Source organism: Stegostoma tigrinum, chromosome 3 (genome assembly GCF_030684315.1).
Source record: "Stegostoma tigrinum isolate sSteTig4 chromosome 3, sSteTig4.hap1, whole genome shotgun sequence".
NCBI lineage: Eukaryota > Metazoa > Chordata > Chondrichthyes > Orectolobiformes > Stegostomatidae > Stegostoma > Stegostoma tigrinum.
This window is the reverse complement of record NC_081356.1, coordinates 114683161-114971518: the sequence shown is the minus strand read 5'-3', so window position 1 is coordinate 114971518 and position 288358 is coordinate 114683161. Positions and strand designations below refer to the sequence as shown.

At 42.5% G+C, this 288358-nt stretch overlaps 3 protein-coding genes across 11 annotated transcripts in view; all 3 read left to right on the top strand.

Annotated features, from left to right (window-relative positions):
* trappc11 (trafficking protein particle complex subunit 11) overlaps positions 1 to 60920 on the top strand; it is a 61613-nt gene extending 693 nt beyond the window's left edge. The window contains exons 1-30 of one of the 6 annotated variants that reach the window (XM_048527638.2): positions 98 to 172; positions 3881 to 4108; positions 10054 to 10223; positions 10488 to 10558; positions 14969 to 15083; positions 17309 to 17408; positions 22223 to 22296; positions 23140 to 23236; positions 23995 to 24128; positions 24536 to 24683; positions 26123 to 26216; positions 28352 to 28431; positions 28550 to 28628; positions 28740 to 28794; positions 33002 to 33147; positions 35884 to 35945; positions 36022 to 36154; positions 38040 to 38170; positions 38730 to 38885; positions 39218 to 39405; positions 41731 to 41879; positions 47780 to 47901; positions 50647 to 50766; positions 53961 to 54026; positions 57647 to 57803; positions 58891 to 59002; positions 59231 to 59322; positions 59853 to 59986; positions 60133 to 60300; positions 60451 to 60920. In XM_048527638.2, coding sequence (XP_048383595.1) covers positions 3905 to 4108; positions 10054 to 10223; positions 10488 to 10558; positions 14969 to 15083; positions 17309 to 17408; positions 22223 to 22296; positions 23140 to 23236; positions 23995 to 24128; positions 24536 to 24683; positions 26123 to 26216; positions 28352 to 28431; positions 28550 to 28628; positions 28740 to 28794; positions 33002 to 33147; positions 35884 to 35945; positions 36022 to 36154; positions 38040 to 38170; positions 38730 to 38885; positions 39218 to 39405; positions 41731 to 41879; positions 47780 to 47901; positions 50647 to 50766; positions 53961 to 54026; positions 57647 to 57803; positions 58891 to 59002; positions 59231 to 59322; positions 59853 to 59986; positions 60133 to 60300; positions 60451 to 60495 — 3402 coding nt within the window. In that variant the 5' untranslated portion in view covers positions 98 to 172; positions 3881 to 3904 and the 3' untranslated portion in view covers positions 60496 to 60920. Of the gene's footprint in view, positions 1 to 97; positions 173 to 199; positions 1312 to 3263; positions 3431 to 3625; positions 3643 to 3880; positions 4109 to 10053; positions 10224 to 10487; positions 10559 to 14968; positions 15084 to 17308; positions 17409 to 22222; positions 22297 to 23139; positions 23237 to 23994; positions 24129 to 24535; positions 24684 to 26122; positions 26217 to 28351; positions 28432 to 28549; positions 28629 to 28739; positions 28795 to 33001; positions 33148 to 35883; positions 35946 to 36021; positions 36155 to 38039; positions 38171 to 38729; positions 38886 to 39217; positions 39406 to 41730; positions 41880 to 47779; positions 47902 to 50646; positions 50767 to 53960; positions 54027 to 57646; positions 57804 to 58890; positions 59003 to 59230; positions 59323 to 59852; positions 59987 to 60132; positions 60301 to 60450 lie in introns of those variants that run through there. The other 5 variants (XM_048527635.2, XM_048527637.2, XM_048527636.2 and 2 more) reach the window with 5 other exon arrangements.
* Positions 60921 to 69401: 8481 nt separating this feature from the next.
* Positions 69402 to 121882, top strand: LOC125451320 (organic cation/carnitine transporter 2-like). 2 transcript variants are annotated; one of them, XM_059644846.1, is made up of 11 exons: positions 69402 to 69909; positions 90915 to 91018; positions 95085 to 95239; positions 98323 to 98494; positions 98994 to 99135; positions 103733 to 103824; positions 106679 to 106893; positions 107202 to 107384; positions 109019 to 109154; positions 109289 to 109363; positions 120160 to 121882. In XM_059644846.1, the coding sequence occupies exons 1-11, from the start codon at positions 69526 to 69528 to the stop codon at positions 120254 to 120256; spliced, it is 1755 nt and encodes a 584-aa protein (XP_059500829.1). In that variant the 5' UTR covers positions 69402 to 69525; the 3' UTR covers positions 120257 to 121882. The 2 variants fall into 2 exon arrangements, with proteins under 2 accessions (XP_059500829.1, XP_059500831.1); XM_059644848.1 differs by lacking the exon at positions 109289 to 109363 and having other exon boundaries at positions 69408 to 69909.
* A 28411-nt stretch (positions 121883 to 150293) lies between these two features.
* Positions 150294 to 287407, top strand: LOC125450660 (organic cation/carnitine transporter 2-like). 3 transcript variants are annotated; one of them, XM_048526680.2, is made up of 11 exons: positions 150294 to 150933; positions 208557 to 208660; positions 209777 to 209931; positions 214031 to 214202; positions 224142 to 224283; positions 230723 to 230823; positions 246427 to 246641; positions 252067 to 252249; positions 255512 to 255647; positions 257804 to 257962; positions 285857 to 287407. In XM_048526680.2, exons 1-10 carry the CDS (start codon positions 150568 to 150570, stop codon positions 257934 to 257936), a joined length of 1707 nt encoding a protein of 568 aa, XP_048382637.1. In that variant the 5' UTR covers positions 150294 to 150567; the 3' UTR covers positions 257937 to 257962; positions 285857 to 287407. The 3 variants fall into 3 exon arrangements, with proteins under 3 accessions (XP_048382637.1, XP_059500827.1, XP_059500828.1); XM_059644844.1 differs by lacking the exon at positions 285857 to 287407 and adding an exon at positions 274062 to 274256; XM_059644845.1 differs by lacking the exon at positions 285857 to 287407 and having other exon boundaries at positions 255512 to 255630; positions 257804 to 257941.
* The last annotated feature ends 951 nt before the right edge of the window (positions 287408 to 288358 follow it).

Genomic DNA, 288358 nt, shown 5'->3' with positions numbered 1-288358 from the left:
TGTTGCCTTTTTTTGGGGGGGGGGGTTGGGGGTTAGGTATCCAGTAGTGGGTAAAATTTTTCCAGTCAGATATTGGGAAGACTGAAGTCGTCATCCCTGTTTTTTTTGCCAGTCCATAAATTCATGCTCTTGGACAAGATTGCTTTCAACCTTATTGTCATCATAATATTAGGTACAGATGCAGGAATAAGCTATTTGGCTCTTTGCAGCTGCTCTGTAGTTCAAAATGACCATGACTGGTCTTCTACTTCAGCTTCTGTTTCCTGTATCATAATTATTGCTGAGATGAGCTTCCAACTCAGCTAATTTTGGATTCAACGTGTCACTTTGTCTTAGATCCTGTAGGTTGTTACTTTCTGATAACCAGCTGTGTTGTTAAAGGCCATGTCCTCAAAAATTTCATTCATAGAAATAGTGAGCGAGCAGGAGTAGGCCATTTGCCCCTTCGAGCCTGCCTCAACTTTAAATATGCTCATTGCTGATAATCCAACTCAGTACTTTATTTCTATTTTCTGTCTTTATCCCTTTACCCTTTTCGTCCTAACAACTATATGTAACTCCTTGAGCCTAAACATTCAATATTTTCAATATCTGGCAGAGAATTCTGTCAGCTGTCCATTCTTGATGAAGAAATTTATCTTCATTTCAGTCCTAAATGGCCTACCCTAATCCTTAAATTACTACACCCAGTACTCCAGGTGTGATCTCGCCAATGCCCTATACTGTTGTCAAAAGGCTTGCCTGCTCCTGTACTCTCATCATCTTGCTGTGAAGGCCAACATACTGTTTGCCTCCTTAACAGTTGCTGCATCCGCATGCTTATTCCAGTGACTGGTGTTCAAAGGCATCCATGTTTTGTTACACGTCAGCTTTCCCAATTTATTGTTGTTCCGATAATTTGCCATCCTGTCTCAGTTACCAAACTGGGCAACCTCATTCATCCTCATTATACTTCATCTTCCATGCACTTGCACACTCAATCAACTTGTCCAAATGTCTGCATCCTTCTTGTGGCTCACTGTGCCATCAAGATTTGTGCTGTCTTCAATCTTGGAGATATTGTGTTTAATTCCTCCTCCGTGTCATTACTGTATAGTATGAGTAGCTGGGGTGCAGCCACTAGTCTCCGATAGCCTAATCTCTCACTGCCTGCTGCCTTTTTGGAAAAAAAAAGACCCATTTAGTTCTTTGTTTTCGATCTGCCAACAATCTCTCCATCTGCGTCAGTACGCAAGATCCAATCCCATACACTTTAATTTTACACGCTAGTCTGTTGTGTGGGACTTTATCAAAAGCCTTCTGAAAGTCCAGGTAAGGCACATGTTCAGACACTGCTTTTTCATCTCGACTAGTTACATCATGGCAAAATTCCAGTAGATTTGTCAAACTGGATTTCCCTTTCATAAATCCATGCTTACTCTGTGATCCTGTCATAATTTTCCAATTGCTGTGGTATTAAATCTTTTATAACTGACTCTAGAATTTCCCCCACAACAAATTTCAGACCAGCTGGCCCAGAATTCCCTGTTCCCATTACCACTTTTTTTTAAAAGTAGTAGGGTTACATTAGTTATCCTCTAACCCACAGGAACAATCCCAGCATCTATAGAATTTTGAAAGATGACCACCAATGTATTCGCTATTTCTATGGCCTTCCTTAAGTACTCTGGGAGGTGGATCAAGTGGGCCTAGAAATTTATTGGCCTTTAATCCTATGAATGTCCCCGACACCTTTTGCCTGCTAATACTGATTTCTTTCGGTTCCTCCTTCTCATGAGACCCTGTGTTCCCCTAAATATTTGGGACGTGAATCACATTTTATCAAATGTGACCTTTCCTTAAAAGAACATCCATGCTGATTATCCCTGACTAATTGTGTCTCTCCAAGTGCAGATATATTGTATTCTGTGGCTTGGAATTCTCTCTATCAACTAGTTTAGACTGACTAATTTTAGAAATAATAGATGTATTGGTGGTCATGCCTCAAGACTCTTCAGATACTGGAACATATAGATTGGAGGGTTGCTAATGTACACTCACCCCATTTTAAAAAGGGAGGTAGTGATAAAATGGAATTATAGCCCAGTGACTCTGATGTAAGTAGTGGAGAAGATGTTAGAGCCCATTATCAAGGAATTCAAAGCCAAGCCTTTAGAAAAGAGTCAGCATGGATTTACAAAAGAGAAGTTGTGCTTGACAAGTCTACTAGGTTCTTTGAGGATATACCTTATTGAGTTGATTGGAGGAGCCAGTGAATGTGATTTGTTTGAACTGTCAGAAGACTTTTGACTGTGTCCCACAAATAGACAGAAAATTGGTTACCAGTCTGGAAACAAACAGTAGGAATAATTGGGACTTTTTCTGAATGGCAGGCCCTACAGAGATTGGTACTGGACTCCAGATATTGACAACCTATGTCAATCATCTCGATGAGAAAACTAAATGCAACCCCTCAAAATTTGAAGATAAAATAAAGTTGGATAGAAGGCTGAGCTGTGAGGAGGGTGCAGAGATGTTGTAGTATGGTTTGGACAGGCTGTGTGATTGGGTAAATGCATGGCACATACAGTATAATGTGGATAAATGTGAGGTTATCCATTTTGGTAGCAAAAATAGGAAGGTAGATTATTATTTGTTGTAAATTGAGAAGGAGTGTCAATTAGATTTGGGTATCCTTGTGCACCAGAGACTGAAAATAAGTGTGCAGGTACAGCAGGGAATAAAGAAGGAAAACATAAAGAAAGTATGTTGGCTTTGTAGTGTGAGGATTTAAGGACAAGATTAAGGATGTCTTTCTGCCTTTATACAGGGCCTTGTGAGGCCACATCAGGAATATTGTACAGAGGTTTGGTTTCCTTATTTGAGGAAGGATATTCTTGCTAGAGAGAAACTACAGCAAAAGTTCATCAGATTGATCCTGGGATGGCAGTCCTGACGTTTGAGGAGAAAGTAAGTTGGTTAGGCCTATATGAAGGAGAATCTTGTAGAAATGTAGAAAATTCTAATTGGACTACATGGGTTAGGCATAGGAAGCATGTTCCTATCGGTGAGGAGTCCAGAGCCAGGATTCAAAGCTGAAGGATCTGGGGTAAACCTTTTAGACTGAGGTGAAAATTCTTCACCTAGAGAGTGGAGAGCCTGTGGAATTCACTACCACAAAAAGTGGTTGCGGCCATAATATTTGTATTTACATGGGGGAGGTAGATCTAGCTCTTGTGACAAAGGGGATTGAGGGATATGGGGGAGATTGGGATTAGAATATTTCTGTTCATTGGTAAACCATGATTGTAATAGATGGTAGAACAGGCTAGAGGGATTGAATGGTCTACAGCTGCTATCTTCTATGTTTCTATGATTTAGCAATGTACACATTTGTCACCGTTAAGGTGTAGATTGAAGGAGGTTCCTTCTCATTCCTGAAATCTTGCAGGTGAGCGTTGGATTTCCAGTTAAGTGTCTGCTTCAAGAATATAGTAAACAAACTTTGATTCAGACAAGTGTTGACAGGTTACAGTTTTGAGCATCTAACCAAAGCAATTTAAGCACTTTGGCTTGTCACAGCTTCTTTGGATTTTGAGTAAAGCATCTTCGTCTTTTGACCATTGCAGCTGCTAATTCAGTGCTGACTTTGAATAACATGAGGTACATTTTGTGTATGGCTTATTTGCATCCTTTCATTACCACCTAAATCATGTGCCTGAATATTACTCCTGTATATTATATAAAATGCAGTAACTACTTAAATTATCCTAATCTAGAAATTACCTCATCTGAAATCTACTTTCTTTCAAGGCTGTTTTTTTATTTTGCAGCATTGTGATCAGTGGTCTTGCTTAGCCATCATTTTGATATTAATAGTGTTACTTTGTCTTTATTTCAGCTTGAGTTGTCATTAATCTGCAAGATGAGTTCAGTGCAGTGGGATTTTCCTTTGGAGCTTTGCTGCCGGCCTATGGCCTTTGTAGCTCTCACAGGCCTTGATGTGACTTACAATGCTGTACATCGAGCTATTTGGGATGCTTTTTGTGCCAACAGACGTGCTGACAGAGTCCCTATATCATTTAAAGTGCTTCCTGGAGATCATGAATACCCGAAATGCAGACAGAAGGTAAGCAACTTTGATTGCTGGCTTATCTTGCATCGTGCAAATTAAAGACAGATAGCTTGGTTTGACGAAACTGAGCATTACAATGAAACTGAGGGTGAATCTATATGCAGTTAAACTCATAGCATATTTGGAAAAAGTGTACTTTTTCAAAAAATCCAGTTATGTGAATAAGCTTTTTATCAGGCTTTTTAAAGTAAGCAAAAATGTATTCAATTTATATATTTGGTATTTTTAAAAAAAAACCATGAACTTCTTAGTTCATTTGGCTTATCCACTGCGTAGAACCACAGTTTAATCTGCATCAACCCACCTTTACAATGGAGTTTTAATTTGGATGTGGAGAATTTTGATTTGTTATTTAGTGTCCTTGCTCAAAGTGAGCTGGTCTAAAATGCTTCTTGGATTTGGCTTTGGATCTATGTAGCTGAATAATGTTTGACAATCAACAGCAATCAACAACCTTAAAAACATAGTTCTAGCACAAAGGCTACCAGAGACAATCTATGGGCATTCCAGGATAGGTAGGAAACGGTGATCGAGGCTATAATGAATGTAAAGTAATTGAATGGTGGAGAAGATTGTGGACTATTTGACCTAATCTGATCTGAATTGAGAAAATTATGGATGAATTGAAGATGCACTTTGCAGCAGTCTTCATTATAGTGGCTACAAACAACATTCCAGAAGTAAGGCTAAATCAGAGCATGAGGGAAATGATACAAAGTGAATTGTTGGTGCATGCAGGCTGACAGATGCCCAGGTTCTGATGGACCCTATAGTAGCGTCTTAAAAGAGATGGAAAGTGAGGTGGTTGATGTGTAGGTTTTTATTTATAATTTTAATTATGAAAGATGAAATTACGACTCATTTGGATAAGCAGTAACAGAGTCAACATGGATTTACGAAGGGGAAATCGTGCTTGACTAATCCTCTGGAATCTTTTGAGGATGTATCTATGAAGACGGATAAGGGAGAACCAGTGGATGTAGTGTACCTGGACTTTCAGAAAGCCTTTGATAAAGACCCGCGTAGGAGATTGGTGAACAAAATTAGGGCACATGGTACTGGGGGCAAAATACTGACTTGGATTGAAAATTGGCTGGCTGACAGGAAGCAGAGTAGTGATAAATGGGTCCCTTCCGGAATGGCAGGCAGTGACCAGTGGAGTACCACAAGGTTTGGTGCTGGGACTGCAGCTGTTTACGATATATATTAATGATATAGACGAAGGCATTAAAAGTAATATTAGCAAATTTGCTGATGACACAAAGTTGGGTGGCAGTGTGAAATGTGAGGAGGATGGTATGAGAATACAGGGTGACTTGGACAGGCTAGGTGAGTGGACAGATGCATGACTGATGCAGTTTAATGTGGATAAATATGCGGTTATACACTTTGGCAAGAACAGGAAGGCAGATTACTATCTCAGTGGAGTCAAGTTAGGTAAAGGGGAAGCACAATAAGATCTAGGTGTTCTTGTACATCAGTCAATGAAAGCAAGCATGCAGGTACAACAGGCAGTGAAGAAAGCTAATAGCATGCTGGCCTTCATCACAAGAGGCATTGAGTATAGGAGCAAAGAGGTCCTTCTGCAGCTGTACGGGGCCCTGGTGAGACCGCACCTGGAGTATTGTGTGCAGTTTTGGTCTCCAATTTGAGGAAGGACATTCTTGCTATTGAAGGAGTGCAATGTAGGTTCACGAGGTCAATTCCCAGAATGGCGGGACTATCATGTGTTGAAAGATTGGAGCGACTGGGCTTGTATACACTTGAGTTTAGAAGGATGAGAGGGGATCTGATTGAGACGTACAAGATTATTAAGGGATCGGACACTGTGGAGGCAGGAAGCATGTTTCTGCTGATGGGTGAGTCCAGAACCAGAGGACACAGTTTAAAAATAAGTGGTAGACCATTTAGACCAGAGTTGAGGAAAAACTTCATTACCCAGAGAGTGGTGGATATATGGAATGCTCTGCCCCAGAAGGCAGTGGAGGCCAACTCTCTGGATACTTTCAAGAAAGAGATAGATAGAGCTCTTAAAGATAGTGGAATCAAGGGTTATGGGGATAAGGCAGGAACAGGATACTGATTGTGGGGTGAACGGTTGTGCTGGCTCGAAGGGCCAAATGGCCTACTCCAGCACCTATTGTCTACTTTCCAAAGCTCCTTTGATTTGTGACTGTCCTGTTAGATTGGATGATATCAATTATTTAAAGTAAGGAGTCAGAAAGCAGGAAACCACTGACACTAAAAACGCTAGGGTCTATTGCAAAGGCTGTAGTAACAGAGCATTTAGAAATGCCTAGTATAATCAGAGAGTAAGTGTGGTTTCATGACGTGGAACGCTTGCCTTACAAATTTGAGAATACGAATAGGCAGTGGGCAACTAGGGACAAATGACAAATGCTGGCCAGTCAGTGAATCCCATGTTCCATGAATGAATTTAAAAATAAAAATCAAGTCCCGGGGACTCAGGCCTTTAGCCCCGTTTAGTTTCCTGGGAACTTTCTCGTTGGTAATAGTTATTGCTTTTATTTCCTGCCCTTCCTTCCCCTTGATTATTTGGTATTCTTGGAATTCATGGTGGGAGACGCTGCAAAGTATTATTGAACACTCCTGCCATTTCCTGGTTCCTCATTATTTCCGCAGTCTTGTTCTCTGAGGCCAGGGCTCACTTTGCCTCCTCTCTTCCTTTTTATATATTTAAGGAAGCTCTTAAGCCTGCATGTAACTTTGTCATTTGCTCTGTTTATTTCCTCTCTCTTTCGTCATCTTTTTTGGTTTCTAAAATTTCCCGAATCCTCTGGCTTACCACTAAACATTGCTACATTGCAGTTTTAAAAATGTAATATTATCCTTCTCTCTCGGTTAGCCATGTTTAGTTGATCCCGTTTCTCAAATCCTTCTTTCTCACTATAATATATCTCTGTTGGAAATCATGAACTATTTTTTTAATTGTCTGCTATTTTGTCAAATGGTGTTTTTGCTAAACTTCTTTCCCAGTCCACTGTAGCCAACTCATTGCTTTACACTTAGTTAACTTTAGCAAAGTTGTTTTCGACCCAAGATTCTCACTCTCTCAAACTTATTTTACTATGGTTTGGTCAATTGTCATAAACCCTTCTTTTAATCTGAAATCAATTATTAAAATTGCCTCATTAACTATTTCCTGATCCTTGGTTGGATCCACAACATATTGTTCTAGGAAATTACCTCAATTACACAGTCTGCCTGAAGTAGCCATGAGGAAGAATTCAAATGCTCATGTGATAACGGGCCAGTTTGCAATGTCCTCATGCTGCATGTACAAATATTGACTGCATTACCATGAAATGTCGTGTAGAGAAGAAAAGCTTTGACAAATTTTCGTTCTCCGTGTTACCATGATGAGAACTCAGTGGGTCGAGAAGTCAATGAGTCAACAGTAACATTAAATCCAAAATGGATCGATGTTTGTTAGTTAGGGCATCACAAGGGTATGGAGCCACATTGAATGGATGCAGTTAGAGTATGCATCAGCCATGATAAAGTTAAATTATAGAATAGACTGAACAGCTATTTCTTCTTCTGCATTATAAACAAAGGTTGAATTTTGTAGGTTCTCAATTTAATTTTTCAAAAGGCTAAGTTCAGTATTAGATGGGTAAGTGTGTAACAGTTCTCCTCATTGCAGTGTTCTGCAATAGCAATGTTTGTGTGTCAGAACCAATTAATTAGTTATAGGAGTAAGTACACAGTAAGAGAAACAGCTGCCTTGACCTCCCTTTAGAAGTCTTTTATCAGAATATGGGATCCATCTCTGCGACTTACTTCCTAGACAGCACAATTGCTTCATTTCATTTCCAGCTGTTGTATTGCTTTCAAATGCCATCCTTAAATGATCGGTGTGTTACTCTGCAATGACGTATTTCTCGGGAAATAACATATCAATCTCTGCCTTCACCCTTGCTGTGTAGTCAGACTGCCTGTTGGACAGCAAGTTCACAATGAGCCAGATTTCTTGCAGAGAAAACTTACCCTGCTAAGCACCCCATTGTAAATTCCTTATCTTGGATCCTGATTTGTTGACCTTATTGAAGGTTGACTGCAGAACCTTACAGTTGCCTTGACTCAGCTGAGCCTCAAACTCTCAATGTTGTCCATTGCGAAGATTATCTGATTTTGTCACTGAAGTATTCCTTGTGTCCACCACTGTGGCACTGTGCTTCTGTTTCGATTCTCATCCATGTGCTCACTTCATAGCATATCTTCTCAGTGCCTTTGTTTATATCCAAAATTGCATCTTACATAATCTTTGTTTTGCATTCTTAAGACCTGGATTTTATTCTGCACAGATTCCTGCTCCTGTATCTGTTGTGTCTGTTTTCAAATTCTTTTGCTCTCACTTGTCCCTTCCTGTTTCTGCAATTCCCTCAAGCCTTTTACGCCTCGCAGCACACATGGCATACTTTTTTCTGTGTATCTGTGACATTGCTTTCAGAGAGTTAATGCCTTTGGCGTTACCGCCCCAAAATGTTTATAACACAGAATTGGAACTCTCAAGACTTGGGGTAATTATTGGCATGAATAGACTCAGTTGGTCAACTGAGTCTGGCATGCTATGTGGCAAGATTGTGGCTGATCTTTGTTCTTTGGTCTTTGTTCCACTTTCCTTTCATAGCATCATTGAGTCACACCGGATGGAAACAGAGCCTTAGTGTAACTCGTCTGCTTCCCATAACTCACGATTTCTTTTAACCATCAAAAATTTCTCTAATGCAATGACTGTCTGCGCTGCTAATGGGAATATAGAACATAGAACATTACAGCACAGTACAGGCCCTTCGGCCCTCGATGTTGTGACGACCTGTCATACCGATCTCGAGCCCACCTACACTATTGCATGTACGTCCATATGCTTATCCAATGACGACTTAAATGTACCTAAAGTTGGCGAATCTACTACCGTTGCAGGCAAAGCATTCCATTCCCTTACTACTCTCTGAGCAAAGAAACTACCTCTGACATCTGTCCTATATCTTTCACCCTTCAATTTAAAGCTATGCCCCCTCATGCACACCATCACCATCCTAGGAAAAAGGCTCTCCCTATCTAACCCTCTGCTTATTTTATATGTTTCAATTAAGTCACCTCTCAACCTTCTTCTCTCTAATGAAAACAGCCTCAAGTCCCTCAGCTGTTGTGCTAATACAGAAGAAAACTCCCTTACCTCCAGGTACTTTCATTGTAAATCCTATGAAAGGGGAAAAATGCCACCTTCCCTCCATACCAGGCAACATCCTAGTAAATCTCCTCTGCACCCTTTCCAAAGCTTCCACATCCTTCTTATAATGCGGTGACCAGAACTGTCCGCAATACTCCAAGTGCGGCCGCACCAGAGTTTTGTACAGCTGCAGCATATAGAATTTCAAGGTTTAATATTCCTCAGAAATGTTCACTCTCTCTTTCCATATTGTTCTGAAAGTATAACATTTAGTTCTGAATAACATTACGGGGGAAAGGGGTAATTGTTTGAGGGGCACCATAGGACAATAAGGAGCCATCGCAATCTCCACTACCTTGAGCTCTGATTAGTTAAGAACGCTACCATGTGAGAGCTATCCTGACCAACAGGATGGTGAGTCAGAGGAAGGGTTTTGGTCAATTTTGCACAAGGTTAATATGGTTGTCAGGGGCTGTTTATCTTTGTCACAGTCACATTGGATGTAGCATTCTGACAATGTGCTTTGTAGTTTTCGCTATAAAACATATCCTACTTGTATAAATTACTTCCTAAATCGTACCCCTAAGATTGGTTATTAACTTGTATGCAAATACATGTGATCCAAAGTTTATGTACAGTAATATCTGAGCCTGCATGTAATGTAGACCATGAAAATAAATTTGGAATATTCATGCCATTGTAAAGCTTTCAGAGTAATTACTGAATTGCTGCCTTGTTACAGAGGACTTCTTATGAGTGGTATATTCCAAAAGGAATCCTTAAAACTGGCTGGATGAACAAACATTTAAACCTTGTTCCTGCTCTGGTGGTGGTCTTCTATGAACTGGACTGGGATGACGCTCAGTGGAAAGAGAAGCAATCCGAATGTGCCACCAGAGTAGAAATTGTCAGGTATGCTGAAATAATTGTAATTAGAAATTATTATTCTTGGCGTCCTAGAGACCAACAGCATAAAGGCCTTTGGCCTACTGAGTCTGCATTGATCAAAAATGATGAATCTGTAAAATCATAAACAAAATCTACATAAAACAAAAAATAAGGTCTATAGAGGGAAAGTAGCGTCGTTTTTCTTTTGAGTGAGGATCTAATTGAGACTTGGCTCTGCTTTGCCTTCCTTCTGTGGGGTTGTGATTTCTGCTTTTTTTAAACTTCCAGGCAGAGTTTACATGGAAGAAACACAAAGGTTGCTGTTGTGCTAATACAGAAGAAGACTCCCTTACCTCCAGGTACTTTCATTGCAAATCCTATGAAAGGGGGAAAATTGCAGAAAATCAAAAACAAAATCAGAATATGTTGCAGAAATGCAACACATCAGTCAGTGTCTTTTGAGTGAACAGGAAAATTAATAACAAACAAAAACAGAAATTGCTGAAAAAGCAGATCTGGCAGCATCTGTGGAGAGAAATCAGGAATCGTTTCTGGTCTAGTAACCCTTCCTCAGAATTAACCTAATCAGTACTTTGTTCAACTTTTGCTATTAGACTTATTCTATGATTTCAAAATTTTAAATGAAACTTTATTTCTGTGATGGATACGTTACAATTAAAGTCACTGTACTTCATTGAAATATATTTAATTTTGCAATGTTTTTCATTTGGCTACTCCTAATGAAACTACCACTTCTGCTTTAGTGAAAGCAGGTCACACTTTAGTCCTATTTGTAACATAAGGTGATCTACTTTTAACCTATTCTGTTACCTTCTTTAATTGTTTTAACCAGAACTGGAAACACTAATCATTCACCCCTAACCTCGAACACTCGGAAAACCATGGCATAAAGCTTTGATTATGAAACCTAACTATGTCCTTGTTTTAATTTCAGTGATTTGTGGGAACATGACTAATGTGCACAGATTTTGGATTTTGCTTTTAATATCCCCCATCCAATAAATGTTTGGTTTTTTTGAGGTATTAGCTCTTTCTGTGCTCTAAATGCTGAATATTACAGAATTATTTTATTTTGACTGTCATTGCAACCAGATCTATGCAGAGGTAATTTGATATGTCCTTGTACGAGTTACTGGAGAGCTTTCTGAGGAAGGAGTTTTAATTGCATTCTTTAGTTATGTTATGTTGCTGTTTTTCTATTTCCATGGCTGCGATTACTATAAAGCACAAAACAAAATTGATTGCTAATTTTAATCATCTTTTTAAACATTATGCAATTAAACGTACTGAAACCAAATACTGTTGGTGATTGAGGTATCAACTAAGAAGAGAAATGCTGGAGAAACTCGGCAAGTCTGGTAGCATCTGTGAAGAGGGAAACAACTAATATTTTGAATCGAGCAATTCCGAAAAGTTCTGACGAGTTGTCATTGGACTTAATGTTAACTCTAGAAACTACATTGTTGAAAAGCCAGAGGGGAGTTACTCACCACAGAATTCGGCTTCTGGTTTCCCTTGTACCCACAATATTTATGTGGCTGAATCAGATCAGTTTTTGATCAATGCTGACTCCCCAGTATGTGACAGTGGGGAGAACTCACCAGTGAGAATGCCATTCAATATCAAGAGGTGATGGTTAGATTCTCACTTTCTGGAGATAATTGTGGTCTAGCACTTGTCTGGCATGAGTTTTACTGCCAGTTGTTAACACAGGCCTGCGTGTTGTCCAGGTTGATTTTTAACTTGGTTGTGGGATGAGGGCATTGCAGGTTGGCCAGCATTTATTGCTTGTCTCTGGTTGTCCTTCAGAAGGTGGTGGTGAACGGCCTTCTTGAACCATCGCAATCCCCCTGCTGTGGGTTGAACCACAATACCACTAGGGAGAGAATTCCAGGATTTTGATCCAATGACGACAGTGAAGGAACAGCGATATATTTCCAGGATGGTGAGTGGCTTGGCGGGGAACTTGAAGGTCTTGTTCCAATGTATCAGCTGCCCTTGTCCTTCGAGATGGAAGTGGACATGGGATTGGAAGTTGCTGTCTGAGGATCTTTGGCAAATTTCTGCCGTGCATCTTGTAGACAGCTGCAGCAGCAGCAGAAGCATTGTGTACGGAGCATCAGTGGTGGAGGGAGCACATGCTTGTGGATGTAGCACCAATCAAGCAGGCTTCTTTTGTCCTGGATGGTGTCAAACTTCTTGAGTGTCATTGGGGCTGCAGTCATCCAGGCAAACGGGGAATATTCTATCACATTCCTGACTTGGGCCTTGTAGATGACGGACAGGTTTTGTGGAGTCAGGAGATGAGTTTGCTCACCACAGTATGCCTAGCTTCTGAGCTGTTTTTGTAACCACTGTCTTTGTGGCAAGTCTGGTTGAGTACCTGATCAGTGATAATCTAGAGGATGTTGACGGGGAGGATTCAGTGATGGTAATGCCGTTGAATGTCAGGGTGTGGTTGTTTTGTCTCTCTTTGGTGATGGTTGTAGCCTGGCATTTGTGTTGTGTAAATATCACTTGCCACTTGCCAGCTGAAGCCTGGATATTGTCCAGATCTTGTTGCATTTGGACATGCTTCAGTATCTGAGTTGTTATAAATGGTGCTGAATATTGTGCAGTCATCCTTGAACCTTTGATAGAGGGAATGCCATTGAAGCGGCTGAAGGTGGTTGTACCTAAGATACTATCCTGAGGAGCTTCTGTAGAGGATGGCCCAGAGCTGAGAGACTGACCTCCAACAACCACAACCGTCTTCCTGTGTGTCGGGTGTGACTCCGACTAGTGGAGAGTTAGCCCCTTGATACCCATAGATTCCAGTTTTGCCACACTTGGTCAAATGCAGGCTTGATGTTAAGGGTTGTGACTGTTACAGAGTAGAGGTTTACCCCACCCCCACTAATAACTAAACCTGAAACATCCAGAAAGGAGCACCTCACCTTATCTGTTAAAAAGCAGTGTGAAAAGTAATGTAACCTGCTTCTCGCAACTTTTAGTGGCTAAATAAAACAAGTCTCTGACACTCCCTCGACAATCAACAAATAACAATTTATTTATCTAACTCTAAGTGAACAAATTAGCTGAACTATTAACAAAACAAATAAATCCCTTAGAATACCTGAATAAAGCCAGATTCCAATGGTATGCTGTTCCAGTAAATACACATCACTTGCATAAAATTTTAAAAAATCCACACAGATTTTAGTCTGTTGAAATTACAGCCAGATTATGTCTTCTGCAATGCTCTGTACCTTCTCCATCGAAATCTTCTGTCAAGAATATTGACTAGTTGTAACCTATGTACCTTTTGATTTAGATGGTGCTTTTTCTAAAACTTGGAGATAACTGTGAGAGCTAGCGATTCTCTCTTGAGAACTGTTAACTCTGGCAGATGTCAATTAATTCTTCTAATTTTCTAACTGCCCTCTCTCGTTTTACAGCCTTTATGACATCTCAATATCTTATGAAGGATTGATCCTATGTTGTCAAAACCATCAGATTTAAATGTAATTGGCTTTTGGTCTCTGAAGTGCCTGATTCAAATCCATTGTCTGAAATGAAAACTTTTGTTTTTGATAACAAAACAAAACTGATTAACCTGCTAACTCTAAAGTTTTTTGATACAAATGTTTCAATTCAAGGGTCACCTGTGCACCTGCAAACCAACAAGCCGCTGCCTCCAGATATCTTGTTTAAATCTCTAAGCATAGGAAAAGCACTTCATCTTTTAAAGTGACCACACTGCTTCCCACCCACCCCCAGCTAAGTCTTTGACAAACTCCAAGTTCTAACATTCTTCCTCCCAGTCCAAATACTCTACCCGACTTCACAACAGTCACTCTCGCCTCACCTCTAGTATTTAGATTTTTTTTGTCCATGTTTTAACCGAGGTTGTAGTGAGGTCAGGAGCTGAGTGCCCCTCGCTGAACCCAAACTGCGTGTCACTGAGCAGGTTATTATTGAGCTGTTGCTGCTTGATAGGTCTGTCTGTGACCTCTTTCATCACTCTACTGATGATCGAGAGTAAACTGATGTGGCCGTATTTGCCTGGTTGGATTTATCCATTTTATATGTAAGACGTACCTGGACAATTTTCCACATCCTTGGGTAGATGCCGGTGTTGTAACTGTACTGAAATAGCTTGGCTTGGGGAGCAGCAAGTTCTGGAGCACAATCCTTCAGTATTATTGCTGGAATGTTCTGGAGCCCATAGCCTTTTCAGTATCCACTATCTCCAAATATTTCTTGATATGGAATGATTTGAAATGGCTGAAGACTGGTATTTGTAATGCTGGGGATCACTGGAGGAGGTTTTGCTGCATTTAGACAAAGACTGCTTCAGTATCTGAGTGGTGCTGAACATTGAGAAATCATTAGGAATGAGCCATGTTTCTGACATTATGTTGGAGGCAAGGTAATTGAAACAGCTGAAAATGGTTGGATGTAGGACACTAGCCTGAGGAAATGCTGTGATGTCCTTGGGCTGATGATCATATTCCTCCTTGGAGAATTCTTGAAGTATTCCTATTTCTAATTATCAAGTATAATGAAATGAAAGTGAACTTCTCTGCTTTACAGTATTATTAAAATAAAATCCAATATATAATTCATTTAAAATATCTCACCCACTGTTTAAGATCTGTCTGCTGCACAGTTGATCAGTCTTTCTGTAATTTTATTATCATGCAGTTGTAGGAAGTTCATACTTCACCATCCTAAGAATTAAATATATCTTTCATTTAACACTTTAGGTGAGGACTTGATTGCTTCAGAGAGAGCTGCAGCATTGTGCAATGCCTGTGACTTGTCAGGAAAGTCGCTGTTTGTGCTACCACACACTGATCATCTCGTAGGCTATATTATCAGGTAGGTGCTTTACATGCTTGAGGAAAATGGTGGCACAGTGGGAATCTTGCTAAATTAGTAATTCAGAATCCAAGACGAATGCATTGGGAGCATGCTGACAGTAAGCTGATGGAATTCAAATTAAATGAATAAACCTAAATGTAAAGCTAGTCTCAGTAATGGTGACCATGAAATTAACAGTTATTGTATAAACTCATTTCAAAAGTATTTATTGGGAAAGGAAATCTACATCCTTACCTGGTCTAGCCACTGAGATACAGAGACACAACAGTGTGATTGACCTCTGAACTGCCCTGTGAGATAACCAGACAAGTTACCCGGTTGAAGGGCAGTTAGGGATAGACAAGACATGCTGGCATTGCCAATGATTCCCATGTCCCATAAAAGAATAAATAGGTAAGGAATCCAGATCACTGCACCTCAACTCCTTAAAACTATCAGGTTTTCTTCACCTTTTGCTGAACTAGTTTTAGTTATTTATTCTCATAAATCATGGCTTTTTTAAAAAAAATATCAGCCAGAGCTAAGACTAAGACTGAATCCAATGCTCTAGATGCATTCAAATCTTTGTTTTAACAATGCTGTAATCCACATGTGAACAGCAGCTAGTATAAGGATAGTATTTTTTTTCTATAGGGGCTACTGGTAGCTCCCTACTGAATATCAATGGACAGATGCTCAAAGCTGAAGCCATATGCAATACAGAGCAAGAGGGATCTTTGCTTGGCTCGTGTTGTGCTGCTTTATACCTTCCCTTTATGTTCCCCTGCTGCTTTGATTTGGTTGGCATTGTTACTTGTACTGAAGCTGATTTTAAAGAAAAATTCAATAGGAATTCTATATTTATATTTTCTATCCTGAGGTATGGAGTGCAGCTGAAGAAGTAATAAAGAATTTATATATTAAAATTGAAGGCTTATATTACGTTATTATGTGCAGTATGGGCTTCTCACTAGGAGGATTATGGTGGTTTTAGGCTTCAGTAAAAATTCATTTGGATACTAACATAAGAAAATTATAACACCCAAAATGTCCTTTTTCAGAAAAGCTCCTCTTATGGTTAAAAGAATACGTTCCCGGCTGATTTTAGTGTTTTAGCGTTAAGAAAGGATACAGCAGTAACATTAGATAATGAACTGTCAACACTGTTTAATGTTTTCTTTACTCATTCTTGAAATATGATGTTACTGGCTAGGCCAGCATTTATTGCCCATCTGTAATTTCTCTGAAGATGGTTAACGTTGAACCACATTGCTGTGGATCCAGAGTCACAATTAGGTTAGATCAAGTTAGGATGGCAGATTTCTTCCTCTAAAGAATATTATTGAACCAGATGCTTTTTCCGAAATTTGGCAGCAGTTACGTGTTGAAATTTATGTAGCTTTTTATTTCGGTTTTTTGATTAAATTCTGTTTTCACCATCTGCCTTGATGGCATTTGTACTCGTGTCCCAAATCATTAGCCTGGGTTCTGAATTAGCTTCATTTATACACGTTTTTCCACCATCTAAGATTTTGAACAGACAGGAGATGCTTTCACGATTTTGAAGCTGGAATTGATATTCTTAATGTTTGAAGCACAACAATAGAGACTATAACATTCTGCCTTGGAGTGGACAGGTGGGTGAAGGAGAAGACAGGTGATGGGCAGTCGAAACAAGCTGAGTTAATATGATGTCGGTTATTTTTGACATTTTTAGATAAATACTGTCCTGTTTTCATGTTTAATTTCTATATTCTTGCAAAGACAAAAGAGGTTTAAGGAGAATGGCTAAGCATGTCTTATCTGTGGGGCTTTGTGAGGATGACCCATGTTCTGGGATAAAATCACGATTAAATTCAGCTTATATTTTCATCTTCTTGCATATAGAAGCCAATACTATAGAATTCTAAATTTATTCATTTATTTAATTATTGATGTTTGACAGGCTATTTTATTTAAACATTTTTTTTAGTATTCCGAAATCTGTAATAAAACTGTGCAAGGTTGAGTTTAAGACTGTAAACAACGATCAAAATAAGTCCAGAAAGGATTGTAATTGACCAGAATTCAATGTTTTGTTTTCTCATGATTTATTAAGTTGCTTCATTGCAAATGTGTTTTGCTTTGGATGTGCATAATTTAATTATCAGGTATTTTTATTTTTATTTTTTTTATTTGACTCTGAATTCAAATAAATTCAATTGCCCACATTTAAAAATACACATTGCTTTTATTAAATTCAGGTTGGAGAATGCTTTTTATGAACATGCACAAACGTATTACTATACAGAGATTCGAAGGGTAAAATCTCACAAAGAATTCTTGAACAAAACAACTCACCAGGTAAATACAGTTGAGAGCATTGGAAAGTGGGTGGTGTCCTCTCCTGCCTAAATACATTCATGTATATAGGGTATCTTCCAGTATAGGTGTTTTGACTGTGATAATGGGAACTGCAGATGCTGGAGAATCCAAGATAATAAAGTGTAAAGCTGGATGAACACAGCAGGCCAAGCAGCATCTCAGGAGCACAAAAGCTGACGTTTCAGGCCTAGACCCTTCAGCAGAGAGGGGAATGAGGTGAGGGTTCTGGAATAAATAGGGAGAGAGCGGGAGGCGGACCGAAGATGGAGAGAAAAGAAGATAGGTGGAGAGTAGAGTATAGGTAGGGAGGGGATAGGTCAGTCCAGGGAAGACGGACAGTTCAAGGAGGTGGGATGAGGTCAGTAGGTAGGAAATGGAGGTGCGGCTTGGGGTGGGAGGAAGGGATGGGTGAGGGGAAGAACAGGTTAGGGAGGCAGAGACAGGCTGGGCTGGTTTTGGGATGCAGTGGGGGGGAAGGGGACGAACTGGGCTGATTTTGGGATGCGGTGGGGGAAGGGGAGATTTTGAAGCTGGTGAAGTCCACATTGATACCATTGGGCTACAGGGTTCCCAAGCGGAATATGAGTTGCTGTTCCTGCAACCTTTGGGTGGCATCATTTTGTCACTGCAGGAGGCCCATGATGGACATGTCATATAAAGAATGGGAGGGGGAGTGGAAATGGTTCGCGTCTGGGAGGTGCTGTTGTTTGTTGCGAACCGAGCGGAGGTGTTCCGCAAAGCAGTCCCCAAGCCTCCGCTTGGTTTCCCCAATGTAGTGGAAGCCACACCAGGTACAATGGATACAGTATACCACGTTGGCAGATGGACATGCCATCTAAAGACATGGAAAGTCCAAAATCCACAAACCTGCCTGCCCTGGTCGACACATTGTCTCAGCCTGTTCCTGCCCCACTGAACTCATCTCCACTTTGTCCCCTTTGGCCCAGGAACTCCCTACCTACGTCTGTGACACCATCCACGCCCTCCACCTCCTCCAGAACTTCCAATTCCCTGGCCCCCAACACCTCATTTTCACCATGGACGTCCAGTCCCTATACACCTGTATTCCGCATGCAGATGTCCTCAAGGCCCTTCGCTTCTTCCTGTCCCGCAGGCCCAACCAGTCCCCCTCCACCGACACCCTCATCCGCCTAGCCGAACTCGTCCTCACCCTCAACAACTTCTCTTTTGATTCCTCCCACCCCCTACAGACTAAGGGGGTGGCCATGGGCACCCGCATGGGCCCCAGCTATGCCTGCCTCTTTGTAGGTTACGTGGAACAGTCCCTCTTCCGCACTTACACAGGCCCCAAACCCCACCTCTTCCTCCGTTACGTTGATGACTGTATCGGCGCCGCCTCTTGCTCCCCACAGGAGCTCGAACAGTTCATCCACTTCACCAACACCTTCCACCCCAACCTTCAGTTCACCTGGGCCATCTCCAGCACAACCCTCACCTTCCAGGACCCCTCAGTCTCCATCTCGGGCAACCAGCTTGTAACTGATGTCCATTTCAAGCCCACCGACTCCCACAGCTACCTAGAATACACCTCCTCCCAAACACCCTCCTGCAAAAATTCCATCCCCTATTCCCAATTCCTCCGCCTCCGCCGCATCTGCTCCCACGATGAGGCATTCCACTCCCGCACATCCCAGATGTCCAAGTTCTTCAAGGACCGCAACTTTGCCCCCACAGTTGTCAAGAACGCCCTTGACCACGTCCCCTGCATTTCCCGCAACACATCCCTCACACCCCTCCCCCGCCACAACCGCCCAAAGAGGATCCCCCTCGTTCTCTCACACCACCCCACCAACCTCCGGATACAACGCATCATCCTCCTACACTTCCGCCATCACAATCCGACCTCACCACCCAAGACATTTTTCCATCCCCACCCTTGTCTGCCTTCCAGAGAGACCACTCTCTCCGTGACTCCCTTGTTCGCTCCACACTGCCTACCACACCTGGCACCTACCCCTGCAACCGCAGGAAGTGCTACACTTGCCCCCACACCACCTCCCTCACCCCTATCCCAGGCCCCAAGATGACTTTCCATATTAAGGAGAGGTTCACCTGCACATCTGCCAATGTGGTTTACTGTATCCATTGTACCTGGTGTGGCCTCCTCTACATTGGGGAAACCAAGCAGAGGCTTGGGGACCGCTTTGCAGAACACCTTCGCTCAGTTCGCAACAAACAACTGCACCTCCCAGTCGCGAACCATTTCAACTCCCCCTCCCATTCTTTAGATGACATGTCCATCATGGCCCTCCTGCAGTCCCACAATGATGCCACCTGAAGGTTGCAGGAACAGCAACTCATATTCCGCTTGGGAACCCTGTAGCCCAATGGTATCAATGTGGACTTCACAAGCTTCAAAATCTCCCCTTCCCCCACCGCATCCGAAAACCAGCCCAGCCTGTCTCTGCCTCCCTAACCTGTTCTTCCCCTCACCCATTCCTTCCTCCCACCCCAAGCCGCACCTCCATTTCCTACCTACTAACGTCATCCCACCTCTTTGACCTGTCCGTCTTCCCTGGACTGACCTATCCCCTCCCTACCTATACTCTACTCTCCACCTATCTTCTTTTCTCTCCATCTTCGGTCTGCTTCCCCCTCTCTCCCTATTTATTCCAGAACCCTCACGCCATCCACCTCTCTGATGAAGGGTCTAGGCCCGAAACGTGAGATTTTGTGCTCCTGAGATGCTGCTTGACCTGCTGTGTTCATCCAGCTTCACACTTTATTATCTTGGTGTTTTGACTGTTCACTTTGATTTCCTTAAAATAGCTTTCGTTAACAAAGTGAGTTTTAAATGGTTGAAAGTGTTTTTCAAAGTTGATGCAAAACAAAACTGTCAAAACTACTGCCTAGACTCTGAAAAGTTTTCACAGCAGAATTGTAGTTAGTGCACGCGATGCTATTTGCTGTATTGTACTGCAACCTCAGACTGACCCCTCTTCCCAGCAAGCATCTTCCCCACAAACTATATCACCCAATTCTTTTAAACTCCTCCCTTTGATATATTTATGCCTTCTCCTATTTAATGATCTAATTACTATCTTAATCAGTACCATTTAATGGCAAAAATCATGGTTTCCATCACTGCTGTCTCCTTTTCTCAGCAGTGGGTACGATCTTTCACTATTTACTTGTGCTAAAGTCCCTTAGTTTCACTTGCCCTTGCATCTTGATGCCCCTCTTCTTTACTATGTTGCTGCCCATCTCGCACTGCAGAAAATAATAATGCCATGCATAACTTACTCGCCAGCCTCTTACTCTTTTTCACTCCTGCCTTTCTCGCTTGATCTAAGTAACTGTGCCTTAGCTATGTTCTTCCTTGTTCCCTTCAATCATTCATTTCTTGCTCCCTACGATGATTTGTGAACTGGTAGCTGCCTCTTTGCAGTGAGGCATGTGAGGCGGTATTGTCACTTCTGCAACGGCCGCATATGATGGTTGACATTGCAGCACAGCTGGAATCATTTAGGTACACTGCAGGCCCTACCTGATTGTCTGGTAATCTCAAGTGTGACTGGATACATAGTCAGAAGTTTGCTTTTGCAAGTTACGGACCAGACCACCTCAAAATATTTTTAAGGTAGCCTAGGCCCTAACACTTTCTTTTTTTAAAAGGCAAATGTGAAGTGGCATTTTCCAGATGCAGTGCAACTGATCAAACTACTTAATGTTAAGCAAAAACACAATTTATTTAAATACTACAGCCAAAATACAAACAAAAGAAAGAAGAACTTAGAATAACAACTCTATTGGAAAAATTAACAGAATAATAAATTAACTATTACTATGTACTATTCCAATATTGTAACATTCCATAAACACACCTCTTGACATAAAAGTAAGATTCATAAAAATAAAATCGTTTCAGCGGTAACTTAGCAGAGAGCAACCCCAGCTTCTAGCTGTAACTGAGAGAGGGAAACGTTAGCTTCTACTTCCTCAAACCTACAACAGCAAATGCTTAAAGCTAAACATAAAAACAAAAAAAACCTAGAAATTTTGATCTGAGAGCTGGTTATATCCATCCATCCATCCATCCTGCCTCCATTGTTCCAACTTTTTAAAAAAAAAAAATCCCAAGGCCCCTCAAGCCGTTTACTCTCCTGATGTTGGTCGACTGCTATCCACCTCTGCCTTACAACCTTTCTTCAAGTCATGTGTATTTTTATCACATTACACAATTCGAGGCTTTGAAAATCTTCCCCTCACCTGATGATTTTATGAATTCACTTAGTACTTGGTGATCTCCCATTACTCTGGTATTGCTAAGTGGGCGCCCTGCCGTCTGTACATATTTTGGGGCCTGAATTTCTTTCCGTGATCAATACTGAAACATTTGTTTTTGAATTCAAGCACTTATAACTGAAGTAAATTAGAGCCGAGTCAGCTGATGGATTCAGGTTCAGTGGCTTCATTTTGTAAAACAAGTTGTTATTTTTACATCATAAAAGAAATTAAATGTAGGAAATGAAAAAACAATTGTGGGTTTATTGTTAAATGCTGCTTGCACACTCATAACCTGTATTCATTTGTAAACTAGAAGTATTTTTGATTGTAGAAGAGTAAAAATTCCAGTCAAACTCCTTGAAAGCCATTAGTTCAGAATGCATTTAGAAATGAAGAGCCTCTGTATTGTGGAACCTGTTCAGTTAAAAGTTCAGTCAGTCGTCCATTGCATTGCACAATCTCTCTCTAAGTCAAACTTTTTGGAATTTTTAAAAGAATGACAATTTCGGTCTCTGTAATTTAAGCATGTGCGTTTATTTTGACAGCTATTATTTGTGAGACATCAGTTCAAAACTGCTTTCTTCAGTGAATTGAAACAAGATACACAAAACGCATTAAAGTAAGTGATAGTTGTAATCATTGTTCAATTTGTTACCGCATTTGGTTTCAGTTTATCTTATCTAACTGCCTGGGCTCCAGTTGACCTGAACAAAAACCTGACTGGGGAAGAAAAACATTTTTCATGCTTTCCAGCATTGTTTTCTCCAGCTTTAAAAGCAGGGTAAGTGGAACTTTGTGGATGGTTGAAGATCCCCAGTGCTTGGTCATGACCATGCATTGTTGTTATCAGCTTTTGTAGGGTGATAGTGTGTGAATATCAGAACCATATACGGTTTGATCCTCATCTGATATTCAGTGGGATGATGCCCTTGACTGCTGCAATACCTAAATTGAAGTCATTGCAAAATGGGAATTAAACCTTTGGTCTTATCCAGCTAATTGCTCTGACATTGAGTACATTTTCCAAATTTTGGAAAGGTTTGAATTTAATTATCTTTAACGTATTTTTCTTCATGAGATAAAACAAAACATTTTTGTGTTTTGGAATGAGTGGAAATGCTAGAAAGAAACAAATAGGGGTGTCTTTTAATTCCTACCTCCTCTAAGTAAACAAAGAATAATGAAGAACACAAAAGTACTTCATTAATCAGAGCTTGAAGTGGCAATAGCATTCATCTTGTCTATAGCCATTTTGACATTTGCATCTTCTCTCCTCCACTCTTCCCAGACAATGAAAAATTGAACTTATAGGATTGGATGTTAGTTTATGGATTGTATCAACATTGGTCTGATGTAAAAACGTGGAACTTCTTATCTCTGCTTTCTAATAACAGTTTCAGAATGTTCATTGTATCTACAGTCTGTTAGCTATCTGTTTATTTGAAGGCATTGTTATTTTCAGAAATTACAGAACGGCTTATAACCTTGTACACGAACTGAGAGCCCATGAGACCAACATGCTTGAAATCAAGACCATGGCTGGATTCATCAACTATAAGGTGATTACACAACTTATTTGGTACATTATTTTGCCAGCTGATTATGGAGTTAGCTGTATTGCATAGTTAAATGTAATATGTAATAATTTGTGTTACAATTTTGAAGCATTGATGATGTCTGCTTTTCAAAAGCAAACAGTCATGTTGAAAGCACTGAAAAGCCAGCAAAAGATATTTTTCATGTGCAGAGTAACTGCAATCTAATGACCTCGTGTATCTTTAAGCTTTGAGCAATTTGTTTTGACAACTAATCTGTGACGTAATTACAATTGTTTGCCAGTTTATTTTTAGTATTTTATCATGGAGCAGTTACAAATTCTGTAGTGTGTTTACATATATACTGTATCATGAACTCTATACTTTTTATGAATGTGCTCCATTGACAAAGAGATTAATTGGCTTCATTAAATTCAGAAGTGAATAATGAAGCATTCAGAACACTGTTGCATAGAGATGAAGTTGGAACAGTCATTTATCAAATATTACCACAAAATACTTCTGAAAATAAACGGTGTTCATAATGGTCATATGGGGATTTGCAAGCATTTCTTTCAAAGAGCCAGAGAGAACATTTGATATATCTATTCACAGCATGAGTGAGGATTGATGTATTGCTAAGCCAGTTTCAATGCTATACCGGTCCAAATACAAACAATAGGATCACAGGCAATTCATTAGTGTTGTGAGTGGAAATATTTTGGGATATTATTGATAAGGGCATGAAGTTTTGATTTTGTTTTCTACATCTGTACCCCCAGATTTGTCGCTTATGTTTCCAACATAATGCTCCATTGGATGCCATTGCGCAGTTCCGTAAGCACGTGGATTTGTGCAAAAAGAAGATAGGAAGTGCAGACCTAGCATTTGAGCACACAGCCTGGATGTCAAAACAGTATGATCTTAGTGATTACTTAAACTTGTAATTGCTCCCTTACCCCCATGCATGTTAAATTTTCTTTATTCATTAATGGGATGAGGGTGTTGCTGGCTTGGCAGCGTTTGTTGCCCATCCCTAATTGCCCAGAGGGCAGTTCAGAGTCAACCTTATTGCTGTGGGTCTGGTGTCACACGTAGGCCAGACCAGGTAAGGATAGCCGTTTCCTTCCCTAAAAGGACGTTAGTGAACCAGACAGATTTTTCTGGACGATTGCCAATGGATTTGTGATGAGGGGGGTGTAGTTTTATTTCTTTACTGTGGGCTCATCTTGCCACTATTTTATTTTTCTTACTCATTAAGCCAAGACACTGGATGTCTTCTGTGAATTTATTTGTTACGCTTGCTTTCTTTTCCCCCCTTAGATTTCAAGCATTTGGAGATTTGTTTGACGAAGCCATTAAACTTGGTCTCACAGCAATTCAGACCCAGAACCCTGGCTTCTATTACCAACAGGCAGCATACTATGCACAAGAACGCAAACAACTGGCAAACCAACTCTGCAATCATGACGTAAGTGAAGTTTTTGAAAATTGGAATAAAGCTGTCTAATGTAGTTTGTGAACATTGATAATATCACTGAAATGTGCATGTTCCCTTATTTTGTAGCGTGTCTTTAGTTTTTATTAACAATACGCACTCGGCTCAAAAGAGGATATGTGTGGGGGGGAAGAGGTAATTAAATGAAATAAAATTAGTGGGCTTCAATTAATGGTTTCTAAGGATTTAGTTTTTGCTCCAAGTGAATTCTGTTTAGAGACATCATATACTAGAGAAAAAATTTGTGTTCTTTTTATTGAACACTTGACCCATGCATATTTATGATCTTACAAGACCCTGAACAGGATGACAGCATTGTGCTTACTGCTTGTTAATTACTTAGTGCTTAAACTTAGATATGTGTAGTGTGCATTTGTTTGTATCCCGAGTAACTTGTAATTTTCTATAACTGTATAATATCTCATTATTTATCTGTGCTTCCATAATTTTTAAATTATTCATCAAAATTGTGATTATCATGGACCCATGCAAGTCAGGCTGTTGTTAGTTTCTTCATTTGCTTTATCTTGGCTCTTGCTGACCCAATCAGAAGGCACTGATGCAGTCAGTCAGATTGGCCATAGCCATAGGAGGTGACCAAAAAGTATCCCGTGATATAAACTATGACCCTCCGCATCATCCTATACACTTGACTAGTAAAGGAAGCATGCACTCCCCTTCAGTGTACTCTTAGAGCCTCCAGAGCACTGATCTCGAAGAACCACCAATGTAGCCGTTTAAATGAACACCTGCACATTCAAGGTATTTAGACTCAACTTATGTCACTTGTTAGCTTGAGTATAGTCTATTCAATTTTAAATCAGTTCCACTGAGATTACTGCTGAGGGTGTTTGTTTCATTGGGGTTGAGTAATATAATTGGTAATTTAAGGACCCTTTTTGTCCAACAGGGTTGCAAGAGCTTAGACCTGGAAGATTAATTGTTAATTCACCGGTTCAAGATCCAACAAATCTTACTGGGAAAGGCAGGACAACCGAAGGATTTCCTATTTAGAAAGGCTAACTGAAATAATATCCGATATACAGTCTTGTACAACAGTTGTACGCTTGTCCTCTGAATAATCAAGGGCCAGTATAACTGCATATGATTGCACTCCTTTGTTTTGCTTATTAATTTATGTAAAGCATATCCCAACTCCTAAGCAAGGTCCCATTTCTGTGTCGTGTACTGAACAGTATGTATTAATAACTATGCAAATTGTAATGCTTTTGCCCAATATCTGTTTGTGATTGCATTGAGAGTCTGTGGTCATTTTGAGGCTGCCAGGTACCAAACTGAAAGCAATGCATTTAAAGTTGTGATCAAATTACTTGGCAATTTCACTTTTTCTTTAATGATGCTTGAGCAGATAGATTCTTATCTTTATTCTGTGTTATGTTTACTTTTTGTAGTCTTCTACTGCCTATCCCAGTCCTGACCCATTGGAAACTCCTGCTGGAATGTTGGATTTTTTTGGCCAAAGACCTTGGAGGCAAAATCATCAAAGTAAGGCAAGAAGTCACGGTTTTAAAAATAAAATGTTGATGTAAATGTTTTGATGTGTTCAAGCAGTGATTAGGCAAGATTTTCTCTTATGGTCAAATCATGTATTCCTCTCATTACACTTAATTGCTTCAGTTTAACTGTGTTCTGGTCAGCGGTGAAGTGTTTGTTTGCTTGTGAGGCTAACCTTTCACCATTAGTGTTATTTGATTACGTGCCACTACTGGCCAAGACTGGTGCTAATGTTGCTCATAGTTTAAACGTTATCTGGTCTGAAAGTTGTTCTGTCATCAAGTCAAATCTCTGAACTAAATTGTAGATCAAAATAAAAACCTTTCAATTTAGTTAATTCTTCTCTGTTCTGTCATCAGTAGAGATTGTTATTGTACTTTTAGAATCTGAAAACCCAGGTAGTTGTGAAAAGGATGAAACATTCGTACTTTAGATTAAAATAATTTTGTTACACAAAGATTGAAGAACAATAACCAGGTTCCTCAAATCATGTCTCTTTTATGCTTGTTACACCCCCCAATGCACGTGCGTGCGCACACATCAGAAAAAGGCCAATCATTTATCAAAAATCAGGAGGTTACTGCTTCAAACATTTGTACAAGGATTGAGACTCCTTGGGCCCTCAGTTGTTGCATCACATCTCCTACTTCTTTTATAGTTGCAAACTCAATTGACACAGGCGTTTTAAGTTTTGCATCCTGGGTCAGAGTTGTCATTTGTTTTAATACGTTAACTGGAGTTTTGGATCCAAAACTGACTGTACAGATTTGCAGTCTCAAATCAAATTCACTATTAGGAATCCCCTTGATTTATGATTTTGAACTCTTTTTAGCCAATGCACAATTTCCAATTAAACTTTGCAGCTTGTTGGTTTTGAAAGCTGAAACTAAACTGCTTGATCACAGGACCATTGCCAAGTGTTACTAGCCCTAAAGTTGTCTTGTTGATCTTTACTGTTCTGTTGGTTATCTCCCAAGCATGGTACGTGATCAGTTACTGGAAACCCACAGCTTTCTACCAAAAATCAGATGAAAGAAACCTATTCTTTCAAGGGATCTTCACCTACATAAAATGTAGTCTGATAACCCGTTGCCTCTTAAAAAGAACTTGAACTATCTCATTGGATGTCTCCATATTGCTTTGCGACCAGTTCAAAGCTTCTGCAGTACAATCACTTGTAACCCAGGAATGTGGTGTACCTCAAGTTAGGTTGATGCAAGTTCTTTTTCGACAAACTCCAATATCATTCTTACAAAATTTTACACAGATCAGAATCTATTAAATAAATGTTTTTTCCTATTGTATACTTAGTTTTACAGAAGAAAGATTTGCAGAAAAGTTTTTTGTCATCCAAGTATTAATGGTTTTTCAGTGACGTTCCATGGATTATAGGTTTTTTTTGTACATAATGAATTTTTACCACTACTTTGAGATTTGTTTTTGAGTTTATTTTGAATTGCCAATTGACTGTGATGTATGGCATGTAGGAAAGATTGCTCAAATAATTCAATACAATCTGAAAAATTGGAGGGTGAGACCTATTCATGTTTCATATGTATTTTGGAAAGAAAACTTGTCCAAGTTGTGCTGGGGGCCTCTTTCTGTGGAATTCATAAGCCAGATTTCTAGACAGAAAATTATTAAAATGAAATATATGTATGGGGAGCTGTATTAAACAGTAACAAAATAGATGTGTTTGGAGCATCAAATTGTATGTTTAAAATGGGACAAAATTGTCCACTTGCTTGCGTGGCCGAGTCCTGCCCAAAGCAGTGAGTAAAAGGTTTGGGATTATGTTCAGCATGGATTGGTTGGACCAAAGAGTCTGTTTCTATCCTGTATGACTCTGACAATGATGTTTGACTTTTGTGTTTAGAATTTATGAAGTGGTAACAATGGGAATGAAAAGTTACCCTGAATTGCTTTTTTTAAAAAAAACATTCTATCGCCATGGCAACAGCAGTAGGCAATGATTTTAAAAGGGTTAGTGTAACTGGAGCCCACTTCTAATTGTGGTGAAATTTATTCCATTCTGCTAGGCCTGACTACTCTGATCTCTCCACACTTTTTTTTTTCTAATGTCATTGACTGTCCATAGTTAATGGATTACAAACTGTCTTATTCAGGTATTGAGCCACCAGATCCAGAAAAGGAAAAGTTTGGTATTCTAGCCCTTCAGCTCAAAGAAAGAGATGTTGATCATTCTGTAAGTGTACTTTTTCACAAATGTAACTAACATTGAATGCATTATGATTTAGACAAAATATTTTAATCTGTTTTGATGAGCAGGACAATAACTGATTGAGAACGTTATCAATTGTTAGGAACTGATAATTACCCTCCTGAGTAATGCAGTGGCTCAATTCAAGAAGTACAAGTGTCCTCGAATGAAGAGTCATTTGAGTGAGTAATGCATACCAAATACTTTTAGAACCTTAGCCAGCTTCTGCTTTTTTGAATTCATTTTTTTTCTTTTTCTAAAAACATCTGTTACTGTTTTTGATATGTTAACAGTGGTTCAAATGGGTGAGGAGTATTATTATGCTAAGGACTACAGTAAAGCATTGAAGTGAGTATCTCCAATTATCTATTATGTAAAATGAACTAAAAGGCAGATAAAGTAATGTTTTAATGTATTTTAATATTCCTTAACTATGGATCATTGCATTTGTGAATTGCATCACTATTCCCACCTCCTACAGACTAAGGAGGTGGCCATGGGCACCCGCATGGGCCCCAGCTATGCCTGCCTCTTTGTAGGTTACGTGGAACAGTCCCTATTCCGCACCTACACAGGCCCCAAACCCCACCTCTTCCTCCGGTACATTGACTGTATTGGCACCGCCTCTTGCTCCCCAGAGGAGCTCGAACAGTTCATCCACTTCACCAACACCTTCCACCCCAACCTTCAGTTCACCTGGGCCATCTCCAGCACATCCCTCACCTTCCTGGACCTCTCAGTCTCCATCTCGGGCAACCAGCTTGTAACTGATGTCCATTTCAAGCCCATCGACTCCCACAGCTACCTAGAATACACCTCCTCCCACTCACCCTCCTGCAAAAATTCCATCCCTATTCCCAATTCCTCCGCCTCCGCCGCATCTGCTCCCACGATAAGACATTCTACTCCCGCACATCCCAGATGTCCAAGTTCTTCAAGGACCGCAACTTTCCCCCCACAGTGATCGAGAACGCCATTGACCGCGTCTCCCGTATTTCCCGCAACACATCCCTCACACCCCGGCCCCGCCACAACCGCCCTAAGAGGATCCCCCTCGTTCTCACACACCACCCTACCAACCTCCGGATACAACGCATCATCCTCCGACACTTTCGCCATTTACAATCTGACCCCACCACCCAAGACATTTTTCCATCCCCACCCCTGTCTGCTTTCCGGAGAGACCACTCTCTCCGTGACTCCCTTGTTCGCTCCACACTGCCCTTCAACCCCACCACACCCGGCACCTTCCCTTGCAACCGCAGGAAATGCTACACTTGCCCCCACACCACCTCCCTCACCCCTATCCCAGGCCCCAAGATGACATTCCATATTAAGCAGAGGTTCACCTGCACATCTGCCAATGTGGTATACTGCATCCACTGTACCCGGTGTGGTTTCCTCTACATTGGGGAAACCAAGCGGAGGCTTGGGGACTGCTTTGCAGAACACCTCCGCTCAGTTCGCAACAAACAACTGCACCTCCCAGTCGCAAACCATTTCCACTCCCCCTCCCATTCTCTAGATGACATGTCCATCATGGGCCTCCTGCACTGCCACAATGATGCCACCCGAAGGTTGCAGGAACAGCAACTCATATTCCGCCTGGGAACCCTGCAGCCTAATGGTATCAATGTGGACTTCACCAGTTTAAAAATCTCCCCTTCCCCCACTGCATCCCAATACCAGTCCAACCTGTCTCTGCCTCCCTAACCAGTTCTTCCTCTCACCCATCCCTTCCTCCCACCCCAAGCCGCACCCCCATCTACCTACTAACCTCATCCCACCTCCTTGACCTGTCTGTCTTCCCTGACTGACCTATCCCCTCCCTACCTCCCCACCTATACTCTCTCCACCTATCTTCTTTACTCTCCATCTTCGGTCCGCCTCCCCCTCTCTCCCTATTTATTGCAGTTCCCTCTCCCCATCCCCCTCTCTGATGAAGGGTCCAGGCCCGAAACGTCAGCTTTTGTGCTCCTGAGATGCTGCTTGGCCTGCTGTGTTCATCCAGCCTCACGTTTTGTTATCTTGGAATTCTCCAGCATCTGCAGTTCCCATTATCTCTGATACTATTTGTGAGTATATCTTTTTGCCTTCAATGCTGATGTGGTACAAAACCTTATTTATACTGCACAACTGGGCACGTTGCATCAAAACTTTGGAAATAATTACTACATGGTCAAGTACAAAAACTATCATAATTCTGTCCTTTTTAATATTGTCCATATGAGTTCAAGTTAGCACAGTATCAGAAAGCTATTAGGATAGGATGTGATAATGGGAACTGCAGATGCTGGAGAATCCAAGACAGTGAAATGTGAGGCTGGATGAACACAGCAGGCCCAGCAGCATCTCAGGAGCACAAAAGCTGACGTTTTGGGCCTAGACCCTTCACACCATCCCCCTCTCTGATGAGGGTTCTGGAATAAATAGGGAGCGAGGGGGAGGCGGACCGAAGATGGAGGGAAAAGAAGATAGGTGGAGAGGAGAGTATAGGTGGGGAGGTAGGGAGGGGTTGGGTCAGTCCAGGGTAGACGGACAGGTCAAGGAGGTGGGATGAGGTTAGTGGGTAGGAAATGGAGGTGCGGCTTGGGGTGGGAGGAAGACCAGGTTAGGGAGGCAGAGACAGGCTGGGCTGGTTTTGGGATGCAGTGGGGCGTGGGGACAAACTGGGCTGGTTTTGGGATGCGGTGGGGGAAGGGGAGAAATCTCCCCCACCGCATCCCAAAACCAGCCCAGTTCGTCTCCCCTCCCCCCCACTGCACCACACAACCAGCCCAGCCTGTCACTGCCTCCCTAACCTGGTCTTCCTCTCACCCATCCCTTCCTCCCACCCCAAGCTGCACCTCCATTTCCTACCCACTAACCTCATCCCACCTCCTTGACCTGTCTGTCTTCCCTGGACTGACCCAACCCCTCCCTACCTCCCCACCTATACTCTCCTCTCCACCTTTCTTCTTTTTCCTCCATCTTCGGTCTGCCTCCCCCTCGCTCCCTATTTATTCCAGAACCCTCACCCCATCTCCCTTTCTGATGAAGGGTCTAGGCCCGAAACGTCAGCTTTTGTGCTCCTGAGATGCTGCTGGGCCTGCTGTGTTCATCCAGCTTCTCACTTTATTATCTTGGATTTTCCAGCATCTGCAGTTCCCATTATCACTGCATTAATTCAAATGTCTGTATTAAATTCCTCCTGCAACTTCTCAAACAATTAGTCTGTCTGTCAACATGGAGTGATATCATCTTACTGTTTGTCACACCTCCCTGTTTGGTATCATTATTGTTGACAATTTTGAAACTTTACTCTCTTTTTCAATAGTCCAGTCATTTCTCTATCAAAAAAAAGCATGGCCCTGGCACAAATCTTTGACTCCTTTTTCAGAATGGATGATGCGAGAAGGCAAACAATCTAACACAACTTGGCAGCATCTCTGAAGAGGAGTTATACTCCTCCCCAAACTATGGATACTGCCAGGTTCAGATTTCCAATATCTACATTATTGTTGCTTTTATTTATCACAACCTGCAGTGTTCAGTCTTTAAGCTAATTTTTAAATGCAAGGATGCACTGTAGTTTTATTATCCAGCCTTTTTCGTGGTACTTTGTTCACATGGATTTCAAGAAAGTAATTGACAACATGCTTTGCTTCCCTTTCATCACACTAATCGGTTACTCCATAAAAAGAGTCACGGAGGTTACTCGAGCATGATTTGCAATTTATGCCAGCCAGCATGTATTCATAAATGAACTCCCACCTCCAAGTGCACTTGCTTTTTTTTTTCTCCCACTTTTCTTTCCCACACCCTGTCCCCAATTTTATTCTTAACAACTTGCCCACTACAGATGTTAAACAGATTGGATTGTAGTTACTAGGAATGTCCTTTTCTCTTCAATAACATTGCCACACTCCAATCCTCTGGCATGTGTACTAATCTTGAGCATTGAAAGAAAATGACCATACCTTTCACTAGATATGCTCCCAACTCTTTTAGCCTAGCAGGCGGGCCATCCAGACCTAACAACCCATCTACTGTAAGTATAACCAGCCTTTCTACAAGTCCTAAATAAGTACCAAAAGAACTGCGGATGCTGTAAACCAGGAACAACAACAAAGTTGCTGGAATAGCTCAGCTGGTCTGGCGGCATCTATGGAGGAAAAAACAGAGTTACCATTCAGGTCCGAAACGTTAACTCTGTTTTCTCCTCCATTGATGCCAGACCAGCTGAGCTTTTCCAGCGTCGTTGTTTCTACATGTGCTGCCCATCTGTATTTCAACCTGATATTTTTTAGCATCTCTTCCTTGAAGAGCAATACAAACTACTCATTAAATATCCTAGCCTTGCCCTAAGTCTCTAGGGATATGTTGCTCTCTTCTTCCTAATAAGACCCATCCCATCTCCTTACTACCTTCCGTATTCATGTGGAGAATATTTTTTGTTTTCCTTTCGTTAACTGCCATTTTATTCTCTCCTTTCTTTACTGGTCTTATTTTCCTTTTTCACTTTCTATGCCACCTAATTGTTGAATATCTTTTTCCCCAATCCCTCTTGCTGTAGGTTACTGGATTACGTGATGTGTGATTACCGCAGTGAACGCTGGTGGAAGCTACTTACCTTTATTCTGACTACAGCACTCAAATGCGCTTACCTGATGGGTCAAATCAAAGATTACATCACCTACTCCCTGGAGCTACTTGGGAGGTGTATCCTTGCTATTGCAAAAGGAATCCATTTCACCCATAAAACAATTGTAGCTTCATTCACTATATAGTCCTATATTGGCCATCTCTTAAGATTTGGTGGGCTTTTAACTGTTGGTTATAAATGAGAGTAAAATTTAAACTGTATTTTCCAGTTCCCAGGTCTCATGTTATGCAATCAGAGCTGCAGGTCAGAGTATAATCTGTGATCTCCAAAACCTGTCAGTACAGTCTTATCCCTCTAGTAAGAATAACCTGGTGTGAACGCTGTTTGTTCCCTTAAGTTGTGTGGACCTTCTGCTCAATGTTGTGTTTAATAATGGGGTACAGACCTGCAAATTTGTTCCTGGCCAATCCTAATCTATCTTTGCTTTGGTGCAATCTCCAAGCAATTTGTTTCTGGCCAGTGAACCATTTCACCTGGCTTCCCCTTTAAAATTTATCTTTTTATCTATGATTTTAGTCACCTTCCCTCATTTGTTTTCTGCCACTATGTGACATTGCTGGTGTCTTGGAAGGTTTTATATTACCTGGTGTCAAATTTTGATGTCAAACCTTCTGTATCTTGCTCGAGTAGCTCAGAAGTACGCATCTGGCAATGTTTCCCATTCTAATGAAAATCTTGACTCGCCTTGTTCAAATTCACTGTTTCTGGAGGCTAGCTATTGGTTGTTATCTGTGCTAGAAATGACTGACTTGCTGTGTTCTGGTAGAGTATGGGAAGAATATGGCTGCTGGCTTTACATAGATATGTAAAACGATTTGTTTTCTGTTCTTTGTTTCCTTCTTTAAATGTTGGATTGATAGCTAAACACTTATTTATTCAAGTAATAGTGTTGTGCATTCATACATGAATTATTTTTCTGCACTTTCTGCACTTTCTTCACAACCTTCAGTTGTCTTGCGAACTTAAAAAAAGGGGCTGACCATTGCTATTAAGTATTACTGTAATCTACTCTGCCATCATGGCTGATCTGAAAGTTGCCTCACCTTCATTTTCCTGTCTCCTGTTAATAGTTCTTGACTCCCTTGTAGATTAAAAGTTTGTCTAATTCAGCCTTGAAAATGTTCACAATAACTTTTTATCTGTGCTGCTGTGTTGAGTAAATAAATCCTGCCCTTGCTTTGAGAAAAGGAATTCCTTGTGGCACTCACCTTGAGACTCCTTATCCTGAGACTCTGCCCTCTAGTTCCAGGTAGACCCTGAACTGCTCACTTTTTTGCAGGGATCCAGTTCCACCAGTACTTATACGCCTTTGTTATGTTACATTAGTGAAACCAGGCAGGCTACTTGATTATTAAAGCTGTTGTGCCAATCCCACTGCTATTGAGGTTGACTTTTAACTCTTTGAAAGGTCCTAGCAAGCTGCATGAATGTATAAATCTACTATAACACAATGCGGGTACTGACACCACAAGATGCAGTAGCAAAATTAAGCCGTTTAGCCTGAGACGACTTCACTAGTGAATTGTGCTCGGCCTGATAATCCTCAACTCCTTCCCGTTCTCTCTCTCTCTCACACACTCTCTCACACACTCTCTCACACACTCTCTCACACACTCTCTCACACACTCTCTCACACACTCTCTCACACACTCTCTCACACACTCTCTCACACACTCTCTCACACACTCTCTCACACACTCTCTCACACACTCTCTCACACACTCTCACACACACTCTCTCACACACTCTCACACACACTCTCTCACACACTCTCACACACACACACACACACACACACACACACACACACACACACACACACAACCCTGAAATCCCACACTGTTTAAAAATCTGTTCGTATCAATATACTTAACCTAGCCTTCTATAGACTTGTGGTGAAGCATTCCACAGATATGTCATAACTGGGTGACCCCTTATTCTGAAATTATGCCATCTGGTCCTTTGATTGTCAAGCCCCATAAGAATCCGGTCAGTGTTAATAAAGTTGCCCCTCATTCTGCTACACTCCAGTGAGCCCAGGGCTGCCATTTTTCAAGACAGTGGTGTCCCACCATCTTCTGATTAGGCAATTTGGATTGAGTGACAACAACTGTTTACCTTGCCAGTGATCCATCCTGTGAGAATCTTTAAAAGTTGTTACTATTCTGACAGGCTTAGAGATATTCCAGCAGAGGTCACTAGGTGGCAAACAGAAACAATGTTGGGCAATGTTGAGCAGGTGACTAGTATCTAGCACCACTACTACCCTTCCTGTGAAGAGTCAGCATGAAACAGAAGCTTGTGGATGCTGCCTTCCCCTTGTCCGTTAATCAAGCTTAACTATTTGGCTGGAGTTGAGACTTCTCAACCTCGCGTGTGAGCCTCACCTTGGAACTACCAGATTGCAAAAACAGCAGCCAAGATTGAGACTACGAGCAATTTCATGTGTTAATCCTGGAGGAAGGATGCAGCTTAGCATTGTGGGGTATTGCAGCAGGCTTGGGAGGTGTGGTTGGGTGGGAAGTAGCCCCTAGAATAGCCATGAACTGGCCAGTGATATATACAGCCTCCCTAGCTTGCAAACCTTTTGGCAGGTGTTTGTCAAATTCTGACCCCTTTTTTTCTGATTTTATTCAAGAGTGGAAGAGTGGTGTTGATGTCAATGATGGGACCCCAATCCTTACCCTAGCTCATTTCAGCTCCCTTACCCATATTTTGGAGTTACTGTTCTTTCCTTGGCTCAAAAATTATGGTCAAACTGTTTTGAGATTATTCCTTGACTAAGCTGACAGCTTCCACACTGAATGATGAACAAAAATCTCGCATAGAAAGGAACTTGATAAAAGTGTTGATGGTCAGTATTTGTAGGCTGTTTTTAAAGTATTTAAAGGGAACAAAAAAAATTACAGCATCATCCTTCTTTTATGTAGAATGAGAGCCCTGCGCCGGAACCTGATTGTGACTCCAAGGCCATAAAGACTGCACTTAAGGTGTGGGCAGATCGTATTTCTTTAGCTGGAAGTAATGTGTTTACTATTGAGATGCAAGATTATGTACCTTTTGGTAAGTTTACATTTTTGTTATTTACCTTTGAAGATGGAAGTGTCCTTTTGCAGAACTTCTGTCACTAGTGTCGTTGGCCCCTCTCCCTTATTATCACTTGCTCTGTAGTAGGCTCGTGCAGCACGGAGTATTTTACTGGTGTTTCTCCAGACACGCCATTATTTCTGTTAAAGAGGGAGGATTTGGTGAAATTACATATTCCAGGGAAGTGAACTAATAGAGCTGCGGGCTGTGGATCCATCCAAGTGTCTTGGAAAAGATGGCTAATGAAGTGATAGATATATTGATGTTAAATTTTCAAAATGTCAAGAAAAATTCCATCAGAATGGAAATAGCAAATATAACCCATCTTTATGAGGGAAGGGAGGCAAAATTCTGGAAACTGTGGGCCTTTTAGCTTGATGCCTGTTATGGTGGAGATGATGAATTCGCTGCTGCGCGCTTAGAAAAGCTCAAGGTAAAAGGTGATTGCTTAAGGTCCATGTGGTTGTGTGAAGGGGAAGTCCCATTTAACCAATTTATTAGACTTCTTTTTGAAGGAGTAACATGGGCTGTGGATATAGGGACCCAGTAGAAGTACTGTACTTGAATTGACAGAGGGAATTTGATAGGTTATTGTAGAAAATAAGAGCTCATGGTGTACAAAGTAACATATTAGCATGGATTGCTGACGGACTGGCTGGCCGGAAAAAAATGATGGAGCCTACATAAAAGATCTTTGTCTGCGCAAGAGGTGTCCCACAGGGTTCTGTGCTGAGACCTTAACCGTTGACAGTTTACATCAATGACTTAGATGATGAGAGTGAATGCATGGTAGCTAAATATTCTGTTACAAAGACAGGAAAGTTTGTTGTGAAGTTTGCAGAAGGCTGTCGATGGATTGAATATGTGGATATAGATGTGGCACGTTAAGTAAAATGTGAAGTTGAAATAAATGCAGAGTATTTTTGAAGCAGATACTTAGTGGAAATGTGAGATCAAGAGATATTCATGTTCAGGTACATGAGGCACAAAAGATTTGAATACAGACAAAGCACACAATCCAGATGCTTTTTTTAAATAATAGGAACTGAGCACAACTGAAGTATATCAACCTTACTTTGATATGGAACTTTGGTGGTACCACATCTTGGATACTACATGCAGTTCTGGTCTCCTTAGTTACGGAAGGAAGTAAATGTATTAGAAGTGGCTCAAAGGAGAGTATTAATTGATACCTGAATAGAATGGGTTGTCTTAGAGGATAAGTTTGGACAAGCTGAACTTACTGGTCTAAACGTCCAAGAGAAATGAGAAGTGATTTGTTTGAAGTGTATGACTTCCTGAACAGTCTTGACGAGGTTGACATGGAAAGGATGTTTCCTGTTATGGGTCGGTCAAGAACTTGCGGGAGTGTTGTTGTAAAGTTAGGTGTCACCCTTTTAGAACAGAAATTTTTTTGAGATTTGTACAACATTCTGCTTCAAAAAGCAATGAAGGCAATGTTGTTGAATTCTTTTAAGGCAGAAGTACATAGGTTCTTGGGCAAAGGAATTGAGAGAGAGCCTGAGTACTCTGGGACCATAGAGCTTTCCACTTACATTATTTAATGCCAATGAATGTTCTGTTGCATAGTAAGTGCTGTAGCAATTCCTTAAAAGTAATGATGTCTTTGATGTGGCAAGTGTTTATTTCAATAACAATTTTAATGCAGCAAGATTATATTACTTAAGTTTGTTGGCTGTTCACTCTATCAAAAAGTTTTCTCATTGGGCAGTTATTGATTATACTTTAACATGTCCATCTCAACGCCAAGCATGAAGCACTGTTTAAATTTGTGGTTGCTCACTGAGCGGTCACTGCTTGATTCTGTCTCTCATATCAATTTTTTCTCTTCTTTTTGAAGTTGAGTGTAAAGCCCGCTTCCTGGCTCCAAGTTTTCACGTTGATGACCCTGTGCAACTCCATGTATACCTTCGAGCTGATTGCCCTCATCCATTCAGATTTTCAAAGCTCTGTGTCTGTTTTAATAATCAGGTAAGATAACACCTAGATCCTTTTGTAGGGTAGGACTTAGCTGCCTGTCACAGCAAGTTTTTCACCATCGGTTTGCTTGACTAAGGAATAGGACTCCTGTTTCCTAATCAGAAGATTACATTCACACTTTGAACTGCGATTTAGTGGTTAAATGTGGTGTGTCATTAAAATGTATAAATGACCTTCATTTGATGGGAAAGTCACTATTGCATTGGGTAGAATGGTTCTAACAGTATTCCGTTGATAAGACATTTTTGATAAATCTGTAAATACTCTTGCATGCACTCTGGCTTAATTTGGAGGAGATAGCCATGTTATGTTATTGGCCTAGATATCTCGCAAATGCACTTTGCTTCACCCAATTACTCCTTTTGGACAGCAGGTTCCACATTCTAATCATGCTCTGGCATATGTTTCTCGGTGTTCCTGTTAGGGAGACTTTGATTCACTTTTGCTGCAAATAAAGCTAATCAAAGTGATCCTGAGAGTTGGCTCTGACGTCAGGGTGGAGCCAATTGCAAATGCAGTAGGTTTTAATACAAACCTGTTTCTTCTTAAGGAGTATAACCAACACTGTGTATTAGAAGAGACCTATCAAACGTCTGACATCTTAGAAGCTTCATCTCAAGGGACTATGTGCTTAGTCCCTGGTAAAACCAGGCAGTATGTGTTCAAATTCGTTGCCAGGACTGAAGATGTTGGAAAGAAAGTGGAGGTAATTTACGTAATCCTTTATTTCCTAGTTTGAAATATCTATGTTCTTGAACATGATTAATATAAATTAAACTATAGACATGTAATGTTGCAATCAAATTTCCTTCATCCCTGGTGGAACTTACTTTTTGCAAATGTTATGTATAATCACAATAGGCTAAAAGCCATGGATTCTTGAATGACAATTGATATTAGTTTTATCCCTGGTCATTATAACATCAGTTTGTCCCTATTGATAGAACAAAAACAAATCACTATCTTCACAAAAGCAATGTTTGCTGAGTAAATTCTGCTCCTGAAATGAGATGCTGTTTCTACTGTCTGTACTGTTAGATTACTTCTGTAGACCTGGTCCTTGGCAGTGATATTGGCAGATGTGTGATACTTAACTGGCGAGGTGGAGGAGGAGATGCTGCATCTTGCCAAGAGGCCTTGCAGGCCACTCGATCCTTTAAACGGAGACCCAAGTTGCCTGACAATGAAGTATGCTGGGACAGTGTTACGATACAGGCAAGCACCATGTGAGTATAAGGGACTAGTTTGTTTAATACAATAACTCTGGTGAAAATCCATTACTCAGTTTCTGTACCATTCACAATTGCCGTACTGTTGCAGACCAAAGAACTATCCTGCTTGTCTTCAGTTGCATCCCCAGATTTGACATTTAGAAGTTGTTCAAGGAATGATGTAGTTAGAAAAAGTTTAATATTGCTTTCAGAAAAGAATCTTAACCTGTGAGTGCAATTCATTTTTAGATTTGATTTTGCAAGAGCAGTGAGCTTGCCCAGCCTTAATTTATTGTAAATCTATTTAGGATAAATTGTAGAATATATGCTTGTATCAACCTGTAGGCTTAAAACTTATTTCCTTCTCATGAAACTCTATTTGTGTTTCTACATGTTTTACTTCTTCCTCCCTTCTCCTCAATTAGGAGAGTTTTAATAGAGCAAAGTGGTAAGGTAACTGGATTTCAATGTAATGTTGTTGACTTTTGTTTCTGTAGAATGGATGTATTGTTAGAAGTAACAAGCAGTTCAATCTCTGTATTGGTATAGTTTAAAATTCTTCTATTGAGAAGGTTTACTGTTAAAGTAAGGAGTGGGAGACAGAGAAATATTAGTGAGACTTTCACTTGTAGAGAAAATTGGGTGTGGTTTGTGCACAATAGAGAAGATTTTGAGCTTCTGTCAACAGCTGTGATAAAAATAAGTATGATACTGGGAGAAGAATCCTGTTTGGCAAATGCCACTATGTAGCAAGAAGCTGAGTGACAAATGAGCAGTTGATCTTCAAGCATTATCAATGCAGAAAGGCAATTGGAATGATGAAGACAGCTACCTTTGAATTAATGACAGAAGGATGATATTCAAGCCATTAAAACAATGCTGGCTCTTTGCAGAGTAATGGTGACAGACCCATTCACCTGCTGTATCCTTGTAGCCCCATGATTTTATTTCAGTCAAATGTTAACTCAATTTATTTTGGAAATCGTTGAACATCTCCAAATCTACAACCCTGCTAGGTGGTGAGTTCAAAGTAAGTACTGATTGCTGTGAAAAATGGCACGCCTTTTGTTCGTTCTTCTACCTCAGCCCTGTATCTCTTTTTCAAAATCTTAAATCTGTGACTGCCTTACCTAAATGTATTCTGATTTCATATGTTTTAATTCTTCCCTCATTTCCCTTTTTTCCAAAGAGAACAGTCCCAGCATCACCAACTTAATACCTAAACTCTGTCATCCTTGGAATCATTCTGGTAAATCCCATCTCTATAGTTGAGCACACTCAAGTTCTTCTCAAAATTTTGCCTGGGAGCCATTGATTACCCAAAAATGGTGGTTGAGCTCATAGATTTTAAAGCTGTTCATTAAGAAGCTTATTATAAGCTTTAGATACGGTTCATAAACCAGATAGGAAAGACCTGAGACTGGTGTCAAGTTAGAGTGGTCTTTTAATCACTTTTTTTACTCTCTCTCCGTGTCTCATTTTTGGTGTAGACTTTGAGACGAAAGGTTCCACAACACTAGAAAGAGCTGCCTCTAGCTTTGTGTTCAGGTGTTAGTCTGGTCTGTGAATTTCACTCTTTTCTGTCCTGGCTAATTTTTTGTAATTTAAACTGACACTGACTCTTCTTTATTCACGGTATAATCTGGTGCACGATTGCAATTTCATTGTCACATCTCATTTAAACCTCATGCAGTGAAACAAACAAACAAGTAAAAGTCCAGCTATTTCAGTTTACAACTCCTGTCCTGGGAGCAAATTTAGCAATGTATACCTTCGTCATTTGTTCTCATGGGGTTGTTGTTTCCACATATACATAACCAATATGAAAACCAGGACAAGAATAAAAAACTGGATTCGTGAACTTTTAACTGTAGGTTAATAAATCAAATGCTAAAATAGGTCAGCAAAATATTAGTATGCTGGCATTTTTTGTGTAATTTGCTCATTTCATTTGAATGTGGGTAACAGTATTCTGTGAACTCTTGAAAGTCTCTCTCTTCTAAAGGTTTTCTTAGTTTAACTCTCCACAGCTCATAGAGAAAACAATTTTCAAAGTGAGTATGGCTTGTATGGTGATCAGCAATTTCTGTGATTCTACATACATTGCTTTGCTTCCAGCTCAACAATGTAAGGGTGAGCTTTCATCGTTTTGGTTCATTTTGGATTTTTTCTCTCATTCTGCCGCCTGCAGACATTTCCTTTTGTGCATTTTGTAGGTGATTGATCTATGCTCTGTGTCGAACTACTGCTTCGGAGTCAGTGCTTACAGATTAAAATGTCCACTTCTGTCAGCTGCCCTGTCTGATCTGCTTTCATTATTTTTTCCTTTTGCAATTAAAGGGTGATTTCTCGAGTTCCAAGAATATCAGTTCAGCTGCGACATCAGCCCCCTGCCTTGACCAATGAAATGTATTGCTTAGCAGTTACTGTACAATCACAAGAAGTTACCACTGCAAGAGATGTCAAGCTCACAGCAGGTTTAAAACCAGGTATGCAAATATCTAGACTCGATGCACCAGGGTTTCCTTTTGTAGGATAAATATCCATAATGAGATCAATCATCTAGAGTATCAATATGCACACTAATTCACAAGTGGTTGCACATCAGACCAAGGTCATGATGACTCCAGTGTTACAGATGGAGCTGACTCCTCATCCCAGACAGCAAAGTGTTCCATGAGCTTTTCAGTTGTATAGAACTGTTTCTTGCAGCTTCTTGAACTCTGCCTTCAGGCTACATACATTTGAAGCAAGGTTAGATTCCACATTAGGATGCCAACATCTGCAAGTTTCCCCCCAAGCCACACTCAATCCTAACTTTTGAAAGATATTGATGTTCCTTTGCTGTCACTGGGTAAAAATCATGGAACTTTTTCCTAACCAGCACTGAATGTACCTTTGATACACTGTCTCCAGAAAGAAGAAAATTGTGTCTTGGTTTCACTCTCCACAAATTGGTTTGGATTCTGTAAATTTTGATGTAAGGAAATGTTAGAAGCTATTATTAAGACAATACAACTGGGCACTTGGATACATTCAAGGTGATCAGGCAGAAACAACATGGTTTTATTAAAGGGAAATCATTCTCAACAAATTTGAGTTCTTTGAAGTCACTTGTGCTGCAGGTGAAAGGGAACCAATAGATGTATTTAGATTTCCAGAAGGCATTCGATAAGGTGCCACATCAAAGATTAATACTGAAAATAGGAGCTCACACTGTAGGGATAACATCTTGGCATAGATAAAAGCAAACTGGAAGGAGAGACGAGAACAACGTAGATCATTGACAGATTGGCAGGATGTCATGAGTGGTGAGCTATTGAGATTGGTCTGGGACTTCAACTCTTTGAAATTTGTGTATGATTTAGATGAAGGGATAGAAGGTATGGTAGGTAAATTTGATGACACAGGTGGAACGTGAGTTGTGAACAGGGCATACAGAAACTACAACAGGATATGGATAGGTTAAGTGAATGGGAAAGATATGGCAAATAGAAAATGACGTGTAAAGGTTTGTTTTGACAGAATTTTTAAAAAAAATTCAAAATGTTGCCAAGTTGTAGAATTGAGATGCAGAGAGATTTGGGGGCCCTAGTGCATGAATCACAGAAGGCTAGTATGCAGGTACAGCATTTAATCAGGAAAGTTTAATAGAATGTTATGGCTTATTGCGAGGGGGAATTGAATGCAAAAGTCGAGGTTATACTTCAGTTATAAGAAACATAGGAATTTGGAGTGGGAGTAGGCAATTTCGCCCTTCAAGCCCGTTCTGCCATTTAACGTGATCATGACTGATCTTTTTATGGTCTTAATCCCATTCTCCTGCCTGCTCCCCATTGCCCTTTATCTCACTTTTCATTAGAAACATATGTTTCTTTCTTAAATCTGCTGATTTGATTATGCCTCCACTGTGCTCTGCAGCACTGAATGTTACAGATTCTCAACCCTCAGAAGTAGTTTCTCATCATCAGTTTTGAATCTACCCCGTCTGTGTAAATTCTTCTGTTTAAGACTGTGTCCCTCAGACAGAGCATCTGTTCAGCATTTGCCTTATCAATTTCCTTCAGAATTTTATATCCCTCAATCAGATCCCCCCCCCCTTCATTCTTCTGAGCTCCAGTGATTAGGAGCCCAAGATGACTGCTTGCACAACAACACTTTCATCCCTGGATTCAACCTGGTGAACCTCCTCTGAACTGCCTCCAACACCACCACAACCTTCAAGTAAGGAGCCCAAAACTGGTCACAATATTCCGGGTATGGTCTCACCAACACCTTTAGGTAATTGTAACAACAGTTCTTTTACAAAAAGTCTGGATTATAAATGTTAGGATTCCATTTGTTTTTCTTGTTCTATGCTGACCCGGGATAGCCACCTTCTGCAATTCATGCACACAAACACACAAATCTCTCTGTGCTGCTGCACTCTGAATCTGCTTCCTATTTAAGTAATAACTTGTCCTTGTATTTTTCTGACCAAAATGGACAACCACGCGCTTATCCATATTTAACTCCATTGGCCAGATTCTGGCCAATGCTCCAAGCCTATCAATGTCCATCTGTATATTCTTTAACTTTTAACCAGTGCCTGCTTTCCCATCTCTTTTAGTATCGTCTGCAAACTTTGCTGTGTTGCGCTCTGTCCCTGCTTGCAGAACATTTATTTGGATTGTAACAGCTGAGGTCTGAGAACTGAACCTTTTGCAGCACCGCACTAGTTACAGTTCCCCATCCAGAGATGAACCCATTCATCCTGACCCTCTGCTTTCTGTCATTCAGCCAATCCTCTGTCGAGGCCAATGCTCTCCCCTTAACCTCCTGGGATCTAACCTTCTGGATCAGCCTTTTTTTATGCAGCACCTTCTCCAATACCTTGTAGAAGTTCAGATATACCATATCCACCAGATCTCTCTTATCCATTTTGCCAGTAACATCCTCAAAGAGCCCCAAGTTTGTCAGGTACGAGTTGCTCTTTGTCAAATTGTGCTGACACTGGTGATTTGAGCTTTGTAGCTTCAAATGTTCAGTTAGCTCCTCCTTTATGATTAACTCCAGCAATTTCCCCACTGCAGAAGTCAAACTAACTGATCTATAGTTTCCCACTTTTTTGCTGTCTCCTTTTTTGAATAAGAATGTTAGATTAGCATGTTTGCAATCCGCTGGTACCCTACCAGAATCCAGGAAATTCTGGAAAATCACAACTAGTTTGTCTGCTATCTATGCTGCCACCTCTCTTACTACCCTGGAGTGCAAGTCATCAGGCACCAGGGACCCATCTGCCTTTAATTCCATCAGAGTATTTAATATCCTCCCCCCTAGTTATAGTCATTTCACCAAGTTCCTTTCTGGTAATTGCAGTTTTAGGGAACAAATTTATTATCTTCCACTGTGAAAACAGACAAAATATTGATTTAGTGCCTCTGTCATTTGAGTTTCCCATTATTACCTCACCATTTTCATCCTGTAAAGAGTGAATGTTTACTCTCCCTATTCTCTTCCTTTTTAGATACTTGTTGAAGCTGTTGATATCAGAGACTGTTTCCTGCTAGTTTCCTTTCATAGTTCACCTTAGCTCTTTCGGTTTCAGTTTGCTGATGTTTCAGGTTCTCACAATCCTCCAGACTGTCTACGATTTTTGCAATATCGTCTGCTGTAGTTTTTTGTCTGTTATCCTCAACTTCCTCGTTAAACCATGGATGATAATTCACCTTTTTACAATTCCTCTTCCTCTCAGGACTGTACTTTAATTGAGAGGTATATAGTATCTGCCTAAGCATTTGCCACTGCTCTTCAACTGTCCTGCCCTTCTTAATATTTTTGCCGTGTTCACTTGGGCCACCCCCTTCCTCAAGCCTGTATAATTACCTTTGCCCAATACTGAAACTCTCATATGCGACTCCATCTTCACTGTTTTAATGTGTAATTGGAATTCTAGTATTTTATGGTCACTCCTTCCACTCCTTACAAGACCATTTATCAATCCTTCCTTGAGGTGTAACACCAAATCTAAAGTAGTTAGTTCTCTGGGTGGCTCCATGAGGTGTTGATCTAAGACAAAAATCCCTCATGCGCTCTATAAAACTTTCTTTTAGGCTACCTTTGCCAAGTTGATTAATCCGATCAATATGCATGTTCCAATCACCCATGATTACAGCTGTGCCCTTCTCTCAAGCCCTAATTATTTCCTGATTTATACTATGCCCTACTTCAGAAGTACTGTTCAGGACATGTAAATGACTCCTACCAAGGGGTTTCTACCTTTTTATTTTCACTGACTGATTCAACATTTTAGTCCCATGTGCCAGTATCATTTTTTTAATACAGCCTTGATGTCATCCTTAACCAATAAAACAACTCCTCCTGCTCCTTCTTGTTTATCCTTTCAGAATATTGAGTTCCCTTGGACATTTAACTCCTCGTCGTGATATTCCTGTAACCGTGTTTCGGTAATCCCCACCAGGTTGTACCCATTTCTCTATTTGCACCATCAGCTCATTGGAATAAAGTTGATTACAGAGTGCATTTAGATATAAAGCTTTTAAATAGGTTCTATTGGTTTGTCTTTCTGTTTTAACATTTTCTTGTGCCAGTATGCTTTCCACACACTCCATCCCTGATAACACTGAGCCTCATTTCTATCACTTACTCCAACTTCCAACTCACATTTTCATCTTTTATGATTCCTTCCCTCCCCATGGTTGTTAGACTGGCCCTGCATGTTTATCCTATTAACCTCTGTTTCTTGAACATGAGTTCAAAGTGAGAGGAGGAAATTTTATGGGAGATATGCGTGGAAAGTTCTTTACGCAGAGGGTGGTGGGTGCCTGGAACACGTTGCCAGCGGAGGTGGTAGACGCAGACACAATAGTGTCTTTTAAGATGTATCTGGAGAGGTACTTGGATGGGCAGGAAGCAAAGGGATACAGACCCTTGGAAGATAGATGACCGGTTTAGACAGAGGATCTCGATCGGCGCCAACTTGGCGGGTCGAAAGGCCTGTTCCTGTGCTGTAATTTTCTTTGTTCTTTGTTCTCACTTTCTGACCTGTTGCTTTTGTGTCCACCCCCCTGCCTTTATATCATTAGTACGGGGTGTTGGTGAGACTGCATGGGGAGTACAAAAACAGTACTGGTCACTACTAATGGAAAGATATTGAGGAGTTGGAAGCAATTCACACTATATTAATAGATAATGCCTGAAATATATGGATTGCTTTCTGAGGAAAGGTTAGACAGATTAGGCCTGTATTGTGTGGAGTTTAGAAGAGTCGGAGGAGATTTAGTGAAATAATTAAGATCCTGAGGTGACTTGACTGGGTGGATCTTGGAAGGATGTTCCCTCTTGTGGGGAATATCTATTACTGTGGGTCATAGTTTAAAACAAGCGGGCTCCAATTAAAAAGAAAAGAGGAAACATTTATCTTTGTGGTTAGAATCTGTAAAATTCCTTGCCTGAAAAGGCAGTGGATGCGGAATCCTTAAATATTTTCAAAGCAGAGATAAATAGATTCTTGATACTCAAAGGCCTGAAAGATCATTGAGGGTATGCAGGAATGTAGAGTTGAGTTTAAAATCATATCAGCCGTAATTTTAATGAATGGCAGAGAAGCTTTGAAGGGCTGAATGGCCTACTCTTGTTCCTTTATTTGTAATTTTTTTTCCCTGAACAAAAGCAAGATTTATGTAACACACCCCTATCCTTGTCCTCTGCTGATATTCTGTGATAAAGGACACAGATCTATATTCAATTGCTATAAAGAGCTATGGCCGCCAACTGTCTTAGAAAATTTCCTAGAATGCGATTGTGTAGTGGTAATGTCACTGGGCTAGTAACCCAGAGCTCCAGGCCGATGTTGTGGGGATATAGGCAGTATTCCCTCTAATTTTCTTACTGATTTGTATGGGCCTTGGCCTGTGCATGGTAGTGACATCCCGAGCCGGAAGGCGCTGTCATATTGGTATGCCAACACCAATCGAGCTGAGCTCTCAGGGAATATTGGACACCGGCTGAAATCCTACCGTGGCACGTGGTGAAATCTGTATTCAATGAAGATGAGAAACTGTGAGCTAGCCTGTTGGCAACTGTGAAAATGTGTATTGTAAAAACCCATCTGATTCACTAATGTCCATCTTTACTTGTTCTGGCCTGCATGTGACCCTCGACCAATGGCAATGTGGTTGGCCCCAATTGCCTTCTGGACAATAAAGATTGGCCTAGCCAGCAATGACCACATCTTGTGAACAAATGTTTGAAAACATGTATAGTAATTTTAGTCCTAGATCTAAAACAACTAATTTATTAGCTTTCCGTAATGAACTTCTGCTGAACTGTAACATATGTGGATTTCTGTGAACAAATGTTGAAAATTAGTTTCTGTACCATTTTCCAGGTCAAGATGCCAACCTTACTCAAACAACCCATGTCACCCTTGATGGTACTGAGATGTGCGATGATTCTCATCCTGCGCTGCTTCCTGATATCCCCATTGGAGACTTGCACCCAGGAGAAATGGTAAAGTTCCTTTTAATGGACCCAGATGAAAATTTTAGATCACATTTGGAGAAAAGAGCAACAATTTTACAATGCATACTTTCAGATGAGGAGCCCCATCTATTGAGCATCTTTGAGAATTTTTGCTTCCAAACATTTTATTGATCATGGATGCTATGCCTGTAATTTCTTTGTATATACTCTGACAGGTAAAGCTTCCAACTCAGTTCATGCTTTCCAAAAACGATTCAATCTCAGCTGTTACTGACTTCTGTAATAAAACATCTATTTTCTGAAGAAAATTATTAACTTTTATTCCCTCTTCTGTTCACAGGGTTTGTTGTTTTATTTTTCTTAGCCAGGACCAAGGCTTCACCTTGATATTTAGCTTTTCAGCAGGGGTGGCATGGTGGCTCAGTGGTTAGTACTGCTGCCTCAGAGTCCAGGGACGCAAGTTCAACACTAGCCATGGGTGTTGTCTGCATGGGTTTCTTCCCACAGTCCAAAAATATACAGGTTAGGTGGATTGGCTATGCTCAATTGCCCACAGTGTCCAAGGAAGTGTAGGTTAGGTAGATTAGCCATAGGAAATGCAGGGTTACAGGGATAGGGTGGTGTGGGTGGGGAGTGAGTCTGGATTGGATGCTCTTCAGAGAGTCAGTGTGGGCTTGTTGGTCCAAATGGCGTGTTTCCACACTATTGGGATTCTGCATCCAGCAAAGAGCAGAAGAGCATCAACCAGTGTCCCTGAGCTGTTCTCGTTTCTTGCTTGCCCCTTTTTCCGCCTTATTCGTTATTGTCTAATTTTTCCAGCTTCCTTCAAACGCTCTGGAAAACAACATCCTCTGAAACTTATGTAGGTTTTGTTTCTCGCAAACTCAGCACACATGCAAGGCATATACATCTAAAACCTGCAAACAAATAGATTTTTGTGTTCTCTGGGAGGAAAAAGAAAAATCTGCATTGACCTCATTTGGTTAATAACCTTTAGTTGAAGCTTGATATGTGGTAGAGAATGCAAAAGAGACACATTTTTATACTGAATGAACAGTGTGTGCTGATTTTCATTTTGCCATGTTTGATGTACCAGTTAGATGATGACTGAAAGATAACTACAATGTTTTGTTAAAATTTAAACCAGGCAAATTGACTCTATTTAAGGCATTGCCCAGAGGAATTAGCCAGCGAATGGTTGGTGTCTATTTTGTTGAGTTGACAGAGATGCGATGTATATATGTTTGTGTTCTTCGTGTTGGCTAAAAGAAAGGCACTGCTTTTTAATGTATGCATACATATATGTAGCTTTCAGAATGCTCAGGTGTGCTACACTGACAGTCCAAATGACAATTTTTAATTCAGCTGTGGTATTATAGCTCAACTATTAAGCCAGAACCTCAGCTAATATTCTGGAGACCTGGGTTCAGATCCCACCATGGCAGATAGTTGAGAGAGAGTAGGAACTGCAGATGCTGGACAATTGACATTGGCCTCACTGTCATCCTTAAATTCTTAATTCCAGATTCATAGTTGAATTCAAAGTCAACTATCTGCCATAATAAGGTGTAGACCTGGATGAACACAGCATGCCAAGCAGCATCAGAGGAGCAAGAAGGATGATGTTTCGGGCCTAGACCCTTCTTGCAGATAGTTGAATTTGAATTCAACTATGAATCTGGAATTAAGAATCTAAAGATGACCGTGATGCCATTGTCAATTATTGGAAAAACCCATTTGGTTCACTAATGCCCTTTTTAGGGAAGGAAATCTGCTATCCCTACCTGGTCTGGCCTACACATGACCTCTCACGCATATCAGTGTGTTTGATTCTTAACTGCCCTCTGGGCAATTAGAGATGGGCAATAAATGCTGGCCTAGCCAGAGATGCCCACATCTCACAAGTGAATTTTAAAAAAAAACTTAGCACACAAGATTATCTCAAATGTTGTTCAGTTACAGAATTGCGTCTGTTGTTGGACAGTCTTTCGAGTTTTGCAAGCATATGCTGGTTTGACATGGAATCTTGTCTGTTTTCTGTAGCTAAAGGAACATGCTGTTTGATACAAGCCATGAGTCTTTGGGACATACAGCCAATTTAGCACGGCACCATCCTATTCCACATTTGTATGATAGGCAGATCTTTTTGGGTTAACTGCTTCTGGTGAGCACCATGTGTTGCTACTGCATAGTCGCTGTGTGACACAGTTGGCTTCGCCTATTGCTCAAGGTTTCATTGATGCCTTGCCCTTCTAGGGTAATCTCTGGTAAACTGGGTGCTTTTCAGGATGGAAAATGGCAAGGTTAGGCCTGTTCATGCATTCGCCATGTACAGCAACAAATGATCTTATCAGGAATGCTATTGTCCTGTTAAATGGCTTACACCTACCTTATTTTTATTTATTGGTGATTGATTGTTGATGATTGATTAACTACTGTTTTGGATTGTTCGAAAAATAATGCAAGAAATCTAACTTCAAGAAGTGCAAACTGCCAAGTTCTGTGGAAGGGTCACTGGACCTGAAATGTGAACTGATTTTTCTCCAAAGATGCTGCCAGACCTACTGAACTTTTCCAGCAATTTTTACTTTTGTTTCTGATTTACAGTATCTGCAGTTCTCCCAGTTTTATACTGGGGTTGTGTTGAACAGCTGCCACAGTAGATTCTATTACCAGCTCCTGAAGCTCTTAATGAACGGTGGCATGCACAAGTTTGTTTTTAAATAATAACGGCTGTTATGTAATTTTTTCGACATTTAATAATCTTTATAGGTGGAAAAAGCACTGCACATCCGATGTGGACAAGTTGGTTCGAGAATTTTTTTGGTTCACGTTTCTTATGTTGTTACTACCAATGTTGAAGGCAAAGAAATTGTTTGCAAATGCCATAAGGTTAGTGATAGTTTCCGCCATATTATCCTTCCAGTATCCTTAGCATAACGTAAGATGAAGAGTATAAAATATATTTTGAACAAACGCAGGAGTTTTGGCACAGAGGTAGCTCTTTTGGATGGATTCAAACTTCATTGTAAATACATGACCAAAAAAAAGTGGTTAAGCCGCTATTGGATTACTGCATGCAGTTCTGCTCTTCTTACTATAGGAAGGATGTTGTGAAACATGTAGAACTTAGAACAATACAGTACAGTAGAGACCCTTCTTGCATGTGCTCAATATGTTTGTTCCTAGCAGGCAGAGAAGATGTGGTCGAGTGAGGGAGCCATGGTTCTTGAGAGCGGTTGAACGACTGGTTAAGAGGAAGATGGAGGCTTATGTAAGGTTTAGGAAAAGGCTGTAGAGGAATAGCTTAGAGCTTAAGGATCATGAGAAAACCTTGGCGAATAGGATAAAGGAAAACTCCCAAGGCTTTTTACACGTATGTGCAGAACAAGAGAATGACCAGAGAAAGGGCCGACCAAGGATTGTAAAGGGAATTTGTGCACGGAGCCTAAAGAGATAGGAGAGGTCCTTAATGAATACTTTTCTTCAGTATTCACAACTGAGGGGGACCTAGTTGTAGATGTTGTGAAATGGGCAGGTAGGCTAGAGGGGGTTGATGTTAGTAAAGAAGATGAGCTAGGAATTCTGAGGAAGTTGAAGTTAAGTACCTCGGGCCTGATGGGATTTATCCAAGGATTCTATGGGAAGCGAGGGATGAGATTGCAGAACCTTTGGTGATCTTTTCGGCCTCACTGTCCACTGGTATAGTGCTGGAAGATTGGAAAGAGGCAAACGTCATTCCCTTGTTCAAAAAAGGGAGCAGGGTTAATCCCAGAAATTGTAGACCTGTTAGTCTTCTGTCAGTGGTGGGCAGATTATTGGAAAGGGCTCTGAGAGACAGGATTTATGATCATTTGGAAATGCACAGTTTGATTTGTGATAGTCAGCATGGACTTGAGGGGTAGATCATGCTTCACAAACCTTACTGAATTCTTTTGAAGAGGTGACCAAACATGTGGATGAAGGTGGAGCAGTGGATGTGGTATACATGGATTTAAGTAAGAAATTTGATAATGTTCCCCATGGTAGGCTCTTGCTGAAGGTAAGGCGGCATGGGATAGGGTGAAATGTGACAGATTGAATTCAGAATTGGCTGACCCTTAGACAAAGGGTGGTAGTAGATGGAAAATATTCATCATAGTGCTCAGTTACAAGTAGTGTACCACAAGGATCTGTTCTGGATCCTCTTCTATTTGTGATTTTTGTAAATTATTTGATTGAAGGAGTGGGTGGATTAGCAAGTTCGCGGACGATACGAAGGTGGGTCACGTCGACATTCTGGAGGGCTGCTGTAGGTTACAAAGGGAAATTGATAGAATGCAGAGCTGGGCTGAGAAGTGGCAGATGGAGTTTAACCCTGAAAAGTGTGAGGTGCTTCATTTTGGAAGGATCAACTTGAAAGCAGAATACAGGGTTAACAGATTCTTGGTAGTGTGGAGGAGCAGAGGGCTCTTGGGGTTCATGTTCACCATTCCCTGACAGCTGCCACCTATGTGGATAGAGTTGTTAAGAAGGCGTATGGTGTGTTAGATTTCATTAATAGAGCCGTGAAGTTTTATGCTCCAGCTATACAAAAGCCTGGTTCGGCCACACCTGGTGTCCACTTCTAGTCACCTCATACAGGAAAGATGTGGAAGCGTTGGAAAAGATGCAGAGGAGATTTACCAGGATGTTGCCTGAAATGGAGGGAAGGTCTTACGAGGAAAGATTGAGAGCACTAGGGCTTTTCTCTTTAGAACGACGAAAGATGAGAGGTGACTTCACAGAGGTGTACAAAATGATCAGAGGTGTAGGTAGAGTAGACAGCCAGAGACTCTTTCCTAGGATGGAGGTAGCTTTTAAGAGGGGGCATAGTTTTAAAGTGAAAGGAGGTAGATATCGAGGAGACCACAGAGGGAGGTTCTTTGTTCAGAGTAGGGGCGTGGAATGTATTGCTGGAGAGGGTAGTGGAGTCAGCCTCATTAGGGTCATTTGAGCGGCTATTAGATAGGCATACGGATGATAGTGTAAGGTAGATGTGGAGGGTTAGATAGACCTTAGACCGTAGGATTCGGGTAAAAGTTTGGCACAACACCCTGGATAAAGAGTTCAGAACAGAAAAAAGTTACAAGAATGTTGCCAAGGTTGGAGGGTTTGAACAATAGAAAGTGATGCCATTTCCCCTGGAGTGTTGGAGGCTGAGGGGTGACCTTATAGAAATTTCTAATATCATGAGGATAGAGTGAATAGACAAGGTATTTTCCCTGAGGTTGGTTGGGGGGGGTGGGGAGAGAGAAGGGAGTTCAAAACTAGAAGGCATTGGTTTAAGATAGGAGGAGAGGGGGAAAAATTTAAAAGCGGTCTGAGGGTCAACTTTTCACACAAGGTGGTGCATGTATGGAATGAGTTGCCACAGGAAGTGATGGTGGCTGGTACAATTACAACATTTAAAAGGCCTCTGGATGAGAAATGAATAGAGGGATATGGGCTAAATGTTGGAAAATGGAACTATATTTATTCAGGATATCTGGTTGGCATGGACAAGTTGGATTGAAGAGTCTGTTTCTGTGATACATCTGAGTCCGAGTACAAATATTTGACATGTACACTACTTAGAATTGTTCAGACTGCCTGCCTAGGCATTTCATAAGCAATGTAAGTCATGCCCAATTGTTTAAATATACTTCTTGTTTTCAAAAAAAAGTTCTTGGTAGATTTTTCTTTCTTTTTTGAAGAGAAAGGTACTTGGTTTTAAGATGCACCAAAACCAGAAGGGAAAGAAACTGCAAATTTGAGCAGGAGTAGCCCCACTTTGAGCTGGCTGATCTGATTGTGGCTTCAACACCACATTCCTACTTATCCTCTGTCAAAGTTAAGAATCTGGACATATGATGGCACAATGTTCAAAGTCAAAATTGTGGATGAATTACTTTTTGTATTTAGACAATTTGCCCAACTGCAAAAATTCTACTTCATGTAATGACACAACTTGTTCTTGAAGAGAATATTGGGGGAAAGTCTTGGCAGTGACACTAAATTCTAAACATGAAAGATTCTAGGTTTGATTCCAGTACTGCAAAGTTATTGAAATTTTCTTTGCCTTTTAGGATGAGACCATCACCATTGAAACAGTTGTGCCATTTGATGTTACTGCGAAGTTTGTTTCCACAAAAGTAAGTGCAAGAGCACATTTTGTTTGATTTGTATGGTTTTACTGTAATCTGAAGACTTCCAAAGGTAGTTCTATTCAAAAATGCCAGGTGGACATTAGTTCCTGGTGATCAAGTTTATAAAACAGCATTCATGTCTCTAGTATCTTTGCCATTCTGTGTTGTTACAGGAATAGTGCCAGACGACTGGAGGATAGCAAACGTGGTTCCCCTGTTCAAGAAGGGGAGTAGAGACAACTCTGGTAATTATAGACCAGTGAGCCTTACCTCAGTTGTTGGAAAAGGTTATAAGGGATAGGATTTATAATCATCTAGAAAAGAATAAATTGATTAGGGATAGCACGGTTTTGTGAAGGGTAGGTCGTGCCTCACAAACCTTATTGAATTCTTTGAGAAGGTGACCAAATAGGTAGATGAGAGTAAACCGGTTGATGTGGTGTATATGGATTTCAGCAAGGCGTTCGATAAGGTTCCCCACAGTAGGCTATTGTACAAATTGCGGAGGAATGGGATTGTGGGAGATATAGCCGTTTGGATCAGAAATTGGCTTGCTGAAAGAAGACAGAGGGTGGTGGTTGATGGGAAATGTTAATCCTGGAGACCAGTTACTAGTGGTGTACCACAAGGGTCGGTGTTGGGTCCACTGCTGTTTGTCATTTTTATAAATGACTGAGGGCATAAAAGGATGGGTTAGTAAATTTGCAGACGACACTAAGGTCGGTGGAGTTGTGGATAGTGACGAAGGATGCTGTAGGTCACAGAGACGTAGATAAGCTGCAGAGCTGGGCTGAGAGATGGCAAATGGAGTTTAATGCGGACAAGTGTGAGGTGATGCACTTTGATAGGAATAATCGAATGCAAAGTACTGGGCTAATGCTAAGATTCTTGGTAGTGTAGATGAGCAGAGAGAACTTGGTGTCCATGTACACAGATCCTTGAAAGTTGCCACCCAGGTTGACAGGGCTGTTAAGAAGGCATACAGTGTTTTAGCTTTTATTAATAGAGGGATCGAGTTCCGGAACCAAGAGGTTATGCTGCAGCTGTACAAAACTCTGGTGCGGCCGCACTTGGAGTATTGTGTACAGTTCTGGTCACCACATTATAATAAGGATGTGGAAACTTTGGAAAGGGTACAGAGGAGATTTACTAGGATGTTGCCTGGTATGGAGGGAAGGTCTTACAAGGAAAGGCTGATGGACTTGAGGCTGTTTTCGTTAGAGAGAAGAAGGTTGAGAGGTGACTTGATTGAGACATATAAAATAATCAGAGGGGTAGATAGGGAGAGCCTTTTTCCTAAGATGGTGACGGCGAGCACGAGGGGGCATAGCTTTAAATTGAGGGGGGTGAAAGATTTTTGACAGATGTCAGAGATAGTTTCTTTACTCAGAGTAGTAAGGGAATGGAATGCTTTGCCTGCAACGGTAGTAGATTCGCCAACTTTAGGTACATTTAAGTTATCATTGGATAAGCATATGGACGTACATGGAATAGTGTAGGTTAGATGGGCTTCAGATTGGTATGACAGGTCAGCAGAACATCGAGGGCCGAAGGGCCTGTACTGTGCTGTAATGTTCTATGTTTCTAAAATAGATAGTGCTGTATTGCCCAGCTTTAGGCATCTAGGACTAATTCTGATATTATCATGAGTTCGATGGCTGCACTAGAGGTCATTGCTGTTTCCCCAGTTATGAAAACTAAAATCAGCCATGCTGGCATCAGCAGTGTGAGAACAGAGACACGTTGATGCTTTTTATTTCGACCCCGATGTTTTTTAAGGTGTCTGTTTTTTTTTCTTTTGGTTCTAGCCTTCATCAAGTATCAAACCCAAGTAGTTTCTATTTGTGCGAATCTTGGTGGGAAGTGTCTATAAGTTATTCTTTGTTGAAGCCATCACAACTGATGCTGTTCTTGCATAGCATCCACATGTTCACATGTCCAGCAGCTGTTATAGATGATGAGCAGAAATGGGAGCTCGGACAATATTCCTTCCCTTAACCATGACCACTAAGATTGTGGCTGAGATAAACTAACTTGGCACTGAGTGCAAATTAGTCCAGGAATCTGGAGTTTGTGTGCCTCTGATCACAAGATAAACCAACTGACTTGTTAAGGGTTTTTGGGACTGTTAACTTCTGCCCTGTTTATCTGAGGTACCCTTTTTTTGAGGAGACAAATGAAAGTTGAACTCATTGCTAAAGGATATTACCACAAACAGCGGCAGTGAACCTTTCAGATAATGGGATGAATACATTCCTCTTTTGAAAGCAAAGTACTGCAAAAATGCTGGAGAAATTCAGGTCTTACCTGAATTTTAAAAAGTTTACTTTTAACAATTGTCAGAGTCTTCAGAAAATATCAATCCTCCTAGCTTGTTGACCTTATTCTTTGGATCAGTTCCATCATATGGCACTTAATATTTAAAATCTTTCTTTATTGATAAATATTTGTAACACCTGGATCCTGGAGGCAAAAATATTGTTGGAGGTATACAAAATGCAACTGAATACCATGATGGAAAATGTGACACATGTATTGGGGCTGTATGATGCCCCCTTTTAAGAGACCAGGTCTGGTGACTCAGCAGAAACTTTGCGTCATTTCTATGTCTGAATGTGTAGCTGTAAAGATGTGTAACAAATTGTTTCTGGTTCAAGTACTACAAGCCTACCTTGTGATCTTTTTATAATTTATAAATTGACCCAAACACACACACGAGCAGAAAATAGTGGACAACCTCAGCCGCTCAGACAGCTATTATCGAGAGAGGAACTTAATTAACATTTTGGGTCAAGCCTGAGTTCTGATTAGTTATCAACTCAACTTTAACTCTGTTTTTCGCTTCGTAGCTTTGACCTGCTTATCTTTCTCGCAAGTCTTATTCTTTTGGATTTCCAGTGTCTGCAGTAATTTGTTTTCAATTGAGTTTTCAATTAAATGGAGATTGATTTTTGGACCCATTGCCACGTTTATTTACTGAGTTTGAGCTGGGTTATATAGAATTAAGTGCTCTGAGTCTCCAAACTGCTTTGGAACTTTTTGTGGAGTTGGTGGTAAATTGTTGACAGTTTTCTGTTGCACACTTGTGTTCACTTTGGATTGGATATAAAAATCCCCAAAATTCTGAACACAACAAATGGATTAGGCTGACACAGCAGAGACTATTTCCACCACAGAAGAAAGTTTAACTGTCAGTTTGAAATTGAACCTGCATACCAGTATTAACTGCACAAATTAGTAATCCACTGTAACTGGTAAACACTGATTAATGCAGGTAACTGAAGTGTGCCATATCAAATTCCTGTCCTCAATACATACCATTGAGAACTTTCTCAGTACAAAATTCCTAATTTTGTGGATTATGATTTGGAGTGTTCGTAAAAATTGTTCAATAGATAAAAAGTCTCACATGAAATCAGCATTCATATTCTAAATAGAGTACTAAAATTATTTGTCCTGTGTTTGTTAAAACATCATTCTAACTGTTCCAGTCTTAAACTCTATGCATTTCATATTGTGGTGATGGAATGATTTGTCATTCAAGAAGAGTTTTCAACTAGTATCATGTTTTAATGCTCAGCTATCTGGCAACACGCTTATCTTTCTAAATAAAATCCATTTTTCAGTTTGAACACATGGATCGGGTGTTTGCAGATATTCCATTTCTTTTAATGATGGACATTTTGAGTGCCTCTCCGTGGTCACTCACCATAGTAACCAGCAAACTGGAACTTGTGCATTCCATGACTGCTGTTGATCAGATGGAGTCACAGCTAGCTCAAGGTATAATTGTCTTAATGGGTAAAGTGTTTTTTAACATTTATTTATTTCTGAATGTAATGCATATGCCCAGTTTGAGCACTGGCAATGATGTCCTCTATCACTGTTAAGTGGTTTTTAAGGGTAATTGTTCAATTGAGGCGGCACTTGTGGGTTTCACAAGGATGGCTAGCTGATTCACTAATGGTTAAGATGCAATATATCTGGCTTAATTTTCTATGCATGCTTGCAAATCTCCTAAACAAAATCTTTGAGACATCCAAAATGGATGACATCACTGCTAGGGATCACTCCTATTTATCGAAGGTCCTTTGCAGCAAAATAATTGGAAGTCTATTCATTGTCATGGGGGTCTCGATCAGTATTTGAAATGTTGCTGGTCATCAGCAATTCAGCTATGATAATAGTATATCAGGTTTTTCTCTGTGAAGCAAAGAATTGTTGATTTTTTTTGTTTTCAGTCGTGGATGGGATGAGGGCATCACTGGCTAAGACAGCATTTATTACCCATCCCTAATTGCCCAGAGGGCAGGTAAGAGTCAACCATGTTGTGGGCCCAGAGTCCGATGTAGGCCAGACCACGTAACGATGACCGTTTCCTTCCCTAAAGTTCATCGATGAACCAGACAGGTTTTTTCTGACAATCAACAATGGTTTCACGGTCATCTTAGACCCTTGATACCAGATTATTTTTAATGGAATTTAAATTACACCATCTGCCATGGCTGAATTCAAATTCAAGTCCAAGTCATTACCTAGGTCTCTGGACTAATAGTCCAGTGATAATAACACAAGGCCATCACCTCCTCAGACAGTGGTGATATAACATGCATGCCTGCAGAAGAAAGAAAGGTAGGGGTGGGTGGGGGGTTAAGGGGGAAGCGAGCAAGAGAGAAAGGGATGACGTGCTGAAAGTGGAACTTTATTTTTAAAAAGTTAGTCTGCTCAAGCTAAAGCTTTCATGTTGGCTACAAAATGGTTGAGATTGACGGGCTATTATTCAATATTTCAATGGTATATGTAAAATACCAAGAATTCAATTGTGATTTGTCTTATAATTGCTCAGCTTTTGAAATCTATTTTCCCTCAGTGGTTTTACAGACAGGAGAATGTGCCAGTGAGTGCTTCTGCTTGCAGTGTCCGCCAGCACCTACTAACCACAGTGGAGTTGCCTCGGGTCGTTATATAATCTCCTGGAAAAGGCAATGTATTTTTTAATCATGTAAAATGAAGAATTTGGCTCTATCAATAGAAGACTGTTTTGACGAGGCATGTTTAAAATGACACTCAGCTTCTAGATAACCAAGGCCTTGCAGCAGAAATCTATCCTTAATTTTCTAACAAGGAAGCTATTTTGTTCTAGTTTGTTGCAAATCAAAAGAGAAAACCCACGCTTTTAAGCATTTACTTATGATGTGTTTTGCTGATAGGACGTCTGCTGCAAAAAGCATACCTGTTGTCAACACGGTGATAACGTTGCCCCATGTGATTGTGGAGGAAATTCCGCTGTTTGTTCATGCAGGTGAACTGATTTATACAACCACTCATTATATGCATGCAACTTCACAATTAGAAATGTTAAGAGTTGCATATAGATTGCAATAGCAATGCGACAACCTGTGGGAGTTCCTAATTAACAAGAAATTTTAAGACTTGTGTAATGTCTAAAGGAAGAAATAAGGAAGGATTTATTCAGGAGCTAGTATCTAAAGCATACTATTGCTCAGTGTCTAAATCATAGCCATTGAGTAATTCTGATTCTTGATTCATTCGATGAAAAATGCTTGGCATGATTAAAGATTGCAACAATTACAATATGTTAAGTGTAGAAATTCTCTAATAGGAATGGAGTAGGTGGTTTGGGACACTAAAAACCTGTTACCTGATAATTCAGAGTTTCAAATGAAAATTGTTCCATGAATCTCAAGTTAATAATTATCTACATTAAATTTTGCGTACATAATATGCTGTTGTTCTACTTTAGTGAAGGTTATACAGCAATTTAAACTTAATTTGCAAGTATATCACTGACTTGCTTTTCTTTCTTTGAAGAGCTTCCATCGTTTGGTAGAGTTCGTGAATCACTACCTGTCAAATATTGGTTGCAAAATAGAACCAAGTTGGTGCAGGATGTGGAGATTTGTGTGGAACCCAATGATGCATTTATGTTTTCTGGTCTTAAGCAGGTACAATTTTTGAATCTGTTAAAATATTTTAAGTGTGGATGAATGGAGCAATAAAGGTATTTGTTGTTGAAAAGTAGCTCCTTTTTATTTCATCGTTTTAAAAGTTGCATTTTTTATTTAAGTACTACTTTTGCATTCTTTTTAAGGTTCGATTGCGAATTCTGCCCGACACGGAGCAAGAGTTATTATACAACTTCTATCCACTCATGGCTGGTTACCAACAACTGCCAGGTCTTAACATAAGCTTATCACGGTTTCCTGCTGTCTCCAACCAGCTATTGCGCAGATTTCTTCCCACACACATTTTTGTAAAGGTACACTGAATATAGACATTTGAATTTTGTTTCATTTCAGTCAATGTGAAGGCTTACCCATGTGTTCTATATGAGTACATGGAGAAAGTTTGTTCTAGTTTTGCCCAGAAGCTGTTAGTATAACTTTTTGGTTTTGCCTTTTCATTTTAGCCACAGGGTCGGCAAGCAAATGAAGTAATTGTTGTAGCTGCTTGATGGAGAAGCTGTCCTGTGAAACAAAAATCAAGTGGTCGTAATTCGAAAACAAATGGATACTTATTCACGGATGTATAAAATCAGCTGGCTATTTGGACTGGAGCTGCAGAATTTACAACAATCATATTTTTTCAACAGCTGGACATACATGTTTTCTTGCAAGTCTCCAGGGAGTCTCAAAAGCTTAACATTTTTAGATGTTTAAATTAGTGTTTTGTAAACAAAAATAGATCAATAATGCACTAAGAATTATTTGCAAAATTGTTACATGATTTCATTATGAACTTTGTTAATGTTCAAAGTGACATGATGTTTGTGTTTAGAATATATGCTATTGTAAATTTTCCATTTGTAATATGCAGCCTTTATGGTGTTTGAGAGAAGCTGCTGGAAAATATTTCAATAAATCATCTACAAGTGCAATTTGTGTGTTTAAATTATTTGATCAGATTGTTGCACTGTTAACTAATTCCAGATTTTGATTGACGTAGAATTAGTATGTTACTGCTCACCTGATGAGAAAAGGAGATACAAACGTCTAAAATGTCTGATTCAGAATCCATGATGTACCTTTAAAATTGAGTTACGAAAATTCAAGATAGAACTTAATTCCATATTTTAAACATCACCACCAGTGACACAAAAGAAATGAAGGCAATATGGGGAACAAATAAAAATTGGAACAGTACCTTTGGAAGTCAGGAGTGAAGAGGAAATATTGCTCAGGGACCATGTATGAATGTGGTGAAAACTGTTTTCCCCACATGGTTTCTCTCTTGTCTCTGTATCACAAGATTCCAGACATGAGCAGAAACATCAAAGCTGACATTCCACTGCAGTGTGCTGTACTGCTGGAGGTGCCATCTGTCAGAGAAGTTAAACTAGTGTTGCATTTGCCTTCTTGCATTGATGTAAAAATGACATGGTGCTTTTTCTGAGAAGAACAGGATACTTATCCTTCATGTCCTGGTCAATATTTATCTCTCATTGATTGTCACTAGTCAGTATTGTTTCTTGGTTGGGGTTTGTTCACAAAACTGCCAATTTTCCGCATTACAACTGTGATTACGGTCCAGATATTTGGTCATAGAAAGCACTATCTATATACAGCCTTTAACTTAGCGAGAACTATGGTGATGGATGAATGTGATTTGATGTGATTTAGGCTACGGAACGTGGGTGGTTGAGAATTGGGTAAGTTTATGGAGGCTGAAAGTTGAGAGTTCAGATGTAACAACAGCATCCAATGTGATTAATCAGTCCCCTCAAATCCTGTGCTTTGTTCCATTGCACCAGAAACAGTTTGTGTTCTCCTTCCCTCAAGTCTTACCAAAATTTGGAATGTTTTTATCAAATCACCTGCATTTTCTTCTCAAAGCTACAACAATCCCAGCTTGTTTAGCATCTCCATCTATCTGAAAGCACACCTACCTGGTTCCAGTATCTTTTCTGCATTCCCTTGAAATGGAATAGTCTTCTGACTGTGTTCTAACCAGTGTTTTGTAAAGTCTTGGCATAATTTCCTTGCTATTGTATGTTGTCTCCATTTTGTAGAACCAAGGGTCCTATACGTTTTCTTAAAAAAAAAACTCAACTTGACCTGTTTGCTTATTCCTGTGGAACTGTTTGACCAGATACCAGCAATATAAATAAAATTTAGTACTAGTTTAATTCTTGAATTTTCATAACTCAATTTTGAACGATTGTCAACAGGCAATCATGAATTTCCATACTTGTGCCACCAGTAAAAATCTTGGAAGACTATGCAACCAAAATGGAGAAAAAAAACAAAATACTTTGGATTGTGGAAATCAGAAATAAAAACAGCAAATACAGGAAATATGTGGAGACAGCAACAAGTTGGTGACCTTTTTGTCAGAATGCGTTGCTTGCCCCATTAATGCACAGCTCTCCTGTACCTTTTTTAGTGTTTGTTTTCTTCTGTAGGTTTCTTCCCCTTAGACTGCCATCAGTCAGATTTGATGACTGTGCTACATTATCCATGCTGGTCACGTCATTTAGGAGTTTCCTGAGCGTTCATCTCTGCTCCACTTCTTCTTCTATATTTGCATGTTTTTTCTTAGTGACATCATCTGAAAGCATGAAGTTCACTGTCGGTCTGAATAATCCACAGCTGTAGCCTCTTAAGCCCTCCTTTATATAACCCAAAGATCCATCTTAGATTCAGCACTATTTCTTTATCCAGGCATTAGGAAAGCCACTATCCTCTCATTCGGTCCTCTTCAGTTCATCCAAAACTCTGCTGTTCGTCTCTTGTCCTAGACTCTGATGGAGTCGTAGACATTACAACACAGGTGGCCATTCACATCATCATATCCATGCTGATCAAAAAGATCTGACTACGTAATTGCATCTTCCAGCTCTTCACCATAGACCTGGATGCTTTGACAGGATAAGAGAACATCTAAGTACGGCTTAAGTGTTCCAAGGTTTTCTGACTTAACTATGCCTTCAGGCACTGGGTTCCAGACCCTGAAAGACTCTGAAAGCTTGGCTTTCTACTTCTTAATTTAAAACTATATCCCTGCTTATTGATCTCTTTACTAATGTTAAAAAGTACTTCCTATCCACCTTATCTCTGCCCCTCACGATCTTATACATTTCTATCTGGTTACCTCTGAACCTTCACTGCTCCAAGGAAAACAACTCCAGCCTATCTAATCTTTCCTATTGCTCAGACCTTCCAGCTGAGGCAGCTTCCCAGTAAATCTCCCCAGTACCCCCTTTACAGGAAAGATGTGATTGTACCACTGGAGTGACCAGAACTTCTCTCAGTACTCCAGTCATGGGTTAACCATCATTTCATAGAATTCCAACATAACCTATTTGATCTTGTATTTTGTGCCTCGGATAATAACGGCACGTATCACCATACCTTTTTAAATCACCTTATCTACTTGACCTGCTATCTTCAGATAGCCGTGCATATGAACACCAAGGTCCCTCGAAGAACTTTTCAGGGCCCTACCACTGATGCTGTAATCCCTTGCCTTATTAGCCCTCCCTCAGAGCAATACCTCAAACTCTCTCCTAGGTTGAATTCCATTTTCCATTCTCTGTTCAGTCATTGCCTGTCAATATCTTCCTTCAGTTTTTGGCAATTCTTTTTACTGTTTCTGACCCTACCGAATTTCATGTTATTGCAAACTTCTTGATATTTACCACACTGTTCAGTTTGAATTATTAACTTGCACCAACGGCTTCAGCATTGAGCTTTATGGATCTCTACTGGAATCTGACTTCTAAAAACAGTAATACCCCTCTACCATTAATCCCCTCTTTCTGCCTGTCAGCCAGTTTTAGATCCAATGAGCCACTTCACTTTTGATCCCACAGGTTTTACTTTTGTGACTAGCTTGCAGCCTCCCTAAAAGCCTTGCTAAAGTCAATGTAGACCTCATCAAATGCCTTGCCCTCAATCACACAACTGGTTACTTCCACAAAAATGCAGTCAAATTTGTCAACCACAACCATGCTGATTATCCCTGATTAATTTCTATTTCTCCAAGCGCAAATCAATTGCCTCCCTCAATTATTTCTAATAACTTTTCCCAACACTGAGGCTAGCCTGGCTGACCTGTAATTCTTGGTCTATTAGAGATAATGGGAACTGCAGATGCTGGAGAATCCGAGATAACAAAGTGTGGAGCTGGATGAACGCAGCAGGCCAAGCAGTATCTTCGGAGCAGGAAAGCTGATGTTTCGGGCCTAGACCCTTTTCTGATGAAGGGTCTAGGCTCGAAACGTCAGCTTTTGTGCTCCTAAGATGCTATTTTGCCTGCTATGTTCATCCAGCTCCGCACTTTGTTATTCTTGCTCTATTCTTCTCCTTTCAATTAGGACAACTTGAGTAGCATTCCTGAGAGGATTTGAAAATTACGGCCAGGTCCCCTGATATCTCCTACTTTGCTTCAGTCAGCCTGGGATACATTTTGTCAAAGCCTGCAGATTTAATCCACTCACACTTTGCAGAACACCTACGCTTGGTTCACAAAACAAAACTGCACCTCCCAGTCGCAAACCATTTCAACTCCCCCTCCCATTCTTCAGACGACATGTCCATCCTGGGCCTCCTGCAGTGCCACAATGATGCCACCTGAAGGTTGCAGGAACAGCAACTCATATTCCGCTTGGGAACCCTGCAGCCCAATGATACCAATGTGGATTTCACAAGCTTCAAAATCTCCCCTCCTCCTACCGCATCCCAAAACCAGCCCAGCTTGTCCCCACCTCCCTAACCTGTTCTTCCTCTCACCTCAAGCCACACCTCCATTTCCTACTTACTAACCTCATCCCGGCCCCTTGACTGACCCGTCTCCTCCCTACCTCCTCACCGACACTCACCCTTACTGGCCCCATCCCCGCTCTTTAACTTGTCTGTCTCCACCTATCTTCTCCTCTATCCATCTTCGATCCGCCTCCCCACTCTCCCTATTTATTTCAGAACCCTTTTCCCCTCCCCCATTTCTAAGAAACGTCAGCTTTCCTGCTCCTAAGATGCTGCTTGGCCTGCTGTGTTCATCCAGCTCTGTACCTTGTTATCTTGGATTCTCCAGCATCTGCAGTTCTTATTATCTCTACCTCACTGAAGGAGTAGGTTCCACAACTATCCCCATCCTCAATGATGCAACAGCCCAGCACGTAAGTGCAAAAGATAGAGTTGAAATGTTCACAGCAAACTTCAGCCAGAAGTGCTTAGTGAATGATGCATCTTGGTCTCCTCTCGTGGACCCCACCATTAGACTTACCACTCTTCAGCCAGTTTGATTCACTCCATGTGATATCAAGAAATTGTTGGACATGCCAAATACTGCAAATCCTACAGGGCCTGACAACATTCCAGTAATAGCGCTGAAGACGTGCACTCCAGAACTTCGCACTCCCCTAGCCAAACTGTTCCTGTACAGATACAATACTGGCATCTATTCGACAATGTGGAAAATTGCTCAAGTATGTTTGGTTAATAAAAAGCAGGGCAATTCCAACCCGACCAATTACCGGCTCACTAGCCTACTCTTGATCGGCAGCAAAGTGATGGAAGGTGTCATCAACAGCACTATCAAGCAGCACCTGCTCAGCGATGCCCAGTTTGGGTTCTGCCAGGGCCGCTCAGCTCCAGACCTTGTTATAACCTTGGTTCACACATGGACAAAAGAGCTGAATTCCAGAGGTGAGGTGAGAGTGACAGCTTTTGACTTCAAGCCTGCATTTGAACAAGTGTCCTAGCAAAGCTGGAATCAATGGGTATCAGAGGGAAAACACTCCAGTGGTTGGAATCATACCTGACACATAGGAAGATGGTTTCTGAAGAAGGGTCTCAAACCAAAATCAGGAACAAAAACAAAGATGCTGGAAAAGCTCAGCAGGTCTGGTAACATTGTGGAGGAGAAAAAATGTTAACATTTCAGGTACGGTGACCCTTTCTCAGAACTGATGGTGGCTGGGAAAATGTCAGTTTATATGCAGAAAATAGGGAGGTGCGTGGGGTAGGGACTAAACGATAGGATAGAGCCCAAAGAGAGAGAAAAACAGTTGGACAGACAAAGGAGTTGCTAACGATCAGGCTGGGAGGGTGAGTAGTTGTTAATGGGGACTGTTAGTGACTAACAACAGGGGGAGTGGAGTGGCAGGCTATGTCATAACAAGGCCTGGTGTGCGGAGTGGGGTCTGGGACATGGGGGAGTTTAGGCCCTAAAATCATTGAACTCAATATTGAGTCTGGAGGGCTGTAGGATCCCCAAGCAGAAAATGAAGTGTTGTTCGTCCAGCTTGCGCTGGGGTTCACTGGAAAACTGTAGCAAGCTGGAGACAGAGATGTTGGTCAGGGAGCAGGGTGGTGCATTGAAGTGGCAGGCAACAGGTAGTTCTGGGTGGTTTTTGCGAGCAGAATGTAGATGTTCTGGGAAGTGGTCGCCAAGTCTATGCTTCATTTCCCCAATGTACAGGAGACCACATTGTGAGCAGCAAATGCAGCAGACTAGATTCTGGGAAGTGCAGGTGAAGTGTTGCTTCACCTGGAAGGTATGTTTAGGCTCTTGGGTACTGGGGAGGGAGGAGGTAAATGGGCAGGTGTTGCACCTTCGCTGGTTACAGGGGAAGGTGCCGTAGGGCATTGGGGAGGTGTTGGGGGTGAAGGAGGTATGGACCAGTGTGTCCTGGAGGGAAGAGTCCCTGCGGAAGGCGGACATGGGAGGGGAAATGGCACCTGACGATCTTCTGGATGTGGATGCTGGTGGGATGGTAGATGAGGAGCAGGGGGGGCCCCATCCCTGTTGCGGGAGGGAAGAAAAGGGGTGACAGCAGAAGTGCGGGAGATGGGTCGGACCCGATTGAGGGCCCTGTCAACAATGGAGCTGGGGAATCCTCGGTTGAGGAAGAATGTGGACATTTCAGAGGCTCCCTTGTCGAAGTTGGCCTCATCTGAACATATGCGACGGAGACAGGGGAACTGAGAGAATGGGATGGAGACTTGACAGGAAGTGGGGTGTGAGGATGTATAATCCAGGTAGCTGTGGGAGTCAGTGGGTTTGTAATGGATATTAGCGACCAGTCTATCCCCAGAAATGGAAACAGGAATGTCGAAGAAGGGAAGGGAGGAGTCAGAGAAAGACCACGTGAAAGTGAGGGCAGGTAGAAATTGGAGGCAAAATTGATGAAGTTTTCCCATTCTTGACGAGAGAGGGAAGCAGCGCTGATGATATCATCGATGTATCGGAGAAAGAGTTGTGGGTGGGGGCCAGAATAGGACTGGAACAAGGAATGTTCCGCATACCTCACGAGGAGACAGGAATAACTCAGGCCCATGCGTGTATCCATGGCAACCCCTCTTACCGAAGAAAATGAGAGGATTTGAAAGAGAAGTTGTTGAGGGTAAGGACAAGCTTGGCCAGGCGGAGGAGGGTAGTGGTGGGTATGGATGGTGAAGGTCTTTGCTACAGGAAGAAGCGGAGACCCCTAAGGCCGTCCTGGTGGGGAATGGATTTGTAAAGGGATTGCACATCCGTAGCAAAGAGGAGGTGGCTGGAGCCAGTAAACTGGAAGCGTTGAAACCGGCGTAAGGCGTCAGATGAATCATGGATGTATGTGGGTAGAGACTGGACCAAGGAGAGAAGGCTGAGTCAAGGTAGGAAGAGCTGAGTTCTGTGGGGCATGAACAGGCTGAAACAACGGGTCTACCTGGACAGTCCTGTTTGTGGATTTTTGGCAGGAGGTAAAAACAGGCTATGTGGGGTTGGAGGACTATTAGCTTGGCAGCGGATGTGGGGAGATCACCGGATGAAATGACATCCATAACCGCAGTGAATGCAATGGCCTGATGTATCATGGTGGGGTCCTGAACTAAAATGTCAACTTTCCTGTTCCACTGACGCTGCCTGGCCTGTTGTGTTCCTCCACCTCCACACTTTGTTATCTATATAGGAAGACGGTCATGGTTGCTGGAGATCAGTCAACTCTGCAGGAGTTCCTCAGGGTAGTGTCCTAGGCCCAAACATCTTCAGCTGCTTCATCAAACACCTTCCCTTCTTAATAAGGGCAGAAGTGGGGATGTTCACCAATGATTGAGCAATGTTCAGCACCATCTGTGACTCCTCAGATACTGAAGCAGTCCATGTCCAAATGCAACAAGGTCTGGACAATATCAGGCTTGGGATGGCAAGTGGCAAGTGACATTCATGCCACAGAAACGCCAAGCTATGACCATAATCAATAATAGACAATGATAACCATGACTCCATTGTGGATTGTCAGGGAAGGAAACTGTCATCTGATCTAGCCTGGATGTGACTCCAGACACATAGTACTGTGGTTGATGTTTAACTGCTCTCTGGGCAATTAGGGATGGGCAACAAATGCTGGCCTAACTAGTGATGCCCTTATCCCATGAATGAATAAAAAAAATCTAACCACTACCCCATGACATTCAATGGTTGCACCATCACAGAATTCCCCACTATCAACATCCTGGCGATTATCATTTACCAGAAACTCAGATGGGCTCACCATATAACATAGTGCCTACAATAGCAGGTCAAAGGCTAGGAGTACTGTGATGAGTAACTCACCTCCTGACTCCCAAAAGCCTGTCCACTATCTACAAGGCAAAAGTCAGGAATGTGATGGAATACTGCACACTTGCCTGGATGAGTGCTGCTCCAACACCACTCAAGAACTTTGACACCATCCAGGACAAAGAAGCCTTCTATGATTGGCACGACATCCACTCCTGTCACCAGCAACACAGAGTAGCAGCAGTATGTATTATCTACAAGACGCACTGCAGAAATTCACCAAAGAGTCTCAGGCAGCACCTTCCAAACCCATGACCACTTCCATCTGGAAGGATGAGGGCAGCAGATGCATGGCAACTCCAACACCTTCACGTTCCCCTCCAAGCCACTCACCATCCTGACTTGGAAACATATCGTCATTCTTTCATTGCTGTTGGGTTAAAATCCTGGAGTTCCCTCTTCAATGGCATTATGGGTCAACCCACAGCAGGTGGATGGCAGTGGCCCAAGAATGCCAATTACTCAAGGGCAACTAGAAAGGGGCAATGAATGCCACGATGCCCACACCCCACAAATTAATTTTAAAAAGTCTTTGTTTTTCTTGATACTTGTGTTGTAAAACTTCTCTCTTCTCTAAAGCATTGCGGCTGCGATTGCTCCAGTGAATAACTGGGATTGGGACTGATCAAAAGTTATGCCACACAAGTTTTAAGGAAGAGGGGAAAGTTTTCTTTAAAGCAGCTTCAAGCACGTGGTCAGAGAAAAGTATCAAAATTCCTGGTTGCAATTTCACCCCTGCGCGCGTGCGCATCTGAACAGCCAGGAGACGTGTTGTGACAGGTGTTTGAATTTGCATTGGAAGAAGTTGCTGTGGTTGACAGGTTTTGATTAAAACATTATTCATTAACGTTGACTTTGCTTCTGCAGACTCTAAGAGCTTCTTCTTCGCATGACTTATTGGGAGTGACGGTTGTCCGGGAGGGTCACTTTTTTTGTGAGGATGGACGTGCAAGATTATGATGAATTGACTGCCTTCCTAGGGTCGTGGGGTCCCTTCCAGAAAACAATATTCTTCTTGCTGAGTGTCATCATCATCCCGAACGGTTACACTGGTCTGTGTATGGTGTTCGTGGGAGACACCCCGCAGCACCACTGCCGCCTGCCCGACTCTCCAAATAGCACCTTCGAAGAAAGTAAGCTTTCTATGAACCTGAGTCTACGGATCCCTATTGAAGAAAGGGATGGTGAGCAAGTGTACAGTAGGTGCACCAAGTTCAAAACTATTGTAGGAGACCGCTCCAGTGACACAGCCCGGGAAATAGAGCCATGTAGTGACGGCTGGGTATACAGTACAGACAGGTACATCTCTACTATTGTCAGTGAGGTAAGAGATTTTTCACTGTCTTTTTAAGACGACTACGTGATCCCCATAAATTTGCTGTTAAGTGGTTTTCTGTTCAGAAAAGCAATGATGCTGGGCAGATTTGGTTACTGGGACATGGACTCCTTCAGCTTCTGTTGGATTTGAAATGGGAGTGAGCCCTCTAGATTTCAAGCATTATTTTGAGAGGCTTAATTCCCTGGAACTGCAGGAAAGACTTCCTAGGGTCCAGTGGCCTATACTCAGGATCTTAAAATGTTAGAAATTGAGTTTTGTCTAATGGGCAGGAAACCATAGATATCAGAACATTGCCAGGAGGGCCTTGTGGGCATTTAGTGATTCGTATGTTATTATGTGAGTGGGGGAAGGGAGGAAAATCTAAGGATGGGGCTGCTTTTTAAAATTAATTTCTGGGATGTGGGCATCACTGGCTGGCCAGTGTTTTATTGTCCGTTCCTAATTGCCCTTGAAAAGGTGGTGATGAGCTGCCTTTTTGAACCGCTGCAGTCCACCTGCTGTGGGTTGACCTATGATGCCATTAGAACATAGAACATAGAATAGTACAGCACAGTACAGGCTGTTCAGCCCGTGACATTGTGCTGACCTATTTGGGTTCAGAAAAGATTTATCAGGATGTTGCTGGGCATGGAGAGTTTGAGTTGTAAAGATAGGCTGGTACTTAGTTCACTGGAGCATAGGAGGTGGAAGTGTGACCTTTGAGTTTTTCTTTTAAATGTGAGAGAGGTGAAAGATATAGAAAGGACATGAGGAGTAACTTTTTATCTTACACAGAGATTGGCTAATAAATGGAATGAACTGCCAGAGGAAGTGGTGGGCACTGTTTCAGCTATAAAATTTAAAAGACATTTGGATAATTTCGTGAGTAGGAAAGGTTTGGAGGGATATGGCCAAATGTGGGCATTTGGGACTCGCCTGGTTTGGGAACGTGTTCGGTGTGGAATAGTTGGACCAAACGGTTTGTTCCCATGCTGTATGACTATGACTGTAAGATCAATCTACCCTGTATACCCCACATTAGTAACGGACTTTCTAGGGAAGGCATGTTGTGATATGACTGTATTTGAGGGTTAGTTTGGTTTTGGGATAGAGAGAAGATCCATTCCTAATATCTGTTTGCCCTGTTCCCAGTCCATTCTGAATCTTACCTTGGAAGTTTTAAAATGTAAATATTACCAGTTTAAAAAAAATTGTAAGGTTTTAAGTGTAGAAGCAACGAGTCTTGAACACTTATCCACCTAAAAATAATCATGATGTGAAACACTTAATTTGTAGTTTATAGAAATTAATTTAAACCTTAAGCAATTTAGGTGAGAATCTTTAAAAATAATTAACCCTGACTGATCTAAATAATCCCGCTAACGGTATTCCACAAAGCAGACGTACCGTTTTCACAATCTACTTCTGTTTTTCTGAAAAGCCGTTGTGACAAGCATTTTTAAAATATTCTCTCTTGAGACGTTGGTGTCCTGGTAAAGCCAGAATTTATTTCCCATTCCTAACTACCCTTGAGAAGCTGGTGATGAGCTTGAATTACAAAATTGAATTTGACTTGGTGCTGGTGAAGGAATGGTCTTATAGTTCCAAGTCAGAAGGTGAGTGGATTAGAGGGAAACTTGGTGGTGTTCCATGTATTTTGTTGCCCTGGTCCTTCCAGGTGTTGGAGGTCACAGGTTTGGAAGGTGTTTTTGAAAGAGCCTGTGTGAGTTACAGCAGTATACCTTGTAGATGGACTCCATTGACGTTACAGTGTGTTAGTGGTGGATGGGGTGCCAGTGAAGCAGGCTGCTTTCTCCTGTTTGGTGCTAAGCATCTTGAGTGCTGTTGTGGCTATATTCTTCCACACAAGAGTATGCCTTTGCACTCCACTTTATTAAAAAAATGCTAATATTCAGAAATGTCAATACGTACCTGTGAAGCAGTTGGGCCTTGAACCTGGGCCTCCTGGCTCAGAGATAGAGACACTACCAAAAACATCCTCAAGTTTGAGAAGGACGGATCTTCATGTTTTCCACCGCAGTGTGGGAATTGAACCCACTCTGTTGGTATCGCCCTTCCTCGCAAGCCAGCATCTAGCTAACTGATCCCTCTCACACCTCCTGATTGTGCCTGTCAATGGTGGGCAGGCCACAGGGAGACAGGAAGTGAATTAGTTCCACAAAATTCCTGCCTTTAGTCCTCGCCAATAGACATGGTATTTTTATGGCTGGTGGAGTTCAGTTTCTGGTCACTGGTAATCCCTAGGATGTTGATACTGGGGATTTCAGTGATCGTAATGTCGAGGGGCATGAGACATGGTCTTTGGAGTTGGCCTTTGCCGGACATGCATGTTACTTACCAACCCAAACCATAAAATATAGCAGCAGAATTGGGCCATTTGGCCCAATTAGTTAACTGCGGCCTTCAATCATGACTGATGTGTTTCTCAATTCCATTCTTTTGTTGTATCTCTGTAACCCTTGATCCCCTTACTAAACATCTATCTCTGCCTTAAACACAGTCAATGATTTGGCCTCCACAGCCTTCTGCGACAATGAGTTAAATGGATAAACCACCCTCTGGCTGAAGAAATTCCTCCTCATCTCAGTTCCAAAGGGTTGTACCTTCATTCTGAGGCTTAGCTCTCAGGTCCGAGTCTCTCCTGCTAGTTGAAACATCTTCTCTATGTCCCCGCTACCCAGGCTTCTCAGAATCCTGTAAGTTTCAATGCAATCCCCCACCCCCAATCCTTCTAAACTCCTTTTAGAACAGACCCAAAGTCCTCAACCGCTCCTCAAATGAGAAGTTTTTCATCCCTGAGATCATTCTCGTAAATCTCCTCTGGATCCTCTCCAATGCCAGCATGTCCTTTCATAGTTATGGAGCCCAAAACAGTCTACAATATTCCAAATGCAGCCTGACCAGAGCCTTATACAGCATCAGCAGTGCATCCCTGCTGTAGTATTCTAGCCATTTTCAGAATGAATACTACCATTGCATTTGCTTTCCTAACTGCCAATTGAACCTGCATGTTAACCTTAATAGAATTCTGAACGTGGACTCCTAAGTCCCTTTACGTATCTGATTTCTGAGTCCTTACCCCATTTAGAAAACAGTGTATGCCTCTATTCTTCGTGGCAAAATGCATTGCCTCACACTTTCTCATATTGTATTCCATATGCCACCTCTTTGCCCACTCTCCTAGACAATCCAAGTCATTCTGCAGTCTCCCAGTTTCCTTAACACCGCTTGTTCACCATCTATTTTTGTGTCATCTGCAAACATAGCCACAAAGCCCTCATTTCCTTTGTCCAGACGGTTAATGTATAACAGGAAAAGTTGTCCCAATACTGACCTCTGTGGAACTCTAGTAGTCATAGGCTGTCATCACCAGTTTATCCCCACTCTCTGCCTTTGTCAGTCAGCCAGTCGTCTGTTCATGCCAGGTCCTTGTCCATAATGCCTTCTATGTGGCAACTTGTCACATGCCTTCTGGAAATCTAAATAGGTCATGTTAACTGGCTGTCCTTCGTCTAAATTGCTCATTAACTCCTCAAAGAATTCTAATAGATTTGTCAAAGAATTTTATTAGATTTGTCAAGCATGACCTCCTGTTGACTTATGCTGACTCTGCCCTATTTAATGCTGCGCTTCCAAATCCTCCTCGATCTCATCCTTAATCGTGGGCTCCAAAATCTTACCAATGATTGAAGTCAGGCTAACCGGTTTATAATTTCCCATCATCTGCCTTACTCTTTTCTTAAACAGAGTATTACATTAACCATTTTCCAGGCCTCTGAGACCCTCCCTGACACCAGTGATTCCTGAAAGATCACCACTTATGCCTGCACTGTCTCTTCAGCTATCTCCTTCAGAGAGGTGTAGTCCAACTGGTCCTGGTGATTTATCTGCTTTCAGACCTTTCAGCGTGTGAAACACCACCTTAGAATGGCCGCTACATTCACTTCTGTTACTGACTCTCTTGAAGTTCTGGTGTGCTGCCGATGAAAAGTATCTGTTCAGTTGCTTTGCCATTTCTTTGTTCCCCATTACTATTTCTCGAGCCTCATTTTCCAGCGGTCCAATGTCCACTCTTGCCCTGTCTTACCTTTTAGATTAGATTCCCTACAGTGTGGAAACAGGCCCTTCGGCCCAACAAGTCCACGCCGCCCTTGAAGCATCCCACTATAACCCACACACCCCTGAACACTACGGGCAATTTTAGCATGGCCGATCCACCTAGCCTGCACATCTTTGGACTGTGGGAGGAAACCGAAGGAAACCCATGCAGACACGGGGAGAATGTGCAAACTCCACGAGGATGGACTCGACCCGGGTCCCTGGTGCTGTGAGGCTGCAGTGCTAACCACTGAGCCATCGTGCCGCCCTAAAATATATATGTGATATTTATATATGTAAAAAAAACTCGCATTTTTTTTCAATGTTGCTAGCGTGTCAGTATGGCTTGCTCCTGAGATGCTGCTTGGCCCGCTGTGTTCATCCAGCTTCACACTTTGTTATCTTGGCTTTAAGAGGTGTATTTTTGTCCTTTTTCTTTGAAGAGAGATTTTAAGACTGAGGTGTAGAACAATTTATTGAAAGCCTATAGAGTAAACAGCTTGTGAGGCCTTGGTTTTTTTAAAGAGGTTGGAACAACAGAAGCAGCTTGAATGAATGGGGTCAAGCTCCCACAGAACGAGGATTTTTAGTTTTAGTTTTCAGTAGCAGTTGCTGCTGGGTCTTAACGCTGGATGGGAGCTGAAGTACATCTCTCCTTGCTACTCTCTGTCTCAGAGATTTCTTTTGATATTTTCTTCCTGGCTTGGAGATTTGCCTGTGAAACAATCTATTTTTCTGAACTTGCCTTTTTCCGAGGGTGTGTTTATGTGATGTTATAATGAAACAGTTAATTTGTATTAGTTAATATTATATTATTCTGCTAAGTCTTCCAATAGAGTTATGTTATTCAAATTCCTTCATTCTTTTGTTGTATTTTAACAATGCTGTATAAGTGTGTTTTGCTTCAAATTTAGCACTTAAGCCAGTTGAATTGTGCCTGGAATGCAAAGCCTGACTCTTGCCTTTAAAATAATAGCATCTGAGCTATCTCGGTAATATATTTTGAAAGGGTTTGGTCTGGCCCATAACATTAGCTAGCTTGCTCTTATATTTTATTCACCTTGCCCAGCCCCAGTATTGCTCTTTTAGTTATCTTTTGCTTCCCAATCCCAGACATGGACCGTCTCAGTATCTGAGGAGTTGCGAGCAGTACTGAACATCATACAATTATTAGCGAGCATCCCTGCTTCTGGCCTTCTGATGAAAGAAAGGTCATTGATGAAGCAGCTGTAATATGCCTGAAACAACAGTTTTGAAAGTTCATTAACACTGCTTTGGGCAGGCATGTTCTCTCACACATGTGACAAGTTTCTTTTCCACTGTTCTAAATTTTAAAATGAGAAGATGTGTGTTGGATCATCTATGCTTTGAGGGTTTAATTCAAGTTCAGGAATGTTCTTTTTAAAAGAAAAGCTTATTTTAAAATGAATTTTAGGGATGAGGGCATTGCTCCCAAGGCAGCATTTTGCCTGCTAGTCATCTCTGAGCGTGGTGCTAAACAGCCTTAAGCACTCCCTCTCAAAGGGTACGACCTAGCTATGATACAAATTGAGAAGAAAAGCCATGCATTTGAGAACTCGGAACTCCAGTCCCTTTCGCTCACTTAGAAGAGGAAATGCCATCAAACAAGCTTTTGATGGAAAATAATCTGTAGTTTAGCAGCTCTGGAGAAAGATGGTGGAGATAGTGGGGTTCACGACAAAGCAGTAGCTAACTGGAACTGTGTGTAAACTGTTTTGGGATTCTAAACATAAAGCATGGTTGTTGTGTAAATCTTCATTGTTATCTCCACCAAATTCCGCTCTCTGTTGCAAGAAATTGAGAATAGTTTTAATGTCTAACTTATACTTGCAAAATAAATTCCACGTCTAGCTTTGAAAATGCAAGCCCAAAAAAATCTGCCATCCTCAGCAGTGTCAAAATTGATTTTTTTTCCCATCATTGACGACTTGGTATGAATAACAGCAAGTTCGGATCATTACCTTTTCCCAAAGATGTCTTTGATTTTCTTTTGATTAAGCGTCTGGTCGCAGTTTAAAGCTAAAACATTCCTAAGTAACTTTTAATGTTCTGTAATATTTTCAAATAGTTAAAAATTGAAAATTCTGGCTCCTGAATGTTTGTGTGATGAAGGGACATTTTGAAAAAGAATAGTGTTTGATGGCTGATGTTTAAGTGTCAACATCACTTGAATGGTTTCAGAGATAATGGGAATTGCAGATGCTGGAGAATTCCAAGATAATAAAATGTGAGGCTGGATGAACACAGCAGGCCAAGCAGCATCTCAGGAGCACAAAAGCTGACGTTTCGGGCCTAGACCCTTCATCAGAGAGGGGGATGGGGAGAGGGAACTGGAATAAATAGGGAGAGAGGGGGAGGCGGACCGAAGATGGAGAGTAAAGAAGATAGGTGGAGAGAGTATAGGTGGGGAGGTAGGGAGGGGATAGGTCAAGCGGAGGCTTGGGGACCGCTTTGCAGAACACCTCCGCTCAGTTCGCAACAAACAACTGCACCTCCCAGTCGCGAACCATTTCCACTCCCCCTCCCATTCTCTAGATGACATGTCCATCATGGGCCTCCTGCACTGCCACAATGATGCCACCTGAAGGTTGCAGGAACAGCAACTCATATTCCGCCTGGGAACCCTGCAGCCATATGGTATCAATGTGGACTTCACCAGTTTCAAAATCTCCCCTTCCCCTACTGCATCCCTAAACCAGCCCAGTTCGTCCCCTCCCCCCACTGCACCACACAACCAGCCCAGCTCTTCCCCCCCACCCACTGCATCCAAAAACCAGTCCAACCTGTCTCTGCCTCCCTAACCGGTTCTTCCTCTCACCCATCCCTTCCTCCCACCCCAAGCCGCACCCCCATCTACCTACTAACCTCATCCCACCTCCTTGACCTGTCCGTCTTCCCTGGACTGACCTATCCCCTCCCTACCTCCCCACCTACACTCTCTCCACCTATCTTCTTTACTCTCCATCGTCGGTCTGCCTCCCCTTCTCTCCCTATTTATTCCAGTTCCCTCTCCCCATCCCCCTTTCTGATGAAGGGTCTAGGCCCGAAACGTCAGCTTTTGTGCTCCTGAGATGCTGCTTGGCCTGCTGTGTTCATCCAGCCTCACATTTTATTATTCACTTGAATGGTTTCCTGGTTTGATTATGTGCCTTGAAGAGATTCACGTTAAGCATATTCTAGCCATTGCGACCTCTGTATTTCAAGTTCATGTAAAGAACAGATTTGAATTTGAGGTGCACTGTGTTATACCTGCAGTGTGATGGGTCAAGGAGGGAGTGCAGCTACCATGTTCTTGTAACAGTGGATTTATTTTGACTGTGTCAGCTGACATTTTCATTTGAAAGTGGATTCACATGTAGATAGGAATGAAGGAGGCGTTTGGTATGCTTGCCTTTTTTGGCCAATGCATTGAATATTGGAGTTGGGAGATCATGTTCCAGCTGTACAGGACATTGGTTAGGCTACTATTGGAATACTATGTGCAATTCTGGTCTCACTGCTACAGGAAAGGTGTTGTGAAATTTCAAAGGGTTCAGAAAAGACTTATAAGGATGTACCAGGGTTGGAGGGTTTGAGCTATAGGGAGAGACTGATAAGGCTGGGGCTATTTTCCCTGGAGCGTCGAAGACTGAGGGTGTCCTTGCAGAGGTTTATAAAATCATGAGGGGCATGGACAGGGTAAATAGACAATGTCTTTTCCCTGGGGTGGGGGAGTCAAAAGCTAGAGGACATAAGTTTAAGGTGAGAGGATAAAGATTTAAAAAGGACCGAAGGGGCAACCTTTGCCTGCACCATCCTCTGTGTGAATGGAATGAAATGCCAGAGGAAGTGGGGAAGTATGGCACAATTATGACATTTAAAAGGCATCTGGACGGGTATATGAGTGGGAAGGGTTTAGAGGAATATGGACCAAATGCTGGCACGTGGGACTTTATTTAGGATATCTGGTCGGCATGGACGTGTTGGACCGAGGAGTCTGTTTCCGTGCTGTGCATCTTTATTACTCCATGGCTCTATTTTAATTTTTATTCATTCACTCCATTTGAGCATCACTGGGACATCCTTTGTTTCTCATCCCTAATTGCCCCTGAGAAGCTACTTTCATGAGCCACTGCAGTGTGTCAGGGGTCAGTATACTCACAGTGCTACCATGTGGGGACTTGCAGAAATTTAACCGCGAGTTTGGGTAGGAATAGTGATGTATTTCCAAGTCCGGGTGGTGAGAGGCTTGGACAAGACCTGTCAGGTGATGTTCCCGTGTATCTGCAGCACCATCCTTCTTGGTAGTAGAGTTTGCAGGTTTGGAAGGTGCTGCCAGAAACTGTCTGAGCACTGACCTGCAGGCTTTAAGGAAACAAAGGAAGCACAGGAACTGCACCTTTTGTGGTGATGCTGCCTTCTGGACTTGTTCTTGTATTCTCTTAGAGCCACCGACCAGTTTTGTGTTAAGAGAGGCTGAAGCAGTGCCTGATCTCTGGGTTTTGCTGTGTGGCGAAGGGATGTGGATTAGAAATGGAGTGCCAAAGTAACACATCGCCCCAGGTCATTGTGTGCTGGACTCCAACATGCCCAGGCAGGCAGACAGATATTCGTGCATCCACTTCTGGTGAGTTCGGTAGGAGGACTACTATTCATTGGGCAGGCCTACCACATTGCCAATCACTAAAATACACTTTCACTAAAAATTCTTCAAGTTGGATTCGATGCTCAAAAATTCTTGCCATTAAAAGAGTTTTGCAAGTTTGCAGTCTTCAGTGATCCTCGAGTGGAGCCTGAGACTGTCATTTGTCACTTTTAGAAGAGATCCCTGTGCAGCTGACAGTGTGGAATAATGTCATCCTGAACATGCAAGATAGTCTGTCCCTGACCAAACTAATAACCACTGCAGCTTTACAAGGTCAGAAGTCACACGTTGCCCCTTCATCAGAGCTACGCTCCGAAAGCTTGCATTCTCGGGTAAACCTATTGGACAATGACCTGGTGTTGTGCGATTTCTGACCTTGTCAACCCCAGTCCGACACTGGAACCTCCACATCATGGCAGCTTTACAAGACTTTGGTTAGGCCACATTTAGAGCATTGTCTTCAATTCCGGTCGCTGCATTACAGGAAGAATGTGGAGTCTTTGGAGAGGGTGCAAAAGAGGTTTACCAGGATGCTGCTTGGATTAGAGGGTATGAGCTATAAGGGAAGCTAGAAAAACTCGGATTGTTTTCTTTGGAGTGACGAAGGCTGAGGGAAGACTTGATAGAAGCCTATAAAATTACGAGATGCACAAATAAGGTTGACAGCCGGAATCTTTATCCCAGAGTTGAAGAGTCTGATACTACAGGGCATATATTTAAGGTGATGGGGGAACGTTCAAAGGAGACGTGGGGGCAAATTTTTTTACACAGAGAGTGATGGGAGTGTGGGATGTGCTGCCAGGGGTGGTGGTGGAGGCAGATATGAGAGATGCTTTTAGATAAGCACATGAATATTCAAGGAATGGAAGGATATGAACCAAGGGCAGGCAGAACGGATTAGTTTAATTTGGAGTCATGTTCAGCTTAACAGCCTGGGACGAAGGGCCTGTGCTGTATTATTCTGTGCTGGGCAGACTGACCAGCACCTGTTAAAGATATCATTGATCAGGAGGATGTGCTGTACGTGCCCATTTGTAAAGATTCCTTGCAGATCAGCACCAGGAGAAAGCAGTCTTCCAACAGTTTTGTTTATTGTTTCAGTACTTTGCTGTGTCCATTTTAATTGCTCAGAATTGGCATTTCAGCTACTGTTTTACTGATTGTCACCTTTTACTTTTCTGTTGAGTATCTCGAGAAGGACAGACCATGCCTCTCCTGGGGACACATTTTTAAGAAGGCAGTGCTTTGTCAATGACTTTATTTCCTCAAATAAGGCCCAAAATGAGAGTATGCCTTGCTGTTGGCACAAGGTGATGGTGTGAATGGAACTGAGCAGTTATTGCAATCGGCGCCTGAAAGGAAAAAGACCTGGACAATGTCTCTGCCTGTTAAAATGAATAATGAATGAAATTCCTGCCAAACAGATCAGACGATGCCTCAGGCCTTGTGAACTCTGTCACTGGGAGATCCAGAGTGTATATATAATCTCTGGATAGGGTTCTTAGAATTATTTGTCCATGTTTTAAGCCGTTTGTGTGCTGGTAAGGGAAAGATTAACTGTAATTCTTACCAGCTCGAGAGCGTCAGTTAAAATCTGTTATGTTCCAAAATCATTCTGCAAAGCAAGTATAAGTATAAGTAGTACAATTGGGAGTTAAGTGTCACATGTAATTGAAATGTTGGTAAGTGTGCATTTGCTTTCAAAATGAATGCTACAATTAGATGATGTAGATGAAGCAGAAGGGCATCTGGGTTCGATGCAAGTTACCTGGATTAGCAATAAATGATGATTTTGTATGTGCTTTATGAACCAAGCACCAATTGGAAGATGTTGGCTGAACTTTTCACAGCTTTTATTATCTTACGCACTGATTAAAGAGAAATATTTCAGTCATTGACTTTGTACTGAGAAATTGCTCCCGCTGTCAAAGGGTTTGTGAGAAGCAGCTTGAAGTGCCAGTGGTTTAATTTTGATGGGTGTTGACAGGTACCTGCAAGTTCTCCTCCAAGCCACACACCACACACCAATATATTTGCGGTGCCTTCAACGTTGCTGGATCAAAATCATTGAGAGCACAGTGGGTCTACCTGTAGTACATGGACAGCAGCAGTTCAAGAAGGTAGACCACACTACCTCTTCAGGTTCATCTAGGGATGGGCAACACATTTTGGCTTAGGCAATGAAGCCCAAATCTCCTCTGCATTAAAAGATTTTAAAACGGTATAACGCTGATTAATCTGCAGTCTTTGATGTACTTTATATGTGAATAAGGAGAAACAAACAAAAACTGAGATCCAATTTAAGGCTGTATCAGAGATGACGGGAACTGCAGATGCTGGAGAATCCAAGATAACAAAGTGTGAAGCTGGATGAACACAGCATCTCAGGAGCACAAAAGCTGACGTTTCGGGCCTAGACCCTCCCAAAACATCAGCTTTTGTGCTCCTAAGATGCTATTTGGCCTGCTGTGTTCATCCAGCTCCACACTTTGTTATCTCCAATTTAAGTCTCTTTCTTTCAAAAGAAACTTGCTTAAGTGCATTGCAAAATGTGATTGGGAGGGGGAATGAAAAGAGGTGTGGTAAACTATGTTCTTTGAATGGATAAGCTGAAGTTGGACTGTGTATTAGTGTGTCAATAATTCTCCTTGTAGGAAGGTCAAAGAACAGGCATTAACAGATAAATTGAACAAAGTTGTTACAGTTGCTTGGGATACATCGGATCCATTGAATGGGTTTTATTTATTTTAATGAGTTGCCACAAGAAGACGAGAAGTAAATTCCAGAGATGAGTTATTTAATCTGGCTGGATCTTTTATTTTGCCCTGGGTAGATGAGGCAAATGTACTGTATGCATTTATCTTGAAATAGCAAGTTAATTATAACCAAGTCAATGGGAAAAGAAAATCGAAAGAGAATTTATATTGACAGATTCTCATAAATGATCAGTGTTCAGCAGATCAGCTGAAGATTTAAGTAATTTTGATTTATGGTGAAAGGAGTACTCTTTTTAAAACCATAATTCAATAGCAGCTTATGTCCCCCAAATATTCAGATACATTTTCATCTTCCCTGCATGGGAGCAGTGGACCTGCTGCTGGAATGTCCTTCATTGAACCAGCTTTCATTCCCTGGTAATGGTAAAGTGGGGGACCTTCCAGACCATGAGGTTGTAGATTGCTTTGGAGTATGATTCTGCTGCTGCTATTGGCTTATACTGCCTCCCAGATGGCCAGTCTTGAGTTGCTAGATCTGTTCCAAGTCTATCCCATTTAGCAAAGTGATAGGACCATGTATTGTTTCAGTTTTAGTTTGGACTCCTGTTCAATAGGGTGTTGCTTATTTTTCCACCATTAATTTCTCTGCAGAGTTGTGTGTCTTGCCTAGTGTGCATATGGCTATGGTTGTGTTAGCAATATTGTTTAATTCTACATCGTAACTTAGTTGATGATTGGTTTAGCAAGTGCTTAAAGCAGAAGATTGTTTCTACTAAACAAGTTACAAGTTATAAAGCGAAGATACCTGGTGCAAGTCTGCTCTTATTGTTCCACATAACAGTAATGAAGAGAAGTGAATCATCTATTGTTGTGAGTGAATGAGACATTTTACAATTTTTACACCTCATGGAGTAGTGGGACTTGATTTCCAATGTATTCCTTTTGTCAGAATCATAACAGAATGCACATTGCGTCCACTGTCATGCAGAGTCCTATGTGGACCCATGAAATGTCACATTCTGCAGAGTCAGGAAAACTTCAAACAGAGCGAGGAAGAAGGAAGAGATAGTGAGAGACTGACGACCCAACTCCCTTTCAGCAAGAAGTCGTCTTCTGCCTACTTGCTTTGCCATTCTGGGGAAATGCCACATGATGGGTTAAAAGCCAACTGCATCCCCTCATCTGTGTGTCAGTGGTCTAGTGTACTAGTATGCAGTGAAGGTCACAGTTTGAGAACAGCCATCAAAAGCTCCTGCACTTTGGGTAGAAAGGGGATAAGTACACTCTGTCACTCTGCATGCTGCTAGAAAGCTTCTGTTAAAAACAACCAGGACAAGCAAACTACAGTCAACCTGCAAAAAATGTAAGGAATTTAACTCACTCTTCAGCTACCAGCGTCAATGTCACTGGCACCATCCCATGCACTGGTCACATCGTCTTCCTCTAGAGCACCAAATACTGGGTCGCTGAATATTCTCCAGGCTCCTGAGATGCTACTTGGCCTGCTGTGTTCATCCAGCTCCAAACTTTGTTATCTTGGATTCTCTAGGCTGAGTCAGGTCTATACAGGGGAGCCAGTGGTTATGGGGGAGGTAGGCAAAACTGTGACGTTAAGACCGCAGTCACATCAGCTGCAATCTCATCTAATGATGGAGCAAATAATCGAGGGGCTGAATGGCCTGCCCTGTTCCCAATCCTTGCTTGAAACAGTTTTTCTTTTATTTTCCTTTTACAACACTGTTGGATCTGCCTGAATGTATAATTGTTTCCTAAATGACCTGCACCTCCTTCATAGATGGCTTCTGGTATTTTTCCTGATGACTGATGTCAGGCTAACTGGTTACAGAGATAGTAGGAACTGCCGATGCTGGAGAATCCGAGATAACAAGGTGTAGAGCTGGATGATCACAGCAGGCCGAGCAGGAAAGTTTGACGTTTCGGGTCAAGACCTTTCTTCAGATTTCATTACATTTCTGAAGAAGGGTCTCGACCCGAAATGTGAAACTTTCCTGCTCCTCTGATGCTGCTTGGCCTGCTGTGTTCATCCAGTTTCACGCCGTGTTATCTCAGGCCAACTGGTTTTTAGTTTGCTGATTTCTATCTCCCTTCTTACATTCCAGTTTTCTAATCCAAAATCTAATGCATTGATTTGGGAAGTTAATAAGGGACACATCTGCTACTTCTGCAGCCACTTCTTTTAAGACTGTAGGATGCAGGCCATCAGTTCCATGTTTAGTAGCCTAGTGCTTTCCCATGTATGGAAATAGGGCATTTGGCTTCTCGAGCCATTTTAAATAGTGTGGCTGATCAGATTGTAACCTTCAGCTCCATTGTTTAATTCCCCAATCTCAACCTCTGGATGTGAATATAGAAAGTATGGTTAGTAAATTTGCAGGTGACACTAAAATTGGTTGTGTGCTGGACAGTGAAGGTGGTTTCCTTAGAATACAATGGGACCTTGATCAGATGGACAGAGGAGTGGCAAATGGAGTTTAATCTAGGTAACTGTGAGGTACCACATTTTGGGAGAGAAAATCAGGTCAAAACTTATTCACTTAATGGTAACGTCCTGGCGATTATTGCCAAACAAAGTGACCTTGGAGTTCAGGTTCACAGTTCTTTGAAGATGGAGTCGACAGGATAGTGGAGAATGAGTTTTGTTTACTTGCCATTATTAGTCAGTGCATTGAATACAGGAGTCGGGAAGTCATGTTGTGGCTGTATAGGAGATTGATTTTGGAATACTGCGTTCAGTTTTGGTCTCCTTGCTATAGGAAAGATGGTGTTAAATTTGAAAGGGTGCAGAAAAGATTTACATGTCGAAACATTTAATATATTTTTCATTGATTTTTTTTCTTGGACTCTTATTTTCAACCACCTTCTGTCTCGGACAGTGTAACACTGAAGCTGTGCAGGTGCCGATAGTCAGCTGTCACACCATTCTTATATTGCCGGGCGGGGGTGAGGGGTGGGGTGGTGGGCTTCGGGAATTTGTGAATATTGTTATGACGTGGAGGTCGACCCTCCCCTTCTGATAACTAAAACTGAAAACTCCCTTCTCCCTATAATCTGTTAAAAGATGTTGAAAAGTATAACTTTTGGGGTGCCTCTCACTCCCAATCAGTTATAAAGGAGTTGTTAAATGAAATGAAATCCTTTCAATCATTGTATAATCAACAAGTAGTAATTTATTTATCTAACTCTAACAGTGAACATATTAACAAGAATACTAGCCAACCAAACCAATCCGCCTTAACTACTAGCTATTGTGGAATAAAACAAAATTCTAACAGTGTGCCATTCTAATAAATATAAGTCCTACTTATATAAACTAAAATTAGAAAAAAAATTAAAACTTAATCTCTCGAAATTACAGTCAGGATATGTCCTCCGGAATGCTCCACACCCTCTCTGCTGATCTTCAGTCAGGGATGCCTTTTCCCATTGAATTCTTGTGTCAGTAATATGAGCTAAGAGTGCCAGTGTCCCTTTAGTTGAGATAGTTTTCTGAGAGCTTGGAGAATTCTGAAAGAGCCAGTGATTTTTCTCTTTAGGGCTGCTAGTTGTTAACTCTAACAGGTAGCAGTTGTTCTCACACTGATATTCAAATAACCTCTTGTTTTATACCCCTGATTACCAGTGTTAATTTCTTACAAAGGATTGGTCCAATGTTGTCAAAACCATCAGATTTAAATTTAATTGTTTATTTAGTCTCTAAGTGCCTGGTTTAAATTAATTGGTTGATTTTCAAACAGGTTGCCTTAATAACAAAACAAACTGAGTTGCTAACCGTACAGCCATTTGGGATAAATATTTCGATTTCAGGAACTCTCTGTACACCTGCACATTAAAACAAATCTCCAAGCCTACAAAAAACACATCATCCTTTAAGGGGACCACACGCTCTTTCCCTTGCTGCCCCCCCACCAATCATTTTCGAAACATCAAATTCTAACATGCAGCCTTCCAATCCACAGATACTCCACCTGATTTTTCAACAATATATGGGCGCTGCCATTTTTATGATTGTCAGGTACCTTCCTGTCACTTGGCAGTGATGTAGTGCTACTGGACTTTATTTCTAGCTAATTGGTTCTAATTGCAGCTTTCTTTAAAAAAAAGAAGTGGGCATTCTTTTTCTAGTTTCTAAACTTCTTCAAATCTTCTGGCTTGCCAGTAATCTTTTCAACATTTTCTGTCTTTTCTTATCAAATTGATATCATCCTTAATGTCCTTAGGTATCTACAGTATTGCTTTCTACTCAAAGGAATATATCTTTGAGAGTTATGCAGTATTTTCCTTTAAATGTCTTCCACTGCTTCTCTTCTGTCTACCTTCTCTAACTAATTTTCCTAGTCCACTTTCCTAGGAGTGTTTGAGAAAGACAGTCATGTGAGCAAAGACTAATAGTTTGACATTCTACTCAGTAGAGTTTAGAAGAATGAGCAGTAAACTCATTAAAATGTATAGGATGCTCAAGAGGTTGACAGACTAAATGCTGAGAGGACATTTACCTTCATGGGAGAGTCTAGGACCAGAAGCCATACTCTCCGAATAAAGGCACTCCAATTTAAGACTGAGATGAGGAATTCCTGAAGACGGCGAATCTTTAGAATTCCTTACCATGGACATCTTGTGGGCAGAGTCCTCGTATATGTTTAAGGCTGAGATAGGTTCTTGATCATGATAGGAATTGAACGTTGCAGGTAAAAGCATGAAAGTGGACACGAGGAAGGCTGGATCAACCATGAACCCAGATAACAAAGTGTGAAGCTGGATGAACACAGCAGGCCAAGCAGCATCTCAGGAGCACAAAAGCTGGCATTTCGAGCCTAGACCCTTCATCAGAGAGGGGGATGGGGAGAGGGTTCTGGAATAAATAAGGAGAGAGGGGGAGGCAGACTGAAGATGGAGAGAAAAGAAGATAGGTGGAGAGGAGAATACAGGGGGGGAGGAGGTAGGGAGGGGATAGGTCAGTCCAGGGAAGACAGACAGGTCAAGGAGGCGGGATGAGGTAGTAGGTAGGAGATGGAGGTGCGGCTTGAGGTGGGAGGAAGGGATAGGTGAGAGGAAGAACAGGTTAGGGAAGTGGAGACAGGCTGGGCTGGTTTTGGGATGCACTGGGGGGAGTGGACGAGCTGGGCAGGTTTTGTGATGCAGTGGGGGGAGGGGAAGAACTGGGCTTGTTTTGGGATGCAGTGGGGGAAGGGGAGATTTTGAAGCTCGTGAATTCCACATTGATACCATTGGGCTGCAGCGTTCCCAAGCGGAATATGAGTTGCTGTTCCTGCAACCTTCGGGTGGCATCTTTGTGGCACTGCAGGAGGCCCATGATGGACATGTTGTCTGAGGAATGGGATGGGGAGTTAAAATGTTTCGCGACTGGGAGGTGCAGTTGTTTATTGCGAACCGAGCGGAGGTGTTCTGCAAAGTGGTCCCCAAGCCTCCGCTTGGTTTCCCCAATGTAGAGGAAGCCACACCGGGTACAGTGGATACAGCATATCACATTGGCAGACGTGCGGGTGAACCTCTGCTTAATATGGAATGTCATCTTGGGGCCTGGGATGGGGGTGAGGGAGGAGGTGTGGGGGCAAGTGTAGCATTTCCTGCGGTTGCAGGGGAAGGTGCCGGGTGTGGTGGGGTTGGAGGGGAGTGTGGAGCGGACAAGGGAGTCACGGAGAGAATGGTCTCTCTGGAAGGCAGACAAGGGTGGGGATGGAAAAATGGCTTGGATGGTGGGGTTGGATTGTAGATGGCGTAAGTGTCAGAGGATGATGCGTTGTATCCGGAGGTTGGTGGGGTGGTGTGTGAGAATGAGGGGGATCCTCTTTGGGCAGTTGTGGCGGGGGCGGGGTGTGAGGGATGTGTTGCGGGAAATGCGGGAGACGCGGCCAAGGGCATTCTCGACCACTGTGGGGGGAAAGTTGTGGTCCTTGAAGAACGAGGACATCTGGGATGTGCGGGAGTTGAATGCATCATCCTGGGAGCAGATGCGGCAGAGGCGGAGGAATTGGGAATAGGGAATGGAATTTTTGCAGGAAGGTGGTTGGGAGGAGGTGTATTCTAGGTAGCTGTGGGAGTCGGTGGGCTTGAGATGGACATCAGTTTCGAGCTGGTTACCTGAGATGGAGACTGAGAGGTCCAGGAAGGTGAGGGATGTGTTGGAGATGTCCCAGGTGAACGTGAGGTTGGGGTGGAAGGTGTTGAAGTGGATGAACTGTTTGAGCTCCTCTGGGGAGCAAGAGGCAGCGCCGATACAGTCATCAATGTAACAGAGGAAGAGGTGGGGTTCCTTCATAGGTCAGGGCATTGAGTATAAAAATTGGCAAATCATGTTGCAGCTATAAAAAGCTTTAGCTCGGCCACATTTGGAATATAGTGTGCGGTTATGGTCTCCACACCATGGGAAGGATGTGGAGGCTTTGGAGAGGCTGCAAAAGAGGTTTACGAGGATACTGTCTCGATTGGAGTATATTATCTTTAAGGAGAGGTTCGACAAACTGGAGATTGTTTTTGCTAGAGTATCTGACCTGATAAAAGTATATAAATGAGAGGCATGGATAGGGTTGATAGTTGGAATCTTTTTCCGAGGGTGGGAGTGTCAAATACTAGGGCCATACACACCTGTATTCCTCATGTAGATGGCCTCAAGGCCCTCCACTTCTTCCTGTCCCGCAGGCCCGACCAATCGCCCTCCACCAACACCCTCATCCGCCTAGCCGAACTCGTTCTCACCCTCAACAACTTCTCTTTCGATTCCTCCCACTTCCTACAGACAAAGGGGGTGGCCATGGGTACCCGCATGGGCCCAAGCTATGCCTGCTTCTTTGTAGGTTACGTGGAACAGTCCCTCTTCCGCACCTACACAGGCCCCAAACCCCACCTCTTCCTCTGTTACATTGATGACTGTATCGACGCCGCCTCTTGCTCCCCAGAGGAGCTCGAACAGTTCATCCACTTCACCAACACTTTCCACCCCAACCTTAAGTTCACCTGGGCCATCTCCAACACATCCCTCACCTTCCCGGACCTCTCAGTCTCCATCTCAGGTAACCAGCTAGAAACTGATATTCATTTCAAGCCCACTGACTCACAGAGCTACCTAGAATACACCTCCTCCCAACCACCCTCCTGCACAAATTCCATCCCCTTTTCCCAATTCCTCCGCCTCCGCCGCATCTGCTCCCAGGCTGAGGCATTCCACTCGTGCACATCCCAGATGTCCATGTTCTTTAAGGACAGCAACTTTCCCTCCGCAGTGGTCGACAACTCCTTTGACCACGTCTCCTGCATTTCCCGCAACACATCCCTCATACCCCGCCCCCGCCATAACCGCCCAAAGAGGATCTCCCTCGTTCTCACACACCACCCCACCAACCTCCGGATACAGTGCATCGTCCTCCGACACTTCCGCTATCTACAATCCGACCCCACCACCCAAGACACTTTTCCATCCCCACCCTTGTCTGCCTTCTGGAGAGACCACTCTCTCCGCAACTCCCTTGTCCGCTCCACACTCCCCTCCAACCCCACCACACCTGGCACTTTCCCCTGCAATCGCAGGAAGTGCTACACTTGCCCCCACACCTCCTCCCTCACCCCCATTCCAGGCCCCAAGATGACTTTCCATATTAAGCAGAGGTTCACCTGCACATCTGCCAATGTGGTTTACTGTATCTATTGTACCCGGTGTGGCTACCTCTACGTTGGGGAAACCAAGCAGAGGCTTGGGGACCGCTTTGCAGAACACCTACAGTCGGTTCACAATAAACAACTGCACCTCCCATTCTTTAGATGTCATGTCCATCATGGGCCTCCTGCAGTGCCGCAAGGATGCCACCCGAAGGTTGCAGGAACAGCAACTCATATTCCGCTTGGGAACCCTGTAGCCCAATGGTATCAATGTGGGCTTCACGAGCTTCAAAATCTCCCCTTCCCCCACCGCATCCCAAAACCAGCCCAGTTCGTCCCCTCCCCCCACTGCATCACACAACCAGCCCAGCTCCTCCCCTCCCCCCACTGCATCCCAAAACCAGCCCAGCCTGTCTCCGCTTCCCTAACCTGTTCTTTCTCTCACCCATCCCTTCCTCCCACCTCAAGCCGCACCTCCATTTCCTACCTACTACCTCATCCCGCCTCCTTGACTTGTCCGTCTTCCCTGGACTGACCTATCCCCTCCCTACCTCCCCACCTATATTCTCCTCTTCACCTATCTTCTTTTCTCCTCATATTCAGTCCGCCTCCCCCTCTCTCCTTATTTATTCCAGAACCCTCTCCTCATCCCCCTCTCTGATGAAGGGTCTAGGCCCGAAACGCCAGCTTTTGTGTTCCTGAGATGCTGCTTGGCCTGCTGTGTTCGTCCAGCTTCACACTTTGTTATCAAAGGCACTGGTGTGTGTACATGTTCACTTTGGTCGTGGGTAGCGTATAGGCATTGCACAAAGCAACTAAAAGCCAAGCACGTTTCGCTGCATAAGATCTCGCTGCAGCAGCTGAACGTCTTGCAAAGCACCATGAGCATGTTGGTCAGATTTCCACTTCACTGGGTTAGATACAGATGGCTCATGGATGTTAGTATGAGAGATAACAGAACTAAATGGAGAAGTCTCTATCCTTAAACAATCTTTTTGATGGACGGTCTGCAATTCTGTACAGGATGAGCAATCGTGCCAAAAAGCCGTTGCTTCACCCCGAGTCTTACAAGTAAAAATTTACAATTGCATTTTTAAATCAAGATTAACCACATATATAACATGAACAAATGGTCTCTGTGATGTGCCGTCAGTAACTGCAATTCCCATCATACTGAATAGACTGCCAAAACTGGCTTCCCCCAAATGACCTGCTCTCTTTCTTTAACCATGTTGGAAAGTATAATTGAAATCCGTGTCTTATTGATCAAACCACAGAGAATCAGATGTGCGTGTCCTGAGCTATAGTTTCATTCTCAATAAAACATGGATTTCTGTAGGGTTTTTTTATGACCTGCTGATTTCACGTGGCTGATGATTTGGGACTTTTATTTTTGTCTATCAAGTGTTTTCACTGTTGTAGTGCAAGAATAAAACACTTGGGGTCTATTCTGCACTGGGCTAATTCACACTTTTTAAAGACACATAGAAAGCATGATCACGCTCATGTCCTTATTAAAACAGACCTGTCTCCCTTAGAGGCTTAAAGACTAAAAGCAAACTAGTTAATGCCTCCATTGCAATGAGAAACAAACTGTTCTCTTACAAGTTAGTTCATATGGCAATGCCATTATATTCTTTACAGTCCCAGGCTTTTAACAAACCAATAGCGTGCCGGAAATGCAGGTTAATTGTGCTTTTAATGACAAAAAAGATAAGTTGCTGGGAAAACTCAGGCAGCATTTGTGATGAGAAAGCAGGGTTGACATTTTGGGTCAGTGACCCTTCTTCAGAATACATTTATGGCAATTTTGGCTTTTGTTTCTGATTTCCAGCACCTGTAGTCCTTTGGGTTATTTTTTGTTTGGTGTTTTTAATGACTTTGCATTGTTTTTTCAGTGGAATCTTGTTTGTGATGATAACTGGAAAGGACCATTCACAGTATCAGTACTTTTCTTGGGCATGCTGTGTGGATCATTCATCTCTGGACAAATTTCAGACAGGTACAATTCTTAATACTAGTCACTAAATAATTAATGAGTTTTGGTAATTTCCTTCAGCAGCTAGAAAAAGATGTTTTTCATATCCTGATTCTAGGGATGTGGCAGCCACTGGAAGGGTCAAGATTTGTGTTTTGTTCACAATTTACGTTTTAAAGTGGTGGTGAACCATCTTTACAAGCTATATTGTACCTATTCTGCAATTCTGTTGGTGACAGAGTCCCTGGATTGTCACCCAGCGACAGAGTTGGAATGGCACAGGATAGTGTTTGTCTTGGAGAGTGACTTTGTGGTTCGAGTCTCGTGCATCTGTTAGATACTGTCCTTTCCCGGCGATAGAGGTCGCATGTTTGGAAGGTGCTGTTGGTGGATGCGTGGTGAGTTGCTGCAGTACATTTGGCAGAAGGTGCCAGTCAGTGGAGGGAGTGTATTTGAAATGGTGGATGGGATCCTAGGTGCTTCTCAGCAATAACTGCCACTTACCTTCTGATGTTGCACGGCCTCCACAGATCTGCAGATGTCCTCATGTTTAAGCAACGGCTTTTGTGTGACCTCGTGCTTGACATGACTGTTTAAATGCTGCAAGCGTTTGTTTTTCCCCAAACTAGACTGTGTTTGAATGCAGGTTTTGCTTGGAAGCACAGGGCTTAATCTCTGAACAGTTGTGTGCAACTTTGGAACGCATTTGGGAATATACCACTTTTCTTTCATTTTCACGGTTTTGACCCAGTGATATTCTAAGTGTGCCTTGGTTGGAGGGGCACCAGCACCAGGTCTGGAGAAGTTCAATGGCAATTATGTTATGTCTCATGGTCAGTATACCTTTGAGAGACATGCTTATGATAACCTCACCGTTTCATAGCATGTGACCTGAGGATATAAAGATCACCTACTCCATCTTGTCTTGGGGCAGTTTGTATGTGGCATACTGCTTTATATAGCTTAGTAATTCTGGGGAAGGTAGGACCTGTACAAGAAGGACAGGTTGCACCTGAACTGGAAGGGCACCAATATTCTGGGCAGGAGCTTTGCTAGGGCTCTTCGGGAGAGTTTAAACTAGTGTGGCAGGGGGATGGGAGCCAGAACAATAGGCCTGTAAGTGCAGGGACTGGGGACAAAAGAGAGACTTAGAGATGCATAGTGCAGAGTAAGGGCAGGCAGAGGGAAGTCGCAGGGCTCAGAGGGACTGGAGATCTGGAGTGCATTTACTTCAATGCAAGAAGTATAACAGGTAAGGAAGATGAACCTAAAACATGCATTATTACATGGAATTATGATAATATTGCAGTTACGGAGACATGGTTAAAGGAGGGGCAGGACTGGCAGCTTAACAGTCCTGGATATCGCTGTTTTAGACAGGACAGGAAGGGGAAACAAAAGGGGTGGGGAGAGTTGCGTTGCTGATTAGGAATCACATTTCAGCAGTGTTGAGGGAGGACACATTGGAGGGATCTTGCAGTGAGGCAGTATGGGTGGAGCTCAGGAATAGGAAGTATGAAATCACAATGTTGGGAGTTCTTCTATAGACCTCCCAACAGCCCACATGAGACAGAGGAGCAGATATTTTGTCAAATACTAGATGGGTGTGAAAAAAGCTGGGTAGTTCTAGTGGATGACTTCAACTTTCCTCTTATTGACTGGGACTGCCTTAGAGCCAGGGGCTCAGATGGAGAGCTATTTGTTAGATGTGTCCAGGAAGGCTTTTTGAGACAAAATGTCAACAATCCAACCAGAGAAGAGGCCATTACTAGACTTTGTATTAGGGAATGAGCCAGGACAGGAGATTGATGTTTTAGTAGGAGAGCATTTTGGGCTTAGGTGACCGTTAACTCCATAAGATTTCGAGTAGTCATGGCCCTCTGGTAAGGGTGTTTAATTGTGCAGGGACCAGTTACTTCCAAATTAAATAGGAACTGGGGAATGTGGATTGGGAACAGTTATTTGAGGGCATATCTATGTCTGGCATGTGGGAGGCTTTTAAAGACTAATTGATTAAAGTGCAGGACATGCATGTCTCTGAAAACTGAAGGATAGGAATGCCACGATCCAGGAACCATGGATGTCAAGGAAAATTGTAAACTTAGTCAGAAGGGAAAAGGAAGCATATGGTAGGCCTAGGCAAGCTGACAAATTGACACAGCCCTGAGGAGTATAGAGAAATTAGGAAGAAACTTAAAACACAGAATTAGGAAGGCTAAAAGGTGCCATGAAATGTCTTTAGCAAACAGGATCAAGGAGAAGAGAGATAACAAAGTGTGAAGCTGGATGAACACAGCAGGCCAAACAGCATTTCAGAAGCACAAAAGCTGACGTTTCGGGCCTAGACCCTTCATTCAAGGAGAATCCCAAGACTTTTAATGCTTATATTAGAAGAAAGAGGGTAGCAAGGGAGAGAGTGGGTCCCCTCAAGGACAAAGGAGAGAAGTTTTGCATGGAGCCACAGGAAGTGGGAGAGATCCTTAATAAGTACTTTGTATCGGCATTCACCAAGGAGAAGGACATGACTGATGCTGATGTTAGGGATGAATTTGTGAATGCTCTAGAGGGAGTCAATATATTAAAGGAGGAAGGTTTGGGAATCCTAAATTGTATTAAGGAAGACAAGTTCTCAGGGCCAGATGGGATCCATTCCAGGTTACTGCGAGAGGCATTAGCTGATATATTTACATCCTCCTTGACTACAGGTGAGGTTCCAGAGGACTGGAGATTAGCCAGTGTTGTACCCTTGTTTAAGAAAGGAAGCAGGGATAATCCAGGGAATTATAGGCCAGTCAGTCTGACATCTGTGGTGGGGAAACTCTAGAACCCATGCCCCCTTGTTATTGAAACTTCAACCCTGGACAAAAGCCTCTAACTATCCAACCTAGCTGTGCCTCTCATAATTTTGTAGACCTCTATCAGATCTCCTCTTAGCTGCCATCTTTCCAGTGAAAACCATCGTAGTCTTTTTAACCTTTCCTCATAGCCAATGCCCTCGAGACTAGGCAATATCCTGGTAAACCTCCTCTGCACTCTCTCCTAAGCTTCCACATGTTTCTGGCAATCTGGCGAGCAAAACTGCATACAATGCTCCAAAGGTGTCCTAACAAGGGTTTTATAAGCTTTAATAGCAGTCTGTCGGATTCTTCAGTGTTACAATATCCAAGCTGATTATGTTGCAAGAAATTTCATCCATATCCCTACACCAGGTAAAATACCTTCCTGGGGCAAAACTCACAACAGCAATGTCCATACCCTAATTTAACAAGGCAAGAGCAATAAATGAAGTATTGACAGCATCTAAGTGTTAAAAAGATTTTTGTGTATTTCATAAAATTCAGAAGTCTTTTTGTGATTGAAGAATAAAGATGAAAGTTATTGTTTTGATACCAGTTTTGAAATGTGACTATTATAGCCTGGCATCTGACATTTCATACAAAAGGATAAAATAAAATACAGGTTAGGTATCTTTAATCTGTACGTCCAAAAACCAAGAAGATCTAAAAACCAGAGGCCTTTTCGAAAGCAGATGTGAACAGTCCATGCTGAGTTCAGGCCTTGTGAGGAAGAAAACTTGACTTAGCCTGAACGGACTCAAATGGATGTGAAAATGAAGCTTATTTCCAAAGGTCTGAACTTAACTTCTGCAGATCTGTTTGGGCCCTTTGGACATTGACTTCACTTCTGGATCCATTCAGGCCTAAGCTTCAGGCAAAATTTTTCTTCAAAACGTCTGAACGGCCTTCAAAAGATCTAAGTGGTATGCGTAACAACAAATGGGAATAAAGAATAATTGGTGCCGAGATAATGAAAGAAATAACAGATTTCAATAAAAGATCATGTGAACCCGTTCCCCGACAAGCCAGGGTACAATGAGTTCAGAAGTTAAATGAATATTTTGCTTTTCATTGAGAGATGATTAGTAAATGATCTTGCGGCTAAGTGTATCCAAAAAGAATTGGTCCTGGGATTTTTGGATAAAGGATTCCTGGCCTGCATCTTGGATCAAAAGGATATAAGAAGCAACAAATTGGGCTACTGTGTGTGAGGGAGAATGATTATTTAAATGGCTATGTTTTCTTGCATTAAGGTACGGGCGAAAACTCATTCTGTTTGTATCCATGACTGTGCACACTGCCTCCAGCCTTCTCCTCGTGACCTCTCAGAGCTGGGAGATGTTTGCTACCTTGTTCTTCATTGTTGGCCTTGCCCAAATTGCACGGTACATAGTGATGTTCATTTTGGGTAAGATTCATTTTAATTTGCTGTATCCTTCAAAATTAGTTTCCTTGTTCTATTCAGGAATAAAAACAGGCGTTGCTGGAAAGCCTGAGCAAGTCTGGCAGCAAGAGAGAAGAAAAGATCAGAGTTAATGTCTCAGGTCAGGTGACTCTTCTTCAGAACTGACCTGAAATGTTAACGCTGATTTTTTTTTTTCTTCACAGATGCTGCCAGACCTGCTGAGCTTTTCCAGCAACTTCTGTTTTTGTTCCTGATTTACAGCATCCGCAGTTCTTTCGGCTTTCCATGTTCTATTCCATTCTCGTCATTTTCGATATTCACCTCTTCTTCCTTTTTTTGCATTGTGCAGGCTAAACGGCTGGTGGAAAAAATGTTTCTGCTTTGGATGTCAGCCAGAAGTAATTCCTTCTCACTAAATGGGATTTCTGGCTTTCTCTACTTTACACTTTGAGAATAAGACCAAAAGTGTGTTGGATAATTTTTAAAGTCCAGGGCCGATCTATTGCCAGAACATCCCTCTTCCACATCAGTGACTTCACCAAAACGACCTCTTATCCTGATCTCTAAACGTGGTAGTCTCACTTATGCATGCTGCTGAGGCCAAGCTACTGAACACTGCTTAAAAGTAAAGCTCTGAGGAAGAGTTAACGCTGATTTCTCTGCGCGTATACTGTCAGACCTGCTGAGAATTTCCAGTAATTTCTGTTTTTATTTGTTGTTGAAGATTGCTACCCTGCCCCAAATCCAGATACCCACATCCAAATGTAAGACCCAGTCCACGACAGTGTTGCGTTATCCTCAGTCAGACAGGTAGAGTCATGCAAAGACTAACTTTGGAAGGCTTGCACCCTGTTTTACTAATTTGAATTTTGATTTGCATTGTATCACTGCATCTCTGCTCTTAATTTCAGTCAACATTCAGCAGTTGCCTTATGCCTTGGGAGCTGTTTCTTCCAGAATCTCTGGCGCTCTGCCTTGTTTTAAATGCCTATTCAAGTCATGTTTCAGCTACACAGAGCCCTGGTTAGACCATAGCAGTGGTGCTGTAATCACTGCACCTTAGGAAGGATATGATAACCTTTCAGAAAGTCTTGGGGCATGATGGTAATCTTCCCACCTCTGGCTCAGAAGGTCCAGGTTCAAATTTCACCTGCTCCAAGTATGTGTCATGATACATCTGAACAATTGATTTAAAACAAAATACCCACTTTGGTGTACGATGAAGTGGTCATGTGGATAAGATGACCTGCCAATCTGTTGTACTCTGCGTACAGAAACTTGAATGCCAACCTTGTTGGTGCATTGTTAATTATTTCTTGGGCATATGTGGCACAGTGGTAATGCCCTGACCTCTGAGAAAGTATATTAGCTTTGTCTTTTCATTAGACTAAAATGGAATCCCGAAAAGCTTGTGGATGTTGAATTTTTTCATTGCCAAAGAAAAAGGCATTCTCTCTTTTTCTTTCACTGGATTTCAGCGTATTTATTTCAGTCCTGGGATACGGACATCAGTAGCCAGTTCAGCATTTATTAACCATGCCTAATTGTCTAGAAGACAGTTAAGAGTCAATCACATGATGTGGCCTTGGAGTTACATGTAGGTAAGAATCGTAGTTCCTTTCCCTAAGTCAATAGGCACGTAATTCCAGTTTCTTCTTGAAATGAAATTAAATCACCATCTGCCACGTGGGACTAGTAGTCCAGTAGCAATAGGTCATCACTTCCACTTGATTCATTGCAAAAGCCCATTTTATTTTTTTTCCCCTTGGGTTGGGGAGTTCACAACTAGGGGGCATAATTTTAAAGTGAGAAGAGAGAGATTCAAAAGGGACCCGAGGGCAACTTTTTCTCAAGAGTGTGGTGCATATTTGGAATTAACTGCTAGAGGAAATGGTAGATACAGGTACAGTTACAACATTTAAACAATATTTGGGCATTTACATGAATAGGTTTTGGGCTAAATGCTAGCAAATGGGCCTTGTTTAGTTTGGGAAACTACTTGTTCGGCATGGACAGGTTGGACCAAAGAGTCTGTTTCTGTGCTATATGACTCTGGCTCTTTGGTTCATTAGTCTGGCATTCTTACTGGTCTGGCCCACAAATGACTTCTGAAGTGGTCAGGCTAACCACTTACTTCAAGGGCATGTCATAAAGGGTAACACATGCTGGCCTTACCAGTGATACACACACCACATGAAAGAAGAAAGGGGGATAAAAGTAACCTGATCTAAATAAGAGCCCACACCCTGAGTCTGCCAATGACAGTGACAATTGTAAGATCTTCAATGAGTTTAATTCCTATTAACAACAAATTGAATCTGGTTACCCAAGGCTTTGATTACATGTTTTGAGATATTGATCAAGTAACACTGATTTGAAACTTTGGGGTAACCTTTGTGGTGTCTCAAACTGGCAGTATGAGGAAGACAGCTGGAGACCACTGGGAACACTGTGTGTGCTGGGGTTGAGAATCCAGAAGGTCAAGGTGCATGGTGAGAGTGGACATGGGTTGGGCAAGATGGAGAATTGGGAGATGAGAATGCAAGGCTAGGGCTTGGACGGGTGGGGCAGGGTGCTGAACTGATCATCAAGGTTTGGGGTGAGGGTGGGGAAATATTCAGGTCTTCAGAGTAGTGGGAGTTTGAGGGATGGGGATCAGGGGACATGGAGGTCAGACAGGATGATGAATCTCTGGGACTTCAGAGTGCAGTAGTGAGTAGAACTGAATGCTGTTTCAGGCTAATGAGCTACTTCCCTATCATGTATCTGACACACTTGATGATGGGAAATTCTTGAAATCGTTTGAACATTACAAGTGCTCGTGATCAGATGTTGGGAATGAATTTGCAAAACCAGAACTGAACAGGAGATCTATTCTCTGAAAGTCACCATGCAGACTGTGGTTAGTTACATTTGTAAATTACATCTTGCTGATCGCTGGGCCTGCCATTGTTAATTTTGGTCTGTTTTTTCTCCCTTTACTTTTGAAGTGCAATTCTGTTCTATTTGTTTGTTATTTGAATTGACAATTTATTACTCTGAGGTTTGTAAGTTTACTTTTTTAAAAAAATAAATCTCTTCAATAGGAAGTGAACTTCTTGGCAAAGCTGAAAGGATAGCTTTTGGAACCGTTGGCGTCTGCCTCTTTTATGCAGTAGGTTATGTTGTTCTACCGATTTTTGCCTATTTTATCCGGGACTGGCGGATGTTATTGATCGCTTTATCACTTCCACAAATCCTTTATATCCCTCTTTGGTGGTGAGTTAAATTTCAGTGAAGTTTTCTTTTATTCTGTAACTTGTGTTTATTCAAATTGCACAATTTTGATAAATGTATTCACTGCATTTCAGCATGAAACAAATTTCAAAGGGGGTGGATGTATCCGGGTGCCTTTTAATTTTGCATGTCAACCTGTCTCTCGGCCAAAACCCAATGACCCTGACCTTCTGATCTCCAACTGCCTGCTGGCCAACACAAATGGCAGTTTTGATGGCTCTCTTTGGAACCACCTTGAGCCCTCCAATTTATTTTTTTTCAACAATGGAGCCTTTTTAAAAAATTATTACACAACACTCTCAGTTCCAGCGCACCATATCCATTTGGCTATGGTTGAGCAGTGCGAGAAGGGAATGTTTTCTCTGCAGGTTTGCTTTCCTCCTCACTAAACCACTTGAGCAAGTTTTCGCCTTCTCTGAACTCAATTTGCACAATCTTTACTAATCTGCCTGCTACAGTATTCCCCCCTTGTATTTTACAGGTTCATACCAGAATCTCCGAGATGGCTGCTCTCTCAGGGTCGAGTGGAAGAGGCAATAGTGATTTTAAAAGCTGCTGCTAAAAGGAATGGCATTACGACAACAGCTGAGATGTTTGAGAATATAGGAGAGCGAGAATCAATTGTAATGAACCACTGAGCTTTTTAGTAATTTGGTCTTTATATTCAATGGTGTTCTAGTAGGAATAGTGAAAAAAGACATGATAATACGCCAGGAGATGATAGGAACTGCCAATGCTGGAGAATCTGAGATAACAAGGTGTAGAGCTGGATGAACATAGCAGGCCAAGCAGCTTCGGAGGAGCAGGAAAGCTTGACGTTTCAGGTCTGGACCCTTCTTAAGAAATTTCATCGAGCTCTACACCGTGTTATCTCATGATAACACACTACTTTTTCAAAATGTTCAAATGTCAATTTTTGTGTTACCTTGTTTGCACTTTTAGAAGCATTCGGTAATTCTCCCTTTGTCAAGCGATATAGTCCTGACCTCTGATGCAATGTCCATCTTATCGCTACCTGCTAGTTAGAAGAATGAGGGGTGATCTAATTGAAACATAGGATTCTTAAGGGGTTTGACAGGGTCAATGCTGAGAGGATCTTCTCCCTCATGCTCTCAGAATAAAGGGGCGCCAAGTTAAGACTGAGAAGAGGAAGAATTTCTTCTGAGGGTTGAGAGTCTTTGGAACTCCTTGTTACAGAGAGCTGTTGGAGCAGTGTTCTTTATATATATTTAAGGCCGAGATAGATAGTTTCATTCTTGATCAGTAGAGGAATGAAGATTACAGAGAAAAGCAGGAGTGTCAGATCAGCCATGATCCTATTGAATGGTGTAGCAGGTCTGAGAGGCTGAATGGCCTACTCCTGTCCCTATTATGATCTTATGGTCCTACATGTAGCTACAAAACTAGTTGTAGTACTTGGTGCATTATGTAAATCCTTGATGGCTCTTGGTTAGAAAATCTCTTAAAATTTGATCTTTTAAAAAATTTGTGCTTGGGATGTCTGCAAGGCCAACATTTCTTCCCCATGTCTAATTACCCTGGAGAAAGGGACAGTGATCTGCATTCCCAGACTGCTGATTCCTTTTTTTCCCTTGCATTCATCTATTTTTTCATTTGGTGCTTAAAAGTGAAATATCTAATATCACCTTGCTCCCTATGCCAATCTGCTGAAGAACCTCACAGTCCTTCTCCCTGAATTCTGTACCTACACCACCGTCCTCCTCAGCGAAGGCAGATATGATGTACTTATTAAACAAAGTCCTCCAGCTCCACACACAGATTGCCCCCTTCGTCCCAAATAGGTCCTACTCTTTCCCTGGTTACTGTCTTCCCCTTGATGCACTTGTAGAATGCCTTGGGACTCTCCATCACCTTACTTGACACTGTTTTTTCTTGCCTCCTCTTTGCTCTCCTAATTGCTTTATTAAATCCCACTTTCCCCATTTTGTTTACTCCACAAGGGCCTCCATTCATTTGCTCCATGCTTATAAGCCTTTATATTTTTTCCTTCGTATCTAGTCCTGAATATTCAGAGGCATCCAGGGTTCTCTGGGCTTGTAGCTGCTGCATTGCATCCAAAAGGAAACATGTTTGGTTTGTACTCTTCTCCAGTTCTTACTCTGTTCTGCTGTAGATTTACCTACAATTAGCTGTTCCCACTCTACGTTGGCCAGATCCTGCCTTAATTTTAATAAAATTGGCCTTTCCCCAATCCGAAACGCTTTGATTTTTGTTTTTGCAGACCATCTTTCTCCTTTTCCATAACAAACTTAAAAGGTGCGGTAATATTAAACAAAGATCTGCAGATACTGGAAATCTGAATCAAACAAAAACAAATTGTTGGAAGAACTCGGCAGGTCTGGCAGCATCTGTGAAGAGAAAGCTGAGTTAATGTTTCACGTCCAGTAACCTTTCGTCAAAATGCACCGTGTTGTGGTCAATTTCACTAAAATGCTCTATCACTGTCACCTTCTGACTTTGTTCATCTTCAGGTTTCAAATTGTCATGTTTCCTCTATATTCCAGTTGTTTAGCATGTATTAGAAACGGTGTTGGTCTTCAGACTGAATGAGGGAAGGCCGTTGTACATTGCCCCCTGCAGTCTCCCTTACAGCCATCAACCAAAGTGCAATTTTCCATAATCTCTCATTCCTTTAACTGCATGAACAATCCATGTCCGTGGATCCTGGTGAGCCTAATGTGTGACATTTATTTTGGATATTTGGGATGACTGGTAGACAACAGAGGCAAACAGGTTTTGTGGAATCATAGAATCCCTACACTGTAGGAGCAGGCCACTCGGCCCATCAAGTCCACATTGCCCCTCTGAAGAGCAGCGCCCTCAGACCCACCCCCTACTCTATCCCATGATACTTTTCTGGGAGTAGGAGGAACCATTTGTCCTAAACCAAGATGGAGGAGGAGGAGGGTGGTTTAAAGTGAACCTGCTGCGCTCTCTGGTAGTTTCATTTGATAAAACCATAGAAACATTTAAATGACTTAACAACATCAGGAAAAGACCAGTCCGGTTTACTAAATCAAACACACGCTTGTGCTTTCAGTGGTCCATTCTGTCTTCAATCACTCACTTTCCTTTTTAATTTTTCTTTCCAACTGTTGTTCATCATATCATTGATTGCACCCACTCAACTTGCAGCATCCAGTCGTCACTTTCTGTGTGTTTTCTCACCTCTGCACAGTTTTTAAATTCATTCATTCTTTCGGGGGTGTGAGTGGCATTGGTACGGCCAGCATTTCTTGCCTGTTGCAGAAAGTGGTGGTGATATGGTTCCTTGTACGACTGCAGGACTTGGCATATAGTGCTGCCACTGTACAGTAGGAAAGGGTTCCAGGATTTTGACCTCCAGCAGTGAAGAGTAAGGAGAAGGAATGTGTAATTTACTGACCCCCTATCTTCACATGGTTACTTCTGTTCAGTCTGTAAAAATGTAAACAATTCCTTTGTTTCACATCTTGGACCCTGAGGACTAACTTGTTGTATTCATTTGGCCTTAGAGTATTACATGGAAATACACACTTTGGTCCAATCAATATATGCGACCATAACCCTATACTGAACTAGTCCCGCATGCCTGTGCTTGGCCCATATCCCTCCAGATGTTTCCTCCTGATGTTTGTATTTTATCTTTAAAGCATCATGACTGTAGCCACGTCTACCATCTCCTCTCCAAGCTCATTCCACACACAAACCTCTCCCTGTGTTTAAAAAAAGAGCACCTCTCATGTCTTTTTTCAATCTTTCTCCTCTCACTTTTAAAATATAACCCCCCAGCCTTGAAGTCCCTCACCCTAGGAAAAAGGCACCTGCCGTTCACCTTATCAAATCTCAAATGTAAGTGTTATGGGATCAGCTTCTAAGAATAACTGACACAACTGAATCAGAGAAAATTCCTGTGAAAATTTAAAGTTAAGACTTAAAATTTGTAATATACAAGTGCGATTTAGTGCAGGGTATACAATGTATGAATTGGTGGGACCACGTTGCTTTTCAGGAGATCTGTTGCCCTCAGTACCTTACCATAATTGGTATAGTTCCAGTTCCACACATTGGATTACAATGATGTCAGTTGGCTGATGATTACAAAGCTTTAAAACCCATAGGCTTTGTTTTGTGAAGACTTGCTGAGGTCTGGATGTGCAATAAGTGGGTAAGTGGTTAAGGAACTGTTTGCTACAATGGAAATAGAAGAACATAGAGGGTTTGGCATTGGCAATAAGGCTGTGATTTCTGGGTGACACTAGTACCAGTGGGTGCCCCACCTTCATCCAGTCCTCTGTGTTCTTCCATGTTTCTATGCGTCTGAAGACAACTGATGAGTTCCTTTTTGTCCTTTTGCACCAGTCTTGCACGAGGCTGATTCCATCCTGGCTTCTTGTTGTCACTGACCTGGATGATGATAGTCTTTCCCATCTATATGTTGGCTTTATCCGAGGCATTTCTTACCTGATCTTGTCCTTTGAAATCCTCAATTGAAAAAGTTCCATCACAGTCTGCAATGTGTTTGCCATGGAGAACCATGATGGTAGTGGCTTCAAGCTGCTAGAGTTCCTCCAGTGATCCTTCTAATAAACTACCTAAACTCCCTTCTTGTTTCTCTCATCAGTTTTCTTGATCTTCTGGGCACCCTATCATTCTCCTTGTGTAAAATTTGGAACAAAGTTTAGAAACAGTTCTGAGAATACCCAATTACGTGGCTAAAAAAGAACCAAACCTTTTTGTGGTAGAATCATAGTCATACATTGTGGTATAGTTCCTTCAGCCCATTGAATCTGCACTGAAAATAACTTCACTGAAGCCCCTGCTTATATCCCAGCGGCAAAATCAATCACTTCTGCGTGTTTATCACCTGCATCTAAATATACCTGTGTTTGCCTGGAAGAGGATGTGTTGGGGAAAAATTGTCCACTATCCCCAAGAATTACTTTTTTTTTAAAACCTCTGTCCATTCTCCATTCTGCCCACAGAAGAGTTATTCTCTGATAATCCACGGAATTGGGGAGCATTCTCTTGCATTTATTTTGGTCATTCCTCAAGGATACATTTTGCATAATCAACCAAGTGAATTGTCTACGGTTTCGTTTATTGAGTTACGAGCAGGGTCATGCTTCATATTGTTCAATAACATTTACTGGCTCTTCTCTGTCTCTGTTAGTTACTCATTTCACAATGTTAATTTCTATATTTTCTTGTACTCTTCAGCTGCCCGATGAAAATACACATGCAGTCACTTACTTGGATTTGGTTAGGACTGCCAATATCAGAAACATCACCATATTTGCGGTCCTTGTGTGGTGAGTAAAGAGAAAATTCTCAGCAAGCGATTCCTGTAGACCCCTATCCTTAACTTCTCTGAGGACGTTTGTGGACAAACTGATGGGCTTCCTTGCCACTAAGGGTGAATCTGTCCATTTTAGCTCCGTCTTCACCCCCCACACCCCACCCAGCTCGTGAACCCATAGTAATAGCCTAAAGTTCACAGCATTTTACAAGTTGTTTTCTATCTTGCCCCCACCCATCTAGTTGGCATGACTGTATGTCCTCCTCCTGCCCCAACCATGACTCACTCACACTCTAAACTGGTTGTTGCTCAATTTCTATTCCTAGTCCTCGGGGCTGATAAGTAAGGGTCTCCATATCTTTAGGTGCTTTCAAATCTGCCCTCAACAAAAAGTAAGAAAACCCTTTGATGATCCTGTCCTTGCCCCATCACTATGCTATTTTCTTGAGCTTGGAGACCTTCCAAACGCACACTGAAGTCTTCAATCTGTTTTAAACCTTGCTACAGCATCGAAACAACTCTGGCTAAAATGACATACCATCCTAGTGATTTGGTTATGTGCTGGGCAGTTCTTCCACCAATCTGTAGAGAGTTGACCATACCACGTCTGTTGTGCTACTGGGTAGGACTGCATTTGACTATTTCCACCCTCAAAACCAGTCACACCTAAAGGATCTACATCAGTGCTTTTAATTTTTCTGCCTGAAGCTGTACAAGTCCTTACAACATATGATTCCTCACTGGGAGAGTGGAAGGAAATAGACTTTCCAGTGATCATGGTGTTTCCTGAGTCTTCCTGTATTTTTCTGTTTGTTTCAGATTTCTAGCACCTGCAATATTTTTCTTTCCAATAACACTTATTTTTCACGTCTTTTTAACATAGAACATGAACATTACAGCACAGTACAGGCCGTTCGGCCCTCGATGTTGTGCTGACCTGTCATACCGAAGCCCATCTAACCTACACTATTCCGTGTACTCCCATATGCTTATCCAATGACGACTTAAATGTACCTAAAGTTGGCGAATCTACTACCGTGATAATGGGAACTGCAGATGCTGGAGAATCCAAGATAACAAAGTGTGGAGCTGGATGAACACAGCAGGCCAAGCAGCATCTCAGGAGTACAAAAGCTGACGTTTCGGGCCTAGACCCTTCATCAGAGAGGGGGATGGGGAGAGGGAACTGGAATAAATAGGGAGAGAGAGGGAGGCGGACTGAAGATGGAGAGAAAAGAAGATAGGTAGAGAGGAGAGTATAGGTGAGGAGGTAGGGAGGGGATAGAGTAAAGGTTGAGAACGCCCTTGACCGCGTCTCCCGCATTTCCCGCAACACATCCCTCACACCCCGCCTCTGCCACAACCGCCCCAGAGGATCCCCCTCGTTCTCACATACCACCCCACCAACCTCCGAATACAACGTATCATCCTCCGACACTTCCGCCATCTGCAATCCGACCCCACCACCCAATCTATTTTTCCATCCCCACCCTTGTCTGCCTTCCAGAGAGACCACTCTCTCCGCGACTCCCTTGTCCGCTCCACACTCCCCTCCAACCCCACCACACCCAGCACCTTCCCCTGCAACTACAGGAAGTGCTACACCTGCCCCCACACCACCTCCCTCACCCCCATCCCAGGCCCCAAGATGACCTTTCATATCAAGCAGATGTTCACCTGCACATCTGCCAATGTGGTATATTGTATCCATTGTACTTGGTGTGGCTCCCTCTACATTGGGGAAACCAAGCGGAGGCTTGGGGACCGCTTTGCGGAACACCTCCACTTGGTTCGCAACAAACAACTGCACCTCCCAGTCGCGAAACATTTCAACTCCCCCTCCCATTCCTCAGACGACATGTCCATCATTGGCCTCCTGCAGTGCCACAATGATGCCACCCGAAGGTTGCAGGAACAGCAACCCCGCTTGGGATACCTGCAGCCCAATGCTATCAATGTGGACTCTCAAGCTTCAAAATCTCCCCTCCCCGCACTGCATCACAAAACCAGCCCAGTTCTTCCCCTCCCCCCACTGCATCACAAAACCTGCCCAGCTGGTCCCCTCTCCCCGTTGCATCCCAAAACCAGCCCAGCCTGTCTCTGCTTCCCTAACCTGTTCTTCCTCTCACCCATCCCTTCCTCCCACCTCAAGCCGCACCTCCAATTCCTGCCTGCCACCTCATCCTGCCTCCTTGACCTGTCCGTCTTCCCTGGACTGACCTATCCCCTCCCTACCTCCTCACCTATACTCTCCTGTCTACCTATCTTCTTTTCTCTCCATCTTCGGTCCGCCTCCCCCTCTCTCCCTATTTATTCCAGTTCCCTCTCCCCATCCCCCTCTCTGATGAAGGGTCTAGGCCCGAAACATCAGCTTTTGTGCTCCTGAGAATCTACTACCGTTGCAGGCAAAGCCTTGCATTCCCTTACTACTCTCTGAGTAAAGAAACCACCTTTGACATCTGTCCTATATCTTTCACCCCTCAATTTAAAGCTATGCCCCCTCGTGCTCGCCGTCACCATCCTAGGAAAAAGGCTCTCCCTATCCACCCTATCTAACCCTCTGATTATTTTATATGTCTCAATTAAGTCACCTCTCAACCTTCTTCTCCCTAATGAAAACAGCCTCAAGTCCCTCAGCCTTTCCTTGTAAGACCTTCCCTCCATACTAGGCAACATCCTAGTAAATCTCCTCTGCACCCTTTCCAAAGCTTCCACATCCTTCTTATAATGCGGTGACCAGAACTGTACGCAATACTCCAAGTGCGGCTGCACCAGAGTTTTGTACAGCTTCACCATAACCTCTTGGTTCCGGAACTCGATCCCTCTATTAATAAAAGCTAAAACACTGTATGCCTTGTTTTTTGTAGGATGATTTCCTCTGTGGGCTACTTTGGGTTATCGTTCAATACGCCCAATATGCACGGAGACCCCTACATCAACTGCTTTATCTCTGCAGCGACTGAAATAGCATCCTACGTGACAGCGTGGATATTGCTGCATGTATCACCTCGTCGGATCTCCCTTGCTTGCATTGTGGTGTGTAGTGGAGTTATGCTGCTGTTGATCCAGGTCATACCTTCACGTAAGAGCCCAAACCAGTTAAGTTGGGGACCTTCCGTTTTCTTGAATCATGTCGTACTCAACATCTCAGCTTCATTCTGTGACGTTCCTCCATTGCCATTCTGGCTAACAAACCCCAGCCCGGTCTTGCGTGGGTGATGCTGTGGAGTTGCCCACAGTGGCTACCACTGTAAGGCTTGTGTGATGCAGGAAGGTCCACACTGCTCACATTGATCATGTGGTTGAAAACAAGCTCATTTAAAAAATTGAATTAAACTACTTGGAAAGCTTTGCGTATATTACTAACCTGTTTGTGCTTGGGTTTCGCAGGTCACTATGTGGTTACCATGGTAATGGCAATGGTTGGTAAATTTGGATATGCAGCTGCATTCTCTATGGTTTATGTTTTCTCAACTGAGCTGTACCCAACTGTGGTGAGGAATATGGGTGTTGCAGCTTGTTCCACGGCAGCCATGATTTCCACCATAATATCCCCGTATTTTGCTTACCTGGGTAAGAGGTTAAAAACTTCTGGCAATTATATATTTTAATTGTTTAAAAGATTGATACCAGTGAGGTGAGCGAAGTGGGTATCTCAATTTAAGAAGTTAAACTGTTGATTGAAAAAGACAATCCAAAGAACTGCAGGTACTGGAAATCCGATACAATACCAAAAAGTGCTGGAGAAACTCAGCAGGTCTGGGACGGAGATAAACAGAGTTCTCATCTTCGGATTCGCCCACTACTCTCTGCTTTAAATATCTGCTTAATTTTCCTTTGGGGCAAATGGAGTAATCTCTGCAGCAAACATCCAATTTGGAGCATTTAGGAAGAAGACAAATCTGGGAAAGCAGTGGTAAATATATTTCATGCTTCTGAGGAAGGGAAGAAAAACGTCAGCTTTTATGCTCCTGAGATGCTGCTTGACCTGCTATGTTCATCCAGCCCCACACTTTGTTATGCTGATAATTTAAAACTGGTGACTTGAATGGATCTTGAAGCACTGTCCTTCTGTTTGAGATGAGAATATTACCATCCCACTGTAAAGGGTAAGGGGGAGAAGGCTGCAGGTTTACAATATCCTGATGATGGTTATTAATATATAGAACCATTTAAGGGTTCTGATGCACATTCCCTTTTATTATCAGAACAGAGAGCATGTTTGCAGTCTTTAACTCATCCTTATTGATTTTATTTTTAAATAAAGCTGAAAAGAATTTTGTTTATCCCACTGCTTTTTTAAATAAAAAATGTCAATGGGATAGATGCATGTTGCTCCCTAGGCCAGCATTTATTGCTCATCCAAAGATTAACCACGTTGCTGTGGGTTGGGATTCAGATGAGGCTGGACGAGGTAAGGATTGGAGATTTCCTTCTGTAAGTAACATTAATAAGCTATACTTTTTTTTAATGACAGTAGTTGCCTTCAGATAAGTTCTTTGAATTCAGTAAGAGACTGAAATAAGTATGTCATGTTAGGATTTGAACCTATCTTCCCGGTGCATTAACCTGGTGTTTTGGATTACTAATCCAGTAACCACCACTGATCCTTAACAGCAAATAGCAGTTAGATGTTCTATATCACCTTGAAGCGATAACACAACCTACAGGATTGTTTGCAAGAAAATATGACTCTGAGCCATGTAAGTAGATATGGGCTAACTAAAAGTTCAGTGAGAAAGATGGCTCTGAAAGGAGGAGTGAGACATTTAGGGGAAGGAATTCCAGAATTAGAATGAGATTAGAATAAATTGGCCAGAATTGGAAAAGTACAGGGATCATTGAGGGTGTACAGCAGAAGGAAGTTATTATGAGAGTCTGTTCAGGAATTTGGAAGTAAGGATTTTGCATTTCTGAATTGAAGCTTATTTTAGTTTGTCCCAACCAGTTCACTTTGGCATAATGTTATAGTACAATGGTGTAAGATTCTACTTTTCCTATCAAAGGTATTGGGCAAAATAGGAATGATGCATTTGTGCAGGACAATGTATGCCAATGCACGGTTGTATCTGAGGTATTAAGTTTCTGTTGTTTGCTTCTTCCTCACTTCAGCCTTATTAGTTTCTTATTCCTAGCAGTATACGTTCATAGAGTAAACTCATCTGAGGAAGCTCCAATGGCTGTAATATTATTTCTTTGTTTCTCAGGGATGCATGATAAAGTATTGCCATTCATCTTAATGGGAAGCCTATCGATAACGGCTGGAATTTTCTGCTTGGTGCTGCCTGAAACATACGGCCAACCTCTTCCGCAGACTATTGATCAAGTGCAACCAATTCTCTGGTATGTCTGCAGCACAGTAGGCACTTGCATGTCCTAGTGTGTCCTTTCTTCTTTCTTTATCTCAGTTTTCTTCATCGCACTCTCCTTGTATAACCTTCCAATACCTTTTCTTCCCCTTGTGTCAACTCTTGGAGGTCGGAAGTCACAAGACACAAGGTTATAATCCAACAGGTTTATTTGAAATCACAAGGAGTGTGGCCCTTCATCAGGTGATGTGTGATTTTTGACCTTGATATTCCAAATCCAACAGCGGTACCTCACATCATAACTCTTGGAGAGGAACTGGATAAACTTGGCTGGGGCAAGGTTTGAGTGATCTCTGGAATCCTTTTAAAAGTTGCAATTCAGACTCCTGGGAAAGGTTGCTCAAGAACATTTTTAAAAGGTACGACGATCTTTTGCTGGAGGATTGTGATTTTTATATTCCTGTCCAAAAAAAAACTGAGAAAAGCAACTATCTCAGTAACTGTCCGTGGGCCTGTTAATCCAATATCTGTGATGAGGAAACTTTGAAACATTAACCTGGGACAAAGTTAATCGGCACTCAGAAAAAAAATTAAAAATCAGCACACAGTGATTACCGCCTAGTGGCTCTGACCTCCCACAATCATGAAGTGCTTCGAGAGGCTGGTCATGGCCCACATCAACTCCAGCCTCCCAGCCTGCCTCAATATCCTGCAGTTTGCTTACCGACATAACAGAGGATGCCATACTCCTAGCCCTGCACTCATCCCTGGAACATCTGGACAACAAGTACACCTACGTCAGACTCCTGCTCATCAACTGCAGCTCTGCTTTCAACACGATTATCCCGTCTCGACTGATCTCAGTACTCTGAGACCTAAGTCTTTGCTGTACCCTCTACCACTCTGTCCTTTGCTTCCTGAAACAGGGACCACAATCAGTGATGATAAACAACTGCGCCTCCTCCACAATGACATTCAACACTGGATCACCCCAGTTCTCAGCCCTCTACTGTGATCCCTGTACACCCACAACTGTGTTGCCAAATGCCGAACGAACAGGATACTGATTGTGGGTTGTGGATGATCAGCCATGATCATAATGAATGGTTGTGCTGGCATGAAGGGCCAAATGGCCTACTCCAGCACCTATTGTCTATTGAATGCCATCTACAAGTTCACTGACAACACCACCATGGAAGGACAGATATCAGACAATAATGAGTCAGAACACAGAAAGGAGATAGCGGTCTTGGTGACATGGTGCAATGACAACAGCCCCTCTCCTAATGTCAGGAAAAAAAACTAAAGAACTGATCATAAAGTTCAGAAAGAAAGGAGGAGAACACGCCCCCATCACATCTTTGGAATGGAGGTTGAGAGCATCAGGTTCCTCAGTGTGACGACAACTGACAGTCTGCCTTGGACTTCCCACTTGGATGCAATGGCCAAGAAGGCACAACAATGCCTCCTCTTCCTCATGCAACTCAGAAAATTTGCAACGTTCATAGGGACCTTCACTGACTTTTACAGATACTCCATTGAAAGCATACTGTCTAAGTGCACGACCTGGCAACTGCTTGGTATGGCAACTGCTCTGCCCAAGATTGTAACAAACTGCAACAGGTTGTGTGCACAGCCCAGATCATTACGGAAGCCAGTCTTCCGTCCGTGGATAATGAGCTGTGGAGCTGGATGAACACAGCAGCATCAGAGGAACAGGAAAGCTAACGTTTGGTGTCTAAATCCTTCTTCAGAAATGAGGGAGGGGAAGGGGATTCTGAAATAAATAGGGAGTGGGGGGAAGGAGGATAGAAGATGGATAAAGGAGAAGATAGGTGGAGAGGAGACAGACAGATCAAAGAGGCGGGGCTTGGAGCCAGTAAAGGTGAGTGTAGGTGGGGAGGTAGGGAGGGGATAGATCAGACCAGGGAGGACGGACAGGTCAAGGGGGTGGGATGAGGTTAGTAGATAGGAGATGGGGGTGCGGCTTGAGGTGAGAGGAATGGATAGGTGGGAGGAAGGACAAGTTAAGGAGGCTGGGACAAGCTGGGCTGGTTTTGGGATGGGGTTGGGGGTGTAGATTTTGAAGCTTGTGGGAAAGAGGGTTTCCTTTACATGGGGCACTGGCATCAGCTCTGGGACAGGAGGGATCTATGCTGCTGGGATGGACTCCACCTGAACAGGGCCGGGTCCAGTGTTCTGACGAAAAGGGTAAATAGAGTGGTTAATAGGACGTTAAACTAGTCAGTAGGGGGGAAGGGAGAAGGGAGCGAAGAAGGAGAATAACAATTAACGTGAGGCAAAGCAGCAGGTTAGCAGGTGACGAGGAAGATTCAACTCCCTTAAACATTAGGAAAAAAATTAAAGGGAAGGAGAACTCAAGAGCTGTTATTAATGGAGATAACAGGACGCAAAAAGGAGGTGCAAAAACTGCCATAAGGACACTTTATCTGAATGCTCGGAGCATTTGAAACAAGGTATTTGAGTTGACAGCGCAAATGGGTATGATTTAGTGGCCATTGCAGAGACATGGTTACAAGATGGTCATGACTGGGAGTTAAATATCCAGGGGTATCAAACTATTCGGAAAGACAGACAGGAAGGTAAGGGAGGTGGTGTTGATCTGATTTTTAAGGATGACATCAGGGCGGTGGTGAGAGATGATACAGGTTCTACTGAACAAAACATTGAATCCATTTGGGTGGAAATTAGGAATAGCAGAGAGAAGAAGTCATTGATAGGTGTGGTCTATAGGCCACCAAATAATGACATCGTGGTGGGGTGGGCAATAAACATATATGGTCTTATTTTATAGAATCCCTACTGCGCAGGTAGAGGATATTCGGCCCACCGAGACCACACCAACCCTCTGAAGACCATTCCACCCAGACCCCTAATCCCACATTTACCATGGCTAACCCATCTAGCCTGCACATCCCTGGGCCCTATAGATGATTTACCAAGACCAATCCACCCTAACCTGCATATCTTTGGACCACAGAAGGAAACCAGAGCACCCAGTAGAAGTCCACACAGGGGAGAATGTGCAGATTCCACACAGACAGTCACCTGAGACAGCATTCAAACCCAGGTTCTTGTTGCTGTAAGACAGCAGTGCTAACCACTGAGCCACTGTACCACCCAATGATCTGTGTTGACCGGTGTTGTTGCCATCTGTATTAATATCTCACAGTGGCTCCAGTTGTTTTCGTGGCACTCCTGTGAAATCACATGCATTAAATATGCCACATAGATGTTAGGTTGTTCTAAGGCACCAACTGCCCATCTACACTATTTCAGCTTACACTGTTAAATGTTGCTTGGCTATGTTACATAGAATAGAAATGAGGAACAGGACTAGGCCATTATGGCCTTCAAGCCTCCTCTGCCAATCAATAGGATCATGACTGATCGTCCATCTCAATGCCAAACTCCCACTTTATCTACCCATACCGCTTGTTGCCTTTAAAATCTAGAGATTAATCTGTGACTGTGGAGGAATCACAACTGAGCCCAATCTACAAGTGAGGTCTTTTACAAATGAAAGGTCAGGTTTTGGAATTAGGGTTGGATGAGGGCGTAAAAGGATGGGTTAGTAAACTTGCGGATGACACTAAAGTCAGTGGAGTTGTGGGTAGTGCAGAAGGAGTTGCAGGTTACAGAGGGACATAGATAGGCTGCAGAGCTGGGCTGAGAGATGGCAAATGGAGTTTAATGCGGAAAAGTGTGAGGTAATTCACTTTGGAAGGAGTAACAGGAATACAGAGTACTGGGCTAATGGTAAGATTCTTGGTAGTGTGGATGAGCAGAGAGCTCTTGTGTACATGTATATAGATCCCTGAAAGTTGCCAGCCAGGTTGTTAGAGTTGTTAGGAAGGCGTAAGGTGTGTTAGGTTTTATTGTTAGAGGGATTGAGTTTCAGAGCCATGAGGTTATGTTGCAGCTGTATAAAACTCTAGCGCAACTGCACTTGGAGTATTGTGTACAGTTCTGGTCGCGCATTTTAGGAAGGATGTGGAAGCATTGGAAAGGGTGCAGAGAATGTTGCCTGGTATGGAGAGAAGGTCTTATGAGGAAAGGCTGACGGACTTGAGGCTGTTTTCGTTAGCGAGAAGAAGGTTAAGAGGTGACTTAATAGAGACATACAAGATGATCAGAGGATTAGATAGGGTGGACAGTCAGAGCCTTTTTCCTTGGATGGAGACGGCTGGCACGAAGGAACATAACTTTAAATTGAGGAGTGATAGATATAGACAGATGTCAGAGGTAGGTTCTCTACTTAGAGAGTAGTAAGGGCGTGGAATGCCCTGACTGCAACAGTCATAGACTCACCAACTTTAAGGGCATTTAAATGGTTATTGGATAAACATATGGATGATAATGGAATAATGTAGGTTAGATGGGCTTCAGATTGGTTTCACAGGTCAGTGCAACATCGAGGGCCGAAGGGCCTGTACTGTGCTGTAATGTTCTGTGATTCTAATGTGAAAATGGTATAGCAATTATCATGGGGGACTTTAATCTACATATTGATTGGTCAAACCAGGTTGGTCATGGCAGCCTCGAGGAGGGGCTCATAGAATGCATCTGCGATAATTTCCTTGAACAATATATAATGGAACCTACGAGGGAGCAAGCTGTCCTAGATCTAGTCCTGTATAATGAGACAGGAATAATGAATAATCTTACAGTTAGGGAGCCTCTGGAAGGAGCGATCACGTATGGTCGAATTTAAAATACAGATGGAGCGTGAGAAGGTTAAATCCAGCACCAATGTCCTGTGCTTTAACAAAGGAAACTAAGGAATGAGGGAGGAGTTACCTAAGGTAGAATAGAAGCAAAAACTTTATACTGGGTCAGTTGAGGAACCGTGGAGGACATTCAAAACAATTTTTCACAGTGCTCAGCAGAACTATATTCCAGTGATAAGGAAGAACTGTAGGAAAAGAGAGGGTCAGCCATGGATGTCTAAGGAAATAAAAGAAAGTATCAGATTGAAAAAAAAACATACAAAAAAGCAAAGAGTAGTGGGAAACTAGTAGACTGGGGAATCTTTAAAGGCCAATAGAAAGCCACAAAAAAGTTATGAAGAGAAGTAGGATAGATTATGAGAGTAAACTAGCTCAGAATATAAAAACAGGCAGCAAAAGTTTCTATAAATATGTAAATTGTAAAAGAATGGCAAAGGTAAACATTGGTCTTTTAGATGATGAAAAGGTAAATTTAATAACTGGGAATGAGGAAATAGCTGAGACATTAAACAGTTATTTTGTATCAGTCTTCACAGTGGAAGACACAAATAACATGCCGAAAACTAATGGCAAGAGGGTTATAGCAGAGTGCTAGAAACTATCATTATCACTAAAGAGGCAGTGATGGGCAAGCTAATGGGGCTAAAGGTAGACAAGTCTCCTGGCCCTGATGAAATACGTCCCAGGGTACTAAAAGAGGTGATGGGGTAAATAGCAAATGCACTAGTAATTTAGCAAAATTCACTGGACTCTAGAGTGGTTCCCACAGATTGGAAAACAGCGAATGTGACACCACTGTTTAAAAAAGGAAGTAGACAAAAAGCAAGTAACTATAGACCAGTTAGCTTAACTTCGGTAGTGGGAAAAATGCTTCAATCATTAAGGAAGAAATAGCGAGACATCTGGATATAAATTATCCCATCGGAAACACCCAGCATGGGTTCATGAAGGGTAGGTCATGTTTAACTAATTTGGTGGAATTCTTTGAGGACGTTACTTGCATGGTGGACAGTGGGGAACCTGTGGATATGGTGTATATCGATTTCCAGAAGGCATTTGACAAGGTGCCACATGAAAGGCTGCTACATAAGATAAAGTTCCACAGTATTACAGATAATGTATTGGCATGGATGGAGGATTGGTTGATCAGTAGAAAGCAAAGCGTAGGGGTAAATGGGTGTTTTTCTGGTTGGCGGTCAGTGCCTAGTGGTGTGCCTCAGGGACCGCAATTGTTTACAATTTACCCAGGGGATTTGGAGTTGGGGACTAAGTGTGGTGTGTCAGAATTTGCAGATGACACCAAGGTGAATGGTAGAGCAAAGTGTGCAGAAGGCACTGAAAGTCTGCAGAGGGATATAGATAGTCTAAGTGAGTGGGCAAAGCTCTTGCAGATGGAGTACAATGTTGATAAGTGTGAGGTCATCCATTTTGGTGGGAACAGCTGTGCAGAGGGACTTGGGTGTCCTTGTGCATGAATTGCTAAAAGTAGGATTGCAAGTGCAGCAGGTAATTAAAAAGGTGAATGGAATTTTGTCTGCCATTGCTAGAGGGATGGCGTTTAAAAACAGAGGATATGCTGCAGCTCTATAGCGTTCTGGTGAGGCTGCAGCTGGAGTACTGTGTGCAGTTTTGGTCTCCTTACTTGAGAAGAGATATACTAGCACTGGAGGGGGCGCAGAGGAGATTCACTCGGTTGATTCCAGAGTTGAGAGGTTTGGATTATGAGGAGAGACTGAGTAGACTGGGATTATACTGACTGGAATTCAGAAGAATGAGGGGAGATCTTATAGAAACATGTAAGATTATGAAGGGAATAGATAAGGTGGAGGCAGGGAGGTTGTTTCCGCTAGCAGGTGAAACTAGGACTAGAGGGCATTGCCTCAAAATAAAGGGAAGCAGATGTAGGACCGAGGTCAGAAGGAACTTCTTCACCCAAAGGGTTGTGAATCCGTGGAATTCCCTGCCCAGTGAAGAGGTTGAAGCTACCATGCTGAATGTTTTTAAGGCAAGGCTAGATGAAGTTTTGAACAGTAAAGTTATTAAGAGATATGGTGAGTGGGCGGGTAAGTGGGGCTGAGTCTCAAAAGATCAGTCATGATCTTATTAAATGGCGGGGCAGGCTCGAGGGGCCGGATGGCCTACTCTGCTCCTAGTTCTTATGTTCTAAGCCCACTTTGATACCATTGGGCTTCAGGGTTCCCAAGCTAAATATGAGTTGCTGTTCTTGCAACCTTCGAGTGGCCTCGTTGTGGCACTGCAGGAGGCCCAGAGTGGACATGTTGTCTGAGGAATGGGAGGGGGAGTTGAAATGGTTCATGATTGGGAGGTGCAGGTGTTTGTTGTGAACCGAGCGTAGGTGTTCGACAAAGCGGTCTCCATTTTAACTCCCCCTCACACTCCTTGGACCATTTCAACTCCACCTAGACACATCCCTCTATCCTTTCCCTGTAACCGTGCATTTCCCATGGCATATGCAGCTAGTCTGCACATCCCTGAACACTATGGACAGTTTAGCATGGCCAATCTACTTAACTTGTACATCTTTGGACTGTGGGAAGAAATCAGAGTACCCAGAGGAAACCCATGCAGATGCAGGGAGCACGTGCGAACTCCACACAGACAGTTGGCCTGAGGATGGAATTGAACCTGTGTCCCTGTTGCTGTGAGGCAGCAGTGCTAACCACAATGCCGCCCCCTTGATCGTCAGAAATAATTTCTCCTCATCTCTGTTGGGCATCCTCATTTTGTAACCTCTAGTTCTGGATTCTGTCACACACGGAAGTGTCCTTACCATATGCACACTGTCATGTCCCCGTAAGATCTTGCATGTTTCAATCAAGTCATCTCCAAGTTCCAATGGATATAGGGTCCAGGCCTATCCAGGCTTTCTTCTTAAGACAACCTGCCCATTCCAGGTATTAGTCTCGTAAATCTTCTCTGAACTGTCCTCAACACATTTACATCCTTTACGTATAGAGACCAGTGCTACACGTGGACCTCCAGATGTGGTCTTATCAATGCTCTGTATAACTGAAGAAGAATCTCTCTCTTTTTATTGTGAGGCTTATTGAAAACTTGTGAGAACATCTATTGGCTTTCCTAATCATTTGCTGGACCAGCATTCTAACCTTTACAATTTCATACATTCGGGTACTCAGATCCATCTGAGCTATCAGAGCTTGATGAACTCTCAACATTAAGAGAATAGGCTTCTTTTTATTGTCCATTTTGGCAGGAGACATTCACGTTTTGCCACATTACGCTCCATTTGCAAGATCTTTGCCCACATGTTTAGTCTATCCATATCCCTTTGTTGTCTCCTTGTTTCTGGTTCACAAGGGATCAGGAGTGGGCCACTTGCCCCCTTGAACCTGTTTAACTGTTCAATAAGGTCATGATTTATCTGACAGTGTCCTTAAATCAGTTTGTCTCCTTGTAGGCCGTAATAAAAACCTAAATAGGAAAATCTCAATGCAGATGTACATTGTTATATCTTGCTCTGGGATTTGAACCTACCACCCTCTGGTTGCTACTTGAATAGCATAACCGTTCAACTGAAGTACCGTTCACTTATAACTTTCTGTCTAGATTGTGGATTTAAGCTCTTTCGAATTGCTGTTGCTGTTGATAAGTATTGATTTCCTGTGGTCTGAATGCATTGTAGTATTCAAACTATAGTATTTTGAATTGTCTCTAATAAGAGCATGGCTTGATCAAATACAGTCAACACGGCTTTGTGAGGGGTAGGTCATGCCTCACAAACGTTATCGAGTTTTTTGAGGATGTGACTAGAAAAGTTGATGAGGGTCGAGCTGTGGATGTGGTGTATATGGACTTCAGTAAGGCATTTGATAAGGTTCCCCATGGTAGGCTCATTCAGAAGGTCAGGAGGAATGGGATACAGGGAAACTTAGCTGCTTGGATACAGAATTGGCTGGCCAACAGAAGACAGCGAGTGGTAGTAGAAGGAAAATATTCTGCCTGGAAGTCAGTGGTGAGTGGGGTTCCACAGGGCTCTGCCCTTGGGCCTCTACTGTTTGTAATTTTTATTAATGACTTGGATGAGGGGATTGAAGGATGGGTCAGCAAGTTTGCAGATGACACAAAGGTCGGAGGTGTCGTTGACAGTATAGAGGGCTGTTGTAGGCTGCAGCGGGACATTGACAGGATGCAGAGATGGGCTGAGAGGTGGCAGATGGAGTTCAACCTGGATAAATGCGAGGTGATGCATTTTGGAAGGTCAAATTTGAAAGCTGAGTACAGGATTAAGGATAGGATTCTTGGCAGTGTGGAGGAACAGAGGGATCTTGGTGTGCAGATACATAGATCCCTTAAAATGGCCACCCAAGTGGACAGGGTTGTTAAGAAAGCATATGGTGTTTTGGCTTTCATTAACAGGGGGATTGAGTTTAAGAGTCGTGAGATCTTGTTGCAGCTCTATAAAACTTTGGTTAGACCGCACTTGGAATACTGCGTCCAGTTCTGGTCGCCCTACTATAGGAAAGATGTGGATGCTTTGGAGAGGGTTCAGAGGAGGTTTACCAGGATGCTGCCTGGACTGGAGGGTTGATCTTATGAAGAGAGGTTGACTGAGCTCAGTCTCTTTTCATTGGAGAAAAGGAGGAGGAGAGGGAACCTAATTGAGGTATACAAGATAATGAGAGGCATAGATAGAGTTGATAGCCAGAGACTATTTCCCAGGCAGAAATGGCTAGCACGAGGGGTCATAGTTTTAAGCTGGTTGGAGGAAAGTATCAAGGGGATGTCAGAGGCGGGTTCTTTACACAGAGAGTTGTGAGAGCATGGAATGCGTTGCCAGCAGCAGTTGTGGAAGCAAGGTCATTGGGGTCATTTAAGAGACTGCTGGACATGCATATGGTCACAGAAATTTGAGGGTGCATACATGAGGATCAATGGTCGGCACAACATTGTGGGCTGAAGGGCCTGTTCTGTGCTGTACTGTTCTATGTTCTATGTTCTATCTCTGCATACCTTCCTGAAGTTTGTGCTCCAGTGTTAATACTTTATCTCTAAATATGTAAGAAGGAAGTATTTCTGATCATTTGGCATTTCTCCAACATCTCTATCCCACAGGACAGAGTCTTAGTCAGGGAATTCTATATTGAAGAGCTCCTGGAAACCCATTTCAGTAACTGGAGCTTCAGCCATTCTTGCCTCCTTTTGCTGAGGTGGGCAATGCATTTAACTGTGTGGGAGGATAAGCACCTCGCTGCCTTACTGATGACCTAATGTCTAGGGCCGGATTTAGTTTCCTAGCCTGCTACTAACTAAGGCCAGAGGTGGACACCTGATGTCCACTTGAGGAACTGATCCTTCTATTGACAGCAGCTAGGGCGCAGACAAAACAAACCCTATTAGGTGGTGTTTGCGGGCTCTTTGGGGTATTTTTGGGGGGGGGATCCATCTTTCAATGCTGCCCAGTGCATCATTGACGGACCCAACATCGGGAAGAGAGATCCCAATGAGAAGCCACCCCTCCCATGCTGACAATACCTGCTCCCCTGCATCCCCCCGCAACCCCCATCCCAACATTTACCTATGGCCTGGGATTTGCAGTGACCTTAGGCCTTGGGTTGGCACATGGCAGTAAGTAGGCACTGTTCCCACCACCTGCATGGTACCTCTTGGGCAAGATATTGCCTCATGAGGGTCTTGATTGTTGGAAGACCAGCTGCTACCCAGTGAAGTGGTACTTAATTCCACCAGAGTCCTCAATGGAGGGTGACACAGGGCTCTTAGCAGCTGTCCTGCTGATGGGCAAGGCACCTCCTAAGCATCCCCTCCCAGTTGTTGTTGTGGCCATTACATCTACTGCAAGAGAGTTCAAATACACCTGCTAATTCAGCGCTCCTTGTGCATTGCCTGATCTATCAATGAATTAACTTGTCTGCTTTCTGTTTATTTGAATGGAATTTCAATGGCAAAGGAATGAAACCAACTACCTGCAATTCTTCAAGCTGCTGGACCTCCCCACCCCCACCCCCAATCTTTAAAACCTGTAATATTGGTTGGGATGCTGCTCGGAGTGTTAGTGTGGACTCAATGGGCCAAATGGCCTGGTTCCACACTATAGGGATTCTATGAATTGAATTCTAGGCTTTGTATTGAAATCTGTTATTAGAATGTTTGTGGCCTATAAAGCATGTAAGACACCAGTTTTCTCTGTGCCTTCGTACACGTGACAGTAATAAACCAAACTGTGGAGTGAACCCTTGTTTTTGATGTTAGGAAGGATGGTGTTCATTGTATTGTTTTCTTTTTTTTCAGTTGTACATCATCAAGGGAAGATATTGCCACAGAGGCAGAAAAGGATAAAAATGCTGAAAACGAACAAACCGTGAACTGTCAAATGGAATCTATCTGACTTTTGATTTTGTAAATTGCACGCCCTTCAGAATTATTGCTTGGGAGAAACATCAATAAAATGGAAGGATTTTAATTGCCAAGCTCAGTAGCTCTGACACTGTTTGAGCTTTCGACCAGATTTGTACAACTAAATTATTTGTGACATTTCTCAAATTTGTTCGGTTCTGCCTTTGTAGCTGATGAAGTTTGCAATTATCTGGAACTCGTTTAGAAAGCCAGGACTAACACTTCATGCACCAAAGAATTTTCTCGATAATTTGGCTTAATTATGAGACTATCAAGGTTTAGCTATTTTAAAATTCTCTTCTACTTTTTTCAAACTCCTCCACAGTTCTCCTTGCCTCGTCTTTAACCTCCACAGACTCTCCAGCTCTTCTGGACCTAGTCAATTGTCTATCACTATCACCACTCAATCATTACCATCTTTCACTTCAGCTCCCTTGATCTGGGACTGTCTTCTCAAGTCACACTACCTCTCATACCTCTTCTACCAACCCTATTGGTGACTTGTTCTGGTCTCTCTCTAATGGCTTGATGTCACGTTTTCTTTGATAATGCATCTGTGATGCTGCCTGAGATGTTCTGTTATGTTAATTGCTCTATATGGTTGTAAATCATGGTTGTTCTGGTCACCGTTACATAAACCTTTCCTCACCATATCCTTTAATTCCTTTTCTGTCCTGAAATGCTTGAACCTGCTTTTGTGGTTCCCTTCGGTGGCACTCTGAAAGGTTAAAATTGACTGCAGATCCAGATCCAATATCAGAATACCATTGAAGTCTCAGTAGCAAATCTACCGCATGTGGTAAATTCTGGGTAATGTATGTAAGTAGGGAAAATTATCAGGATTTGCCTGTTATTGCTGCAAGTTAAATGGCGCTGTAACAGTTCTAGTCTAGTTTCATATGTTCCAACTCCATTAGATAAACCATCGCAATTGCTGATGAGTCTGCAATGATGCAATGCTGGGAAGTTTTATCATTCACATTAAAGCTGGAGATTCATTATTTGATACTTTCACACAACCCAATCTAAATGCTACTGTGTTACACCATTAAAAAAGCTTTAACCTATTACAACAAAACATAACCTCCAAGTATACACCATGTGTTGAAGTTGTGAAGGTGCTTATTATACTGACAGTCAAACTAGCGGTGACAGTGCTCTGGGATACTTCAGACTGGAGGCAGTGACCCACAGTGTGTCCCAAGGATTGGTACTGGGTCCACTACTTTTTGTAATTTATATGAACAATTTGGATGTGAATATAGGAGGAATGGTTAGTAAGTTTGCAGATGACACCAAACTTGGTGGTGTAGTGGACAGTGAATAAGGTTAACTTGGACTACACCGGGACATTGATCAGATGGGCCGATGGTACAAGGAGTGACAGATGGAGTTTAACTTATGAAAATGTGAGGTGTTACATTTTGGAAAGGCAAATCAGGACAAGACTTAAATACTTAATGGTACGATCCTGGGGAGTTTTGCAGAACAAAGAGACTTTGGAGTGCAGGTTCATAGTTCCTTGAAGGTGGAGTTGCATATAGATAGGATGGTGAAGAAAGCGTTTGATATGCTTCCTTTTATTGGCCAGTGCATTGAGTGTAGGAGTTGGCATATACAGGTCATTGGTTGGTCCACTTTTTGGAATACTGCGTTCAATTCTGGTTTCCCTGTTATAGGGAAGATGTTATTAAACTTGAAAGGGTTCAGAATAGTTTTACAAGGATGTTGCCAGGGTTGGAGGGTTTGAGTGAGACAACCATTTAAAACACCTAGCAAGTGAGGACTAGCCGTATTCTGGGCAGAATCAGTATGATGTTGCAGGAAAGGGGATGGTTAATTGCTTGAGTATTCTCCCTGTATCATTTCAAACCTAGCTAAAGTATTAATTGTAAGTTTTTATTAGCTGTAATATTAAATCATAGTCTTTATTAATAAAGTTTATCCCCTATCTTCTTAATGCGTAATGAAGATGACAAGGCAGGTGATGTGTTGTGGCTGCAGTATTCTGGGAGCTGAGCAATGCCCGAGTGATCGAATACATCCACAGCTGCGGTAAGTGCCAGTGGTTTGAAGAGCTTTGGCTCAGTCAGCGAGCTGCAAACTGAGCTACTGACACTGCAGTGCCTCAGGGAGAGGGAAGACAGTAGAATATTTAGCACAAAAGGTCAGTTACATCCATTGTGATTGTGAGCTAATTGGTTTCGGGGCAGGAAGGTATGACTGCAAATGCAATTGGTGTGGGGACTGAGACTGTAGAAATGGAGGAATCTCCATTTGTGGAATTATCCAGCAGGAGTTGGATTCTTGCACCTATGATGATGAAAGCGGACAGCCAGAATGGATGAGTGAACTGACATAACACAAGAACTAGGACAAGGATGCAATTTAGCCCCTCTAGCTTGCTCCACCATTTACCGTGGTCATGTCATGGATGAGCTCATCTTCACTTGTCTGCATCCCTTTCACCCATTACCGATTGCTCGATTTCCCTTCTGAAATTTAATCAATCGTCCACTGTCCTTCGTACTCGTAGAATTCCTACAGTGTGGAAATAGGCCCTTTGGTCCAACAAGTCCACGAAAAATCTGAAAGTATCCCACCCAGACCCGTCCCTCTAATCTACTCATCCCTGAATGCTCTGGGCAATTTAGCATGGGCACCCCACCTGTCCTGCACATCTTTGGACGGTGAGAGGAAACCCATGCAGACATGGGTTGAATGTGCAAACTCCACACTCACATTTGCCTGGGGGTGGAATCGAACCCAGGTCCCTAGCACTGTCAGGCAGCAGTGCTCACCACTGAGCTACCATGCCACCCCTAATGTGGGGCAGTGAATTCCACAGATTCCCTTGAACCTAAAAACCGTGACCTCTCCTTCTAGCTTGCCCCACAAGGAGAAACATCTGCTCTATGTCTACTTTATCAATCCCTTTTGGCATTTTGTGTACCTCAAAAAGATCTCTCGTTCTTCCAAACTCCAAAGAATTTTTCCAAACTCTGGTGAATGATTCTCCACCTCCACTGCCATGTCAACTCAGGCCATTTTGTTTCACCTCAAATTAGATATTTAAAAACTTAGGGGTCTAAGAAAGCCCTGTATTTCTGTACAGTTAGTGGGTTCATGGTAAATTGTGGTCTAGTCAGCAATGCTAACGTGCCATGAACAAAAAAAGCAATTCCAGGAGCCTCAAACAAAAGGCCAATATTTCTTGAAAGTCACTGTTTCCAACCCTTGAAATATCAGCAAAAATTACACTTCTGGGGCAGCACAGTGGCTCAGTGGTTAGCGCTGCTCCCTCATAGCACCAGGGACCTGGATTCGATTCCACCTTCAGGCAACTGTCTGTGTAGAGTTTGCACATTCTCCCCGTGTCTGTGTGGGTTTCGCCCAGTGCTCCAGTTTCCTCCCACATCTAAAGTCTAAAGATGTGCAGGCTGGGTGGATTGGTCATCCTAAATTGCCCGTAGTGTTCAGGGGTGTATAGATTAGAGGGATGGATCTGGGTGGGTGCTCTGAGTGCCACTGTGGACTTGTTGGGCCGAAGGGCCTGTTTCCACACTGTAGGGATTCTATAATTTCATAATACATTTTCAATTTAATTTTTATCAATATGCAATTAGTTGCAGGTGCTGCCACTAGATGTCAGCATGTAACGCCTCTTGTGGATATCAATCCCAATCTATCACTAAATAAAAACTGAAAGAACTGCAGATGTTGTAAATCAGAAACAAAAATGTCAATTGCTGGAAAGGCTCAGCAGGTCTGGCAGCATCAGTGAAGAAGAAATCAGAGTTAATATTTTGGGGATAGTAGGAACTGCAGATGCTGGAGAATCTGAGATAACAAGGTGTAGAGCTGGATGAACACAGCAGGCCAAGCAGCATCTTAGGAGCAGGAAGGCTGCAAAAGGTTGTGGAATTTTAAGCGTATCTGAGTTAGGAGGAATGGTAATCAACCTGAAATACCCTTGTATCTCTCTCCAGAGATTTAGCTGAATTAGCTGAGAATTTCCAGCATTTTCTGGTTTTTGTTCGGGTTCTTATCAGCAGTAATTTCTTAATGTATTGGTGTTCAAAACCTTTGTATGATCTTTACCTAATGTGTACTTTTACTCTGCCTGGACCGGCTGTGATACATTCTAGGATGCTAAGGGAGGTGGCTACAGAGATAGTGAATGCATTGTGGTAATCTTCCAAGATTCCTTAGAATCTGGAAAAGCCCCAAGAGGTTCTGAAAACTGCCGATGCTAAAATTTTATTCAAAAAGTGAGGGAGACATAGAACAGGTCAGGGAGGTCAAATCAGGGAGTTAGCTTAACAACCCTCATTGGCAAAATGTTGGCGTAATTATAGAGAATGTGACAGCAGACCATTTAGAAATATGTAATAAAGTAAAACAGAGTCAGTTTGGCTTTGTGAAAGGAAAATCTCCCCTGACAAATTTAAGACGAGTCTTTGGGGAGGTAGAACACAAGATAGGGGCAGCACGGTCGCTCAGTGGTTAGCACATGCCTCACAGTGCTAGGAGCCCAGGTACAATTCCACCCTTGGGTCAATGTTTGTGTGGAGTTGGCAGGTTCTCCCTGTGACTGCGTGGGTTTTCTCCTACAGTCCAAAGATGTGTGGGTTAGGTGGATTGGCCACACTATATATTGCCCGTAGTGTTCAGAGGTGGGTTGTAGGGGGATGGATCTGGATGGGATGCTCTTTGGAGGGACAGTGTGGACTTATTGGGCCAAAGGGCCTGTTTCCACACTGTAGGGATTCTATGATCATAACAGGAACCAACAAATGTAACAGATTTGGATTTTCAGTCAGAAGCTGCATTTTCTGGGAAACAGGCTCAGGGAGAGCAGAGTGCATACATAATCATTGGTGCTGATGTAATACGAGTAGGCGGGGTTTCAGTTGCCCAGTGACCAGGAAACTGACAGACATGGATGAAAGGCCAACCCTCTTGATCTCCCAGTAGGGCTCCTGTGCTGGAGCTTGGCTGCTTATCTTTTTTCTCCATATCTTTTTTTCATTTACCTGGTCCTGAGCATCGGGGGCGGTGAGATCCCAGGCTGTGGACCTTGACTGGCCCCCGCTGCGGGGGAGAATGATCCTGTACCTACTTTTCCAGAGTAAGCACAAGACCTGGAATCAGTAGCTATTACTGTATGTCAGCAGAGGCAACATCGGTGAGATAGGCCCAGCCGCAATAGATGGCGCCTGAGGATTGGTGACTTTGATGTTGCCATGATACCCTTCTGCCACGAGTGCCGGACCCAACCAACAGCAATGAGGTGGGCCCAGTGGCAAAAGATGCGACTCTGAATTTGGTTGGTCCAGTGCTTGTGACAGCGAGATGGTGGTGGAGAAATATCGGCCCAACGGCAAAATGGTGCCTGAGGATTGGTGACTTCGATGTTGGTTGGGCCCAGTGTAAAAGGTTGTGTAGGGATGGTGGCACAGGTGATGTTGATGGTGATGACCTGACTCAGGACTGATGGACTCTCTTCAAGCTATAGCTTTTTACACTTATTAATAAATTAACCAAAATGGCACAGTTTTGTAGAGACAAATGAAAGGTTTTCACTCTATTTTACAGTAGAACAACAATAAAATATGTGACAATCAAATAAAAGTAAAATAAGACTGTTTAATGCGATAACAGCATGTGGTTTTGGGGCAGCAAGGAGAGAGGATGAGCTAACTAATAGAGTTGGGATAAATGGGTCATATTTAAGGTAGTAATGTGTAACTAGTGGTGTGCCGCAGGGATCAGTGCTGGGGCCACAATTATTCACAATGTATATTAATGACTTTGATGTGGGAAGTTAACACATTAAAACCAAGTTTGTCGATGACGCAAAGGTGGAAAGTCAAGTGGTTGACGGGGCAAAAGAACTTGACAGATGGCCTTTAATGTGGGCAAATGTGAGGTTATGCTTTTTGTCAGGAAGACTAGAGGGAATGAATATTATTTAAATGGAAAAAGACTGCAGAAAGCCGCAGCACAGAATCATTCGGGAATCCTAGTCCATGAATCACAAAAAGCTAGCGCCCAGAATAATAGGAAAGGCAAATGAAACATTGGCCTTTATTTCAAAGGGAATGGACTTTAAGAGTAGGGAAGTTTTGCCAAATCTATATAAGGCACTGGTCTGACCACAGCTGGAATTACGAGAACAGTTTTGGGCCCCCTACCTAAGGAAAGATATATTGACATTGCAGGCTGTCCAGGGAAGGTTCATTAGGCTGGTAGTAGGTATTGAGCGGCTATCTTATGGGGTGAGGTTGGGTAGGCAACATGGCAACATCAAAGATGCCTGTACTCATTGGAATTTGGAATAATGAGAGGCAACCATACTGAAATACACAAGATTCTTAGGGACTTGACAGTGTAGGTGCAGAGAGGCTCTTCCTCCTTGTACAAGAGTCTAGGAGATAGGAGAAGAAGGCACAATCTCAGGTTAAAGTGCCACCCATCTAGGATAGAGATGAGGAATTTCTTCTCTGAAGAAGTGAGTCTGTGGAATTCTTTACCCCAGAAGGCTGTTGAAGCTGTTGATTGATGGATTATTAATCCAAAAGGTTATGGGGAAAAGGCAGGAAAGTGGGGTTGAAGTTTATCAGATCAGCCATGAGTTCATTGAATGGTGGAGGAGACTCGATAGGCTGAATGGCCTACTCCTGATCCTGTGTCTTGTGGGTTTGTGTCTGTAGTCTCCAACAGTAGAAATTCCCTCCTTCAAGTGCTTGAGTTGCTTATTAATGTAAGTAATTGTAGTATGGGACTAGGGTAGATTTTGGACCTTAGTAAGCCCTGGCTAGTGTGGCATTATCACCACTACCACAGAAAGTGAAAGACACCTGAGACAGCTTGTGGTCAGGATGACTGTATCCACATCTCCCTGCACATTCCTGTAATTGGCTGGCACTGCTTGTAGTTCTGAGCCATGTTCAAATATATTTGAAAGTTGCACCCAGCTTGATAGGGATGTTACGGAGGCGTACGGTGTGTTAGGTTTTATTGGTAGAAGGATTCAGTTTCGGAGCCACGAGGTCATGTTGCAGCTGTACAAAACTCTGGTGCGGAGTATTGCGTACCGTATTGTAGTAAGGGTGTGGAAGCATTGGAAAGGGTGCAGAGGAGATTTACCAGAATATTGCTTGGTATGGAGGGAGGGTCTTTTGAGGAAAGGCTGAGGGACTTGAGGCTGTTTTTGTTAGAGAGAAGAAGGCTAAGAGGTGACTTTTAGAGACATACAAGATGATCAGAGGATTTGATAGGATGGACAATGGAAGCCTTTTTCGTCAGATGTTGATGGCTAGCCCAAGGGGACATAGCTTTAAATTGAGGGGGTAGATATAGGGCAGATGTCAGAGAGCAGTCAGGATGTGGAATGCCCTGCCTGCAACAGTAGTAGACTCATCAACTTTAAGGGCATTTAAATGGTTATTGGATAAACATACGGATGATACTGGAATAGTGTAGGTTAGATGGGCTTCAGATTGGTTTCACAGGTCGGTGCAATGTCAAGGGCCGAAGGGCCTGTACTGCGCTGTAATGTTCTATGTTCTATAGGTTCTATATTTGCTGGTGAACATTAGTGTAAACGGAGTCCTGGAGCATTGAAAAACAGAATGGTCTTTGCCAAAAATTGCGCTTGAACTTTCTGTGTTGAAATTAATTTTATGATGTACTTCACAAGACCCTGATCCATTCATGATACGTGCTCCTCAGAGTTATGGTGTTGGGTTCTTACTGTCGGAGTCAAAATTCTCCTTGCGTTATGAATCCTGTGTATTTCCTACCAATGAACTTCACCAGGAAGTTGGTGTTGTTTGACACTGTCATCGTTGTGTGCCCACCACACAGACACAGGATGACACTTTGTTCTGGTTCCATCCTGGGCCTCCTGCAGTGCCACAATGATGCCACCCGAAGGTTGCAGGAACAGCAACTCATATTCTGCTTGGGAACCCTGCAGTCCAATGGTATCAATGTGGACTTCACAAGCTTCAAAATCTCCCCTTTCCCACTACATTCCAAAACCAGCCCAGCTCATCCCTGCCTTCCTAACCTGCTCTTCCTCTCACCTATCCCCTCCTCCCACCTCAAGCTGCACCTCCATTTCCCACCTACTGACCTCATCCCGCCTCCTTGGCCTGTCCGTCCTCCCCGGACTGACCTATCCCCTCCCTACCTCCCCACCTATACTCTCCTCTCCACCTATCTTCTCCTCTATCCATCTTTGGTCTGCCTCCCCCTCTCGCCCTATTTATTTCAGAACCCTCTCCCCATCCCCCTTTTCTGATCAAGGGTCTAGGCCCGAAACATCAGCTTTTGTGCTCCTGAGATGCTGCTTGGCCTGCTGTGTTCATCCAGCTTCACACTTTGTTATCTCGGACACTTTTGCTGCTTTTCCTTTTGCCAGCCTGTGTCACTTCAGTAGCTATCCCATTCCCAGCTCTCATTGCAGCCATCCATAAGGTTTCCTTCATCGTTCTGTTTGCTGCCAGCCCAGTGCCCTATTTGCTGCCCCCTCCCTCGCTGTCCAATTCACTGCCCCTCACCCCCACCCTAGTCACTGCTCCCCCTCCCTGTCCCATATCCCACTCAATCTTCCCTCCTCTGCTTGCTGTCCCATTCTCCCCTCCCTTTGCCCTTGCATTCTCCACTTGAGTTGATGCCCCATTCTCCCTTCGCCTCACCACCTTTTTCACCAACCAGACAGCGAGGTGACAGCTAAAATGGGCTCATAATTCATTTTGGGGCACCACGCTGAATTGTGAAATAAATATTCAGTTTGATGCCATTGTACATGTCCCACTATGTTGCTGGTAATGATGTATTGAACACTGTAGCTACACGGACTGAGTGTACTGTAAGTACAACCTCAGCAAAGACAGACTAATAGGTTAATTGAAAGTAAGAAGCCTGTAATACTCTCTTCCTATTCTTCACCTCTCAGCTAATTGTATTCCATATGTTACTTATTCTTTTATTTGTTCTGCTCTATGTAGTTGCTGCTTTTGTTCTGGGTATTGGCACTATGAATGGATAAGAGTGCATTTATTGGTCATCCCTAAAGGTGATGGTGGGCTTTCTTGTTGAACTGCTGGTGTCCTTATGGTGCTGCTGCTCCAGTATCGATCCAGTAACGCTGAAGGAATAGCGAATCAGAATGGGCTGTGATCAATCAGTTGAGTTGTTACATTATGGGAAGTGTTGAACATACTGAATACTTCGCAGCTACAGACAAACTCATCGATTCATCTTCCCTTCGATGATGCCCTGCATTGTGTTGTGCGGCACTGCCGTCTTGTCGACTGAAACAGACTCTGATCAGAATTCAAAATTAGGAACCCATGAGACACTATTAGTGTTCAGCTGTAACTGAATTGGGTTCAACCACAGTCTGCCACCTCCTGCCACCTCTATCCCCCCACTCCAGAATAAGCATTAAGCTGGAAGAATAGCCCTGTTTCAATGAAGACTGTAGGAGGGCATGCCAAGAGCAGCACAAGTCTCTCTTGAGGGAAAATTGAGGGCTCTGTCTTATGACACAACAATACAGAACAACTTGCGAACCAAACAATGAAATCAGCCTGGAGTAGGCATGGCTGAGTGACCCCACAACTAATGGATCAGATCTCTATAATCCTGCTATACAGATCGTGGTGGTCAGCTGAACAACTAACAAACAGGAGGCCCCCTCAACTATCCCTGTTCAGAATGTAACAAGGCTAAAGAGTTTTCAGCTATCTTCAGCCAGAACTGCTGAGTGGATGATTCATATCAGCCTACTCTTGAGGTCCCCCATATTATGGACACCATCATTCAACAGGTTTGATTCATGTGATATCACAAAATGGCTGCAGGATATAGATATTCAGAAGACTACTATGTCTGACAACATTCCAGCAACAGTAGTGACAGCTTCTGCTCCAGAACTTACCATACCCTTAGCCAAGCTGTTCCAATCCAGTGACCAGACTGGCATCTAACCAACTGTTGGAAGTTGCCCAGAAATGTCCCGTGTACAAAAAAAAATGACAAACCCAACATGGCCAATTAATAAAGTGTGGAGCTGGATGAACACAGCAGGCCAAGCAGCATCTCAGGAGCACAAAAGCTGATGTTTCGGGCCTAGACCCTTCATCAGAGAGGGGAATGGGGAGAGGGTTCTGGAATAAATAGGGAGAGAGGGGGAGGCAGACTGAAGATGGAGAGAAAATAAGATAGGTAGAGAAGAGAGTATAGGTGGGGAGGTAGGGAGGGGATAGGTCAGTCCAGGGAAGACGGTTAGTCCCCAACCCCACACGGCCCGTTTCTATCTCCTTCTCAAAATCCACAAACCTGCCTGCCCTGGTCGACCCATTGTCTCAGCCTGTTCCTGTCCCACCGAACTCATCTCCACCTATCTGGACTCCATTTTCTCCCCTTTGGTCCAGGAACTCCCTGCTTACGTCCATGACACCACCCACGCACTCCACCTCCTCCAGAACTTCCAATTTCCCGGTCCCCAACACTTCATTTTCACCATGGATGCCCAGTCCCTATACACCTGTATTTGTCATGCAGATGGCCTCAAGGCCCTCCACTTCTTCCTGTCCCGCAGGCCCGACCAGTCCCCCTCCACCGACACCCTCATCCGCCTAGCTGAACTCGTCCTCACCCTCAACAGCTTCTCTTTCGATTCCCCCCACTTCCTACAGACAAAGGAGGTGGCCATGGGCACCCGCATGGGCCCCAGCTATGCCTGCCTCTTTGTAGGTTACGTGGAACAGTCCCTCTTCCACACCTACACAGGCCCCAAACCCCACCCCTTCCTCTGTTACATTGATGACTGTATCGGCGCCGCCTCTTGCTCCCCAGAGGAGCTCGAACAGTTCATCCACTTCACTAACACCTTCCACCCCAACCTCAAGTTCACCTGGGCCATCTCCAACACATCCCTCACCTTCCTGGACCTGTCAGTCTCCATCGCAGGCAACCAGCTAATAACTGATGTCCATTTCAAGCCCACTGACTCCCAGAGCTACCTAGAATACACCTCCTCCCACCCACCCTCCAGCAAAAATTCCATCCCCTATTCCCAATTCCTCGCCTCTGCCGCATCTGCTCCCTGGACGAGGCATTCCACTCCCGCACATCCCAGATGTCCAAGTTCTTCAAGGACCGCAAGTTTTCCCCCGCAGTTGAGAACACCCTCGACCGCGTCTCCCACATTTCCCGCAACACATCCCTCACACCCCGCCCCCGCCACAACTGCCCAAAGAGGATCCCCCTCGTTCTCACACACCACCCCACCAACGTCCGGATACAATGCATCATCCTCTGACACTTCTGTCATCTACAATCCGACCCCACCACCCAAGACATTTTTCCATCTCCACCCTTGTCTGCCTTCTGGAGAGACCACTCTCTCCGTGACTCCCATCTTCGCTCCACACTGCCCTCCAACCCCATCACACTCGGCAGCTTTCCCTGCAACCGCAGGAAGTGCTACACTTGCCCCCACACCTCCTCCCTCACCCCTATCCCAGGCCCCAAGATGACTTTCCATATTAAGCAGAGGTTCACCTGCACATCTGCCAATGTGGTATACTGTATCCATTGTACCCGGTGTGGCTCCCTCTACATTGGGGAACACCTCCATTTGCAGAACACCTCTGCTCGGTTCACAATAAACAACTGCACCTCCCAGTTGCGAACCATTTTAACTCCCCCTCCCATTCCTCAGACGACATGTCCATCATGGGCCTCCTGCAGTGCCACAATGATGCCACCCGAAGATTGCAGGAACAGCAACTCATATTCCACTTGGGAACCCTGCAGCCCAATGGTATCGATGTGGACTTCACCAGCTTCAAAATCTCCCCTTCCCCCACCGCATCCCAAAACCAGCCCAGCCTGTCTCTGCCTCCCTAACCTGTTCTTCCTCTCACCTATCCCTTCCTCCCACCTCAAGCCGCACCTCCATTTCCTACCTACTACCTCATCCCGCCTCCTTGACCTGTCCGTCTTCCCTGGACTGACCTATCCCCTCTCTACCTTCCCACCTATACTCTCCGCTCCACCTATCTTCTTTTCTCTCCATCTTCAGTCCGCCTCCCCAGCTCTCCTTATTTATTCCAGAACCCTCACCCCATCCCCCTCTCTGATGAAGGGTCTAGGCCCGAAACGTCAGCTTTTGTGCTCCTGAGATGCTGTTTGGCCTGCTGTGTTCATCCAGCTCCACACTTTATTATCTTGGATTCTCCAGCATCTGCAGTTCCCATTATCCATGGCCAATTAATCTCAATGAGGATCTACTCTTGATTGTCAACGAAATGATGGGAGGGGTTGTCAACAGTGCCAACAAACAGCACTTGAGGCTAAGTTATAGAAGATCAGCCTAAGTTGCAACTTCTGCATTATCATCTGTTTATCCTCCATCAGTATTAATTTGCTGTTGCTGAGCACAGGAATTGTTAACACTTTGAAATCTCATGCTGTTTATAGCAATCAAAAATGCAGTGTACTTTCTATGTAATGAGATCTTAGGCAGTAAAATGCATTGCAATGATTTGTAGCAATAAACCATTTCGTTCAGACTTAACACAAAGCTGATGAAGTGCAGACATACCATTTCATAAAATAAAACAAAGAACTGTGGTTGCTGAAGATCTGAAACTAAAACCCAACTCTGAAGAAGGATCACTGGACTTAAGATGTCAACTCTGTTTTCTCACCACAGTTGCTGCCCGACCTGCTGAGTTTCTCCAGCAATTTCTGCTTTTGTACCATTTTACTTAACATCAATTCAATAACACCAGAATCTACAATGTGCATTCTGGTTCATTTCTAATTTAGTTAATCAGCAAGATTCCTTCAGGCTAGAAGTAATATAGATTGGTTAACATTGGAACATTGCTGTTTTTTCTTTATTCTTTTAAGAGATATGTGTCTGTCACTGGCAAGGCTAGCTGTTTAGTGCATTATTTTTGACTTCCACTATGCTGATTCAGCAGTCGAGTTTGAAGAGGTTTTAGTTGGTTAGAAGCCTCCTTCTTGGTCAATGAAGCCACTAAATATATCCTAATCTTTCAGTTTGTGTTCGCTGGTGCTTAATATTAAAGTGCTTGCTCTCAAAATGGAGGGATAACAATTTCACTCTGCAGACATGGAATGTGTTTGCTTTGTTATTGTGAATGATTTCAAGACAACAGCATACCAAAGATTTCATCAATTTGACCAACTGTTGAACATTCCTTTGTGTTGTCTGTTTAACTATACTGACTGCGTTTAATCAGGGACAGCTGATGATGTCATGGAAGTTGGCTATTCTGAGTTACCCAGGAACCATAGTTACTCTTAAAAACTGAGGTGATCTTTGTCATTCAAGAAAAGGTTCTTCCCTGTTGTTATTAGACTTCTGAATGGACCTCTCAAATTTTACATTTCGTGTTGATTTCATTCTTGGTAGAACTTTCTGCGGACGTAACATTGTATTCTTACCCTAAAGCACTTTGTACTGTATGATCTGCCTGTACTGCACACAAAACAGAACTTTTCATGGTACCTAGGTATATGAGACAGTAATGAATCAAAATCAAAGGGCCAGCTGTTCCAGTTCTAAAACATCTTTCTTTTACAGTAATGAATTGTAATCATATGGTTATGCAGATATCGGCATGGAGAGTTTCCGAGTTACATCTGTACTAGCGGTACACAACTTAATTTGAAAAAAATTTCTTTTAGGTCAGCTGGAAATTTCAGAACAAAGATTGATGCATTTTTGTGAGGTATCAGATAGGACAAAGGTGGGTCCACTGAATGGCAGATCAAGTTTGATATGTTGAATGGCCTACCCTTCTTTCTGAAAATATACTCGCCTCCAACTCCGAAGGAGCACAGAAGCAGAGGGAGATGCATGGAATTGGACGACTTTTAAAATGGTTATGATCGGCTATAACATGTGGGAAGGGAGGCAGAGGGCAGAGCTAGGAAAAGTAAAACTAGTTTCACTTGTATTCTATTGTATTAAAAAATACTTGCCCCACATCTTTAGATTGCTATCCATGGAATCAGCTACTGGAATTTGAGTTAAGCCGATTAATCTGGACTATATAGTTAGTTTCAGTGATGGGGACCATGACAACTGCCATCCATTGTCATAAAAACCCATCTGGTTCACTAATGTCCTTCAGCTTAGAAATCTGCTATCCTTACCATGGTCTGGCCTACATGTGACTCCAGACCCACAGCAATGGGGTCAATTCTTAACAGGCCTTTGCAGTGGCTAGCAAGCCTCTCAGTTCATGAGCAGTTGGGAATGCGCAAAAAATGCTGGCCTTACCAGCAACATCCACATCTTTTAAAAGAATAAAAGAAAAGCAGAAAGCTATTTAATCACCACTGCCTCTTATATGAAGAATGGACTTAATGTCTTCGGTAAAAAAGCAGTTTATGGAATAATCAGCAATCTTGGAAAATGGTCTGACTGCTTCTTCAGTCACTTGTGAAGTTGAAATACAAGGGAGATCTATTGAGTAGAAATCTTTAAACTACGCATGGTGCTTTACTTTTGCTTGGGTGAGGTCTTGTGTTGAAATTGAGTTAAATACATTTGAATCCATGAGGCTTTATTTCCAGCAAATGCTGCAATTTAAGACCCTCTCTGGACTTGTTTCTGTATCCATTTCAGTTTAAATACAAGTTTGATGTAAAGAGCTGCTAGCTCCAAAGAAAACATCTCCTTTGGCAGTTGTATCTTACCATTCAAGTGTTTGATTTGTTGTTGAGGTGAACAGTTTCATCTTGATTAATCTGAACACTTCATGGCTGACACATAGACTTCTGAGCCCTGGAAATGCGGGGTCCTGGAAAGTGCAGTATTCTTGCAATTTAAACATCCCAAAGTTATTGATGCCTGATACCAAGATTCAGCATGAAGGACATTGTCTATATCTTCCGATTGATACAAGTTGTTAGTGACATGGATTTCACTGATATGCGTGATGTGTTACAAATCAGTTGTGACTCTAATCAATTTACCAGCAAAGAGTTTGGTTCAAATTCATCACTGCAGGACCGATGTAATAATTTACCACTGCATGTGGTAGTATACTGTTAGATTTGCCATGGCAAGCGTAAGTTGTTGTAACTTTCACATGGCAAGCTGCTGAAGCTGAGAATGTCACTGCAGGAGAAAATGGGGAACTGAGACCTGTGTGAGCAGAGCAAGTGTGGCCCTTACGCCAATCAAATTGAAGGATTGTGCAACGATTAAACAGGAAGTGGACAGTTCCACAGTCTCTTATGGATAAGTGATCTCAGTTATTTTGACAGCAAATTCTGGCCCAGGGTGTTAATAAATCAGCGTTAATGTTTAAGGGCATTCCATAGCAGTTTCTCAGGTAAGATTTTCATGGAAGAGCTGGGAAGGACAAGTCAGAAGACAAATGAGATGCCTTTTAAAATGGGTCCCCAGATTGCTTTCACTGTGGGGAATTGATTGTGGGATGAAGGGCAAGGCTAACTGGCTGGGACACCTGTTTCTGTTTACTGCGATATCAACCTAGAGTCATACAGTCTACAGTATAGAAACAGATCCTTCGGCCCATCTCATCCATGCCAACCAGGCATTGTAAATTGATCTAGTCCATTTGCCAGCATTTAACTCATATCTTGGGCTTTTCTCATTGGAGCGAAGAAGGATGAGAGGTGACTTAATTGAGGTGTACAAGATGATGAGAGGCATGGATACAGTGGATAGCCAGTGACCTTTTCCCAGGGCAGAAATGACAATTAGGAGGGGGCATAATTTTAATGTGACTGGAGGAAGGTATGGGGAGATGTCAGAGGTAGGTTCTTCACACAGAGAGTGGTGGGCATGTGGAATGCACGGCTGGCGGTGGTAGTGGAGTCAAATACTTTGGAGACTTTTAAGCGACTCTTGGATAGGCACATGGAGGATAGTAAAATGTAGGGTATGTAGGATAGTTTGATTTTAGTAGGATAATAGGTTGGCACAACTTTGTGGGCCGAAGGGCCTGTGCCGTGCTGTGCTGTTCTATATTCTATGTTCTATCCATGAACCCATCCAGGTGCCTTTTAAATGTTGTAATTGTACCCACCTCTAACACTTCATCCGGCAGCTGATTCCATACAAGCACCACGCTCAGCATTAAAACGGGCCGCCCAGGTCACTTTTGAATCTTTCCTCTCTCACTTCAAACCTGTGCCCTCTAGCTTTGGACACCCCAACCCTGGGGAAAAGACCTTTGCAGTTCACCTTATCCATGCCCCTCATGATTTTATAGACTTCTGTAAGGTCACCCCTCAGCCTCTGATGGTCCAAGAGAAAAAGCCCTAACCTATTCAGCCTCTCCTTATAACTCAAAGTCCCAGCAGCGTACTTGTAAATCTTTTCTGAACCCTTTCAAGTTTAACAACATTTTAGCTATCGCAAGGAGACCAGAATTGAATGCAGTATTCTAAAGGTAGCCTCACCAATGTCCTGTGCAGCTACAACATGACCTCCCAGCCCCTATACCCAATGCACTGACCAATGGGAGCAAACATGCTGATTACCATCTTCAACACCCTGTCACCTGTGACTCCACTTTCAAGGAACTACGCATCTGCAACCTTCGGTCTCTTTGTTCACCGATACTCCCCAGGGCCCCATTAACTGTATAAGTCCTGCCCTGGTTTGTTTTACCAAAATGCAACACCTCATATTTGTCTAAATTCAACTCCATTTGCCACTCTTCAGTCCCTTGGCCCATCTGATTCAGGTCTGATTGTACTCTGAGACAAATTTCTTCACTGTCTGCAATTCTGGTGTTGTCTGCAAACTGACTAACCACACCTTCCATATTCGCATCCAAATAATTTGTTTAAATGATGAAAGGCAGTGGACTCTGCAATGTTTGTTGCAGCACATTACTGGTCACAGGCCTCCAGTCCGAAAAACACCTCTCTACCACTACCTTCTGACCACTACATTCAATCCAATGTTGCATCCAGTTCCCCCAAAGATATCCATAAGCACTTGCCTTTTATTTTTGGCCTCCCCGCTGAGTTTTCCCACGGTTGGCAGCTCCACTGAAATGCCATGAACGAGACATCCTTAGCTGTTCACAAACACCTTTGTTTGGGATGCAAGGTTGGGCAGGGGGCAAGTAGGTGTGTGGTTGAACTGCCCACAATGGAGTTGCCATAGATGGGGTGGTGTGTCCGGGCAGGTTATTCATTCCCCATTCTGTACAGGTGGAAATGAGAATGGGGGAAGCTCTTAGAATTGGGCTCCACCCACAATGTCTAAAGGTTTCCCAAATCAGCCCAACTCAGCGAAAATTTGGCACAATATATTTCTTTCAATGTTCTTCCATGATAAGTTATTCTGCAACTTAAATGCCCTTTAGGTGCAAACATTACCCCTCAAAATTCTACTGGACGATACAATGGACGCCAAAAAAAAGCAATTGGATTCTCGACTCCCTGACCCACAGATCACAATCAATGAGTATAGACAACAAAGCTGCTTGCGTTGGTGGTTCAGTGGTAGAATTCTCGCATGCCACAAAGGAGGTCTGGGTTTCATTCTCGACCTTGTGGGTGGATGGAATAGCCTAGTGTTCAAGTTCTGGGGATCCAGGTTCGAATCCCAAAATTTCGGACCTTGTGATTCCAAATAAATCTTTGTCACCTGATGAAGGGGCTGTGCTCCGAAAACTAGTGGATTCCAAACAAATCTGTTGAGGTGGCACGGTGGCTCAGTGGTTAGCACTGCTGCCTCACAGCACCAGGGGCCTTGTTCAGTTTCCCCTCGGGCAACTGTCTGTGTGGAGTTTGCACATTCTCCCAGTGTCTGTGTGGGTTTTCTCCGGGTGCTCCAGTTTCCTCCCACAGTCCAAAGATGTGCAGGCGAGGTGGATTGGCCATGCTAAATTGCCCATAGCATTCAGGGATGTGTGGATTAGGTGGGTTTGGGAAATGTGTCTGGGTGGGATGTTCTGAAGGTTGGTGTGGATGTGTTGGGCCAATGGGACTGTTTCCACACTGTAGGGATTCTATGAAAGCCTGCTTCACGATAATCCTCAACATCAGCACCCTGCAAGGCTGCGTACTCAGCCTCCTTATTTGCTCCCTATATACTCCTGACTGTGTGACTAGATTCCACTCCCAACTCCATTTCTAAGTTTGCTGACAACGTGGCAGTTGTAGGACAGATCTCAAGCAATGATGAGACAGAATACAGGATGGAGACAGAGTGCTTGGTGATAGGGTATAAAGAAAATCTCTCCCTAGTGTCAGCAGAATGAAGGAACTCGTCATTGACTTCAGGAATCAAGGTGGAGGCCATTCCCCTGTCTACATCAGTTGTGTGAGGTGGAGATGGTCAGAGTATCAAGCTCCTGGGAATGATGATCACTAACAATTTGCCCTGGCCCATCCACAATGCCTTTACTTGCTCAGGAGGCTGAGGAAATTCAGCATATCTGTAAAGACTGTTACCAATTTTTAAAGCATTCTATCCAATGCATCACAGTTTGGTATGGCAACTGCTGTGCCCAGGACTGCAAGAAACCACAGAGAGTTGTGAACACAACCCAGTCTATCACACAAGCCAGCCTTCCATCCATTGACTCCAATTATACCCCTCACTGCCTTGGAAAGGCAGCCAACATAATCAAAGATCCCTCCCGCCCCGGATATAATCTCTTCTGACCTCTTCCGTCAGGCAAAAGATACAAAAGATAAACACTCGTACCAGCAGATTCAAGAACAGCTTCTTCCCTGCTGTTATTAATCTTCTGAATGGAACTCTCAAATCTTAAATTTAACTTTGATCTCACTCTTTGTGTGCCTTCTCTGCAGCTGTAACATTGTATTTTTCGCTCTGTTCTGTTACCTTCTGCACTTTGTATGGTATAATCTGCCTGCACTGCACACAAAACAAAACCTTTCCCCAGCTATATATGACAATAGTAATCAATCAAATCAAATCAATATTCTGATATATTACTGCTTTCCTATATATTTGACATAATCAATAATGAAAATGGCTATGCTTCTGCTAACAGTACTGAATTTCCAGGTCAGTCATGGCAAACATGAATTTGTGTTTTGCCTGAATTTCAAACTGCATATCCGCCTCAAGACTAGATTATAATATCTTCAAGGGATATCAGGATGAAACAGGAATGTGGCATTGAAGTGGACGATCAACTGTAATGTGGAAAGGTGGAGCAGGCTTGAGGGACTGAATGGCCTATTCTTGCTCCTAGTTTGTCACTGACTTTATGCAGGACTTTTGTTTGCTCACACAGGGCTCAACCTTGTTGGAGATAGTAAGAACTGCAGATGCTGGAGTCAGAGATAACACAGTGTGGAGCTGGAGGAACGCAGCAGACCAGGCAGCATCAGAAGAGCAGGAAAGTTGACATTTCAGGTCGGGACCCTTCTTCAGATATGGGGAGGGGTAAGGGAGCTCTGAAATAAAAAGGGGGGGTGGGACTGGAGAATGTAGGTGGGATGGTGATAGGTGAGTGCAGGTAGGGGCTGGCGGGGATTGGTCAGTGAGGTGGGAGGAGTGGATAGGTGGGAGGAGTGGATAGGTGGGAGAGAAGATTGACAGGTTGTGTCAGGTCAAAGAGGCAGGGATGAGAGGGAGGGTTGCTCATGGGATGAGGCCGGGCTGGGGGGGGGGCTGGGGGGGGCAGCGCGGAGTTGGGGGGGTAGAGTTTGAAACTGGTAAAATCCACATTTAGGTCATAGGGCTGTAGACTCCTGAGGCGGAATATGAGGTGCTGCTTCTCCAGTTTGCGGGTGGCGTCATTGTGACTCTGGAGGAGGCCCAGGATGGACAAGTTCCTCCAGCTCCACAGTGTGTTAACTCAACTTTGTTTTGCAGTTTGCAAGCTGCAATGGAGCATGGGTGAAGTGCAAGTGTTGAAGCAGCTGGTTAAAAGGCTTGCGTTTCAGGCCTAGACCATTCATCAGCTCTGATGAAGGGTCTAGGCCCGAAACGTCAGCTTTTGTGCTCCTGAGATGCTGCTGGGCCTGTTGTGTTCATCCAGCTCCACACTTTGTTATCTTGGATTCTCCAGCATCTGCAGTTCCCATTATCACTGGTTAAAAGGCTTGCCTTCATTACCCTGTTCCTAATGGCTACTTACAAGACCCCAAACCTAATCCAACCACTTGCCACCTCGTATTGCCCATGCACCAATATGTCCCCATAGCCATGTGTTCAGCAGCCACTAAGGTGAATCCTCAAGACTCGTAAAGGCAAAATGAATTATTTTAATTGGAGTTGTAAAGAAATGTGCACCTCTAAAGCTTTAGTCTGGAGTTCTGGATTACTAGGCAAGTGACTCTACCCGTTCAGGCAGGAACCCTGTACACCAGTCTTGTTCAGCACTTTTAAATTTCTCCCACTATATTCCAACACAGAGTTATGAAAATGTGACTGCAGATATTCACTTCTCTTCAGAAAAGAATCAACAAAAAAATTAGTAATCAATAGATTGACTTTATAAGAAGCTAACGGCAAGAAGTAGATTTCCATATCAAAAGCAGCATATAATAACTTGTACTCAATATTTTTCCTTGTGGATACTGGCACTTCAGCCTAGTATCAGCTGCTAGAGAGCTGAGTGTATGTAGGTCATATTTGTAACATGAGCTACTGGGGCATGTCTTGATGGAATGGAGAATGTGATGTTGGCCTTTCTGAGGTTTAAAACAGGAGAAGTCTAGTTCACATGATTTGTATAACATGAGGGTTGGGGAGAAAGTCTATGAATTGTTTATCCTATTAGCACTTGCTAGGTAGTCCTCAACTTCCAAGAGTGTTAGTGGCTGTGTTCTGTTATGCACTTTGGAGGACTGTACTATAATTAGAACCACAACTCAAAGAAGTACAGAGGCTTTTAATGTGAGGCAGTGCAGCTGTTAATATTTTTCCAATGGAAGTAAACAACAGACCATTTTGGTTGTTTTCCATTCTCACTCAGAACCTGTTGCCAGTGTAGCCTTTTAACAGTGAAGGGAATCAGTGAAAGGTCCACTAGGGCCCTCCCTTTGGGAGCGTGATCAATCTACGCTGACATCCCTTTGGCCCTAGTTGTGTGTCCTTTTCAGAACTTTGACTAATGGCTGAAACTTTCTGAGACCCTGGTTTGTCGTTGACCATGAAGCAGACATTTTTCTTATTCCCATCAGTGTACAACAGTTGAAAAGGAGGATTTGTTACCATGAGCTCTGTAAATATTAACTGGAGAACATGGAACTGAACTCACTTATAGATGGACTCTTCATCTGTAAACAAGAGCAAACCAATGAGCTTTTAGGTGTTTTGATAGACAGTTGAAGGATATAGGAAACACAAAGAAGTAAGGCACATTGCCCCTTGAGCCTGTTTCATCATTCAATAAAACCAATGCTGAACTTTGATGCCAACTCAACCCTTTTGCTTCCTAGAGTTGAACAATCTATTGGCCTCAGCTTCAAATATGTTCATGAACACAGCCTTCCAGGTAGAGAATTCCAAAGAGTCACATCCGGTGAGAAAAGATATTTCTCCTTAACTCATTTTGATTTTAACAACCCCTTATCCAATAACTATGATCCCTAGCTCTAGACTTTCCCAGCAGGGGAGCAAGCCTATACGTTTCAATGAGATTGCCTCTCATCTTTTTAAATATCAGAGATTACGCAACCATTGTGCTCAATCATTCCTTTTAGGAAAGCTGTCTAATTTGAGGTGTCAATCTAGTGAGCATTCAACATCCCCTCCTTTATTTTACACAAACTCGTCTAATCCTCAGGCTTATTACTGTTCATTGCAAAGTTGCCAACATTTAAAACTAATACTAACCTTAACTTATCTTGGGAGCAGTCATTGCACCACTTTTCCAATGAAGGTTTAACTTTCAAATTTTCAGTGAGAACCATGAATTATTTCTTCATATGTTGCCATTACTTATCTGCTGAGATGCCGTTAATCTAACTTCCCAATTTACCATAGCCATTTCTCCCCTCAAATCTCCATCATTGGCTTCTTTCGAATGTATAATCCTGATTTATAATTTTCCTACATCACCCTCAAACCTAACCTGAATTTTCTTTATATTATGATCACACTTCCACAGAGGATACATTGAAATTAGATATAAAATACCTGTTCTTTAGATGGTACCTCAGCATGTTGTTCTAAAAAAATGTTTTGAGTACATTCCCCTAACTTGTTCTCCAAGTTCCTGACACCAATTTTTTTTGCCAAGTATACATGAAAATTAAAGTCCTTCACAATTATTCATTATTCATTCGAAACACATTGCACATCCTGCTTTGTACTCTGTTCAACACTTATAATTACTGTTAAGGGGATTATAAACTGCTTCCATCAGTGCATTCTGTTCTTTGTTATTTAAGCTGTGCCCATATTGATTCTACACCTGCTTTTCAGGTTAAAATCCTTTCTCGTTTCTGTTTTCATCTCATCTTTTGTTAACATGGCTCCCTACCACCTTTTCTATTTTGCCTATCTTTTAGAGTCATAAAGGTATACAGCACGGAAATAGATCCTTCATCCAACTCATCTTTGCTGACCAGACGTCCTAAGTTAGTCTAGTCCCATTTGCCAGCATTTGGCTCATATCCCTCTAAACCCATCCAGATGTCTTTTAAATGTTGTAACCTAACCAGCCTCCATCACTTTCTCCTGCGGCTCAGTCCATACACACATTGCCTTCTGTGTGAAAGAGGTGCCCCTTAGGTCGCTTTTATATCTTTTTCATCTCACATTAAGACTATGCCCTCTAGTTTTGGACTCTCCCACCCTGGGGAAAATGCCATGGCTATTTACCCTATCCATGTCCCTCATGACTTTATAAATCTCTAAAAGGTCACACCTCAGCCTCCAATGCGCCAGGAAAATAGCCCCAGCCTATTCAGCTTCTCGCTATAGCTCAAGCCCTCCAACTCTCACAACATCTTCATAAGTCTTTTCTGAACCCTTTCATGTTTCACAACATCCTTCCTATGGGAGGGACACCAGAATTGCATAAGAATCAATTGTTCTCAATCTTGGTTACCGTACAAGGGGATTTTATCCACTTATTCCCTATCTATGTCAATAATTCATCTCTTTTGTTATGAGGGATCAATGGATTTTGTTTTACACATTCAGTGGGCATCGCTGGCTGGGCAAATATTTATTGTCTGTCCCAAATTGCAATTGAGAAAGTGGTGGGTGGTTGATTTCTTGAACCACTATAATCTGTTTTGTTTTAACTTTTCACTAATTATCTCTGCTAACATCACACATGACAAACAGAGACTATTCAGATAATACAAGGATGACTACTGTTTAACTGATCTGTGCTGTACTTGCATATTCAATGGGACATTGTGGGAGAGCTATCTAATCCATACTGTACCTGCTGTGAAAGGGTTTGACATTCCCTTACGTTACTTAGAGGGGAATTTATTACATTCCTTTCACTTTGAAGAACACAAAATTGAAGAAAAAAATTAATAAAAGCGATGCCATCTTAAATTGCTGGAAAAACTCAGCAGGTCTGGCAGCATCTGTGGAGAGACAGCAGAGTTGATGTTTCGGGTCCGATGACCCTTTTTCAGAACTCAAGACTGACTTCAGTTCTGAAGAACTGGGTGCAGAAAATGTTGACCAGAATGTTGCATGGTTTAGAGGGTATTAACTATGAGAAGCGATTGGACAAACTTGGTTTGTTTTCACTTGAATGTTGGAGGCTGAGTGACCTGATAAGAAGTTTTCAAAATTATGAGATGCATGCATTGAATGGATAGAGTCTTTATTCCAGGGTAAAAGTGTCAATTACTAGGGGACATGTTTAAGATAAATACAGGTAAGTTTAAAGGAGATGCGAGGCAAGACTTTTACTCAGATGATGGTAAGTACCTGAAATATGCTGCCAGAGGAGGTGGTGGAAACAGATAGAACAGCAGCGGTTAAGAGACATCTGGACAGATATATGATTAAGCAGTGAATAGAGGGATACGGACCACATAGAAGCAAAGCATTGTTAGTCTAGAAAGGCTGCATATGTTGACTGAGGATTGGTGGGCTGAAGGACCTGTTCCAGTGCTGTACTGTTTTTTGTTCTATTATTCAGTGAGCAGTAGTTTCTCTCATATAATTGGTCAATAATTATTATGCTAATTATTAGAGTACATCATCAGTGGTGTTCAATCACTTATAGTTGAAACCTGAGAGAAAGGCTCTAATATAGCCCTGCAACATTCAACCTTCTTAACGGTATAGTAAATGTTTATTCGATTGCAGCAATATAGTTTCTAGCTGTCTTCTATTGAGCACATAAAGACACCTGTCATGGTATTAATGTAGTTTCAGTTGAGTAAATTGTTACACCATGAGATATAGGAGCAGAAGTAGGACATTCAGGCCATTGAGTTTAGTCTGCAATTCATTGAAAGCTTGGATGATCTGATAATCCTCAATTCTGCTTTTCTGCCTTATCCCTATAACCACCGATTCCCTTCCTGGTTTAAAAATCTGTCTGCCTCAGCTTTGAATAAACTCAACACTCCCACTCTCACCGGCCCTCTGCAGTTAAAAAAAATCCCATAGATTTACAACCCTCTGAGAGAACAATACTTCCTCCACTCTGTTGCAGCTGTGCCTCAATGTCTTGTAGCAGTGATTTAATTTGACACGGCGTTTTGGATTTGTGCTTTATTCCACCTAGTATCTTATATCAAAGTCTTATAATCCCCTCTGTTTTCCTGGCAAAGATCGTAAAGCCCAAAGCATTTTCTCTGCTGCTTTGAAACCTTGCTGGTATATGGTACTAAAAGGCAGCAAACAGCCCCCTCTCACTCAAGAGGTCATTATTTGTGTGCTACCCTGAACAGTAAACCCTCGTAAATATGGCTTGAGTCCTTGTATTGCCTCACCTGTGAGATGGCGAGATGGTATACAGGAATAAGAGTAGGCTATTAATCTCCTTGACTCTGCTCTGCCATGAGATTGAGTTTGGTCAGTGACTTAACTTCAAATGGGTCTTTGCCATGTATTATAGCTAATGAAAATCTATCAATGGCAGATTTAAACTTTGGCCATTGATGCTCTGGTGATTGCTGTTTGTCAAAAAGAGTGATGTACTTTTGCCACTTGATCTACAAAATAATTATTTCCTAATTTCACTCCCAAAGGTCTGGCTCCAGTTTTCCTGGTCATAATTATAGTTTGTGTCAGTCCAGTTTGAAGAAGCAGCTTCCCAATCTGCTCCGTTTAATGGTTTTTCACCGTGAGGCCCAGCAAGTTCCCTTGCCATGTCTCAGCAAACCATTGCCTGTTTAACTACTTACCCTAAGCCTATCACATCCAATTCCAGCCATACTTTACCATGTGCCGATTCTGGAATGACTTGTCATTCAGCAAATATCCTGAAAAACACCGATATCCCTCGCATCCATGCCATCTATGAATGCCCACTGTGCGCCATCAGAGAGTAGTTGTCCTGCACAGTTCCAATCATTTGCTCCTGACATGACAGAAATGGGCACCTCGCTTTGCAAACAGGGTCCTGGAGGCTGTTGGACAGGCTAATGCAGAGATTGGGCTTCTTCTCCCCCCAGGACCAGTTGTGGAAGCCAGGACACTAGATCATCCTGTCATAATCCAAGGTTGCTGCAGGGTCAGTGTAATCTTAGCCATCTGGTTTGATTTGATTTATTATTGTCACATGTACCTACGTACAGTGAAAAGTTTTGTGTGCAGTACAGGCAGCTCAAACCATACAAAGTGTATTAGGGGAATAGAACAGAGAGAGGAGTACAATATTACGACTGCAGAGAAGATGTTGAAAGAACGAGATCAATAAATTTGAGAGGCCCACTCAGAAATCTAATAACAGCAGGGAAGAAGCTGTTCTTGAATCTGTTGGTACTTGTCTTTATCCTTTGAATCTTTTGCCTAATGGAAGAGGTTGGAAGAGATTATATCCGGGGCGGGAGGGGGCTTTGATTATATTGGCTGCCCTTCCAAGGCAGTGAGAAGTGTAAATGGACTCAATGGATGGAAGGCTGGCTTGTGTAATAGGCTGGGTTGTGTTCACAACTCTCTGTAGTTTCTTAAGGTCCTAGAGGAGTGCACAGAAATATAGGAAGAGGGTCAAAGTCCTTCTCCACTCAACTGGTTTAAGTGCTATCATCTGTCACACTCACCCAATCTCTTTTATAGTATTCACCTCAGCAAAGCTCATACTCGATTATTCTCCCTGCAGCATCTCATTCCAGGAGGAAAATGCCACACAACAGGGCAGAAAGAGTCACAACAGCTGATGGACAGTGCCACATTTGGTTTTGCATCTCTTAGGTGGATAGGATCCTGATGCTAATCACCCTGAGCAGACCTAAGGCTGGTATCAGAGATTGCTCCTGACTTACTGTACCTGGACCCTCCTGAGCAAGGAGTAGATCCCTTGAGTTGACTGAAGCTTGCTAACAACCAGAATAAACTTCTTTTCTTTGTGTTCCAAACTAAATGAAATTTCAAGGCAGAAATAAGATGAGTCTGGTATTTCTGCTTCAGCAGGCAAATCACAGAAAGGCAGATGATGCAGTGAGTGGAGGTGTGAGAGCTACAACAGTGAATGAATGGCCTAGAGATGCAGCTTGGTGCAGTCCATGAGCTGGGTTCATGCTCCTGAGCCCACACGGTCCTTCCTGTAGCGTTACAATGAGAGTTGCTGGAGATGCAGCCCAAAATGCAGAAGTATCCTGCTTTTGAGAAATATCTCACAAGGGTTCTTAAAGACTGGCACTGCCAATTTCTGTGGATGTGGGGTACATGTTGCTGGTGCCCAGTGTCCTACATGAAACTCATTTAGAGCAGCAGTGAGCTGATATTACCAAGTACCTGCTCTGTGGGATTTTCTCAATATTTAGTTTGTGTGATGGTTTTAGTATGCTAGGAAGCTGAGTATTAATGAGATGAGTTAATCCATCATCAAGATGTTTAACAAGCAGTTTAACAAGCTGAACACTGAACGAGATGTTTAATAATCCCCATCAATTGATAACTCACTGCTGCATAGCGGGAAACTCACCAAAACTGCTCATCAAAAGAATAAAAGGGGGCATGAGATGCTCCCAAAGTTGAGATTGCTCTTATTAAAGTGCCTATCCTCCTGTGCCACAAACCTCATCTCAGCCCATGTCTCTCAGACCCCTCTAAGATTCTGCCACTAAGTCATTGTAGTAAAATAGCACTAATCTCTCATCAAGGCCAATGTACTTTTTCCAAGGTGTCTGTTTTCAGAGCTGCTCCAGGTGTGGTGTAAACAGGGCTTTGTGCAATTGAAGCTTGATATGTCTCCCTTGAATCCTAAAACTCTATTTATAAAGGCAACAGTCTTTCTGCAGAAGAGATTGGGCTCTTGTAGGAAGTACTGCCTCAGCACAACCAAACACTTAAGAAAGACTGCTGCGGTTGAATTTTTAGCTTTATTTCTTCATTTTTTAACTTAATCTAAGAGGGACTGTATTGTTTAACTTCTAACTTTTTTTATGCTACACTATGACTGACTGTAATGTTTAAATTCTAAACTTGTTCCACATTTCTTCCTACCTTGTTTTTATGTTTTTAGACCAAGTTACTTGTACCTAAGATGGCACCATGCGTCGTCACATTGAAAACTATTCACTGCCGTCCTGTACTTTTGTATTTAAGTACATATGACCATAAAGTCTAAATCTAAACGTATTTTCTACAACTGTTCTCGACAATTTAATGATCTATAGACCTGAACTCCCAGGTATTTTGGACTGCCTGTGTTCATAGCTTTACATCACTTAGAAAGTACTCTATTCTTTAAATATCCTTAAATGGCCTTGAATTTTCCTATATAATCTTACCTGCCTCACTCAGCTATCCCTTTGTAATGCTACCCTTCCATTGACAGTGCTTTAGATGCTACCTGTTGTTTCATTCAAAAATTTCGATATGTGGCTTTCTACCTTTTCATCTAAATTGTTAAGAAATATGGCAAATAATTGAGGGCTTGATACAGATCCTTACATGATAGCAGCAGTCACATTTTGACATTAGAGTGCTCAAAATAAAGACAAAATGCTGCAAATGCTAGAAATCGCAAATAAATCCAAAAGTGCTGGAGAGACTCAGTGAAAGAAAGTTAATGTTTTTGGTCAATGACAACGCTTCATCATATCAAAGGAACCTATCAGTCTTAAAAACCGATAAAACTGCGGTTGCTGTAAATCAGGAACAAAGACAAAGTTGCTGGAAAAGCTCAGCATATGTGGCAGCAACTGTGAAGAAAAATCAGAGTTAACATTTCGGGTCCGGTGACCTGAACCAGTGTTCTGAGGAAGGGTCACCGGGCCCGAAATGTTAACTCCCATTTTTCTTCACAGATGCTGCCAGACCTGCTGACCTATCAGTCTTACCCAGTTTCGCCTCATGTGGCTCCGAACCCATGCCAATGTGGTGACTCTTTGCTGTTCCTGAAATGGTTTTGCAAGCCGCTGAGATATGTCAAACTGCTGAGGGAAAAGGTTACAGTCCAACAAGTGTACTTGAAAGCTCAAGCTTTGGCTACACTCTGATTTCAAATAAATCTGTTGGACTATAACCTGGTGTTGTGAGACTTCTGACTATGACTGGAGTGGTTTGAGAAGCCAGCTCACCCCCGTCTCAAGTTCATATAGGGATGGACAGCAAATGTCAGTGATGCCCATATCCCAAGAGCCAATAGAAAGCATGATGATTGGTGTGGGCACTTAGCTCTGAAATTCCCTCAGCAAAACTTCATCTTATGCTAATGTTAGACCATGGATGACCACATTTAATGGTTTTACAATTTGCAAACGATCATAAAAAACCTCATGGAAATTTAACCTCCTCTCCTGAAATTCTCCATGAAGTTATTGCGCTCATGTTCAGTCAACTCTTCTAATTCTTCTATGCCTGGTACCTTCTCTGCAAAATGCCTCGGGGAGATTTTGTTATGTTAAACATACGATACAAGTACAAACTACTATTGTAGCTTTACAGTTTGCACATTCGCAGCTGATCAAATAATACAAGGGAATAATAAACTAAACACATGCAATTTTGATTTACTTTACCTTATGCCTTTAATTAAACCTTTTGTTACTATTCAAGAGTATGAACATTATTAACAAGTGAATGCTCTACCATGACAGGAGTAAGACAGACTCAACTATTGAGTCAGGTTGTAAAGTGGATAGAGCAAGCTGCTATCTGCTGACAGAGGCAGACATTCGGAACTAAGTGAAGTCTGAAAGTCAAACTGTTGGCAATACTGTAGCTGGGTCCATTTACAGGCTCTAAAGGTTTATATTTAGGTGTAAGTGGACAGGAGGTTGAAGATAATTCCGGGGTTCATACTAGGAAACTACAATATGCTTCCAGCCAGTGCTGACTAACCAAATGCAACATGAAATAAACACACAAGCAACCAAACACAGTTGAACATGAGAACAGTAGGTGATTGTGCAGCATTTGTCTGGTTTGATGCATGTATGTGCAAGATTTAGACACTTTCCTTGTTAAATCTCCAGGTGCAACGTTGTGTCCCTGACTATTTGGAAAGAAGACAGTTGCCAAAAGGTTAAAGACAGAGAACGTGGTAAGTAATATCTGAAATGTCTTTAGGATGAAGAAGTGATTTTGCCACCCCTCCTTCAGCAGCAAAATTCCTTTCCCAGTACAACCTGTTAAAGTCATTAACTTATTGCAGCTGCTGATCTCATTTAGTTAGATATTAATAACAAAATTATATAATGCCCTCTTGTTCAGGGAGAGGTGAATGCACATATTTATAGGCTTTGAAAAGCCATGTCAATCAAGAGAATAACTACCAATAAAAGCTCTGCACTGACCATATATGAAGTTGAGAGGAGGCACTAAGCTTTGACAGGAAAGAAAACTATCTTGTTTATCAGATGCTTAGACACAGTTTGACATTACTGATGTGGTAGTCTATTAACACATGATCAATACAGATCTTGTTTATGTGTGATATGAAGATTTGTTTTCTATTTGATCTAAACAGCAAGAGTTGTTGGAGTTGTTGAAAGTGGATTGTAAATGCTGTGACTTGTGCATATATTTTATCCATTCTGATTGAAAATAGAGTTTGTAATTTTAAATTTATTGAAAGTTTTGATGAAGCACTTTTGCTGCTTCATTAAGAGATATCTTTAAGTGAAGGCACCAGCTGCGAAAAGGAATTTTGAAGAATATAAAAGAAGATGCAAGATTATGATGAAGCGACTGCTTTTCTGGGAGAATGGGGCCATTATCAAATAAGTATTTTCTTTTTGCTCAGCATCGGTATAATACCAAATGGCTATGTGGGTCTGTCTATGGTGTTTCTGGCCGATACCCCTCAGCACCACTGCCGCCTGTCTAACACTTCGAACGTGACCTTTGAGGAAACCTCCTTCACAAATCTGAGCTTATTGCTGCCCATGGTTGATGAACAAGTGTATAGTAAATGCACTAGGTTCAAAACCCAGCCGCAAGATGGTCTCAACGATACAGCACCTAAGACGGAAGGTTGTGTGGATGGCTGGGTCTATAGCAAGGACAGATACATCTCAACCATTGTCAGTGAGGTAAGACATATTCACTTGTCTTTGTACAACGTTGTACATAGGCATGGCTCTTACCTTTGAATATCATGAGATCCATTTTTGTCCTTTTACATTTATTTATGATAACAAAGTTGAAACAGTTGCTTTTGAGACATTTATTCTTTTATACTGTTTATTTGAAGGTTTCAGTTATTATCCTTTATGGCGTGTCAGAAGATATACTGTTACATGGTATTTTACAGGAGGAAAACAGACTATTTGGTCCAAATGCTGGTGTGTATATTCTATGTGAGCATCCTCCACACACACTACTTCATTTCACCTTATCAGCAGAGACTAGTATTCCTTTCTTTCTTGAGCTATTTATCTGGCTTATGAAATGAAATGAATAAAATTATCTTCTGAAATCTCTTACAGACTTTATTCAGTAGATACATTGATCAGTTGGAATATTGAGATGTACAAAGGCATCTGGGGTGTCCTTCTATAACAGTCAATGTAAACAGACAGGCAAGCAATTAGGGAGGCAATGGTCTACTAATCTTCATTGCAAGAGGATTTGAGTTTAGAAGCAAGGATGTCTTACCATGGCTGTGCAGGGCCTTGCTGAGATCATAACTGGAATATTGTGTGCCTTTTGATCTCTCTACCTAAGAACAGTTATACTTGCCAAAAAGTGAGTGCAGTGGAGATTCTTGAGACTGATACCAAGGATGGCAGGACTGATTTATGAGGAGAGATTGGTTCGACTTGGCCTGTGTTCACTAGAATTTAGAAGGGTGAGGGAAATCTGATTGAAACATCTAAATTCTAACAGGTCTGGACAGATGAAATGCTGTGAGATTATTTCTCCTGGTTGGTGAGTCTAGACCCGGGGACACAATCTCGGGGTATGGGTAGACCATAGTAGATGAGGAAAGATTTCTTCACTTAAAGGGAAGTGATCTTGTGGAATTCTCTATCACAGAAGTCTGGGGAGGCCAAGGCACTGAATATATTCAAGGAAAAGTAAATATAGATTATTAGGTTTTACAAGCATTGAGATGTGTGGAGAAAAACAGGAATATGATATTGAGACGGAGGCTCAGCTATGATCATATTGAATGGTGGAACAGGCTTCAAGGGCTTAATGATCCACTCCTGCTGGTAGATCCTGTGTATCTATCCCTTCCATTCTGCTTAGTTCGAATGTGTAGTCATCCTGCCAGTAGAAAACCTCTAAGCTAAAGGTGAAGCTGGGAGCTGGGCTTGAAGTTGATGCTGTATCTGAGGAGATCAGGAATCTTTAGATCACCGTCCATGTTGATATAATCATTGGCTAGAAGCCGAAACATAATTAGAGATGGGTGGGTGGGCACGTTGGGGTTAGAAGTGGATGACAATACTTGGGCTGTTGGGCACTTCATACTAGGCATGATGCAGTACAACTCTTGATAATATTATCATGGAACCTAGGGTCCACTCAAGCAACAGCATTTTCAACTTGGGCAATTATCAAATTGGGCTTGGGGCTCCATCATATAGACCATAAGACCATGGGGCCCTTTGAGCCTGCTTTGCCATTGAACAAGATCATGGTTGATTAAACATTCCTCACATCCAATTTCTTGCTTTTACCCAGTGACATTTGATTCCCTGTCTGATCAGGAATCTATCTATCTCAACCTTAAATACACACAAAGATACCCCCCACAGCTCTCTAGGACAAGGAGTTCCAAAGGCTCACAACCCTCTCAGAGGGGAAGTTCCTCCTTATCTCAGTCTTAAATTGGTGCCCCTTTGTTCTGAGACTGTGCCCTCTGGTTCTAGACTCTCTAATGAGTGGAAACATCCTCTCAGTATTTATCCTGTCAAACCCTTAAGAATCTTAGATATTTTAATGACATCACTTCTCATTCCTCTGAACTTCAGCAGGTAGATTCCCAACCTGACACTGGTAGGAAATTGGACAGGAGGAAGACAATAGACATAAATGGGTTATTTCAGGTTGGTAAGATACACTAGATGGTATGCCATGGGAATTGGTACTACGATTACCATTGTGTACACATTATACAAACATACTGTAGGTATGGTGATCAAATTTGCTAATCACACAAAGACAAGTAGAAAATTAAGTTTTGAAGAAGACCTTGGGTGGCAATAAAAGGATATAAATGGGTTCAGTGGATGGATAAAGATCTAGTAAATGGATGATAATATAGAAAAATGTTGATTTGCTTCAGTGGGAAAAATAAACAAGAAACATCTTATCTAAATGGTCAGAGATTGCAAACCTCTAAGGTATAGAGGAATCTGGTACCCTTGTGCATGATTTGCCAAAGGTTAGTGAAATAACTCCACACAGGTGAGGTGGTCCTATAATCAAATAGGAACCAGGACAGTTTGGTATCCAGTGAAACAGGAAGCAGTTTCTTCAAGCCTGCCTTCAAAGTTTGGGCTGCTCTTTCTGCCAGCCCATTGGATGATGGATGCTGTGGAGCTGTTGTTCTATGTCAAATCCCATTCAACTTTCAGAAATACTCAAATTCCCTGTTAGTAAACAATCACGTATTATCTGTGACCAATGCTTCCGGGAGTCTGTGTATTTGAAAAGATGCACGCAGTTTACCTATCATCATTTCCATTTGGTGAACGAATTCTATGTATGTCCAGCCCCTTTGAGTGAGTGTCCGCAATGACTAAGATGGTAGAGTCCATGAAGGGGCCTGCACAGTCCACGTTTAATTGAGTCCAGAGTTTACCCAACTGTTGTCACGAATATGGGGAACTGCTTGCAGTAATTTTTGTCCTTGTTGGTTGGCACTCTGGGCACTGCTTCACCAACGTGGCTATGCCTGCATTCAATCCTGGCCACCAGACACATAACTTTTCACCAATGTCTTCACCCTGGAAACACCTGGATGACCCTGGTAGAGTTCAGCAAGTCATAGAATCACCGAATCCCTGCAGTGTGGGAACAGGCCATTCGGCACAGCAAGTCCACACCGCCCCTCCGAAGAGCATCCCACCCAGACCCATTCCTCTATCACTGCATTTCCCATGTCTAACCTACCTAACCTAAACATCCCTGGACACTACGGGCAATTTAGCATGGCCAATCCAACGAACTGCACATCTTTGGACTGTGGGAGGAAACCGGAGCACCCGGAGGAAACACAGGGAGACCATGTGTAAACTCCACACAGACAGTTGCCGAAGGATGAGTTAAACCCAGATCCCTGGCACTGTGAGGCAGCAGTACTAACCACTGAGCCACGGTGCCGCCCAAGTATCAGGTAGTGTCTTTTGCTTGGGACAATCCAGGCCCGAAAAGTTTGCAGTTGTGGTTGTGATGGCCCTTTGGTTTCTCTCGTCACCACTAGCTGTTTCAATTCGCTAGGAACTGGACCTTTCTGCATCCAAAGTCTGATATTGTCACTGTGACTAGAAGTGTGTCCAGAAAATTTAAAACCATTATGGGATCTTCCATTGGTGACACCACCGATGGTTTATCTGCCAGCAGGAGGCGACTCAGTGCACCCGCATTTGCTACTTGGCCTCTATGCTCGGGATTGGGTATTTATCCAGCTGAGAAAAGTGTTTTGTTGTTTGTTTAAAATTTTCACAAAGATGAACTTACCCATTGGGCTTCAAAATTGGTATGACTGGTGCTACCCATTCTGCAAACTGGACTGGTTTAATGATTCCTTCCCTTTCCAGCCTTCTGATTTCTGGCAGAGATAATGGGAACTGCAGATGCTGGAGAATCCGAAATAACAAAGTGTCGAGCTGGATGAACACAGCAGGCCAAGCAGCAACTTAGGAGCACAAAAGCTGACGTTTTGGGCCTAGACCCTTCATCAGAAATGTCAGCTTTTGTGCTCCTAAGATGCTGCTTGGCCTGCTGTGTTCATCCAGCTCCACACTTGCTGATTTCTGGCTCTACTTTTGGCCTGGACAGGCCTTGCAGAATCATGGAATGGTTTCCTGGTCAACATGCACGGTGACCTTGGCTTCTTTGATAGTCCCTAGACCTTCCTGAAAATTGTCCAGGTATTTAATTAGAGCTTCACTCAGGCAGCCATTTTCTAATCAAAAATTGTTGAGCCAATCAATGTAGATCTCTCTCAACCAATTTTGCACCATCAAGCTTGGGTCCTAGCCTTTTACTACAATCACTGGTAACTGAATCAGCTGCTTCTCATAAGAGAACAGAACCACAGCTCTACCCTTATTCTATAAAGGATCCCCAGTATAGGTTCCCAGTCTAGCTGAGATCTTATGCAAACTTAAGGGTTGGAATCCAGAACAAATTTTGTTAAAGACTGCTTATGCGATGACTGCAGCATCTGCACTGATATTGGCCTTCATTAAAACTGGATGACCATTGGACATTTATTTTGAATGGTTCAGATTTGTATGTTGCAAGAAAATTTAACTGTTCAAAACCAGATGTAAGTGGACTTTCCAGGAAGTGCACCCTCCTGGATACTGACCAATGAAATCTCTTTCTCAATTTAGGTTTAATAGGATTCCTTTGCTGCCTCAAGTCTGGATATTGGGAATAACTACAATGTCTTACCAGCCCAGATCATGAAGAATTTTTTAACCAAGGCTTGGCTGTGGCTTGGCTTTGTTTTAGGGTTTTGCTGTGGGCTATCCTAGAGCCCCTGTCTTCAGGAAAAGTCCTGAGTGAGGCTATGCAACTGTCTTCACTCAAGTAGTGTTCCCAAGCTCAGTCAGACTGGCGAGAGCATCCACTTCCTTTGGAATACTCTGCAACTCATATGCTCCAATTGCTGCATTTTCCAATGATAAAGCTTGTTGTAGTGCCTGTCTGAAGTCCGGTTGGATTCAGCTAGTAGACGTTTTACATGATTACAACATCAATCTGACATACCAACCAGTCTCTCAGCATCTCATTCAGGGTTAAACCAAAATCACATGCCTCTGCCAGTTGTATTAACCAGCTCAAAAATCCCAGTACTGATTCCCCTGGTTCTTGAATTGCTGAATAAAAATTGTAGCATTTCAGAATTAGATAATGCGTGGGGTCATAAAATTCCTTAGCTAAATCCGTTAACTTCCAAAGGTTGTAGTATCTAGTGCGTAAGGGAAAGTTAGGCTCTTAATAATTGAAAAAGTTATGGGTACACAAGCTATCCTGAGAATTACTTATTACTTTTCATCAACCCCAGTGTCATTTGCCCAGAAAAAGCTATGCATTCTTGCCATAAACTGGGCAGAGTCAAACAAGTCAACCTTCCCAAATAATGGCATGATGTCATAAATGCTTACTGCAACTCAAAGATGATGGTAGTGAGTGAGTTTCTTCAGGAAAATGTTTTACTCTCATCATCACTGAAGTGGCTGGTATCCCATTGTTAAGCCACCCTTTATTCACACATGGAAAGTTCTTGACACTGGCCCAGCTTCCTCAGAGCCAGCTCTCAGAGTGACAGAATGTGTGACACTTCTCTTTTTATCTATCAGCCAGGGTTCCCTGACTGGACCAGATTAACAACCCCATTCAGTGAAGTCATATTCTATAAGGTCCATTTGGCTGACCTCATTACAATCACTAGAGTTAGTATACAGGCACAGCAAGTAATGAACAAAAAGATGGTACCATGATATCATCTATTATGAGGACATTGAATTCAACAGTAGATATATTATGCTTCTGTTATATAGGACACTGGAGAAATGCACAATATTAGCCACCTTATTTAAGGAGGGATATGACTATATCAAAAGCAGTTCAGGGAAGGTTTACGATACTCATACCAGTAATAAGCGTGTTGCCTTATGGGAGAAGCTGAACAATTAGGCTTGCGTCTGTTGGAGATTAGAAATGTTAGAGGCTGCCTGATTGCAATGTGTAAGGTCATTCCACTTACGGGAGAGTCAAAAACTAAATGACACTATTTAAAATCAGGGACCTCCCATTTAAAATAGAAATGAAGTAAAAGATTTTGAGTCTTTGGAACTCTGTTCCTGATAAAGGTGACAGAAGCAGATTCCTTGAAGATATTTTAGGGTAGATGTGGATAGCTTTTTGTTAAGCAAGCACTTGAAAGGTTATCTGGGGAATATGTATTTGAGGTTACAATCAGGTCAGCCACAATCTTATTAAATGGAGGAGCTGGCTCGAGGAGCCAATTCATGCTCACTGTTCTTATGTCCGTAAATATTAGCGTCCTATAGAATAGAAACAGAGGCAATTATTGAAAGAACTGGTAAACATTTCAAGTTAATCTTAGAGCTCCACAGGTTGTCCTCATAGCTGAATGATGGTGTATGTCAATAAGATGTGTGCGATGACTTGAGACCCACAGACGTGCACAATATTCAGCTGTTGAGAAGACCAGAGCTAGGCTGAACAGTGAAGAATGCGGGTGTCTTGGTCTTCTCTGTATCTTTTGGAGGTGGTGATGGTAAGTTCAGGAATGGTGAAAGGCCACCCCCAGTTAGGTACATTTCAGGTCAGGCCACACACTTTTTCTAAATAGAAGGCAGCTTTTATGGTACTGCAGGTCTTGAGATTTTCAAAATGGAATACAAAGATGGTGAATTCACCTTGGTTTAGTTGCAGTATACACTTATCAATATATTCTGCCATTTTGACAGGTCAGAATTTAGCCTGGCTTCTGACTTGCATTCAGCAGAGTTTCTTTACCTGATGTAGCAAGGTTTATGTTACATTCTACGGCAAAAAATAAAGCAGTTCAGAGAAAGTTTACTAAATGATATCTGGAATGAGTGGGTTACCTTACAAAGAAAGGTTAGACAGGTTAGGCCTGTATCCCCTGAAGTTTAGAAGAGTCAGAGGTCACATTGATGAAACATATAAGATCCTAAGGGGACTTCACTGGTTGGATGTTAAAAACATATTTCCCGTGTGGGAGAATCTACAACCAAAGGTCATAATTTAAAAATAAGGGGTCGCCCATTTAAAACAGGTTTACTGATTTTTTTTTCTTTCAGAGGATTGCTGATCTTTGGAATTCCCTTCCTTAAAAGACAGTGGATGCAGAATCTCGAAATATTGTGAAGGCAGTGATAGATAGATTCTTGGCTATCAACAGGTTGAAAGATTATTGGGATATGCAGGAGTGTAGAGTTGAGGTTAAAGTATATCAGCCACAATGTTATTGAATAGTGTAGCAGGCTTGAACAGCTGAGTGGCTTACTCTAGTTCCTAGTTCATATGTTGAGCCTTGTGACATAAGAAACTAGAATGTGGACAATATGGCCTTGAAAGATCCAACAGATGTTTATCAAGACATTAGATATTACATTCATGGGCATATGCATGCTTGGCTAATAATCTGGGCTGGTTTGTTAAAAAGAGTAGCATGCTTCCATCAGCATGACTTGCTTCAAGTTGCTAAGTTAAGATAGAGTCTGTTACCTTTCTACTGTCAGGGAACATGCTGCAATACAGTAAGGATATCATAGCATGACTTTTAAAGGTACATGTCTTTTAAAGTACATACTAACTGTGAGACATAATATAATATCCCTCTTTTAAACCTTATTTCAGAAAATCATACAGGGTTATAACTCCACACAGACAGCCCCTGAGGGTGGAATCAAACCCAGGTCTCTGGTGCTGTGAGGCAGCAGTGCTAACCACTAAACCACCGTGGCAGGTTTGGTAATTCAGTCTCCCCTGGTCTTGCACAAAAATGCACCAATACAAGGTGAAAATCTTGCTAGACATGATGATCATAGCCTTGACAATATATGCCATACATTCTGTTGCGATTGCACCTGGTTAATGGTCAGACAATGCAATATGCGCCACTTATTTCAAATGCATTTAAACAGTTTGCCAGTAAACTGTTAGTCTGTTTTCAGACACTATCTGTCGAGTACTTCAAATAAACTGAAAACAGTGATCATCCTGTCAGCAATGATGGCACATACTGTGTTGTTAGCCTACGGGACAATGAGAAGTTTGGAGAAGTGATCGTCACAGGAACGTAATTTTCCCTGTGCATTGTGAATTAATCTTTTGCTACTTTTATCCAAGGAACATGGTGTTAATGTAGAGGCTCCCACGGCTGCTGAGGGTCAGGCATTTGGCATGCTCATATGTGTTGATGAGTTATTGAATACTCTGCGCAGTACACAAGTTCACATGCTTGCTGTCATATGCAAGGGTAAGCCTTGTGCAGATGTTAGCCATGCATCCCTGATGCAACATGGACATCATATGCTGGTGTTAGGACTATACGTTGGTGTTTGCATTAGGACTAATATACCTTTCAAAGTGACTTGTTGCAACCTACCAATCTCAATGGCCAAAATGTTCTCAAGTACTTCTTTAATACTATCCGGACATCCCTGGAGAATACTTCTGCAATTTTTATAGTTGTTCATCTTTGGCGTTTGTCAATTATGACTGTCCATAGTTGCTTAAAATGTAACAGATCAACTTTTGAGACTGTTGTCAACTTTAACTACTTCAATTTTGACAGTCTGTCCCAACTCAATGGTAACAGTTTGAAACTCATGTATTGTGACTACATTGAAATGAGTGTGTTGTGGCAGTCCTGTGGCAGTCTAACTACTGGACTGTTGGTATCTACCAGCTAGAAGAGTTTAGGAAGCCACCAGAGCCTTGCATTTGACAGTTCAGTGTGATTGTGCCAATGCATGGAATTGCTGGTCTGTTATGGATCTGGTCTTTTGTAGGTGTACCTTGAAGCACCTATTGCTGAGGTACATGTCTTTTTGGACTCATAGTGACAACACAGTGGCACTAGTTTCTGTATGGAATTTAACTTTTATTGTGTGTCATCTTGTCTTTACAGAACATTAATGATTTTAAACGAGTCTGACTAACTTATGCATACGGTTATCATAATTCAGTTGGTTTTAGGATAGTTAACGAAAATGAGAAGGATCAGTTGGTTACAAAAGTTAGCTAAACTGGGGAAGGCTAATTTTACTAAGATAAGATATGGTTTCCTCCAAGTGGACTGGGATTTGCTACTTACAGATAAAACTGTTTCAGAGCAGTGGAAGATATTCGAGGAGGAAATAGCGAGAGTATAGGGCAAGTATGTTCCTATAAACACAAAAATGGGACCAAGTCTGATAAAATCTGAAATTGAAGAGACATAAAGCTTAGGGTTTTGAAAACAAGAGAAGGTTCTCGCAAATTCTGAGGTTTCAAAATATCAGAGACCCAAGAGTATAATAACGGCAGGGGGAGCTTAAAAGGAAATTAAGAAAAGAGAGTGCATGAGAAAGCAGTGGTGGGTAGAACAGAGGAAAGCTAAAGGGGTTTTCATTATATAATGATAAAGAGCCTAACCAGGGAAATAGTGGGGCCCATTAGGGATCTTAAGGATAATGTGTGTGTGTGTGGACCTGGAGGACATGTACATAGTCCTCAATCAATACATCTTCACAATGGAAAAGGACAATGCAGATATAGATGTCAGAGTTGGGGACTGTAAAACATTAGTAAAAATTAACATTGAGAGAGAGGAGATACTAGATAGGTTAGCAGCCTTAAAGGTGATAGACCTGTAGGCCTGGATGGAATGTATTCCAGGCAGTTGAGTGAGGCAAGAGAGGAGGTATCAGGAGTACTGGTAATAATTTTCAAATCCTCTCTGGCCACAGGTGAGGTGCCAGTGGACCACTGACATTTCTCCGTTATTCATGAAAGGGAGCAGTAGATAGACCAGGAAGTTGCAAACCAGTCAGTCTGATCTTGGTGGTGGGGAAGATAATTAGAAAGCATTCTGATACACTGTCTGCACTTGGAGAAGCAGAGATTAATCAAGGGACAGTCAGCATGGATTCGTGAAGAGAAGGTAGTATTTGATAATTTTTTCAATACTTTTGATGAGATAACCAGAATTGTTGACAAGGATCTTGGCTTGACTCGATTTCTCCTCCCCTGAGCAGTCCCTCCTCGGTTACATCTGCAAGTCTTCCAACACTTTATGTTGGTTCTAAAATTTCCAGTCTGTGTGCTCCAGTTGCTTCCTTTTCACAGTGCAACCCCTTTACGTGTCCATCTACCATCAGGATGGACTCAGGACTCGCTGCTTCTTCCTGGAAAAACGGCTGAACCATCTCCTTCCACCACCAGCCTCCTCTGCATGGCCAAGCTTGTCCTCACTTTGAACAACTTCTCCTTTAACTCCTCTCATTTCACAGATTTGGCCATGGGAACCCACAAAGGCTCCAGTTATGCCTGTCCCTTTGTGGGGTACGTGCAACATTCCTTGTTCCAGTCCTACTTTGGACTCCACCCCCACAACTCTTTCTTTGGTACTTCAATGACATTATTGGTCCCTCTTTCATTCAGAATTGGAAAAATTAACCAATTTCACTTTCAATTTCCACTCCGCTCTCACCTTCACCTGGTCCATCTCTGACTCCTCCATTCCCTTTCAAGACATATCTGTTTCCATTTCTGGGCATTGGCTGGCCACCAATATCCACTACTAACTTGCCGACTCCCCCAGTTACCTTGACTATACATCCTCAAACCCTGCTTCCTGAATCTATCCCATTCTTCCCGTTTCTCTGTCTATGTTACGTAGGTTCTGACAAAGGAAGACTTCTGCAGGGGCCTCCAAAATGTCTACCTTTTTCTCAACCAAGGATTCCCCACCACTGTGGAATCCTTAGCTGTGTCTGATCCATCACCCACACTTTGGCCCTCACTCTGTCTCTTCCCTTCCACAACAGTGATAGGGTCTCCCAGTCTTTCCTTACCAAACCACTATCACCCACATACAGAGGATGATTAGCTGCCGTTTCTATCACCTTCAGCAGGATTCCTTGACTAGATACATGTTTCCTTTCCCTCCCTTGTCAGCTTTCTGCCCTCCAGGATATTCTGGTCCACTTCTTGTCCACTCCCAAATTGCCCCGCACAGCACCACGGCACCTTCCCCTGCAACCGCAAAAGGTGTAACGCCTGTCTGTTTACCCTTTCCTTCCTCATTATCCAAGGTCCCAAACATATCTTCCAGGTGAAACAGTGCTTTACCAACACTTCGCTCAATCTAGTCGACTGCATTTGCTGCTCACAATGTGGTCTCCTCTACACTGGAGAGACAAAACGCAGACTGGGTGACCGCTTTGCAGAACATTGACATTCTGGATGCGAGTTTGCTCGCTGAGCTGGAAGGTTAGTTTTCAGACGTTTCGTCACCATTCTAGGTAACATCATCAGTGAGCCTCCGATGAAGCGCTGGTGTTATGTCCCGCTTTCTATTTAAAACTCGCTAGCACTTATGGGTGCAATACACTAAAATTGACATTCTGTACATAAAATGACCCTGAGCTTCCAGCTGCCTGCCACTTCAAAACATTGCCATGTTTTCTTACCAACATCTCTGTCTCAGGCTTGCTGCAATTCCCCAGTGAAGCTCAACACAAGCTGGAAGGACAGCTTCTCGTCTTTTGCTTGGGGGTCCTCTTGGATCAATATTGAATTCAATACCTTTAAAGTCTGATTCTCTCTTTCCATGTTTTTTAACCACCCCAACATCCAGTCCAGTTTTATCACAGCCTACCCATTCTCTGCTACTCTGAACTCTTGTTATCACTAATTCAGCTTCTCTTCTGTTCTGGCGTACGATCAATGACCCCCTGTCTGCCTATTCCATTCAAACCTCTGGGCTTTATCTCCATCTATCCGCTCACCTCTCATCCCCCCCAACTCCGCCCCATCTTCAGCATAAATACCACTTTTTCCTAGGTGTAGAAATCATCAGAATTTTAATTCTGCTTTCTTTTCACAGAGATTGTCAGACCTACTGAGATTTTCCTATATTTCTGTGTTTGTGTTGACGAGCGTAATGTATTTGATATGATCTACATGGACTATAGCAAGGCTTTTGAGAAGATGCCTCATATCAGACTGGTCAAGAAAGCACAGGCCCAAGGCAAAGGTGGAATGTTGAATCCAAAATTGCTTGAGAGGTGAGAAGCTGAAGGTAATGGTAGAGTAATGGCTGTGTAGTTGGAAGCGTTTTTCCAGTCGGGCTCCATGGGTCCCAGTACTGGGACCCTTCCTGTTTGTGGAGTAAATTACTAATAATGCCATAAGACCATAAGACATAGGAACAGAACTAGGCTATTTGGCTCCTAGAAGCTGCTCCACAGTTCAATAGGAACATGGCTGATCTAACATTCCTCGCACCCTTTTTCCTACATTTCCGCTGTAACCCTTGATTCTGCTACTGATCAAGAATCTATCTATCTCAGCCTTAAATATACACAAGGACTCTGCTCCACACAACTCTGTGGATAAGAGTTCCAAAAACTCACAAACCTCTGAAAGAACAACTTCCTTCTCATCTCTGTCTTAAATTGATGCCCCTTTATTCTGAGACTATACATTCTGAACTTACCCTCTCCCATGAGGGGAGATATCCTCTCAGCATTTACCTTGTCAAGCCCCTTAAGAATCCCATATATCACAACAAGATTACCTCACATTCTTCTAAAATCCAGTGAGTATAGTCTCAGCCTCATGAACTTTGCTCAGAAGACAATCCCCCCAGAGCTGGGATCATCATAATGAACCTTCTCTGAAATGCCTCCAATGAAATAATAGCTTTTTTCAAACAAGGAGACCAAAATTGCTCACACTATGCCAGATTTGGTCTCACCAGCACCTTGTACAGTTGCAGGAAGGCTTCCCAACTCTTACACTCCAACCCCCTTGAAGTAATGGCCAACATTCCATTAGCCTTCCTGATTAGCTGCTGCACCTGTCTGCTGGCTTTCTGTGTTTCATGTACAAGTACCTCCACATCCCTTTGTGTTGCAGCTTTTTACAGCTTTTCCATTTCTCTCCATTTCTCCAGTTTTCTTCATTTTTAACTAATATCGTGATTTGAACTTAAATGTCAGAGGTATCATCAAAATGTTTAAGGATAACATGAAATTTGGTAGCATGGTAAATAGCTATAAACTGGAAAGACAGTGGCCCAGTGGTATTATCGCTGGACTGTTAACCTAGAGTCCCAAATAATGCTCTGGGGATCCAGGTTCGAATCCTGCCACGGCAGATGGTGCAATTTGAATTTAGTGAATTATCTGGAATTAAGAATCTAATGATGACCAGGAATCAATTGTCGATATCAGGAAAATCCCATCTGGTTTACTAATGTTCTTTCAGGAAGGAAAGTGCCATCTTTACCTGGTCTGGCCTGCATGTGACTCCAGACCCACAGCAATGTGGTTGACTCTGAACTGCCCTCGAGTTGGGCAATAAATGCTGCCTAGCCAGTATTTCTTCACCCTGTTAATGAATTAGAAAAAAGCTGTACTAAAGATCAGAGGGACTTGTTTAAAAGGCATGTGATATGTTTGCTTTTATTATAGACCACAAGAGTAGGGAGGTTATGTTGAAATTGTATAAAATGCTGATTAGGCCACCAGTACTGTGCTGTGTACAGTTGTGGTCACCATATCATAGAAAGGATGTGACTGCACAAGAGAAAGTGCAGAAAGGACTCAGCAGGATATTGCTTGGGCTAGAGGTTTAAGCTGTGAGAAACAATTGGATGGACTGTTGTTTTCTGCAGAGCAATGAAACTTGAGACAGGACTTGATAACAATGTGCAAGCTTATGAAGGTAATAGATGGGATGGATAAGAAGGTGCTTTTTCAGTTAGCAGAAGAGTCACTGAGCAGGAATCATAAATTTAAGGCAAGGAGTAGATGGAGACATGAAAAGAAATTTTTGCACTTTGAGAGGTGGAAGTGTGGCACTCGCTGTCTGAAAGGATGGTTGAATCCAAAACACTTATAACTTATAAGCAGTATTTAGATTGTTACTTGCATTGCCGTAACAGTAAGGACTTTGAGCCAAAAGATGGAGATTAGGAATAGTGTGGGGAGGCAAGGGCCACATGGTATTATTGCTGGACTATTAATCTAGTGACCCAGACAATGTTCTGGGGACCCTGGTTCGAATCCTGCCATGGCAGATGGTGGAATTTGAATTCAATAAATATCTGGAATTAAGAATCTAATGATGACCATGAATCCATTGTCAATTGTTGGAAAGACCCATCTGGTTCGCTAATATCCTTTAGGGAAGGAAACTGCCATCCTTACCTGGTCCAGTCTACATGTGTCTCAAGACCCACAGCAACGTGGTTGACTCTGAACTGTCCTCTGAGCAACTAACGATGGGCAATAAATGCTGACCCAGCCAGTGACATCCTCTTCCCGCGAATGAATAAAGAACAGTCAGATTATTATTGACCAACACTTACTCAATGGGTTGAAAGGCCTCCTTTTGTGCTGTAAATATATCTGACAATGCAGAACTTTGAAAAAACATTGACATATTGATGGAGTGGCTAGATAGGTGACAGATGAAGTTCAAAGTGGGCAAGTGTGAGAGAATGTGTTTTGGTTCAAAGATTATGGAGAGACTATAAAATAAAGGTATTATAAAGAATGTGCAGGAGTGGAGAGACTCGGGTGCACACGTACATAAGTTGTTAAAGGGGCAGGTTATTTAGAAAGGTCTGTTAGTGAAGCATATAATGCTCTAGACTTCATATATTACTAGGCAGGAAGAAAGGGAAAAAATGGAAAGTATTTCAGAATCTCAGCAAATGCGGCAGCATCCATGAAGAGAAAACTACAGTTAATGTTTTAGGACTCATGACTGTTGGAGTGGCACGGTGGCTCAGTAGTTAGCACTGCTACCTTAGAGCACCAGGGATGCAGGTTCAATTCCACCCTCGGTGTGTGGAGTTTGCACGTTCTCCCCATGTCTGGGTGGTCTTTCTATGGTTTCCTACCACAGTCCAAAGATGTGCAGGTTAGGTCACCAGGCCACACAAAGTTGCCCAAAGTGCAGGCTAGATAGATTAACCCCAGGACATGCAGGGTTACAGGGACTGGGTGGGTCTGGGTGGGATGCTCTTTGGAGGGTTAGTTATAGACTTGCAGGGTTGAGTGGTCTGTTTCATGTTGTAGGGATTTCTATACCTCTGCAGAGGGGCTTGACAAAGGGTCACTGGACTTGCAATATTAAACATTTTTCTTTGCAGACCTTATGGAGACATAGAGGTGCACAGAATGGAAACAGGGCCTTCGGTCTGTTTCCTTGCTGACCAGATAGCTTAAATAAATCCAGTCCCACTTGCCAGCATTTGACCCGTATTCCTCTAAACCCTTCCTATTCCAATATCCATCCAGATGCCTTTCAAATGTTGTAATTGTACCAGCCTCAACCACTGCTTCTGGCAGTTTATTCCATACACGCACCATCCTCTTCTTGAAGAAGTTGCCCCTTGGGTCCCTTTTAATTCTTTCCCCTCTCACCTTAAAGCTATGCCCTCTAGTTTTGGACTCCCCACCCTGGTCTTGGCTATTCACCCTATCCATGCTCCTCATGATTTTATGAACTTTTTTAAGGTCATCCCACAGCCTCCAACGTTCCAGGGAAAATAGTTTAGCCTCTCCCTACAGCTCAAACCCTCTGACCCTGACAACTTCATTGTAAATCTTTTCGGCAGCTTTTTGTAACATCTTTCCTATAGCAGGGAGACCAGAATTGAAGACAGTATTCAAAAAGTGGCCTGATCAATGTCCTGTACAGTTGCAACATGACCTCCCAACTCATACACTCAATGCCAATAAAGGCAAATGTACCAAATGCCTTCTTCATTATCCTGTCTACCTGTAGTACTTTCAAGGAACTATGAGCCTGCACTCCAACGTCTCTCTGTTTAGCAACACTCCCCAGGACCTTGCCATTATATGTATAACCTGCTGAGTTTCTCCAGCACTTCCTATTTTGTTTCAGATTTTCATCATCCTCAGTTCTTCAATTTCATTTTAGAGGCTAAGACTTTTATTAGATACTGGTTAGACCCTAATCTGGATTAGTGTTTATAGTGTTGGGTGCACATTACAGGAAGGATGTGAATACGTTGGAGAAAGTGCAGAAGAGGTTTATGAGGATGTTTTCACAGATTTAACACTTCAATACTGAAGAAAGATTAGCGAATGGGGACTGTTTTCTTTGAAGACGAGAAGCTAAAAGGAGTTTTGATTGAAATTTTCAAAATCGTAAGGAGTCTGGACATAGCGGATAGGGAGAAACTATTCCCACTCGTAAATAAATAAAAAGAAGAAGGCTTTGCAAAAAAAGCAAAAGTGAGTTGAGAAAAATCTTCATACAGTGAGTAGTTAGGGTGTGCCTAGAGGTATGATAGAGCTGGGTTCAAATGAGGCATTCCAGAGGGCATTCAGATGATTATTTAGAAAGCAGAAAATGCAAGAGACGAACGCTAGATTAAAATGCTTAGAGAATCACCACAGACACAATGGGCCAGTTGGCTTCCTTTTATGTCATATCAATCCTGTGATAATGCAGCTGAGAAAACCATAATACATGGGTAGATACCACATGGACTCAGATGAAGTCTGGAAGATTGCTGAACGAAGATTGCTGTTTTCTCAAATTGATGATTTTGACAATGTAGAATGAATATTGCATGCTATATGGTGGTTTTTGCAAAGTAGCTGATATTACTATTCAGTTGCCTTCTATTTTGACTTCAATCACTTATGAAACACAGCATGGAGTGAAAGGGAAAAGGGTGGTGGATAGGAGGCATTAGTTGGCACGAGTTGGCATTAAAATGGCAAAAGAGATATAAAGGGTCAGGATTGTGGCAACAGGACCATAGATTGACAAAGATGGTATAGGTGGTGATGGGGTGTGGAAAGCGGGACAAAAAAATGGTATAGGGAATAGTGAGGGGCTATAGGGAGATGCATATCATCATACAGAGGAAATGAAATGGAATATGAATGGAAGTATTAGAAATATGTGGGGATGAGGAGGGATAAGGTGTAAGAGTTCAGAGAAGGAAGGAAGGGTTTTTTTTAGTTTAATTTGGTGCTGAGAATCCAACATTCTCCTCTCTCGTTCAGGGTCGCCTGGTATGTCTACCAAAGAACTTCATCCTGAAACAAGAAGACAACCTTCTGGGGCGCTTCTCCCTATGTAGGGTTTGTAGAACCAGGCAATGTCAGGTCACTGCACTCCTGACCTGGGAGCAAACCATAGGGTCCATGCCTTCCTTCCCTCACAGCTGACACCATCTTTATCACTTATGGCTGGAGTTCCTGACCCAGGTCCAGTGTAGTGGAGCTGCCAAACGTTAGAATCATAGAATCCATACAGAGATAAAGCAGGCCATTCAGCCTAACAAAATGTGGAGCTGGATGAACACAGCAGGCCAAGCAGCATCTCAGGAGCACAAAAGCTGACGTTTCGGGCCTAGACTATTGAGTCCACACTGACCGCCTGAAGAGCATCCCACCCAAACCCAGCCCCTACACTATCCCTGAATTTCCTACCCTAGACACTACGGGCAATTTAGGGCAGCTAATCCACCTAACATGCACATCTTTGTACTGTGGGAGGAAACCGGAGCACCCAGTAGAAACTCGCGCAGACACGGGGAGAATGTGCAAACTCCACACAGATAGTCATCTGAGGCTGGAATCAAACCCAAGACCCTGGTGCTGTAAGGTGCTGAGCCACCGGTAAGTGCAAAAAGAAAGGACTAGTATCTAGAAAACCAATACAAACAGCTTATTATGCCATACCCAATGGAACAAAACAACACTTATCAATGTTCACATATCAATCCTGCCAAATGGGATATCGGGCTATATTACGGCAAAGTACTTAATTTCAACAGACAATAGACAATAGGTGCAGGAGTAGGCCATTCGGCCCTGCGAGCCGGCACCACCATTCATTATGGTCATGGCTGATCATCCGCAATCAGTATCTTGTTCCTGCTTTATCCCCATAACCCTTGATTCCACTATCTTTAAGAGCTCTATCTATCTCTTTCTTGAAAGCATCCAGAGAGTTGGCCTCCACTGCCTTCTGGGGCAAAGCATTCCATATATCCACCACTCTCTGAGTGAAGAAGTTTTCCTGACTTAAATGCATGAATCAAGAACTCCATTTGCATCACAATGTGGGCTTACAGCCATTTTGAAATTGGCTTTAAAAGAGTGTGATACCACACTTTCAACATTGTCAGATACTGTCACTGGCACGAAACGTAGCCCTGTATAATATTTAGACTTCCTGCTATTCATCTTTGTGGTTTACTTTATATTTACAAATTTATAAAGGGCTACTTTAATACAAAGTTTTAAACTCTAAAGAACCATTGTCTATACTGAGCCTGGACTGATCAATTGAAAATTTCAAAACTAAGAAACATATGGAGGTTAATGGAATAGTGTAGGTTAGATGGGCTTCAGATTGGTTTCACAGGTGGGCGCAACATTGAGGGCAGAGGGGCCTGTACTGCACTGTAATGTTCTATGTTCTATGTCCCATGTTTTGTTGAGGCATGATATGAATGAGAAAGGAATCAAGAGTTGCATGGGGTATAGCATTAGAACTAAGGTGAAGTTTAATCTGCATAGATGGAGTTAAGATACAGATCAACCATAACATAGCTGAATTTCAGAAATACATAAAAAGACCTGGGGGTTCCTTGTACATGAATCACATTAAGTAACATGCAGGTAGACTGTCGATTAGAAAAGTAAATATACGCTTGCTTTTATTGCAAGTTAGAATACAAGCACAAAGAAGTCTGACTGCAACTGTATCGGGCTTTGTGAAAATGCACCCCGGGTCTGAGATAGTTTTGGACTGCTTGCCTAATGAAGGTAGTTACTCATAATTAGCTGAGAGGAAGCACAGCAGTTGATCACTAGACTTTTTCCTGGATGAGAGGATTGTTCAATGAGGATGAGTTGAATAGAATGTGCTTTATATTCCTTTAGTGTTTGGAAGAATGAGAAGTATTGTCAATGAAATATAACAATCTTAAAGGGTAGATTCTAGCAGGACACTTCCCTTCTCTAAGGGGGCTTGACCTTTACTGGTATCATAGTCTCAGATTAAAAGGGTCTGCTTTTTAGGACAGAAATTAGGAACATTTCTTAATTTAAAGGTTTCTGAACCTTAGGGGTTCTCTAGCTGAGAACTGTGGATGCTTTGTTGATGAGTAACTTCATGACAGAGGTAAATAGGTGTTTCAGTACTGAGAGAATCAAATGGTATGTGGATAATGCAGGAAGGTGGACTTGAAATAGAAGTTCAGCCATGATCTCAGTGCTTGGCCAAGCTGAAGGGCTGAATGGCCCACTCCTGTCCCTGAGAGATAGTAAGACCTGCAGATGCTGGAGTCAGAGTTAACACAATGTTGTCTCTGCTGTGTTCTTTCAGCTCCACACTGTGTCATCTCCCACTCCTGTCCCTGTAAGAAGGACTCATGGCCTTCTCTTGTTTCAATGCTTCAGTAAAAACAAAGTCTTGAAACTTTATCCCACAGGCATCACTTGTGTGATCTCAGCCTGTTTATGTTTATAAATAAATGCACAATATTTCTGTAGCACAGCACAGGCCATGAGCCAGGCTTTCTGATTTGTGACAAATACACTTTCTACAGTTTAATTAGCTTGGTGTGAGTCTAGTGAAGCATTGGAAAGTTTTGCTTAACACGAGTTGAATTGGATAGTTGTTGAACTGTTGGATAGGCATTCTTCAAGATGACTTAATTAATGCAGAGAAACTGAGCAAAAACTGAATTTTGTAGAGCTCGAACCTGGATCAGAATTGGAAGGAAGCCTTGTTGGTTGATTCCTTTCCTGTTGCAGCATTTTTGCCGGTGGAGGATGGGGAGGGATCTCAGAGGGTGTGGGATGGAATGGTTACCCACCAAAAAGTGGCAGGGAGCCGACCGGATTCATTAAGAGCCACTAAACAACAATCAAAGGAAGCGAACCAAGATTTTCCAGTCATTCTCTAGACTGTGCCTAACTCTGGCTGATCTATTGCCTCTATGGCATTTTCCAACCCTATCCCCATATTTCTTGCTTTATTTAATATCCATTGATCTCTATCTTGCATATGTTTAATGACTGAGCGTCCATAGTCCTCTTGCATAAAGAATTGCAATAGTAACTACTCTCTGAATGAAGAAGGTCCTCCTCATTTCATTTTATTTAATTGGCCTACGTTCTCATTAAATTGAAATTGTGTCTGATGACTTTAGTAGAGTTTTTTTGAAGAAACCTCAACTGGTGTGGATGGGGGTACCAGTAGATGTGTTGTATTTGGGCTTTCAGAAGGCATTTGACAAGGTACCTCAGAAAAGGTTAAGTCGTAAGATAAGAGCCCATGGTACTAGAGGTAGTGTATTGGTATGGATAGAGAATTACCTAACAGGCAGGAAACAGGGAGTGGGGAGCATGGGTAACTCTTCAGTTTGGCAACCTGTAATGAGTGGGGTTCCACAGGGATCAGTGCAGTAACTGTAAATGTTTACAATATATATTAATGACTTGGAGGAAGGAAATGAATGCATTGTATCCAAACTTGCAGATGACAGACGACACAAAAATAGTTGGAAAAAAATTTATGAGAGGGATGCAAACAGTTTACAGATTGATAGGTTAATAAGTAGACAAAAAGTTGAGAAATGGTGTATAATGTGGAAAAGTTGTTTATGTTGGAAGGGAAAGGAAAAGAAGAGAGTATTGTTTACAATTGAAAAACTGCAGAAAGCTGCAATGTAAAGGGACTTGTGCATGAAATGCAGAAAGCACACTGGGTGCAGTGGGTAACCGGGAAAGTTAATGGAATGTTAGCCCTTATTTCAAGGTGGGGGTGGGTGGAGTATACGTGTAGGGAAGTCTTACTGAAATTGTATAAGGTGTTGGTGAGACCACATCTGGACTACTGTGAGCAATTTTGATCCTCTCATTCAAGGAAAGATATTTCATTGGAGGCAGCTCAGAGAAGGTTCATTGGGATGATCCCAGATAACAAAGTGTGGAGCTGGATGAACACACCAGGCCAAGCAGCATCTTAGGAGCACAAAAGCTGACGTTTCAGGCCTAGACACTTCATCAGAAAAGGGGGATGGGGTGAGGATTCTGAAATAATTAGGGAGAGAGGGGGAGGTGGACCGAAGATGGATAGAGGAGAAGATAGGCAGAGAGGAGAGTATAGGTGGGGAGGTAGGGAGGGGATAGGTCAGTCCAGGGAGGATGGACAGGTCAAGGGGGCGGGATGAGGTTTGTAGGTAGAAAACGCCCCCTAGATCATGACCCCATCCCCGAGCACCAAACCATCATCTCCCAAAAGATTCACAACCTCATCACCTCAGGTGACCTCCCACCCACAGCCTCCAACCTCATTGTTCCCCAACCCTGCACCGCCCGCTTCTATCTCTTCCCCAAAATCCACAAACCCGCCTGCCCTGGTCAACCCATTGTCTCCGTCTGCTCCTGCCCCACCGAACGTACCTCCACCTATCTGGACTCTATTTTCTCCCCCTTAGTCTAGGAACTCTCTACCTACGTCCATGACACCACCCACGCCCTATGCCTCCTCCAGAACTTCCAATTCCCCAATCCCCAACACATCATTTTCACCATGGACGTCAGTCCCTATACACCTGCATTCCCCATGCAGATAGCCTAAAGGTCCTCCGCTTCTTCCTGTCCCGCAGACCCGACCAGTTCCCCTCCAACGACACCCTCATCCGCATGACCAAACCGGTTCTCACACTCAGCAAGGTCTCTTTTCATTCCTCCCACTTCCTACAGACAAAGGGGGTGGTCATGCGTACCTGAATGGGCCCAAGCTATGCCTGCCTCTTTGTAGGTTACATGGAACAATCCCTCTTCAGTGCCTACACTGGCCCTAAACCCCACCTCTTCCTCCATTACATTGATGACTGCATCGGCGCCACGTCGTGTTCCCACGAGGAGCTCAAACAGTTCATCCATTTCACCAACACCTTCCACCCCAACCTCAAGTTCACCTGGACCATCTCTTACACCTCTCTTACCTTCCTGGACCTCTCCATCTCAGGCAACCACCTAGAAACTGATGCCCCCTGCAACTGCAGGAAGAGCTACACCTGCCCCCACACCTCCTCTCTCACCCCCATCCCAGGCCCCAAGATGACTTTCCACATCAAGCAGATGTTCACCTGCACATCAGCCAATGTGGTATACTGCATCTGCTGTACCTGTTGTGGCTTCCTCTACATTGGGGAAACCAAGCGGAGGCTTGGGGACTGCTTTGCAGAACACCTACGCTCGGTTCGCAATAAACAACTGCACCTCCCAGTCGCAAACCATTTTAACTCCCTCTCCCATTCCTTAGATGACAAGTCCATCCTGGGCCTCCTGCAGTGCCATAATGATGCCACCCGTAGGTTGCAGGAACAGCAACTCATATTCCGCCTGGGAGACCTGCAGCCCAATGGTATCAAAGTGGATTTCACCAGCTTCAAAATCTCCCCTCCCCCGACTGCATCCCAAAACCAGCCCAGCTCGTCCCCACCTCCCTAAATTGTTCTTCCTCTCACCTATCCCCTCCCTACCTCCCAAATAGGGGATGGAATTTTTGCAGGAAGGTAAGTGGGAGGAGGTGTATTCCAGGTAACTGTGGGAGTCGGTGGGCTTGAAATAGGCATCGGTTTGTAGGTGGTTGCCTGGGGACATGTAACAATGTGGATTTCACCAGCTTCAAAATCTCCCCTCCCCCCACTGCATCCCAAAACCAGTCCAGCTTGTTCCCGCCTGCATAACCTGTCCTTCATCTCACCTATCCCCTCCTCCTACCTCAAGCTGCACCTCCATTTCCTACCTACTAACCTCACCCCGCTCCCTTTAACTGGCCGTCCTCCCGGACTGACCTATCCCCTCCCTACCTCCCAACCTATACTCTCCTCTCCACCTATCCTCTCCTCTATCCATCTTTGGTCGGCCTCCCCCTCTCTCCCTATTTATTTCAGAATTCTCTTCCCATCCTCCTTTTCTGTTGAAGGATCTCGGCCTGAAACGTCAGCTTTTGTGCTCCTGAGATGCTGCTTGGCCTGCTGCGTTCAACCAGCTCCACACTTCGTTATCTTGGATTCTCCAGCATCTGCAGTTCCAATTACCATTGGGATGATCCCCTGGTTTGGAGTTTGTGTTATGAGCAAAGATTAAACAGGTTGGGTCTCTACTCACTGGAGATTAGAAAAACAAGAGGTGATCTCATTGAATCATGTAGGATACTTCAGGGTCTTGAAATGTTTAATTCTGAGAAGTAGGAGAGTCTAGGATCAGAGGGCATTGGCTTAGAATAAAGCCAATTCAAAACTGAAATGAGGAATTTCTTCTCTCAGAATGTAGTGAGTCTTTGGTGTTTCTTGCGACAGAGACCTGTCGGGGCCAGTCCTTGTGTACACTTAACACTGAGATATAGATTCCTGATCATTAGGGGAACGAAGGGCTTTTGGTAAAAGGCAGCAAAGTTGTCATCAGGAATGTCAGATCAGCCATGATCCTTCTGCATGGTAGAGAAGGCTCGAGGAGCCATACAGCCTACTCCTGTTTCTATTCTATTGGCCTTTTTGGTGATTTCTGCTCAACAATGAGGCATTCTGATTCCTCTGTATTTATAATGATTCACTGACATTTGGTCCATTATGGTGAAGCCATGCGCCAATTTGCTCATGCACGTGAAGATCTGTGCCTCCTGGACCTTTCAGTTTCATGTTGGCTGGGTTGCCTCTCAGAGTTCACCTGCGTCATGTTGTCTGCCAGGATTGAAACAATTGCTTCCGTGTTGAGTTTATATTCTGTCATTTTCTATTCATACATTAGATGTAAGCATTACAGGTTTTCACCTGAATTTATTGCCCATTCCTAGTTGCCCTGGAAAACTGGTGGAGAGTCATGTAGCTTCTAGTCGATGGGTCTCAATAGGCTGCCTCACTTTGTCTTTAGCTTTTGTTCTGAGTCCTTAACATCTTAAATTTTTTCCTTGTTGCAGGAGCTCCATTTCTCTGGAAATGTACCTTTTTCAGGACCTTTTCTTTGTTATTGTGGTAATGAAAGTATTTATAATATTTTCTAAATTGTCCCAGTTGATCCACAATTTTAGCATTCCTTATCCTCTTTCTGGATATTTATCATGTTTGTGATTCTGTTTGGAACAACATTTTATGCCACCTCATACAGTTTGTAGCATTTTGATTGGTTTTCAAGAGGGAACCATATCAGAATCCCCAATGTTACCTCAAAGTACTGACCAGTTTTAGGCCGTGATTTCTGCTGGCATAATCAATTGAATCCTCTGTTCCAATGTTAAATTCTCCTCGGGTTGAAGATAATGCAGTGATGTCACATCTCCCATATAGGCTGCTAACTGGTCTCTAATTCATCCTGCAAAGCCTCGTAACGACAACATCCTGCACAGTGATGCAAATCCCTTCAAAATGCTTCTATTGATTATCCCAATTGAGAAGATCACTGATTAAGTCCTGCCCCTTTCTGTCACTAAATTGCTTTTGTGGTTAAAGTTTATTTTAATTGATACATCATACTTCGTTCTGCCTTCATCCATGCTTTGTCTTATCAGTTATTGAACGTGCCATATTTAAAGATGTGTTGACTTGATGGTACTGCTCCCTTGTGCTCCATTGTAAAGCACTGAGTCTGCTGCTTACAGAGCTCCCACCTCTGACCTCGGTGTGGGCCTTCCATGTTTTTAAATTGTTGATTGAATGGCAGAGTGTACAACTGAGCTACCAGCCAGTGGTAGACTATCATGCTTGACTGACTAAGGTGAGTACTCAAGTTTTTCCTTCTTAATATGGAAGTGTTCCAGTTGTAGATTTTTACCCTCCTTAGCAGTTAAATTGCTAAGCTTTAAAGTCTTCCATGTGGCTCTCTTCCTGCCTTCACAATCTTTTCCCTTCATGGATTATATTTTCCCTCTAGGTCTTCTGAAGTCTGGCCTGTCATTGGAGTATCTGTACTTTTTTCTCAATTGCACCTTCCAAGTCATCTGAGGTCATGACCTGCCTTTCAAATCTTCCCTTTTCAGCTCTATCCCTTGGACTCTATATGAGCTTCACATCCTGGCTGTGTAGCTTTGTTCCCCAGTCAATGTTTTACATTGTGCTTTAAATAAATACAGCTTACTGCCCCATTGTCATTCTGGTCTGGAGTATCTCTGAGATAATGGGAACTGCAGATGCTGGAGAATTCCAAGATAACAAAGTGTGGAGCTGGATGAACACAGCAGGCCAAGCAGCATCTCAGGAGCATAAAAGCTGACGTTTCGGGCAGAGACCAAAAAGATTTTCTGCTGAAGGGTCTAGGCCCGAAATGTCAACTTTTGTGCTCCTGAGATGCTGCTTGGCCTGGAGTATCTCTGAGCTGTCTGCGCCTACACATACATTGCCCCTGAGCTTGCTTTCTCCTTATTTGTAACTAAGGCTCTTGAACTCCTGATGTACGTTAACACTCCTTCACCCAGATCTATACATAATAGTTTCTTAAATACAGCTCTTCAGTGCAATGTCTAAGACCTGTCTTCTCACATGCCCATTCGAGACTGGTGTCCTTCTCTCTCACTGATGTCGGAGTCATGTAATCTTTTACATCTTCATGATTAACATCAAATACATGTTACCACACATGTGATAATTCCAGGAAGTTGTTACAGTAACAAGAATTTCTGTTTGAACACTGATATTACTACTCTCTTCAATATCCTTGAAGCAAAGCTATGCTTCTGTTTGTGTAGAGTAAGAGTTGCTAACAACGTGGTCTTTAATACTGAACCAGCAAGATAAACTTGGGTAAGATGTGAAACATAATAGGGAAGTCATTGTTGACAACAATATATAGTGGGTTCATGCTATCATTTTCATGATTTGAAAGCTGGATAAGTGGGTAAAGAAGGCATGTGACATGCTTGCCTTTATCAGTCAGGGCATTGAGTATAAAATTTGGCAAGTTATGTTACAGCTGTATAAGACTTTAGCTGGGCATTTGAAGTAATGTGTTTAGCTCTGCTCACCACAGGGAGGCTTTGGAGAGAGTGCAGCAGGGATTTACCATGATGTTGCCCGGTTTGGAGTGTATTAATTATAAGGAGAAGTTGGACAAATTTGGATTGGTTTCGCGAGAGTGTTGGAGGCTGAGGGGCCACCTGATAAATTATGTAAAATTATGAAAGGCATACAATACAGTACAATATCCTTTTATTGTCCTGTGTGCCCCATTGTAGGAGTACAGTAAAAAACATTGACAATGTCTGCCTTCTCATGGTGACATCTTAGGTACAAGTGCCCAGGTACAATTCTTGTATACAGCAGAGAGAGAAAATAGTTGCTTAATTAATAGTTGAAAGTAAGTGTAAAACAGGAATATATTAAGGGGTTGACATTACGTTCTTCTAAGGTAAGGATTCTCCTCTTACACTGGTCTCTGTCCAGGACCCACTGCCTGCACGCTGCTCCGGGGGCAGCTTCCCATAATCAACTGCTTCTACCCTGTACTGGTCCGGGCTCACCGCCCACATACTGCTCCAGGGCTCACAGCCCGCATACTGCTCCAGGGCTCACAGCCCGCATACTGCTCCAGGGCTCACAGCCCGCATACTGCTCCAGGGCTCACAGCCCGCATACTGCTCCAGGGCTCACAGCCCGCATACTGCTCCAGGGCTCACAGCCCGCATACTACTCTAAGGCTCACAGCCCGCATACTACTCTAAGGCTCACAGCCCGCATACTGCTGTGGCCTCACGGCCTACATACTGCTCCAGGGCTCGCAGCACACAAACTGCTCCAGGGCTCACAGCCCACATACTGCTCCAGGCTTCACAGCCCACATACTGCTGTGGCCTCATTGCCTACATACTGCTCCAGGGCTCACAGCACACATACTGCTTCGGCCTTGCAGCCCACATACTGCTCCAGAGCTCACTGCTTGAAATGTTCTGGACCTTACAGGGCGCGGCCTGCTCTAGTTCTCTGTGGGTCTCAGCACGTGCTCGCTGTAGTCCTCTGCAACTCAACACTCTGGTGGGGGGGGGGAGAGAGAAAAGAAAAAAAAAAGAGGGTAAAGGGATAAAGTACCTGGGAAGCAGAGGAGCTTCAACCAGAGCATCCTGCTCTGCCATCATCTTCATGGGTAGGGTGGATAGTTGGAGCCTTTATCCCAGGGTGGAAATGTCAAAAGACTAGGGGGCATTGGTTTAGTGTGAGGGGGGAAAATTCATTGGAGCCATGCAAGGTAAGTTTTTTATGCAGGTGGTGGCCAGTGCCCGGAACACACTGCCAGGGGAGGTGGCAGAAGCAGATATGGTAGCAATGTTAAGAGGCATTTAGACAAATGAACCGGCAAGGAATAGAGGGATATGAACCACGTGCAGGGAGATGGGATTAGTTTAGAATAACATAAGAGTCAGCATAGAGATGGTGGGCTGAAATACCTGTTCCTGAGATATATTGTTCTAATGGTGATATTGGCAAGGTGAGCTGGAATTTATTCCCTGAAGTTTTCCTGGGGCTTTTACTGTTTGTACATATTGTGTATCACAACTGAATGTTTATGTTGAATATGAAACTTATATTGCCCACCCACAATGTATTTGAAAATTCTCTGCCAGCAGGACTGAGCAGGCTAGGCTGGTTACAGTTCATTTCTGTCAACGGTGATCAGATAGGTGGAAATAAACAAAATTGGAGTATTTGTTTTAAATAGATTGGCAGCAATGGTTAATTTAAGCCAAGTGGCTATGAGACAATGATGACACCCTCATGCAGGCTGTGCAGACACACACATCTGACCACACCATAAAACTAATAAAGGAAATACTTTTTTAAAAAAAAGTCAATACATCTCAAAAGCAAAACAGAGCACAATTAGTTGGCAGCTCTGCCCATGAGAACATGCTGAAAAGGCTGCATTTTCCATCAAAAGATTATTTTAAGTAACCATAATGATGTTTGCACTGACCATAAGTACAGAATACAACGGAGTTTGACTTTCCTAATTACAAACTGACCAGTATGAATCAGTTTTCTCAGCTTGTAAGCCTTATTCCTTGCCCTTATTATTACCTGAAAAGGAATCTCCAAGGAGGCTGATGTGATGACTGATATGTTTTGACAATTTGGTGTAAAAAGATGAGAAAAACATGTTCAACACTGTGCGGCTACAAGCTGCACTTCATGGGATAATACTCATGCAAAAAAAATGTACATTCTGCTTTGAAACTGGATCAAACAGATCTCAAATGATCATGCTCTCTGACTCCCTGTTTTGATGAAGTGAAAATTTGGACTGGTTTGCTTGACCCTTAAAGGAAAACATTTCAAAGTGTTCCTGTAACCTGAGCAGTGAATCTGTGACAGAATGTGCGCAGTCATAAACCAAGCTGATTGGATAGCAGGTTGCTACACCCACTTGCCCTTGGTCACATCAGAAGTTCCCAGTAGATTATTCCATTGATTTAAACTGGCAGCTGTTTTGGGACTAATTGAACAAATTGAACAGCCCCAAACTTTGTGCTGCCTCCTAATTGCAAGGATTGGGGCAGACAATGCAGCCCTGAGTACTGTGAGAGGGTCTGATTTTGTGAAAATCTCCCATCATTTAAAAGCATCCTATAGCTGTTTAAAGGGAGGTGCTTTCTGGCTGTGGCAAGGAGGGAGCCTGCAGTGCTGCAAGAGCAATTGATGTGCAGGACAATACTTGACATAGAGCAGTAAAGGCCAGAGAGTGAATTCCCCACTGAAAACAGAATGGGCTGGAGAAGCTCAGCAGGTCTGGTAGTAACTGCAGAAACAGAAGCAGAGTTAATGTATCAGAGTTAATAATTCGGAACAGAGAGCTCCAGGGGTTTTCTATGAAGCAGTCGAAGCCTCGTGCGGAGGTCCACTAAATGTGGAGGTCCTCCTCAATCACTGGCCCAGGAGGCTCTCAAACGTAATGATAGGAAAGCAGTGTTGTTGTAGCCAATGTAGAGCTTTAGCAAGTTTAATGCCCCCCTCAGACGAATGGTTAAGGCTAGTGAACACACGTGCCAAGTCATACCGACTGCCAACTAGCACACTTCTTGAGCCTCTTCACTCACTGACCATTTTTTAAAAATTAACCACAACTTATGCTTGGCATTTTTAGCCTATTTCACTCTTACACACTTAGCAATTCTGCAAACTCAAAACCTACATCTCACTCATACAGCCAGTTCTTCAAATCTGGCAGCAGAGTATCCAAACACAACATATCAAACTCACTGCCACACATCTCTCCAACTTGTAGGACAGGATGATCCATAGTTGGAGAGCGGCCTTTGCATCTCTAAATACCTGTCTGTGCAAAGCTGATGTCCCAGATGTAAAAGAGGCTGATGATGAAGAAACACAAACATTCAAGATGCTGTTTGCAATGACCAGTTCACATGTTGACACCCTCTATGTTTTAAAGGGTGCTTTAGAAGGTAGCAGAGGTAGAGGATTAGCACATGGTGAGCCATTGGACATGAGTGGGCTACAGTATTTTGGCAGTCAATCTCCTAATGCTACCTCACAACCAGTTCAGAATTCTAATGATATGTTCCACGAGTGTAAAGCCTGATGCATGGCATTCTAAGCCCAAAGCTACTCAAGGACATTTCCCCAGCTATATCTCCTACATTAAAGGTCAGCAGCCTTCCGCTAGGCACATTGCAGCCGATGGAATAGCTTTGCATGGGAGAGATGTGATCCATGTCGTTGATATTATTTATGAAACGAAAACGACAATCTGAGAATACTGAAAATCAGAAACGAAACATAATTTACTGGGAAAACTAACATCATCGCCTGGCAGCATCTGTGGAGAGAAAGCAGAGGTCAAGTTTCGGATCCAGTTATTCCTCAAAACACTTCTGTAAAATCGAATTTGTGGTATTATGAGGCGAGTTACCAATTTTTTTTAAATCAGTTGGGGAATTTACATTCAACTAATTAAAGATTTTGGAACTAAACATTAGTCCTGGCAAACGTGACGAAATTATTGATGATCACAAAAACTCATTAGCCCCTGTGTTGGGGAGAAAATCAGCTGCTGCTCCCGAGTTAGGAGAGTATTGAACAACAGGCCCATGGCAAAGTAGGTGACGCCTACCACTCAGTTATACTGGCCTTACTAACTCACATTCCATGAATTAATTAAAAATGTTTGTAACTGGGATTTTCACACTGATTTTTACCGCAAAGCCAGCTAAATTCAAAATCTCAAAGCAATTATGCTGATTAACAACCATGGCACTCCTCAAAGTTCAGTTCCCTATGCACAAAATGGAATTTATTCAACAGCTCCATTCCCATAGTTAGTCTTAGCCCTATGACGTCTACCTCTGGTCACACAGTCTAACACATTCTTCACAGCTCAAACGTCAAACTGAAACCCAAGGTCAACCCAGCATCACTATTAGTTTACAGGTAGTGGGAACTGCAGATGCTAGAGAATCCGAGATAACAAAGACCCTTCAGGTCTGGGCCCGAGATGCCAGCTTTTGTGCTCCTGGGATGCTGCTTGGCCTGCTGTGTTCATCCACCTCCACACTTTGTCATCATTATTAGTTTAACTGGGTTTAAGTATTGCACCAAAATGTCCAGACAAGGAGAGGGAGCATCAGTCAGGTGGTTCTTGGATAAATGCAACAGCAAAATCACTTGTTGCCTTAATAGGCTGGCCTGGCAGCATGTGATAAATTCTACAAAGCTAGTTGGGAAACAATATATGAGAGATGAGAGTAAATTGGTTGATGTGGTGTATATGGATTTCAGCAAGGCGTTCAATAAGGTTTCCCACAATAGGCTATTGTACAAAATGCGGAAGAATGGAATTACGGGAGATATAGCAGTTTGGATCGGAAATTGGCTTGCTGAAAGAAGACAGAGGGTGGTAGTTGATGGGAAATGTTCATCCTGGAGACCAGTTACTAGTGGTGTACCGCAAGGGTTGGTTTTGGGTCCACTGCTGTTTGTCATTTTTATAAATGACCTGGATGAGGGCGTAGAAGGATGGGTTAGTAAATTTACAGACGACACTAAGATCGGTGGAGTTGTGGATAGTGACGAAGGATGCTGTAGGTTGCAGAGAGCCATAGATAAGCTGCAGAGCTGGGCTGAGAGGTGGCAAATGGAGTTTAATGCAGACAAGTGTGAGGTGATGCACTTTGGTAGGAGTAACCAGAAGGCAAAGTACAGGGCTAATGGTAAGATTCTTAGCAGTGTAGATGAGCAGAGAGATCTCGGTGTCCATGTGCACAGATCCTTGAAAGTTGCCACCCAGGTTGACAGGGCTGTTAAGAAGGCATACAGTGTTTTAGCTTTTATTAATAGAGGGATAGAGTTCCGGAACCAAGAGGTTATGCTGCAGCTGTACAAAACTCTGGTGCGGCCGCACTTGGAGTATTGTGTACAGTTCTGGTCACCGCATTATAATAAGGATGTGGAAGCTTTGGAAAGGGTGCAGAGGAGATTTACTAGGATGTTGCCTGGTATGGAGGGAAGGTCTTACGAGGAAGGGCTGGGGGACTTGAGGCTGTTTTCATTAGAGAGAAGAAGGTTGAGAGGTGACTTAATTGAAACATATAAAATAATCAGAGGGTTGGATAGGGAGAGCCTTTTTCCTAGGATGTTGACGGCGAGCATGAGGGGGCACAGCTTTAAATTGAGGGGTGAAAGATATAGGACAGATGTCAGAGGTAGTTTCTTTACTCAGTAGTAAGGGAATGGAATGCTTTGCCTGCAACGGTAGCAGATTCGCCAACTTTAGGTACATTTAAGTCGTCATTGGACAAGCATATGGACGTACATGGAATAGTGTAGGTTCGATGGGCTTGAGATTGGTATGACAGGTCGGCACAACATCGAGGACCGAAGGGCCTGTACTGTGCTGTAATGTTCTATGTTCTATGTTCTATGTTCTATGTTCTATGTGGTCTCTCAGGGTATCGGTAGATAAGGGGACTGAGCAGGAAAATGAAGTTCAAGCTTACACATAATTGTCTTGAATGGCCAAGCAGGCTCAGTTGGCTGAATGGTTTCTTCCTGCTCCTATTTCTTGGGTTCTTGTGATCCTAGTGAGAATGGTGAGGTCCACAAAGATAGTGTCAGTATTAGACACTGACTGATCGCACAATCTGCCGACTTTACCAACACCAAGTGCACACTCATTCTGGCCATGTACCTACCCTCACAAAAATAGCCTTTGGTTTGCTCCATACCGCAACTACGCACATAAGCTGTGGATGCAACCATGGTATGAAAGTGCACCTGCTGTGTTAAAACTGCAGCCTCTACAGGTTAGCCCTTTTGGAATACTGTATTCAGTTCTGGTCTCCCTGCTATAGGAAAGATGTTGTGCAATTTGAAAGGATTCAGAAAAGATTTATGAGGACGTTGCCAAGGTTTGAGGGTTTGAGCTAAAGGGAGAGGCTGAATAGGCTGGGGCTATTTTCCCTGGAACGTCGGAGGCTGAGGGGTGACATTATAGAGGTTTATAAAATCATGAGGGGCATAGACAGGGTAAATAGTCAAGGTCTTTTTCTCAAAATTAAATGGCATAGGTTTAAGGTGAGAGGGCAAAGATTTAAAAGTGGCCTAAGGGGCAACTTTTTCACACATAGGATGGTGAGTGTATGGAATGAGCTGCCAGAGGAAGTGGTGAAGGTGGTACAATTACAACATTTAAAAGGCATCTGGATGGGTACATGAATAGGAAAGTTTCAAGGGATATGGGCCAAATGCTAACAAATGGGATTAGATTAATTTAGGATATCTGGTCAGCATGGATGAGTTGGACTGAAGGGGTCTGTTTCTGTGCTGTACATCTCAATGACTCTATGACTCTATAACTGAAGCTGGGGACCTTCTACATTACATTATAGAATATTTAACACAGCCTTGCTACCATGAAGTGGAGATCTTTAGGGCTCTTACACATGTAAATTGTCATCTGCTGACCCCTGATTCAAGGATGATGTCTACTCAGGATTGTGAGTTTCTGCCATGCCTCTTCTTAGACACAACGGTCCAAGTCTCAATGTTTTGGAAATGTGTGGCAGGACATTCCACAAATTAGTGGGATCTGGAGCACAGGATTGTCTTCTTTTCCTTCTCTGTGACCCCTCTGCCTCATCATCACGGTATTTGGGAACAAAGCACGATGTAACCAAATACTTAAAACTTACATTTTTAAAAGTTTCTAAAAGTTAAAAATGACTTAATTTGCTGAGAAATGTATTAGTAACGCCAAAGAAATTTATGTTTCCCGTACAGTTGCTTAAGCTACATACGGTAACTCAAAATCATGTTATTTACTGGTGACAGACTTGAAATTGATGAAAGATGCTTTCCTTCCTTAGTTTGTTGACCTGACTGCAGCGTTTGAGAACGCTGACCCCACCAACCTTTGCCAGTGCCCCTCCACTGTTGTCCAGCAGGGTGGGACTACTTTTGTATAGTTCCATACATATGCAGCTCATCCTAGACAAAGAATCACTTCAAATGGCTGTTCATCCTGCTCCCACACTGTTTCCTCTGCAAGGATCCATCTTTGACTTCTATCTCTCAACTCTATGCTGTTCCTTCCAACATCATCAAAGATGCAGTGATAGTTTTCACATGAACGCTGCTGACACTGAACCGTACTTCACCCCTTGTGAGAAGGAATTTCTCCTTATCTCAGCCCTACATAATGCAATTCCCACTGTGAGACTCTGACCCCCTGTTCTGGATCCTACAGCATGTGACACATCATGCATCCAGTCTGAGGAAGAGTCACCGGACCCGAAACGTTAACTCTGTTTTGTCCTTCACAGGTGCTGCAAGAACTGCTGAGCTTTTCCAACAACTTTGTTTTTATTCCTGATTTACAGCATCTGCAGTTAATTCAGTGTTTATCATGCATCCAATCTGTCCAGCTCAGTCAGAATTTTTGTACATTTCAATGAGATCCCCTCTCATTCTTATAAACTGCAGGAATTCAGAACCAGTCAACTCCAATCTCTCCTCACATGACAAACTTGCCATCACAGGAATCAGAGATAATGGGAACTGCAGATGCTGGAGAATCCAAGATAATAAAATGTGAGGCTGGATGAACACAGCAGGCCAAGCAGCATCTCAGGAGCACAAAAGCTGACGTTTCGGGCCTAGATCCTTCATCAGAGATGATGAAGGGTCTAGGCCCGAAACGTCAGCTTTTGTGCTCCTGAGATGCTGCTTGGCCTGCTGTGTTCATCCAGCCTCACATTTTATTATCACAGGAATCAGTCTGGTGAACATTTGCTGCATTCCCTTGATGGCAAACACATCTTCCCATAGACAAGAGGATCAGAAGTGCGCACAGTACTCCAGGATGTGGTTTCACTGAGGTTCTGTGCAGCTGCAATAAGACTTCCTTTCTCCTGTTCTCAAACCCTTGCAATGAAGGCTAACTATCATTGACCTTCCTAACTAATAGTGCCTCCTTGCTTGTAGAGACTGCTGCAGGAGAACACCCAGGTTCCTTTGAGCAGGAACCTTTCCCAATTTCTCACCAATTAGATAGTGCCATTTTGCTTTTCCTAATGAGTGAACAACGTCACACTTGTCCACATTGTACTGCCATCTATTTGCCCATTCACTCGGATTATCTAAATCACCTTGAAGCCTCTTCACCATTCAGAATCCCACCTAGCTATTTGAATCACAGTTGTTACTAATTTCCCTACTTTTCTCCTTTAAGATACTTAATGAGCAAGTAACCAGGATGTAGCACATGTGACTTGCAGCCACTGTCAACCTAAATTACAGCGTTACAAGCATGTAGCTGTGTTTGTCTGCAACAACAGGCACTGAACTTCTGTAACAAATCTTTCTGATATGCAAACAAATAAGATTATAAAATCATAGTGTTGTAGAGTTATAAAGCACAGAAACAGGCTGTTTGGTCTAACATATATTTGCTGACCAGATACCGTACACTGATCTAGTCCCATTTGCCAGCATTTGACCCCTATCTTTCTAAGCCTTCCTATTCATGTAGCTATTTAGATGCCTTTCAAATATTGTAATTGTACCAGCCTCCACCACCCTCTCAGGCAGCTTGTTCCATGGTGCTCTGCTTGAAAAATTTGCCCTCAGGTCTAAAACAGAACTTATGCTCAATAATGAGTGCTACTTTCAGATTAGTAACTTATGTTTGGAAAGCTCAGAAATACCATAGGACAATGTGTTTTTTTTTGCCTTGAACGATAAATTCAGCGATGTAATCTTGAAGATAGTAGGAACAGCTCCAGAAGAGATTTAACATGCTACAGAAGATCGATTTGCATCAGTGGCCTTGGAGGAAAAGAAACTACCCAAACCGTCCTGGCTGGACAGTAAGTACTTAGTTTGTGGACGCGACAGACAAGCAGCCAGAGGTGGTAGTGGAGGCTGCTTCAACTACAGCATTTAAACGGCACCTGGGATGGTTACACAAATAGGAATGGTTTAGAGGGATGTGGGCCATAGGCTGGCAAATGGGATTAGATTAGTTTACAATGTGACAGATGTGTTAGACTGAAGGGCCTGTTTCTGTGCTGCTGTATAACTCTATGACTTTATAATCTTATATGTTTACATATCACATAGATTTGTTATGGATGTTCAGTGCCTGTTGTTACAGAGAAACATCGCTACTTACTGCAATTTCGACTGACCGTGGCTGCAAGTCGCATGTGCTACATCCTGGTTACTTGCTCATTAAGTACTTTAAAGGAGAAAAGTAGGGAAATTAGTAGCAACTGTGATTCACATAGCTAGGTGGGATTCTGAATGGTGAGGAGGCTGTGAAGAGGCTTCAAGATGATTTAGATAGGCTGAGTGAATGGGCAAATCGATGGCAGTTGCAGTATAATGTGGATAAATGTGATGTTGATCATTGACATATATAAACTAGGAGCAGGGGTAGGCAGTTTGATCCTTTGAGCTCCACCATTCAGTATGATCACAGCTGCTGTATGTCTCAATGGTTCATGTGAGCAGCAAGTCAGTTCTAAATTGACCTGTAGAAGTTGCCGCACCATTAACCCACACTTGCCCAAAAGGAAGATGTATGTAAAGTGGAAAAGGCCTGAGTTCTAACCTTTACCAGCATACGGAAAAACAAATACAAAAGAGAGCAGCTGCATTGCTGAACCTGCCCATAGAGTAGCAAGGTTATCAATCCCATACCCAGTGACAGCAATTGCCAAACCTGGGAACATCATGAAGAAGAGTACCAATTCCCTCAAATGAATTGCAAAGCCACAGACATCCACAGGATGGAGGGGAGGTCATTGATGAAGCAGTTGAAGATGGTTAGTCCTAGGACAGCACCCTAATGAACTCCTGTAGTTATGCCCTGGAGCTGAGATGATTGATTCTGGAGTGTAGGAGGTTGAGGGTGACCTTATAAAGGTTTATAAAATCATGAGGGGCACAGATAAGCTGAATAGCAAAAGTCTTTTCCCGAGGGAGAGGCGTTCAAAACTTAAGGGCATATTTTTGAGGTGAGTGGAGAAAGTTTTAGAAAGGATGCGAAGGATAACATTTTTACAGAGAGTGGCTCATACGTGCAACAAACTGCCAGAAGAAGTGATGGATGCAGGTACAGCTATGTTTAAAAGACATTTGGGTAAGTACATACATAGGAAAGGTTTGAAGGGATATGTGCCAAAAGGAGGCAAGTGGGACCAGTTTCGTTTGGTAGCATGGTGGCGTGGACTAGTTGGACCAAAAGGTCTGTTTCTATGCTATATGATTGTATAGCTCCAATTAATTGTTTGGAACTGATATTTTATAGGCAACAGCCACAAGAATCAATTGATTAAAACATCAGACTAGGTGCTGTGACAAAGGAAAGGACTGATTTATTTCCAGCTGAGTTATCTGAGTGGATAATGGAGCTGTTTATAGCTTCAAAGCATATCAAAGTTTGTCAAAGTTTTCTTTGGAGACAGAGAAAGGTCACAACATAATACACTGCTAAATGATGCCGGGTAGTATGAAGTCATTGCAGCTGGATAGCACAATCTGCAACCATTAGCTGTAACCAGCAATACTAATGCAATGGCCAGGACGTAAACAGCAAGGAAGTTGCGTGTGAAGTGCATCCAATGTGAAGGTGTACTGTGTGCCAAGCTCTTTGCTAGTCATGTGGAGTAAAAGGATACTAAGCTTGCCTGTGCAAGAAATTTAGTTTCAGAGATGCAATCAAGAACTACAACAGAATGCAACCAAATAAAAACATATGCAGCTTACTGGCAACAACAACAAGGAAATCACCAGAGATTTGCATAAGCACAAGTCCACACATGAGGTTAGCAGCAAGACTGACTGGGTTGAAGCTTCTGAATGGAAGAACCTGAAATCAGAAGATGAGCAGACTTTCAACATCGTGAATGTGACACAATATGTGACCAAGGTCAATCACCACGCTTAGTATTCACAAAGAAAGTTGACAATTGCACATTCAAAACTAAAGTCAACACAGGACCACATTGTAAAGAACTTTTTTAAAAATTTTCTTTGGTTTATTTTTGGTGTTAAAACAAAGAGATTGCAAAGAGCTGGCTGCAGTTTTTAAAAAGTCATGTTTACTAAAGCACATCGTGAATTGTGTACAATGTTATGTTTTCCCTTGGAACAGTTGAGGGTGAAAATAGGCACAGCACAGCTGATGGGTTATGAACTGAAGGTTCAGAATTGACTCTTGTGGCTGTTGCCTGTAAGGCATTAGGCGGAAATGGTAAATTCTAAAGTTCACTTTTGTATAAAAATGTTCCTCCGGCAAGTTCTATAGGTTAGTAGGGCCTTCCTGATGGTTTTGTGACAGGCCTGAAGTGTTGATTCTGTGCAATCCCTTTGTTCCCAATAGCTGTCTTTACCAATGATATATTGATTGTTTCCTAACCAGGAGATCAAAGCTTAAGTGGGGGTAGAACAGAAAAGAATTGCTTGGCCTGCAAAGAAAAAAACATTTTAAAAAAACTCATTCTGTCTCTCTCTCTCCTGGGTTGAAATTCTCCAGAAATATCCAGCCTGAACCACCTCACCATTATGTACAAATTTCCAGTTGAAGAAGGGAAAAAGAACACCTTTTGAAACAGGGAAAGACTGAATTCTTAAACCAGTGAATGAAAGACGGTATGAGTGTCAAACAGCCTTGTGTCAACAGCAAAGAACTGAAAAAGAATTGAAAGGCAGAGAAAGAAAGTAGCTCGTAAATCCTGTGGTCCAGAACGGTGCTGTTGGATTATGTTTCCTTGATTACTTTTTTCTTCCACCCTTGAGATTCTGGTCCTGTCCATCTTTTTATCTGTCTGTTTGTGAAGGTGATATTTAGGATGGAATTGAGCTAATTTGTAGAATATAAGTTAGCAATTCATATTTCCTAATGGCCATTAGTTAAAGACAATTTGGTCATAATGCACTGTTTTGAAGCTTGACCTGCAGCCGGAAACATGACAGTGCATCCATGGGACTGAAAGGTTTGTGGATATCGAAAATAAACACAACATGATCTATCAAGCAAGATTTCAGTCTGGGATCTGACTTACCCAGATGTAACATCAGCCGGCATCGTAACGCTTCACATATTTAAAAATAAAGATCCTTTAGGTTTTCCTTTATCCTGTTCACAAATGCTTCCTCATAAACTATCTTAGCTTTCTTAATTCCCTTAAGTGACACTGCACTTTTTATATTCCTTTAAGGATTCTACTGCATTGAACCCTCAATATCTGCCATAAGCTGCTTCTTTATTTCATCATCTTAACCTTTATGTCCCTTGACAAGTAGGATTTTCCAGTCTTGGACCCTTTGGTTATTTATGCTCTCAACTCATCTGTTTTATTCCTACAGCCACCAAAGCACTAGTCCACTCCACTCATTAATTAATCCGTACCTCTTCTGCCCTATCACATTTCATCCAATCTCCCTGAAGAGGTGGACCATCTGTAGTGCCATGGCCTTGGCTCTGGATAGCCATAGAACAGGGGAACAATCATTGTTATGGTGTTCCAAGGCTGGAAAATGATTTGCAGGTAAGATGCACTCGGGCAATTCCCTCACTACCTGTCAGGTGCCCTTCTTCTTTGTGGCAATCACCAATTCCCTGTCTACTTGTATTTCTTGAAGCTGTAGGTTGTCTACATTCTAAAATGTGCTGGCTGTGAGCCATGCAGCCTGGTGAATGCACTGTACTGTAGTGCCTCCAGCTGCTGGTCACCTCCACAACCCAGAGCTGGAGTAACTCCGGCCGGAAGCATCTCCTGCTCACAGAGTCATCCAGACTCTGAGGGGTTTAGGATTTCCCACATTGAGCAGCATGTGAAATTATGTGCCTGAGTTCCCTAAACATACCTTAACTAAACATACGGGCCCTTGTTTTTATCTTCCCAGACTCTGACTTAAGTGTAGACTTGAAAACTATACAAAATCCTAAAGAACTGTGGATGCTGTAAATCAGGAACAAAAACAGAAGTTTGTGGAAAAGCTCAGCAGGTCTGGCAGCATCTGCAACCACAGATACAGCTGCACTGGTTTCAGTCTCCATGGGAACCAGGTGACCATTTAACTAAATATTAATTTTAATTGGTTCCAATTTGGATGTTGCTAAGCAATTTAATTATTCCAACTCACATGTAGGGTGACTTTCCAGGGTGTGCACGCTCTTGGATTCCAGCCTACATCTTCCTTACTCAAATCAGACCTTATAGGATTCTTTTGCTGTCTCAAACCTGCATACCACCAATAGCTCCCAGGCCCAGATCCTGAAGGAATTTTTAGCCCCTGGGCCGAGGGTCATTGTTGTTGTGGGGTTCTGCTGTGAGCTGTCCTAGGGTGCCTCTGCTCAGCATTTGCCCTGTGTGAGTCTCTGCATTTGCTTACACTCATATGGTGTTCCCCAAGCTCAGTCGGGCAGGTGAGATGTCCACTTCCATTGGGATGTTCCTGTAGCTCCCACGCTCCACTTGCCGCATTTTCTCATGACAAGGCCAGCTGTAGTGCCTGTTTGAAATCTGCTGGGGCTTCAGCTGGTAGGCACTGCTGCATGGTTACATCATTAATCTCTAATACTAAACAGTTTCTCAGCATGTCATTCAGGATTAACACAAAATCACATGCCTCTGCCAGTCATTGTGACCTTATCAAAAAACCCAAATCAGACACCCCCAGTTCTCTAACAGCTAAATAAAACCGAAAGTGTCTCAGAATTCAAGGAGGTTTGGGGTCATAATATTCTTTAACCAATTCCATCGACTCTTGGAAATTTTTAGTGTCTGGTGCCTCTGGGAAAGCTAAGTCCCTTACCACTGAAAACACTGTAGTTCCACAAACAGTCAGAAGGATTACAAATTGCTTTTCATCTGCCCCAATGTCATTTGCCCAGAAAAAATGTTGCATTCTTTCCACATACTGGGCCCAATCATCGACAGCCAGGGTCAAACATGAGAATTTTCCCAAATGAAGGCATGATGCCGGAAATGCTTACCCCAACTCCAAGATGTTGCAAGCGAATATTCTTCAGGCACGTTGTGTTTTTTCCCGTCACCACTGAAATAACTGCACAGAGGCTGGCAGCCCATCACCAAGTCACCCCTTATTTACTTGTGCGCAGTACACTGGCTGTGGTCAGCCCGCTCGGAATCAGTCCCCTGGACTCAGGAGATTCTAAATCTCCTGGGACAACACAATGTGGAGCTGGAGGAACACAGCAGGTCAGGCAGCATCAGGGGAGGAGGAAAGCTGACATTTTGGGTCAGGACCCTTTTTCAGAAAGCAGTGATGAAAGGTCCCGATCTGAAGCGTCAACTTTCCCGCTCCTCTAATGCTGCCTGGCCTGCTGTGTTCCTCCAGCTCCACACTGTGCTATCTTTGACTCCAGCATTGGCAGTTCTTGCTATCTCTAAATCTCCTATCTGTATTTGTCAGCCAGGGTTCTCCTGAATGGCCTAGGTTAACAACCCCAATCAAGGACCTCATAGTCTGCTGTTCCAAAAGCTGCTATCATCTACGGTGTTGGCCCGCTCCGATCTGAAGCGAGAGATAGTGCTGACATATGATGCCTCCCCGTAAGGTATTGGGGTAGTGTTGGCTCACTGGTGGCCAAAGGGAAAGGCATGCTTGACAGCATATGCTTCTCGGACTTTGGCTGATGCTGAACCCAACTTATCCCAGATAGAGAAGGAAGGTTTGGTGATCATCTTTGGTGTGAGCAAGTTCCACCTGCACCTTTACAGATGAGAATTTGTCGCAGTAATAGATCACAAACCCCTGTTAGGGCTACTGAAGGAAGGTAAGGGACTGCTGCCCATAGCGTTCGGCCCTTATTCTCAGCGCGTACAATTATAAGTTAGAACACCATCCAGGAAGCCAAGTGACTAATGTGGATGACCTGACCTGCCTCCCACTGGCAGATACTCCACTGGTGGTGCCTCCCCTGGAACAGTCCATTTTGGTTTTAAACTTTCTGGTCACCTCTGACAATATCCGACTGTGGACACAAAAAGATCCTGCTCGAGCAAAATTAAAATTGCTGGCGGTAATGGCAGAGACAGAAAGGCCATCGCAACCAGCACTGAAACCTTTCCGGATTCAGCAGGACCAGATCACTGTGGAGGATGGCATGTTGGGAGCAGGAGAGATTGTCCCAAGTAAAGGTTGCCACCAGATGCAGTCCAGTACACACCGCCCGTGTCAGAGTCCAACTCAGAGGAACCATACCTGGGGTGAAAACACCACAGGAAAAGCTACAAGAGAAAGACTGGGCCTACATCCCTGGACTTAGGTGGGGAGGGAAGTGGTGATTGGGACCAGGTGGATCTTGTTGACTATGAGATCCTTGATTGGGGTTTTTAATGTTAGCCAATCAGGAAAGCTGAGCAATATTAACAGGGGATTTAGAATCTCCTCAGTCCAGGGAACTGACTCTGAGCTGCCTGGTCACAGTCAGTGTACAGGGCACTGTGCACGTGACTTGGTGATGTGTTGCTGGCCTGTGTGCAGTTTCAATTTTAAACCGAAACCGAAACCAAAATCAAAATCCAGACACAAAGGATGAGGGAGAAATACCCTATTCTCCTGTGGTGCCATATTTTAATTTGTTGAAGCAACTCCTTCGCTGCTCTGTATCAGGAACCTCTCCACGCTCACTTCTCCTTTTAAATCACTCTTGCCACTTCTGAGTCCTTCACAGCCTCAAGCAACTGCAAAGTAAGTGAGCACGAGAAAGCCAGCTTGAAGTCATAAAATGCAAGCTGCCTCCTCGAACCACTGCTGTTCACGTGCAGTAGGCAGACCCACAATGCTATTAGGGATGGAAATCCAGGATCTTGATGTAGTAACAGTGAAGAAATGGTGATATATTTCCAAGTCAGGATGGTGAGCAAGGGAGGGAAATCTGCCATCTTTACCTGGTATAGCCTACATGTGACTCCAGACCCACAGCAATGTGGTTGACTCTTAACCCTCTGGGCAATTAGGGATGGGCAATAAATGCTGCCTAGCCAGCGACTCCATCATCCCATAAATGAATAAAGAGGAAAAAAAAGTCAGGATGCTGAGTGGCTTGGAGGTGAACTGGCAGAAGATGGTGTTCTCATGTGTCTAATGCTCTTGTCCTTCCAAATGGAACTGGCTATGGGTTTGGACAGTGATGTCTAAGGATCTTTGGTGAATTTTTGCAGTATGTCTTCTAGATAGTACCGAGTACTGCTACTGAGTGGCGGTGGTGAAGGGAGTGGATGCTTGTGAATCCTAGCGTTTGATAAGCCACTATGTTCATTAATTGACTTAACAGAGTATTACTCAGAATTGGAGATAATGGGAACTGCAGATGCTGGAGAATTCCAAGATAATAAAATGTGAGGCTGGATGAACACAGCAGGCCAAGCAGCATCTCAGGAGCACAAAAGCTGACGTTTCGGGCCCGAAACGTCAGCTTTTGTGCTCCTGAGATGCTGCTTGGCCTGCTGTGTTCATCCAGCCTCACATTTTATTATCTTGGATTACTCAGAATTGAGCCGGTTTCCAGGCGCAGTATGCACGAGATCCATGTTCATCTCTGCTTGCAAAGTGAGCTGGTAGAATCTTGTAAGGTACGGGTGCCTCTGAGCTTCAGATTGGAGGGCTGACATGGTATGCAAGTTGGTCTGAGAGCAGGCATAATGGTGTATTGAGGCTGATAGCTTGCTGATGCCAAATTGCATTGACAAAGTGTCAAGAGGGATGGTGCCATGTCATATCCAATGATCCTGTTGTGAAGAAGCAGTGGCATAGTGCCCTAGGTAAGCAGTTGAATTGTTGCAGCCAGCAGATACTCACACTGACTTCTATGTCTGGGATTTGTCCCATATACTCCTCAGAGAAGGAGAAGAGAATTGAAAGTGAGGTATAAGTTGGATACTTTGGAACAGCAATGAGATGCAAATACATAGAGTTAGAATTAAAGGAGCTGCTCAATGATGAAACTCTGAAGTCAAAGTTCAGATGTAAAAAGGAAAATTGCAAAACTTTTTCTTGAAGTCAAGATGCTGGATTTTTTCATCATATTTCCCAACAACACTCACATTGCACCAGGGACATGAAACCTCTGATAACGTCACACAACATGATGAAGTGTTATTAACAGCGAGGAATAGGAAAGAGAATTTGTCTGTGCTATTTTAAAGCTCCCCAGGCTTTAGCTTAAAGACTGTAGCCAGCATTAGCAGCAGAAATATTGGATGGGTGCACATTTCTCCAAAAATAAACAGGAACTAGTTTCAACAAGATGGAACTGGAAATAAAATTATCCTAAAGTGGAAAGGACAGAGGGTTGCAGGTGAAATCACATAAAAATAAAACACTTCTAAATTAAGTTACTTCTCACATTGCTGATGTGCCAAGTGAAGAGTACAAATGATAGGCAGGAAAGAATTTGTTCATTTCAAAGCAGCCTATTGATGTGAAGAGCCTGAAGGTATATAGGGGTTATACAAGTGAACTAGCCTTGGAAGTCAAAACTAAAGGATAAAAACAAGCCCCCAGTGATAATCCAGAAAAGCTGCAAAAAGGGAATCATTTGTACTTGGTGACATTGCCAGAGGGTGCAAAAGAGTCAGTCAAGTGTACAACATCTCAAGAATGCTAAGATGCATGATGCAAGCAACTGGCACATACCAACTGTGAAAACTGAATGAAATGAAAGCTAATACGATAAACCTGCATCAAAGAGTGTTGCGTAGAATAACACCAAACCAAAGATGGACTCAGATGTAATCGCCTAACTTGTGCTGAGTTCAACTCAGGGTGAAATGAGGATTCAATAATTAGTTAAAATGATCCTGAACATTCTATTAATATTGGGAGAGGTTCTGGAAAGCTAGCCCCCATACTAATGTAATCTCATGAGCATTTATTAACTAATTATATGACTAGGTCGAGTGAGGTTTTGGAGATTCACATCAGGACCGTGATTGCATTGATAGAAGCCAATTCGACTACTTTTAAGCTGCTTGCATCTTGAGAGCTGTTTTACTGGTCATCACCTTTCATTCAACACCACTCTTGCCTATTTGATTATTACTAGTCTTTCTCCAGTGATAGCATCTTCTGAATTTGTGCCATTAACTTTGAGCTTTCCTGTGAGTAATTCTTTGCTTTCTCTTCCTTTTAATCTGCATTTTACACCTATGTGGCAAAATTTGAAGAGGTTGAGCCATTTTCCACATGTAGATTGCCAGCATCCAATTCTACCTCCGCAACACCTCTCTCAACTCATCCATTGTGTTGCCAGTGGCCCCAGTTTTCCTTATTTTACTCATTCACTGGACGAGGGCATCACTGGCTAGGACAGCACTTATTACCCATTCCTAGTTGCTCAGAGGGTGCCAGGAGTCAATCACATTGCTGTGGGTCTGGAGTCACATGTAGGCCAGACCAGGTAAGGATGGCGGATTCCTTCCTTAAATTACATTAGTGAACCAGATATTTCTTATCCCCTGGCAATTGGCAATGGTGCATGGTCATCATTAGACTCTTAGTTCCAAATATTTATTGAATTCAAATTCCACCAGCTGTGGAGTTGGGATCCAAACCCGGGACACCAGAACATTACCTGGGTCTCTGGATTAACAGTCCAGTGATAATACCACTCAGCCATTACCTTCCCCTCATTCCCCCCAGTTTCTCAATTCTATCTCAAATCCAGCTCCATACATCTTCCCAACCTCTTAGCTTCCCAGTCATCCCGACGTCTGCCTTTTCACTGACCTCAACTTCTAACTGTGTGCCATCTCCCGCCTTGACTACAACATTGCACTTATTTCTGAAACTCTAGTCTTGTATTACCTTGCTCTACCACCCCCTCCCTCACAATACTTCTGGCCTGCACTGTTGTAGCATTTTGTAGTCCTGTTGTAATTGTTTTCATTTATTCATTAAAAGGATGTGGGCACTGATCCCCAGGTCAATGTTTGTTGCCCATCACAGATTACCCAGAGGGTAGTTAAGAGTCAACCATTTTGCTGTCAGTCTGCAGTCATGTGTTGGCCATGCCAGGTAAGAATGGCAATTACCTTCCCTAAAGGACATTAGGGAGCTAGCTGGGTTTTTTTGATAATCAGCAATGGTTTCATGATCATCATTAGACTCTTAATTCCAGATTTTAATCAAATTCCAACTCCACCATCTCCCATGATAAGAAAGTGTGAAGCTGGATGAGCACAGCAGGCCAAACAGCATCTCAGGAGCACAAAAGCTGATGTTTCGAGCCTAGACCCAGGATTTGAAGCCAGGTACCCAAAGGTTATCTGGGCCTCGAGATTAATAATCTGGCATTAATACCACAAGGTCATCACCCCCATTACACCAGGGGATTAGATACTTCCAATAAGATGTTGGTGGGGTAGAGCTTCTGAGCCTGGGGCTTTTCTTTTTGTTTCTCTCATTTTTTCTCTTTTCTTGCTGTTTTCTCTTTGATTTTATTTTACTTACCTCTTGGCGGTGAGGTCAGTTGCAATGACAGAATCAACAATGTGAGTGAACCCAGCAGCATGGACTTGAGTGGGCCCAGCAGCACGGATTCAACTGGGCCCAGCGGCATGGATTCGACTGGGCCCAGTAGCATGGATTTTAGTAGGCCTGGCAGCATGAATTTGAGTGGGCCCAGCAGCGCGGATTCGAGTGGGCCTGGCAGCGCAGATTCGAGTGGGCCCAGCAGTGCAGATTCGAGTGGGCCCGGCAGTGCAGATTCGAGTGGGCCCAGCAGTGCAGATTCGAGTGGGCCTGGCAGCGCAGATTCGAGTGGGCCCAGCAGTGCAGATTCGAGTGGGCCCGGCAGCTTGGAATCGAGTGGACCCAGCAGAGTGGATTCGAGTGGGCCTGGCAGCGCAGATTCGAGTGGACCCAGCAGTGCGGATTCGTGGCAGCAGAGTTGGAGGTGAGTTTGGGTTCCCAATGGCTTTTGCATCATCAAGGCAGTCCTAGTGCCAACTCATGTCTGCTCCTGCAGAGGTGAGTTTAGGCCGGTGTGGTACCTGGTGACATTGGTGGCATCTTCAGTGAAGTCTCATAGGGGTGAGGATACCTGTGGAGGCAAGATGGCAACAAACAGCGGCAACTTACACTCCAGCAACAATGCCACAGTGAAGGCAGCTCATACCTGGACACCAGGCTCATAGGCCATGACAGGGCACATCACAGGAAGGACTGTAAAGTTGGACAATTTCTTCATCTCTACAATTTCCTGCCTCTATAGTCTATAGGCTTATTTTTCTTTGTTTTAAGATGGCACAGGAGAGTGGCGACAGTATCCAACACTTTTCATTGTATTTTGTAACAAGATACGCGTGACAAAATAAATAAATCAAATCAATAAATGAAATCAAGATGCTAATCTCTGCAGCAGTGAGTGGGAATCCCAAAGGCAGCCCAGGCCAAGGTTAGACATCTCCTAGGGGCTGGAGAGGAAGTTGGAGCAGGAGGAGAGAGATACAGTTACTGTCATTCATGCACCAACGAAATTGGCAGGATGAGAAAGGAGGGTCAGCCGCAAAAATTTGAACAGCTAGGAACTAAATTAGAAGCAGAACATTTTAGGTAATAACTATTACTTGAACCGTGGGCAAGCTCAGGCAGGATAGATCGAATAACGGAGTTAAAATGAGCTTAAATTTTTTTTGGGGTGGAATGGGTTTCAGTTCTTGGGACACTGACAACAGGATTCGGGTACAAGGGAGGACGGATCTCCTCTGATGCTGCTTGGCCTGCTGTATTCATCGAGCTCTACACCTTGTTACCTAGGGTAAAAAGGAACTGTTTTAGTGAGACAGACTTCATTGAAACTGGCGGGGTGTCGAGGGTGAATGAAGTAGCTATGGCTATAGAGACGACTTTAAACTAACTAGATAGGAGGTTTTAGGAAAGCGAAAAGATGGACTTAGTGAAAGGAAATGGCAGCACTGCGCTGCAGTGATTTGATAACAATATGCAGGGTGGTGCAGGAAGGGACAGTATAAATGTGGAAATCCAGGATCAAACAGGGTCAAAGCAGGTAAATGTTGCAAAAAGGCAAAACTAATGGATCTTTATTTGAATGCACATAGTATTCAGAACAAATGAATTAATGCCATAAATGACTTAAAGTGTATGATCTTATAGTCATTGTGGAGGTATGGTTGAAAAGAGATTAAATCTGGGAGATGCCTAATTAAATATTCACTGGTATGTGAATATTTTCAAGAGGACAGACTGGAAGGGAGGGGTGGAAGGATAGCCATGTTAGTATGAGATGGAATAATTACAATAGCAAGAAATGATATTGAATTTGAAGGTACAGAATCTGTACGTGTGGAAGTAAGAAAGAACAAAGGGAGCAGAGACAAATGGTTACAAAGTGTGGAGCTGGATGAACACAGCAGGCCAAGCAGCATCTCAGGAGCACAAAAGCTGACGCTTCGGGCCTAGACCCTTCATCAGAGAGGGGGATGGGGAGAGGGAACTGGAATAAATAGGGAGAGAGGGGGAGGCGGACCGAAGATGGAGAGAAAAGAAGATAGGTGGAGAGGAGAGTGTAGGTGAGGAGGTAGGGAGGGGATAGGTCAGTCCAGGGAAGATGGACAAGTCAAGGAGGTGGGATGAGGTGGTAGGTAGGAAATGGCGGTGCGGCTTGGGGTGGGAGGAAGGGATGGGTGAGAGGAAGAACAGGTTAGGGAGGCAGAGACAGGCTAGGCTGGTTTTGGGATGCAGTGGGGGGAGGGGAAGAACTGGGCTGGTTTTGAGATGCAGTGGGGGGAGGGGAAGAACTGGGCTGGTTTTGAGATGCAGTGGGGGAAGGGGAGATTTTGAAGCTTGTGAAGTCCACATTAATACCATTGGGCTGCAGGGTTCCCAAGCGGAATATGAGTTGCTGTTCCTGCAACCTTCGGGTGGCATCATTGTGGCACTGCAGGAGGCCCATGATGGACATGTCATCTGAGGAATGGGAGGGGGAGTTGAAATGGCTCGCGACTGGGAGGTGCAGTTGTTTGTTGCGAACCGAGCGGAGGTGTTCTGCAAAGCGGTCCCCAAGCCTCTGCTTGGTTTCCCCAATGTAGAGGAAGCCACACCGGGTGCAATGGATACAATATACCACATTGGCAGATGTGCACGTGAACATCCGCTTGATATGGCAGGTCATCTTGGGGCCTGGGATGGGGGTGAGGGAGGAGGTGTGGGGGCAAGTGTAGCACTTCCTGCGGTTGCAGGGGAAGGTGCCGGGTGTGGTGGGGTTGGAGGGGAGTGTGGAGTGGACAAGGGAGTCGCGGAGAGAGTGGTCTCTCTGGAAGGCAGACAAGGGTGGGGATGGAAAAATAGCTTGGGTTGTAGGGTCGGAATGTAGATGGCGGAAGTGTCGGAGGATGATACGTTGTATCCGGAGGTTGGTGGAGTGGTATGTGAGAACGAGGGGGATCCTCTGGGGACAGTTGTGGCAGGGACAGGGTGTGAGGGATGTGTTGCGGAAAATGCGGGAGACGCGGTCAAGGCCGTTCTTGACCACTGCGGGGGGAAAAGTTGCAGTCCTTGAAGAACTTGGACATCTGGGATGTGCGGGAGTGGAGTGCGAGAGACAAATGGTCATAGTCTATACGGTCTGTAACAGTAGCTGTACTGCAGGACAGATAATAAATCAGGAGATGTTGAGAGCATGTAAAAAAGGCAATTGATTAATCATGTGTGACTTTAATCTTCACGTGGATTGAGAAAATCAAATAGTAGACTAGCCACAAGGAATAATTCATGCATTTCGACTTTTGAATAGACCTCTTTTATGTTAGTGTTGATCTTTCTCTGCATCTTGTCAGCAGATGTAACATTGTACTCTACAGGCTGTTCTGTTACCCCAATACACTTGTATAGTCCGATCTGCCTGTAAGGCATTGGTGTACTGCCCTGCTTGTTTATATGCCTCGGTTTGCTGGGGTGGTTGGCATTCACTTCCAATTCTGTTGTTCAGTGATTTGTATATCGGGTCCAGTTCGATGTGTTTGTTGACGGAGTTTCGGTTGGAATGCCAGGCCTCCAGGAATTCCCTGGCATATTTCTGTTTGGCTTGTACTCTTATGGATGTGTTGTCCCAGTTGAATTCGTGTCCTTCTTTATCCACGTGTATTGAGGCCAGTGAGAATTGGTCATGCCTCGTTGCTAGTTGGTGGCTAGTTGGTGATCGTGTATCTGTATTGTCAGTTTTCTTCCAGTTTGGCCAACGTAATGTTTCTCACAGCCCTTGCATGGTAGTTTGTATATTATGTCAGTTTTATTGGTTGTGGGTATGGGATCCTTTATGTTCATCAGTAGCTGTCACAGTTTGATTGTTGGTTTGTGGGCTACTCTGATATCTAGAAATATGTACTTCAATCAACCAAAGTCAGCATGCCTTCATGAAGGTGAAATCACGCCTGACAATTTTATTCAAATTCTTTGATGATGTAACATGCAAGATACATAAAGGGGAACTGGTACAAAATTTCCAAAAGTTCGAAAAGATACTGCACTTTGGCTCATAATAAGTTAAGAGTTGGTATGTTGGTGCAGTATTTGAGCATGTATAGAGGGTTACATAACTAACAGAAGACAGACAGTTGTGATAAAGGTGTCTTTTTCAGTACGTCATCTAGTGGTATTCCATAGGGATCAGTTCTGGGGTTACAACAATATATTTATTAATGACTTGAATGAGGAAAGTAAATGCATTTTATCATCAGGTTTGCAAATGACAAATAGATGGGAAGGCAAATGGTGAGGATGAGATGTGAGGCCTACAGAGGGATATGGACAAGTTTAGGGGTAGGGCAATTTTAACACAGATGGAACATTATGTGGGGAAGTTATGCACTCTGTCTGGAAGAACAGAAAAGCTGAACCTTATTTATATGAAGATAGACTTCACAAAGCTACAGCATAGGTGAATTTGGGGGCTGTTGTGCATACCTTAAGCAGTTTTAGTCTTCTTCTTTAAGGAAAGTTATACTAGCATTGGAGACAGCACAGAGAAGGTTCATGAGGTTGATCCTGAATATGGAAGAGTTTCTTATGAGGAGAGGTTGAGTCGGTTGGGTTTGCATTCACTGGAACTTCAAAGAATAAGAAGTGATCTTATTAAAACATATAATATTCTGAGGGTGCTTGGTAAGGTATATGCTAAGAGCTTGTTTCTCCATGATGGAGAGTCTAGACCAGTGTGCATATTCTCAGAGTAAAATGTCACCCGGTTAGTACAAAGATGAGGAGGAATTTCTTCTCTCAGAGTGAATCTGCGCAATTCCTTACTGCAGACGACTGTAGAGGCTGTGTCGTTAAGTATACTCAAGGCCAAGACAGTCTGATTTATAATCATTAGCGGAATCGCGGATTACGGAGAAAAAGCGAAAAGGTGAAGTTGAGGATTATCAGACAAAACCATGATCTTATTAAGTGGTTGTACTTGTATGGTCTTTTGATGTTATGGTGAATTTCCATGGAGGCGAGCGTGTCAGATTAAGTATAAATATGGGGGCAGAGGTGGGGGTGGGGTAGCTGGAGCCCAGTGGGTAGGCACAGAGAAACTGGTGAATGACACATAGCAGTCTGCCTTATCTTGTATGCTTCACAATAGAGTTCCAGGGCAACCAGTATATTCATTTCCATATGTTACAGTTTTAACTGTGTTTTTCTCTCTGGGAGGCATAGTAAGAACCTAACTCCTATTGTTGACATCAACTTTTATTCAGATGAGACAAGGGATTGAGCTTCCACCCTGCTCCCATGAGGAAAATGTCCAATTTAAGCCTCAAATTGAAGAACCTGCTTTGCAGGCCTTGGGATATCCAGCAGCCTCAAGAGGGTCCTGGGAATGCACTCCAACATTAGCAAAAAGTATTCCTTAGACTTTAAGCCTCCCACCCACCTCATCAGAATCCCTTAAATAAACATGCACAATGTTCCTGACTGTCTGCTGCTTCTTGGAATTGTAACCCTACACACTACCAGATCAGATCCCACTAGGATTGATACTAAACCAGATCAAAACAATCTCTCACTCTAAGTGGGGACTCACCTGGTTCTGTAACCTCTTTCTAGGGGTGGGTCAGTGGTTAGCACTGCTGCTTCACAGTGCCAGGGAACCACTCTTGGGTAAGTATCTGTGTGGAGTTTGCGCATTCTCCCCATGTCTATGTGGATTTCCCTCCAAAGCACCACACCACCTGCATAAACTACCTTTAGTCGAGAAACTGAGTGTTTTTTAACAGTAAAGTTCAGACTTTAAGTCAGTTCTGTATAAACTTAGGAAAGTACATATTGAAAACTGAAAGAGGGAGATTGCGTTTAGCGAGAATGAGAAAGAGTGGAAAATGAAAGAGAGACAGATTGATAAAAGAGTAGCAGGGGATGTGTGTGCTGATGTTATTTGAATCGGAAAAATAAAACACCAGTTGCATTTTGAAGTCAACTAATTATATCATATGCCTTGTGTTCCAAGTCAGATGGTACAGCACAGAAATAGGCCTGAGCTGGTCGGCCTTGTAAGGAGTGAATCTCCTGCTGCCTATACTTAAGGAGCATAAGTAGGAATAGGATCAGTTTATGGATGGAGGGTCAAATGGTAGGGGAGGACACACAAGTCGAATGGGTAATTTTGGGAAGACATGGTAGCAGATCTGCATGTGAAGGTGTTAGGAAGCAGAGGAGTTAATGAGATCAGTGTGCAGGGACCATGAAGATAGCATGGGAGTTTAACACAGTTTATTGAAGATAAGCTGTATTTTCTTCGAGTCTTTCCAATAATTTCGAAGGAAAGATAAAAACAAGGAAATAATGTCATAGAGTGTTTTGCAATCAATAATATACTTCTTTGCAGCATAGCTTCTGTTGTAATGTAGGAAATGCAACAGCTAATTAGCAACACAGCAAAATGTTACAACAGCAATGTGACAATGAGAACATAATCTGTTTCTGTGATGTTGATTTAAGAATTAGTATTAACAAGACACCAGGGATAATTGTCGCAGTCTTCTTTAAAATGATGTGATGGGATGTTTTGCAGCATTGTGTGTGTACCTATACCAAATGGACTGCAGCATTCAAGACGGCAGCTCACCACCGCCTCCTACAGGGCATTTATGGATAGGCAAAAAATGCTGGCTCAGTTTCTGTCTGCTTGTGCTATCTAGTAATAAAAGGCAAACGAATCTCAACTTTGAACCAGAGATAGTAGGAACTGCCGATGCTGGAGAATCTGAGATAACAAGGTGTAGAGCTGGATGAACACAGCAGGCCAAGCAGCATCAGAAGAGCAGGAAAGGTGATGTCTTGGGTTTGAACCCTTCTTCAGAAATACGAGAGGGGAAGGGAATTCTGAAATAAATAAAGAAAATGGAGGGGGGGTAGATGGAAGATGATTCATATTCCATCCGCCTTCCCCTCTCTCTATTTATTTCAGAAGCCCCTTCCCCTCCCCCATTTCTGAAGAAGAGTCTAGGCCCGAAACGTTAGTGCGGCCTCATTTGGAATATTGCGTGCAGTTCTGGTCGCTCCATTACAGGAAGGATGTGCAAGCATTGGAAAAGGTGCAGAGGAGATTTACCAGGATGTTGCCTGGCCTGGAGCACAGGCCCTATGAAGAAAGGCTGAGGGACTTGGGTCTGTTCTAAGTGGAGAGAAGGAGGTTGAGAGGGGATTTAATAGAGACATACAAGATGATCAGAAGACTAGATAGGGTGGACAGTGAGAGTCTTTTTCCGAGGATGATGACTTCAGCTTGTACAAGGGGGCATAGCTACAAATTGAGGGGTAATAGATTTAAGACAGATGTCAGAGGCAGGTTCTTTACTCAGAGAGTGGTAAGGGCATGGAATGCCCTGCCTGCCAATGTAGTTAACTCAGCCACATTAGGGGCATTTAAACAGTCCTTGGATAAGCATATGGATAATGATGGGATAGTGTAGGGGGAGGGGCTTAGATTAGTTCACAGGTCGGCGCAACCTCGTGGGCCGAAGGGCCTGTTCTGCGCTGTCTTGTTCTATGTTCTATATTCTATGTTCCTGCTCCTCTGATGCTGCTTGATCTGCTGTGTTCATCCAGCTCTACACCTTGTTATCTCAACTTTTAACCAAACGGCTGAAGCCAGATTCTACATTTTCTTTTTTCCTACTGAGGTAACCATGAAGAGTTCTCCTTCTTTACCTCACCTGAGGTATAGTGACCCTCAGATTAAACCAACAGTCTTGATCTCTCTCTAATAACACATCAGTCCTATGGTCTGGTGAGACTGTGGTGGCTTTACCTTTAGGGTTTCACTAATAAAGCTTGCATTTGTTACCAATTCCAAATGACTTGGGATCTGAGTGCCTCGATAGGCCATTATGCAAAGTATTTAAGAGTCAATCCCACTATGTCGAGCTGAAGTCACATATCAATCTCTAACTAATATATTAGGACCATTGTTCCTGCCTTGAATGATCCTCTTTTCTGAAAAATGGAGACACCATCTATGTACCAAAGTTCCAGTTTTCTTGGTTTATTTGTGAGTTTCTTATGAAGTCAGCTTAAGTGGATTTTAAAACACACTCTCTGTCCTTCTGTTGCTGGAGCAGAAAATTTAACCTGCTGTAATATTTCAGCTCACTGATTTCTGGTTAGTTCCGAGTTTTAACTGCACACAAGGGGCAGCGCTCCAGGCGTTATTATATCGAACAGCGAATTCAACAGTTGGGAGAAGGGTTATGTCAGACTCTGGCATCAATGTTCAGTGCACACATATTTGGACTGAGCCAAAGTATTTTGTGTGTTTGGCATGAACATGAGAATCTGGCTTAGTTCCAAGAAGCCTTTGTGAAAATGCTTCGGTTACAATCTTGTAGAGAATTCACAAACTGGCCATATTCCTCTGATGAAATGAAGGGTAGATTCCGTTCATTCTTCACAAGACTTTGGCCTGTAAATTATTGGAATGTAAGAGATATGATTTCTCTGTGGTCTGCCAAGCAAAACAACAAAATATTTAATCACTGTTTCGATGCAAGACTGGCAACTAGAGCTTCCAACTTTTCTTTCTCCTGCAGTTTTAACATTGAGCCATAGAGCTGTACAGCATGGAAACAGATCCTTTGGTACAACTCACCCATACCGACTGGATATCCTAAATTAATCTAGTCTCATTTGCCAACATTTGGCCCATATCCCTCTAAACCCTTCCTATTCATGTACAAATCCAAGTGCCTTTTAAATGGTATAATTATATCAGCGTCCATCACCTTCCCTGGCAGTTTATTCCATAAATGCACCATCCCTTACATGAAAATGTTGCCCCTTAGGTCCCTTTTAAATCTTTCCCCTCTCACCTTAAATATATGCCCCTTGGTTTTGGACACTTCCACCCTGGGGAAAGACCTTGACTCTATCCATGATCTCATGATTTTATAAACCTAAATAAGGTCATCCCACAGCCTCTAACACTCCAGGGAAAACAGCCCCACCCTATTCAGCATCTCCTTATAGCTAAAACCCTCATCCCCAGCAACATCCTGGTAAATCTTGTCTGAGCCTTTTCAAGTTTCACAACATCTTTCTTAGAGCAGGGTATGAGGTCGAATTTTCGACTTTTAAGGAATTCATTTATGGGATGCGGGTGTCGCTGGCTGGGCCTACATTTAGACCATAAGACCATAAGACATAGGAGTGGGAGTAAGGCCATTCGGCCCATCAAGTCCACTCCGCCATTTAAATCATGGCTGATGGGCATTTCAACCCCAATTCCCTGCAGTCTCCCCGTAGCCCTTGATTCCTTTTAAGATCAAGAATTTGTTGATCTCTGCCTTGAAGGCATCCAACGTCCCGGCCTCCACTGCACTCTGCGGCAATGAATTCCACATTTGTTTCTCATCCATTGAATAGGTTCTGGTGATTTGCCTTCTTGAGCCTCAGCAGTCCATGTGCTGTATTTAGATCCACAGCTGTTAAGGAGGGTATCTAGGATGTTGAACCAGTAAAACTGAAAGGATAATGATATATTTCTAAGTCAGGATGTTGAGTGGCTTGAAGAGAAACTTGCAGGTCCTGGATTGCCCATAGATCTGATACCCTTGTCCTTCCAAATGGAAATGGTCATGGGTTTGAAAGGTGCTGGCTAAGGAGACAGGAGGTTGTACATTGCGTTGGAGCACGCTTCTGCTGCTACTGATCACCCACAGAACCTCAAAGATGCCCAGTCATTGCTAGATCTATTCCAAGTCTATCCCATGTAACACAATGAAGACAGGACAAAGTCTCAACATGGACTGTGAGGTAGTCAAATCTACTGATACCATCATGGACAGATGTATGGACATGTGCTTGTACAGGATTTTTGGCTATGATAACAGAGTGAAAGCTAAGAACTGAGAGGAATCCATGCTTTTAGATCCTGAACAAAATTGCTTGGTGTTTAATGTTAACTTTTGAGTGCAGGCCTGTGAAAAATTATATCTGTTTGGTGACACTCAATTCTGCTTTATGAGGTGGAAAGCTAAAGGGTGGAAATTGCAAAACTTATAATCAAAATAGTGGCAGGTAAAGGCAGAAAGTTGTTTGGGTGAAATCAGACTTGGAACATGGAAAGTGAGTTTTAAAAGGAGAGAGAGATTTGAGATAAAGCAGTAGCTTGTGAGGACAAAGGAATCAATGTTGGATTTTTGCGAAAGAGTACTGGTCAAATTTTAAAAGCGAGAGTAACAGCACTTCAACAGAGAAAACTGTTTACAATGTCAGTGAGTGCAGGAGTCAGGAAGGTGCTACGAGTAGGTCAGAAGTTTAGTGGTTAAAGATATTGTAGGCTACCACAGAATCATTGAATGCCTAGAGTGTGGAAGCAGGCCATTTGGCCCATTGTGTCCACATACCAAGCCTCTGAAGTGCATCCACCATGTCTCACCCTCCTACTCTATCCCTATAACCCTGCATTTCCCATGGCTAGCTTGCACATCCCTGGACACTATGGACAATTTAGCATGGCCAATCCACCTAGCCTGCCCATCTTTGGACTGTGGGACCATCACAAAGGCTTACAGCAATTTCACAATAAATTCTCATTACCTCTATGTAACTGCAGATTGGCTATAAGTACAGTGATATCACATGCAGACAGAGAAACCAACTGTCATGATGAAGAGATACCAAGGTGTACAGCTGGATGAACACAGCAGGCCAAGCAGCATCAGAGGAGCAGGTAAGGGTCTAGGCCTGAAAGAGTCCAGGCCCGAAACATCAGCTTTCCCGCTCCTCTGATGCTGCTTGGCCTGCTGTGTTCATCTAGCTCTATGCCTTGTTATCGCAGATTCTCCAGCATCTGCAGTTCCAACTATCTCTATCATGGTGAAGAACTGCTTTCACTAGCCAAAGAGAGACGAGAAGTCTCAAACTGAAGATTCACTTGCGTTGTCAAGGTAAACAAGACTGTAGGCCCAGTGCTGTTATTAGAAGTGTTAGGTAGTTGTCTCTACCAGCACAGACTTGATGGGCTGAAGGGCCTTTGTCTGTGCTGTAAACTCTATGACTCCAGGGATTCTATAATGACCAAAGTATCTAAAGGTGTATAACAAGATGTAAAGCTGGATGAACACAGCAGGCCAAGCGGCATCTTAAGAGCAGGAAAGTTGACATTTGTGTCTTTGGCGTTCAGAATGTCAAGCAAATAGTCATTGAAGCAGTGTCTGGGTGCTGAACAAGAAAGTGGTTCTTAGATATTAAAAAAAAGTCACTACAGGCAGTAACTGTGTTGCAAACAGGTTCTGTTCTGGGGTCTGCTCACAAGTTAAATTGTACCCAATTTAATGTACATTAAGTTACATGACATTAACATCCAATAATACAATGCAGGACACTGGAAAGCAATAGTTCATAAGGATGGGAAATGTTCATATGTCAGGTCTTTAAAATTACAACCATGTAAACACCAGCATTTGTAAGTTGAGTGTTTGTAAATTGGGGAATCCCTGTGGAGTGCATTAAAGGTGCTGTTACATTCAAATGAAGTGTTCCCACTTGAGTATGGTATCAGAGGTCTGTTGAAAGCTGAATGAAACCTTGTAAACTGGAGAAACGTTGAACTTTTATACAAGCTTTTAAACAGAAGCAAAGCTTTCCTTATAAGATTTACAAGAATTTTATTCTAATGATATTTTTTAAAGGAGTGTTTTCTTTTTCGACAGGAGATTTAGTATTTGAATGATTATAATTATTTATTTCTCTTTCTTGCAGTGGGATCTAGTTTGCGAGAACAATTGGAAAGGTCCCTTTACCATGTCAGTGACTTTTCTGGGAATGACGAGTGGTGCTTTCATCTCTGGACACATTTCAGACAGGTACAGCTGTAATCCTGTCATTCAGTTTAAACAGAAGGTATTCTGACTATAGGTCATTGTACGAGGTAATCTGGTGGGAATGTAAATACAGCTGACTATTTGTTCATGCTCACATCAGTAGTGTCCTGTACACAGGGAGTTTTGACTTGTTAATCTTTGATGTCGGAATAAAAGGGCAACCTGCATAACTTGGACATTACAAGTTTTTGAAAGCAGATGGCAGCAGCATAGTTTCCACACAAAGGAAATTTAAATTTGCAGGTTCCAATTCAGTTCAGGCACATTTCACTAATCTGGGCTATTCTTCACCTTAAACCATTCAGAATAATCAGAATTTTGGTCAAACTCCATTTGTATTTTTACTCCATTTGTATCATGAGACATGCTTTGGTCTGAATTGGTAATACATGCCTCAGTCAGGATTCCAACTTCTGAGCGTATCAGCAATTCTAACCTCTAACCTGCCTAATGCTCCAGCCTTTGACCGCTGGCGTAAAATGGAAAGTACTCAGGCATACGTGGAGGGAGAAATGGAGGTAGCGGGCTTCTATTTACAAGACAGGCATATTGCTCACCACGCAGTAGAAAATTTGGACATTTGAAAAGACAATACCCTGAGGCAAGGCTCAAATGAGGTGACAGTGTAATTTCTGGCCTGCAGAGGCAGAACTCAGGGGAAATGTGACCTAGTGGTAACACTAATGCTCTGGGAACATTGGCTCAAATCCCCTCATGCTAGCTGGTGGATTTTAATCCCAAAACCCTGAGTCCTTTGATAAAAATTAGTTCACCAATGCCCTTCAGGAAAGAAATTCACCATCTTTGCCTGATTTATGTGTGACTTCAATCTACGGTAATGTGTTTAACTCCTAATTGCCTTTCATATGGCCTAGAAATCTACTCAGCTCAAGGACAAATAGAGATAAACAACTAACTGCTGGCTGTGTTAGTGACACCTATTTCCCACAAAAGAATGTCAGCCAAACTGTTCTGATCAAAATAGAGAAGGTTATGAATGGTTGGGGTAGGGTAATTCTTAAAATTAAGTATGTAGAAATACAAAATGAAACAAACCATGTGAGTAACTGAACTTACATATTTTCCTGCTTTTCAAAGGTATGGGAGAAAAGTCGTTCTCTTTGGAGCTATGATAATACAAACGGCCTTGAGCTTCGTTCAAGTGATCTCCTGGAGTTGGGAGGTGTTCTGCATATTGTGCTTTTTTATTGGGTTTGGAGATATCTCAAATTATGTAGCTGCATTTGTCCTTGGTGAGTTATTTTCAGTCTATATTGTACTATTCTGAAAAACTGTCAGATCTGTAGTTCATCAGAATCTTAGTACAATTTAATAAATTTAGTTCTTTATGAATATTTTTAATTTACTTTTTCAATGTTTTGAAAGTAAAATCTTGACAGATTTAACAAAAAAGATTCATTTGAATTCTCCTATGCATATTTTTTTAAAGGAAAGGATACTTAGTAATATTTCTGTGGTAGACCTAGCATGTAAGATGACTCCTTTTTAAGGTGCTAAAATGCATGTTTAATCTTAGACTAGCATATAGGTCAATAGCAGTTAGTGCATGTACATTTAAGGCTATACATGCATTTGGAGATGATGATCTCAATTCTTCAGCACAGAACTTCATGTTTAGCATTGTGCTCAGCTTATGTCCAAGTGACACAAACTGTGTTGTTGAGAAGTTGTAGAGATGTTTACACCAGGATTACACAGAGAAGACAAAGCATAGTAACTGTTAAACAGAGCTGAGTTTTCATGTGTGAAGAATGAAATGTAGAAAGCTGGTTTCAAGCTCAAATTTTTGACACCTGCTAACTCATCAAATGGTTGTACTGCAGTGTGGCAGTCTGTTGTTAGTGAAAAATTGGCATGAAAAGCTGGTTCAGAGATAGCAGGAACTGCCGATGCTGGAGAATCTGAGATAACAAGGTGAGGAGCAGGATGAACACAGCAGGCCAAGCAGCATCAGAGGAGCAGGAAAGCTGACGTTTCGGATCTGTGCTGGCAAACTGCCTGAAAAATATGCCCAAGACAAAAGGCACCAACAGAACAGGGAACTCCCAATGGCCTGATTTCGAGACAGAGTGCTCAAAAATAGATGTGGGTGTGACTGTCTGAGCCAGCATTTATTGCCCAGGCAGTGACACCCACATCCCATGAGTGAATATTACAATTAAAACCATTATTTACAAATGCAATACATCAATACTTGCTAAGCTATTCCAAAATGTGGATCAAGCAAAACTCTCAAAACAACAGTTAGTTGATGCAGAGATAATGGGAACTGCAGATGCTGGAGATTCCAAGATAATAAAATGTGAGGCTGGATGAACACAGCAGGCCAAGCAGCATCTCAGGAGCACAAAAGCTGACGTTTCGGGCCATCCACAAACATTCACTCCCGCCACAATTGACATTCAGTGACAGCGGTGTGTACTTTGCATTATCTTCAAGCTGCATTGCAGAAATTCACTGAGGCTCCTTAGACAGCACGAACAAAACCCATGACCACTTCCATCTAGAAGGACAGGGCAGCAGATACACAGGAGCACCACCACCTGCAAATTCCCCTCCACTCTAATCACCATCCCAACTTGGAAATATATCATTTTTCCTTCATTGTTGCTTGATCAAATCCTGGAATTCCCTCTCTAAGGGCTTGGTGGATTTACCCATAGCACATGGACTGTAGTGGTTCAAAGGCAGCTCATCACCACCTTCTCAAGGGCAGCTAAAGACAGGCAATAAATGCTGGCCCAGGCAGTGACACCCACATGCCCAAACTGAATATTAAAAATAAAACCATAATCACAAAAATGATGCATCAATGCCTGCTTAAACGTTCTGGTGTGAGTTAAGCAAAAAATTTATTTCAGCAGCTTGTTAGTGTAGCCACTTTGTGGAAAAAAAAGGTGCCTAGAGTCTGCAAAATTTTTCATGCTGCTGAAAGAGTTTGATGCCATTTTATCCTGCTATATGTAAATCAACAGTCTCCAGTAGCCGAGATAACTCAGTGTGAAGCTGGATGAACACAGCAGGCCAAGCAGCATCAGAGGAGCATGAAAGCTTGACGTTTTGTGTCAAGACCCTTCTTCAAAAAAAATCTGAAGAAGAGTCTTGACCCGAAACGTCAAGCTTTCCTCCTTCTCTAATGCTGCTTGGCCCGCTGTGCTCATCCAGCTTCACACCATTTTATCTCAGATTCTCCAGCATCGGCAGTTCCTACTATCTCAGTACAAAGTAGCTCTTTAAATTCTGTGTTAGGTAATTTATACTTGCAGATAATTTGCACAATTTTCTCCTTGGTCACTCATAGTAAAAACAACATATTTCCAAAACACTTCTAAATTGTATACCTGATTTTAAATGCTCTTGTATACCACAACATCATTAACGTTAAGAGTGTCAGAGCAGTAAGACACTGAACTAAGATAAACATATGGCATGGGTAAGCATTAGGTGACCATCATGTGACAGGATGTCATGTGACTGAATGTTGATCAAATGCCACATCTCCAGGAATTCATCCAATTAGTGTTAGCAACTTGAATTAGGATCCTTTGGAAAAAGTGACAAGAACCAATAACACAGAGGTAGGCACATTACCACTGCACTACAAGTGCCTCCTGACCATTATTTTAAGTGAGGCAATGAGTAGGCTATGCACGTAATGCAATTGAGACTCTGAAGTAGGAAATTTGTACCCAGTTAAGGGCCTGATTCTGTTCCAGTGGCAGAAAGATCCAGCATGTAGCCTGAGAGGTTTAATTCTCCAGGCTGCTATTCAGTAAAGCAGAGGAATGGCTCATTTTCAGGCTAACCATGTCACACATAGGTTTCCTGGGTTCTTGAAATCACATATCCAGCCCCTCCCCTGCCCTGTCCAGTGTTTTGCCCCAACTCTCCCTAACAAGGGACCTCTCAATCTGGCTTCAGAGGGATTTGGTCTTAGCTTAATATCTGTACTCCTGTAGTGCCAGCTGTACTCCTACTCCTGTGGTGCCAGCTGTATGCCTATTCCTGTAGTGCCAGCTCTTGTTTGACTGTGTGAGTGAGCAGAGCTGTTGCTCCCCACTTGGCCAGCAGTTTCAGCAGACAAAGGGAAGCACTGCCTCCTATTAGTTAAAGGGCTACCACTTGAAACATGAAAGCAGTGAAAGCAAATAGACTTTGTTGAGGTTGGCTTGTGTCTCATATTTCCAAAGGGGTCGAGGGGCCCATCCTCAGCATATAATGTTGACCATTATCCTGAGGCTCAAACAGGCAACTGTAAAGAAATCTTTCATAGCAAACTGTGAAATTTGCCTGTGTTTGGTGAAAATGGATAGTGGGATGACTTTCAGGGATATAGTGTACTGAAGGCCCTTGGACCCAACTCTCACAAACATTAAGATTGATGCGATGAAATCAATGACGTAATCTGGAAATTACAGGGGAAGAAACATGGTGTCTGCAGAGTTTTTCTCAATGACAATTTATTGCTGTCCACGCACAATACCTATGTAACATCCGCAAGATTCTGCCGTGCAAGCTCAGAGAGATATAAGACACTGGACTGAACTGGAAAACAGATGAACGTTAGTCATTCGCATTCTGCGATGTCTGCTATGATGCTCTGAATTCTGTCTATGGTTCCCAGTCTACTGGTTCATCACCAGTCCTGGATGTCAATGGGTCAGCACTGCTCACAACGAAAGCCCATACTCTAGAAAGTTGTGATGTGAAGGAGTTGATATTGGACTTGGGTGGACAAAGGCAGAAATCACACCACACCAGGTTATAGGCCAACACATTTATTTGAAATCACAAGCTTTGGGAGCGCTGCTCCTTCATCAGGTGGAGAACTCCCATGCTGTTAGAGATGACGAATGCAATTACACTCCTATCCAGGAGTAGGTGCTGTCTTAGCAGAAGCTTACAAGCCTGGAGGTCAGTGCCTGGCCAAGAGGCTGACTAAAATTTTTCAGTTTGTGAGGGAGCAACAAAACATCCTGCTAGAATACAAAGGTATCTCCATTAGCCACCTGTACAAGCAGAAAAATATTCTCCAATTTTGCCACATAGAACATAATTTTACCGCTGCTTGCAAATTCACTGGGGGTTTCCTTCAAAGCTGCTTAGTGCAACATTTATGAAAATTAATTCATGAGCTATGGGCACAGTCATTATAATTGTGAGTATTGTGAGTAAAATTGTGTTTTGAAGTTGGATTTCTGGAACTTCAACATATGCATTTGCAATAAATAATCATCGTTTTGAATGTTGATTCAACATTCAAATTTAATTTAAATGTTATTAAATGATTTAGCAACTAATTTAAATGATTTTCTTTCCTTCACTGACCAGGAACTGAACTCCTTGGCAAAGCTGAGAGGACTGCTTACTCAACACTTGGTGTTTGTATGTTTTATGCAGTAGGCTACATTATTCTGCCAGGCTTTGCATATTATATCCGGAATTGGAGGATGTTACTGCTAGCTTTGACCATCCCAGAGGTTCTGTATCTTCCTTTCTGGTGGTGAGTTACTTATATTTAGCTGTTATGAATAGTAACAACTTATATACCTATCGCATAACTTTTAATTCCACAAAACATCCCAAGATAGAAAAAAAAGGAACGTTATGAAGCAAAATATGACGCTAACCAGATATGTTTATATTGACACAGATAAATCTGGTCAAAGAGGTAGGTTTTAAAGATGATGTAAAGGAGGAAAGTGAGGTAAAGAGACAAAGAGACAAAGAGGTTTGGAAAGCATTGGGAGACTATCTGTAGTGCTTCTGGCCTGTGCAGAAATGAGAATTTTAAAATTTTAAGACATTTTTAAGCTCAAACAGGAGCCAATGTGGTGACAGGACTTGGTGTGAGAGAGGTATAGAATATTGGATGAAAGTAAGATTGTGTCATTTGGAAGGTGGGAATTGGACAAACAGTATATTGCAGTGACCATGGCTAGAGATAACAAAAGTAGATGGGGTTGGAGCAGAGATGGAATCCGGTGATTTTTATGAAATGGGAGCCTTGGTGATGGTGCACACGTATACTTGATGGCTCACTAAGGGATCCCCAAGATAGTGAACAAACTTCTTCCCCCTTAGACAGTTGCTGAGGAGAAGAATGATGTTACTAGCTATAGAATGGAGTTTATGCCAGGGTCCAAAGACGATGTCTTCAGACTTCTTGATTTATTTGTTAATGGTTCACAGGATGTGATAAGACTAGCACTTGCCATTGTGTCTCTAGAAGGCTTTCTCAAATAAATTCATCTTAACTGTGTTTCACCACTAGAGGCACTGGGACTAATCCCAAGGGGAGGGCTGGTAGATGATGGCTAAGCAGAGCAGGAGGGTATCATTCTAATCAGAACAAGCCCTCAGGAGTGCTGAGGAACCAGAAGAACTGTTGATTCCTTGTGAAATTTATTGGTGGACATTGTTGGTTTGCATCTGTGGCTAGAAGATCTGAATAAGGCATTTCCTTCTCCTCTGAATTGCCAACCTCAGGAACATACTCGGGGACCCAAGACTATTTCAGGAAGCCACAATGGATGTTTGAAAATTGCCCGTCTTAATCGGATGATCAGCAAATTTCAAGTGGCTTAGATAATGTGAAACTTCAGCAGTAGAATGGAATGTTCCGACTCCTGTGATTTGCTCTTGACCTGGCACATCTGCAGGAGGACAAAAATATAGATTTGAGAGGGCTGCTGTATAGTAAAGTTTACATATTTTCCAGTAGTAGGAACAGCATGAGGGAATGCAATCGAGAAAATCTGAATGCCTGACAAACCTGTAGCTTGGCACCTTGCCGTCTGCTTACTCTCTTGATGCATTCCACTGAGCACGGTGGCTCATGTTTGTGCATTCTCCCGATGTCTGTGTGGGTTTCCTCTGGGTGCTCCAGTTTCCTCCCACAGCCCAAAGGTGTGCACACTAGTTGGATTGGCCATGCTAAATTGCCCATAGTGTTCAGGGATGTGTAGATTAGGTGGATTAAAGGGAATGGGTCTGGGTGGGATACTCCAAGGGTCGGTGTGGACCTGTTGCGCCGAAGGGCCTGTTTCCACTTTGTAGAGATTCTATGATCTTTAGCTTTCACCATTTCTGTGTTGGAATGACATAGCAGAGATTGGACGATCCAACATCTGTGGCCAGGCCTACTTTTTCTGCTAGTTTCTGTTGGCTTTTTCTGTCAAGGAATGCAGGCTATAGGAATGTTGTTACAGATAGGATATGATTGTTTTGGAAGTGAAAAAGTTTCAGGAATGAAGAGGATAGCTTATGAGGAGTGGTTAGATAGTTTGGGCCAGTACCATTGGAATTTAGAAGAATGAGAGATAATGAGAACTTTTTTCTGTCAGAGAGTTGTTAGTCTGTATAGCTGTTTTGCGCAGAAAGCATTGGAGACTGAAGTTTGAATATTTTTGAAGATTTTGGGTAGACAGGAATTTACTGGATTACATTAAGATCAGTTATCTTGAATGGCAGGGATGACTGAAAGGTTGAATGGCCACTCTTCCTTCAAGTCCTATGAAAAACAGACATTTCTTCCTCTGCCTAATGCACAATGTGATCTTTCCACAAACGGCGAAAGATCACAAGTCGCCTGTATAGATGGCACAATTAGCCAATCCTGCCACAGCTCTGTTCATAAGTCTTTGAAATGTGGCTGGTGCATTTTTCATTCCAAAGGGCATTACGTTAAATTGATACAGCCCATTTGGTGTCACAAATGCAGAAATTTCTTTCTTTCCCTCCGACAAAGATACTTGCCAGTAACCACGAAGTAAGTCCAACTTTATGGTTTAAGTGGCTTGTCCAACTTTTACCACACAGTCCTCCAGCTTTGGAATTGGGTATGAGTCTGATTCAGTTGCTGTGTGGACCTTCTGATAATCCATGCAGAATCATTGAATGCCATCAGGTTTGGGAACCAACATGATCAGCAAATTCCACTCACTTTAACTTGGCTTGATGATGTCTTTTTGGAGCATCGCTTCCACTTCCTTCTGTATCTGTGCTGTTTTGAGAGGATTAAGCCTATGGGAGGTTATTTAGTCAGAACAGCAATCCCTAATTCAACCTCATATACTATAATATTAGTCCTCCTCATTCTATTCCTACATATGTCCTCATATTGTTGCAACAAGCCTTTCAATTCACTTCTCTGTTCCAGAGACAGTTAGCTCACTGTCCTATCCCATTCTTTAAGGACTTCCTCATTATTTAATTTATTTTGAAGCCCATCAAAATCCAAATTATCTAGATTTTATTCCTCATTCTGAGTGGCAGTAACTAATACCTCTTTCTCCAGTTCCCTTTCCATGTCATAGTAAGATTTTCAGAATATTCACATGACATACTCAATAACTTTTTTCTCCATCTGGCATCCTTACCAGATAGTTCACCTGACTGATAGGGACGCTTAAACCTTGCTCTGAAGGGATCTCCAACCACTGGTAACAGGACCAATACTTTATCTCCACGGGCAAAAGTACAAATTTTAGATTTCTTATCTGCTTCATGCTTTATTACATACTGTCCGAACTTCAAATGTTCTCTAGCTAATTCACTAACTATTTTTAATCTTTCTCTCACTTCAAATGTACAATCCAATGGTGAGATCTCAGGCTTTCGAACTATCAACTTTTCCTTAATTAATTTTAACGGCCTTTGTGTCCAAACATCCATTCAAATGGAATAAACTGAGCTGATTCATCTGGAGCATCTCTAATAACAAACAACTTAAATGGAATACCTTTATCCTAATTATTTGGGTAATCATTGCAATAAGCCCTCTGCATAGTCATTAAGGACTGATGCCACCTTTCCAATGCTCCTCGGGATTCAGGATGGTACACACTTGATTTAAAGTGTTGGATGCCTAACCTATCCGTGACTTCTTCAAATAGTTTGGTAGTAAAATTGGACCCTTGGTCTGACTGAGTCTCTCTGGGCTGTCCTTAACGGGTAAGGAAAACAAATGTTTCCTCCACAGCACTTTTTGCCTTGACATTCCATAATGGAATTGTCTCCGGGAATCTGGTAGACACATCCATTATGGTTCCCATTTATGGCTTTAGGGAGGGGACCCACACAATCAATCATAACCTGCATGACAGGTTTTTCAAATGCAGGACTTGGTTTCAGAGGTGATAATGGGAACTGCAGATGCTGGAGAATCCAAGATAATAAAATGTGAGGCTGGATGAACACAGCAGGCCCAGCAGCATCTCAGGAGCACAAAAGCTGATGTTTTGGGCCTAGACCCTTCATCAGAGAGGGGGATGGGGTGAGGGTTCTGGAATAAATAGGGAGAGAGGGGGAGGCGGACCGAAGATGGAGAGAAAAGAAGATAGGTGGAGAGGAGAGTATAGGTGGGGAGGTAGGGAGGGGATAGGTCAGTCCAGGGAAGATGGACAGGTCAAGGAGGTGGGATGAGGTTAGTAGGTAGGAGATGGAGGTGCGGCTTGGGGTGGGAGGAAGGGATGGGTGAGAGGAAGAACAGGTTAGGGAGGCAGAGACAGGTTGGACTGGTTTAGGGATGCAGTAGGTGGAGGGGAAGAGCTGGGCTGGTTGTGTGGTGCAGTGGGGGGAGGGGACGAACTGGGCTGGTTTTGGGATGCGGTGGGGGAAGGGGAGATTTTGAAGCTGGTGAAGTCCACATTGATACCATTGGGCTGCAGGGTTCCCAAGTGGAATATGAGTTGCTGTTCCTGCAACCTTCGGGTGGCCTCATTGTGGCACTGCAGGAGGCCCATGATGGACATGTCATTCTAAAGAATGGGAGGGGGAGTGGAAATGGTTTACGACTGGGAGGTGCAGTTGTTTGTTGCGAACCGAGCGGAGGTGTTCTGCAAAGCAGTCCCCAAGCCTCCCCCATCTCCCTCTCTGATGAAGGGTCTAGGCCCGAAACATCAGCTTTTGTGCTCCTGAGATGCTGCTGGGCCTGCTGTGTTCATCCAGCCTCACATTTTATTGTCTTGGTTTCAGAGGTACTGGTTTTATTACTGCCCGTGGCTTTCCTACCATTTGACATTTGTAGCAGGTACACAAAATTCAACCATATTCTTATGTAATCCAGGCCAAGAGAATTTTTTTTTACCTTAGTCTGAGTCTTCTCACTCCCAGATGACTTCCTACAGGTAATTTGTGTGCTACCGATAATACTTTCTGTTGTATACTACAGCAACACAATCTAGTGCATTTCTGTCCATTTCCCCTCTGCACTAACCTGCTGAGGTCTCCATTTCTGCCTTGGGATTCTATTCTTAAGGTAGTAACTTTCTGGAATATATTCTAAGATAGTAGGGACGGCCGATGCTGTTGTCTGAGAAAACAAGGTGTAGAGCTGGATGAACACAGCAGGCCAAGCAGCATCGGAGGAGCAGGAAAGCTGACATTTTGGGTCAGAAATAAAGAAGGGTCCAGACCCAAACGTCAGCTTTCCTGCTCCTCTGATGCTGCCTGACCTGCTGTGTTCAGCCAGCTCTACACCTTGTTATCTCTGGAATATATTCCGATTCCTTTTCTGAGTAGGCTTTATGTTATAAAGCTTTTACTGTCTCATCTTTTTATTGTAACTCCATCAGTCTTTCAAAACTAAATACCTCTGTCTGATCCTCTACCTGTTCAGGTTTTGCTTTATAATTTCATCAAACAGGGTGTCAGCTAACTGGGCCTCAACTACTTCATCTTTCTCTTCAGTTTTCCCTTCTTGCTTTAACTTATGACTATGAGATCTTGTCACCACACAGTCCCAAAAAAATTCCAGGGTATTTTTCTTTTAACTGCTTTGTTCCCTGATTTTCTTTTGGCTTCTCCCCTACAGTTACAAGAAGAAACTGTATTCCTGGAATAAACTCTGTTTCAATCACTCCCACTGTCACTTCCTCAGTCTTGTTTGAGTTTTTTAGCCTTATCTTACAAAGGGAAATGCCAAATATCTCTCCATTTATTCCACAGATTATCGCTCTCTCGGGTAAACACTTCAGAAGGAGTGTAAATACTTTCATCTCTCTATGAGAGACTGGTTAGCTCCTGTATCTCTCAATGTTTTAACTTCTTTACTTTGTCCCCCTGTTCTTCCTGAGTAAATACAGTGGTGAGGTCTTGTAGAGATTGGGCAGCATCTCACTATCCAGCCTGTGACTAGGCTGTGCACTCTCCTGCAGCTCCTCTGCATTTCTTTGGGGGGGGGGGGGGGCAGGGATTTCTGTCACGACCTCACCTAATCCCACTGGTTTTGCCTCTTTCCCCCATCCTTTTTCCCCAGTGCCTTTCTGAAGCCACTGGCACTGTGACTTTGTGTGTGTCTCCATCCCTTACAGTGGAAACACTTGAGGTCTTTCATCTATTTTTCACCCTCTTGGTTTTCTCTTTTTTCCCACCTGGGGCAAACTGTCCCCAGTGTAATCTACTTTTTGATTTTTATTGAACGACCTTCATATCTCCAAAATTCTATCCCTCATGGAGAGGAATTGCTGTCGGAAGCTAGATTTTCATTTATGCTCTAATGCATATTCGTCCGCCATCACTGCAGCTCTTCTCGCTGTTTGAACTTTCTGTTCCTCAGCATTAGTGAAATTTTATCTCCTGTAGCAGAATAATCTCTCTAAGATCCTCATATGCCTGTTCTATCTTTAATGCTATCACCCGACTATCAAAGTTGCTGTGTTTAATTCTTTTAAACTTGACATAAATCTGATGTGGTTCCTCCTTGTAGTTCCGGACCGTTGTCTATGCGCTTCTGGTACCAATTCTTAGGCACTCAATGTAGGCTGTCTGACATCTTCATAATCTCTGACACCTCATCTGATGGCGCTGCAAACACCTCGCTAGCCCTGCCTACCAACTTGGTTGGAATTTACATTACCCACAGAGTCTCTGGACACATCATCTGTTTAGCCAATTCTCAGAGGAAATGAAAAAGGCTTCTACATCTTTTTCAATGAATTATGGTAATGTTTTAACATATTTATGTGTATCCCTACTTGTCTTTGGCTACAATGGGTTTGCGGTTCATCATTCTCATATATAACAAAGAACAAAGAAAATTACAGCACCGGAACAGGCCCTTCGGCCCTCCAAGCCTGTGCTGATCGAGATCCTCTGTCTAAGCCTATCACCTATTTTCTAAGGGTCTGTATTCCTTTGCTCCCTGCCCGACCATGCACCTGCCCAGATACATCTGAAAAGACACTATCGTGTCTGCGTCTACCACCTCCGCTGGCAACGTGTTCCAGGCACCGACCACCTTCTGCGTAAAGAACTTTCCACGCATATCTCCCTTAAACTTTCCTCCTCTCACTTTGAACTCATGACCCCTAGTAATTGAGTCCCCCACTCTGGGAAAAAGCTTCTTGCTATCCACCCTGTCTATACCCCTCATGATTTTGTAGGCCTCAATCAGGAACCCCCCTCAACTTTCGTCTTTCTAATGAAAATAATCCTAATCTACTCAACCTCTCTTCATAGCTAGCACCCTCCATACCAGGCAACATCCTGGTGAACCTCCTCTGCACCCTCTCCAAAGCATCCACATCCTTTTGGTAATGTGGCGACCAGAACTGTATGCAGTACTCAAAATGTGGCTGAACCAAAGTCTTATACAACTGTAACATGACCTGCCACCTCTTGTACTCAATACCCCGTCCGATGAAGGAAAGCATGCTGTATGCTTTCTTGACCACTCTATTGACCTGCGTTGTCACCTTCAGGGAACAATGGATCTGAACACCCAGATCTCTCTGTATATCAATTTTCCCCAGGACTTTTCCATTTACTGTATAGTTTGCTCTTGAATTAGATCTTCCAAAATGCATCACTTCGCATTTGCCTGGATTGAACTCCATCTGCCATTTATCTGCCCAACTCTCCAATGTATCTATATTCTGCTGTAATCTCTGACAATCCCCTGCACTATCAGCTACTCCACCAATCTTAGTGTCATCAGCAAACTTGCTAATCAGACCACCTATACCTTCCTCCAAGTCATTTGCATATATCACAAACAACAGTTGTCCCAGCACAGATCCCTGTGCAACACCACTGGTCACAGGTCTCCAATTTGAGAAACCCCCTTCCACTACTACTCTCTGTCTCCTGTTGCCTAGCCAGTTTTTTTTATCTTCACGTTTGACTAACTCCTTTACAATTTCAACTTTCCTCTTGTCCCTAGTTAAACCCAAATTTAGCCTGTTTGTGAAGTCTGAAAGTATAGCCCCGCTCTGTCCTTCTAAACTTTCTTGGGAAATTTGGAAAGCATCCTCAAATCCCAGAACATCTTTAGCAAAGTTTGGAGCCATTTCTCTCATGTTAGATTCAACCAAACACAAGTCACCTAAATTAAACAGATTTTCCACTTCTCCACTGAACCCCAATGACACTGAATCCCAAATCTATTTATATCTGTCAAAATCCAGTCAGATCTGTTCAGATCCCGTACATGAACTGACCAGATCCCAGACTTGAGCCCCTAATCTGTTACGGAGGGGAGAACAATGTACCTCCAAAAACTGAAACTGAAACACAAGACCCCAATCTGTTATGGCTGGAGTAGAGGTCCCCTTCTAGTAATTAGACACAAAAACACCCAGAGACCCTTACCTCACCTGGCCTAATCTGCTAAAAATGAATGATTAAACGAAAGAAAATCCCTGATATTCACTTAATAAGCAGCAACTAACAATTTATTTATTTAATCCTAACAGAGAACAAATTAACAGAACTACTAACAAATTGAACAATTCCCTTCTTAACTACCAACTATCCCCTAAGTGAACAAAATTCTACTGGTATGCGGTTCTAATAAACACACTTATATAAGCCCCAGTAATAATAAAAATAAATTAAAACTCAGACTCTCAAAGTTCATATTGGGTGTGTCTTCTGGAATGTTTTGCCCTCTCTGCTGTGTCTTCAGCCATAAATGCCTTTCGTCCACTGATCCTTCTGTCAGGGATGTTTTCTTTGTGAATTCTTCTGTGAGGATTTTTAGCTAGAAGTGCAGTGGTACCTTTATGAGTAGATGGTGCCTTTCAGGGAGCTTAGAGTTTTCTGTGAGAGCCATATACTTACTCTTCAGATGGCAGTACACTAACACACCAATTTTCAAACACACGCTTCTTATATGTTCCCGATGACATGTCAATTTTCTTACAATAGGATAGGTCTGAGGTTTGGAAAACTATCGCATTTAAATTCATTTGGTTTCCGATCTATCAGTGCTTTGTTTAAATTAATTGGCTGACCTTCAAGCTAGTTGCCAAAATATTTAAACAAGCCCAAGGTTTCCAATCTCACAGCCAACTGGTACATGTTTCAATTTCAGAACTGTCTGTACCTCTCCAGCTGCTTAATAATATGTTTGCTTAGATCTCCAAGCTCAGAAAAGCACATCACCTCTCAAAGGGACCCCATGTTCTTGCCCCGCTATAAATTTTACAAATAAATTCCGACTTCCTGCCTTCTAGTTCACAAATACTCTGTACAACCTTGCAACAGAATGTAAAATGTACTTGCACAGTGTTGATATGAATAGTGTAGATTCAGATGAAGATTAAACAAGGGTATGAGGGCAAAAAGAAAAGATCTATTCTGGTAATTTTCAATGAGGAAATACAGGAGGCTCAAGTTGAGCATAGATGCCAGCATGGACTGGTTGGGTACGTGGTTTGTTTCTGTGCCAGAGATCCTATGTAATCCTGTGTAACGTGTTATTGGAAGCTATACCTATTGCCTTGCCTGTGAACATCATCCTTCCTGCAGTGTAGAATTGACCATGTGATCTATGGAGTTGTGAGAATGGCACACTGTGTGATAGCCACACCCTGTAATGGACTCTCTTCGAAGATACTGAGCTCACATTGAAGGAACGGTCGGGTCCAGTTTCAGGTTTATTTGCCATGGCACAATGCAGCCACAAAGTTCTCCACTGGCACGATGCCACCTTTGCCTGTCTCAAAATGACAATATGTATTGAAAATATTAATTTAAACAGTGAAGTGACTAAAAGCCACTAATTTGAAGTCAGTATTGACTCAGGCTTGACAAAGAAGCTTGGCTGAGCAAAAGTGATTTGACAGGGTTACTATATCCCTATCCTCTTCTACCATAATGACCCGATACCTCAATTTCTGTCTTTGTGATCCTTGTGGGTGGGGGATGTGGCGCGAGTGGTGGAATGAAGAAATTACATAGCTACTCAGAACATACGGTGCAGAGATAGGCTGTTCAGCCCACCTGGACCGCACTGGCTTTTATACTCCATAAGAAAATCCTCCCACCACACTTCACCTCACCCAGTTGACACCAAGTTCTGTATCCTTCCTCTTATGCGTTTATCTAGCTTTCCAGTAATTTAACAAGAGTCCTCAGGTATGGTAATCCGACAGAAAGAACCCTCTCCCTGTTGCATCGTTACCATTGCTTTATTTGTACTGATTATGTTTTTTAGGCTGATACCTGAGTCTCCAAGATGGCTGATTGCTCAAGGTCGAGTGACTGAAGCAGAGAAAATAGTGCAAGGCTTTGCTAAGAAAAACGGCATCACCCATGTTGGGGTGATATTTCAGCAAGTTGATACCAGAGAATATACGGTAGTTATATTCTTTTCTTTTCTCTCTTTCTATCTTAGATTGCTATTCAAATATATCAAAGTCAAAAAACAATATAACCAAGCCATTAAAAGTCTAGCACAGTCTATATTTAATTATATATTTATGAGCCACCACAGCAGAATAGAAAAAGATTATTTAGCACTGCAGCACTTATTCATGTTTATGCTAATGTTCTGAGACTGCATTTAATTGTGGGGCAGTATCTGGGGAATAGTGATAGAAATTTGATTGGAGATAAATTAGAAATTGGCCTTGGTATGGTGGGTTGAGTTTGTTCTTTCTGCTCTAACTTCTGTGATTCTAAACAATTCAAAGTTGTTTCTTGATGCACCAACCTTAGCATTCTGGAAAGTTAATTTACTTCCAAATAATTAAATAGGATAATGAATTAAATTTAGACTAAATCATGGACCAATATGCCTCTTATCCTGGTATGCAATCTCTTTCTCTAAAGTGCTAACTTAATGCAACTTAATGAATACGACTGAGAGACCAGAGTAGGCCAGCAATGTCTTGAATTGCTTCTGCCTTTCAGTTAGTTCATGGGTAATTTGTATTTAACTTATGGTTGTGTAGACCTGAGTACTCCTCACCCAACAACACCCTGTCAATCTGAGTTTTGAAGTTTTAAATTAACCCTTTGACAGTCTTCTTGGCTGAAAGGTTCCAAATTTTTATTATCCCTTTGCACAAAGAAATGCTTCATGATTTTGACCCCTGAAGGGTCCAGCTCTAATTTTAAAATTATGTCTGCTATGAAATATTTTCTAATTTCACGACCGGAGGAAACAATTCCTCCCTCCTGCCAGCTAAATTCTTTAGCTAACTTAAACACACCTCAGTTGGATAACCATTTAGCTTTCTGCCCTCTGCACTCATTTGCTAACACTCCTTGAAGTTTGATATGTTTAGTTCAGAAATTCAAACACAAGATACCGAGAATGCTGGAAATCCGAACTGAAAGCAGAAAATGCTGGAAATATTCAGCAGGTCATGCAGTATCCATGGAGAGAGAAGCCGAGTTAATGTTGCAGGTCTCGCATCAGAATAGAAACCATTTTGAAATATATTAGGCTTTCAGGAGGTCAAATGCAGAGCAAAGATCAAAGGGGAGATCTGTGATAGGGTGTAACTTGAGAGGCATCAAATAGCAGAAGTGTTGGTGGAACAGAGACAAGGCAAGACCAGTAAAGAAATGAAAGATGTACCTGCAGGAAATGTGCATGCTAGAACATTGAGCTGCTGCCATGGAAAAACCAGCTCTTTAGAAGATCTAGTCAACAAGCCCCACTCCTTCAATATTCCTCTGGTCGTCCTGCAAATGTTCTCCTCCCAGTTAACTGTACAATTTTGATTTGAATGTCATGATTGGATCTGCCTCCACCATACTGTCAGGCAGTGTGTTCCAGATCCAGGCAATGCGCTGCATTGAAAAACAAGAGCTCTTGATCTAACGTTAAATCTTTATGCAAGTCACCTTATATTTGTGTTCACTGGCCCTTTACATCTCCCCCATGGGAATAGTTTATCCCTGTTGACTCTGTCCAAACCCTTAATAATTTTGTACACTGTTACCAAATCTCCCACAACCTCCCATTCTCCAAAGGGAAAAGCTGCAGCTGCACCAATCTATTCATGCGACTGAAATTTCTCATCCCTGAAACCATAGTCATGAGTCATTTGGCATCCTGTCTATACAATCCATCAAGTCTGTTCTGCTGTTCAATGAGATTACGACTGATTTGATCATTTCAAACTCCACTTTTCTGCTTTTCCCCATAATGCTCCATTCCATACTGATTAAAAATTTGTCTATCTCAGCCTTAAATGACCCACTCTCTGCAGCCCTCTGGAATAAAGAATTCTGAGAGAAGATACACTGCAGAAATTCACCAAGGGTCTTAAGACAGCACCTTCCAAACCCACGAACACTACCATCTAGAATGACAAGGGCAGCAGGTACATGAGAACACCACCACCTCCAACTTCCTTTCCAAGATTCCCACCGTGCTGACTTGGAAATACATTGTTGTTCCACAATGCTGATCAGTTCTGTAGGTCTACCAAAACCAAATGGACTGCATTGGTTCAAGAAAGGAAGGCAATGGCCTGATGGTATTATTGCCGATCCAGAGACCTTGATAATGTTCTGCGGATCCGGGTTTGAATCCCACCGTGGCAGATGGTGGAATTTGTATTCAATAAATAATTAAGAGTCTAATGATGACTGTGAATCCATCCCCAATTATTGGGAAAATCCCATCTAGTTCACTAATGCCCTTTAGGGAAAGAAACTGTCATCCTTACCTGGTCTGGTCTACATGTGACTCTAGACCCACACTAAAGTGGTTTAGATTTAACTGTTCTCTGGCAATTAGGGATGGGCAATAAATTCTGCCTAGCTAGCAATGCCCTCATCCCATGAATGTATAAATAAAAAGAAAGCATGGTGGCTCAGTGGTTAGCACTGCTGCCTCACAGTGCAAGGGATCCCGGTTTGATTCCACCCTCCAGCAACTGTCTGTGTGGAGTCTGCATGTTCTCCCCGTGTCTACAAGGGTTTCCTCTGGGTGCTCTAGTTTCCTCCCACAGCTCAAAGATGTGCAGGCTTGGTGGATTGGCCATGCTAAATTGCCCTTGCTAAATTGTTCTGGGTGGGATGCTCCGAGGGTCCGTGTGGACTTGTTGGGCCAAAGGGCCTGCGTCCACTCTGTAGGGATCCTATGATCGATAATCTAAGGCAGCTCTCCTTCAGCGAGGGATGGGTGATAAATACTGACACAGCTAATGAAATCCACATTCTTTGAATGAATTTATAAAAAGAAATTCCTCCTCATCCCAGTTTTAAATGGGCATTCCCTACTGTGAGATTTTGCCTTCTCTTATTAGACACCCGCAATGGGAAGTAACTATTCAGCATCTACTCTGTTAGGTTTCCTGGGATTCTTCTCTGTTTCAATAAGGTCACCTCTATCCTTTTGAACTCCGATGAGTACAAATCCAATCTATACAGCGTCTCCTTATCAGAAAGTCTTTCTATTTCCGGGTTCAATCTGGTGGATCTTCTAAACTAAATGCAATACACCTGCTGAAACTGAACCAGAGTCTTCTAAAAGTTCTGCTTATTTTTGTGCTGTTTGCCTCTCTTTATAATACCCTGAGTCCCATTTGCTTTATTAATCACCTCCTCTGTCACTTTCAATGATTTGTATACATGTAATTCAAGTTTCTGTTGCTGCACTCATTTTAAAATTGTGCCCTCTAACTTCTATGGCCTTTCCCTTTCCTCCCTACCAAATTCTCCATTTCACCTCTGCATTGAATTTGATTTACCATCTATGTGTCTGTCTATTCCGTCAACCTGATTTCTCTTAAGCCTATCACTAACCTCCTCATAGTTCACAATACTTCTCTTTAATAAAGAAACTTTGCATTATCTTTAAATTTTTATGCTATATTCTGTATACCCCCCCAAGTCTAGGACGGTCATGTATTTTAAGAACTATTGTGATGCTAGAACTGACCACTGCTCACCTTCCCACAGTATGAATAATAACCCCATTCATTACTAATGTTACCGGTCACTCAGCCAACAATGTATACAAACAATTGCAGAACCTTTACACTTATACCTCCTCCCTGCTCACTGTTTAAGGTCCTAAACACACCTTCCATGTGGAGCAGTAATATATTTGTGCTCTTTCACATTTGTCGACTGTATTCACTGTGCACAATGTGGCCTTCTCTACAACGGTGAGGCCAAATGCAGATCGGAGAAAGGGTCACTCAATCTGAAACAGTAACTCTGATTTCTCTCCACAGGTGCTGCCAGACCTGCTGAGCTTTTCCAGCAGTTTCTGTTTTTGAAAACAAATGCAGACAAGATGGCCGCTTTGCAAAACATTTCCACTCAGTTCACAATAATGACTCAACCTTCCAGTTGCTTGCTATTTCAATAGACGATCTTTCTCAGAGGACAGATTCCTGTCCTCTGTCAGCTGCAATGCTCCAGTGAAACTTAATGAAAGCTGGAAGACAGCACAGTTTTCTTTACTGCCTTCTGAACTCAACACTGTGAACCGTAACTTCAGGTCATGAGCACCGCCCTCCATTTTGATTATAACCTGAAATTTTATTGAATTCTTTGCTCTCAATACAGGTCCCCAGCATTCTGCTGTGAACGCCTACCATTAACACCTACTCTTCACTGATATTACTTCTCCACTACCGTTAGAACTACTTTTGCCTTTTGTTCCTGGCATGTTCATTACTTATTCTGCTTGCTCCTCCTTTCCCTGTCTCTGCAGTATAAGACTTTCCCAGGCCTCCCTTCAATTAAAAAAAAAGTCATGTTGGACTCAAGATGTTATTCTGTTTGTCTCTCCAAAGATGCTGTCAAATCAAATGAGTTTCTCCAACATTTTTTGCTTTTATTGTGTAACCATGGTGACTGCTTTTATTCCATAAGTTCAATGTTGTTGGGAAGCCTGTTATGTGATACTTCATCAAACACCTTTTGAAGCCCATGTCAAATACATCAACTGCATTTCATGACCCCTCTATATTACTTCATTGAAAAAAAACAAGCAAATTAATGAAATACAAATTGATTGAACAAGCTGGATTTCCCTAAGTCACATTTGTCAAAGTGACAATTAATTTTGTGCCAAATTATCATTTCCAAAAGTTTTTCCAGTGCTGAGGTTCAACTGACTGTCTTGCCATTGCGGCACTCACTCTTGGATTTTTTGTTTAAACAGGAGCATACTGTTTATAATTTTCCCATCATCTGGCACAACCAATGTGTTTAAGGATGTTTGGAAGATTTTGCCCACTGTTTCTGTAGTTTCCGCCTTTCCTTCACTCAGTGTCCTCAGGTCCATCTGATCCAATCCTTGTGGCTTATCAACTTTAATTACAGTCAGGTGCCTTGAATTTCTTCTTTACTAACTTACAGTCTGACCAGTATCTCAGTTGGTTTCTCTTTCATCATGTCTTTGACAGCATCTTCTTGGTGAATACAGTTGCAAAGTGCTTATTTCTTACTTCAGTTATGCCCTATACTCCCATATCTTCTCTTTGGTCTTTAATCGGCCTCACTATTTTTACAGTTCTAACCAAATAAATTCCTTCCTTCTTTCTTCTAGGGTGTTTTTTTGCCACGGTAACATTCTCGATATTGCTACCCCACTCGTTCATCATTTGTTTTCTTCTTTGGCTTTCCTGAACACATCTTATCCATTTTTAATCCATTGCCACTACAACATGGTATTTCCACTTGTTATTTGCATCTGCTGTTCACAAACTATGCTTACCACCCTCCAGCCATTCACTTAGATACACTGTGAAGCTAAATCAGACCTTACTATATTCTTTCTTACAATGAGCCCACATAATACTTGATTATTTCTCACACAGGGGCTCTGTCTTCAAATACTTTGCTCAGCTTTTTTTTTCTTACTGCCTAATGCTACTCGCTTGTCCCCAAATGCTGTCAGGTTAGTTTAGACCATCTCCAACAGCACGATCAAACCACCCACAAACAATGTTGCACTGAACACGCAGATGTTCCATGCATGGCAATCAACATCGGTCCATTTTTTTTCTCACATCACCCATGCTTCATTTGCATATCCCTTTAAATCAATGCCCACTCTTTTGTCTACAAGCAGGAACAGCCTCCCCCTAACAATCTATACTGCCATTTTGATTTTGAAAATCTTCATCAAATCTTCTCTCAGCCTTCTTATCTCCAAGGAGAACAGTCCCAACTCATTCTCATTCCTGGAATCATCCCTCTAAAATGCCTCTGTACTCTCTCCAATGTATTCACATTGTTCCTGTGATATAGGACCCACAACTGTATTCCAGCTGAGGTATAACAAAAATCTTGTAAGAGCTAGAATCTGGAATCCATGGCCTAAGAGTGTGCTGGAGGCAAATTGCTACTGACTTTCAAAGGAGACCTTGCAAAAGAAACATTTACAGAGGTTCAGTGAGATGTTGGGAGAATGGGTGAGTTGTATTTGCAGTGAGCTGACATAACAGGACAAAAACAGCAGGAAAAGCTCAGCAGGTCTGGCAGCATCTGTGAAGGCAAAAACAGAACTGACATTTCGGGTCCGGTGACCCTTCCTCAGAACAGACATAGCAGGCCTCCTTCCGTATTGTGATTATTCTATGCTCTGTTTTCAGTAGGTTGGGAATAGTTTTATACCCTATTATGGCTACTTTTGTTTATAAATCTTGATGGACATAAGCCAGAATACTGTCAACAGAGATCAATAAAATATCTTCAACACTGTTTGCGATAAAGGGAATGTTTTACTTAAAATGCAGTGCTTCCAATCATCCATGTAACTAGAGCATGTATACTTTGCAAGCATTGAAAATTCATTTTTTTTATGCTTTCTTTTAGCTTCTGAATTCCACAGCTAGGCAAAAACATCCACATAATTTCTTGGATTTGGTTAGAACTTCAAATATACGGAATATCACAATTCTATCTTTCCTTGTGTGGTGAGTAAAGACTCTATCAGCAAAGAGCTCTCACCAAAATATTTAACACTTAAAACTGTGTCAGTTTGTTATACGTATGATCATGGTGTTTTGCAAATTGTATGTGGAGCAATATTTGGGATTTCACATGTCAAGATATGTCAACAGCACATGTTGGGAGTTAGTCACGTTGCAAATTGAGATTCATGATAAGTTAATCACTTAACTGAATGCCTGCTGAACTGTTTGACCTTGGCCACCTTTGCAAGTAGGTGAATTAGTTTACTTGATTTCTTGGCTGTTTGCTGTATAAAGCAAACTAAAGCACAATATATGAAAGATGCAAGGAACCCTGTTTGTCAATTGTTTGCATTAATTTAGTGAAGCAATGCATTCATTTTAAAAAAATTACGATGAGGGAGCAGAATGACTACACATGCAAAGGCAAAACTACAAGAAGCGGGCATGAGTGAAAACATAAACAAATGGCTAGCACATGGAATGAATTGCCTGATCTCTAAATTCCAATGCAACAGTGGACTTCAAAAACAAAAGGGAATTGAATAAATACTCGAAGGTGAAAAACATTGTAGGGATATGGAGGAAGAGTGGGCAAATGGGACTAACTGGGGCTAAATAGCCAGTGCAGTACTGCACTAATTTAAAATGCAGAAACTTGCAATCACAAAGTATATTTTTACAAGGTGTTGATTTGATGCATGATAGCAGACAATGTAAAGAAACATCACAGGGCAGGACAATCTGCTTCTGTAAGTAGCAAGTTTGGAGGTAGAAAGTGCATTTAATAAGGGTTGCAAACACTGCTGCTACCCACCTCCAGTGGAATTACATTCTGGATGGGGAAGGCCCCAGTCAACCTTCCTGCCCCGATGTCAGTTGAGGCTCAAATATATTCAACAACAGACCACTGAAGTGTCTCAGCCTGCCACTACCAGGATTAAACCATCAGCTAGTAGGCTTGTCGCCATGCAGTGTGTCAGTCTGACCCACCTCCGCCTATGCTTCTCACCAACCTGTCCCTCTCTTCCCGTGAGAAATCCCTGTCTCCATCAACCAGTGGACAAAGTCTTGGATCCTCAGTGAGACTGGAGCTCAGAGGATGCTCTTCCAGTAACTTCTAGGCCTCTTCTGTGTTACTGCTGAGCACCAGCCTTTCATGGGCTGGCAGCTCTTACTGAGTGAGAAGTCTAACCCTATCCCCCTTTCCTCCAGGGGTCTGCACTCCATGTGAAGGCCCTACCAGCAAAGTTGCCATTGAGTGATTGGCCTTTGGTTCAGTATGCCTTCTCTGTAACACGGGTCTCTTGCCACCTCAACAAGATCCCAGCCTTAATCATCATCTCTGTAGTAATTCTTTAATCTATAAATTAACTTGCTATTTGAAATGTATCCTGACTTGGCCACAGAAGTCAATAATTGTTGACATATTTAGAATTCTAGATGATGAAAACAACATATTCTAAGTGCTCCTGGTAAGTTTTTGGATTTGTAAGTTTATTGTAAAGAATTTATACTTATGCATTTTCACAAATTTCTAAATATTTTTAGTAGCAATTAATGAAGTCCTGTGGTATCTTGGAAAGTCAATGAGTAAAAATGTTCTTTACAGGCTCAGTTCTGCATTCTTCGAAGTTTGTGATACAATTTCAAAAGGATAGTGGGCACACAAAATGATGAAACAACTTGGAAGACCATAGCACAACTTCTGAAAATAAGGGACATTTGATCATGTTGTCGGGATGAAGAATTTCAAACAAATGAAGGGAGCGTCTGCAAATGGATTTCCAAAAGTGCCGAAGAAACTGGCATGTTTCAAAAATGCCTCAAAACTGTGCAGCTAGCCTCTGACCATCTTCCTAATGGTGTATCAGAGTAATATAGTTACCAGACATTTCAGTACTTTAAGGCAAATCATCCCTGACTAATTTGATAGGGTTCTTTGATGTAAGAACTGAAAAGATTGACCCATGTTGTGCAGTAGATGTTGTGCATCTGGACTTTCACAAGGAATTCAGTGATGTGCCACGCTCAGGCATCATGCATAAACTGGCAACCCAGGGACTGACAGGGGAAGAGATTATATGGATCCAAGATTAGAACAATGAAAAGAAGCAGTTGATGGTAGTGGATGGCTGTTTTTCTGACAGGGAGGTGGCTTTCTGTTGTGATTCTCCAGGGGCATTTTTGGGTCCGTTGTCTCAAATGCCTAGCTTTGTTGGACTGCTAAAGAATACTTATAGTGCCTGCTCAGGTATGGAAAGTATTTGCTTTATTTAAAGAATATCTTAGTGTGGCTTCATCTTACCAAGAGCAGGAAGAAAAATAAACATCATGCAACACTGGATCACTGCTTGTGATGTTGAAAACTGTGTATATTAGCATTCCTCACAGTCTATGTATTACATATTCGTGACATCTCCCTATTGAGTCTTTGTTTCCACTCACTATAATACATCTCCCACAAATCTCTGCCTTATCTTTCTTTTTGAAAAGACAAACAGTGTCACAGTTTCACTAGCCTATCTGAACTTGTTCTCAGTTCCTTTGGAGCAAATTGGGAACTTGAGTCCTCCATGCGGTCTTTCTGAAAGTGATGGCAGAAGAATTGTCAGATTACTTCAGCCCAGCATTCAGGTTGTCATCTGAAATTTTTGATGGACGCATTATCTCTCTTCTTTATGTATTGATGACTGGCCAAACTGTATAAAACATCAGTTCAATGCAGACGCTAGTGTATATATGTGCTGTCATACCATACTAGTTTTATTTGAATGAGGCAGAACTTGGGAAGTAGTGGTTGTTCGATGACTTGTCTTTAATGAACTTGATCGCAAATCCAAACTGGCTCACCTGGTTAGAGGTCTCATAAGTTCTGGGCTCCGTGATATTTGTTATTGTTCCACATATGACTGGAATGGTGTTCATCCCCTTTCTCACTTGCTCAATCATCATCTTGTGCATAAAGCATGAGTCTAAGTGAAAGAGGAAGGAGCTGAGTTCATATAGAGGTTAACTATTTTGGAATGGAGTTTTATTATTGCTCAAAAGTGCAAGATGAAAGTCATTGTGTTCAGCAATGCTTTTACTGTATGCACTGAGAAACCTTTCAGTTTTATCACTGGCGAGAGAGTATCTTGATGTGCTGGCAGCATGAATAAATTGACATGAAGCTATGAACTTTTTGATTAGATTAGATTCCCTACGGTGTGGAAACAGGCCCTTCAGCCCAGTACTCATTAGCAAACTAAGATCCATTATTTGAGATTAAAAAGTCAGGGATTCCATGTGTTGTAAAAATCTCTTTCAATGATATGATCATATACATGGCCCTGCACTTATTGACATCTATCCATCTTGAATAATAGTGTACGACTGTCAAGAATATTGTACCTTCATATTTGATGAGGTCTGTTGCAAGATATGCCCATGGTTTGACAGAATGGAAGCTGATAGCAACAGTTCTCTTGTTCCCTGAGGATAACTAGCTTGAGTAGTACAGCAACTTTAATTTTGCATTCGGGGTACCTGAAGTCCTCATTTTAAGTTTCCTCCTTAAAAGATTTTTCACTTTAAAGTTGTTTCTTTTTATATCTTCTCTCCTCATTTAAATTACCATTCCCCATTTTAATATTTCTTGTTTGCTGGTCGCCTCAGGTAGCATTATAATTTGCATCATTGCACCTCGTACATCATCACATGAGTCACATCAATATATTAACAGCAAGGACTCCTGATTGTGCTGTTAGAGTTGGTGTTATTGTGTCTGCACCCTGCAAAGATTTTTTTTCAAAAACAGTTCTCTGCTCTGGTACCGAAGTAAACTTTGTTTCTAACTTTTCTTGGCTATTTGTACTTGTACTAATAGAGGAGTTGCTGTGGACTTAGTTTTTCCAAGGAGAATTCTATTTTCTATTCCATAATAATTGAACAGTACATTCACAATAATATAGGAATTTGTACTGTATCTTACTATACTGTAAACTTCTTTGAAGACTTCTATGTGAGCAAAAAGACTGTTTTCTTCACTGAAACTTTTCTTGTTTCCTTTTGCAAATTATTTCAGGTGCATATGTTAGGTAGAGTATTTAAACTTTTGCATTGATTTTTCCAGGCAAAAAATGTCCTCAGGAACTTAACTCATGTTTCAATATTGTTTCCATGGGCACCAGGATTCACTTAAAGATCATTTCACTTAAAGTCATGATTTTCAGGAATATAACCCCGACTTTAAGTGGGGACACTCAGTGGCTGCCAAAAGCCATTATTTATATATAGCTTCATATAGATTGAGCTGTTCCCCAATTTTGCTGAGCTGTCATCCAACAATTCAACATTTCAACAAATTTTCGGCAGTGTAAGGCTTAAACAGCTTCTGAGAAATCCATTACATGCTTTGACAATCCCTGAGTATCACGTTTCAGTCTATCATGGATGTAATAACTCTTTGCTTCACCGTAGAGTCAGTTTCCTTGCTTATCTATGTCAAGAATGGATGGCAAACCTTTCTAGATATAAACAGGCTAAATTTCAGGATATAGAAGTGAAATGATTTGCTTATTACAGCTACCCTAATCCTGTGGGAAACTGGGAAGATTCAGCTGGGAAGCTTTTAGCCACGATCTTGTCAGCTTTCCGCCACGATCTTCTCAGCTTTCCAGTTCCTCTATTCTACAAATCAGTCCGTGTAGGATTTCCTGCATAAAAATGAACAACACTGGTTTAGGATCACTTCTAAAGCTTCAGTGACTTTTTTCTCTCTCTCCTGGCCCATGTAATTGTTTGTTTGTTGGCTGAAGAGAACTTTACACCAAACTTCATTTAGTATCAGAAAGAATTAAAAGTGCTGCAGCTGAGTTTAAATTAAAATACATCTCGTTGTCCACCTACTAAGATATCAGCACTCCAATAGCATCTTATTCATTCTTTGATCCCACCAAGGAAAGACATCTCCAAAATATTCTTTATTTCCTGGATCTTGGTATTTTTTTGAGGACTTCATTTTTGGCTTAATCCCTACAAGTTTCTTCCTGTGACACAGCTTGGAAGTGACCATTCTTTTTGTGAAAATTGCAGTTGTTTTCTTTCTCAGAATCATAGAATTTTACAGAAGAAGGCCATTCAACCCATCATGGCTGTACCAGCTCCTGAAAAAGTTACCGAGCTAGTTCCGTTCTCCAGCCCTACCTCTGTAGCCCTCTTTATTCATCACTTTGAAATATATATCCAGCTTCATTCCGGAAGCGGCCTACGGAATCTGTCTCCACACTGTCTCAGGCACCACATTCCAAATTCGTACAACTCTCTGAACAAAGAAGTTTCTCCTCATCTCAATCCTAGCTCTCTTGCTGACAATCTCAAAATTGTGACCTTCAAAAAGTCGAAATATCCTTCTTTACCCTGTCAAAACTGTTAATAATTTTGAACCTCACTTGACCTTGTGTGCTCTAAGGAGAATAAGCCCAAATTCCCTAATCTCTTTTATCTAAAATCCCTCATTTGTGGTATCATTCTTTTGCACTCTATTCAGGGTTTAACATTCTTCCTTAAATAAGGTGCCCAGAACTGAACACAGTATTCCAAATGTGGTCTGATAAATGATTTGTAAAGGTGGACCATCACTTCCTTGCTTTTATATTCTATGTCTCTATTTATAAACTCAAGGATCCTATTATAAGCCTTCTTAATAACTGTTGCAATTTGCCTGGCCACCTTCAGGGAATTATGCAGGTGAACCCCAAGATGCCTCTGCTCCTGTACTCCCCTCAAAGTTGTATCATTAGCCTGTATTGTCTCCGTGTTTCATCTGCCAACATGCATTTCTTCACAATCCTCTAGATTGAATTTCATCTGCCAGGTATCTGCCACTTTGGCCAACTTATCAATGTCCTACTGAAGTTGGTCAGCATCAATTTCAAATTCATTATGCTCCACAGCTTTGTATCATCTGAAAATGTAGAGATTTTACCCTCAACACCTATCTCCATATCAATTATATAAATCAGAAAATGCAAGGGTCCTAACACTAATCCTTGGAGAACACCACTTTCAACACGTCTCCATCTGAGAAATGCCCATCTATACATTACCTCAGTTTCCTATCTTTTAGCCAATTTCTATTCCACGCTACCAAGCACCCATTAATCACAAATATTGCTAATTTACTAACTAACTTGCAATGTGGCACTGTAGCAAATGCTTTCTGAAAGTCCAAATATACAATGTCCAGAGCACAACCATTGCCCACTGCCTGTCTCACCTCATCAAACAACTCAAAATATTTGCAAGACATGGTCTACTGTTGACAAAGCCATGTCGACTGACTAATATTAACTTATTTTTCGCTAAGAGTATATTTATCTTATCCTGCATCATGGCCTTCACCAGTTATTCCACTATTGACATCAAGCTGACAGGTTTATAGTTTCCTGGGTTATCATTTGCCCCTTTCATAGAAAAAGTGTCATATTTATAATCCTCTGCTGTCCCAGGACTAATCCTGTGTTCAGAGGAGCCCGGAAAATGTCTATCAATAGCTCTGCAATTTGCTCATTTACCTCTCTCAGCAATCTAGAATGCATCCTATCTGGGTTTTCTGAATTTTCTACCTCAAGAGCTAGCAGCCTTTTTAGCACCTTTTCTTTATCTACCACTCTACTCCTCAGCTGCTCAACACTTGCATTTCAACTAGTCTTTCTTGTCCACTCACATTTCAACGAGTCTTCCTTTTGTATGAAGCTGCAAGAGAAAGCTATCACTTTCTGCATTTTGGGTCTCACAGGAATATCACAGAGTCAGAATTGTTCCTTAGTTAATGCCACCAATAATAGTTGAATGGTGAAATGGGCATGAACATTGAATGGAGTTTAATCCAGCAGTTAGGTAGGGTTTGGTTAGCTCAGTTGGATGGGCAGTTGGTTTGTGATGCAGAGTGATAACAACAGTATTGGTTCAACTCCTGCACTGGCTCAGGTTACCATGAAGATTCTCCTTCTCAACCTCACCCCTTGCCTGAGATATAGAACATAGAAAAGTACAGCACAGTACAGGCCCTTCGGCCCACAATGTTGTGCCGTGGAATAATCCTAATCCAAAAATAAAATAACCTACCCTACATTCTCCTCAATTCACTGCTGTCCATGTGCATGCCCAGCAGCCGCTTAAATGTCACTAATGACTCCGCTTCCATGACTTCCACTGGTAAACTATTCCATGCGCTCACAACTCTCTGCGTGAAGAACCTCCCTCTGACGCCTCCTCTATACCTTCTTCCTAACACCTTAAAACTATGACCCCTGGTGGCAGTCAATCCTTCCCTGGGGAAAAGTCTCTGGCTAGCGACTCTATCCATCCTGTCATCACCTTGTACACCTCGATCAGGTCACCTCTCTTCCTCCTTCTCTCCAGAGAGAAAAGTCCGAGCTCAGTCTACCTCTCCTCATAAGATAAGCCCTCCAGTCCAGGCAGCATCCTGGTTAACCTCCTTTGCACCCTCTCCAAAGCCTCCACATCTTTCCTATAATAGGGCAACCAGAACCGGACACAATATTCCAAGTGTGGTCTCACCAGGGTTTTGTAGAGCTGCAGCAAAGCTCTAAATGAGACTCATTCAGTTTAGGAAACCCGGTTGACGTGGACTCTCCGACATAAAGAAATTGAATACAAAACCAAAGAAACCCTGCACGAACTTCATAACTCAACCGCTTAGGCTTCAGATGAAGTGTTATTTTACCCATCACATTTCAGGAAAGAAAGATTTGAGTAGAATGAAAGGTGAAATAGAAGAATTGATCGTAAATTGACCATGAGCCCCAGGTAGTCTAGTTTTCATTGAGGGTGGGGCTGATGTTACCAGGAGTCAGGATTACCATTCCCAGAAAGGTACACAGGCAGTCACAGGGGCAGTCGGGTGTGAATGTGGGCTCTGTGAAAGGCCTGCCTTGATGGGTCAATAATGTCAACACAATATCATTTTCCCTTATCTCCTCCATGCCGACTCACCCATTATCCACCATGGGTAGATCCAAGCACCCAATTTGAGAAGAAATAAAACATGGATGTAAGTTTGCTTGCTGAGCTGGAAGGTTCGTTTTCAGACGTTTCGTCACCATTCTAGGTAACATCATCAGTGAGCCTCCGGTGAAGCGCTGGTGTTATGTCCCACTTTCTAAAATTAAACACATAAATAGAAAGCGGGACATAACACCAGGCAATTCTGCACTAAGCACTCTGACACCATCTTGCCTAAGCTGATGAACCTCTAAAGAAGATTATTATTACTCCATACTGCATGACACAGCAGGCTCACTGGTCAAAATGGCTACTTCTGCTCCTATTTCTTGTGGTCTTATTGTCTATTCAGATAGTATTATTTTAGCTTTAAATGTTTCAGAAGATTGTAATATTTTCCTATCCAGTTGTCAATTGCTCCTTAGGCAGGAAAGTGGAGTTGACACCAAGATGAGAACAGCCATGATTGTACTAAATGGTGGAGCAGGTTTGGGGAGCTAAATTGCCTATTCCTGCTCTTTGTTCTTATGTTCTTGTGTTCTTAATGATAACACAGCAAACAGTCAGTATCCTTATAAATTTGTTACCACACACTAACTTGTGGGCACTTATTTTGAAAAGAATAAAGATTATACGGAGGTAACCAGGCTCTACTTTATACCATAAGGCAGAATTAATCAACCCAAGTGCCACAAATGGTTGAATTGCTTTCAAACTATACTCATAATACTTTCTTTTCCTGCTCCCCCCACCCCCACAATCTACTTAGAGATGTTTATTGTTAGAATTCCAATCTCACATCAAACTTTATGCAATAAATACAACTAGTCCCATCAATGGTCAATGTTACCCAGCTAATGATCAACTCTACCCTAGGATACTGTGGAATGTCTCAAATGCATCACCCAAGATCAACACCATTCCATCCTCCCATTACCAGAATAATCTTGGAGTTGTGTTGAATTGAAAGAGATACCAGCACTTGTCATTCCCAGCGAAGGTTGTTCTGAGCTGATTATCGGTCTATGGAGTCACTTGGAAGAATAGAGTTATTTGGAAGTGTGTATGTAGATACCAATTGTTCATGGATAAATGAGTGTCTGTCTTGATATCAGGTGGCTACATAATGTCCAGAAGGCAGTGACAGATTGAGCCTCTGTGTTTACTCATCACATCAGCCATGTTGTCTGCGAGGTGAACAAATTTCCATTGGTTATCTGGCAAAACGCCAACTACCTTGCCGTTATTAAACTATAGCACTGCAGATGCTTTAGTTAGTGGCGTTATTGTAGTAATGCAGAGTCACTGCTTGCTGCTTTCACTGTATTCTACCCAAGTTCTGATAACATTTTTCATTAGTAAAAGCAGGCAGTCTGATCAGACGCCAAAGATCGGGTCCCATGGACAAAACATATATGGAGTGGCACCCTTCAATCCCTGAGACCGAGACAAGCATAGCAGTCTGTAGCCTTTTACCTTCCCCACATGGAACAGAGGAGACATCTAATGCCAATTAACAGACTCTTTGGATCTGACTACTGCCTTTTGTGTTTCTGATGGGAGCTTCTACTGCTCTCAATGGACTTTTTACGCAGAATCCTTAGGGAAGCCTTTGAATACTCCCAGAATGTTGCCATATTTTAGTGGTGGGATTGACTGATATATGGAGTGTAATTTATTGGACAGTGAAAATTGCTTGGAAAACTCATCAGATTCAAGTTCCAATTCAATTTAATATTTTTCCCATCATCAATATATTGAAGCTGAAAGCAAGTTAGTTATATCGCACCATTTTGGTAATTGGCTATACTTTTGAGGGTGAGAGCTGGGTCATAGTGGAGAGAACAATGGGTTAGGGGTAAAATTAGGCATGTGATGTTCTCCGCCAGTCTGTCTCTCTAAAGCATATTTCTAAAGGCAAGTATCTATTCTTCTGTCTTGCCCTGCCCCTTTTCCTTTCTTAATACTATTTCTGAAGATTAAGATAAACCAAAAGCTCTAACTGTCATGTCATTGGGAGAATTTAATGCCCTCCCTCTAGTAACTTTGGTGGCTGGAACATTTAATCAAGTGAAAGAGGGGCAGATGAGGATGCTGATGTAAGATTTAGACTTAAAGGTGGTCCTCTTAATTATTAGTCTGATCGAAAGATGATGATGCTCTGTATTTTATTGCCAAATGTGAATTATTTACACAAGGAGCTTGAGACTTGTCTGTCTTCATTCATGGCTAGACAATAAGCTCTTACTGTGTGATCTCTGACATCATCACAATGGGTGTTGTTACTCATACTCTTTCCAACACTGCTCTTGTATCTCCATCCCAATTACATATGGAGCAGCTGTGCTATTGGATGTCCTTGTCACACTGCTGCCACTTGGGGTGAAAAGTTACAGGCAATACAGAGCTCTCAACTGGTTCACAGGCAGGCGAAAGTCCCTTTACTTCTATTAAATAATTTATGTTATATCTGTCTATTTAGTCTCCAGCAATGACTTTCATCCTGCTCTTTTGTAAGGATTTACATGCAGGCAGGTTAATCGCTCATAATTATCATTGAGTTTCCATCAGCTGCCATTTTAAATACAGTGTTTCCAGTTGGCAAGCATATCCTCCAGAGATGTGTGAATTGGGTGCCATCTCAATACAATTTTAATTCAAAATCAAGTCTCACTCAGTGCCCAATTGACCAGTAAAATGTGGCAGGATTGAGAGTGGTACCATTGAAACTGTGTTCAAAGGTCAACTTATACATAGGCGACTGTTTCATAAGGATGTGTGTGTTGTTTTGATTGCCAGGAGAGTTTACAGCTTCTCGATTGCTTGCTTCTAACATTTGTTGCCTTGATGATACTCAGTAAGGTCTATCTGCTTATCATGGGTGCTATTGTTGCTAGGTTCATTTGGATGGACGAACTGTTGGAGGAAGAGGAGTATGCCAACTAGCCTCGACCACCAGCATGTGCAGAAGTTGGGCCGAAGACAGCAGGTGAGGGGCACTGCTCATTGGAGGCCATACCCCACCACAGAGGGTACACAGGGCAAGAGTTACTTTCTTGGATTTATCTGGTGTGCAGTTCATCAGGTGGCTGAACTTCATCCGGCTGCTCTTAACTTCTATGTCAACGGTTCCTCCCAGTCCGCCCGGAGGATATCTCCCACCATCGCCCAGTGCACATCAGTATTAAGAAGGTTTGCCTGGTCTAACAATGCATCACTCTCCCCATTGGTACCAACACACAAAGGAGATGGCTTGGAGATTTGCAGCATTGGCTGGATTCTCTTTCATCCAAGCTGTTAGTGACTATATGGGTGTGTTGCAGATACAACACCAGGATATTAGCCAGCAGGATTTGAGAAAATTTAAGATTACTACCCACAACAATGCCACCTAGTCTTGAATGTTAGCAACAGGACCTCAATATAACCTTGGTTCAAACATGGACAAAACAGCTGAATTCCAGAGGTGAGGTGAGAGTGACAGCCCTTGATATCAAGGCTGCATTGAATTGACTGTGGCATTAAGGAGCCCTGGCAAAACTGGAATCAATGGGTATCGGGGCCAAGCTCTCCAGTGATTACAGTCATACCTGATACATAGGAAGATGGTCATGGTTGTTGGCAATCAGTCACCTCAGCTCCAGGACATCTCTGCAGGAGTTCCTCAGGGTAGTGTCCTTGGCCCAACCATCTTCAGCTGCTTCTTCAATGACCTTCTCTCCATCATAAGGTCATAAATGGGGATGTTCGCCAATGATTGCACAATGTTCAGCACCAAACACAACTCCTTAGATACTGAAGCAGTCCATGTTCAAACATGACAAGATCTGGACAATATCCAGGCTTGAGCTGATAAGTGGCAAGTAACATTCACGCCACAGGAATACCAGGCTGTGACTTCACCAATAAGAGACAATCTGACCAACACCCTTTGACATTCAAAAGTGTCACCATCACTGAATTCACCACTATCAACATCCTCAGGGTTATCATTGACCAGAAACTCAACTGGACTTGCTACTTAAAACAGTGCAGGTCAGAGCCTGGGAATACTGTGGCCAATAACTCCTCACTCCCTAAAGCCTGTCCACCATCTACAAGGCACAAGGCAGGAGTCTGATGGAATACTCCCCACTTGCCTGGATGAGTGCAGCCCCAACAAACTCAAGAAGCTTGACACCATCCAGGACAAAGCAGCCTGCTTGATTGGCCCTACATCCAAAAGCATCCACTCCCTCCACCACCAATGCTTGGTAGCAGCAGTGTGTACTGTCTACAAGATGCACTGCAGAAATTCATTAAAGATCCTCAGATAGCACCTTCCAAATCCACGACTACTTCCATCTGGAAGGACAAAGGCAGCAGATACATGGGAACACCGCCACCTGCAAATTCCCCTCCAAGCCATTCACCATCCTGATATGGAAATATATTGCCTCCTTCACTGTCACTGGGTCAATATTCTGAAATTCCCTTCCTAATTGCATTGTGAGTCAACCCACAGCAGGTGGACTTCAGTGGTTCATGAAGGCAGCTCATCACCACCTTCTGAAGGGCAACTAGGGATGGGCAATAAATGCTGGCCAGCCAGTGATGGCCCACATCCCACAAAAAAAAACAAGTTTGTGCAACCATACCTGATGATTTATTCTGCAAGACTCAATCATAGCCCACAATCCCAATATTCATTCCTCCCACCACTGTGGCTGTTGATGTATATGGGATAATCTCTACTTATATAAGTCATAGTATTGCGCTCTTTCCCACTCTACCCCACCCCCCACCCCCACAGCCTGACTAAGCCTGAGCAGGGTAGGAGGATGAGCTTATGTGAAGGGTTGCCAAACTAGAGATGCAGGAGTCTGAAGCTCTCTGCAATGTGTCCCACAGACAGCTTCCCACAACTGTGCTGCATTCTGTACAACATTTACCATGCAGAAAGACCTGTTTTCTAAAGAGACAAAGCAACATCCTCATTTGATGGGGAACAAAAAGACACAGCAGATGATTGTGGGTCACCTGTCATCAGCAACAGAGTAACAAAGACATTTGAACAAGTATGATCTGGCAAACGAAAGTCAGCGTGGATTTAAAATGAGATAGCAGGAACTTCAGATGTTGGAGAATCTGAGATAACAAGGTGTAGAGCTGGATGAACACAGCAGGCCAAGCAGCATCAGAGGAGCAGGAAGGCTGATGTTTCGGGCCTTGACCCTCCTTCAGGCTCTTCTGAAGAAGGGTCCAGGCCCGAAACATCAGCCTTCCTGCTCCTCTGAAGCTGCTTGGCCTGCTGTGTTTATCCAGCTCTACACCTTGTTACCTCATGGATTTGAGATGGCTAGGTCATGCCTGACTAATCTCAATGGATATTCTAGAGGAGGTCACTGACATGACGGATGGTATCAGGATGGACTTCCTGAGGAATGTGATGTAGTTCTCTATCAAAAATAAAAATGAATAAAACTAAAACCTGGAGCTAACCCAGTTACATGGTTTAGGAGGTTAGAAGACGGTCAATAAAGCTAAAGGGATTTTGCTTAACCAGCAGGATGTGACAAGTAATATTTTCTAAAAATTTGTACTGTCTTTTCTTGCCATATATATCAGAAGCTTGACTGAAAGATTGCAGGACTGTAATTCCAAGTTTGTAGCTATCTTACAGCAATATCAATGCAAGAGTTGACATCAACTTCAACCTGCTTTAAGAGGTTCAAAAATAGGCCTCCTGGGCCATCAGTAACTAGATAACAAAACTGGGTTTTCCTTTTGGGATCAATACATAATCCGTCAATCAAATTGAAATGAGGCTCATCAATTAAAATCATAAGGCCTCATATGAGCAACATAATGTGGGCTTGTCACTTGCCCCTCTCCCCTGTCATCACATTTACTCTGCCTCTCACTGTCTCTGTCACACATGCAGCCAACCAGGCACTTGCAAGGAAATTTTGACAATCTTCTGCCATGTCTTCAACATAACATCAGCAGAAGCAAAAACTGAAGTTGCTGGAAAAGCTCAGCAGATCTGGCAGCATCTGTGAAGAAAAAAAATCAGAGTTAACTTTTCGCGTCGGGTGACCCTTCCTCAGATTAGCAGAAGGACCAGAGTGATGTTGTGAATGGGAGATTATTGCCATTCCTTGGCATGTCTGATGTTGTAGTTGGAGATTTAGAGAAGCTGCTCAGGCACATTACCCCTTCTGTTATGAAAACAAACTTTATAAACTTTATCTGAATAAAGATTCTGAAAAGTGTCTTCTAGTTCTTCAAATCATTTGAAACCATCTGAGCAGAACTTTCTAGAATTTTGAGAATTCTAGCAATTTGACTGACTGTATCTGTATAGTTGAGTGCATAATCATACTGCAGGTTTTCAGTTAATATGATTCCAGCTATGAAGAAAACATGAAATGAAAATGTAATAAACACTTTAAAACATACTGAAATCCAATTCATTCATTTTGTTGTGTCACCGTCCAATTTAACTGTTGTTAATATTAACACAGCATTTCATCGCCTTGTCAGTCATTCCAGGGCTTTTACGTTCACTTAACCTACCTGAAATGTCATCCAATTACTGATTAATTTATATTAGATCAATTTCAGCTTTTACTTATCTTGTGCCTCAAAGCATTGGAGCTAACTTTAACTTAAAGTTATTACACTTTAGTATTATACTTTTTTTCTGCCACAATTAGTATCTTACATTTGTGTAAATTTGGTGTAAATCAGCTACACTCAACATTTATAACAAAATACAGCAGAGGAAAACTCCCTTTTCATGATGAAGATCACGCTCAACTTCACCCTGCAAATAACTCGTGTGTCTGTGCCTATCACCACCCTGCTACTGGTTAAAATCTTTGGACATATTACGGTCACTTTCAAGGTGGAAGCTCCCAATTTTTCCAGTGGTGGTTTAATGACTCACAATCCTGCCTTAACATAAACCCCATTGATAACATTAATTCCTTCCCGCTTACCTAAAACAGATGTCAATACCTTTTTTACCCTTTTATGTTTGTGAAACTTTGCTCTGCGTGAATCAGGTCCTACATTTCACAGAATTGATAATTGGCTGAAAGGTACTTTGAGCTGTCTTGAGGTTGTGAAATACTGCTGTGTAAAATCAGGCAGTACTTGACTTACCTCTGCAATCTTATTCAGCCCTCTGTCCCCACTTTGACACATTGTGGGCCATGCTCATTAAATCAAATTTAGGAGAAATGTCCCTTCTATTCTATGCTGTTCCATCCTGTTATGTGAAGTTTATATGACGATCCTAGTCCTTCTCAACCATTGATGGCAAATTATTCAACTTTCATAACCTACATTCTCATTCTTAGTTCTCCAGCTTCATATGACTTGACCCGTCTTCTATAAGCAAATTAGCCCCTTTGACTGTACTTTTAGTCCCTTTTCCAATACTGAATCTTCTCCAAGATGAGGTGCTGTGAAATATTAATTTCTACAACATTACGGCATTGTAGCAGCGCGAGTTGTCTTATGAATTTCTAACAGTGGCCTGCGGACGGTTTCTAGACAAATGTTTATGCAAGGTGGAAATGCTTTAATTTCTTCTCAATTTCTTTGTAGGATGACTACCTCCATTGGGTACTTTGTTTTAACGCTGGGAACCTCCAACATGCACGGTGATCCTTATCTCAACTGTTTTATTTCTGCAATCAGTGAAATTGTAGCATACACAGCTGCATGGTGGATGGTGAAGCATGCACCTCGACGACTTGCGACTGCTACCATGCTGATCCTTGGTGGTGTCATTCTGCTCTTCATTCAATTTATTCCTCCGTGTAAGAGCTTTACAGCATGCTACCACTTCATGTTTGTTTTAAATGTCTTTGGTTCTCCCCTTCACTGTTTTTCCAGGTGACATTTTTGTTTGCTTTCCTGTTAAAGTTGGATTGTTTGAAGTTTAAAGAAAAGAAAATTAATGTCGAAAGATCACCTAATGGGAGAATCCTAACCGCACCACTCATTGTGTCACCAACACTTTCATTCAGAAAAGTCAGTCCCTAGTGTGTGAGAGGCGTATTGGCGATATCATAAAATATGAAATGCGCGCTCTTTAAAATTTCTCCATTACAGCATTTCTGGAGGTCCCTGATTTACAAATGTCCGAATTCTGAATGCTCGTACTTGAGAATGTGATCCCATACAGAGGTGTAGTGTTAAATATCCAACTATACTTATCAGTGATAGTAGGAACTGCAGATGCTGGATGGCAAGCTGTAGAGCTGGAGGAACACAGCAGGCCAAGCAGCATCAGAGGAGCAGGAAGGCTGACATCTTGGTCCACGACCCTTCTTCAGAAATGTACTTATCAGCAGCTATTTTATGCTGTTCAGTATTGCATTCTGACTTGGGTTTAAATCGACTTATGGACCCAGGAACGGAACCTGTTTGCCATGCAGGGACTGCCTGTATTTTCATTTTGAATGATTCCAAAGCATTAACATTCACTTCAATTACCCCTTACCTGTCCCTTAGGATCACAGCTTATGGTCATGTTCAAGTTTTATTTCCTTTTCACACTATTCAGAATGATTGACCGCATGAAGTTTCTTTATTCTTTATACAGGCATAGAGTCATATAGCACCCTTTGGCCCAAGTCATCTGTGCCAATCAGGTTTCCTGAAATAAACCTGCATTTGTCTGCATTTGGCCCATATCACTCTTAAACCTTTCCTATCCATGTATCTGTCCAAATGTCTTTTAAATGTTGTAATTATACTCACCTCTACCACTTCCTCTGGCAAGTTGGACCATACATGCACCACCCACTGAGTGAAAAAGTTGCCCCCGAGGTCCCTCTTCAATCTTTCCTCTCTCACCTTAAACCTATGCCCACTAGTTTGGAATTCCCCCACATTAAGAAAAGCTTTGCTATTCACCTTATCTATGCCCCTCATGGTTTTATAAGCCTCTGTAGGGTTATCCCTCAACCTCCTATTCTCCAAGGAGAAAAGTCCTAACCTATCCAGCCTCTCCTTATAACTCAAATTCTCTGGTCCTGGCAACATCCTAGTAATTTTTAAAAAATATACTTCAATAGCTAAAAAGAATGGAGGACTTCCTTTTCATTTTGATAGGAGAGCATTCAATTGCCAGACTCATAGTACGAGGGGCATGGTGAAAGAAGCTAAGTAGCTGTCTCTCTAGAGTTAACTTGGCAGTTTCCAGCTTCATTGACCTGCAATAATCTGCTGTGGTGTCAGCGCAGCCCTAGTTTCAATATTCAAGTGACAGACATTCCATCCGCAAACTTTGGTTCCTAATACACAGGGGCAGAGGGAGATGGACTTTACAGCATGCTACCACTTCATGTTTGTTTTAAATGTCTTTGGTTCTCTGCTTCACTCTTTTGAGGCTGCAGTAGTTATCCAGATACGCAGGTTAATGTTCAGGGGACATGGGCTCAAATCCCACCACAGCAACAGTGAGATTTTAAATCCATCTGAAAAATCTAGAATTGAAAATGGGTTTGAGTAATGATGACAAAGAAGCTACCCAGCTGGGAGGTAATCTGCCATCCTTATGCAGTGTGGCCTGCAAGTAATTCCAGACACATAGAAATGCCATTGACTCTTTACTGAAACGGTCAAATCGAGAGACATTGGTTCCCGGGCAATAGGGGGTGAACAGCAAATGTTGCCAATGATGTCCACTTCCCTGGAAGAGAAAATCAAAGAGGGATGTCTGAAAAAAACCTGGATTTTGTGGTCTGTGCTTGGTCTATTTGTGAATCTTCAGGGGCCTAAAAACTGCCTGGAGCAAGATGCACTCTTTAAAGTTCAAGTCTGTCTGCCCATTGGAAATCAGGCCAGTTCAAATCGATGGGAGGATATAGCTGCCACTGTTCTATTCCCTGTTTGATTTTAACATACTATTCTAAGCTGGTGGAATAGTCACGCACCGGATATCTGCAGGATTGTCTTCAAATGTCCAGCTGTAGGGCCCGACTGCTATTTTAGACAGAGGCCAAAGCAGGGGAGGCTTTGTGACATTCCTTCCTTATCATTCGAGCAGAAAGATGAGGCAGAATCAGAAGAGGTCCAGAAAACACATCTTTTAAATTTAAAGATAATGGGAACTGTAGATGCTGGAGAATTCCAAGATAATAAAATGTGAGGCTGGATGAACACAGCAGGCCAAGCAGCATCTCAGGACCACAAAAGCTGACGTTTCGGGCCTACACCCTTCATCAGAGAGGGGGATGGGGAGAGGGAACTGGAATAAATAGGGAGAGAGGGGAGGCGGACCGAAGATGGAGAGTAAAGAAGATAGGTGGAGAGAGTATAGGTGGGGAGGTAGGGAGGGGATAGGTCAGTCCAGGGAAGACGGACAGGTCAAGGAGGTGGGATGAGGTTAGTAGGCAGATGGGGGTGTGGCTTGGGGTGGGAGGAAGGGATGGGTGAGAGGAAGAACAGGTTAGGGAGGCAGAGACAGGTTGGACTGGTTTTGGGATGCAGTGGGTGGGGGGGAAGAGCTGGGCTGGTTGTGTGGTGCAGTGGGGGGAGGGGACGAACTGGGCTGGTTTAGGGATGCAGTTGGAGAAGGGGAGATTTTGAAACTGGCGAAGTCCACATTGATACCATTAGGCTGCAGGGTTCCCAGGCGGAATATGAGTTGCTGTTCCTGCAACCTTCGGGTGGCATCATTGTGGCAGTGCAGGAGGCCCATGATGGACATGTCATCTAAAGAATGGGAGGGGGAGTGGAAATGGTTTGCGACTGGGAGGTGCAGTTGTTTGTTGCGAACTGAGCGGAGGTGTTCTGCAAAGTGGTCTCCAAGCCTCCGCTTGGTTTCCCCAATGTAGAGGAAGCCACACCGGGTACAGTGGATGCAGTATACCACATTGGCAGATGTGCAGGTGAACCTCTGCTTAATGTGGAATGTCATCTTGGGGCCTGGGATAGGGGTGAGGGAGGAGGTGTGGGGGCAAGTGTAGCATTTCCTGCGGTTGCAGGGGAAGGTGCCGGGTGTGGTGGAGTAGGAGGGCAGTGTGAAGCGAACAAGGGAGTCACGGAGAGAGTGGTCTCGCCGGAAAGCAGACAGGGGTGGGGATGGAGACTGTTCACCTGGGCCATCTCCAGCACATCCCTCACCTTCCTGGACCTCTCAGTCTCCATCTCAGGCAACCAGCTTGTAACTGATGTCCATTTCAAGCCCACCGACTCCCACAGCTACCTAGAATACACCTCCTCCCACCCACCCTCCTGCAAAAATCCCATCCCCTATTCCCAATTCCTCCGCCTCCGCCGCATCTGCTCCCACGATAAGACATTCCACTCCTGCACATCCCAGATGTCCAAGTTCTTCACGGACCGCAACTTTCCCCCCACAGTGATCGAGAACGCCCTTGACTGCGTCTCCCGTATTTCCCGCACCACATCCCCCACACCCCGCCCCCGCCACAACCGCCCAAAGAGGATCTCCCTCGTTCTCACACACCACCCTACCAACCTCCGGATACAACGCATCATCCTCCGACACTTCCACCATTTACAATCCGACCCCACCACCCAAGACATTTTTCCATCCCCACCCCGTCTGCTTTCCGGAGAGACCACTCTCTCCGTGACTCCCTTGTTCGCTCCACACTGCCCTCCTACCCCACCACACCCGGCACCTTCCCCTGCAACCACAGGAAATGCTACACTTGCCCCCACACCTCCTCCCTCACCCCTATCCCAGGCCCCAAGATGACATTCCACATTAAGCAGAGGTTCACCTGCACATCTGCCAATGTGGTATACTGCATCCACTGTACCCGGTGTGGCTTCCTCTACATTGGGGAAATCAAGCGGAGGCTTGGAGACCGCTTTGCAGAACACCTCCGCTCAGTTCGCAACAAACAACTGCACCTCCCAGTCGCAAACCATTTCCACTCCCCCTCCCATTCTTTAGATGACATGTCCATCATGGGCCTCCTGCACTGCCACAATGATGCCACCCGAAGGTTGCAGGAACAGCAACTCATATTCCGCCTGGGAACCCTGCAGCCTAATGGTATCAATGTGGACTTCACCAGTTTCAAAATCTCCCCTTTCCCAACTGCATCCCAAAACCAGCCCAGTTTGTCCCCTCCCCCCACTGCACCACACAACCAGCCCAGCTCTTCCCCCCCACCCACTGCATCCCAAAACCAGTCCAACCTGTCTCTGCCTCCCTAACCTGTTCTTCCTCTCACCCATCCCTTCCTCCCACCCCAAGCCGCACCCCCATCTACCTAGTAACCTCATCCCACCTCCTTGACCTGTCCGTCTTCCCTGGACTGACCTATCCCCTCCCTACCTCCCCACCTATACTCTCTCCACCTATCTTCTTTACTCTCCATCTTCGGTCCGCCTCCCCCTCTCTCCCTATTTATTCCAGTTCCCTCTCCCCATCCCCCTCTCTGATGAAGGGTCTAGGCCCGAAACGTCAGCTTTTGTGGTCCTGAGATGCTGCTTGGCCTGCTGTGTTCATCCAGCCTCACATTTTATTATCTTTTAAATTTAATTTTGTTTTACTTTCCTTAAAAGGCCAGACAGAGCAGCTGGAAAGGTTTGGCCTTCCCTGCCCTAGGAGCTACCCTCTACTTAACTTGAGTCCACCACCCCACCTTCTGATTTACCTGAGTACTGGAGACTGTTTCTTTAATTCTCAGAAGTAGTGTCTTGCCCAAGATGCTGCACTGACTGCCACCTTCTGACTTTGGACAAGAGACTGACCAGAGCCACACAGATGAGGCCCTGAGTTAAATCCATCCAGACCTTATGAGGTGGATGCAAGCACAGTCAAGCATACACCTCATATTCTCAATTCCCAACTTGAGTTATTGTCAGAGTTTTAGACTCCAGGGGAAGGTAATGAAGATTTGTGGGCTTATTTTTCCTGCCTGCACAGTTATCATTTGCTCAGTTTTGAACGTCTGTTTTTCGCTTGTCTACCTTAATGTGGCTATTAAAGTGGAGGCAAAGCTTTGATTTTTACACACCCGTGGCATCTTCTCAAATGCCAATTAGCAGTGTGTGCAAATGCTCAAATGATAGACAAAGAAGGAAGAGATATTATTTTTGTTGCCTGTGCAATGAGTCATAATTGGATTGGCAGTAACACATTAAATTAACAGTGAATCTGGAGCCATTTCTCAGAAAAAAACATGCCCTGCAACAAGAATTCTGTAATGCCTTTCTGCACACGTTAAACATTGCTTACTTTGATTCTTACAGCTCTTCATATTCTGTCAACAGTCTTGGTGATGATTGGGAAAGCAGGTATCACAATATCCTTCGCCATTGTCTATGTTTTCTCTGCTGAGTTATATCCGACTGTGGTGAGAAACATGGGGATTGGAATATGTTCCATGGCATCCCGAATCGGCAGCATAATCTCCCCGTATTTTGTTTATCTTGGTAAGTGAGGAGTTGACAAATAATTGACTGCGTTTTTTTAAAAAGAGGTAAAATAAAAGTTGGCAATTTGAAAATTCAACACAATTTTGAGCACATCAGGAAGGCATTAGGAATAGAATGTCGAGTATTTTTCTGGGAACACCTTGGGAACTGTTCCTGATTAACCACAATAGCTTTACTTTATTTTGGGGCAGAAATAATGGTCACCGAACAGCTATGAGGAAATTCTCAGCCACCAATTCAATTTGATTGCTATAATTTCATATAAACCTATTGCACATATAAAAAATACATTGAAACTGGCATGCACATTATCTGTCACATCACGTGTTCTAATTGTCTTGCCACTGGCTTCTGCACTTTATACTTATTCTTTGGACTAACATTAATTTTGTATTCATAAATCAACCACTCGCCACAATTTATAAAATAAGGGGTACAAAGATGAAATTATAACATAAGGTAGACAAAAATAAGAATGATAATGATATGTATGAAAGCAATTGATCATGCAGACATATTCAGCAAAAACTAGCAAGAAAGGAAAAGACATGAAAGGAAAGCCAGCAAATAGCTGCAAATAATTTTTCAAAATCCTTTTGCTCTCATTTAGATTTCTCCGAGGAGTTGAACACTTGCTGCTAGGAGATTAGTGTGGCAATGTCTATGGGCAGCTTCACCTTAAGTTCATACAAATTCCCACACCCAGTAGATTTAGCAGAATAGTGACAAGGTAAAGGAGACAGTTCATAATATGCAAGCTCCTGATATTTTTATAAAGCACACTGGCTGGCATTTAATACTGCACCGCTGGCCAGGGGTGGAGGGATGAGGTGAGGGAGTGTGGGTGGTGAGTTCACCTTAAATTTCCCTGGGAGTCACAACGAAAATTTTACAGTCATCAGGGAACTAGATTCTAGCCCTTTTGGGCCATGTGGTTAAGCAGAGGGCCAATAGCTCTTCAGTTCTTGCTCTGCCATTGGGAGTGGAGGGGACAGCTGTACATCCCAGGCCAGGAACAGCACTGGAGGCTCAGTCTAAATCTAATAGATAGGCTTGCTGGGAGGGATCTAGGGTGGTGGGGACGCAGGGGTGGTTTTGGCAGAATGATTGAGAACCCACAGGCCCAGGGAATTGTTCTCATAGGGTCTGCTCCTTGCAGTTGAGTACACATGAAGTATGAAGTCACAGGGTGCCTGACCACCACAGGGAATACAATGATCCCACTTACCCCTAAACCTGAACCTTGGCATTGTCCCACCTCTCTGTCCCAGGAAACTATCAGTGGCTGCAGCAAAATGCCCCATGCTGGTCCTTCATTCGCCATTTGAGGCCTCAATTGACCCAATTGTGAAGCACCACCTCCTCAAGCACTGGACGCTATCTTTTCAATAAAGTCCCCAGTCTCTAAATGAAATAAAGAATGTATCTGTTCAGCCACCATTGAGAGATCACTATGCATGACTGTGCAGTTTACCCTGGGAGCTGTGATGATGCCTTTCTCCTGAGCCAGTCAGATTTGCCACCGTTATTCATAGCTCCCAGCTGACAGGCGTCTTGGAAATCAGAGGTACCTTCTGAAGATGTGGCTGACATAATTGTGAGGAGCTGAAACACCAATGTCCAAAGAAGGTCCAGCAGATGCCCCATTAGTTCCCCTATCATCACTGAGGAAGCAAACAGCAAGCTGTAACTGTGAATCCAGGTGCCTGGCAGGATTTGTATGCCCCTGCACTTGTTGCTAGAATGGTACTGGAAGTTACACATTGCACATCACTGCAGCGTAACAAGGACTGAAGCCACAGAAAGTCCAAACTGATGAATGGCCTGTATCTTTGGCGAAGAAAGAGCATGATGTAACCTTGTGCCTTCAGTCTTCTAATGAACTGGCAGGGACTCCTGGCAGAGACTGAGTGAGGCACAGTTTAGTGATCTGAGGCAGGGCTGCCTCCCGGCTCATTACTTATGAACCCATTATCCATTCTCAACTGCAGCCCCAGCCCCCTGCACAAAGCAGTTCTACCAGCAACGATCCATCCCATTCACAGACACTCACTGTCTTTCACTCTGATCATTCTATTCTTCATAATGCAGAAGGCCACTTGACACATGATAAGCAAAATTAATGGAGAGATGGGACACTGGAACTCTGAAAATTTTTTAATGGTTCATAAATGTGCAGAGAAACATGATGTAAGCGCTTTATTTCCTTTTCTGATTACTCCTATGTTCCCGCTACTGGTTCCCTTGCTCTGATTATTGAGATGTCTTTGGCTGGTATTTGGGCTTTGAAGGCCCTTGTGTTATGGCAGACCATGACCATGGATCTGGGTGAATGTGTAGGTGAGGGAGGGTGTGAAAGAGATTAGGAGGGGAAATGCTTTAAGCGGAGTTCCACTTCCATTTGCCCTTTCTACCCCTTTCCTCTCAAGGCGTACCTACATTTGCAAATTGCAAGATGGTGGCAGAGTAATCTCATCCATTCTGTCTGCTCTTCTTTTTCCTTTTCCTTTTTCTTGTTTTTTGGTTTTGTTTTGCTTTTTTTTAGCTCTAGTATTTTTTAAAGTTTATTTTTAATAATTTACCTCTGGAGAGAGGCAGCAATAATGCCAGCATCGGGCTCGGTATGATAAAGACTACTTTGATTATTCATGTTTATTCTATCTTTTGATCGCATTTTATGTGATTTACCCAAAGTTCCAATTTACAGATATTTGCCAGCAGGGAAGTCTCTTCATGACCACTCTGAGTTGCTTTATAATGTTGCTTAATCGTGTTCTAGGGTGGCACAATGGCTCAGTGGTTAGCACTGCTGGCTCACAGCGCCAGGGACCCAGATTCGCTTCCAGCCTCGGGTGACTGTCTGTGTGCAGTTTGCACATTCTCCCCGTGTCTGTGCGGGTTTCTTCCCACTGTCCAAAGATGTGCAGATTAGGTGGATTGCCCATGCTAAATTGCCCATAGTATCTAGGGATGTGCAGGCTAGATGGATTAGCCATGGGAAATGCTGGGTTATAGGGATAGGGTGGGATACTGTTTGGGGGTTCGGTGTGGACATGATCGGCCAACTTGTCTGTTTCCACTCTGTAGGGAATTTATGATTTGAAGTTGTAACCAGGCCTGAATGGTTTGCCTTAGGAGAACAATAATTAGCATTGTGTATTATTAGCATACCTACAAATCTAACTTGCTATATTGTGACTGAGATCGCACTTTTGGCAGTTCCCAGCCATTTGTAAAATTCTTGCCTTGTGTCTTTTAGGAACGTATAACAGGATATTGCCTTTCCTGCTTATGGGCAGTTTCATTTTATTGGCAGGAAGTTTCTGTTTACTCCTACCTGAAACACGTGACCAGCCTCTTCCTGAAAATGTGCAGCAGGTACAGCCAGTCACATGGTAAGACATTTGTCAGAAAGGGGTGTCTGATTTAATGTGACCTGTAGGTTTGCTTAATGGTCTCAAAGATGTGTAACAGGCATTGGAATGTAGTATCAAGTTATTTATTTTTGGAATTGAGCATAGAATAAAAAGCAACTTCTTAAAGACACATTAAAAACAAGTGGATCAATAAGGAGAAGGTAGGACCACTCAAGGATAAAGGAGGGAACTTGTGCTTGGAGGCAGAGGATGTGGGGGAAATCCTGAATGATTACTTTGTGTCAGCATTCACCCATGAGAAGGATATGGAGGATAGTGATAGCATACTAACAGGCTAGGGTATTCTGAGATCAAGAAAGAAATGGTGTTGGTTCTCTTGAAGAGCAATAGGGAGGATAATTCCCGAAGGCCCTTTTCATGAGTGAAATAGGGATAATCCAGGAAACTGTCGTCCAGTGAGTCTCACATCGGTAGTTATGAAGCTATTGGAGAGAATTCTTAAGGATAGGATTTATGCACATTTGGTAGAGCATGAACTAATTAGGGCCAGTCAGCATGGCTTTGTGCAGGACAGGTCGTGCCTTACTAGCTTGACTGAATTTTTCGAGAAGGTGATCGATGAGTGTAGAGCAGTTGTTGTTGTCCATGGATTTTAGTAAGGCTTTTAACAAGGCCCTTCATGGTAGGCATATCCAGAAACTTAGGATGCATGGGATTCACGGTGACTCGGCCGCATAGTTTCAGAATTGACTTGCCCATTGAAGACAGAGAGTAGTGGTGGAAGCGTGTTTTTCAGGCTGGACGTCCGTGACTAGTGGTGTCCAGGCATGGATCTGTACTGGAACCTCTGCTGTTGGTGATATCTATAAATGACTTGGATGAAAATGTAGACGCGTGGGTTTAGTAAGTGGAGCTGTGGATAGTGTAGAAAGTTGTCAAAGGATACAGTGGGATATCGATCAGTTGCAGATATGGGCAGAGAAATGGCAGATGGAGTTTAATCTGTTTAAATGTGAGGTGCTACACCTTCGGAGATCAAATGTTAAGGAAAATTATACAGTTAATGGCAGGACCCTGACCAGCATTGGTATACAGAGGGATCTTGGGATTCAAGCCCATGGCTGCCTGAAAGTGCCCACTTAAGTAGATAGGGTGGTAAAGAAGGCATGTGGTATGCTTGCTTTTATTGGTCATGGAATTAATTACAAGAGTAAGGATGTCATGTTGCAGCTTGATAAGGTTTTGCTTCGGCATTACTTAGAGTACCGTGTTCAACTCTGATTGCCACATTACACGAAAGTATGTGGGGGCTTTGGGGAGGGTACAGAAGAGGTTTACCAAGATGCTGTCTGGATTAGAGGATATGAGATATAAGGAAAGGCTAGGAAAACTCAAGTTGTTTTCTCTGAAGAAGTGGAGGCTGAGGGGAGACTTGATATAAGTCAGTAAAATTATGAGGTGCATAGATAGGGTTGACAGGCAGAATCTTTTTCCCAGAGTTGAAATGTCTAATACCAGGGGGCACGCATTTAAAGTGAGAGGGGGAAAGTTCAAAGGAGATGTGACGGACAGCTTTTTTACACAGAGAGTGGTAGGAGTATGGAATGTGCTGCATGGGGTGGTGTTGGAGGCAGGAATGATAAAGGTGTTTCATAGACTTTTAGATAAGCAAGGAATATGCAAGGAATGGAGAGATATGGACTAAGGACAGGCAGAAGGGATTAGTTTAATTTGTTTAGTTTATGATGATCAGATCAACACTGTGGGCCAAAGGGCCTTTTCATATGCTGCAGAGTTCTATGTTCTGTGGTCTAAACAAGTCCACCCTTGGATACTGGTAATTAGATATTAATTGATGCTGCTGATATTAATCCAGGTTACGGATGATCCTACTGAACACAGTTGGAGTTTCCACAAACATGTTGATGAATACTTATTTGATGAATACAGCATAACCTGAGTGCAATTTGGTAGCAAGTAGGAAGTTTTGGCCGTCTTGCAAAAAGTGAGCCAAACTGCACTGTTAAATGCATTTATTTCAGTGCTGCCAAGAGCTGGAAACAATGTATGAGCCTTAAATAAACTTCATGAGTATGTATTAGGTTGTGAACGTAAGAATAAATTAATGTGTTTTAGTTGCACAATGTGTTTGATAACCTCCTTTCTTCCTTAAGCCCCTGCTGCCCTGTTGGTTTTCATCATTCTGTGGTTAGTTCTACAAAGACATCCACACCTGAGGAGGTGCAAGTTCAGAACAGCAGTATTTACTTCTTGCCTGGCAGCCAACTGGACCAAGTTAAGGGATGAGGCTAGCTACTGCTCATCTTAAGAAAGTAGGTACACATTCCTCTTAGTCCCATTTTTATGATTATGGAGATGGAGAACTACGTTGCAGCAGAACAAAATACCTTTGATAGGCTTTTTATATCCTTCTTCAAATTCTAAATTATCTTCTTTAAGTTATGTTCCAAAACTCTGCCTCCACAATCTCTTTCTGTAGAGCTCATGTTCCAATAACTGTCCTTGTAAATCTATTTCATTTTGAGAAATAACTCTTAATACACAATTACTCGGAAGGTCTGATGTTCAAAGTGCCACTGAGTAGAGATTCTGGCTGGGTGGAATTAAAAATCTCCATATGAACAGTTTTGAACATTCAAAGGGTTGAAGGGAGAAAGGTAACACCATTTCTGCCAATTAGAAACCTCTTCAATTCCTTGAAGAGTTTGTTAAGGACCAGTCTATTCAAGTTTGTAATTTTTATATTACTTTCTGACGAGTCCAAACAGACTTGAACACATTCACGCACAGCTTTCAAGTTTGCCTTCTAAACCTGAGTAATCTTTCCATTTAGGATCAATTCTAAAGTGCCAACCAGTACTGACATAAGTGCTGCTTTTAACCCTGTCCTCCATGCCTGGTCTCTGCCACATTCAAGGTCCTGACCTTCTGAGGAGCAGTCTGTTTTAATCTCTTGCTGCTGTCTACCTTTGCTGATGTCATCAGGGGCTACTGCCATCTCCTAGAGATACTCAGCACCACTAACTGGTTTATTGATTAATTATTGTCACGTGTACTGTGATGTAGTGAACAGTGTTGTTCTGAGAGCTGTACGGGCAGGTTCCACCATACAAAGTGCATCAGGGTAGCAGAACAGAGTGCAGAATACAGTGTTACACCTGCAGAGAAGGTCCAGAGAGAGAGATCATAATTAACATTTGAGAAATTCATTTAAAAATATGATAACATTGGGCAAGAATCTGTTCTTGAACCTATTTTTATGTATATTCAAACTGTTATATCTTCTGCCCAATGAAAGAAGGTGGAAGACAGTATATTGGGGGAGAGATCTTTGATTATGTTGGTTCTAAACAAAGTGGCCAATTAGGATATTTGTATCCTCAGTTTCCAGCACAAGAGCAACATGGGGTATGGCTTTGGTACCTGGAATTCATTCAGGTGTTAGGTTCCTAACCATACTTAAAAATCTATTCCATAGAGCTCTTATGATAAGGAAATGGACTGTTCAGCCCAGTGAATCCATGCTGGCTCTCTGTAAAGTTTACAGTCAATGCTTTTCCTTTCATTCACCCCAGTGGCCCTGCAAGTTTATTTGCCACTAAATTCCGCCAAATGTTTGTTGAAAATCTATGATCATCTCTGCTTCTACCAATCTCCTTAGGTACAGATCCCTGCCACCTGCTGTGGTACATCTTGCCCAAACCCTTAAATCTCTGTTCCTAGTCATTGTAACATCAGCGAATCTCTGTTCCTAGTCATTGTAACATCAGCGAATCTCACGTTCTTGTATTGCTCCTCTATCCTATTAAGGTAGTTACCATTTATATATGTTCTCAGTTGGCTGGACAGCTGGCTTGCAATGCAGCGTGAGTCTAACAGTGTGGGTTCAATTCCTGCACCAGCTGAGGATACTGTGAAGGACCCTCCTCCTCAACCTCCACTTGCCTGATGTGTGGTGATCCTCAGGTTAAACCTCCACCAGTCACCTCTCTCTCTAATGAGAGAGCCCTCCACCCCCTGCCAGTACTGTGGCAACTTTACTTTCACTTTGCATCTCCATCAACTGGAGATAATTAGGAATTTGTATGAAAGTGTGAAACTAAGGGAAATGAATTGGCAAAAAGTCAAAATCAAAAATTTACCAAAAAATGTCTGCAGACAACATAACTTCCTTCTTGCACTGTTTTCTTTTGAAGTGTAGACACTGTTGTAAAAAGTGATGCTCTGCAACAAATTTAAAAATTCACATAAACAGCAATTAGAGAAACAGTCATGTCATCTGTTCCAGCTGTATTCATCAAGGGATAAATGTGGCAACAATACAACACAACATGGGAATGGGCCCTTCAGCCCACCAAGCCTGTGCTGATTCCTAATCCTTATTTAGACCTTCTACTTATTGCCCATGTGTGTTCCTCTGTTCACCTCATGTTCATGTGTCTATCAAAATAAGCCTTAAATGTTGCTAATATGTCTGCTTCTGCCACCTCCACTGGCAGTACATTCCAGGCACCCATGACTCTCTCTGAAAATGTTTCCCTGCATTTGTGCCCTAAACTTTCCTCCTCTAACCTTGAACCTGTGCTCTCTTCCACCCTGGGAGAACACCTCTGACTATCCACCCTGTCTATGACTACTAAGCATAGGCCCCTGAAGTTCTTCATCAAATATTATCAGGTATTTACCTCCACCTAAGACAGCAGTCTGAGCTTTGGGTAAAAGAATCACCTGAAAGAATCTGCAAACCTTTGACTTAATGGCTAAATACAGGAGCAGGGATATACTACTGAGGCGATATAAGGCTCTGGTCAGACCACATTTGGAATAATGTGAGTACTTTGGACCCCATATCTAAGGAGGGATGTACTGTCATTGGAGGGGTTCCAGAAAAGGTTCACAAGAATTATTTCAAGAATGGAGGCTAGTCATATGAGGACTCAAGGTCAGTATCTGATGGAATTTAGAGGGATGAGGGAGATTTGATTAAAATTTACAGAGTAATAAGAAGCCTGAGTAGAGTAGACATGGAGAAAATGTTTCCTCTAGTAGGAGAGATTAAGACCTGAGGGTACAGCCTCAGAGTGAAAAGGATGACTCTTCAGACCTGAGATGAGGAGATACTTCTTCAGCCACAGAGGGTTAATCTGTGGAACTCATTGCTGCAGAGGGTTATGGAGGCCAATACATTGAGTGTGTTTAATATAGGGATAGATAGGTTCTTGATTAGTGAGGGATCAAGGGTTGTGGGGAGAAGGCGAGAGAATGGGGTTGAGACACATACCAGTTAAGATTGCATGGTGGAGCAAACATAATGGACTGAATGATGTAATTCTTATGGTCTTATGGAAGGAAAAGGATTCATTGTTGCTGGTCAACCTACCGATGCCCATTTTCCACTTTCACCAAAAGGTAAAATCATCTGTAAGAAAGCTGCCATTGAAATAGCACTGATGCTAAGAGGCCACATGTCCTTCCCAGCTTGTGTACACAGAGGTGGGAAACCCAAATTGGCAGGAAATTGTTGGGGGTCGGGTGTGGTGATAGGGGATTGTGGATTGGAAGTTGACAAGTACTGCGTTCAAAAATTAACACAAAACAATAAAATGTAAATTGGTCCTCCAGCCTTCACCCTCACACATCCATGACACTTAATACCCACTACGTATCACACTTGTATGTGGACGATGCTGTAGTTCCATAAATCTGCTGTCTCATTAAAGAAAGCCCACTTGTAATGAGTTTAACGTAAGGGTCACCATGAGGGGTAAGGTTGAGAAGGTTGATAAATGACCTCACCTAGTGTGGGAATATAGCAAGGGTGGCATGGTGGCTCATAGCACCAGGGACCTGGGATTGATTCCAGCCTCAGGCTGTACCGTCTGTGTGGAGTTTGCACATTCTCCCCATAGCTGCGTGAATTCCCTCCAAGTGCTCCAGTTTTCTCCCGCAGTCCAAAGATGTGCAAGTTAGGTGGATTGGCTGTACTAAAATGCCCATAGTGTCTAGGATGGGAAATGCAGGGATGTAGGGGATGTGTCTGGGTTGGATGCTCTTCGGAGAGTTGGCATGGACTCAATGGGTCGAATGGTCTGCTTCCACACTGTAGGCATCACCCTGCATCGCAAACCAGCTGTCCAGCCAACTGAGCTAACCTCCAATGCTGTCCACTCACTGTTTATCCATTCTCCATGGACCCTTAGACTCCTAGGACCAACTTTGTACCTATTTCCACCCTCCACCCACCCTGCAAGCTAACTCAGCATCACCAAGTACCCATGCACACAAGTGAAAAAAAAAATTTTGTACTTTAAATTTCTTTGTGGAACACTACACTCGTTGTTATGGAAACCATTGTTATTCTGAAAAACAAAGCTTTGAATGGTTTCACAACTTCTGACCGGCCAAGATTCTTTGGTCTCAATACACCTTTTTAGGTTTGCCAGGTTTTTTTACAAGTTTGTCAGTTCCAGAGGTGCTATGCACATGTTATACATACTATTATCTACAATTAACAATGCAAGTGGGACATGGCACCTCACCAAAGTGTACCCAACTCTCCTCCTAAAGGTTATCTGACTGACCTTTCCATCAAAGGACCTATAGACACCCACCTCATGCTAACAGTGCATTTAACTGACAGCTGCATCTGCAAACCGTGTGTTTGCAAACTACAGCCTGTCCCCCAATTCCACCCCCAACTAAAATGAGAAATGTTGAGGTTGGGGATAGAACTTAGGATATCTTCCACCATTTGTGCCATGTTGGAGGGCCTAATTAAATAGAGCAAACTCATAGCACACTTCTTGCTGATGCAAAGATCAATGGTATAAGTGATCTGTTATTCACGGCGTTGTGCTTTTGTAAATATATGCTCACTTGCACTCCTAAAATCTCAGCCGCGATGGTTGTCAGACCTATTGGAAGCCACATCCATGTGACAGATGATCGGCCTTTTAAGATACCCCAAGGATGCAAGAAGTTGTAATGGCCAAGTATTGTTCATCTCATCGCAAACAACGACTCCTCCACTGAGACAGCATCAGATGTGACAGATCCTTGAACTGTGCCATTGATGACTCAAGGTTAAGTATTTAAATGTGGGTGACGCTGAGACTACAAGCATTGTAGGGATTGCCAGGCATAGCGCATCCACTGTCACCTTGTGAGTGAGAAGACAGAATCATGTTGATTCTGCACATCTCTGTGGCCAAAGTTCATTCTCTCCAGCAGCTTTGGAAGGGAGCACACTGCAGTTCGAGGCTGGGAGATGTACAATGGGCAGCTCACTCTCCCTCATAGTGCGTTTGGCACCTGAGAGAATTTACACAAAGCACTACCTCTCCCAGGTTAAACACTGACCTACCAGATGCTCAAGCACTTCAGGGCAGTCTCCAGGAACTCTGAAACACTGAAGACTAGCCAAGAGTATGCAAGATGCAAGAGTATAAAGAACGTGCCTCAGAATTCTCCCGTTTTCAAGACCTCAATACACAACATTCAGATATCATAACCAGACTAAAGCCTCAAAATCTAATTAAAATTAGTGCCATGCAAAGCTATTGACTGCTGTTTTCTCCCACATGGTAAGGAGTAACTGTAAAATGTAGATACTTGAAAGTTGTATCCTGTCAAAATACCAAGCATACAATGGGGTGGATGAGAATGTTAAAGGACTGGAGAACATCAATGTCACATGTGCTTTGCATTAACCAGGGACTGCTTCCCGTGTTACCACCAGACAATCAGAAACCTGCAAGCTGGGGGAAGCCAGCGAAGTCAGAAATTCTCACTCAGCAGCTTGACGAGGGAGAAGGATATGAACTACTGCAATCTGGAGAAAATGGCATTAATGATATCTGAGATACATTTGTGAGTGCCAGATTGAGAGATGCCACACAAGTTCCCAGTTGCTCCTTGAAACAAAATAATGGCATAAAAATTCAATGGAACTGGTAACTGGGTCACCCAGTCCTCTTGAGAACAAGTCCTGCTTCAGTAGATGGCACTGTCCAATGATGATGATCCGAGACATCCATTCTGTCTCCCTACAATGGATTTCTAAGAGCTGTAGAAAATGACAGTGAGGTCTGCAGTTGAGGGATCTGGTCATTCTCCTTTGCTGCTTGGGAACTCTTCAATTGTTGCTTCATCAGGAAAGCTGTGCAGCAGCTATTACAGTCTGTTTGCTAGGATTGGTGATGGCATGGTAATTTGTCTCTTCTTTGATATTGTCTTTGAATATGTACCAAGGCCATGAGGAATGCACTAATTATGAGGTCCGTCACAGATATATGAACCAATTATCTATGGGGAATGGTGGAAATGGAGCATCATGTCAGCTCTCACATCAATTGTAATGAAGTATCATGATATTGCCTAACACATTCTTTGCAAAGGATTCACTGCCATGCCTTGACAAGGAGCTTTGAGATATATAACCTTGTATGGAAGTTATTTCAGAACCAAAGAGTTATTATCGTAGAATTAAATGCGGGCATTAATCCACTATTATAACAACAAAAAAAGCCACAGTTGAAAAACACAGGCCGTGTCCTTGCATTCTTACAGTTCAGGGTCTGAATGTGGCAGCTCCAAAGCATTGCCATCCAGTGTCAGGTACGAAATATGTTCAGAAATGATAAACCTAAGTGAGATTTCTAACTTTGCATCAATTAGACATGTTTCTCTGACATGACAAGAAAGAAATTAGTGTAAACTATGTCATGTTCATGATTGCTTGAGTCTAAAATTTTTAATGTTCATTCTTGTAAAGAAAAGGACCTGCCAATGAATTGTAATTTATTGCCAGTAGGGCAATTTATTGTATCAGTGGGTGCATGATCAATGCAATTGTTCATAGTAAAGCATGACTTTCAAAGAATTATATCGCTGAAGAGAAATATGTAGTTATTTATTCTGCACACTTTGCATGAATTGGCAGTCAAGGTGGAAAACATATTTAAACAACTTATTGGAGTTCCTTAAAAGAATAACTTGCACTTCAGATAGAGGGAAGCCCATAGACGTGCTATATTTCGATTTCCAGAAGTTATGTGCCATAGGTGCTACATCAAAGGTTATTGCAGAAAATAAAACTCATGGTGTAGGGGTTAAAATAGAATGTGGATAGAAGATTGGCTGGCTGGCAGAAAAGAGAGTCTGCATAAAATAGTTTTTGCCTGATTGTCAGGATGTGACAAGTTCTGTAGGTATCTATGATGGGACCTCAACATTTTAGAATTCACATTGATGGTAGACGAGGGGAACAAAAGCATGGTAGCTAAATTCACAAATGGCACCAGGAAAGTGTCATTTGAAGGAGGCATAAGAGTGTTCCAGATGGATATAGACAGCTTGGGTGAGTGAGCAAAAATCTAGCAGATAGAGTGTAATGTGGAAAAATGTGATTTTTTTTGACAGAAAGAATAAAAAAGCAGGGAGTTAGTTGAAGGGAGAATGACTATGGAATTATGAGTGCAGAGGGATATCGATGTTCTGATGCATGAGTTCTATAAAATTATGTGCAGGTACAGCACATAATCAAAAAGGCTACTGAAATGTTATTCTTTATTACCAGAGGAAATAAACATAAAAGTGAAGCTTTTGTGCTCCAATTAAATAGGGCACTGGCTAGACAAAATTTCTCATCACCAATACCGTGTCTAATTTTGGTCTCCTTCTTTTATGAAGGATACAAATGTATCAGAAGTGGTTCCAAGGAAGTTTAATGGGCTGATGCCTGGAATGAGTGGGTTGTCTTACGAGGATAGGTTAGGCAGGCTGGGCTTCTTTCTACTGGAGTTTAGAAAAGTGAAGTGTGACATGATTGAAGTGTGTAGGATCTGAATGTTCTTGACAAAGTGGATGGAAAAGAATGTTGCCTCATTTGAATCATCCCAGAACTAGGGGGCCACTGCCTTAAAATCATAAACCACATTTTCCAGGAGAGAAAGAGGAGAAATGTGGTAGAGCAGATACAATGGTAGCATTCAAGAAGCACCTGGACGAATACATGAATACAAAGGGAATCAAGGGACACGGACCACAAAATTGAAGACAGTTTTAGAATGGAAGAGCAAAATGTGTTGGTGCTGGCTTGAAGGGCCAGAGGGACCTTTTTCTGTGCTGTACTGTTCCTTGTTCCATCTCCTTTGTCCTTGTTCACAAATTCTTTCTCTCTGAGGGTCATGTGACTTTGGAGCTCTTTACCTCAGAATGCGGTACAGGTGGAATCATTGAAGATTTTAAAACAGAGGTAGACAGATTCTTGTGAGACAAGGGGATCAAAGGTTATCAGAGGGTAGACGCAAACATGGAGTTCAAAACATAAAAGAATTAGTCATGATTTTACCGAATAGGACAATAGACTCTAGGGCCAAATGGCCCACTTCTGCTCCTATGTCATCTATTTGTACCTTTGAGTTTTGCTTCCGTATTAAATGGTTGAGTTGTGAGCAAGGAAAGCTTCAGCTTTGTGTCCTCAGGAAGGACTTGCAGGCTCTGCTTGAGACTTGGGATGATCCCCCGCCATGTTCCCTTTATGTTGCTGTTTCTATGTCCTTGGTAACATTACAGACTTCACCTACTACTGTTCGTCAACTTTATATCACCATTAACATCCACAATTTACCCCTAATCCTATGTTTTGCAAATCACCAGTCCCTTGTTGGCTGTGCACTGCCCCCATGTTAAGGCCAGAGGCATTGTCACTTATATAACGCTTCTAATCCTGGAGCTCCTGGATGCCTAGTGCTCTCTGAGATCCTATCCTTCTATTTTCTATTGCCCACTTTCACCACAATCATTCCCTTACTGACCCAGACCAATAAATCCCAATCTCTTGAGTTTCCCACTCTCCCAGGTCTCCACATACTAACCCCTGATAAACTTCCTGACCATTATTGCCCAGATCACCAAGACTGACTGTAGACCATCACTGAGCACCGATGGAGAACAGCTCAACTGTAAACTCTCATCTCCAAAGCATTCCGACTAATATATCTGTAATCCCTTGACTGTTGCACTTGACCTGCAAGCCTGGAGTGCAAGGAAACAGTTCCCTTGCTTCCAGTAAGACCAAGCCCCTGACTGACCACTCTTAATGCCTGGACCAGAATCAGGTGAGCTTGTTGACTGGTTCAGCGAACACAATGATTAATAGTAGTCATGCTTGACTCCACTAAGGGGTGGTCCCCTTTGACTTTCAGACATGGCCATTTGTTTGAAGTACATGCTGTGACATTGATGTGGTAGTGGGCCATACGGTAACATGTCCACCCCCTTAACTATTCAGTGCTCTAAACCTGCTCATGCTGCCTGCCTCTCCGATTGCACAGAAAGGTGCTAAGAAAGCAGGCTGAGAGCAATAAGGTGCACCTTGTGCCAATGCATGAGATATATGTGTGCCCTGTGCACAAGGTGACCTGGAAGGAACATGTAAAGCATAGGAGTCCCTGAGCTCCAAGTAAAGTCCTGAAGGGGTGAGTGAGTTGGTCCAAAATCAGCCACAATGATGTGGTGGTGGTATGGTGATGACAGTTTGCATAGCTAAAGGGAGGAGGAGGTCAGTGTCCACAGGGAGTGCTGAGACCATTGTGATGAAAAAGGAGCTATCTAAAGGCACAGAAAAGCAAGTGGTGAGCTGCTGCTGCTACCAGGCACCCACTTCACCTTCATGTTAGGAATTTTTAGGGTCCACTTTCTTGGGAAAGGAGATGAAAACTAGGAGCCATGTGAAAATGAAATGATTCAGGTAGTAGCGAAAATCAAATGTGTGAAAATAAGATAGTTGCCTCTCATTAACGAGATTCAGAACTGCCTTTTTAAAACCTAAGGGTGAAAGTGGAAAAAATTTGCTTGTTTTGAGAAGCTAATTCTTCCATTTTCACTGCATTTAGCTAAATTTTTCACCATTGTCTTAGAAAATCAGTTGGAAAATCAGCCATCCCTAAGTGATATGTGATATAGAAAATGAACAACATGCTTCCTAACAGAGACATTAAAACATGTTGATGGCCAATGGTATCTAACAAGTGCTATCTATGTAATGCAATACTTGTTAGATTAGAGATAATGGGAACTGCAGATGCTGGAGAATCCAAGATAACAAAGTGTGAAGCTGGATGAACACAGCAGGCCAAGCAGCATCTCAGGAGCACAAAAGCTGACGTTTCGGGCCTAGACCCTTCATCAGAGAGATTATGCTGTTGATGAGTGTCCTGGAAACATACATCAATTATTTTGAATAGGTGACTTATCTTGTCTGATATCCCACTGTTAGTGATTAACTGCATTTATATACTTCACACAGAGTTAAAAAAATATAATTTTGCCAGTGTGCAGTTGCTGAAATTGTTTTGAAGATGCTATCATTCCTCAAGAGCCTAAACTAAACTAAGAAATGTAGTTCCAAGAAAAAAACTTAAGTCGTAAAAACAAATACTTTGCATTAATTGATCTTCCAGACCACTAAATGTCTTTGAGCAATTAACATTCAATTAAGTATATTTGAAAAGTTGTGACACTGCTATAATATAGGAAACATGGTCAATTTGCACGTGTAGAATAATTAATCAAATAGCCATGTCTTTTATTCTTTATTCACTCATGGGATGAGGGTGTCGCTGGCTCGGCAGCATTTATTGCCCATCACTAATTGCCCAGAGGGCAGTTAAGAGTCAACCATATTGCTGCAGGGCTGGAGTCAAAAGTAGGCCAGACCAGGTAAGGAGGGCAGTCTCCTTCCCTAAAGAACATTAGTGAACCAAGATAACAAAGTGTGGAGCTGGATGAACACAGCAGGCCAAGCAGCATCTCAGGAGCACAAAAGCTGACGTTTCGGGCCTAGATCATTCCCCCCCCCCGACCCGATGAAGGGTCTAGGCCCGAAACGTCAGCTTTTGTGCTCCTGAGATGCTGCTTGGCCTGCTGTGTTCATCCAGCTCCACACTTTTTTATCTTGGATTCTCCAGCATCTGCAGTTCCCATTATCACTGATACAACATTAGTGAACCAGATGGGTTTTTCTTGGCAATCAGCAATGGATTCGTAGTCATCGTTAGATTTTTAATTGCAGATATTTTATTAAATTCAAATTCCACCATATGCTGTGGCAGGATTTAAACCTGGGTTCCCAGAATGATATCTGGTTCTCTGGATTAACAATCCAGCAATAATACTACTAAGCCGTCACCTCCCCACGTGTTAATGATCAAATAAACTGTTGTTTTGTGGTATTGGTTGAGAGGTAAATGTTGGCCAAGACATTAGAGATAGCTCACCTGCATTTTTTCAATGAGGTGTTCAACATCTGCCTGATGAAATTGATCAGAGCTTGTTTTAACATCTTGTCTTTAGTATTCTATTGGCCTACCAAGTGCTTGTAGCGGCACTTGAACCTAGGACCTTCTTATTTCAGAGGCAAACACACTGCCAATTAAGCCACAGCTGTAACACAAGCTATAGACAGAAATACTCAATGTTGTCTCCACTAGAAACATCATTTTGAAACAGATGGAAAATGCTCAACGGAATTCAATATTTCAAGTGGTGAGCAGAAAAATTAGAAGAATATTAAGACCTTGTTTGCATAATCACTGAAAGGTTGGTAACTGTTGTTGGAATAACATATGAATATATTTTCAGGTAGGCAATAGCCTAGTGGTGTTATTGCTAGTCTATTAATCCGGAGACCCAGGTAACGTTCTGGGGACTTGGGTTTGAATGCAGCAATGGCAAATGGTGGAATTTGAATTCCATATGGAATCTGGAATTAAGAGTCTAGTAATGACTATGTCTTTTAGGGAAGTAAATCTGCCATCCTTACCTGGTTTGGTCTACATGTGACTTCTGACTCACAGCAATGATGTCCACATCCACATGAATGAATAAAACAAAGCCTATTATGTGGAGGTGAATAGAAATATCATCCTTTTGAACAACATCCCAAACCAAGCGGAGGCTTGGGGACCGCTTTGCAGAACACCTCCGCTCGGTTCGCAATAAACAACTGCACCTCCCAGTCGCTAAGCATTTCCACTCCCCCTCCCATTCTTTAGATGACATGTCCATCATGGGCTTCCTGCAGTGCCACAATGATGCCACCCGAAGGTTGCAGGAACAGCAACTCATATTCCGCTTGGGAACCCTGCAGCCCAATGGTATCAATGTGGACTTCACCAGCTTCAAAATCTCCCCTTCCCCCACCGCATCCCAAAACCAGCCCAGTTCGTCCCCTCCCCCCACTGCACCACACAACCAGCCCAGCTCTTCCCCTCCACCCACTGCATCCCAAAACCAGTCCAACCTGTGTCTGCCTCCCTAACCTGTTCTTCCTCTCACCCATCCCTTCCTCCCACCCCAAGCTGCACCTCCATCTCCTGCCTACTAACCTCATCCCACCTCCTTGACCTGTCCGTCTTCCCTGGACTGACCTATCCCCTCCCTACCTCCCCACCTATACTCTCCTCCCCCCCATCTTCTTTTCTCTCCATCTTCGGTCCGCCTCCCCCTCTCTCCCTATTTATTCCAGAACCCTCACCCCATCCCCCTCTCTGATGAAGGGTCTAGGCCTGAAACGTCAGCTTTTGTGGTCCTGAGATGCTGCTTGGCCTGCTATGTTCATCCAGCCTCACATTTTATTATCTTGGATTCTCCAGCATCTGCAGTTCCCATTATCACTATCTCATCCCAAATGCATATAGCTTTCACAAATGCAATGTATTCAGTACAGATAGAGTTAACTCAAAATGCGGTCGCAAAGTAAAATGCAATTGAGGTGGTGTTGATCAAATGAGGAGGGTGAAATAACACACTCTTAACATCATTTATTTTCACACAGCATATCCATCTCGCTCAATCTCTAGTGACAAGTCTTTGGCAACATCTGGGACATCTGTAACAGCTGGATATCTCATCTCCAGCAACATCTGCACAACACATAATTGAAAATGCACATGCCTGCCCTTTGCACTTTTTCACGCTGAAACAGTTAGGGAAGGTTAATTTGTTCACTACAGAAATTGCAAGCTGTGATCACACAAACATGAGGGCAGCTTTTCAGATATCAGTTGGCCAGCCTTCAAAGTGACACGTTTAAATGGATGGACAGGAAATGTATCAAGTAGTTGGAACATTCCCACAAAGATTTAGATCAAACACCAGAGAGTATTTCCAGATACATGCAGTTCTTATTACTAAAGTACTTGTCTCACAGTTCCCTTTGACCTGTGTAGGGATCAGCACAGGTGTGGAAATTTCCCTGTGCTATTTTCAGTTGGGATTTGTTAACCTATTAATGGATTTATTAAAGGGCATTGAGAAACATGGGCTGAGAACTTCCAGCCTCCGGACAGTTAGAGGCCAGACATGACCTGGAAAATGCATGTTGGAAACTATCAATAGTTCCAATGCCTGTGATGTTTTAGCTTCCAAATGCCAATTATAGGCATCTGGGACTTTCTAAAAAGAAGTGCCCAGTTCAAGTTAGAGTTGGAGATTTTTCTGGTTCCAATTCGTTTCCCTTAGCTGAGAAAATCTGGTAAATTAAAGCCTGCTGTCATTCCTGGATGACTATGAAACTCTCTCCACCCTTGAACACACTTCATGACTAGACCCAGCAATAACTTATATTGAAATGCCTACCCCACACATCTAAACCAAGGAACTCTGCCACGTACACGTGACCACCTCACTTAACCCCGCCCCAAACTCCCTGAAGATGCCCACAACCCTTGCACCCCATCTGCTGCAATACTCTCCCACTGACCTGGCCCCATAACCCCCTTACCCAACTGAAATCTGGCAACCTAAAATCTCACCCACCTGGTACCCTATCCTCTTCACCCGTGCATTTGCCACTTACCCCCTCACCCACCTGGCACCTTATGGCTTAACCCGTCTATCTATCACGCTACTAACATGTACAATTGGGGCCCTACCCCATTCTACCACATTTCCAATTTACCTTTTCCATTCTTTCAATCTCTGTCAAAGAGGTTTTGGGACTTTTAAACTTCATTTGCTGATTGGAATACAGCAGTTATTGTTGTAAAGAAGAGACCTGGCTTCTGTGATGATCCACTCCGAAGTTGGCCTGTGTGGTTTGCCGGACTTCGTCTGTTCTGATGGATCCTGCATTGGAAACACAGTTGCAAGAAGTCCTGGAAAGGGTAAGTCGGCAGCTTTTGTTCCATCTGCACTGGAAGCAAAGCTTCCGACCCAAATCGGACAATGCAGGCCGTGACATTGTTTCATAGAAGATTTCTGACCTCACCATTTCAGACCAAGAGATGATCAAAAAGATTTGGCAGAAAGAATACTGTTGGAACTGAGCGTGAGATTTCTGAGGGAATCCCAGTTACAACATCAGTGACAATTAATTGCACTTATACCATGCCTTCAACATTGTAAAACGAAATAAGGTTCTCCACAACAGTGTTGTTAAACATAATTTGACACTGAGACACATTCGAAGATGTTGGTGTAGATCAAGATGTAGATTCTAAGGATCTTATAGGGAGGTATAAATTCATGGATAAGTTTGAATTCGAGAATAAGAATGTTAAAATGAAGGCTTTGTTGAACCAGAGTCAAAGTAGCTGAGTGAGCACAGTGGTAATGGATGAACAAGACTTGGTGCAAAGCACAGTTACAAAGAAAAGTAGGAAATCGGAGAGGGAGCAGGCCATTTGGCCCATTGATTCTGCTCCTCATTCGACCATATCACAGCTGATCTTCCACCTCAGCGCCATTTTCCTGCGCAATCCCTATAGAACATAGAACATTACAGCACAGTACAGGCCCTTCGGCCCTCGACGTTGTGCCGACCTGTCATACCGATCTCAAGCCCATCTAACCTACACTATTCCATGTACGTCCATCTGCTTATCCAATGACGCCTTAAATGTACCTAAAGTTGGAGAATCTACTACCGTTGCAGGCAAAGCGTTCCATTCCCTTACTACTCTCTGAGTAAATATCCATTGACATTTTTAATAGCGAATTTTGGATGAACTCCGACTTATGGAGGATGTAAGATGAGAGACCAAGCAGACTGGCAGTAGATTAATCAGGTCTAGAGGAATAGAAGATGCTTTAACAGCAGATGAAGCAGGGATAGAGATGAACAATGCTGTAGAGCTGTAACTAGGTGGTATTGGTTCTGGAGCTGACATGCGGTCATAAACTTATCTCTGGGTATGACAGGATGCTCAAGTTGATCCAAGTTGTCACGCACTAAAAACAAATTTTATTAAACTTAGTGGCTTTGTATAGATCATAGAATCCCTGCAGTGTGGAAACAGGCCCTTTAGCCCAACAAGTCCACACTGACCCTCAAAGCATTCCATCCAGACCCATCCCCCTAATCTACACATCCCTGAACATTACAGGCAATTTAGCATGGCCAATTCACCTATCCTGCATATCTTTGAACTATGGGAGGAAACCAGAGCACCTGGAGGAAAGCCACACAGACACAAGGAGAATGTGCAGACTCCACACAGACACTCGCCTGAGGGCGGAATCAAACCCAGGTCCCCAGCACTGTGAGGTAGCAGTGCTAACCACTGAGCCACAATGCCATATTCTGCTCTGGCACATTTTTGTTTCAGGAAGCTTTTAAAAGTTAAGTAAGTGAATAATGAATAGAAATCAAATCATGCATAATTTACCGCTATTTGCAAAATGGACTCAAAATCCAGCAGTTTGAAATGTGTATAAAGTGAAATTATTTCATGAAGGAGCATTTAAAGAAGCAGAGGGACTGTTTGGTCAAATCACCATCCCTGTTTGAGGACATTCCACTGTTTTTAACTCATTGGTGTGAAGGAAAACGGAAAGTTACATGAATTCTACAATCTATGGGCAACCTATAATTGATGGGCAGTGCTCTGCCACATTTTAACACAATGATGAAGTGAAAAATCCGCTGCATAGAAACAACAGGATTGGATAATGGTGAGCAGAAGGTGGTTGGTCAGTAGCAGATGTTGAAGCGTGCAGCCCACTCTCAGTCACCCAGCTCTCAGTTTCCAGCCTGCTTAGGCTTCAGTTGGCTAATTAAAGGCCGTCCAGCAGGGCATTACAGAGAAAAGCACTGTTCAATCTCTGTGAAGGCTGGGTCACCCTGCAACAGCAGTGTCAGGCCATGACCTTGAAGGAGACTCGACCTTTAGATCTAATGAGCCAGCAATTGGACCATTTAGTCTTAGAGGCAGAGAGTTGCAGTCCTTTGACCTTTGTTCCATTTTCAAATTGAAGTCCATGAGGATGTAGTTGATAAGTCAGGGAATAGCAGCAGCTGCAAGGCTCATTGGTGTTTGGTGGATGCATTCACTGTCTGCACTTAATAATGTAGGAAACACGTACATCTCCTGCAGAACATACTCTCCCCCACACTTCCCCAACCAGGTCGTTGGAAACCAGTTTCATTGAGGTCACACCCAGGAGCAATGGAGGACGCCAGAAACTGGAAACTCCCACTGTTTGATGATGACATCCTGCATTCCCACATCTAAGCTGTCTCTGATCGGACTGATGTTCCAATGTCACATGATGGAGACCTCTCAGCTGGAGGACGTGGCTGCAGTGTTGCAAGATGAGTAAATGACCTTCTCAATTCCTCTGAACACGTGTGGGATATACATTGTGTGAAGGGAATGATAGATAAAGAATGGATAGATCAATGTCCACTGGTCTTGCTGTGTTATCAAGGAATTTTCAGATGGTGCGTTGGGGCAATTTGATGGTGGTGGAGGGAATAGGGCAGGTAAATGGAGTGCTGGTATTGTTTGGGAGGGAATGTGCCTGAGAGGGCAGTCATGCCAAGCTGTGTTCCAAATCAGAAAGGTAAGATGCTGTCCGGGAGGATAATCTTCATTTTTCACTTCCTTCTCAGGAGAAGACAGCTCGCAATGCCAGAGAGATGTGGAGTCTGGGTGGGGGAGTACTCCAACTTGGCAATTCTTGTGCCACTGGAGGAGGACATATTGCAGCTGTGCAATAACTAGAAGTACAGTTCCATTGCCTATAGGGAGGCTGCAGGTTGTACCAGGGTGGTTGGTGAGTAGTGAGGGAATGAATGAGTGTGCTGTAGAATATTGGGTTTTGTAATAACATTTTAACAACTTTGGGAGCTAAAAACGTGAAGAGTCTGTGAGGTCACCAATCTGGGAATAAAGGGACTGAAATACTCATATGAGTTACAATGCAATGACAATCTTTCTGTTTTCTTTAACAGGCATGTCTTTGGTAGCAGCACACACTAACCCCAAAAGACCCATGCTAAACCCTGAGGAGCAGGAGAGAGAGCCTCAGTGAGTGTATCATGCCATGGTCTGCACCAGTTGCCAGTTCAGATACTTGCAGCTTGGTAGGATTGCATGGGCTGGAAGAATGGGAGAAACCCTGGGTTGAGCACCACATCACGGCTCAATCTGAAGCTGGAGGCTGTGACTTATCGGGACTCTGGCAATCAGAACAGTGCTGGTTCATGCTGAGCTGCAAGTTGATGACAAACACTTGAGTCATCTGTCGGTTCATCATGCTTAATTTGCATTTGCATGAAGATCTGGCAGAAATACCAGAGTGAATCTATGGACTGGCAAGGACAATTGAGGGCTCCATCCAAGCTATAGCGTGCAGAAATTTCCGCCTTGTGTACACATATTTCCTCCCCTATTGAGAGATTGGAAACTCTCCTGGAGAGCCACATCCAGCGGTTATAGCTCCACACACATACTGACATAAGCACGATCACCTTGTCACTGAGGTTAAGTAGCTAGTGACCTAGTGAGACATCTGCATTCTCCAACAGGAAGCCAGTCCCTCTCAGGTAAGTAGGAGGATCAAATGTATCTCATAACAATAGGTGGTGTGCATTTGACATCTCTCACCAGGGTGATCCAGATGATCCTCACCTGTGTGCCAATGACAACTCAGGATGCTGTAGCAGAAAAGGAGGTTCCTGTTACTGTGCAGGAAACCATCACATTTACAGTCTTACTTCAGTGGTGGGCAAATTATTGGAGAGGATTCTGAGAGATAGCTTGTATGATTTTTTGGCAAAGCATAGTTTGATTAGAAATAGTCAGCATGGTTTTGTGAGGGGTAGGTCATGCCTCAAAAGCCTTGTTGAATTCTTTGTGGATGTGACAAAACACACTGAAGAAGGCAGAACTGTGAATGTGGTATATCTGGATTTTAGCAAGGCACTTGATAAGGTTCACCCATGATAGGCTCATTCAGAAAGTAAGGAGGCATGGGATCCAGGGAACTTTGTCTGTCTGGATACAGAATTGAATGTCCAATAGAAGACAGAGGGTGATAGTAGACATAAATTATTCAGCCTGGAGCTCGGTGACCAGTGGTGTTCTGCAGGAATCTGTTCTGGACTTCTGCTCTTTGTAATCTTTATAAGTGACTTGGTTGAGTAATTTGAAGGGTGGGCTAGTAAGTTTGCCAATGACACAAAGGTTGGTGGAGTTGTGGACAGCATGGAGGGCTGTTGTAGGTTGCAACGGGACATTGACAGGATGCAGAGCTGGGCAAAGAAGTGGCAGATGGAATTCAACCTGGAAAAATGTGAAGTGATTCATTTTGGAAGGTCAAATTTGAATGCAGAATAAAGGGTTAAGGATTCTCAGCAGTATGGAGGAACAGGGGGATCTTGGGGTCCATGTCAATAGATTCGTCAAATTTGGCACCTGAGTTGATAGGGTTGTAAAGAAGGCGTATGGTATGTTGGCTTTCATTGGCAGGGGAATTGAGTTTACAAGCCGTGAGGTTATGCTGCAGCTTTACAAAACCCTGGTTAGACCATACTTGGAATATCGTGTTTAGTTTTGGTCGTCTCTTTACAATAGACAATAGACAATAGACAATAAGTGCTGGAGTAAGCCATTCAGCCCTTTGAGCCAGCACCACCATTCATTATGATCATGGCTGATCATCCACAATCAGTATCCTGTTCCTGCCTTATCCCCATAACCCTTGATTCCACTATCTTTAAGAGCTCTATCTATCTCTTTCTTGAAAGTATCCAGAGAGTTGGCCTCCACTGCCTTCTGGGGCAGAGCATTCCATATATCCACCACTCTCTGGGTGAAGAAGCTTTTCCTCAACTCTGTTCCAAATGGCCTACTCCTTATTTTTAAACTGTGTCCTCTGGTTCTGGACTCACCCATCAGTGGAAACATGCTTCCTGCCTCCACAGTGTCCAATCCCTTAATAATCTTATACGTCTCAATCAGATCCCCTCTCGTCCTTCTAAACTCAAGTGTATACAAGCCCAGTCGCTCCAATCTTTCAACATATGATAGTCCCGCCATTCCGGGAATTGACCTTGTGAACCTACGCTGCACTCCCTCAATAGCAAGAATGTCCTTCCTCAAATTTGGAGATGAAAACTGCATACAATACTCCAGGTGCGGTCTCACCAGGGCCCTGCAGAAGGACCTCTTTGCTCCTATTCTCAATTCCTCTTGTTATGAAGGCCAGCATGCCATTAGCTTTCTTCACTGCCTGCTGTACCTGCATGCTTGCGTTCATTGACTGATGTACAAGAACACCTAGATCTCGTTGTACTTCCCCTTTACTGAACTTGACTCCATTGAGATAGTAATCTGCCTTCCTGTTCTTGCCACCAAAGTGGATAACCGCACATTTATCCACATTAAACTGCATCTGCCATGCATCCGTCCACTCAACTAGCCTGTCCAAGTCACCCTGTAGTCTCATAACATCCTCCTCACATTTCACACTGCCACCCAGCTTTGTGTCATCAGCAAATTTGCTAATAATACTTTTAATGCCTTTGTCTATATCATTGCTGTATATCGTAAACAGCTGCGGTCCCAGCACCAAACCTTGTGGTACCCCACTGGTCACCGCCTGCCATTCCAAAAGGGACCTGTTTATCACTACTCTCTGCTTTCTGTCAGCCAGCCAATTTTCAATCCAAGTCAGTATTTTGTCCCCAATACCATGTGCCCTAATTTTGCTCACCAATCTCCTATGTAGGACTTTATCAAAGGCTTTCTGAAAGTCCAGGTACACTATATCCACTGGTTCTCCCTTGTCCATCTTCATAGATACATCCTCAAAAACATCCAGAAGATTAGTCAAGCACAATTTCCCCGTTGTAAATCCATGCTGACTCTGACCTATTCTGTTACTGCTATCCAAATGAGTCGTAATTTCATCTTTTATAATTGACTCCAGCATCTTGCCCACCACTGACATCAGGCTAACTGGCCTGTAATTTCCTGTTTTCTCTCTCCCTCCTTTCTTGAAAAGTGGGACAACATTAGCCACCCTCCAGTCTGCAGGAACTGATCCTGAATCTATACAGCCTTGGAAAATGATTACCAATGCGTCCACGATTTCTAGAGCCACCTCTTTAAGTACCCTGGGACGCAGACCATCAGGTCCCAGGGACTTATCTGCCTTCAGACCTAACAGTCTATCCAACACCTTTTCCTGCCTAATATAAATTCCCTTTAGTTCGTCCATTACCCTCGGTCCTTCAGCCGCTACTGCATCTGGGAGATTGCTTGTGTCTTCCGTAGTGAAGACAGATCCAAAGCACCTATTCAACTCTTCTGCCATTTCCTTCTTCCCCATAATAAATTCACCCCTTCTGACTTCAAGGGCCCAATTTTAGTCTTAACCATTTTTTTCTTTTCACATACCTAAAAAAGCTTTTACTATCCTCCTTTATATTTTTGGCCAGTTTTCCTTCATAGCTCATTTTTTCTCTGTGTATTGCCTTTTTAGTTATCCGCTATTGCTCTTTAAAAACTTCCTAGTCCTCCGGCTTCCCGCTCATCTTTGCTATGTTATATTTCTTCTCTTCTATCTTTATACAGTCCTTAACTTCCATCATCAGCCACAGCTCCCCCTGCCTCCCCTAAGGATCTTTCTTCCTCTTTGGAATGAACTGATCCTCCACCTTCTGCATTATATCTAGAAATACCTGCCATTGTTAGGAAGGATGTGGAAGCTTTAGAGACAGTGCAGAGGAGATTTACCAGGATGCTGCCTGAACTAGAGGACAGGTCTTATGAGGGGGCTAGGGCTTTTCTCTTGGAACAAAGAAGAATGAGAGGTGACTTGATAGAGATGTACAAGATGATGAGATGCATAGATAGAATGGATAGCCAGAGACATTTTCCCGGGGTGGAAATGAATATCATGAGGGGCCATAATTTTAAGGTGATTGGAGGAAGGTACAGGGGAGATGTCAGAGGTAGGTTCTTTACACAGAGAGTGGTGGGTGTTTGGAATGCGCTGCTGGCGGTGGTAGTAGAGTCAGATTCATTCGAGACATTTAAGCGACTCTTGGATAGGCACATGGATGATAGTAAAATGAAGGGTATGCAAGTTAGTTTTGATCTTAGAGTAGAATAATTGGTTGGCACAACATTGTGGACCAAACGGCCAGTACTATACTATACTGTTCTAAGTTTTATCACAACGACTGGCACTCTCTTAGCCTCAGGCAACCAGAGGCTGCTCACTAGGAATATCAGAAACAAAGGGAAACCAAAGTCATCAGCTCTGTTATCAGTGATGACAGAGCCCTACAATATTGGGAAAAGATTCAAGAACACACTTCTGACAAACTTTGGTGAGCATGGCTGAATTTTCTGTCCAGTTATTTGCGTGAGAGATGTTGCTGTATTTTGTATCATTATGACTTGGAATAGATTTTCTGTGTTTGTGTATTTCAAGTATTTAACATGCACATTCAAGGCTTTCTGTCACACATGGCTTTGTGAAGATATGAGGTTATAGTGTTCTCTGAGGTGTTTTTCAGCTGTGATAGATGCAATAGAACTGCAGTGATTCAAGAAGCAGCTCTCTACCAGCTTCTCAAAAGCAACTTGAGACAGCGATGCCCATGTCCCATAAGAGATTTTTTTTAAAAATGCAGCCTCCATCTACTTGTTTCTGCTTGGAACATACTAACATACCCACCTTGAGAAATAAGGAAGTTCAGATTATGCTTTTCTGAGGAAGGGTCTCGGCCCGAAATGTCAGCTTTCCTGCTCGTCTGATGCTGCCTGGCCTGCTGTGTTCATCCAGCTCTACATCTTGTTATCTCAGATTATGCTTGATGGGTTCCACGTTGTTACATGATATATCCTAATTTGATAGCCTCTTGAATCTCAGGAGTATGTTATTTTCCAGCAGCAACATCAAATTCAGCCCACAATTTTTAATTGCATTTCTTTTTGGTGGCATTTTACTGCTATTCCTTCAATGGATGTTTTTACTGCCACTTTTTGTATTTTCGGGTATGAATTCTTGGATCCTTGCAAGGAACAACTTGTTTTTATATCTGTATCACTGAGAATTTAAAAGAGCTAAGCTGACCCACAAATATGTGATAATGGTACATGGGTGTTGAGATCTCTCTTATACACAAGGAGGAATCTTAATTTAGAGAAGCTCCATATGGACTGGCTATTATATTTTGGTCTGGGCCCTAACTGCCTGTCCAAATCTGAAGGCCAATGAGAGATGAAAATTAACCTTGGGTTTTGTCAGCTCAGATGGCCTGGTCTGCAGAACTCATCGTAGTTAAGCAGGCCGAGTGAAGTGGTTAATGATGGATCGTATGCCCAGCAGGCAGTGGCTTTCAGCTAATCCTGGGAAAATAGATTGGAGTGAGTTATGAAGTGTGTGAAGTGGCATACCTGCCCTTTCCAGGATTTTTAGATGTGAAAGTATGTCATCAATGTGTTTTTTGTTGGTGGATGCAAAGTTGTGGTAGTACTGTGAACAAGCTCAATCATTCCTGGCTGACTACTTGCTGGATGGGGTCACAAAGCAGGGTCTGGGCTTGTTACTTACATATTTAAAGGCAGCCCTGCTTGTTTTAAGTACTTGTTTAGCATCTTTACAAGGAAAGCTTGTGTGTACCTGAGGTGCCAAAACCAAGTTAACTCCCACAAGTTAAGAACTAGATATGGGTAACATGGTGTTGAAAGATTCAACAGATGTTTATTACATTTAATGCATGTATATACATTAGGTAAACTACAGCCACAGGCTCTTCAATATCTGAGCTGTTTAGTTACAAACAGCAGAATGCTTCCATCAGTTTGTTATGCTTCAAGTGGCCCCATTTAATATGGCGTCCGCGACCTTTATACCCTCAGGTCACATGCTGTGATGAAGGGGTTGTATGAGCATTTCTCTTAAATGCCCCTTAAAGGAATACTGCATTCTAACGGTGAGACATAATGTAGGACAGGAAATCCTTGATAAAACTGCCAAAGTGTGACTTCATTCCCATTGCAATGTGGTTGATTCTTGAAAGTTGTTTCAAATGGCCTAGCAAGCTTCAAAACTACTGGAAACTAGTCATTCAACTAGGCACAGGACAAAGGTATACCAGCCCAATCAACCTACCCCAATGTCTGGAAACTTTTGCCAAAATTCCAAGAGCTGTGCCATCGACTAGCCAAGCAGCTGCCTGGCACACACTGCCAAATTTGGCAAAGGCTCATTAACAAATCTGAGTACGACAGTGGGTAAGTCTGTTGGTTCTGGTGACATTGTAATGCCCTCTACTTTGCATGACATCTGTGTGCAGTTAATGACAAACATGCTGCTGAATTGCTCAGCAGGGCAAAGGCTCAAATGTGTACAGTATTGACATTATTTAAATCTCCAAAATTCACATCCTCAAGCCAGCCTGGACTTGTTCAGGAAGAGGTTCATTCTGGTTGGTGGAGATGCTGCAATTGGTTGTAGACTGAACAAGAGCAGAGAATTGTGGCAAAATAGAGTAGACAGCTTGCTCTACAGCTCTGTGGCTGTGTGCTTGATACTTTTGTCGAAAAGGTGGTCAGGTGACAATGTAGCTTCAAATGTCAACTCTCAATAATCTCAACTGGCACCCAGTGTACTACATCCCTTAAACCATTACCAACAATGACCATGAGCCACTGATCACACTTAATACTTGTTGCTTTGCCTCAGCCTCACACTTTCAGCATTACTGTAAGCTTCACGCCCATATCTCTCACATTGTAGACAATCTTCAGTCATGACCGTCATTATTATCTAAATGCATTACGCCACAAGCATTGACACACTTCCTTTACTCTTGCAGGACAATGTGGTGCAGAACCGAAGGCAGGAGAGTGGTACCAATGGGGGATAGGCCTGCCTTATCTCCGTGGAGCAGCTAACGCTCTCCATCATTGAGATTGAAGCTATCGAGTAAAAACTAACAGAACTGTGGATACTGTAAATCAGGAACAAAAACAAAGTTGCTGGAGAAGCTCAGCAGATCTGGCAGCATCTGAGAAGGAAAAAACAGAGTTAACGTTTCGAGTCCAGTGACCCTTGCTTAGAACATGTGTTGAAGTTATTGAGGCCTTGGCCAATGGCAGAAGGAAAACTGTGGAAAATTATAGTATGTTTATGCCTAATTTTTCTGTTCATAGCTCAAGTATCCTTAATTCTACAATGTGTACTAATTTCTAAGCTGCATTTTGTGTTAGCATGTACCTCATCTTTTCTCCATCAGTCCTTCACTGTGATTTACCCCATGGATTTTGCTGCTTTTAGACACTCAAGAACTGCAAACTGATCAGGACGTAGTTTAAGAGCAAAAAACATGAAAGCTGAAGAAACATGTGGCCCACTTATGCTGTCGCTTGTTATCATCTCCAACAAGAAGGAGTTTAATCACCTCCTCTTTACATTCAATAGGATCGGCATAGTCAAATCCTTGTCGTCAATATTGTTGGTTGGGATTAGGGGGAAGGGAAGTCACCATAAGATAATTGAAGCAGCCACATAAACAGGGTGGCTATAAAAGCAGGTCATGAACTGAATGTCCTGCTGTAACTCAGCTTATGACTCCCCAAAGCCTATCCACCATTTACCAAGGCAACCATCAGGAGTACAATTAAATATTGTTCACCAAACATGTAGGAACACCAACAAGTTCCACTGCAGGTGGCACAGTGTTCTGACTTTGAACTTTGTCACAGCTCTCTCATTGTCAGTGTATCAGAAACCTGGACTACCTTCCTGTCAATGGGCTGAATCTCAGTGTTTTTGAAAGCAGCTTTTCAAGAAGGTGTAAAACCATCAGCTTCTTGATGGTGATTGGGGCAAACGATAAAATTGTCCTTAAACATTATGCTACATTCCATGAGCACACAATAAATTACTTTCACTGGATGTTCCTCATTGTTTGTAGAATAAAGAAAGCTTGTATCTGATACAAATAAACCCTCTGCATAAAAGTCAGACTCAAAGCAAACATTTCTAACTGAAGGTGAGTTATTTGTGGAATCAACATAGAGATTTTTCAGACAGATCTTATGGTTGTGCAGATTAGCTATTCTTTACAAGACTGCCTAATTTCCAATGGGATAAAATTAGAGAGGTTTCACAATGGATGGAAAATACATTCTACCCAGTGGTGACATTGAAAAGTACCTACTGTTTCTTGCACTTTGTGTCTATGCATTCTTCTTGCTTCTTCAAGACTCTTCTCCTGTGGAAATGAAGGGTGATGGGCTATTGGGGGTTCCTTAAAGCTTACTGAGGTGGCAGTGTTTCTATAACTGCTTCTGCAGGGAGGTCATTGGACCAGGCCCTGCTCTTTGGGTTGCCTGACATGCTGAATCCATGAGCTACCCCACCCAACCTGGGTTGTTGCCTTCTGAAGATTGTGTCCCTCAACTCCCTTTGCCTTGGTCATCTCCTTGCACATTGTTACATTAGACTGTGCCTGATAAAGTTGATAACAAGAATGCTAACTCTCTTTGTGCCTCCCCAGACTTGCTGATTATTTCCGACGTTGAATGTTTTGATTTCAGGTTTCCAACATCTACAGTATATGGTGTTGGCTTTGACACTGGATCTCCTGGGTTACATCTTCAGAAATCCAAATAAAAACCAATGGCAAAGCCTTTCAGTAGCACAAGAAGGCACAGCTGTTCCTTCTTCATATTGCCTTGCATTCTAAAAGTCTCCAGACTCTCAAGGTTTGGCTCAATCAATAACAGTGGAAGCTCTTGATAATCATTTAGATAAGTGAGTTTCACAAAATGGTAGTAGGCTGCAGATTGAGATGTACCAACATATCTCTGGTCAAGCTACCAATGCCCTTCAGTAGAAAATCTCAGCTATAATCTTAGCTTTGTACTTATACGAATTTCCTCAGTTACCTTTTATCTTCTATATATTATGTTCAGACAGGAGTAGTGTGCATCTGTTCTAAACAAAGACATTTTGTTTGGTCACGTCCTAAAAAAAACTCCATCAAGTTAGTGAGGCATGATTGGCCAAACACAAAACCATGTTGTTTGCCCATAATCTGCCCTTATCACTCCAAATGCATTTAAATCCTGTCTCTCAGAATCCCCAACAACTTACCCACCACTGACATCAGACTCACAGATCTATAGTTCCCCAGGCTTCTCTTTATAGCCTTTCTTAAACAAAGGCACAACATTGTCCACGCTCCCATCTTCTGGCACCTTACCTGCGGCTGTCATTGATGGAAATATCTCGGCTAGAGGCCTCGCATTCTCTTCACTAGCTTCCCACAATAATCTGGAACAAATCCTGGGATTTGGTTGAGAATATTGGAAATTTGGTTAGTAAGAGTACAGCGGGATCTTGATCACCTCGGCCAATGGGCTGAGGTGTGGCAGATAGAGTTTAATTTAGGTATGTGCAAGGTAATGCTTTTGATAACACAAACAAGACCAAGACTTATACAATCATTAGTAGTCCCTGGAGAGTGTTGTCGAGCAGAGTGACCCAGGGGTTCCGGTACCTTGAAAGTGATGTCACACGTAGACAGGGTAGTGAAGAAGGCATTTGGCGTGCTGCCTTCATTGTTCAGAGCATTGAGTATTGGAGCTAATTACCGCAGATGCTGGAATCTGTATCGAAAACAAAAAATGCTGGAAATCTCAGCAGGTCAGGCAGCATCCATGAAGAGAGAGCAAGCAAACGTTTTGGGTCTAGATGATTCTTCGTAAGTGGAATGAATTGCCGATACAGTTATAAAATTTAGGACATTTGGATAGATAAATGAATAGGAAGGGTTTGGTGGATTGTGGGCCAAACAGAGGCAAATTGGACTAGGTCAGTTTGTGAAACATGGTTGGCATGGACAAGTTGGACCGAAGGGTCTGTTTCTGTGCTGCATGATTCTATGACTCTATGTTTGACATTCCAGCTCACGTTTTCTGCATCTACAGTTAGGAGAGTGTGAATTTTGCAACAATTAACTTGAATGGTTTGAGAAGGGAATATGACAATCTGACCAGAATACAAGTGTAAGACCTCGTTCTGTGTGCAGTCTCAGATTTAAATTTCATCTTTTTGAAATTGTGATAAATGATTAGGTGAACAGCTAATGAGTTAGAATCATCCACATTTGCTGGTAACCCAAGTAAGTGGTTACAATAATGCATATGTTTAAATTGATAATTAAGGGAGAGGAAAGAAACATTTCCCATTTTCCAATGAAAGGAAAATTTCACACCAAAAGGCTGAGAGGTGACCTTTTAGAGGTTTATAAAGTCAAGAGGGGCATTGATGAGGTGAATAGCTAAAGTTCTTTCTATATGAAAAAATGTTCAGGGTGCTTTAAAATCATCTCAAGTATGGTGAAAATGGAATGCTGTCCCAAAAATTTTGCCATCTTAAAGGTTGTAAATGGCCATTCTTGTTGTCAATCCACATTTGCAGCTATGTTACTTTGGTACTTGATGATTGATATTAAGAATCATATCCTGAGTTAAGTGCTTTACATAGATGTCTGTGAATGTTCACCAGCAACAAATTCCAAGGTTCTTATACCCAACATCAAAAAAGGACCTACCTTCATGAATACTTGTTTTGTCTATATTTTCATCTTAGTTTTCTAACAGCAGTTTCCTTTGTCATAACAAGAAGTCGATACCTGAGCTGTGCTTTTAACGGAAACCTATGGGGCGAATACATATATGCCGGAAGGAAAGTATTATCTACAGCAGGTTTAACAGAAATAGTTGCCGTTGTTAGCTGTGGAATGTTATCAGTAATTAAAACCAATGCAAAGTAGAAATGTAATTACAGCTGATATTAAAGCACTTTCCAATGATCCCTTGCTAGCAGGTTCTGAGCCCAGTAAATCGTATTCATCTCTTTAGTTTTATTTACGTTTCTTTTTGCAGGTATAAACAGGCACAAGAAGCAACAGTACTGAGACAGTCAAGCATGAAAAGCAGAAAAGGAGCAACAATTGAAAAGCAAAGTGGAAATTTTCCAAATCTTCTTGCAATGCTAACATTTCCAAAGACTTCATAACTTCACAAAATGAACTGAACAAGTCTTAAACGCAAATAAAAATGTGAAAAGTATTCAACAGAAAATTCAATCACTGTTGAAAATATGCAGTTTCACACAAGTTATCCATGGACAGAGATTCAGTGATGCTCCACATGACTAGTTAGTACACGGGTCGGTCTGCTTTTAATGCCAGCATTAGTCTATTTATTTGAAAGTAAACAATCTCCCATGGTGCTGGACAGTCAAGAATCGAGGACAGCCTTCAGCTACAGCACAATCAGAGGACACAATTAATTGGACCAGGAAGACAGGTGCAATGCAGTCCCCATTTTAAAGTCGTATTTTCTGTTCTGGTTTTTATATAGTACTTTGATTGTGTGCTGTTATTTATGTTAAGTAGCAATTCATGAGGAAGAGTAGTCACTTGAAGCTTTAGGGTTTCTCTGCACTCAGGCGTTACAGGATTGAAAAAGCTAAGGTGCTACCATGGCTGTGAGACTGCAATATTATGACAGGACATTTTACATGGGTGATTTTGATGATAAATATGACTTAAGAATTTAGTATGAGAAAGACTACACAAAAGTGAAATCTAGAAAGAAATAAGGTTTTTCTCAAACAGGAAAAGGCAGAATTGTATTGTTCTGTATACAGATTAATGCCTTTGCTAAATGAACACATAAAGGATTGTCAATATTATTTTTAGCATTGTCAGCAGCCTTTCTGGGTACTGGTGATTTAGTGCTGTGAATAATGAAAAAATGATAAGAACCAGATTTTTCAACAATATATAACAGAAGTTCAAATTAGTGTTTGAATTCTATATCTTTATTGAACATCTTACAATACATCCTTCAAAATGTTAGAATTTTGGTTATCCTAAATTCTTGCTGCTCTGATCACTGTCTTACAGCTGGCTTACTCATCCTTTCTTCAGAACTTTTAATTCTCACCAATATAAATAGATTTGTGACTTGTCTCCTCATTCCTACCTTATGAATTGCCCAGTTGCAGTGAGGATAGAGCAAGCCAGATTCTTCTTCGAAAATCAGCATAGGTTGAATGGTAAAATATTCATGAACAACATGTTTGAATATTTGAGATTGGTACTTTAATATTCATGCCTGCAAATTAAAAGTATCCAGTTTATTTGAGAGAGTATTGGCATTTCTGGAAAACAATTTTTGTGTATTTTAGGATGTCCACTTAAGCTGTGCCTAGAATGGCTGATTTTTCATTGATAATATAATTTCCAAAGTTATATTCAAATTAGGACATTACTTCCCAGTGCATTTTACTTTGTTCCAATAAGTAACTGTAATTCATTTAAAGGCTGAATTAGTGCAGAACTTAAAGAAATACAACAAGCTCAACCATGGATATACATTGTCTAAGGCACAAACATCAAAGAGAAAGGAGAATTAACTATGATAAACAAAACAAGGTAAAAGTTATATTTGAACAAAGAAAGTGGCTTACATGATTGCCAAGAATAGTGGTAAATCTGAAGATTAAGATCAATTTATTCAGCAAAGGAGCACCAAAGAAAAGGAAAAGAAAATGATAATTTGAATGCAAGTTAGTGAGGAACATAGAGACAAACTGTAAGAGCTCCTATTCATGGGTGACAGGAAGTAGATTAACAGGGATAATTATGAGCACCTTACAGGTAGGGACTGAAAAACTTACAGTGGAGAAGAGAGAAATTGAGGAGAAACTAAGCAGTTACTTAGCGTCTGTTTTCTGTATTCATTGCAAAACATACAGAAAATCTCTCAGAACTATTAGGTGACCAAGAGTACTTGAAGAGCAAGATGTAATTAATATTAATAAAGAGATAGTATTTGAAAAAAGTAGCTGGATAGATCATTAATAAATCTCCTGGACTAGATCAGCTCCATTCCGAGCACTGAAGGAAACAATAGATTACTACCAATAGATGTATTTATGGTTGTCTTTCATAATTTAACCCAATATTTAAGAAAAGGTGATGAATAGTGGATTACTACAGGCCTGTTAGCTGTAGACCTGTTAGCTTGATATGCATAGTCTGAAAAATATTATAAGGTATTATTACAAAAAGGGAACATTTGGAAAAGAATGGCAAACTTGGACATAGCACTAATTTATGAAAGGGAAATCATGCTTGTCAAACTTTTTGGAGTATTTTGAAGATGTTAATTTTAGCATTGATAAAGGAGAACTAGTGGATTGGGTGTATTTGGAGTTACAGATGGTTTTTCATAAAATTCTATACATGAGGTTATTATATAAAATTACGTAGTATGGGGCTGGAATGGTGGGCAAGAGTATACCATAAGAATATAAGACCATAAGAAATAAGAACAGGAGTAGGCTAATCAGGCCCATAAACCTGCACTGCCATT

Excerpts from the sequence above, each read along its gene's own strand:
- LOC125450660 (XM_048526680.2), top strand. The coding sequence starts at position 150,568 with ATGCAAGATTATGATGAAGCGACTGCTTTTCTGGGAGAATGGGGCCAT. Across the intron at positions 224,284-230,722 it reads TTGATACCAGAGAATATACG|CTTCTGAATTCCACAGCTAG; the intron begins GTAGTTATATTC and ends GCTTTCTTTTAG. Across the intron at positions 252,250-255,511 it reads CCCGTATTTTGTTTATCTTG|GAACGTATAACAGGATATTG; the intron begins GTAAGTGAGGAG and ends TGTGTCTTTTAG.
- LOC125451320 (XM_059644846.1), top strand. The coding sequence starts at position 69,526 with ATGGACGTGCAAGATTATGATGAATTGACTGCCTTCCTAGGGTCGTGG. Across the intron at positions 106,894-107,201 it reads GATCCAGGTCATACCTTCAC|GTCACTATGTGGTTACCATG; the intron begins GTAAGAGCCCAA and ends TGGGTTTCGCAG. Across the intron at positions 109,155-109,288 it reads CAAGTGCAACCAATTCTCTG|GTCGGAAGTCACAAGACACA; the intron begins GTATGTCTGCAG and ends CAACTCTTGGAG.